Source organism: Triturus cristatus, chromosome 6, assembly GCF_964204655.1.
Source record: "Triturus cristatus chromosome 6, aTriCri1.1, whole genome shotgun sequence".
NCBI lineage: Eukaryota > Metazoa > Chordata > Amphibia > Caudata > Salamandridae > Triturus > Triturus cristatus.
Window position 1 is genome coordinate 190736234 of NC_140589.1, and position 288358 is coordinate 191024591.

The following is a 288358-nucleotide window of genomic DNA, read 5'->3' on the forward strand; positions in this document are numbered from 1 at the left end:
GAAACAACGACATCACCCCATCGCAAGACCTCTGCAACTCCCTCGCCTCCTACTTCCAAAACAAGATCACGGACATACACAACAGCTTCAGCACTCAACCGACGCACGCCACGACCGCAGCAACGCCACCTACCACCACCCTCCGCGCCTGGACCCCGGTCAACACCGAAGACACCGTCCACATGATGAACTCCGTCCACTCCGGATCTCCGACCGACCCCTGCCCTCACCACGTCTTCAACAAAGCCGACGCTGTCATCGCACCCCACCTGCGGGACATCATCAACACCTCATTCGACACCGCCACCTTCCCCGAGAGCTGGAAGCACGCCGAACTCAGCGCTCTACTCAAGAAACCTACAGCAGACCCCACCGAACTCAAGAATTACCGCCCCATCTCTCTACTCCCGTTTCCAGCCAAAGTCATCGAAAAGACCGTCAACAAACAGCTGGCCGCCTTCCTCGAGACGAACGGATCCCTCGACCCATCGCAGTCCGGATTCCGTGCCAACCACAGCACCGAGACCGCCCTCATCGCCGCCACTGACGACATCCGAGCCCTGATGGACAACGGAGAAACAGCGGCCCTCATCCTCCTAGACCTCTCCACGGCTTTCGACACGGTCTGCCACCGCACCCTAGTGCAGCGCCTCAGCAACGTCGGAATCCAGGAGAAGGCACTGGAATGGATCGTCTCCTTCCTCGACGGAAGAACACAGAGAGTCCGCCTACCACCGTACAAGTCAGAGGCCACCGAAGTCATCTGCGGCGTCCCTCAAGGATCCTCGCTGAGCCCTACTCTCTTCAACGTCTACATGAGCCCCCTCGCGGCCATCGCACGCCAACACAACCTCAACATAATCTCCTACGCCGACGACACCCAGCTGATCCTCTCCCTGACCAACGACCCCGCCCCGCCAGAGCCAACCTGCACGAAGGGATGAAAGAGGTAGCCGAGTGGATGACGACGAGCCACCTGAAACTGAACTCAGATAAGACGGAGGTCCTCATCCTGGGCTCCTCGCCCTCCGCCTGGGACGACTCCTGGTGGCCCCCCGCCCTGGGCACCGCACCCAAGCCGACGGACCACGCACGCAACCTGGGTTTCATCGTGGACTCCTCCCTCTCCATGACCAGGCAAGTCAACGCCGTCTCCTCGTCGTGCTTCAACATCCTGCGCATGCTTCGGAAGATCTTCTGGTGGATCCCCACAGAGACCATGAAGACCGTCACCCAGGCCCTCGTCACCAGCCGACTGGACTACGGCAGCGCACTCTACGCCGGAACCACCGCCAAGATCCAGAAGAGACTCCAGCGCATCCAGAACGCCTCAGCCAGACTCATCCTCGACATCCCACGACACAGCCACATCTCCGGACACCTAAGAGACCTGCACTGGCTCCCGGTCAACAAGAGAATCACCTTCCGCCTCCTTACCCACGCACACAAAGCTCTCCACGATCAAGGCCCGAGCTACCTCAACAACCGCATCAACTTCTACGCTCCCAAACGCCACCTCCGATCTGCCAGCCACGCCCTCGCCGCCGTCCCACGCATCCGCAGAGCCACTACAGGAGGAAGGTCCTTCTCCTACCTCGCCGCCAAGACCTGGAACTCCCTCCCGGCCGACCTGCGCCTGACCCAAGACCACCCCTCCTTCAGGAAGAAGCTCAAGACCTGGCTGTTCGAGCAGTAGCGGCACCCCCCCCCCCCCCCCCCCCCCAGCGCCTTGAGACCCTACGGGTAGGTAGTGCGCTCTATAAATGTCTTGATTGATTGATTGAAAAAGGCAACAAAAAACCTTGAGGCTAGCCAGGAACTACAAAAAGCCTGGCATGACCAAAAGGCTGTACTGACTGTTTACCAGCCAGGACATAAAGTGTGGGCGTTGGAGCCTGTGGCCCCAGCAGCCCTCCAGGACAAATGGAGTGGCCCCCATACAATTGTTGAACAGAAAGGGGAGGTTACCTACTTGGTAGACCTTGGAACCCCTAGGAGTCCCCATAGGGTACTTCATGTCAACAGACTTAAACATATGTTGACAGGGCAGGCATGGGCTTGCTCCTGCCTACTGATGAAGGACAGGAGGAAGAGAGTGACCCACTCCCTGACCTACTTTCTCAGAACCATGATGATGGTGTAGCCTTGGCAGGCAGCCTCGCTGTCCAGCAGCAAACTGACTGCAGAAACCTTCTCAGCCAGTTTAGACATATGTTTTCTCTGCCTCCAAGTCAGACCACCTGGTGCACTCATGAAGTGGACACTGGGGACAATCTACCTGTGAAGAATAAGATCTACAGGCAACCTGACCATGTCAGGGACTGTATAAGGACAAAGATCTAAAAGATGTTGGATTTGGGAGTGATTAAACCCTCATTTAGCCCTTGGGCTTGTCAAGTAGTCCTGGTACCTAAACCTCACACCACAGATGGCAAGAGAGAAATTAGGTTTTGTGTAGACTACAGGGGTTTCAATGCAGTCACTAGGACTGATACCCATCCCATCCCCAGGGCTGATGAGCTAATGGATACTTTTGCCTCAGCCAAGTTTCTAAGCACATTTGACCTGACACCTGGCTACTGGCAGATCAGACTAGCTGATGATGCAAAGCCAAAGACAGCATTTTCTACCCCTAGTGGGCGCTATCAGTTTGTGGTAATGCCCTTTGGTTTCAAGAATGCACCTGCCACTTTCCAAAGGTTGGTGAATCAAGTCCTTACAGGCCTGGAAGACTACAGTGCAGCATATCTAGATGATATTGCTGTCTTTAGCTCCACCTGGGAGGATCACCTGGTCCACCTGAGTAATGTTTTGGAGGCCCTGCAAAAAGCAGGCCTAACTATCAAGGCTACTAAGTGCCCGATAGGGCAGAGTCAGGTTGTGTACCTGGGCTACTCCAAGAAGTTCATTGTCCAAACAGATGCATCTGAATTGGGGGTAGGGGCTGTACTGTCACAATTGAATGTTGAAGGTCAGGATCAGCCAGTAGCTTTCATAAGCAGAAGGCTGACACCTAGAGAAAAACGTTGGTCAGCCATTGAGAGGGAGGCCTTTGCTGTGGTTTGGGCTCTGAAGAAGTTGAAGCCATACTTGTTTGGTATTCACTTCCTAGTACAGACAGACCATAAGCCCCTCTTATGGCTAAAACAAATGAAGGGTGAAAACCCCAAACTGCTTAGGTGGTCCATTTTCCTACAGGGGATGGACTTCACAGTGGAACATAGACCTGGGAGTAACCATGCCAATGCAAATGGACTCTCTAGGTATTTCCACTTAGAACATGAAGACTCAACTGGTCAAGTTTAGTTTAATGTCCCTGCGGTTGAGGGGGGAGGTTGTGTAGGAGAGTAGGATCTGCTTCACATCGGTACCCCCACTTTTTGCTGGTGGTTCACTGTTTTTCGACCTTAGTCTGGCTGTGGCCCTGCTAATCAGGACCCCAACCTAGCTGCTTCCTCTCTAAAATGGTGTCCATGTACATTAGGTACATTTCTAATTGGATTCTGGAGTGCCTTATAAATTTGATTTGATTCATCCATTTGTAGAGCGCGCGAATGCCCGAAGGCGTCTTGGCGCTGAGATATACCATTGGCTCTTGGAGATGTTGATTAGAGCTGAGCGGAGAAAAGCCATGTTTTAACTTCCTTTCTAAAGGATTTCAAGGATGGGCTGATTTTTATGGCCAGTGGTAGTTGATTCCAGGTTCTTGCTGTGTGTACCAGGAAACTTCTTCCGCCCCAGTTGGCTCTTTTGAATCTCGGGACCCTGATGAGTTTCTTTTGGCCGGATCTGAGAAGTCTATTTGGCTCATAATGTTTTAGGTGTGACTTCAGAAATTGTGATCCAGTTCCGTTGATTGCCTTATAAGCCAGGCATAATGATTTGAATTCTATCCTTTTTGCAATTGGTAGCCAGTGTAGGTGTTTTAATTTGTGGCTGATTGGTTCAAACTTAGGTATGCCAAGTACCAGCCTGGCTGCTGCATTCTGCAGGCGTTGAAGTTTGGCTAGGATTTTCTTCCTGGCTCCGGCATAGAGGCCATTCCCGTAGTCCAGTCTTGACAAGGCTAATGCTGTCACCACAGTCTTGCGTGAATCATGCGGTAGATAAGGTAGTATTTTCTTAATCATTTTTAGGATGTACCAAAGTGTTGATGCCAACTTGCTGGCTTGGGCGTCGAATAAGAGGTTGGTGTCTAAGGTGACTCCCAGGTTTTTCACCTTTTCTGATGATTCGGGGCATCTTCCCAAATTTCTTGGCCACAATGAGGGGGACCATATATTTGTGTCACCTCCTAGTATCATGACCTCACTCTTGTCCCCGTTAAGTTTTAGGCAGTTCCTTCTCATCCATTGACTGATCTGTACCATGCAATGTTGAAATTTTTCTGCAGTGTCCTCCACATCCCAACTGATTGACACCACGATTTGAGTATCGTCGGCGTAGGATATTGGAGTTAATCCACTGTTCCTTATTATTTCAGCAAGGGGAGCCACATATAGATTAAAAAGAGTGGGGCTCATCGAGGTGGGGGGAGTATTCAGGGTAAAGTGCAACAATTTAAAGTACAATTCTGTTTCTAAAAAGCAGTTTTAAAATCAAGTATTTTAAAAATAGCGAAAGAGCTCCCGGCTAACTCGTTTCAGGAGTGGTGAATCTCTATAAGCCCCTAGTACATGGTATACTATGTACCTAGGGCATAGGTACCTCAGGGGCCTACCAGGGGCTGAAGCATGTATTATGCCACCCCTGGGAAGCACTTCAAAATGACACCACAGGTCTGCTACTGCAGCCTGGGTAAGGTGGTGCTTGCACCCCTTACAGTAGTATAGGCTACCTATATCACTACCATTGCACACACATATAAAACCTATAAGTCACTCCTATGGCAGGCCTTAACAATCCTGAAGGCAGAGTGCTTGGTTTTTATGTGAGAGGGTGTCCCTGCATGAGCAGAGTCCCTCTGCAGCATTCAGAGTACCTCCTCTGATGCTGTTTGTGGTGCAGCCTGACCATATACTCTTAAGTGCATTATAACCTCGCGGTAAATGCTAACTTTGGACTGGCTGCACGGAAACATGTCGTGTTTGGTGTCAAACGCTTTGGAATACTACCCCCCTCCGCCAGTTCTGGTGGCGGGGGTAGCATTCCACCCTTCTAGAGGGAGAGACATGTTCACACTGGCCTCCTGCTGCTGACCAAAACTCTGGCAGGGGAGGCCTGGACAATAGGCTTCCTTTATGGTGGATTTAGACACATCGACAACGGAATTGACAACCCAAAACGAAGCTAACCCTCTCTGCCAATCTATTGTTAGCATTTGCATCAAACAATATACATTCGGCACAAGTGGCCATTTAGTAAGAGCTCTTTACCTACGTTTTAATATCTTTTATTCGTACGATAAGATAAAAGCTGCAACGATCTTCCAAAAACATTGGAACAAAAATTACAATAATGTTGAACATATACTTGGTATAAGAGGCGAATCCGTAGGAATTACTCGTAAACAACTCAAATATTCCTTGGAAACTATTCTTTTAGCCACAAGTAAAATAAGAATTTCAACCTATGGAGTCTTTCTCCTCAATTTTTGTGCAATAGATGGTTCCTGATGAAGGCAGCAGTGCCGAAACGTGCGTAGTTCCCATTCTACCGCTTGCCATCATCAAGTTGTCATCTTTTTCATGTTTCAACCAAAATAATAATCCTGAGGTTCTAAATTGAAAATATAAAAGCTGAAATGTCCTATGAATTTAATTTTGTTGATGTATATATGTACAGTATGAATTTGTTGAATATGGCTTAGACAAAAAATATTCAAATGAATGAATCAATTAAGTCATTTATATATAAAAAAAATTAATTAAAAATAGATTTCTCTAAATAAAAAAATATATATATTTTTGGATTTTTCTACTCTTGTATATAATGTATTATTGTTACTGATTTGTTTGCACCTTGATTATGCTTTAATTAAATAGAAGCTTGCTACTGGGTTTTTTCACACATAGTCTTCCTGTACCAGGGAGGTGTAACCACCTCCCCAGACAGGCAGATGTGTATTGGGGCTGGGCGGGAGCACTCTCTGATGCTTTGAAGTCCTGCACTGGGGGCACACTTGGTGTCCCTGTGCATAGTCCAGTTCAAACCGGTCACAGGGGGCTATCTGCCCCTGCTCTGGCACGAACCTGGACAAAGGAAATGGGTGTAACCACCCCTCTTTCCATACCCTCCCATAGGTGGGTCCCTAGAGTATGTCCAACCCCCAAACTTAGTATAAGTATAGGAACCCAGTCCTTGTGACTTTAGATTACCCTGGACGAAACTCTGCAATATATATCCTGGACCTTCGACTTTCTATTTCGACTAGAAGACTGAAGAAATCTCCCTTGGTGTTAAGGAGTGACTCCCCTGCTTGGCAGACACCAAAGAAGCAACTGACCTGTCTGCATCACTGAAGCTCCTGCCGGACGCCGAAGTCTTTGCATCACCAGAGGTGGATTTCCAGACTTCCCCGAGGCTTCCTTGAGTCCACAGCAAAGCTGAGGCCCTTGGCTATCGTGGGTGATGTGGAACCGTGACCCCTGGAGACCATGATCTTTTGCAGCTCCATCATCTTCGTGGTCTTCCTTGAAGCTGTGCTTTGGGCTCCGTGTAGCCCCAGCCTTGACCATCTTCTGCACCAAGGATTTGTGGCCTCCACTCCACGAGTGACCCGTGGGCCTGTTTCCAGTGCGACCGCTCGAGGCTCCTTCGCGATCACTAGCCCGTTGGCTAGTGGGTCCCCACGAAGGCAACTCCTCTTCTGATTGGGCTTTCCTGGTTGCTCCAGACATGCCCTGACTGACTTTTGCTGGGTGAGTCCCCCAGACCTTGCTGGTCTGCACCGCAGACCTTTCTCTAATTTCCAGTGACTTGACGTTGCCAAGGCTTGTTGGGTCCAATCTGGTCACCGTCACCACAGCATTCAACAGACTTCATGGGACAGCTCGCATCCAACTCCTGGTCATCATCGGCACCTTCTGGACCTCGTGGCTGAAGAGTCAATACACCCATCAACTCACCTGAAGCACCTGACATCTGTGGGCATTGGTCAATCGTGCCCTTGGTCACTGGTAAGTGACCCAGACTCTGTCCCCTCTGCTTTCAGGTTTCTTCCATCCTAGATCCAGGCGTGGATCACTTCAGACACTTCTCCTCTTCACGGCAGCATCACTTCTTTGCTAGTTTCCATTGAAATCGACGACGAGACCTGACACCAAAAGACACCTATGTACCCGGCTTCCCTGGGTGAGGTAACACAAGTGCTCCGGTGCTCCTGTGGGTGCTAGCCTTAGAACTTCCTAAGTCCAAAAGGGTTTGGGCCTGACTCATTTCTAAGTGTCCCTAATCTTCAAATTTCCAACCGGGACATTGCCCATAGAAGCTAATGGGAACCCGCGGTTGTGTTTACACACTACACACGGCCCCCGTGGGTCCCCTGTGTCACTACCTTGTGTGGTTCCTTGGGGTCCCAGCGATTCTACAGGCTCCAAGCCTTGTTTCTAGTTCAGTCGTGGTTCTTATACCACTTTTTTGGTATATGGTTTGGTACGCCCCTAGGGCCCAAACATGTATTTGTGCTAATATTGTTGATATCTAACTTGTAGATTAAGTACTTCGAACTCCAGTGTCATAAAGAGACTAGAGGGGTGTGTTTTATCTTAAATACATATATTTTAAATACATACCTGGTGTGGTTGTCCTTTCATTTGGCCATTCAAGAGATTATAGACTGGTAAAACAAGATGCTTTACATTCCTTCAAGACTTAGCCTGAATGCTGCTCTCCATAGCTACCACTAGGATAGCTTTCAATAAAGGTTGTCTTTAACCAATCAGCATTATGAGTTGCTTGGACTGATACAAGGTGCCTACTAGAACGAGTGGACAGCATATATCAGGCCAACGTCTCACAAACTGATTTTGGCAATTATTAAGGATCTGCTCCCTCATAATCAAATTGTCGAATCCCTTGATATCATTCACTTAGCTGCCAAGCAACCAGCATTCCAGAGCCTTAATGACACTATCCACAAAGTCTACCCAGTCCTGATTCTGTGCCTTCTGGGTTTCTCTGAACTTAATCCTAAACTGTTCAGTGGTTAAACCAAAGCCATCAATGAGAGCACTCTTCAGGACTGAATATTTGTCAGCATCCTCTTCTCTAACAGTGACGAGCTTATCTCTACCTTTGTCAGCGAAGGAGAGCCACATGATGGCTGCCCCCTGCTCTTGAGGGACCCTTTGAACTTTACAGGCCCTCTCTAAAGCAGTTATCCATTGATGAATGACATCCCCAACGTGGTAGGGAGGGACAATCTTGCACAGGTTCCGATTGTGAAAAGAATGTTCTTTGACTCTAGGGACACTGTTGCTGCCACCATGAGACTCTAGTCCCAATCTTCTTCTAGCTCTCTGGACTTCTAAGGACTCTTTGTCCAGGGCCAATTGCTGTTGCCTGAGCCTAAGCTTATCTTTCTCAAGTTCCATAAATTGGTACTCCCTGTCATACGAGTGGTCCCTCTTGCTAGATTCAGAGTTCCATACAGAGTGTCCTTTGTGATGAGATTCTGCAGAAGGGGATCTAGATCTTCTTGGTCAACTCTGCACTCTTCCAGGAGGGGTGAAGAGTGGCTATCTTCTCCCTGAAGATCTGAGTTGTCCAGGTGAGAACCATCTTGTTCCTCTTGGCCAGAGTTTGAGTCTAGGTCATAGAAGGTGTCACCTCCTAACCTGTCCTCATTCCCTGCACCACCCACTTTCTCCTGTTCATATGACCCAGGGGTCTCCCTAAGATCATCACACTATGAGACGTTGAGTGTTGGAATTTCTCCCTGTCTTCAGCTTTCTGGAGGCACACAGGGCTTTCAATTTTTGGAATGCAAGCCCACTGTATCTAGAGGGCAGAGAGCCACTGGCATCTCCTTTAGAAGACATACTAAGTGTGGTGAGGTGTTCCACCTATGGAACCTAGTGGGAACTAAACTCTCTGAGGTTGGAGAAAGGGTGTGCTAGACCCTTGACTTACCCAACCCTAAGTTCAGTAGAACTTACTTATTCTAAGCTAGTATTATATATACCTAGTACTTAGTGGTTTTCAGTTAAACAATACAAGGATTTTTCTGGTAAAACAATGCAGGCTTGAATCCAAACCGCTGCACACCAATGTGAGAAGTTGGCCTGGTATATAATGTCCACTAATTGAAGTGGGCACCTTGCACCAGTCTAAACAACCCTTAAGGTGATTTAAGGGGTCAAAAATAATCTTAGAAAGCTATCCAAGTGGTAGCTATGGAGAGCAGCCTTCAGGCTTAGTCTTGAAGAAATGTTAAGCAGCTTGTTTTGCCAGAATGCAACGTTATAGTATTGGTTAAATGAAAGGAGAACCACACAGTAGTTATAAAAATATGTTTTTATTATTATAACACATCTTAAATACTTCACAGTGTCTGCTACACGCAGATAAACACAAAGCACACAATACTGAAGAACAGAAACACTCGTAAGTAGCACTCATACACAGTGGGCTCCAGGGGGAGACCAAACCATACACTAAAATAGTGGTATAAGAACCACGACTCAAGTCAAGACAGTGTCTAGAGGTTGTAGAATCGCTGGGACCCTAAGGAACTATCCAAGCTGAGTAAGTAGGGACCCTACGGAGGACAGATGCAGTGTGAGAACGCAGCAACATGCTACGTACAATTCAACCACAGAGTCGCATTTGCAGTTTTACTGTTTAACCCCTTGCATGCTTCTGACGGAACCACTCCGTCATGAGCCACGGGCGCCGTGTGCTCATGACGGAGTGGTTCCGTCATGCTGCTGCCGTTGGCTGCCGCTCCGCCCACGCGGCGCTGATTCCCCGCCTGTGCGGGCAATTAGCGCAAGTTGGTGGCGTCATGACGGAACCACGCCGTCATGAGCACAGCTCGCCCGTGACTCATGACGGCGTGGTTCCGTCATGAGCATGGCGGCGCCGCAAACCCCCCAAACCCCCCAGTGCTGCGGCGGAATTCGCGCCGCAGCAAAGGGGTTAAGGACCCTTCCCAGTGGATTATAAAGAAACCCTTTGGAATCTAGAAGGTTGGAGAGCTACTCCACCCATGGATTCCAAAGTACCAGAGTTACCGATCCCAGGAAATAGGGTTCAAGTGACATCGGAAACCGCTGTTGTTCTCAATGGGAGTCTTCAAAGCAATGCCACTGCTGGAAAGAAGAGAAATGTCTGGTGGAACCCACAAGTGGATACTTGAAGGAAGGAACCTGAAAGCAGAGGGGACAGTGTCTGAGTCACTTCGGAGTGACCAGGGGCTTGGTGCCCACTGATATCAGGTGCTTAAGGTGTGATGATGGAGACCTTGACTCTACAGCTGCAGGGACCAGGAGATGTCGAGGGCAACCAGGACCCTGATATGAGCTGTCCCACTAAGGATGTCAAGGGCTGAGGGGTCAGTGTCCGGCTGGAGCACCAACAAGCCTTGGCAGTGGCAACCCATGAAGAAGGACAAAAAAGGTTATGGTCTGGCCCAACAAGGACCAGAGGACTCACCACAGCATGGGGAGTGAGGGCAGGCCTGGAGCAACCAGGGGTGCCCAAGTAAAGCAGTGTTGTCCCTCAGATGGACTCACAGGCTGAAGGCACAGGAGTCGCGAGAGGACCTCTTAGCAGTTTCACAAAGTACCGCTTGCAGGGCACCAATTGTGTGGAGGCCAAAATCCTTTGTAAAAAATGTGCGCAGAGTTTAGAGCTATCGATAGCCCAATGCACTTAGTTGGGGATCACCAACAAGCATATGTACTCGTAAAAGTACACCATGCACAGGGGTTCTGGTTATGTAGTCCCCAGGAGGGATACTGGCCTCAAACTCGGTGAGAGGGCAGCTCAATCTCAAAGAATGTAGAAACCCACCTCCTGTGTTGCTGTATCCTTTGGAGTCTGCAGGAGCTCAGGATCAGCAGACCGGTCAGTTGCGTTATGGTGCCTGCAAATGCAGAGGAGTGACTCCTTCCCCCCAAGGGAGATAACTTCAGTTGTCCTTGATGCTACACAGATCCTGCACGCAGCCTGTATGGTGCACGGGCTCAGATGATGAAGACTGGGGCCCTGATTAGCAGGTACCAGTCAGACTAATCAAAACTAGTGTAACAGCAAGCAAAAAGTGGGGGTAACCATAAGATGCAGATCCTACTTTCCCACAATTGGCTTACCCCAGTTAGCCTGTAAATGTGCTTATAAGTCCATAAGTGATCCTGCAGACCTATTGTGCCACCCACTTAAATAGCCCTTTACACATGTCTCAGGCTTGCCACTGCAGCCTGTGGAAGTAGTTGTAACTTCCACTTCTGCCTGGCAAAATATACCTCTTGCCAGGCCCAAACCTTCCTTTTTAATAATATGTCACCCCTAGGATAGGCCCTGAACAGCTCAGGGGCAAGGTGCAGTGTATTTAAAACATTAGACATGTAATTTTATGTTTCACTTGTCCTGGTGGTGAATTTTGAAAATGCCACTTTTAGAAAGTTGGCATTTTCCTGCCCTCACCATTTAGTGCCTGTACCCTGCCTCTAGGTCAAATGACTTAGTGTAGCTGACAGTTGGGCTTTGTGTATTCCACCTAGACAGCCACACACAATAGAGAGCTGAGATGTGTCTGGATGGGCCATCTCTGGCAGTATGGGAGGCCGGAGCTGGGCACAGCCCTACTTACACTTGAAAAGGTTGTGTGCTACCTCAACACAAAGGCCTGAATACCCCCTTAGTTAGACTGTGAGCTAGGACAGGGAAGGTAAGAAGCCTGTGCACTTGCACTTCAAGTGGAAGTCTCAAGAAGCTTCTCTCACTTCAAATGAATGCTCAGATATAAATATTGGACACCAACTCTTCAGTACACTAATGGACTTGTGGGAGACTCTGCCAGGAAGGACTGCTGTGCTGCTGAAATGACTGCCACTCTGGTGGACTGCTGCCCTGAAGCACTGCTGCCTGCTGTGCTGATCTGCTGCCCTCTTGCCTGAGTGAGAAGGTCTGGACCTGCAACCTGAACCCAGGACCACCCGAGTTTCTTAAAGGCTATTCTCTTGCAGCCAACTCCTGGATTTTGCAACTGTGAGTTGTGCCTCCCAAGTCCTGGACCCTAGGAAGTGGGCCTGAAGATGTTCTGCCAGCCCATCTATAGATCCAGCAGAAACAACGCACCTCTTCTGCTGTACAGCTTAACCTAGAGCAGCACTAATGCTTTGCGGATTCTACCAGCACAATGAGTCCACATCAATCTCACAGCCTGCATTGGAACCACTGCTGCATGATGCATCCTTGATACAGGACCTCGCATTGCAAAACTCTTGCCAATGGCAGACTCAGTGACGACGCAGGTTCCCATATAGCTGTCTTACAGCTCCTTGAAACTGACACATCGCCTTGGCTGCTCTACACATCTTCGACAACAGAATTCATATCTCAAGCCCTCATTGACAGGAGCTTAAAAAATGACACAGGACCTCAATCGCAGCTCCGCAGCCCCTCGAAACCTAAGCATCTCCTCTGCTGCGTGCCACATCCTCAGCATAGGACCTCAAAATGCTCTGCAACTGGATTTAAGTGGCTCTTGTTTAGTGGGACTAACTGGGTCCCTGTAGCCAGCCTGCTCTCCATGGAAATAAGCCTGAAATTGTTGCTTTGTCCCTTCTAGCACGATCAGATATCCACTGTTGGAGCTTTGTGCTTTTTGGTGCTGTTTCCACTGAAATGTTTAAACCTGCATATCTCCTGTTCTACTGATTTGATTTTGTTTTGTTTTGGCATTATTTTATTTCTTAAAAAATACTCTATTCTTCTAATCTAGTGCAGGATCCTTTTGTGGTGTGTTTTCACTTTGTTACTGTTTGAAGTGTTGCACAAATTCTTTACACATTGCCTCTGAGTTAAGCCTAACTGCTCTGTTCCAAGCTACTCAAGTGTTCAGAACAGGTTAATTTAGGGTTTGCTTGTGACTTTACCCTGACAAGAATTGTGGTACCTGCTTAAGCTGGGTTTCACCCCGTTCAATCAGTGACCCAATTTCTTAAATCTACCCTTCCTCAAATTTCTTTTGTAATGCCTGGTTCTCATGTAACATCCTCTGATGCCCTTGGTGCTATATAAACTTGTGCAGGATAGTATAGAACCCCCAAAAGGGTTTAGTATGGCGCCCTGCCACTTGAGTAGTGGCTTAGCTATCACCAGTACAGCAGGTGCTACCGTGGCATTGAGGAACAGGTAAAAAGGGATCACAGTTTTAACCTTTTCGGTTTTACCATAAACGTACCATAAAACTTGTCCTATAAAATGTAAACTAAGGCAGTTGGAATAATAGCAATAAAAAATAACCATGTATTAAAGGCAGCCTTCTAAATGATGACAACGTTTGAGCATCCCACCGCGTAACCACAAGCCTTAAATATCTAGGATGCATTATTACTTAGAGCATTATTATTTTTGTACAACGTGTAGCAGTTTATCATATCAAATTTGCATTGTGATTGATGTTTCTTTGGTGAACATGCAAAGTATGCTGTCTCTAATGCACATACTTATAAATGCTTCATTAAATGTATTAGCAAAAGCCACACAAATGAGGGACTGAATGGAGAATAAACCACACATTCACCCCCAGTCAAGAGATATGAGTTAAATCCATTGTTCTTTTGCTCACCAAGCCACCTCAGTTTAGATCCAGCCATATGCAAATCTGCCTTGACCATGCTCCTCCCTGGACCAAAACAAGTAATCTAGGACCGGTTTCAGGGAATCATCCCTCATCAGTCAGGCTAGCTTGAAACCAGTGGCACAGTGAACCCACGTCTGGGCACACCCGGTGCAATTAGGGTGAGAAAGCAACACACACACACACAAATGATGGATAGATGTGGAACAAATCAAACATTCACCCCAGTCAAGAGATCTGGGTTAAATCCATTGTTCTTTTGCTCACCATGCCACACTAGTTTAGACCAAGACATATGCAATTCAATCTTGACCCTTTTGTATTTTAAAACAAATGTGAATGAGCATAGATATTAGAAGCTGAGCTCAAGTCTAGTTAATATCCAGAAACAAATACAGTCAAGCACTTGGCATATAATGAGTCAAAGTTAAACTTGTCATGGTAATCTCTTGATTTAAAGGCAAGAGAGAATCATGAAAAATTAAAGGACAGACAAACATGGAGTCTGCTCTCTAAAGAAAGGCAATAAGGTCTGGCTCACATCCCTGAAACAGTATGTTATATACCTTTTCAAATAATCTTGCTGTCAATGTGGCGTGAAACAAAAAATACATGAAAACATCCAGTGATAAAACAGGAAACATATTACATGGAAAATAAGAACACCAAACTGCATGAATAATAAGTAATGAGCTTTACCCTAAAAAGCAGCAAAAACGGAGCACTTGAAATTCCATGCGCAACCTCCACTAGCCAAAAAAAGTTGCCTTGTAAAGATACTGTTGAGCCTCGCTCTTTCCTCCAGGAACATCACACACAAGAAAAATAATTCAATTTATCGTACATGAGAACAGAACGTAAAATTGCCTGAATTAAGAATATGCTCAAGGAAACATTTTTAATCGAACTGAGCAGAAGGAAAAATGAGAAAGCACATTTTAAATGTACACAATATGACACATTAAAATAGATGATGTCAAATTTAAAAGCCTTGGTATAAGAGGAAGAGAGGGAGTGGGCCCCTCTGTTGGAGGTAATGTTGAGAGGAGGGATCATTGACACACATACTATGGTTATTTTGAAAGCTACGATTGTTCTGGTCTTTGGTGTTCACTACAATTGCACACATCACCGGGTCTGAACTAGCTTGAGTCTGAGTGGGTCTCCCCTGTTGTGTTAGTGAAGAAAACATCGGGCTTGTTGAGGTTATGTGCCAATACAAGGTCTGTTAACAAATAAATTATTGTGGATTGTCAAACCCTTCTGAAAATTCAGGAACTGTTGGCACCACTTGAATGAGCTAGTTTTTTCACCTTCTTGGATAGCAACTCTGCATATCAGAAGATTGAGCTGGAAGAAGGATGCTAATATTTGACTAAAATGTATCACTCCTGATGGAGCTTTTACATTTGTAAGGATGCTATTCGGTTTGCGGTCAGCTACATCATTCTTCCAAAAAATCATGTTTAGTTATTTTGATAGTATGGATGATCCTATTGCATTTCAGGATTACATTTTTTGCAAATGCTGACACAGTTGAATCACATAATTCGAGATTGTTGGAAGTGTAACAAATTTTACATGAGAGGGGTTTGACTTTGCAAATGGAAAAATGTAACTTTCTTACACATTATTTGGGCCATGTCATTTCTAGCAAGGGTATTTCTCCTGAACAAAGATTCTACATACACATTCAATCAAAGATCAATTAAGATCTTATTTGGGATTGTATAAGCTTTACTCCAGGATTGTTAACAAGTTTCCGCAAATAGTTTTACCCTTGAGGAACTTCCTCAGGAAGGAAGAAAAATTGACTCGGACAAGGGAACATCAAATGGCTTTTGATAAGCTCTAAATGTTCATTGTTAATCCCCTATCATTATAATCACAAGTTAAGATGTGTGCTGTATGTTGGTGATAGTGCTGAAAGTTTGCGAGCAATATTATATCAAGAGTGTCAAGGTGCTTAGACCACTGTTGCCTTTGCTTCAAAACCTTTGTCTTGCTCTGAATCTCAATATTTTACTATTGAAACGGAGGCTTTGGTGTGTGCGTGGTAAGTTGAACATTTTAAAACCTAGCAGTGGGGAAAAGAGTTTACCATTGAAATTGATCACAAATCCATAGCAACTTTACTCAATAGTAATGGTACTGGGAAAGCTTCTGTTCGCCTAGTCAGAATTTTGTCCAAAACATATGACTATAATCTTTGAGCTGATTACATCCCAGGCTCTTGCAATATCATTGCTGATTGTTTACCTAAATGATATAGCTTAGTTTCTGAAAATAGGTCAGAAGTTATTGAAGAATGTGTGGTAGCTTCTGTAGAAACGCGAACCAAGAAACTTGTCAGAGAGGTATTTTGGAGGCCTTACTTGGATTGTCAAATTTCTGGACTTGTTAGGCAGTGTTCCATCTCAACCTACCACAGATACCACCATTCAATTTATAAGTGAATGTTTTCTTAAAGAAGGGTTGCCTTCTAGTATTGTTTCTGATAATGATAAACAATTTACTTCCTGTAAGTTGCAAAAGTTCTTTAAGGACAAAGAATTTTCCACCATGAAGGGTCTTGTTGAAAGGTTAACAGAGTTTTAGTTGAGGCAGTACAGGCGGCCATGGCTGACAAGGTTGATGTTAAGAATTTGTTGCAGAATAAATGTGGGCATATAATTCTTCTCCCAATTTACTTTCTGGGTTTTCTCCTTTTTCCATGCTTAAGGGTGTAATCCATTGCATGTCTTTTAACCCTTCATTGATTAAACTGGAGTTACCTGTCCTGAACCTTTACAAGATGTATCAAAAAAATGTAACTATTGTTGCTCTAAAAAGGAGCTCAGATTATGCAACATTTACTAATTTGAGTTGAGGGTGGGTTATTGCAACAAAAGCAGGTTGCCCTATCATGTAAAAAAAAGTGTTGATGGAGAAAAAATCTAAGGGATTTTCTGATTTTCGTTCACAATTTCCTTCTTTTGCAGATTCCAATGTCAATTCCCTACTTAACATTATGTCTTCGGGTGCATGTGATATCTCTCAAGTTTTGGGTAAAGTAATGCCCAAATTGGAGGTACAAGGTATTTCAAATAAAAACTTGAAGGTTGATTTAAGACCTTTGTCAGGTCTAGGAAATGGACCCTGAACAACTGGTAGAGTCAGCTGTGATGAACTCCCGCCCAAAGAGAGAGATAGGAGCACCTAAGAAATTTGCTGATGTTAGTGGGGGTAAATATTGTAAAGGGACATCTGGGTGAGACTGGAGAACAACAGAGCAAAATAAATAACCCCTATTCTGTATTGTAACCTACCGAATGCACTGTAATGGGATATACACTAACATTCTTGATCAAGGTTTACAGAATGACCCAGTGTATTGGGCACTTTTGCATTAAAGGGCATTCTGTGTGGGGAAGGGAGTGGTGAGGGGAAGACCACCATGAAGCGTAGGACTGTGGCTTGGGTACACAGAGATTGTTGAACTTTTAAAGGGATCCGTTGGCCCTGATCGATACTGCAGTGTGCCGGCCAGCTTGCTTGTTTACAATTGTAGTATCCTACCTGTAGAGGAATGCTTCTCTGACTTTCATCATCAGTGTTGTATGTTGCCTAGTGATGACTTCTCTGTGGGTTGATTCTTAGAATGTATAGGGTTGAAATGTGAATACCCACAGCATGAAAAGATACATGGAAAATGCTGTGCGTATCGGCAAAAAGTGTTTAAATAAAGACGCTCTAAGAATTTTGGTGTTGTTGCTTGGAAACACGAAGGAGACTCCTGCTGATGTCCTCAAGCGGAAAAGAGGTATTAATCCAATAGGATTATTCGCTGGCTGTGCATGTGCAGACATTACACTGGACTGGGGACCAACATAAGCAGGAGAACGGCACCCAAAGTTTGCACACAAGTCAAAATCCGCACGCAGTCCACAAGTCCACCAATGGCTGGAGCCACCCAGCGAGCTACCCTGAGCAAAACCCCAAATAAATTGAAAGTTCTCACCAGGGGTTTGTCGCCAAGTAAGTTTGGAATGGCAAGCTTCTTCATCTTTATCAGTAAGACAACGTAAGATGTCCAACACAATTAAAAGCCAGAGTCGTGACACAGCTCAGATCACAGGAGTTGATCGCAGCAGACGCGAAGAAACGGGGATCCGACAGCACTAAGAGGTAGACTGTTCAGAGGACATTTCAGCAGCAGACCGCTTAGTGAAGGAGATTTCCAAGATGAAATTCCAGCAAATTAATTGTAGAAATCGCAGCTCGCAGAAGGTTTGCCCCATCCTCGTTGCAAACACTTTGTAGTAACGACACTGGAGCCAAGGTAAGCTGTGAAGTTTATTAGTTGGCTACACGCTTGTGGAGCATGAAGCAGAAGCTCCACCAGTTTCAAGCAACTCAACTGTATTCACATTTCAACCCTAAACATTCTAAGAATCAACCCACAGAGAAGTCATTACCAGGCAAAATATAACACTGATGATGAAAGCCAGAGAAGCATTCACCTACAGGTAGGATACTACAACAATGTGTACTGACTGTATATATTGATCATTATATCTGATGTATGCTGAGCAATTTCAACAAACAGATGTTTTCAAAAACAATCTTGTAAAGGGAGGAAATCAGGGGTGGCTCCTTCTCAAGAATAGAGGCGCATCGCCCCGCCTGCTACCAGTGCAGCAGGCAAGCACAAATATATAAAATGGCACATCAATATGCATGCAATGATATTTGCCAGTGTACAGTTCGAGGGTGGGGCTGAATCCTGCATATGCAGGATGACAGCACTGTTCTACAGTGCCCATGTCAGAAAGGCCAGCAGTTTTGCACCGGCCGACCCAACATGCTCAGTGCAGAGCACATCGAAAGGCTTTGAAACAGCATGGAAATTGCTGGCACAGGCCCCTGGCCTCAAAATGAGTGCTGGGTTAGCCTGCATCAACCAATCCTGGAGCTACTCTCATGCTAATGAGAGCAGCTCCAGGATTGGCTGTATCACGTTCCATTTAGTAGGAAGGGAAGTCCTTCCCTCTCCTGCTCGTGGACAACCAGGATCTGATTCCTGGCAGAGAAGTGCTGAATCGGTCGTGCTCCTGCTCATTTCGAAAAGTTGTGCGCCATCTCGCTCACCATAATTTTTTTATTTTAGCCGCCACTGGAGGAGATGTGTTGTATTTTGAAATTTGCATATGCATTGCTATACTGTTTTCTGTCAAAGTATAGCAGCATTGCTTTTAACCCTTTTCTTCTTTTTTTGTGTTTCTTTATGCCTCGTGTCCCTTCCATGAGACCATGTTCTAGAATTGTTTTCCTTACCTCCTCGTCAGTCGGAAGTTAGCTCCTCCACTGGGCGGTTTGCTCTTGTAAACGATGGAAGGGAACAAAACCGCAGAAGTAGGGCATTCAAAGTTAGTTTATCAGGGAACGTCCCATAAAGATCAGGTTCTTATGAAAGCTGTTGAATAAATGGCTTTTAAAGGCTGAATGTTTGGGTCGATCCTTCAATGGCTTGAAGTAAGTGTGATCTCTTCCATAAGTCACACAGGAGTCAGAAAGATTCGCCGTCTAAATCACAAAAAAGAGACAGAACGAAAAAGTCACTTAAGAAAATAAAAAATCTTGTACTCAGTTTTCATAACAGAAGTATTTTGTATTTTAATATTCAAATGAAAGGCAGAATAGAAGCCTGTTAACCAGGATTTTAATTACCAGGCTAGAATGACAGGACACAAGATATACTGGAGCAGTGGAAAAGAAGCCAGATCTTCACACGTGATAATGCTGCCTCAAGCAGCTGGATTGCAGCCTGGTTTTTCAGACCGTCATTGCTAGACTGGATCAGCTGGTTCAGAGTTTGGTCTTCTGCCAGTGGAAACGAGAAAGAGGTAGGAGATTGCTGGAGCGGGTTTATTTTAGAAAATTTGTATACCCTCTCCATTCTGCATGTTTACATTAATCAGAATAGTTAACTAATAGTAATTGTACTAATTGAAATGCTGTGGATATTTACCAACCTTACTAATATATGAAACACAAGTGGGAATTGCATCTGCATGGCTTAATTAATATGTAAACTAAATTGTGTTCGCATATTAATGATAGATAATTAGAATATCGCATGATATATGTTGCTTTCGTGATGTATTTGTGATTTGTGCTTTATAAAGTGAGTATAACCCGCAATGAGTGTTACTTTTAACTACACACACATATGGGTATTAGTGAGGGAATAACATTTTATTAGTCATTTCTATGTATTAACTACGTTTTTGTGTTTCTTTGCTTAAGTTGACCATTCGGGCCTAGTTAAAATGGCCGACTTTTGTATTCGATGAAACATGAGCTACTTCATATGGTCGTGAGTGAAGTGCGCCTGCGCCAACATCAGCAACAATGGCCTCGTCCTGACTGGAGCATGCTGTACTCATCAAGGTCGCACTAGGAAAAGTGCCAACCCTACAGACAAAAGACTTTCTTTAAAAACCGGAACTAGCAAGTGTGATGACACCATGGACTAAACCTTATTAGAACTTTGTAGGACGACCCCTAAGTAGCCAATCAGAACAGTCTAAAACTCATTCTTGTTACAATTTGACATTGAAATCACTATAAAAATCGATAGAATAGTGAGGATGTACGGTCGCTCTTTCCATTTCCTGACGTTATGCTGAAAGAGAGGACGGTGACGCTGCAGGACAGCTGTTTCCCTGAATCTTTGACGGACTGATCGAATGCCTAATTTCCTGATAATCAGAACTTTTGCATTTAAAGGGCATTGAGTGACAGAACGACTGAATTTGACTTAGAGGACAACATTTAGCCAGAATAGGTAAATATGATGGTCAGCTGCTTAATCAATTAATGACTTTATTTGCATCATTTAGATAAAATTTAACTTGTTTCATTACAGAAATGTGTTGGGTTGTTTATTTCTAGAAAATGTATTGATGTAAAGAAATTATAGAATTAGAAACCGCCTAAACCAGCAACTAGTTGATCCATGGCCTATCCATGGGAGGAATACCAAAAGGTGATGTTTAGGCCTTAATGAGGTAGAGAAAGTTAGGTGAATCTATTGCTCATTAGGGACAAAACGGGAATTTCCTTTCATTCCAGCGAATGGAACAATCACCTCTTTAGAAAGCAGACCGATAGAGAATGAATGTTGGTGTTATGGGCCCCACCAGTGAATGAAGTGATTGAGTGTGTTGGTGAAGATCTATAGTCTGTGACGAAGGGAGGGATTTTGCATTCCGCGCTGCATCAGTTTTTCTGGTAGCAGAATGATGGTTAACTATTGTTTTGGTTTGGTGATTTTTGTGTGTACATTGCTTATTGATTATTGATTGGTATTGGTTTATGTACTAACACTCTATGTTGAGTTACGTTGAGTTTTACATTGTTTGCACGGCTTCTGGGATGTGGGAAGTCGTAAGTTTGTAACGGTTCCGTAGTAGAGCAGAGGTAAGCGCTGCTCTCGGGAAAGACGGAATTGTGGTTGCCCGTAGGTACACGGGAAAAAGTGTAGCAATTGAAGTTGCACGGCGCATTGTCTGGGTTCGGTTCGGTAGCATCGTCGTGTGTTGCCATTAGTGATATTTCCTGTATGGGAGAAGAGTGTATGATAGCGAAGGTTACCTGGTCTTAGGTACCAGGAATCCAAATGGCATCCCAATAACGCTTATCATCAGGAAGGTAGCAGGTGTTCTCTGAGCTTGTTAGAAGGACAAAGTAGAGGGAAGCGCTGCTTTCTTAACGAATGTCATAATTCTGTAGTAGGGCAGAGGTAAGCGCTGCTCTTGAGAAAGACAGAAGTCTGTGTGAATGTTCTACATTTTTTCTGTATGACAGTGTGTGTATGTAAAGGTATTCCAATTAAATGCAAAACTCTAGTGTTATTTCTCAGGAGCATTGGGTCTCCAACTAGGTGTCTTAATCCTAGAGAAGCGGTTAGTGGATGCTTGGTAGAAGGGTAAGGTAGAGGGATGAGCTACTTTATCAACGGAAGTAATGATTCCGTAGTAGGGCAGAGGTAAGTGCTGTTCTCGAGAAAGACGGAATTCTCGTGAGAAAGGTCTATTGCTGTTCTTTGGTTAGCGAAGCGGACAATGGAGATGTTTTTATGCTGTTACTAATAGAGTTGTACAAATTGAAACAAAACTTACTGAGCAGATTTTGTGAAGGAGGGGTCAGCAAGGAGCAGGAGCTGCTGCAGCGGCTGCTGACGTCAGAACGACCGCGCTGGGACTGGACAGTCGGTCGGAGGCGTAAAACACGGATTGGTGCGTTAGTGTGAAGCCGCGCTAGTAGTGGAGAAATACAGGGTGACGTAAACGCTCCCTATTGGTGCTTTGGTGTGAGTCGCGCTGGGATTAGAGGATTGTGACAGTGACGTAGACGCCCCTGATTGGTGCGTTAGTGTAAACCACGCTGTGATTGAATAGAATAGCGGTACAGTGATAAAGGAGACTAGCGATACACGGAAAACAAGAAAATGTATTACGAACCACCATACAAGGAGAAAAAGACATGGTTTGGTAGGATTAAGAAGTGGTTTAAGAAAGACAAACCGGTCAAGACTAGGGAAGGACAGTTACTTCCTCCACCAAAAACCCCCGTATCTTTAATGATTGCAAAATATGGATATCATACTTGTATTTGGTTAGATAATTGGGTAAAATATACCAGGGACGATGGAGTCCTGGCATTTCCCGAACACAGTTCCTTTAACTTGGCTGTCTTAAGAAATTTGAGAGAGAAAATGATGTATCTAGAACCAAGACCTAGACCAACACAATTTGAGGCATTGACAGAGTCGGAAGATTAAATGCTTGAAGGAGAAAGACAAAAAATGGTAGAGGATATAGGTACCTGTTTGGCAGATCATATGGACATGAAACACATTATGATCGAATGAAAAGATGGCGGAATGCATGCATGATTGAGGGTGTGTTTCCCGTAAGAACTGTAGGAGAGAATGAAGGAAGAAAGTGTGTAGAGAAAAGGCATAATGTGGAATCGAGTGGGTATGAAGTGAATGAATCAGAAGATGATGTTCTTAATGATGTGTTTTATAAAAACCCACCACCGTATCGACCAGAACCAGAAATGTTGACACCAAATGCCCCAATGAAAGAAACATTACGAATTATTAAAACAGAGACCATGTCACCAGAGTTAGGAAAAAGTAATTCCTTAAGAGAGGTAGAAAACCAGACAGGAAGTAGGGTGAATAGTGAAAATTCTGCGGAATTGGCCAAAACTACTCTAGAATTAACAGAGAAAATAAGAGAATTGACCAAAAATCTGGAAGCAGTAACAGTTCCAGTAACCATAGGTCCAGTAATGCCCATATTTGAGAAACACCAGGATAGCGAACATTGCTTAACAGTACCTTATAGGAGCCATAATTTGGTTGAGAGTCCAGAACGGAGTCAAAATGAGAATCCATGGGGACCGACAATAAGTATGTTTGAACCAAGTGTTTCAAATAATCCATTTATAAATCAGAATTATGCTGAAAAGAGTAGAATGACAGTAGAAACATTATTAGAACTACAGAGAAATCCAGAACAAGGTAGTATAGAAAACCCAGTAGGACCATACGTAGAAGAATTAAGTGAATGGCTGAGAGGGTTACAGAAAAAAGACAAAGAATCCCAGTCAATAGATGTGGCCAAATTACGAATGGTATTAGAAGAACTGATAGTAGGAACTATCCCTACTGAAAAATTGAAGGCATATCAGGATGAAGAATTATTGTTTCTGTGCAAAAGTGTGACATGGAGAGCGAAACACCTACATGAAAGACTAGGAGAAGTAGCGAATTAAATGGGAATAGACATTGAAAAGGTAAAGGCTTTGCAAAAACCCTATCAAATTGATTTTCGTGAAAAGGATATTGAAAATTTGAACACCACAGGACGGATAGGTCAGATTAAGGATATCATCATTTTAATGGGGAGATGTGGATAAATGGAGAAGTAGGTGGTATAGAAAACGTGACGATGCCTCAGAAAAAACAGTATCAGCCCTCCCTGTTAGAGAGAAAGAAAAGGTAGTAACTGAATACCTCATGAGGGGGATTCCAGGAGGAGGATATGTACACGTCCCATGGACAAGACAAGACATTTTGTCTTTTACAAATGATTTCCCTCGACTACGCGAAAAGCCTGTCGAGTGGTACCGGCAGGTAGACAGATTTGTAAAAATGTCAAAAGTATTATGGATAGATTTAAATAGTCTATTTGATATAATAGTACCAGCAGATTTTTGGACAGAGTGCAAGCTTATGATCATCTGGCCAACTCAGGAATATCCTAGGGATCCTAAGACAGGGGCTCCCGACCCAGAAGTAATGAAGAAATATGAACAAGTTATGGCATTTTTGGAAAATAAGGTACCCCCTAAAGAGACAGATTGGGTAAAAATTGACCGAACACATCAAGAAAGTAAGGAGTCAGTACATGCATACTAAGAGATGTTAATTCTAAACAGTTCAGTGGAGATGAGAACCTGAGTGATAAGGATTTGAGTCATTTTGTATACAGATTTATATATGGTTTACGTCCAGAAATTGGTGATATGATAAAACAACATACGGTTGATTGGCAAAATAAGAAAATAGATGAAGTTCTGAGACATGCTAAATATTTCAGCAATGAAATTGAGGCCAAACAGCGAAAATTCAAGAAAAAGGCTTTGTGGGCACAGGTGAAGGTAGCTGAAAGGCAGGAAGCTCAGTTGGTAGAACAAGCAAATAACCCAGGAACTAAACCAAGATTCTGCCCAGGAAAAGGGAAAGGTAATATAGAGGAAGCTAAAAAGAAGTTCCCATGCCATAATTGCGGTAGGTTAGGGCACTGGAAATCCGTGTGTAAATTTCCTCCCAATACTAATAATGAAAATCCGTCATTGAATCCACAGCTGCAGAATGAGGTGAGTGGTCAACTGCAGCAACAGCAGCAGGTTGTTACCCCACAGAATCAGGTGCCAAAACCGCCTTTTCCGCAGAGCAGAAACTCTCAGAAGTATAGTAATGAATCGGGATTCTACAATGAAGAACAGGTAAATATGCCGCCACGCGCTCGCGCTGTTTCGCAGTATTGGCTGCAACGCGATGAGAGTGACTCAGAAGGCAGCTATTGACGATGCCGAAGGGAGGAAGAAGAGTGCGTACTTGGCGCAACTCTAGAAGTAGACCAGACAGGACCATTTGTAGATGGGAAGGTTAATGATGAAAATATTACTTTCCTAGTGGATACTGGCGCTACTCGATCAACTGTTAGGTCAGCTGATGTTAAGAATATTCCTCTCTCGGATAAAACAATCCAAGTAGTTGGTGTGTCCAACAGACAGATAAAAACATATCTTACAAGTGAAAGTTAGTATAGGGAAATTCTCCGAAATGCACTGCTTTGTGTGCGACACCAGTCCTGTGAATTTGTTAGGAAGAGACTTGTTGTGCAAAATGAATTGCACCATATTTTGTACTCTGGATGGAATAGCATTTGAGACACCAGATGAAGATGTATTGTATAAGATGACCCTAGCAAACAGAGAAAGTGAAGTTACCGAAACATATGCAATATTCAACCCTGATGAATTACCTAAAGAATTGAAGCAGTCCGTAAAAGCAGAAGTTTGGGATTTTACTGGAGAAGATGTAGGATTAATTAGAAATGTAGACCCAATAAAAATAACTGTAAAAGAAGGAGTAAGTTATCCGAATGTCCCTCAATATAAATTGACACCTGAAATAATTGAAGAAGTAACACCAATAATTGAGAAAATGATAAAGCAAGGAATTCTGAGAGAAATAATGAGTAGTCCATGTAATTCGCCAATAATGGGACTGAAAAAGCCTAATGGAAAATTCAGAATAGTGAATAAAAATGAATAAAATCGTTGTGTCATGTTGTCCCATTGTGCCAAATCCATCAGTGATTTTATACCAGATTCCCCATTATGCGGAATGATATACAGTGATCGATCTATGCCATGCTTTCTTTTCTATCCCATTACATCATGACAGCCAGCAAATTTTTGCATTTTGGTTTGGAGAACGTATTTTGGCATGGTGCCGAATACCGCAGGGTTATACAGAAAGCCCCTCAATATTTAATCAACTGTTGAAGAAGTCTTTGGAGAGTCTAGAAATGCCCGAAAGTTCTGTACTAGTTCAATACATCGACGACCTCCTTGTGGCATCGAAAACACGTGAAGCTTGTGAGGTAGACACTATAGCATTATTGAATCATTTGGCAGATGGAGGACTGAAGGGGTCACCAGCAAAATTGCAGTTTTGTGAGAAGGAAGTACAGTAATTAGGACATAAAATTGAGAAAGGACTGAGAAAAATAACAATAGACAGTATCAGAATCATAAAAGGAATGAGAGCCCCCATGACCCAAAGAGAGGTGAGAATGTTTCTGGGAATGGTAGGGTACTGTCGTCAGTGGATTAGCAACTTCTCGCTGATTGCAAAACCTTTGGTGCGATTAACGAGAAGTGATGTGAAAGATCCCATTGAATTAAATAAGGAAGAATTGGCAGCATTTAAACGCTTGAAAGACGGTCTGTGTGAAGCCCCCGCATTGGGCATGCCAGATTACGAGAAAGAATTTGAGTTGTACTGCAGTGAGAGGAATGGATGTGCACTTTCTGTGTTAATACAAAAACATGTGAAGTTGAGGAGACCATTTGCGTATTTTTCATCAATGCTTGACCCAGTGGCTGCAGCTTTACCTGGGTGTTTGAAGGCAGTGGCTGCAACATGTCAAAGCTTGGAGCAGAGAGAAGGAATTGTGATGGGATATCCATTGAAAGTGTTTGTACCTCATGATGTGGCGATCCTCTTGACAAGGAGTCGTACTCAGTATATGACACATAGTCGGCTGACTAAGTATGAAAAGGTCATATTAGGTGCAGCTAATGTAAGCCTTGCGAGGTGTGTGAATGTGAATCCTGCAACATTGTTACCTGATGCTGAGAATGTGGAAGTGAGAGACGTGGCAGATCATGATTGTTTGGATGTGCTTGATTTCTGCACAAAACCACGACCAGATATAAAAGACGTACCTTTGCCAGAAAGTGATTTTGTGATGTTTGTCGATGGGTCATGTTTGAGAACGGAAGAAGGTGCGCTGAGTGCAGCATATGCAGTATGCACAGATGCAGCAGTAATGGAAGCATCATATCTGAAAGGAGTGAAATCAGCTCAAGTGGCAGAACTAGTGGCCCTAACTAGAGCATGTAAGATCAGAAAAAGTGTAAGAGTGACTGTGATAACTGACAGCCAGTATGGCTTCGGAGTTGTCCATGACTTTGGCCAATTATGACTACAAAGAGGTTTCCTGTCCTCAAGTGGAACTCCTATTAAGAATGCTGAAGTGGTTGGAAAATTGCTTGAGGCGATACAGCTGCCTAGATGGTTGGCTGTCGTGAAATGCGCTGCCCATAGTCAAGGTGGTGATTAAATCACTACCGGAAACCGATACGCCAATGACATGGCACAATATTGCGCACGCAATCAGATTTCTGTCAATCGGGCAAAGGAAAGGGAAATGTTTTCTTGCTCCTTAATGTTTACTAACATTGTGGGAACTTGGGAAGAGGTGAGGCAATTGCAGGAAGAGTCAGGAGATGAGGAAATGAAACAGTGGGTGAAAGCAGGATGTGCACCAAGAGAAAAGGACCATGTGTTGGTCTATCGAGATGGAAGACCAGTTATGCCTGATAGCATGATGTCTGCCATGGCACAGATGTATCATGGCCAGGGACACATAGGGAGAGATGCCATGATCAGGTCCTTTAAGCAGACCTGGTACAACCCCAAGTTTAGACTTGTAGCAGAAAGTCTATGTCAGAAATGTCTGATATGTCAGCAATACAATCCTGGGAGAAAGACTGTAGTGAGTCTAGGAACCATAGGCCGAGAAGGAGGGCCTTTCACTAGAATGCAGGTGGATTTCATTGAGATGCCTCCTTGTAACAGATTGAGGTATGTCTTGGTTATAGTCTGCCTATTCTCCAGGTGGGTGGAAGCATTTCCAACAAGGAGAAATGATGGGATGACAGTGGCAAAGCTACTTTTGAGAGAATTCATCCCCAGGTTCGGGTTCCCAGTAACTCTTGAGTCAGACAGAGGAGGACATTTCCATACTGAGATCATAAAATTGATTAGTGAAGCATTGAATGTACAACAGAAACTACATTGTGCCTACTGACCAGAGGCTTCTGGTGTGGCTGAACAGATGAATGGTACGATCAAAAATAGGATTGGGAAAATGTGTTTAGCCATGTGTAAGAAATGGCCTGATGTCTTGCCTCTAGTACTCATGACAATCAGATCGATACCAGACAGAACTACAGGGTTAAGTCCTCATGAAATAATCATGGGACGCGCTATGAGGCATGTGTTCATACCAGTCAACAAGCTGATGACTATAACTGATGACATGGTGTTGGAATACTGTAAAGGCCTGGCTGATGCAGTTCATTCTGTGTTTCATCAGGTTGGAGCGGATGCCACCACTCTTGAAAAGAAGCCAGCCCATGATCTGAGCCCAGTGGACTGGGTAAGGATAAAAGTTCACAGAAGAAGAAACTGTTTGGTTCCAAGGTGGGGAAAACCAAGACAAGTTATTCTGACCACGACAACAGCTGAAAGTGTGCTGGATTGAAAAACTGGATCCATGCCAGCCATACTTTGAGGATACCAAATCCAGTGGACAGCACAGAAAATGAATACTACGATGAATCAGAGTCAAGTACTGAATCAGATAACGAAGAGTTGAAAACACAAGAAAACTCTGAAAGGGGGGAAACAGAACCAAATTTAAATTTAGTCCCCAGAAGTAGCTCTCTGAGAAGAAGATTGCAAATTTCTGATACCAGTTCAGATTCTGAAAACGAACAAGGGACACAAGGCCCCAGAAAAGAACACAGAAAGAAGAAAGGAAAAGATAACGAAGAAGCAGTGAAAGAAATTCGGGAAAAGGAAGTTCCAGATGAAAGACTGAGAGAGATTCCACCTGAAATAATAGACCTAAGTGAAGAAGGGACAGGTACAGAGAGAGAGGGACAGATTTCTGCGGAAGACCCCCGAGGAGGTGTAGGGAACTGCAACATCCAGTTAGGTGAAGGGACAAGTAGCCAGCAGGAAGATTGCGTGTCGGAGACCCAAGGAGGGACAGAAGTAGGGAAATCAAAACAAGTGGTGGAAAAAGAGATTGTTGGAAAGAAAAAGTGAGTTGAGGCAGAGTCTGAAGAAAGCGAGAACGAAATACCTGGAGGTCGAGTTCTAAGAAAGAGAGCTTGGAGAAATGAAAAGAATGACAAAGGAAGTAAGTTGAAAAGAGCTGCTCAAGATGAAGTTTGGCCAAATAAAATAAAGAAACTGAGATATCGGCTAACTCGAGTAAATTCACCAAGAGCTGAACAGGTGAATGAAGTAACGAGTCAGGAGAAATCCAAAGGAGAAGAGACAAGTGAAACTAAAGAGACCAGAAGAACAAGAAAACCAAACCAGAAGTATAAGTCGCCAGAATGGACGTACGTGGCCCTGCCTGAAGAAAAACAAGAGGCAGATATTCAAGGAAATCCAGAGGAGGCTATAATGAAAGTGGTTAAAGAAGAAAAAGAATCAGAAATCCTGAGGGTTCTCTTGTCTGACATCGGAGAAGAAGAAGCGGAAGTTCAGGAGATTCTGTATCTGGATTACGAAAAGGAGGCAAAAGATGATGAGATGCCAAACTGAATAAATTCAGGAAGCTGTTGATGAGGATATAACAAATATTGCAAAAGAAATAAAAACTGGTAGAATCAAGTAGAGGCTCAGAGCCTTGGACTAGAGAGCTAGTTGTGAAGTAGAAGAGGCTAAGTCAAAAGACACGGTCCATTTTAGTAAAGATGGCTAACATAGAAAGTAATAAGAGTAGATGTACCTTCATGAAAAGATGGTGTAAAACGTGTTGCTGTTGTACAGGATTATTAATGCTTCTATGGAGCATACTTGCTCTTGTGATCTCCTTTAAAGTTACTGTAGATACACTAGAAGAACATATTGAAAACAAAACTAATATAGTGAAGATTTCAAAGGTAGTACCGACTGCGATAGATAAAAATTATTTACATAAAGATAGGTCTATAACAGATTTTTCTAATAATGTATTTTCAAAATTATTAAATGAATATGTAAAGACAATGGCTATAATGGACTGCTACGTCTGCATGCAGTTACCTGCCTCTGTGGCAGAGGGAATAACATGTAGTGTAATAGCTAGTTTATTTTATCAGACAGGGAGATTAGAGTATTATTTTTCAGATATAGATAACATTTTTGCACAAGTACCTGCTAATAATAAACGAAATAAGGTGAAACCTGCTAAAGTATTAGGTGAATTGTTCTTAGAGACTAGTGAACTAACATTAGAAGCTATATTCAAAAATAATTTGACTTGCAGTTTACAGAAAGAAGAAAAGACATTTCTAGATATGGTTGAAGAAAGACGACATAAAATGCATAGAAAGGCATCAGAAGGAAAGGTGAAGAAAACAGCATGGGATATAGAAATGGAAAAACATCTGATGAAGGGAGAATCTACTCCAACAATAGCTCTAGACTGGCCTCAGAAAGGAAAGTTTTGTATAAGAAGGAACCAAACTGCATATGATAATTATTTCTTAGGTAATAGTGAGTGCCATGATACATACTGAATCATGGGTGGATGGGGATTCAAAGGTGGAAGAGATCCAGTATTCCCTGGACTGTATTTTATCTGTGGGAACAGGGCATATTCTCGTTTGCCAGACCATTGGTATGGCACATGTTACGTAGGCCTGGCATTTCCAAAAATCTTTCACATTGATAGAGGAGAAGATGGTGTACATAGTTTAATTAATCATTTAATACGTAGTAAGAGAGAATCTTGGACAGAAATTGTGGGCGATATTTTTGGAGCATTGATAACACCAGTGAGAATATCTCTGAATGCAAACAAAATTAGAAAATTGTCAACAGTAGTGGATCGCTTGTCAACAAGCACCGCTGGAGGATTCTTATTGGTAAATACTGAAATGGTTGCCATGCGTGCTATGGTGATGCAAAATCGACTTGCCCTTGACATACTTTTAGCAAAAGAGGGTGGAGTTTGTGGAATGCTGAAAGTTCAACATTGTTGCAGTTACATTCCAGACGAAAGTAAAGATCTGAAGGTTTACATTAAAAATATTACTGAATTGCATGATGAAATTGTACCACTGGAGGTTGAAGGTGTTTGGGAAAGAATTGGGAAGAAAATAGCTGCTATTAAGAATTTCTTAGTTAAAATAGGTAGTACATTTATAGCTAAATATTGTTTCCATTAACATGTGTGATCTTCATATTATTAGTACTAAGATTAGGTTGTATGTGTTGTAGAAATAAGAAAACAAAGAATAAAATAAAAAGAGAAAAACTGAAAAGAAAAGAAAAGGATCCAGATAGAGATTTAGAAGAGATAACATTAGAAGAGTGGGAAGAGAGTATGCATAAAAAGGCAAAAAGAGAAGAATTTGGAGAAACTGAATTATGAATAAGAGCAAGAACACATTACAGATTTTCCGTAAAAGGGTAATACAAATTTTTGTGTTGTTGTGGTGATAAATCACCAAAGGGGGGATTGCTGGAGCGGGTTTATTTTAGAAAATTTGTATACCTTCTCCATTCTGCATGTTTACATTAATCAGAATAATTGACTAATAGTAATTGTACTAATTGAATTGCTGTGGATATTTACCAACCTTACTAATATATGAAACACACGTGGGAATTGCATCTGCATGGCTTAATTAATATGTAAACTAAATTGTGTTCGCATATTAATGATAGATAATTAGAATATTGCATGATATATGTTGCTTTCGTGATGTATTTGTGATTTGTGCTTTATAAAGTGAGTATAACCCGCAAAGAGTGTTGCTTTTAACTACACACACATATGGGTATTAGTGAGGGAATAACATTTCATTAGTCATTTCTATGTATTAACTACGTTTTTGTGTTTCTTTGCTTAAGTTGACCATTCGGGCCTAGTTAAAATGGCCGACTTTTGTATTCGATGAAACATGAGCTACTTCGTATGGTCGTGAGTGAATTGCGCCTGCGCCAACATCAGCAACAATGGCCTCGTCCTGACCCCAGGCATGCTGTACCCATCAAGGTCGCATTGGGAAAAGTGCCAACCGTACAGACAAAAGACTTTCTTTAAAAACCGGAACTAGCAAGTGTGATGACACCATGGACTAAACCTTATTAGAACTTTGTAGGACGACTCATAACTAGCCAATCAGAACAGTCTAAAACTCATTCTTGTTACAATTTGACATTGAAATCACTATAAAAATCGATAGAATAGTGAGGATGTATGGTCGCTCTTTCCATTTCCTGACGTTATGCTGAAAGAGAGGACGGTGACGCTGCAGGACAGCTGTTTCCCTGAATTTTTGACGGACTGATCGAATGCCTAATTCCCTGATAATCAGAACTTTTGCATTTAAAGGGCATTGAGTGACAGAACGACTGAATTTGACTTAGAGGACAACATTTAGCCAGAATAGGTAAATATGATGGTCAGCTGCTTAATCAATTAATGACTTTATTTAGATAATTTAGATAATTAGATAAAATTTAACTTGTTTCATTACAGAAATGTGTTGGGTTGTTTATTTCCAGAAAATGTATTGATGTAAAGAAATTATAGAATTAGAAACCGCCTAAACTAGCAACTAGTTGGTCCATGGCCTATCCATGGGAGGAATACCAAAAGGTGATGTTTAGGCCTTAATGAGGTAGAGAAAGTTAGGTGAATCTATTGCTCATTAGGGACAAAACGGGTATTTCCTTTCATTCCAGCGAATGGACCAATCACCTCTTTAGAAAGCAGACCGATAGAGAATGAATGTTGGTGTTATGGGCCCCACCAGTGAATGAAGTGATTGAGTGTGTCGGTGAAGATCTATGGTCTGTGACGAAGGGAGGAATGTTGTATTCCGCGCTGCATCAAGATCACTGAGCATGAAACAGACACAAAAATGATGAGCACGGAGCCCAAAAACCAGCATGATTTTGTCATCACATCTCTGCAGCTTGATATTTGGGCCATGATGAGAACTGTGGTTAGTGGATGCTGATTTATACATATAATATGGAGAATTTATGTATGAAGAATGACCTCTGATGGCCCTTGTCAAGGAAGCGGAGCATCCTCAGGGTGACTGGAAGCCAATAGAGGACTTTTAGCAATGTTTGCAATGAGTGTTTCCATAATATCCACATGAAACCTTCCCTCACATCTTTCACTTTTCATAAGAACATTAAAAACATGATCCTCCACACTTTTAGAAATGATTGACTTTTATACTCCAAGTGGCGCATGCCTCTTCGTCTAAATGTATAAATACACTCTTCTTACCCCTTTCCTCCTCCCTATCTGTATTCACCAATATTTCCAGTAGTATATTCCTTTAAAGTAGAACCTTGTGTAGTGTCAGGGTTTTCTTCATGGAAAAATGTGTTTACTGTTGGAAAAATGGAAAGGATTAAAAAGAAAGATACTGCACACATCTGGTGAGGTTTGCGTCTGCTCATCTGTGCACTCTGTACAGTTGTTCATGCGGAAAGCATGCATGTCTGTGAAATGTAAGATATTCACAAAAGTTCCCAATAGTCAGACATTTTTACTAGTGCACGGTAAGTAACCTTTGTACATAGATGTCTGGGCTCATTTTGTGTATTTGGCCCATGGTGTCCAGATTTGGGGAGGCTTGGGTAAATGGCCTCTTGTTGATCGACTGCCTTAGGTAGAACGGCAAGGAAAACCTGCTACATCGGAGGAGAAACTGCATGTTCTAGAAACCTATATTCATAATAGGAAACGTTTTGATTACATTTCATGGTTAATCAGAGAAAGTGAATGCTTCCTGCTGCCCCATCCATCTCGCTCCCAAGTCGCCCATGGCCTCCAACGCTATTGCAGCCCCCAAAAAAGCACCTTACTGATCCAGACTTTCAACATTGCTGCCCTTTTTCTTAAGCAGTCCAGGACAGAGTCTCATCCCTTTCCTGCCCTTCCACCTCATTCTCGTCATACACACACACAAACACATGGACAGTGGAACAGGACAGTACAGCACCTGAGGCAGAGAGACACTGACAAAGCGACAATGAGACATTAACATGGACGTCGGTCCAGGATGCATGGACACACAGACAGAGAGACACGGAACCTGATACATGGACAATGAGACATGAACATGGACATGGATCAGGGTGCATGAACACACAGACAGGAAGACACGGAACTTGACACGTGGACAATTAGTCATGAACTTGGACACGGATGCAGAGAGACACATACTCTGACACATGGACTCTAGGGTCAGAGAGGAACTGACAATGAAAGGTGAACTTGGATGTCGGTCCAGGGTGCATGGACATACAGACAGAGAGACACGGACTCTGACACATTGACAATGATGCATGTTTTCTGGGTTTAGGAAAGTTCAGGTTTTGAGGCAAAGTTAGAGAAGCTCTGGCATAGTGAACTATGAACATTGACACAAGGAGACAAGCATGGAACTGGGAGAGTGAAAGAATGACAGGAACATTATGCATCTAACCATATATAAGGGAGGGAGCAAAATGGACACCGGGCTACTGGAATAATGGCATGAACATTGGCAATAGGAGACAAAGATACTGATACAGAGTCTCAGTCAATGGAGCAGTGATAGACCCAACCTTTAGGGTGGACCAACCTCTAGGCTAGACCAACCTCTAGTCTAGATCTACTAGAGCCACCATCTTCGGATAATTTCTCAATTTCATGAAGTTCAAAATGTTGAAGTCTGCTTGTGCACTTATAAATTAAAGCACCTCGAGATAAAGCTGTTTTAATCATGAAGTTAAAGAAACCATTAAGTTAAAGAAACCTTCCTTAGACCCTGCTCTCTCAGAAAACCTGAGACCTATATCTCTGTTACCCTATGCTGCTAAAATCGCAGAGAAACATTTAAGCAGTCAACTGTCCATGTTTCTGGAAGAGAGACATGTTCTCCATGAAACCCAGGTATATAGTACCGAGTCGGCCCTTCTTCTTGCCTCAGAGGCCCTGAAAACTGCAGCTGATGAGGGAAGAACTACTGCACTGATCCTTCTGGATCTGAGTACTGCTTTTGACACGGTCTCCCACGACACTTCTGATGGAACGGCTGGGGGAGGCCGGGGTCGGTAGAGGGATATGGGAGTGGATTAAAGCTGCAGCTGAATGCGGGAAAGACGGAGGTGATGGTAGTTGGTAAGCAACCCTCTCTATGGTCACATTTGTGGTGGTCGGAGGAGCTGGGACCTACTCCGACCCCTAAGGCTAAAGTCAAGAATCTGGGAATATGGTTTCATGACACCCTCTCCTATTCAGAGCAGATATCAGTTGTGGCTGGTGCCTGCATTGGCATTCTTAAAATGCTGCAAAAATCCTGAACCTACTCCCATTAGTTGCAAAATGAACCATTGTACAGGCCCTTGTCAATTCCCGTCTAGATTATTGGAACATCCTGTACTTAGGGGTGACCACAAAAAATCTGAACATCCTGCAGAAGGTTCAGAATGCTGCAGCTCGGTTAATTTTAAATATTCCTAGGCGGGCCTCGTGGAGAAGGCCTTGAGGAAATTACACTGGCTCCCCATACAGGCTAGAGTCACCTTTAAGGCCTTGTGTTTTGGTCACAGGATTTTCAAAAAGAAATGTCATAGCTTTTTGCATCCCCTTCTTCCCGCATATAGACCTGCATGTTATCTAAGGTCCTTGGGCACGGCAAAGATGATTGTGCCTAAGGTGCGGAAGGTACCGGCTGGTGGGAGCTCTTTTGGCATCCTTGTGGCTAAGGCCTGGAATGACCTACCTGTTGACTTACGGACGTGCCTGTTTGAGACCTTGTTCCCCAGAAAATTAAAATGTGCTCTTCCAGTATCCCCCTGGTGGCCGGAAGTAGGCCTCTGTAGCTGTTCCTCCGGGGACTTAGGCTGTAGGGAGGGTGGGTGGTCAGGCCAGCTGTCAAGGCATTGTTGGTGTTAGCGCGGGGACACTCCATTGGAGTAACCAGGCGCTCTATAAGTTGAAAAATAATAATAAGTTCACTAATGGAGGAATGCCCCAGATCAGAAAAGTTGCTTTGTGCTTAGGGAGACACAGCCTGTACAATTTTCTATTCGCTCTATACATCACTACATGAGGGAAACATATGGAAATTAAAATCATGGTCTATCTACTAGACTGTCATGTTCTTGTGAGCAAGCAATACAAAAAAGAAATCAACATTCTCTGTAAGCCAGTGGATGAGATGAGAAGCAATCCGCAACTTGTTGCTGACTCTGGGACCATATTATAGCTCTTGAGCACTGTCCCACTCTATTCTGTGGTGCACACTTGAGTGGTTGTGCTGAGAAAAAGAGAGGGACAGTGAGCCACATTAAAGCAAATGCTCTGTTTCCCCTGCAGTCACAAACACATGCCTGCACTGAGAACAGTCGATAAATTAAACCTGGACTGGCTGTTTGAAGCCACTGAAACACTTTTCACTGTACAGGTGGCAGCTCAGTCTCCATTTATAAGGGTGTCAGATATTCCCCCTGAAGGCAGGTGTAGAGAGTGGCTACACTTGTCCATCTAGGAGGTCCCTGGGACCCCATACATGCAGTTTGTAGGGGCATCCTCGGGTGGATCGACTGTGCACCACCTCTATGTTGGGCACACTGAGTATGGTGGTGCACTGTGAGTATACCACCTGACCGCTTCTGCATCTGCCTCTGTAATACTGTTTTGGCTCAAGGTATTTTCTCATTTCCACGGGGCCACATCCCATGCATATGATGGAATGTCCTCTTGAGACTGCTGAAGCGCACATCTAGCTTTGACTCAATTTGTACTAGAAAAAGAGCTGCTCAAGCATTTGCAGACCCTTTTTTAATGCCAAATTCTGCCAGGGGATGCACTTGCCTGTTACACACTCTGGGGACCTTCTAAGATACCACCCTTGTCATGGGTAGAGTCTGTAAATATTTCTCAGATCAAACTTTCTCCATAAGTAAAAGCAGGGCATGTTTACACATTTGGAATGTGTATTTTCCTCCTGTGAGAAATTGGGTTGTTGGTTGACTGGGCTGTGAGACCTGGTCAAGCAGAAGCCACAATCCCTTGCAGAGTGAATTATAAAAAGTCACTAAATGAACCTATTTTTAACCCGAGGGTTCTTGGCATAAAATGGCAGGCAGTCTTAACTTAGAGGAAATGTGTAAAGTACTTATGTAGCACACAAACAGTAATAAAATGAAAACACAATACAAGAAAAATAGCAAACCAATTTAGAAAAATAAATTACAGTTTAGTAAAATATTTGACACAAAAACAACAAACCCAGAGGTATGGATTCTTAAAGTTTGAGGTTCAAAAGGGCGCCTAAAAGATTAAAGCGCCAGCCACAGTGATCTAGATGTGCAAGAGTGGGTCAAAGTCAAAAGTTAAAGCAAACTATGATTGTATACAAGAAGTAGATTGGGCCCAGCCAGCGCTTACCTTCGGACTTAGAACATTTCTGAAGAAAAATGTCTGAAAATGTAAAGTTCAGTGGGGCAAGACTGCAGGAGGTGTCTGATGAGGGACCGGTTTCTTTGGATTGCCTTGAGTCGAAACTGCAGTGAAGATTTCTACATTCAGACTTAGTCTATGAAATGGATGTCAAAAAACTCCAGGAGGGCGAGGCAGAAGGCTGTAGCCGAAGACAATCCCATGAGCTTGGAAACAACTTTGCGAAGGATGGCTGAAATGTATTTGCTGCTGCAAAAAAAGAGCATAATGGGAGAAGCCTCAAAATCATTCCGAAAGGCAATGCACGTCAGATGGATTTGACAAGTAGGTTGGTCTCGCTCTCTTCCTGGTTCTCAGAGCACTTTTTGGCCTAATTTTGTCTAAGCCCCCAGTTTGGGAAAAAGTCCATCTGAGCACCTTTAGGACCACAACTCACTCACTCAGGCTGAGTCCAGGTTCAGGTTCAAGATGGTCGGAGCCTGTTATTTCCCTGTGGCTCTGAAAGGAGGTCAGCAAACTATCTCTTGGAGTCACTCTGGCTCAAGCTGGCTGCAGTGACAATACAGTGTCATTAAGCCATTTGTGTGGAGGCAGAGCACAAGCTATTCAGGTTTAAGTGGGGCTGTGCTTAGCTCTGCCCCCCATCCTGCCAGCAGATGGCACATTGATGCACACCTAATCTCTCTATAGTGTGACAGTCTGAGAGCAATTCACAAAGTCTAACTGCCAATTACTCCCAGCCACGTGAGCCAGGTCAGACTCCAGAAACAAAGGGGATCATGGCAGGAAAATGGCAACTTTATAAAAGTGACATTTTCAAAATTGCAATGAAAAATCTGAATTTACTATTAAAGATGGTTTATTATTTCAATTTCATAGGTGCCAAACATGAAATATTTACATCTTCTCATTTAGGGATCACAGCTTATTAAATCTAATAAGAAATCCCCAATGTTATCCTATGTTTTCACTGCTGATACATGCAAGACGTGAGAGTACGTGTCCAACCTTTCAATTACACGGTGTGTTTCCCTATGGGCTACCTAGGGCCTACCTTAGGGATGATTCATATGTAATAAAAGGGAAGTTTAAGGCTTGGCAAGGGGTTTAAATGGCAAGTCGACATGGCAGTGTGATACTACATTCCGGCTGCAATGGCAAGCCTGGGACATGTGGCAAGCCTGGGACGTGCTTTAGTGTGCTACTTAAGAGAGTGGCACACAAAGTGCTTCAGGCCTACTAATAGTGTTTAATTTGCAAGTCCTGGGTATATGGTATATCAATCTGCCAGGGACTTATAAGTAAATTAAATCTGCACATTGTGTATATGGCAATCAAACCATGTTTAGGGGAGGAGCATAAGCACTTTACCACTGGTTAGCAGTGGTAAAGTACACAGAGTCTTAAGACCAAAAAAACGAATTCAGCAGAAACTGGAGAAACAGAAAAGGCAACATGTTTGGAGGTGACCCTACAGAGAGGGCAAGGTCCAACACCTGTTCACCATACTAAGGTAATAAAGAAGAATCAGACATTATTTATCAATTAAATAGTTTTATATATGTAGGCATACATCAGTGGAGATAGTGAGGTTTTTTTTTTAACTCCAAACAACATATAGGAATGGGGAAAGCCAGTAATGAAGTATACCACTGCAAAAGATAAAACCTTTGTCCTGTAATCTCAGAATACTCAAAAACGTGGGAACTAGATAACGTGCAAGAGGTATTAGCTAGCAGAGATTCTGTACTGGATTTTATGTGACACATTAAACCTTGGCAGATGTGGTACCACTGGATAATGTGGTCCAGTCACATTCCGATGACACAGTATAAGCCAAGGAGCACGTGAATTTCCACAATAAGCCATTTCTAATAAACGTTCTGGAGACGATGTACCTGGAACATGTATTACATCCTATACATCGTGTTGTATAATCCTTGCTGCTGTCACATTCGCAGAACTATAATTATTTGGTGATTACTCATAGCACGATGACACTCAGGATTCACTGTTACAATGCACGTTTCACCAATAGCTGGAGGGGATCTCATTATAGAAAGGTGAACAGCTTGCCAAGTATGTATCATGAGTTTACTGTTATCTTTCTATGGATCATGTTTTATTCAATGCTAATTAAGTGAACAGGAAGTCGTGCATGGACAGCAGGTGTGTGTGTGTATGTGTGTATATATACTTGTATTGGAGCTTGCCTCTGTCACAGAGCACAGGAACCTTTGTCTCCCTCGATCTCACCAGGTATCTTCTTCAAACGTGGTTAACAATGAAAGGTAGGAGACATTTTTGTTGTCAACTTTTACTAATTCAATACATATTTGGTTTGGTTGTAGGCTTTAGAAGTGTTATTGAAATGTATATTGTATTTAACGTTTATTGTCTAAGGTAGAAAAATTGGAATTATTACTAAACAAGCAAATATCATATTCCATAACCCACTTCCTATGGTGTGGGAAGCCTTTGGTATACAAAACCTCTTTTTCTTCTGCTCCCACCTTACTACATATGATGGCAGATTTCATTCTTAGTTCTTCTATACTTATGTATATCGATTTATCATTATGGTTTTGTGAGAATAATATTTTGTAAACATTATACGAATTATTTTGCCATCTACTTGTAATGATTGTATTTCAATATGTCATATTCTGGTATTGTATGTCTTATAACGATATGTTTATGCACTTAAAAAAATACTTTGAACACTAAAAACTCATACTCTTTCAAAAAATGCCATTACTATTGTGGGGCGGCACCAGCAAATCTAAAGCATGCATTGGCAACGCTAGTAGGTCTGGGCGTATGCAGCATTAGCATATTAGGACAAGAAATACAGGAGGGAGTCAGCAGAAGGACATAGACATTACTTATGTTGTAAGGTAGATCGTCATGAAGTTCAATGCGAGCACTTGAGTGGAGGTGGAAGGATGCACAGCAACACCCAATAGCGTTGGGTGAGAGATGAAAACAGTCCTGGACTGAGGTAAGAAGTGAGAGACAAAATCGCAAGATAATTGTTGAAAGTGGCTGTTCAGAGGAAGCCAATGGTTGACAGCGGTGCACCCTAGTCCACTCTATGTATATTTCTAGCATTATGTCTGATTGACAGCTGCACTGTCAAAACCCAGAAGAAATAAGCTAAATTGCAAAAGGGCGTCTACAGATTATTGGACATCATATAAATCATAGGCTACACATTTTACTTTCCATTCAACAAATGTGTTAGAATTTTGTTAAATTCAATCACTTGTGAAGTTGATGCATGGACTCAGAAAGGGGATAATCAAAGATTATGACTAAAGAAACTGAGGGCTGAACATTAATTGGGGTGAACGTTTATCTGCGAAGGTAGGCTATTTATTTAATTAGAGGAAAACTGTATGTAAGAATGACATTTTCAGAGACTGCCAAAGTATGAACTGTGAGAGTAATTCATTCTATGACTCAGCCCAGGGCAAGGGTGTTGTTTAATCTATTTCATTTACTTTTGGCAAAGTTCTACAAACCACATTTGTGCCATGTGGGGGTTATGTTATGTTATTGTAAATTTATAACGCGCACAGATTCTCCTAAGAGTGTCCCGGCGCGAGCTACAAGGACAATAAGACAATGGAGGTTAAAACAGATGAGTTTTGAGATGTTTCCTGAACAGGTTGGAGTCCTGGATAGCACGCAGAGATAGCGGCAGGGCGTTCCACAGCTTGGTGGCCTTAAAAGCAAGAGATCTGCCCCCCATACGTTGAAGGCGAACGCCGGGGGTGGAAGCGAGTAGCTGCGATGAAGATCTCAGAAGTCTGGTGGGCTGGTAGAAGGAAAAACGCTTCTTTATATAGGAAGGGCCTCCGTCATATAGGGCACGATGGGCAATGACCAAGGCCTTGAATTCAACACGCTTTCTGACAGGGAGCCAGTGTAGTTGACGAAGCGAAGAAGAAATACAATTCCTGATAGGAAGATTAACCACCAGCCGAGCCGCAGCATTCTGGATTACCTGGAGTTTATTTAACAAGTAATCAGGTGGGCCAATGTAGAGACCATTTGCATAATCAAGGCGGGAAAGAATCAGGGTCCGGACTACCGTCTCTTTGGCTGATCTGGGCAACAGAGGAAGAAACTTTCTCAAGGATCTGAGTATGCCGAAACAGCAAGCTGTAAGCTTATTGATCTGGGGCAGAAAGGACAGCTGCTCGTCAAACCAGATACCTAAGTTTCTAACTGGAAGACCCGTGCAAGCTGGAGGAGAAAAAGCTGGGGCCAAATGGAATCCCTAAAATTGGGAGGAAATTTGCCGTAGAGCAAGATTTCAGTCTTCTCCTCATTGCATTTCAACTGGGCGGCCGATAACCATTGAAAGACAGCTGACAGACAAATCTGTACTCTGGATGTGGAAAAGTCAGTCTTGTCCCAAGTAAACAGGAGCTGAGTGTCATCGGCGTATGCAACGACCTTAGCCCCCCCTTCCTCCGCCAGTTGAACCAGTGGCGTGACGTAAAGATTGAAAAGCAGAGGGCTCAGCGAGGAGCCCTGAGGAACACCAGTGGAAACAGGTTGAGGAGGAGACGCAAAAGGTGGGAGCCAGACCTGTTGTGAGCGTGCTGTCAGAAAAGATTCCAGCCACTTCCAGGCTTGGCCTGTTATGCCGATAGCAGCTAACCGGGTAAGTAACAAAGCATGAGGGACGGTGTCGAATGCAGCAGACAAATCCAATAGGATAAGGGCTGCACTCCCGCCAGCATCCAAGCACTCACGGATGGCCTCTGATACTACAACTAAGGCAGCCTCAGTACTATAAGACGCCCTAAAACCTGATTGAACTGGATGGAGAAGCCTCGAGTTCTCTACAAACTCCGTCAGTTGTTTGTTAACAACTTTCTCACAGATCTTAGCCAGACAAGGCAATAAGGAGATCGGGCGATAATTAGCAGGAATGCTGGCATCAAGAGATGGCTTTTTAAGCAACGGGATGATTTTGGCTTCTTTCCATTCTTGTGGGACAACCGCCTCAATAAGGGACAGGTTAACAAGTGTGTTAACCTCAGGATTTATAGTCTCAGCAATAGAAGCCAGGAGCCTGGCCGAGCATGGATCAGAGGGGGACCCTGATTTTAAGGATTGCAGCAGTTTCAGAGAGTCAGAAAGCGCAACCGGGGAAAAGTCGGAAAATAACACCACTGGAGTAGGGCTATCAACCGAAGACACGCTATTGGAAGCAAATGTTGCCTGAATAGACCGAATTTTAGCAACAAAAATGTCAGAGAGATTTTCGCACCAGGAAGCAGACACTGGCAATTTGGCAGCCATCGCTGCAGGGGCCATAAAGCTCTGAACAATATTAAAAATTTCTTTCGAGTTGTTACTAGCACACACAATACGTTGAGTATAGTAGAGACGTTTAGCTTCATGAATGGCCTTATAGTAAATCTTCTGAGTATCTCTAAGCGTCTACTTGGCAATTGGACAAAAGCCGATGCGCCAGCTCCGTTCTAACTTTTTACATTACCGTTTAAGCAACTTCAAGTTGGGAGTAAACCAAGGTTGAGAGGGAGAGTCCCTATGGCGCTGACGGCATGGCAGGGGAGATAAGTTGTCAACAGTTCGTCCAATCCAACCCAGAAAGCAAGCAAGCGCTCCTTTCAGGTCACGGGGAAGAGTAACCCTAGATTTATCCAGGCAGAGGCCAAATGCGAGAGGGTCGATTTTGGCTGGGGGTGGGGGTGCTTTAAGGTGTTGCTTCACACAACGAGGATAACCACTGTAATTGATGATTTCTGGTAGTTTGTTCCAGAAGAAGCCAGGTGTGGGTGTGGCCTTGGTTTTTATGGATTGTCTCATCCTCTTTGTGATGATAAATAACACTTGTTGTTGGGGAGAGACAGCATCCTGGTACTTGTATGTAGCTAGCGGATACGTATCTTAGGAAACTGACATGATGACTGCTGGCAGTGAATGGGACCACGGCCTTGGGATTTGGCTCTGCATAGTCACAGTTGATTTGCAACCTTGCATGTCAGCAGGCAAGCTAATTGAAATGTGTTTTGAGTTCTTCAGAAACCGAAGAAAGTTGATGTCTAGTCTCAGAAGATTTTTAGAGCCCAATAAGTAAAGGGATCTTGCCTTAGTCACATGTACCTGACTGGGTAGATGTTGTGTGGGTCCAGATTTGCATCTGGACTACTGATATTAGAGTAGTGAAATAAAAGAGTTATCACAGCATTGGCACATGCAGTTTGTGGCTAAGGCAGCAGGTGCTCATATGGATCATATGTTCCATCCACACACTAAGAAACTCAGAACAAGCATTGAAGTTCATTGTGCAGCATAGCTGATGTTGTGGCCAAGAGTTATGTGTATGGGTACGTGAAATCATAAAATTAATGTTCTAGTATTTCTTATTAAAACGTGAGTGTATACCTTGGGTTAAAAAGTCACGCAAGATATGCACAGAGCAACTTGCTCAGGTGGAAATATTTCCTGCTTAAACCGTACTCCTGTGAACATTTTCTACTCAACCATTGACATTTTTAAATTGCAATTTAACCTTTCAAAATAAACCATCTTCGTAGGTCTAAACATTCCCATAGAATATAATTAAGTTACTTGTAAGTAGGCTGTACTGCCCATAAGGCAAGGTGCATAGTATTTAAAAGTAGGAGATGTAGAAATTTTGTTACACGCAGTGGCGGCTGGCATGACTCGTGAGTGGCGAGGCGGGTGGGTAGGTGCGGGGGAGGTGGGTTCGCGGGGAGGATTGCAGTGGGGCGGGCGTGCAGGGTTGAATTAAAAAAAGAAATTTCCTTTGAGGCCGGGTCCCGCATCTCTGCTCATGTTCTCCTTCATCCGACTCCAGTAACAGAAAGCAGGCAGCTTAGGTCACACCAAGTAGCCAATGTCATACACTGGAAAGTGAGTCGATGAAAATGGAAAGACAGGGACAAACTCAACGAAACTAAAGAAGGCATTGGCAAAGCCAATAGGTCTATCTTTAATGGCTCCCTCCTCTAAGCCAATCACAACGCTGCAATACAACATTATTATTGGTCTGAGTGCCGTGGGATGGTGCTCAGCCAGGGTCTGGAGGGGTGGGCATGTTCTCCATGCAGGCTGTAATGCAGCCTGCATGGAGTACGGGGAAAGTGGGCATGAAAGGTTTGGGCGGCCCAAGAGAGCCGACCAAACATTGATTGCGCACTTAGGAGTGGGCAAAAAACTCCTCCCCTGCTCCAAGAGCAGAGCAGTCCCAACAACCTGCCCTCCCGCAAAGCAGCAGGGCACAAAGCATAACATGATAATAACTCTAAATTATTATCATTTTATGTTTCTACTTGGTACTGCTTATAATCAGTGGGCCAACGCTTCTCTGCCATAGCAGAGGAGCCGCCACTGACTTTGTCCTAACAGCTCTTTTCACCGTAGCAAGGCTGATTATTTCATAGAAAAAACCTGGGCTGCAATATTAAATTTGATAATGCTTGTGTACATCACATGTAATACTGGAGACCATGAGCTATATGCAAGAGAGTAAAAAAATCACGAAAATAATTCAGTGGGATTCTTGTGAAAATGTAATATGGTGCATACCTCCAAGTCAAAAGTCATGCAAGATCTATATAAGGGAACTGGCTTGTGTATAAAATGTCTTCCAAGCACATTTTCTACGTAAATTTGTCTCATGTGAGACATGTTCTTCTCAAACTAAAAGTAACAAGAACCTGTGAAATTGGGGGCATTTTGTGCATTCTACTTTATTTGACATTGTTTCGGGGCTGTAGTATTACGTACACGCCTAGTTTTATGCATAGGTATGTAAAGTGCCCCCAAATACTTTCCTAGCCCGTGATTTACGAATACGTAAAGCACAACAACCTGACCAAAGTGCTATATTTTCACATCTTATTTGTGAAGGAAAACGTCCAATTTTTCGGATTCTAAACCAGTTAGTGACTTTAACATCTCAAATGATTTTTTGAGCGCCAAAAATCAAGGGGCATATTATCGAGCCAGATAAAATTATCGCCGCTTTAGTGGCAGCAAACTGCTGCTAAAACGGCGATAATGGGCTTGATAATATGCTCTATGGAATTCTAATTGAAACCCATGTTAGATGTATAGGACATCTAGCATGGGCTTCAATTGGAATTCCACAGAGCATATTATCAAGCCCATTATTGCTGTTTTAGCGGCAGTTTTCTGCCGCTAAAGCAGCGATAACTTTATCGCCTGGCTTGATAATATGCCCCGAAGTTACAAGAAATTGTAACGGCAGATTGCAGATGACATCACATTTAGGTCCACGTTACAAGTGAGCCTGAGCGTCATCACACGCCCAGACGATTCAGAGTGACGCGGTGCTCCCTCTCTGAACTTCAAAAGGTGTAAGAATGCCGGGGATGATTTTACTGCGTGCATTAGAAATCCGCATGCATTTCTGTCACTATCTCCAGATTTAAACTAGTGCTACTGGGTAACTTAAAATCAGTAATTTTGGCCTAGGTACTCTCCGCCCTCCCAATTACCAGTCCTCTGTCAAAGGAATTGCAGTTCTCATGCAATTAAGTGTAACTCTCCGTATAAAATACACATTACGATTTAATGTACCACATTTGTTATTGTCTTATTTCATAGCACCAACTCTTATTTCTTTACGTTCATGGAAGAGTTACACGGTATTGTAAATAAATCGCACCATTATTAGTATTAAAAGTTGTTGAAATGATAAGACACTAGGGGCATATTATCAACGGCCAGCGATAATTATCGCTGGCCGTGTTTAGCGTTCACAATTCTAATGCCGCCTATCGCCGGATTCTATCGCCCGGTTAGCGCACTATTAGCAATGCGCATCGCCGAGGCGATAGAAATCCCGCCAATAGCGGTGTAATTTGGCATATCGCTGCATATCCAGCGATGAAACACAGCGTTAGGCAAATATAGGGGCATATCAGCAACAACCGGCAATAATTAATGCTAAGCGCACTTAGCGCTAAGATAATTATCGCCGGCTAGCGTGGATTTTTATCGCTGAGATAGCGTGCTATTAGCAACACTTATCTCACAAGCGATAAAAATCCTAGCGCTAACTGCCTAACGTGAGATTATCGCTGGAATCCCAGCGATAATCTCACAAAGGAAACCCAGCGATAATCTCACAAAGTGTGCCGTTAGCTTGCTGATAGGGCCTCACAAACTTAGCCATGATATCCACCTTACATAGGATATCATGGCTAAGTCAGTCCTGAAGCAGGCGTAAGGAAAGTAGCGATAACAGGGGTTATAGCTACTTTTCCTACCGCTATGCTTCATAGCGTGGGGCTTGATGATAGGAGAAATGTCGCTTTTGAGTTTCAGTAACTCACAGATATTCCAGGGCACAAGTCCTATAAAAAGAATTGAGGGGACTGACCAAGTTAGACACTATTGAAGTGACATCATGACGCGTGCCATCACAGCACATGATGTCACGACTTAGCTCTATAAAAGAAATAAAATAGTGGTATTTAAATTATTTGTGTAAATACTGGGACAGACCAACACATCTGACATTCTTACAGTGCATGCATTCATCTCTTATATGCAGGGACTGAACAAAGCCAAAAGCATGCATCTCTTCAGTACCTGTGAAGAGTTAACAAGATGACTTTGTTATCCCTCTGTGGCATTTACATTTAAGTGTGAGGTTCCAGGCTGCCTCCAGTCAAGATATTCAAACACTTAACACTTAACTTCGGCTCTGCTGGAGGTAAAAAAAAAAGCTCCCTAGTTGTCTGCACGTTGCTGCTGGAAATGGAAAGCAGACAATGTGCAGGCGCTTCTGAACGTGTCCCGGTGTCTTACACCAGGACAAGTTAAGCATATTTCTGTGGGGCCCACCTTCTTGGCATGGGGGACGGCGTCCACCCTGTGAAAATAGTGGGTGGACTCCTTGTACCTGCGTGTACCCCAGACTCGTGCCCTGAGATACTCATAGTCCTTTATGAAGGCACCCCTCTCCCCACCCCAGGGATGGGGCTCCCCTGCACCGCGGGGGCCTGCATTACCCCCTCTGCCTTAGAGGCGTCTCTGTGTTTTTTCTAAAGTTTAGACTCCAAGTCAGCCCTTACGCAACGTGCCAGCCATTCCAGAACGAATGTAGGTTCCTGGGTCATTTCTCATGAAACGTGATTGTGACATTGACACACGGTGATTCACCCTCACACTGCCTGATCCGAGCCCTCAGGAAACATTGTTTGCCTATTGCACAAATGCCTGTACTGTAATGTAAAACATTAATTATAAGTTCTTGCATAGTGCTTGGAATGGCAACTACGCTTAGTGGTAGGCTCCGTAAATAACGAGAGGTGATTGTTATTATGCAATTCAGTAGAACTCTGTGCGTTGAGTTACGAAGAATGAAGGGACGAGTTGGCTTATTCAGGATTCAAATGGACAGCTTCTCGGAGACTCAAAAATGTCAGCAGCAGGGGCGGCTGAATTACCAACCAAGGGCCCTGACGCAGCAGGCGTAAAAAGAGGAATACGCCTCCAAGGATAGCTTTTGTGCACTGAGGTATCCCTTCCCTTCCTGCACAAAAACTGTTCTGTCCACAACACGGGCACCTTTGCCTCATTGCACAAGAGTGCCTGTGTTGGCGCTAGGCAACCAGAAGTCGCCAGTGCTACGACAGAACACAACGGTGCCATAACATAGCAGATATGGCGCATTTCTGCTCTTTCCCTTCAATGCAACACGGTGCTGCGACTTCCCATCCTGCTTTGCATTGGGTCAAAGTTGACCAAATCGGGTCCTAAATGACTATGTACAGCTGCTTGAAACTGACTTTCAGCTCTGCTGTGAGCCAGCACTGCTATCATGGCAGGGTTGCAGGTGAGTAACCGGGGGAGTCATCTTGAGAGCCTGACATTTCCTAAAGATAACGCTCTCTAAATATAATATCCTGACATTATCCAAGGAGATATGAAATCTGTCACTTTCATAACAAGGTTCGAATGGTGCAGGTGACGCATTAATATTTCCTGTCTCTAACAGCTGCGGCCGCCATAAACAAAGGGTGGTGGTGTTGCGCGGGGGTCAAAAAATACAATATATATAAATAAAAACTAATCTTTTGCCACCGGCCGCCTCCAGCGTCGTGTCTCCTCGCCAGCGCCTCTCCTCTTCCTGCCAGGTCCCAGCAGCCCCTGGGACAGACTCCCTGCCCAATCCCCGTGCTGTAGAGCAGTGTGGGGATTGTTCTGAGCGGGCAGAAAAGACGCCCTGCTCAGACCAGGGGCCTGTGGGGTTTGTCTAGCCCGGCTACTCAATGCAGCTGGGATGGAGAAAACCTAAGTTCGCGTGTGTTTTGGTCGGCCTAAGATGTTAGCCACACATGCGCACTGAGGGAGTGGAGTGCACGAGCACTCCTCCTCCCCCTGCCTATGCCTCGTCCGCGCCACTCCCAACACCGCTGGCTAAGAGGTGGCAAATGTAAAATGAAATGATGTAAGAACACCGTTTTAATTTAAATTTGCTGGCTCTGGGCCACGCAATGGGGAGACGCTCCTCCGCCATTGCGATGGGCCGCCACTGGCTAAGGTGTTCTAGAATACTGGGTGACGTCATGAACAATGCGCTGGCTCAGTCAGTGCGCAGACAACGCCTCTTTTATGCATTTCCAGTGTTTGAGAGGCAGATATTTCACGGTGAATTTCTCCAAGTTAGTGCATGATATTTTAAACAGCACAGTTCGGAAACAGTAAGAAGCAACCACTGTTGCGCTGCCTGAAAAGCAGGCACTAACTCGGAGAACCTCTGAGGTAAACGTGAGCGCTTTATACTGCGCAAAGCACAGCAGCTCAGCTCTGCGGAGGTGCAACTGTTCATTAGACTCCTCGAGGGCAGATGTCTTAATATGTTATGATAACAAACGCCTTGTAAAGCCACTAACTTTAATTTACAGCTTCTATTTTGGCGTCGCCCATGCACGGCCACACCCAGGAACGTGTTCCTCTTCTCCACGCCAAATTCTCGCCAGTGAACGTGCTTCTCCCTTCTATATAAATGACACTGTTTGATTTCATTCCAGTGCGCGCTTGCCACCACATGCTGCCGGAGCTGATCTCCATTAGTCAGACAAAGAAAAGAGTTCACAGTGTTTCCAAATACCTCTGCCTGGGTGAGGCAGCAGAGATGTTACCTCCAATGGTTAATTATCTATTGGGGAATGACACACTTTTTTAATGTTTATTTTGTTTGGCCAAACCACTGATGATATCTCTGCGCATGCTCATGTCTTTTTGGCTCTAGGCGCTAAAGCGAGTTTGTTGTGTTTCTCAGACGCAGGCCTGCTGCCGGTTGCCCTCTGTTTGGCCTTGTTCCTGCACCTGTCCATGGTAAAGGTACGTGACACATTTTCCTCAAACACAGGAGGTTTGGACACAGGTGATAACAGTACTAGAAATAAAACACAGCAACACTATGAAGGATTGAATGGCCAAAGATGTATAGCCAGGGACATCATAAGGATTTTGGGGGTCTAGGGCCGAACGCATTTTGGGGGCCCCTGTTTAGAACAGCTTTGAGTTTATGATCCAGTTTCAGCTCGTTCGTGCCCTCTTTGGCCGGGACACTGAGTGCGCAGGTGCACACCTCCATATCCTAAATGTTTTTATGCCTACTGTTCAGGGATGGAGAAGTGTGTTTTCAATAATATAACACAGCAGCAGCTCACTAACATTACTGAAAATAATCTCTGTGACACCCTCCCATTTCTCACATGTAAGGTCCTGGTTTGATCTAAAAGAAACTTTTTTTTACGGATGTTTCATGAAACCTAAACACATTTCTCTGCAAAATATTTATCATAGACTCTCACACGTAGCTCACATTAAAGATTAACTAAAAGAAAACGGTATTTAAATCAATCTGTTTCAGAATTATTCAAGATCATCGGGGCAAGACTCTGCAGAACAGAGCTGGCTCTATAAGGGGACCCCCTGAAAGGTGGGGGACCTGGGCCACAGTTCACTTTGCAAAGCCTTAAAACGTCTCTGTGCATAGCTCAACTTTCCAGGCTCAATATTCATTGCAGTTCTCTTGTCCTCATTTATTCATTTATCAGTTGTATCATGCATGGGGGACCACACCGGATAGGTTCCAGAGAGTTCGACATAGCATCGAGGTACATGAACTAGACTACAAATGACTAGACCTGGGTAGAGTTTGCAGAGAACTCTGTGAAGTGACCAAAAAACACAACTTGACATTGGCGAGCGGGGAAAAGACTTTGCTCCGGTACATGGAGCAGAGTTTTTTGGATCTCCGCGTGCTCCGCCAAGGGTGGAAAACTCCGCAAACGGAGCAAAGTTTACCACCCAGGCCTAAAAATGACAGAGTGTACAACTGGAAAGCTCTTATCCTACATCCACCCCTTCACCCCTTTTCATGTATTCATCTTAATAGAGCGTTTGAACTAGCATTTTGTATATAGTTACCAAGATTTATCTACAGTTCGATTGCGTCCTTGCCTAGACTCTACGCATTACAACATGAGCATCATTTATTACAGGCTAGGGATACACAGAGTTATCGCAAATGGTCTTTTCTTTGTTATGGAGTCAAGAAAGTTAAACAAACATTCACTAACACTAGGGACTAATCGTTCTTTAAGATATCTGTTAATGATGGTTCATTTTGGGCCCTACAAAGTGTTTTTGAAAGAGAAAGCAGTTTATATATTTCTTATTGAACACATGGTAACAGTCTTATTGAACAACTATTTTTCATAGTCAAATGCCATCCCGGGATCATCAACGACAGAGAGTGCTGCCACAGAGAGAACAGCAGGTTCCACCACAAAACACAATGATAGCCAAGTGATAAAACCCAGAATCAAAAGTCAAAGACTGGTAAGATGCACTACTTTGATGTTTTAAGACCTAGAATTTTGTACTTCTTCTGCACCATTATGCTTTCCTGTATTCTGGATCAAGACTCAATAACGCAATTTACAAATAATGGAATCAAAATGATGAATAAATGGTGAAAGGTTGAGCCATTTGTAAATGTATTAAAAACAAAGGTTGCTTTGTTGGGCCAAAGCAGAGACAAAAAGAGAGAGGGACTGAGCGCCTGTGTGTTTGTCTTAGAGTGCACATATATTTTTCGTGTGAATTGCGTGTACTTAAAAGACATATAACAGCAAGTATAAAAGTATACTCAGAAGTGGTTGGATTTCCTGCAGAGAACGCAAAGGGGCCTATTCACAAAGTCATTTTGAGTGTGTAAAGTAGGACACCTGTATCACTCTTTAATGTACTCCTACATGGCAGGGAGGAATGAACCAAAACAACTAGAATGGGAATATTTATGGATTATTTATATAAAGTTAGTAAAAGTAGAAAACAGTTTTAGTGCAGATGCACGAAGGCATGCGGAAGTATGTAAAATAATACTGCTGTATTGCTACATCATATTGATTAATGCTTTTGAGTAAGGCACCATTATCTTCACCAGGTTACTTGATGTTTGTTCTGCTCAGTAGCATTTACTTGCAGAAATAACTGATGGTTACAATGTCACCACCAGTTATTCCTCGACTTTAGCAGGCATGCTAAAATAATGGAGACGTTGACTGCTGATGTAGGGTTTGTCATTGCTTCAGTTACATTTGTATTAACATGATGTTCCTAAGCAGAGTAATACATGCACTGAAAACAAAGAAATACTGATTATTTATGTTTAATGAAACAGAATTAATGTGTCAATAGCTATGCAGATATTGACTTTTTCTGTAACAAAAGGCAGAGGGAGAGAAGCAAGAAAAGGGCAGATTAACAAATTTGTCTTGCAAAGTAGCAGAGAAATCAAGTTTTCTGCGCTGTGATGCGTGCGTGGTAGGAATATAATAGGGCCGCGCCATAGCTACAAAGATATAAAGCTGTTTTTCTCTCTCAATACCCTGGAACTCTTTAACCCTGTCTTGCGCCATGTGCATCATAGTGCCAGGGTGTGTCTGTTATGTCTAGTGTATATTTTGTACTTCAAGGGCATTCCAGCACAAAATCCTGTGCTTAGACTAACTTTAAAACTTTTCCACATATGATGCATTCTGCGCAATGCTACACATGCACTGTTGGAAAAGGTATGAGAATGGTGTCAAAACCCATACATGGTTGCATGAAAATGCTCACGCACATCGAAAGAATACCACATTGATGCAAAGTGGGACAAAGCCGCATGAAGCTGTATTGTTTTTACTTTTTGACAACTTCCCAGCACAGAAGGCGTTTTGCGTTGGAAAATAAACAGTTTATCAAGTCTTTGCTCCGATTTGCGTCACTTTTTGTGGCTTTGCACCGCTGCAAAGTTTTAATACACCTGCCACCAAATCTGTCAGCAAAAGTACAACAATAGTAAATGCACTATTTACTAAAGATTAGGGGGCAGATTTACATGGAACTGACGCATCTGCATAGATGCGTCAGTTTCCTTGCGCCAGCGTCAAATGTCCTTGCGCCACAATGGGCGTGCTCTATTTACAACACCGCGCACCATGACAGAGAGATTAACAGATGAATCAGAAATTCTGACGCATCTCTTGGCCCAAAAGTCACGCATTGCTGGAGTTGTGTCGCAAGCACAACGCAACTCCAGCTATGTATTTTGAGGCCTATACTTACTGTACTCCGTCACTTCTTACACCTGCTTCAAGCAGGCGTAATGTTTTGACGCAGTGGCATCCTAAAAGTGGTGCGGTGAAATCTTGTAGATTTCACTGCGTCATTTTTACAAGGCCTTCCTGCGTGGGTATAATGTGAAGCAGGGCTTTACAACGTGACACATCTTCCTAGATGTGTCATGTTGTAAATAGGTCACATTGTCTGCGTCCCCGTTACTTCAAAAAAGTGATGCAATTGCGGCACAGGAAGGCCAAGGGGCTTGCAAATCTGCCCCTCGAAATATGATGTTCGCAAGTTTTTACCTTGGCCCATCATGTGATACTGCCCTGGCGTTTCATTGTTTAATTCTGTTTAAATAGTGCCTGATCTTAACAATATGTTTCATAGGATTAACAAAATAAAACAAAGCAAAGTTTCTGCCATGGTCTTTCAAGGGTTGGTAAAGTGCTAAATGAATGACCATTCAGCAGCCTCGCTCTATGATATTCTGATGGACTCTTGCATTAGCTGTCTATTGTTGAGGTTACAGTTTGGTAAAGTGCCCCTGCTGTGCATTTGAAGATGCGATGGGATTTGATGACCTGGACTTCCAGCACCTGTTGATGTATCCCTAGGCATTTTAAGATGTCCACCATGGCCCCATTCCAGATTGCATGGTACTGAGTGCAAACTCTGCCTTAGTAATTACTAGTACCTGCCATAACAAGCAACCAGTACCATGCAATTATGAGTTAGTCCCCATGGAATCAGGAACTACTGTGCAGGCTAAAATTTCCCAGGTGGTATTCCCTTTAAATGGGATTTGACACATACTTTTGCAAGTGCATATTTTACCATCTGAGTGTGTCTATGTCATTGAAACCTGTCAGGCGTTCAGGCACGAGTGCACATTAACTGGTTAAATAAATGCCGAAATATACACATTTCAGCGTCATTTTTTCACAAAACCTAAAATAAATATGGATAAATACAGGTAAAATTAGCAAAAAAGAAATATCGATAAATACAGATGGAAACGACAAAAACATAAATACCATAAAACCGGGAGCCCTAATTATAACGCACTTGTTTTATCTCAAACACTTATGGCCTTATTTAGAGCTGTTTGTTCAGCGCACCAGGATTCCATGACGGAGCTACAGCCCGTCCAGCGACGCAGACTGACTCATGTTGTCTTGCACCAAGTAATACTACTGAAAGAAGTTGACTAATTCTCCTCTGATTGAATTAATATCTCCTTACCGCCAGACGCCTTCATTGTGTCTACCTTTAATGATTTTTCCGATAACACTGGTCTCGCCCAGTTTTCCTAATTTCTCTTGCTCACATACGCTCTGTCCTGAAGATGATCTAAAGTCATTGAGATCGAAACGCCATTGACCCCTACAACAGAAACTCCTTGCATTGTTTATAAGTAGTTAATTAGTAGTCTCCTTTTGTGGTGTCAATGCAATGTATATATTTTAAAGTAACCTTCACTCACCACATCACGCTTGCTGTCACTTTTTTATGTGCGCACCGGAACTATTTTTGCATATTGTTGGAAATAAATAGCATGTATTATTTGACTGGAATGTGTCCCTGGTAACATAATTCCTTGCTGCTCCTTTTGGCACTAAATCTCCATTCTGATTGAGACATACTGTTCTAATTCTCGTGCAGTTCTTGCCTCTACCTTGGACCACATTGGCCATTTAGTAACCGTTGTTTTCTAAAACCTTATTTAGAGCTTGGTAGACAGAATACTCTGTCACAAATTTGGCAGATGTTGGTCGGCCATATTGCAGGTTCATTATAGCATGTGGTACTTGTATAGGGTGGACAGGTTATCCAGCATGTTTTTGACACAGTATAACATCCACCGAACTATAAAAAAGGCCCTTAATCTCTATGCACATTTTGTTGCAGCCTATCTTAAACAGTGTGTAATACAATTTTAAACTAATGGCTTGCATATTCGCAGGCTGGGACCATATACCTCTATAAATACAGGTCCCTATATGCCTACGCACCAACCAATATACAGTTCTGTGATTTACTGGCTACAACCACAGACATCTGCAGTGATAATTCAAACATATGAACTGTCATAACATAAAAACATGTAGTTCCCTACATCTGTTGGCCCAAAAGTCACGCATTGCTGGAGTTGTGTCGCAAACACAACGCAACTCCACCTATGTATTTTGAGGCCTATACTTACTGTACTCCGTCACTTCTTACACCTGCTTCAAGCAGGCGTAATGTTTTGACGCAGTGGCATCCTAAAAGTGGCGCGGTGAAATCTTGTAGATTTCACTGCGTCATTTTTACAAGGCCTTCCTGCGTGGGTATAATGTGAAGCAGGGCTTTACAACGTGACACATCTTCCTAGATGTGTCATGTTGTAAATAGGTTGCATTGTCTGCGTCCCCGTTACTTCAAAAAAGTGATGCAATTGCGGCACAGGAAGGCCAAGGGGCTTGTAAATCTGCCCCTAGAAATATGATGTTCTCAACTGTTTACCTTGGCCCATCATGTGATACTGCCCTGGCGTTTCATTGTTTAATTCTGTTTAAATAGTGCCTGATCTTAACAATATGTTTCATAGGATTAACAAAATAAAACAAAGCAAAGTTTCTGCCATGGTCTTTCAAGGGTTGGTAAAGTGCTAAATGAATGACCATTCAGTAGCCTCGCTCTATGATATTCTGATGGACTCTTGCATTAGCTGTCTATTGTTGAGGTTACAGTTTGGTAAAGTGCCCCTGCTGTGCATTTGAAGATGCGATGGGATTTGATGACCTGGACTCCCAGCACCTGTTGATGTATCCCTAGGCATTTTAAGATGTCCACCATGGCCCCATTCCAGATTGCATGGTACTGAGTGCAAACTCTGCCTTAGTAATTACTAGTACCTGCCATAACAAGCAACCAGTACCATGCAATTATGAGTTAGTCCCCATGGAATCAGGAACTACTGTGCAGGCTAAAATTTCCCAGGTGGTATTCCCTTTAAATGGGATTTGACACATACTTTTGCAAGTGCATATTTTACCATCTGAGTGTGTCTATGTCATTGAAACCTGTCAGGCGTTCAGGCACGAGTGCACATTAACTGGTTAAATAAATGCCGAAATATACACATTTCAGCGTCATTTTTTCACAAAACCTAAAATAAATATGGATAAATACAGTTAAAATGAGCAAAAAATAAATATCGATAAATACAGATGGAAACGACAAAAACATAAATACCATAAAACTGGGAGCCCTAATTATAACGCACTTGTTTTATCTCAAACACTTATGGCCTTATTTAGAGCTGTTTGTTCAGCGCACCAGGATTCCATGACGGAGCTACAGCCCGTCCAGCGACGCAGACTGACTCATGTTGTCTTGCACCAAGTAATACTACTGAAAGAAGTTGACTAATTCTCCTCTGATGGAATTAATATCTCCTTACCGCCAGACGCCTTCATTGTGTCTACCTTTAATGATTTTTCCGATAACACTGGTCTCGCCCAGTTTTCCTAATTTCTCTTGCTCACATACGCTCTGTCCTGAAGATGATCTAAAGTCATTGAGATCGAAACGCCGTTGACCCCCTACAACAGAAACTCCTTGCATTGTTTATAAGTTGTTAATTAGTAGTCTCCTTTTGTGGTGTCAATGCAATGTATATATTTTAAAGTAACCTTCACTCACCACATCACGCTTGCTGTCACTTTTTTATGTGCGCACCGGAACTATTTTTGCATATTGTTGGAAATAAATAGCATGTATTATTTGACTGGAATGTGTCCCTGGTAACATAATTCCTTGCTGCTCCTTTTGGCACTAAATGTCCATTCTGATTGAGACATACTGTTCTAATTCTCGCGCAGGTCTTGCCTCTACCTTGGACCACATTGGCCATTTAGTAACCGTTGTTTTCTAAAACCTTATCTAGAGCTTGGCAGACAGAATACTCTGTCACAAATTTGGCAGATGTTGGTTGTTGGACAGGCCACACGAAGGGCTTGCTCCCTCCCTGCACGACAGGGCCCGAGCTCCGGCCCACCAGGCATAACCCACGAAAAGCACCTGTGCCCCGTCTCCCGACGGATCTTCTGCCCTCGGACCTCTACTCATCACGGGGCCCAGCCCCACCGGCTCCCCCGGCCGGTTCAAGCCGCCATCAGGGGCCCTGCACCACGAGGCCGCGTGGCCTCGGCCCGACCCTAACCCCGGGCCTGGCCGGCCCCGACATCCCGGCACCACCCTCCACCCAGGAGGTGAGCGGACCACTTGGCAGGGCAATGGGAGAACGAAGTGTCAAGAGCTCTTCCCCCGCCAGGTGCCGATCGCCTCCAGCTCCCCCAGGCGCTGGCTCCACCCCCCTGCTGGGTGTCTGGACACCTTCATCCCGGGCCCTCCGACCTCCAAGTGCGAGGGTCCGGACATCAAAGGGCGCCTGCCCTATAACTGGGGCAGCTCCGGAGCAGGAAGGCAGTTGTATCCTGGAGTCGAGAGACACCGAGAGAACTCAGCCTTGACGGACTACTGGCGCTGCCGTAGCCCGCTCTTGTGAACCATCGTCCTGCCTGCTGGCGCTGCCGCGGCCTTCTGCAACATCCATCCTAGTCGGGACCTGCTGGCGCTGCCGCGGCCCGTTGTAACGACCATCTTCGTCGGGACCTGCTGGCGCTGCCGCGGCCCGTTGTATCGACCATCCTCACCGGGACCTGCTGGCGCTGCCGCGGACCGTACATCGACCATCTTTCCGGGACCTGCTGGCGCTGCCGCGGCCCGTTGTAACGACCATCTTCATCGGGACCTGCTGGCGCTGCCGCGGCCCGTTGTATCGACCATCCTCACCGGGACCTGCTGGCGCTGCCGCGGACCGTACATCGACCATCTTTCCGGGACCTGCTGGCGCTGCCGCGGACCGTGTACCGACCATCTCAACCGGGACCTGCTGGCGCTGCCGCGGCCCGTACCAACTAAACCACCAAGCTCGAGGATTGTGAGCTAGTCATCATCGCATCCGAACTACCTGACTGGTAGACAGACTGTCCCACTACCCCTTACCCTGCTTTGAGAGACTTGAATCGAGGGGACCCCTGAGTCCAGACCTCCTTGTACCATTCAACCGTACCTTAAGAAGTGCTTATAAAGAACACTGAACCTTATCCGTGTGTGGTATCTGTCTGTGGGGGGGAAGTTACTTGTCTGTACGATCGCTGGAGACGGCTCTCCCCGGAGACCTCTCCTCCTGACCCCGGCCGACCCTCCCGGTCCGTCTACCGTTTCTAACATTGATGGCCAGCGGCGCGATCCGAATCAACGCGTAATCGTACAGAGAGTAGCTCACCCCACGACAAAAACACGATGTCAGCCAAAGATAGCAGCTCCACCGAGAAATTCCAAATGGATAAATTAGAAGAATACAACCACCGCGAACTGAGACAATTCTGCATAGAACTTGGCATTGCTACCACCGGCCTGAGTACCAAGGATGATCTAAAGCACGCCCTAGAGTCGTGGACAGAAACGGGGGTCGCCGGACCCTCCGACCAAAGCAGCATCATACCAGAGGGGAACGCCACGGCTCCCGAGGAGCGGGGAACGGGCCTCTCGCAGGAGGAGATCCGAGAAAGAGAAAGAACCAGATTGCACGAGTTGGAAATGGCACGACTCAAGATGGATGGGGAACTCAAGTTAGCTGAACAGAAACTCAACCTCGAGCATATGCGGCTCCGAGATGAACGAGAAGAGAAGCAGAGACAGAGAGAGCTGGAGGAGAAAAAAATAACGCTCGAGCACGAGCGCCAACTAGCGGAGATAGAACTTCGGAAACAGAATAAAGAACTGGGGGTGCCTGAGCGACCACACACCCCGGGGCCAATCGAGAAAAAAGTCCACATCCCCAAGGATGTTGTCCGCGAGTATGTCCGAGAAGACGACATACAACAGTGGTTTAAAGCCTACGAGATCGCCATGACCTCCCACCGGATCGACCGGAGTGATTGGGGAGCCGGACTTTGGGGGAGGTTTATCAACGAGGGTCGCGATGCCCTGCTGCAGCTCCCAGATCACCAAATGTCGTCCTACGACCACATGAAGGCTGCCCTCCTCACCCGCTACGGCCTCACACCCGAGATGTACCGCCAGAGGTTCAGAGATTGCACCCGGATCCCAGGTACAACTTGGGTAGAATACGTGAACTATTTCAGCCGTGCCTTCGAGGGTTGGATAAAGGGGAGCCATGTCACCACCTACGAACAACTCTTTAACCTTATGGTATGGGAGCACCTGTCGAACAACTGTTTCGTCGAGCTCAGGCAGCACCTCCTCGACAGTAAGCTGACTGACCCCCGGCAGCTCGCCGCCGAAGCTGACCGATGGGAAAGCACCCGAGTGGGCCGGAGGGGGCCACACGAACAGAACAGAAGCAGCCAAGGCCAGCACCGTCCTCGGGGAGGAGGAGGGGGCCAGGGGCGAGGGAGAGACGCCCTGCCAGCAACACCCGTGACCAGCACCCCGCCTCCGGCCGGCCGGGGCAACCCCCCGTGGCGTCCTGGGGTCCGAGCCAACGTCACGTGCCACCGATGCCAGCGAGTCGGCCACTACGCCAATGACCCGAGCTGCCCGCAGAACCAAACACCCAAGCCCCGCCAGGTAGCTGCCGCCGCCCTGGGGGAAGAGCGATCATCGGAGGAACCAGAAGAGTATGAGCCGGCCCAGCAAGAGTGGGAACCGGCCGCCATGGTCCTGGCGTGCTTAGGGGGAAGAGACATAGTCCCGCGGGCTCCCCTACCCGCTAACACCAGGAAATACGGTCAGTGGGTGACCATTAATGGACAGCGAGCCGAGGCCTTGCGCGACACAGGTGCCAGTGTGACGGCCGTCCGCTGTCACCTGGTGAAGCCCGAGCAGATCCTGCCGAACATTCTCTGCCCCGTCCGCTCGGCAGACAACTCTGAAAGTATGTGTCAAATGGCCTGCGTCCCATTCGAATGGGGAGGGGTCTCCGGCCTGTTGAAGGTGACGGTCCGGGACGATGCCCCCGTGGACTGCCTCCTGGGGAACGACCTCGAGAGTTCCCCGTGGGCCACCGTTGAGAGAAGAGAGCACCTGGGGATGCTGGGCCTCCCGGACTGGGCCTGCATAACCACCCGGTCCATGGCCGCCCGTGCCGTCCCTCGATCAGAAGAACCGGAATGGCCAGCACCTCCGCCCCCGGTCGCCCCAGTAGAAGACAACGACGAGGCCAGCCTCCCAGACCCGACGACTGAAGGGGACGCGCAACCCCAGGACCTCCCTGACCTGGCTCAGTGGCGTCAAGAAGGGGGGCCCACCCAAGAACAGTTCCGCCAGGAACAAAAGACCTGTCCCTCCCTCGAGGGACTCCGCCAACAAGCCAGCGCCCAGAACGCAGGGGACTCCACCGGAACGCACTGGGTCTACTGGGATAACGACCTGCTATACAGCGAGCAAAGAATCGCCGAGCTGGGGGCCGGTCGAGTACTGGTGGTACCTCTCCGCTTCAGAGACTTTCTGCTCAACCTGGCCCACGATGTCCCCCTGGCTGGACACCTGGGCCAGGACAAAACGTACAGCCGCCTAGTGACCCACTTTTTCTGGCCGAAAATGAGGAACGACGTCCTGAACCACTGCCGATCTTGCCCCACATGCCAAGCCAGCGGGAAGAGTGGCCGGAAGCTGAAAGCCCCTCTGCAACCCTTCCCTGTGGTCACCACCCCGTTCGAGAGGGTGGGGATAGACATTGTGGGGCCTCTGGACCCCCGCACGGCACAAGGACACAGGTTCATCTTAGTACTGGTGGACCATGCCACCCGCTACCCCGAGGCGGTGCCCCTACGGACCGTGACAGCTCCGGTGGTTGGCCGGGCCCTAATGGGGATCTTCTCCCGGGTAGGCTTCCCCCGAGAAGTCGTCAGCGACCGAGGCACGAACTTTATATCCAAATACATGAAGTCCCTCTGGCAACAATGCGGGGTCACCTACAGATTCACGACCCCCTATCACCCCCAAGGGAACGGACTAGTGGAGCGTTTTAACCGCACTCTCAAGGGGATGATTGGGGGATTGGAAGAGCCCCTCCGTTGCCAGTGGGATGTACTACTCCCGTGCCTCCTCTTCGCCTACCGAGAAGTTCCCCAGAAGTCCCTCGGTTTTAGCCCTTTCGAACTCCTGTACGGGCACCCTGTGCGAGGGCCCCTCAGCCTCGTAAAAGAAGGTTGGGAGATGGCCCCCCTAAAGACCCCTCCAGACGTCTTCAAATACCTCCTGGCCCTACGCAACCAGACCCGGCGCTTCAGAGAGGTGGCCAAGGCGAACCTCGAGGCCAGCCAGGAGGACATGAAGAGGTGGTATGATCACAATGCCTCCTCCGTTGAGTTCGAGCCTGGACAACAAGTATGGGTGATGTCCCCCACCGAACCATGTGCCTTGCAAGATAAGTGGACGGGGCCCTTCAAAGTGGTCGAGCGCAAAAGCCCCGTCACTTACCTCATCGACCTGGGGACCTCCCGGAACCCCCTCCGGGTCCTCCACACCAACCGACTCAAACCACACTTTGTGCGCTCAGAACTCAGCCTCCTGATGGCTACGGACAGTGGGGCAGAGGAAGACTCCGAACCCTCCCGGATCTTCTGAAAACTCAGGAGAATGACGGTTCCGTGGACGGGGTCCGGCTCTCTGACGCCCTCACTTCGGAGCAACGCCAGGGCTGCCGGAACCTCCTGCTGCAGTTCGCTACCCTGTTCTCCCTCACCCCCGGGGTCACCCCTTGGTGTTTGCACGACGTGGACACCGGGGACAGTCCCCCGGTCCGACACCGGGCCTACCGCGTACCAGATCGGGTACGGGCCTGCATACAGGAGGAGGTGGCCAAGATGCTCACAATCGGGGTCATCGAGCCCTCGGACAGTCCCTGGGCCAGTCCGGTTGTATTGGTTCCCAAAGCCGCTGCCCCCGGCACCGCACCTGAACTGAGATTCTGCGTCGACTACCGGGGCTTGAACGCTGTCACCCGGACCGACGCTCATCCGATTCCCCGAGCAGACGAGCTGATCGACCGGCTGGGGGCCGCCCGCTACCTTAGTATCTTCGACCTAACAGCGGGCTACTGGCAGATCGGCCTCACACCCCGGGCTCAGGAACGGTCAGCCTTCTCTACCCCCGATGGCCACTACCAATTCAAGGTCATGCCCTTCGGCATGAAGAATGCCCCCGCCACGTTTCAACGCCTCGTGAACCAGGTCTTGGCGGGGCTCGAAGAGTTCAGCGCTGCCTACCTGGACGATATCGCTGTATACAGCCGCCACTGGCCCGACCACCTCCGTCACCTCCAAGAGGTCCTACAGGCCCTCCAGCGGGCCGGCCTCACAATTAAGGCCGGCAAGTGCCAAATTGGCCAAGGGTCTGTGACCTACCTTGGGCACCAAGTGGGAAGCGGCCTGGTGGCCCCGCTACAACTTAAGATTGCTGCCATCCAGTCCTGGCAGCCCCCCGTCACCCAGACCGAGGTCCGAGCCTTCTTGGGGCTCACCGGCTACTACCGGCGGTTCGTGAAAGACTACGGCAGCATCGTGGGGCCCCTCACGGGTCTCACGTCCAAGAACCAGCCGAAGCGGGTTAACTGGACCCCCGATTGTCAAGCGGCCTTCGAGAAGCTGAAGGCCGCCCTGTGCACCGCCCCTGTGCTCCAGGCCCCCGATTACAGTCGGGAATTCGTGGTACAGACCGACGCCTCCGACCACGGCATCGGAGCCGTCCTTTCTCAGCTAAACCCCGAGGGTCATGACCAGCCGGTGGCCTTCATCAGTCGACGTCTCCTGGCCCGAGAACAGCGCTGGAGCACCATCGAGAGGGAGGCCTTCGCAGTGGTGTGGGCCCTCAAAAAGCTCCGGCCCTATCTCTTCGGTACCCACTTCCGGGTACAAACCGACCATCGACCCCTGCAGTGGCTGATGCAGATGCGGGGGGAGAACCCAAAACTCTTGCGCTGGTCCATTTCCCTGCAGGGAATGGACTTCACTGTGGAGCACCGACCAGGCCAAGACCACGCCAACGCGGATGGCCTGTCCCGCTTTTTCCGCCTCGACGAAGAGAGTCCCCAAGGAGATGGGTGACTCTCCCCGCCTTCAGCTGGGGGGAACGCATGTTGGACAGGCCACACGAAGGGCTTGCTCCCTCCCCGCACGACAGGGCCCGAGCTCCGGCCCACCAGGCATAACCCACGAAAAGCACCTGTGCCCCGTCTCCCGACGGATCTTCTGCCCTCGGACCTCTACTCATCACGGGGCCCAGCCCCACCGGCTCCCCCGGCCGGTTCAAGCCGCCATCTTGGGCCCTGCACCTCGAGGCCGCGTGGCCTCGGCCCGACCCTAACCCCGGGCCTGGCCGGCCCCGACATCCCGGCACCACCCTCCACCCAGGAGGTGAGCGGACCACTTGGCAGGGCAATGGGAGAACGAAGTGTCAAGAGCTCTTCCCCCGCCAGGTGCCGATCGCCTCCAGCTCCCCCAGGCGCTGGCTCCACCCCCCTGCTGGGTGTCTGGACACCTTCATCCCGGGCCCTCCGACCTCCAAGTGCGAGGGTCCGGGCATCAAAGGGCGCCTGCCCTATAACTGGGGCAGCTCCGGAGCAGGAAGGCAGTTGTATCCTGGAGTCGAGAGACACAGAGAGAACTCAGCCTTGACGGACTACTGGCGCTGCCGTAGCCCGCTCTTGTGAACCATCGTCCTGCCTGCTGGCGCTGCCGCGGCCTTCTGCAACATCCATCCTAGTCGGGACCTGCTGGCGCTGCCGCGGCCCGTTGTAACGACCATCTTCGTCGGGACCTGCTGGCGCTGCCGCGGCCCGTTGTATCGACCATCCTCACCGGGACCTGCTGGCGCTGCCGCGGACCGTACATCGACCATCTTTCCGGGACCTGCTGCCGCTGCCGCGGCCCGTTGTAACGACCATCTTCGTCGGGACCTGCTGGCGCTGCCGTGGCCCGTTGTATCGACCATCCTCACCGGGACCTGCTGGCGCTGCCGCGGACCGTACATCGACCATCTTTCCGGGACCTGCTGGCGCTGCCGCGGACCGTGTACCGACCATCTCAACCGGGACCTGCTGGCGCTGCCGCGGCCCGTACCAACTAAACCACCAAGCTCGAGGATTGTGAGCTAGTCATCATCGCATCCGAACTACCTGACTGGTAGACAGACTGTCCCACTACCCCTTACCCTGCTTTGAGAGACTTGAATCGAGGGGACCCCTGAGTCCAGACCTCCTTGTACCATTCAACCGTACCTTAAGAAGTGCTTATAAAGAACACTGAACCTTATCCGTGTGTGATATCTGTCTGTGGGGGGGAAGTTACTTGTCTGTACGATCGCTGGAGACGGCTCTCCCCGGAGACCTCTCCTCCTGACCCCGGCCGACCCTCCCGGTCCGTCTACCCTTTCTAACATTGGTCGGCCATATTGCAGGTTCATTATAGCATGTGGTACTTGTATAGGGTGGACAGGTTATCCAGCATGTTTTTGACACAGTATAACATCCACCGAACTATAAAAAAGGCCCTTAATCTCTATGCACATTTTGCTGCAGCCTATCTTAAACAGTGTGTAATACAATTTTAAACTAATGGCTTGCATATTCGCAGGCTGGGACCATATACCTCTATAAATACAGGTCCCTATATGCCTACGCACCAACCAATATACAGTTCTGTGATTTACTGGCTACAACCACAGACATCTGCAGTGATAATTCAAACATATGAACTGTCATAACATAAAAACATGTAGTTCCCTTCGATTACTTTAACATGCATTTATTTTTCATTTAAGGTGTTTATATGTGTTTGCCTGAAGATCAAAGGACAACAACATAGTTGCAGAATATTTTGTTCTGGTTTCACCCCTATAGCCAATGTCTTTGCCCTTATCGCACTCATGATCTCAGTTCCCATATATGTTTGATGCACTTCAACTTTTGGATGAACTACAAAATACTTTCTAAGAGGCTGTCATTGAGGTCCCCTCTCTGGCACAGTGCAGCAGGCATCACCCAAAGAATTATGGGTATTCTTAAAGCTGCAGGAGCCCCAGCTAAGACACAGTACAGGGGAGGCTGTAGCCCATTCAGACAATGGGCATTGCACATCTAAATTTGGTCAAGTAGATTGGTGCAATAACATAGGCTAGGGCTAGGGGATACCCAGGTAACAGCTTTGTATGTTCATTACATGTAGCCGTAGACAGTAACTGTAGCAAGCTACTTAATTTGCATGGAGTGCCCGCAGATTTTTGCCTAGGCTGATTTTTCTGACTGTTGAACTCGGGGCACTTTACCCCCGCTATCCAGTTGTAAAGTGTCTGTGCTTCTCCTTTCAACATGATTAAATTCGTATAACTCCAATATGGCTAGGGGCATATTTACGCAAAGGCTTGCAACACACAACGTGGTACATGCACAGCACAAACCTTAGGCAAGATTTATGAAGCCACGCAAGGCCACCTTGCATGGCCCTGCATGGCTTCATAAATGTGGAGTAACTCGGCGCAGCGCAAATCGTTGCGTTGTCGTACTCTGCCCTGGGCAGGCTTTCAATGGGTATTGCATGGGTGTTCTCACGCAACTCCCATGGTTTTTTATGCATTCACAGATTTACCAGAACTGGTAAACCTGGGAATAAGCCCAAAAGTTAAGCCTTCCCAGGGGAGGCATAACGAGGAGAAATATCTCTATTTCTCCTTGTTTCTTCCTCTTTCTATGTGAGCTGAAAACTGCCTTTTTGTGTAGGGAGGTGTCTCTTCCTGCACAAAAACAATCCTGCATGCGAGGCAGGTACCTTTGCACCATGGAGCAAGGATGCCTGCAATGGTGCTAAGCTGCCAAAAGAGGGCCAGCACAGAGAAAAAGGCAGGAATTCACCATAAATGCCTTAAATACTGTGCATTCCTGCCCTTACCCGTGACGCAGCACAGCAAAGTGACTTGCTACGCTGTGCCACATCCTTGTAAATCTACTCCCTAGGATATGGTACAAAATGTACCCATGACATGTAAGTTAAATATCACTAGTGGACTGCACCACCCATCGTGCCGTCCACTATAGCAACAGTGTAAATCATGGCTTGAGGCCTACCATTGTAGCCTGACTAAAGAAGCTTTTAAACTGAAATTCAACCTTTCAAACAGCACCCGTTTCAAAAGTCTAAACATTCCATTTAAATATTAACAAGTCACCCCTAAGTAGACCTTACTGCCCATCTGGCAAGGTGCATGATTTTTAAAAATAGGATATGTTAAAATTTAATGATGCACATGTCCTTGCATGGAATAGCAACTGCCAGGGTGGGGCGGTGGAGGTGGGTACAGGCCCACTTGCAACTGAATATGCTGTGCCCTGCCTTCAAACAAAGGACTTTTTACCTCAGCATTGTTCATGTAGCGTGCTTGGAGTCAGAACAGGGGATGCAGGAAACTTCAAGAACAGGGAATTCTCTGGAAAATTGGTCACCAGGGGCCCTTTTACACATAGGGTTCATTTTTCCTGTTTGCTCCATGGCGCACCTTTAAACAGGTGATCTGGATTCAAACATTGAAAGTGCACCCTATTGCAGTGAATGTGCTGACCCCAGGGCAGCTGCAACCTCATGCTGCCCTGGGGGCAGTGATTTCAAGTGAAATACAATGCTTCAATGCCCCTCCGTGTTTCACTGTGCAGGCGGTGACCCGCATGCATGGTAAAGTGGGATTAGAGATCTCTTTGCAGGCAGGTGCTGTGAGTGACTGCACCCACCTGAAAGGATACATCTGGGGTCCATTGGTCACCCTTCATCCCCTCCAGAGGGCTGCCATCGGGGGCACACTGACAGTGAGCAACCTATTTGTGTTGCTCTTTTATTGCACCTCCTGACAGCTTCTTTGCCTTTGCGCCCATGTCCATAATTATTTGTTTAACCATGTCCATAATACAGCACGGGTGCAGAGGCAAAGAGACTTCCTCATTTGCATGAGCCCACACCCCTTGAAAATAAGGGAAATCCCTCTTGAGCAAGTGCTGCCACTACATGTGTGCCAGGGCTATCTGTTATACAGCAGGGGCAGCACAAGTGTCTGCTGCCCCTACTGTAATACTAAAGTGCACTGGTGGTGCAAAAAGAGAGCAAGCATGCCATTGCGCACCTGGGCACTTTCTGTAATACTGCTCCAGTTATAAATAATGGACCCTCAGACCCAACTGTTCAGTACACTCCTAGGCCTGTGGATATTACAGTAGGACTGTTGTGCTGCCCTGCTTTCAGAATGACTGCTACCTTGCTGCCCTGTTGCGGATATGTTAAATGTTATGTTAAAATTTTTTATAAAGCGCAAGTACACCGGATTGGCTTCATGGTGCTACTCTAAGAGATAACGGAGCCCTGGGGACTTACTCGTAGGCTTGTCTAAATAGCCAAGTCTTGAGGAGGTTCCTGAAGCTCAAGAGGTCTGGGCAGGATCGGAATTCAAAGGGGAGGGAATTCCAATATCTTGGAGCTAGAACGGCAAGCCTAGCGCCACCCAGACGCTTCAGTTTGAAGGAGGGAGTTGACCGAAGCTGCTTGTGGGCCCAGCGCAGGTTGCACGTGGGTGAATGCCTTTGAATAAGGCTGTCCACAAATTTAGGGCTCCTTCCAGCTTCCTCATGAGGGGGGTGACATGTTGTTGCTTAGGTTGCTGAAAAATCAGTCCCGCTGCCTGGTTCTGTATCAGTTGCAGACGTTTGGTTAAGTATAGTGGAATGCCAAAGTATAGGGAATTAGCGTAATCAATATGGGACATAACCATGGCAAGAACCACCTGGGTCAGGGCTTCCTGGGTGAGAAATCTTCTGATCTTTCTTACTTTCCTCAACTGGTAGAAGCAAGTTGATATCACTGACCCAATTTGGGACTTCATGGTAAGATCACAGTTTATTGTTACCCCAAGACTTTTAGCTGAGGCGGATGGGGTGGGGGATTGGCCCAGTTCCCTTGGCCAAAAGTGTGGGCTCCAAGGGTTATGAGTACCCCCTGTTAGGACTAATTCAGTCTTGTCTGGATTAAGTTACAAATGATCGCTGTTCATCCACCCGCTAATGAATAGCATGGTGGTCTGAAAATCACGCAAATCGGGGGAGTTACTGATGGAGAATATTAGTTGGAAGTCATCAGCGTAGTTGAATGTGCAGACTTTCCTCTCTTTCAAGTCTCGAATCAGTGGGAGGGGATAGAAGTTAAACAGAAAATGGGATAGTGAGGAGCCCTGTGGGACTCCACATGCAGTCCTCATCTTAGGAGCTATAAACTGAGCAATGCGAACCGACTGGGAGCGGTTTTCCAGGAAGGAACTGATCCAGCCGAGGGCTGATCCCTGGATCCCTGCTCTGCTGCCCTGCTTGCTGAAATGGAAGGTTAGACCTGCACTCTTCATCCGAAGCTGAAGTGACTCCAACGGTCAGCTGACTGACCCCCTGTTCTGACCTATAAGGAGAAACATGATCCAGAGGCCTCCCTACATCTCTCTAGCTGACCTAATACCTGCAATTAGACCTGCAACCCGACTTGCCTGAGCCATGCAGCCACTGTTGGAGTGAGTTCCTGACCCCAAAAAGGTGCCCCTCAGGTCATTGAGCCTTGATGTGGCATTAGTTGAGATCTCTCCCAAAGAAAAGAAGAAATTGTGAAGTTTTGGACCCTGAACAGGCCTTTTTGCGCCAAGATCTAATCGCCCGTGCCACCAGCCAATGCTCGGCTCTGGTGAACCGAACTCTTTGCGCCACAGCTAACACCTGAGATGTGTGGCAATGCAAATCCTGCACTTCATGTTACAGCATCGACAGCCCAGGGTGGCCTCCAATGTGAGACTCCAGGAATGACGATCCGCGATGTCCAACCGAACCCTTGTGTTACAGCGACGACCATTCACGATGCTCAGTCTACTCTTCTTGCTACATCCGCGACGCTCTCCCTGCTCCTCGCGGCCTCCTCCACCATGAACTAGACATTTTGCTCCAGGGTCTAGAAGGTAACTTTTTCATTGAGACTAACCTGGTCCCTGGATCGAGCCTGCACTCTATTGCAGTTGTCCTGAACTTGTGACTTTCACCTGGTCTTGCACGACCAGCTAGTGGTACTGTTAGAAATGGGATTTCTGTTTGGCTAGGGCAAGCGCCTAAGCCAGGTAGAAACCACCACTCTAGTCAGGGCAAGGGAGTTACACACTGAAGATAACCCCAGCTCACCTCCTTGGTAGCTTGGCATGAGCAGTCAGGTTTCTCCCAGAGGCAATGTGTAACGCGTTTGCGCAACACACTCACACAGCAGTGACACACTAGGCACACCACAAAAGAAACTCCACACAAGGTTATATAAAGAAAATAGCCTTTGTATTACTCATAAAACACATCCGAGCATAATCACATATGTACACTGTGCCACCTGGCACTAGGTATTACTTTTACAGGGGATTATATACATTACAGGGCCAATCGAGCTACTGTCATCACTATTAGAACACACAAGTAGTGAGGAAGAAACTCAACCAGTCTCTACTGGTAAAGGTGCTCTTGGCACCACACATTAGGCATCAATCATGAGGACTGACCATCATAGCACTTCTCAGCACATCACATTATGCCTAAACATCTGCCACAGGGCACCATAGTAAACACTGGCAGCAGCAGCCTAATCCTGTAAACACAGCAGCCCTCCCCCACTTTGGGGATAAAACTGCACAGTATGATATATATTGTCACCACCTCAGTGCATCACATATACTTCGCTGCTGCCTCCTGGCCCTCTCTTAGGCAGCCTGGTATCGTTGGGCACAACAATGTCCCCAAACCTTGTGGCACGGGCTACCCCCCAAAAGGTGTCGTGCCTCACATGGGGATCACCCCCGTAGTGCCGGTGTTGCCCGCATCCCCCTCCAACGAGGTGTAATCTGAGTAATCAGCCGGTCATATGAACCCGCACTCCAGCACCAATTCTCACGGTGCTTTCAATCTGTTTCAGCTGGACCGGGTCCTCCATCAAGGTTTCTCTTCCATCCGGCTGCTAAACGCAAAAGATGGGTCACCCTGGGCAGTGGCCTACAATCAGGCGGGATTGCTGCCTATCTCAATGGAGTACATGCTATTCCATCCTGCCTCCTCTGGCAGCAACACCAAACACGGCAGGGTCACTCACCCCACCATCCTCCTGGTATGCACTGGTTCCTTTGGCACGATGCGGTGGCGGCGTGACACAGAGAGAAGTCCCCGTCGGCTTCGTCTCCTTTGCCCCGCCGTCTGAGACCACTTGGCTCCCCCCTCTGAGGATGTGGAGCTGCTCAGCAACACAGGAGCCCCTTGGGCCTTCCGGTAGTTGTTGCGGCTTCACTTTCTGCCGCACAGGGAGGGAGCCGGGTGTCCTCCTCCCCTGCTCACTTCCTGGCACGTGGTCCAGGCTACAGTCAGGCATGTCTCGTCCTGACTTCCGCCTGCTTCTCCAACCAACGTAGTACTGACCACAACCAGGTTCAGCCCCGCCTGCGTTCCGGCGCGCTGTGGATCATGGAGCAATATCTCCGTCGACTCCAGCTGCCTCTTCGACGCAATGGCAGAGACCTGAGACCGGTTTAAAAGGCTACCTTGGTGGGTGGCGCAAGCAGCGCTGCAAGCCCACCAGTAGCATTTAATTTACTGGCCCCGGATATGAGATACCACTTTACTGGGGACTGATAGGTAAATTAAATACACCATAACCAACAAGTGTAGACCAATCTTATCAAGTTTACCATAGAGAGCCCATCACTTTACACTGCACAGCAGTGACAAAATGCCCAGAGTCCGAAAACCACCAACACCAGGTAATAAAAGAAACCAAGAGGAAGGCAAAAAGTTCAGGGATGACCCTGCAAAGGCCAAGTCCAACAGGTACTTTACATTCCTGAAATATTTACACTGCATATCTCTGGTTTCGACTGATTGATTTTTTTTCATTTTATATTTTACTCTATTTTCTAAATTTACTTCATACACAGCTTTAGAGCTCCCCCCGTTTCCTCTGGTTTTCCATTATTGCCACTGTTTGCTTGGGAGAAAACAGGGATATGTAAAATTGGCGATCTCTTTGCTGCAGGTCAAATTTATTCCTTCTGGGAGTATGGTCTATAAAAGTATAGTTTTTAAAAATATTTGCAAACCTGGGACTTCTTCCTCAAGCCTTGAAATTTTTATGTGTCGTGTTTTCACTGTATTACTGTTTGAAGTGCAGCATGAATACTTTACCCATTACATCTAAGTTCAGCCTGATTGCTTTTGTGCCATTCTACCAGAGGGTTAAGTACAGGTTAATTTGGGGTTCTTGCTTGAGTATGGTTTCACCCTCCCCCCAACCAGTAACCCAATTTCCAACACCTATCAACTAACATAGCCTCATCCATTGCCAAAAGAACAATAACGTTGTAAACAACATGACCAACCAAAATCTACACCATGAATCTCTGCTAATAAATTAAATTATACCACAACACTGAAATGACACAGGCAAATTGCTTAGGATGGTGGTTCTCTAAACAACTTACCCTCAAAATGAGAACTGTGACAGTAGTAGAAATGAAATGCTAATACCCCACACTAGCAAACCTTACTTGAGGGATGAGAGAAAAAGTACAATAACCATGTGTTCGAAGCCAAACATCATACATTTGATTGGAGATTAACCTCTGCAGAACGCAACCTAGAAAACCTAAAATTTAAAGTTTGAAAGTCTTGATTGTAGGTGCAAATTTGATATAAAAAATGTATACTTTGAATAGATTTTTACAAATACTCAGGAATTTATTATCATTATTGATTTAGAAATCTACGACAATCATATGTATTAAGTTCACCATTTCTGCATGGTCAAGATGGGCTTTTCAGCATTTTCTGAACCCTACTTTTTCTGCCATTATTATTCTGTGCACAGTGAAACTGTTATATAATGTCACAATGTGTGTGTTATGACCCTAAAAAGATATTAGTGACTGGCTCCAATTAACTAGTTTATCTAGTTGTCCTGCAAGACCATATAAGATTACAAAGAAAATGTACTTATGAGATGGGAGTTAAGGGTCATATGTTGGCTGCAGTGTCTATTTACACCACCCCATATATGGAATAAATACGTCCCTTCCAGGGGCACCACTGTGCTCTGCCTGGGCTACAGTTTAAATGCACTGCAGAGGCACATGGCATGGAAAATGTTTTTGTCATGTAAAAAAAGACTATTTTATATCCCATGTTACTTCGAAAGTGCACCTTAGAAGCCCACAGGTAGGGTGATATCAGAAAAATAGGGCAAAGGACATATAGGGTTATTGGGGTAAGTGTCCTCTCACTGTGAAATAATAGGCAAAAGCTACTTCACTCTGTAAGCTTTGCTGCATGTTTCCATAAACTGGCATAGATTGGATTAAAGGCCAGGTGTACTAAAGTAATGGTCGCAAAAGAAAGCACAATGTTTTACAAGTCTATTGGCAACCAGAAGTATATTTTATTAACTGACCTATGTACTAATAGGTCATTTCATAAAATAAGCAATAATGTTAAATCACAATCCAACTTACCTAATCAATATTTATTAAGTGGGTTGCACAGTGTGACAGTCAGCAGAACAAAATACTGTGATTATTTCAAATGAAGTATTTTTTTTTAAGTGGTCCATATTCCTTAAAGGAAATGGGCTACTTTTATCTAAAGTTTTCTGTTTGAAACAGTTTCTGGGAGAGTTGGCAGAGGCTCCCTGACCAATGCCTATTGCCTCATATGGTTTTTACAAACGTTCCAATGGGAAAGTGGTCTATGGAAGCCATGCAGGACTTTTCCTCTTCGTTCTTAATGTCTACTAGACAACCTGGCTCCAGTCACAGCAGGAGAGAGAACCAGTATGGCACCTGCCAGGAAGGAGGCAAGGTCAAATAAATAGGACAGTGGACAATGAGCTGGAGACAGGACTGCTTGGTGGCAGGAGAGGTCAGCCATATTGAAACAGGATGTCCTGACTAACTTTACAGTACGTTAATGATGAAGTTCTGCAAAAGGAGTTGGGAGGAATGCAAAAAAATAGCCTGGAATAGGGTATAGAATATCTCTAATCACTGGATAAAGGGCAGGATAACTATGGCACCTCAACTACCACTGCTCAGAACATTGCTGGGCCTGGGAAGACTCCACTTGAGGAAAAAGGCCCTGCTAGAAGAAAGATGACTTCTGACTCCTGCTGAAAAGAAAGGACTCTTTCAGACTCTCAAGGACTCCTCCTCACACCCCAGGAACTGTAACAGCTCTTCAAGCATCAAATAGATCAAATCGTTGCCTCCTGTTTACTATTTTCGAGGGCACCAAAAAAACATAAGGACTCATGACTCCAAGTGGGCAAAGCTGTTACAGAGAATTGGACTTTGCTAGAGACATTGCTGGAAAAAAGACATGTTGCCCAGGAGTCTTCCTTTGAAGGGGTAGGGGCTGCAGGACTGACCAAATTGATCTTTTGCAGTAGTTGGAGACCAAGGGCTTGATTTTGATCTTGGAAACCTGGGTTAATCCATTACACCAGTGATGGATATCCCATCTGCTGAAATATAAATCCCATAGAATATACTAGGATTTATATTTCGACGGATGGGAAATCCGTCACCGGTGTGATAGAGCAACCCGTCCACCAAGATCTAAATAACGTCCTAATTCTAAAAATAAAATCTTTGACAGGAGGAATAGGACATGTTACAGCACAAATATTTGCAACGCATGCCTTTACAACACGGTTTTTACGTCGCAACATCCGTTACAACGCATGATTTTACAACGCATGCCATCACAATGCATTTTTAGAAACTACATTTACAACACATTCTATTACAACGCATACCATTACAACGCATAATATTTTTAGGGCAACAGTAGGGTAAGTGTTGGATAGCGTAGGGGTAAAAATTACTATTCCCACTCCAATGAGTGCAACAGTAGGGAAAGTGTTGGATAGTGTAAGGATAACAATTACTATTCCCCATTACTTACCTTATAATGCTTTGTAAACACATGCGTTTTAGTGACATGCGTTGTAATGGCATACGTTGTAGTGACATGCGTTGTAATGTCTGCTTTGTAATGACTGCATTGTAATGGTTGTTTCCCTACTCGAGTGACCCTCTTGATACATCCAATGTCACTCCTTTACGGTCGCACTGAAATTGCACCTAGGTCCCATTCAACAAAAACTGCTGTTTTTTTAATGACGCTTTACTTTTTCTAGGTGCTTTTAATGTTAATATTTTAAAAAATGTACTGCCGATTTTTTTAACATATTTTAATGATATTATTCTGTTTTTGCACTGGGTTTCCAAATTGAGAGTACAACTGAATATCAAGGCTATTGATGACATATTACAAGAATATCATGGATAAATTATCAAAGACCATAATTTAGAAAGATAAGTGCATATAGAGGAAGTGTAGATGTACCATTCCTAACCCCACCTTGACGAAATGTATATTGTCAGGGTACATAGATGTGGAGCTAGATACTTAAAATCTATTCTTACTTACCTTTCGATATTTTGATTTGATATTCTGCCCTTGACATTTGTATACCTTAATATTCTAGATTTTATGTTCAGGGGGCATACCTTCTAAATTGGAATGGGACTTTTCTTGTGTTGTTTTCTTGGTTTAAGAATTGTTAGTATAGCTTGAAATTAACATGCACATCACTTGGGATTGGCAGCTGCTTCTGCTATAGCTAATAGGGGTTGAACACAGATTCCATTAGCAATGTGTTTTTTCAACCTAACCAGATTATGTTCAGGAAATTGGGCTCATTACTTCCTGCTCACAGTAGATACCATATAGTACTTACCTAACTGAACCATCTTGCCAGCATTAAATGGATTACTGCAAACAATTTAACACAAATGCCAGTTCGATACATCCACAGTGCTTGATGTAACAAGGATGGCATGAGATTTAACGATGTGGGAACATTTACTTTTTAGTCATAGCCCGCTGGGTGCACATTCAGAATTTTCTGTTTATTTTAGTGCTTTTATTGACCCTACATTGTCACATCAAATAAGACAATAATAATTGGTGAGTTTAACATTCTAAAAGAGCCCTCTTCTGAGCATGTCTTCCAGTAATCAGCTGGCAGACATGGTCAATCTGGCCTTGTCACAAACAACAGTGGCTGAGATCTTATGGTGTTCTAAGGGTGAGGGGAAGTGGTGCAGCGGTCAGAGCTGCCGACTCGGGAGCTGGGGATCCAGGCTCAGGTCTTGCATCTACTCAACTTCCTGTGATTGTGGGCAAATCACTTTATCTACTGTAGCCATGGACATCGCCTGGATACCCTCACGGGTCAAAAGCCTTGCTATATAAATCTACAAACTAATATATATCAGGTTTGAGAAGCAAATGAATTCATAGTATGATTGTGTTATTGTACTTGTATTTTTAATTTATCTCCAATATACATACAGGCCTACAAGCCCCAGAATGCAAATTTAAAAAAGCACTGGACCTACTCACTCCTGACATCTTGAGACCTTTTTAGGTTTCACCTGCCGAGCACTTGCGGTGTCCTTGTGAAATCTATTGTTTTTAGCATAAACTTAAAATGGGCCCCCTCTCTTTCCTGGCTTTTCATTGGTTCCTGTGCTTGCCACTTGATGTATCTCAATTTCTATTGGTTGTAGCATATTTTTCTGCCTTTACCAATGTTTTTTCCTCGTCTGCTTCTCCTATCCATTTCCCATAGCCAAAATACTGTTAACACCCGCTTTGGCGGAAGTATTTTTTCATAAGGCTTCGCCTCTTTTTGCTTTTTCGTTTTGTTTTATCATTTCTTTAGAGCATGCACTGAGATTGGGGAAACATCCTTTACCACAAAGGCTTTTCTACGCGTTACGTTTACAACGGTACACTTACCACATAAACGTCGTTACAACGTGTATTCTTTCCACGAACGTCTTTACCACGCAAGCTGGACTGGAACGTCTTCTTCCTTGTCCCATTCAGTCCTTTTTTAGTTTTCGGCGAAGACGTGAGTTAAAGGCGAAAATTAGAAAAAAGGGTGCAAGGAAGGGTCTCCACCCAAATATAAAAAATAAAAAGTGAGGAAAAAAAAGGGGACTTGTGGGGGGTCTCCCCCCCCCCCCAAAAAAAAGAACCTGAAGTATCGTCGGGAAGTGGAGGAAATCGTCGTCGATTTAGGTGAAAGGGAATGACGCTTCCACTTTAAGAAGTACAATGTCAACAAGGAAGAACGAGGCGACGACGTGAAGAGGTAAGGGGAATATACATTTTAAAAATATATATATGGATTGAGGGTAACAGGCAGGGGTAATTATAATAAGTATTGGGGGAAGAGGGATCACATAAGGGTACAGGGGAGGGGTATAACCTTTACCAAGAGTATGCCATTACCATGCATCAATTTACAACGAAAATCGTTGTAAAACTATGCGTGGTAAAGGAATATTCGTGGTAAAGGTTATCCGTGGAAATATCATTCCGTTGTAACGCATGCGTGGTAAAGGCATGCGTAGCAACGGAATGCGCTGTAACAACATACATTCCTGAGAGTGCATGTGTGTGCATTCTCTCGCTTGCACCAGCCCCCGTCCCTCCCACCACCTTCCTCCCGGCGCTGCTTGGAAACGGGCCCCCACTGTCTTCACCTTTGTAACCTCATGTGAGAAAAGACAGCTTCCCAATGGTCTAATGGGCCCATGCAAGCACTGCCCCTTTAAGAATCTTCTTGCTTTTAAGACACCCTCCTTTAATTTTGTTTGGCGAAGCCGGAAACGACTATCGGCTGAGCTTTGATCGGAGCTGCTGCAATAGGACAGAGCAGAGGTAGGCTTTCCGTCACCTCAGTAGGCATAATGTCAGATGGGCCAGATGCTTTATGAAATTTGGGACCCGTCCCTGGTTTATTACCGATTCAATGCAGACGTTCACATTTCTCTGTATTAGCGTCGGGTGCAGTCTCTATAGGCAATGTACTGGAGTGGTGGAGGTGTGCAGCTCTTCCTTCTACTTAGCAAGTAAATAAACAGTGGCCCTCGCAAGCAACTCTGCACAGCTGAGCTCATGTTCCAAGTCTGAAGGGCTGAACTCGAGGCCTCCTTCTTACCCGTCATCTCAAAGCACCAGGCTGGTCTGTTGAAAATACCCTTGAAGAATCATAGTCCGGCCCTAATACAACGGCAGGGGGAGGAAAGTAACAACAGAAAGGAAAGTGGGGTTCACCCAACTCTCCCACATGCACTAAATAATATCACCAAGTACAAGACTCGGAGTGTCCAAAATGGTGTCAAATTGTAAACGCTAAAACGTGTCTGTAAAATGCAGCATTGTCGCTTTGGGATTGATTCATCAAGCATGGAAAGGGCATCATTGAAATGGTCTACTTCTCCCACAGTGCAACCTGCCTACCCCTTCCCTCTTGTGTGGGACATTTGGCCTCCATTTCCGGCGTCACTCCCCTTGTTTAGGCAGAGTGGGACTGACAGCCATGAGATATTGTTTTCTCCTCAAAGACAGTGGTGAGGGAACTATCAATGTGAATACCCATTATTCTGCGCCGTGACAATCTGAACAATTAGGTCGAATTCTGCTGAAGAGAACTTTCAAAGAACACGGGGGCATATCAGCAACAACCGGCGATAATTATCGCTAAGCGCACTTAGCGCTAGGATAATTATCGCCGGCTAACGTGGCTTTTTATCGCTGAGATAGCGTGCTATTAGCAACGCTTATCTCATTAACGATAAAAATCCTAGCGCTAACTGCCTAACGTGAGATTATCGCTAGAAACCCAGCGATAATCTCACGAAATGTGGCGTTAGCTTGTTGATAGGGCATCACAAATTTAGCCATGATATCCACCTTCCATAGGATATCATGGCTAAGTCAGTCCTGAAGCAGGCGTAAGGAAAGTAGCGATAACAGGGGTTATCGCTACTTTTCTTGCCGCTATGCTTCATAGCGTGGGGCTTGATGATAGGAGAAATGTCGCTTAGCAACATTTCTCCTGTCATGTCAGGTCAGGAACGCCCACTTTGCATCTCATTAGAGATACAAAGCTGGGCGTTAAGAATTAGTGTGCTAATACAAGGTTTCACGCGTTAACGTGACCTTGCTAATTAGGCGATAAAATTATCAAAGCAAAAGCGGCGATAATTTAGACATGCTTTGTAACAATCTGGGTTTGGCTCCAACACCTATAAAATCACTGGAGACCAGACTAACCTGACATCAGAATAATTTCAGTAATTTTAAATGACAGACGTGGATCTTTCCTAAAAAATATTTTTGTAAACTCCTGCTTTGGTGCAATAGTGAAAAACACAACTCCGTGGGGCATATCTACAAGGCGGCGATAGTAAATTATTAACTCATACTGTGTTTATGGTGGGAAACAGCCTTAATAATGGAAGTTTGAAAATCGATTGACCTGAACAATGAATCCGACCAATCTGTTAACCACGACGGGCATATCATCAAGGCGGCGATATGAAATCATCGCGGCTTTTGCATCCGTTTTCGGGCGAAAAGCGGCGATAATTTCATCGCCGTATCAGCAAAGACACGCTATCGCGTGTTTTGCTGACTTAGCACCCGTCACAACAACACCCAGCTTTGCATCTCTAATGAGATGCAAAGTGGGCGTTCCGTCCCAAAATAACTGGAGAAATGTCACTAACCGACATTTCTCCAATTATCAATGGGCACGATAACAAGCATAGCGATCAGAAAAGTAGCGCTAACCGCGGTTATCGCTACTTTCCTCACGCCTGCTTTTAGGTTGACTTAACCATGATATCCAATGGAGCGTTTTTACCTGGGCTGCTTTTGGTACAAAGTTCTACAACACTTTATGATACTTTCACCCAGACCTTTAGCAGCCTTTACTATAGTAACAGATTTGAGAATGGAATAAAAATGTACCTTTTACTTTGTGTCACTTAGAATTAATAAACCAGAAGCTCAACTATGGTCTTGCTTGCCCCTCTGCAAAGAATTACCCCAATACATTAAAATAAAACTTGGGGCGGGGGGGGGGGGTTCGGAGACCCTGTTCTCTGGAAATGTAATTTATAAGTCTTGGAATAGCTTAGGCAAGCAACGAGTGGAATGCCTTTCTCTGACATATGTGGTAATCTATAGAGGTCAAACCCCGGGAAGGTCACCATAGTCTTTACTCGCTTGGAGGTGGATAAATTCCACCAATACATTGGGTGATGATGGCATCTGTTTTGTCAAGGGCCTTAGAAAAAGCTTCGAAAATGTCCCATGAAGCACTATGAAAAAAAAAAAGTTATTATTAATGTTAATATTGGTGTGTTAAAGCAGATAGGCATCAATGTTTTGTAACTATACAAAAAAGCTATAAGCATATCTTTATTTTGACAGAATGATGTGGCCTCACGTTCATCAATTTCACACAATAAAATCATTGAAAGATCAGAAGTTCATGTAGTAAGCTCGAATGGAAGACCAGCGACGATACCTGTGGAGAACATTTTGAAAATGGTAAATATATTGGTTCTGAAATTATGTTTGCAAGTTTGAAAGTGTCACCTAATTTATATTTGTAAGATTTAAGGAATCATTTGAATGCAATGCATTAATAATGTTTGCTCCAGCATATCTAGGAAAGTAAGCTTTATTTTATTGATAGGCAAATTATGTCATGTGAAGGCAATCACTGCACAAAATGGGTTGTCTGATATCTGCATCTAGCATTTGGTAGTATAGACCAATGGTTCTTAACCTTTTGACTGATGTGGACTCTCGGTTAATCACTATTGCAGGATGGGGGGCCTGCATTAGCAATTTTTACAATTTAAACCACAAAATAATACACAAAAATGTAGAAAAAAGCATATATCAAATGCATACACATATTGCGAATTATTTTACTTAATTCACAACCAAAAATAATGTGAACATCGAAGATGTAATTTTAAAGGAGTGGTTGGGACTTTCCAAATTTAGTTTTATTTCTAAAAGTGAAATGGTAGAATCTAGGGGCCCGATTCACAGAACTAACTTAAGACAAAATCCTAAACTTACTACCATTTTGGTATTCACAGAAGGCACTTACTCATTTCGGTATTCACAGAAGGCACTTACTCATTTCGGTATTCACAGAAGTTAGGAGTCCTAACTTTAAGACTCCTAAATGCCTTCTGTGAATACCGAAAGTCTTAAAGTTAGGATTTTTCTCAGTTTAGGAGTCGTAAAGTTAGGACTTCTAAATGCCTTCTGTGAATACCGAAAGTCTTAAAATTAGGATTTTTCTCAGTTTAGGAGTAGTAAAGTTAGGATTCCTAACTTTAGGACTCCTAAACTGAGAAAACTCCTAGCTTTAAGACTTTCGGTATTCACAGAAGGCATTTAGGAGTCCTAAAGTTAGGACTCCTAACTTCTGTGAATACCGAAATAATATTATTCAGTTTTCTAAACAGTCGCAGCATCCCTAAGTAGGTATCGCAGACTGCCAAGTCTATGCAGGCCCCAGGTTAGGATCAGCTTGTGTAGACTTCCCAATAAATTTCTGCTGTCGGCCTGTGCCTCTCCTCATCGCTACTCAACACCTGTTGAGTAGGCGTCATTTGCATGAGGGTAGCTGTCATGAGCAGTTTCCTTTCATGAATTAGCATTACATAGCTGCTGGTGACAGGTCAGACACCCTATCAAATAAACCATCTTTCCGCTGGTTGAATCCCAGTTTGTCTTTACTGGGATTACTAAAGGTAATCCCATGTACTTCCATGTGAGAGGGTATCTGGAGGATATCACATGGCCATTCTCTTCCAGCAGAGTTAAAAGGTTGAAACTGTGGAAAAACAAATGGGTCCACCAACTTTTTTTTCTAGCATCCCTTTCATGCATCCACCCTCTCCTTTCTGCAATTAGCGCTGGGACATCCTTTTGCCAGGACAGCCATGCGGTTACAAATCTTTTAACAAAACATAACATTACTTTTATGCCCATTTGTGCAGAGCAGGATTATATATTTAATGCAAAAATGTCATTTAGCTACGGTATTTAAATAACAAATGGGCATTGTGGTCCTTGAAACAATTCCACTGTCCACTATAGGAAATTGCCAAATACACCACTGCATGTGTTGAGCCAGCTACACAGCACTCCCTAAGACTGAGGCAATTTGAGATTCGTAGACAGGCTACTGGGTCTTTGGGCTAATGAAAGTGATCTAGTGACTGAAGCGTCAAAAGAGGCTGCCCTTACTATTCTAGTATTTTAAATTGGAGTACTAATGGCATAACCAATGGGCACAATGTTATGAGTTTGGTTTATTTTTTAAACTCATTTTTTTATTTTATTTCATTTTTTTCATTTTGTTTTTTTTATTATTTTTATTTCTCTAATAAAAGTATATCGCATTTAAATTGCGATTGCAAAACGTCGGTCCACTCCCCCTTTGTGAATTGTTTTGTTTAACTGGAATTTTTTTTAAAGCATTACCAGCTCCTATAATGAACACAAGCTCCTTAAAAACATCCAATCTGGTAATCCAAACGCAGGGATGATAGTCTGCTTTTTCCTGTAGGCCCCCCTCCCTGTGTTTGCAACCAATCAATAGGGGTCGCGCCCAGCTACCTGCCTAATTAATATTGATTAGGTAAGTGTTTCTGAGACCGACTATATCTGGAGATTTTGCAAAGCAACCAGCACACAGGCCATATCGCATAATTAAAGACTGGTCGGAAAATTTGGTGTGCAATCTATGACCCCTTTTTTGTAACCAGTTTTTTAGTACATCGGGACCTATGTGTTTTTGTGACTGATCTACAGTAATGAAAATACATGCCTTCTGAGATTTGTCTCTCCACCATTGGGTAAAAGCTATGGGGCAGATTCACAAGCCCCTTGCGCCACTTTTGTGTCACTTTTCCCATGTTAAAAGTGACGCAAAAGTGGCGCAAGGGGCTTGTAAATCTGCCCCTATGTATTTTTTTTTCTTTTTGGAAAAGCTCTTCCTATGATCAATTGAGCTATTTTATAACTACCTAATTGCTTATTTAGAATTGAAAATCCTGTTTTCTTAATTTCCTTTGTATTGTATTTTTTTTCCATAGTTAGTTTCTTATTTATTTTCTTCTGTCTCTTTTTGTTAATGCTATGTTTCGATTTAGTATTCTATAAAGCACCCCAGTTCTTGAGTGTGTGCATAAAATGCATACAATTATAAATATATAATAGTACATATTGTGCAGTTATTTTCAGACATCAAAGTAATTGAATTTATGTTTGGAAAATGGTAGCATAGGTGACCCAATGTAAACTACAGCTATAAACGAAATGAACTAGATCATGATGTATCTGGGTGGGATATCAATCATATGAGCGAAAACATTATGCATGACAGATTCAGCCTGGACCCTCCTCCTGGACACTGCCGGAAGTAAGCTGGGAATAGAGCAAGTATAGTCAGGAGATGCCTGTCCATGCTGGAGATAAAACCACCAAGGATGGAACTGCAAGGTTGAGAGCTGGTCTACCATGTCAGAGAGATGGACAGCATATGTGGCTTCCGAGTAAGATTGTTTAGGTCTGGCGTTTGCCAAGACCTTTTAATTTTACAAAAATTATATGTATACTGCAGTTATAGGGGCTTTACAGTATACTCTATGGGGAAGAGGGTCAGCCTCCTTCAACCACTTCTCTAATGGCAAAAATGATTCAATGCGGAAAAAACCAGTTTGCAGGTGTGTTATCAGAGCTCTCATTTGAAAATATATGTACAGATATTTTCGCATGACTAAATGCAATTCACTAAAGTTGTCCAAGTGTGCACCTCCTGTGCATGCACACACATGCGTGTATGAGCAGCCAATTTTAAAAATATTTTTGCAACAATGTTTTCATTAAAAAGTATTGTCAGCATCAATAGGCTGCAGCCAACGCCAGGGCTATTTGATTTTCCAGTGCTTCTTTTGTGTAGTGATCGCTTCTGAAGCGACTTGGAAGGCGGGACTTCATTGCCTAAACGTTTTACTGCCCTGAACAAAAAGTAGCACTGCGCAAACCTTCACTCGTACATTTACAGTTAAGGACAAGGATTGCGTAATTCCCTGCGTCAATTGATAAATAAAGACGTCACTCACATGGACTTCATGGAGCAGGACATGGTGGATGGAGGGGTAGGGAAAACTGCTGCGGTGACAGCAGTTAAAAACTGTGATACCAATATCACACATTACAAACCTAATGGCAGAGTTTGTACAGAGCACACAGTGCTTAATTTGAGCCAGTGACTTCAGTGCTCGGCACATGCACTTAAATTTCAACACTGATGCTTATGACAGTCTGTCACATGGTGGCACTATTTTTCTAATTTATAGATGAGCACAACAACAGTTGTTTATCAATACAATATACATTAGAAATGACAAATACCTACCGCCCACGCCATTCTTATAGCTTTGGGGGCCTAGAATGGTCTGAACTGTCACACTTGTAGAAGTGTGATGGTTAGCAATTGTGTCGCTACTGTCATTGGCAGTGATGACTGGGACAATGTGTGGTGCGAGCTTCAGTGGCTTTCTGACAAGGGCCCTGGCACTTATTTTTAGGTCTCGCGCCTAGCGTTGCAGTGCGGACCACTGCTCGTGCAGCGAGAGACTTCTTGTATGGGGTTTGAAAATCGACCTAGGAATCGCACACGCTCGTGCGTGTGCTTTTCCTTTTGGGCCACGCTATTGGCCTTTGCGTACGTCTTTTTATTAAAGACAGCACACAATTGACCAAAGGCGGCCGCATTGCTCCGCCCATGGCCTATTGGTGGCTGTTACCCGCACCGCTGCCATGTGGTTTCAATTATCGTGCCCAGACACGAGCGCGATTATTGAAACCACATGGCTTGCTGTGGCGCGTGCACCACTCGGGAGTTTCAGTGTTTTGCAATAGCGATCGCTTTCACTGCCGCTTGTCTGAACTGTGTTTATTTATTGAAGTGTTTTGGCACATGACTGCAATTATAAAATTAAAATAAATGACCCATTGCTTTAGCTTGCCAGGGCCACACCTGTTGGTTTTGGCAATGATGTCTGAAGAATCTATCACATAAGACCCTCCTTCGCTGAAGCTGTCGCTGCCAGTCCTATAAAATATCTCCTCGCGGGAGGTGCTGCTGATGAGGTTTCTCTCCTGCTAGGGCAGGACTGCAGTGAATATTGCAGCCCACCCCACCTACCACCTCGGGACCAGAGAATTCCCGGAAATGGCCGTGTTGTAGGAACAGAAACTTTCATTCACTTTCAGTTCTGGGCTTGTGCCTCGTGGGCTCGTGAGGCAGTAGATGGTGCGCCCTGGGTGTGGTTTATAATGCTGGGGCTGTGGGAGAGGAGCAGGCAGACAGATCCTGCTAACGCGGAGAAGCCTCGAGGTGCCTTAAAGCAGGGAACAGGTGAGTCCCTGTCATGCGAGCAGCGTCTGTTTACGGCACTAACGTTCTGTTGTAGCCCTGCATAGCGCCCTGTACAAGCTCTAGGGCACCTAGGCTCTGTAGCAGCTAAGAATAGACAGACACAGAGTTATAGTAAAGGAAGAAAAATGCTGCTGAGGCTGCGAACGAGAAGCCTGGATGGATATAGGTAGGAGGGGGAGATGGGAGAATTACTCCCTGCGTCATCACAGCCTTACGTCTAACATCATAACCCTGAACACACAGTTCCTGTATCTGTAGTGTTGATGATCGGGGAGAGGGAGCGGGGCTCGTTCCGGCTCAAGGATGAATGCCTTTGTTTTTACATTCAGCCTTTTACTTTATGGTATGAACTTTTGTTGCGCACCATGCAAATTTAAGCGGTTCTAGGTGGTGCAGCAGTTAACAGATTCTATCATTTCATCATAAAAAGTACAGTGCCTGCCAGAAGTATTACGCTGCAAAAAATGGAGCATGTTAGGAGTGGATGAAAGAATGGATGGATTAGAGAATGGACAGGAATACATAGCGACTGCTACTACGCCAGAGTAAACACAGATCCACGCCATTTACGTAATTTATTGTAACTTGTGAGCACACTTTTTTGAGGGTTGCAGTTTTATATAGTGCGAACTCGACCCGAAGGTATCGGAGCGCTTTACGTATTCATTTTTAGTTCTCGCCTAGTTCATTGCACAATGGAAATTGGACCTTATTCTAACTTGCCACCCAATTCATAGTTAAGCAAATGGTTTATCTAGTAAGTAAAGTACAACATGAAAGTAGGTAAATACTGCCTATCTTCAAATTCACATAATGTTTTTATTTCTGTTCGCTGCGTTCTTGAAAGCAGTATCTATTTACTAGCCATTCGTTAAGTAAACGCAATCTTCTGGCTACTATCCTCAGGGAGAAAAGTCTGACTTTTACAGAAAATGCTTGACTGCATGCACATGCCTCGCACCACAACATTTTTCCAATACCTTATGCTTCCTCGCCATTGCCTCCTGCTGCCACCACTGCTTGCCCAGGTTGTCTGCCATCTTTTTAAACACTCCGCGCACCACAATTAGGCCAAAACAGCACTCACCTGCAAGATTCACACAGTGCGCCAGCTACTCTCACACTTTTGGCTGCTTAGTTTCTGGAGCTTTTACTTTGCATTCCAAACCTCACACCGGCGTCAGTCCCCACCTCTATTCGTTTTTTTTTACATTACACAAGGCAACATATCAAACCAGACCGACAACTTCCCCATTTCGTATACCGGCCCTGGGCGCCAGGCTGTGGACAAAATATTAATACGCTAATCATTCACTTTTATATACGGAAAGGTAGATTAGCAGGTAACGCTTAAGCTTTAAACGTGTTTGCTTAGAGCACACATTTACAGCAAAATACTGGTTCAAGATCGGGGATCTTTTATCTCCTTGTAAATAGCAGCTCACTAAAAGCTATTTCGACACTCTGCATGTTTAATAGCACATGCTATTATTACTACTCTCAACTGTACTGGTTTTATCACCGTAAAGAGGATAATCATTGAGTGAGCCCAAAGAGATTAAGTGATTTTCCCACAATCACAGTATATTCAGCATATGCTAGAAATCAACCTGATTCTCAGTTCCAAAGTCGGCAGCTCTGGGAGTGTGGCGTATATTACTAACTTATCAGAAGATGAGGGCTTACCTCTATTGTATACAGTATTGGGCTTTCAACCCAGCCATTGCTTGGCACTTTGTTGGAATCTCTGTCATTCTTTTTTTCTGCATCCTAAATAGCCACCAGAGCCCATGCGTCACTTCCATTCCTTTGTCTGGCACAGGGACAAGCCACAGATTCATTACATTTAATTGGTCTCCATTTGCTCGTGCCTTCATTAAAGTGCTCTTCAATTGAAGTGCTATTTTTTTTACACGTGTTGCTGAATTCCTCTCCCACCCACCACTTTCCATGTTGCTGACCACTTCACCCCCACCCCTCTGGTCTTGCTTATTGTGTTTTCATTGGGATAGTTGCACCACACACAATTTCACAACTAACAATTCCAATCCAACCCACAATACCACTTCATACCACATACATCCACTCCACACCAAACTGCATAAAAAAACACATTGCCAGTTACAACGCCAATAGCTGTAACTCTCACAAATGTGAGATCTGCTGCATTGCAAATGCTTGTTTACAAAGTAAGCACTGAGACCACATTCATTTTAGCAGCAGGTGCAGTTGGGGAACCCTACCAATTAACTTGTGCTACCCACTCACCACAGGAGCAGAACCCACAGTACCTGGGGGTTTCTTGCACGGTAGTGGGGTATCGGTCAACTCTTCCCTGCCTTCACCTACATCTCCAGCTCCTCCAGTCGTCATGGCAACGCGTATGGATCTGTATCAGTAAGCAGCCTCACTCCAAAACCAAAGAACACTCAATTTTCGGTCAGTGAAAGTTAAAGAAATATGTTTTAACACATTTCTGACTGAATTTTAAGCTGACCGACAGGGGGTGACAATTGACATTGTGCCGCTGCTCTAAACTAGACGTCACTGCACGACATGTCAATGCCGGGTGTTTAAAGTACGTTCTGCGCATGTGTGTGAATGTCAAGAATCTGCATTGTTACTCTGTAGTCTGTATGAGAGTGAAGGGAAATGTCTCGCTCCTGATGTCAGGAGACAGGGGGCTGGCGATGCAGAACAGATGTTATCCGCGCCAGAGAGCTCCATCGCATCTGATGAATGCAGGTTTTCCAAGTGAACTTCTGACACATCCTGCAAGAGAGATTTACGGTCTGTGAAATATAGCATTCTAGCGTGAGAAGAACTGACCGTGGAGCTTAGCGCACTCTTGCTGAACCTGAGCTTCCTGTTAAACGGGGTGGGGAGGGGGAAGAGGGGGGGTGCAAGAATTCAATGCACCTGTGTGCAGGTTGCAATGGCCTTGTTCTCCGAAGACTACAATAGGAATATTCAAAGTGGGCCTCTCAAATTTGGTGGTGAGAACTGGGATATCATTAGTGAGACCGTGAGTCATTATCACCTGCTTTTTTCTGTTACAAATAACACTGATTTGCTTTGGTTTCTACATAATAATTTCATCATATTTAAAAAGACAGCCGCAACTCGTTCTTTTAATTAGAATGTATTTTGTAAAAAGGGGCAATTGGGGTTTTATATGACAAGTTAAAAGGAATGGAACAAATCACTATATTTGCCAAAGAAAAAGAGAATGTGTTTCTCCTTCACAAAGGTAAATATAAAAATGCCTGTTTACTCACATCTGTATTTGCAATAGCTAGCTGTACCTCTCTAGTCCATTAACAGTTGGAGATTGACACTTACATTTTCTCAGAGCCACAAATGGTGCAAGAGCTAGTATTGGGTTTCATCCTTTTCAAAACCAGTTTAAAGTGATATATTTTTGATGGATTGCCAGTTATAATGCATCTATAGGGAACAATAATTTCCCAGTCTTGGTAGCCCAGCAGAATGGCTTTTTTTGCTCCAGATTATTTTCCGTTTTTTACATTTTGTAGTCAGTATTATATTAGCACCCATTCAATAAAGAGGCCACTCAACTAGGAAATGTGAATTCAGATTTAGTTTTTAATAAAGTTTTTAAATGATAATAATTTTGTTAATTGTTTTAATGGATTTTTTTTCCTAACTTTTATATGTGGTTTGTGGGTTTTGCAGGGTTTTAGGGTAAGAAGAAAATACATTTTAAGTAATTATTAATTATATTTTAAATTATTATTTACTAATTTGATAAATAATTAAGTTATTTGTGTAAATACGTTTTATTACATTTTATGAGTGTGTTGTGTGTTTTGTTGGGGTATATTTTGGGAAGGCTATTCATTATAATTAATTTTAAAGTAATGATAATTGGTTTGTTCATAAATATTTATATAAAGAATGTAAATATTTGTTTGTTTTAAACGTAATTTTTGGTGCATTTTGAGATGTTTGTGGGGATATACAGGGGGAAGTAACCAAGTTAAATGAATGTAATAATACATTTTTGGTTAAAAAATGATTCTTAAATAAAAAGTAATATTTGTATGAAAATTATTTTTGTATTTTATTTCTAATAATATTTGTAGGAATTTGTGTTATGTATTTAACATTGTACTATGTTGTTATTATTTTACATCTTTCTAATAACAAATATATTTGTATTTTTTTACATATTTATATTTTTTTAATTTGATTTGTTCTTGAAGTAATTTTATTTTGTTCAATATATTTTGTTGCATATTATTGTTGCACTGATTGGACTCGGATTAGTAAATTATACTTCTCCGCAATCCAACACTGTCCGTACTGTTGACTGAATGGAGTGGGAATAGTCAATTTTACCCCTCCACTATCCAACACTTTCCCTACTATTGTACTGATTGGATTGGGGATAGTACATTTTACCCCTCTGGTATATCTAATAGTTTCCCTGACTGGAGTGGAAATAGTAAATGGTATCCATCTGCTATCCAACACTTATCCTACTGTTGCAATTATTGGAGTGGGAATAATACATTTTACCCTTCCGCTATCCAACACTTTCCCTACTGTTGCATTTATTGGAGTGGAAATAGTAAATTTTACCTTTCCGCAATCAAACAATTTCCCTATTGTTTTATTGACTGGAGTGGGAATAGTATGTTTTACCCTCCGCAATTCAACACTTTCCCTACTGTTGTACTGGGTGGAGTAGAAATAGTAAATTTTACTCCTCCACTATCCACGAAATTTTGGTGGTCAATATTCTGTCAGTGAAGCCACATTAAGGCTATAAGGTGGTCATTGGGTGCCACCACCAGAGATGGCATCATACCAGATATTTGTGCTATGGTTGTTGGCCCACTATACGTTTTGATAGTAATGCCTCTTTCCAAAACCATCAAGGAAACCTACAAAGTCTTCCACAGAACCACACAAAAAAATGCCTGACAGGCAGAGGAGTTTATCATTAACCCTTTTGCTGCCTTATTGAATATATAAACATCATGGTAGGGTGGCCGGGGGGTGTGTGGTTTGAAGCCAATGGCATAGAAAACAAATGTCAGAGCTCCCGCCAACAGATCCCCATCAGACCGCATCCTCGTGAATCTGGCCAGTGCACGGGGCACAGACTTGCAAGGAGCCAGCTGTTGGTGGTGCAAGCTGGACGGGGAAGGATATTTCCTGATGCCGGGGGCCCTGGATCAGCCGCAGCAAGCATAGACATAGGGCGAGCGGCGGCCGGCCTTCCAAAAATGTCACCCACCTTAGTTATAGTGAAGACCATGGAGACGGAATAGAGGTGCAGCAAAGGACACCCCAAAAGTGATTAGACTGCAGTCAGCCATGCTCAACCCCACTTCCTGTGGCCTGCTATCTGGGTGAGAGGGGGCCCGGGGCTGGTGAGGAAGGAGATCCATGCAACAGCCTTTGAACAGAAGTTGCAGTGGTAGAGGTCATGCAATAAAAGCAGAAGAGACAAGGGTGGCAATACCCACGAGGGAAGAGACCCATTCTCCAGACCCTGAGAGACATGACCCAGGAGCTGCCCCAGGTGGAGGAAGGACACTGCGGCAGACAGTGGCCTTGAGGCCCAGAGGGAGGTTGAAGGGAAGCCCCGAAGCTGAGGGGGGCACAGTAGTTCACCTGCCTGACAGGCTGCCACCGCCTCGTGAAGAGACTCTCATCCTGGTGCCCGACTCCACTCTCCTTGCCCGCCCTCCCACCCGCTGACCATTCACAGAGCTAGAAGCAGGAGGCCCAGCCAGTCCCAAAGAGGAGTGACCCTGGTGCCGTCCATCAGTAATGACTAGCCAATGCCTCTAGGGCTATAGACCCTGGAGTAGCATTAGTGCATATCAAAATGCTGGAGCCAAGAAGAAACTGTTAACGATTTGAGGGATCGCTGTCCTGGGGACTGCAGGGGAGAAGATGACCAGAGGTGGCTCAGCTGCTGCTGCGACTCACACAAGCATGAAGATTGACCAGGGAGGGAGCGGAGTGGTCCTCTGCCACTGAACCCACTGGCCTCCTAGTGGCCACGCAGCAGGCAGGGAGCTCCCTGCGGAGCACCATTACTAATTAATTGCGGCCCAGCATCCCGGGGGATTGTCAAGGAGATAGCAGAAATCCCTCCCCCGCACCTACATGCCTCAGACTGAGCAAGAGTGGGACAGAGGACCACCCCTGAAAAGACCAAGAGACAGCTGGTTCTGGTGAACACACCTTGATCGCCTACCCATGGTGTTGAACCCGGGATCCCCGGTGGCCTATCCAAGCAGACTAAGAGAGGCAGTGTCACTCTGAAGACCTTGACAGCCATGCTGCAGCACTTGAAGTGTACTGACTGCCCCAGCCCTTTCCTCCGAGCACCACACAGAGCATAAAATGAGTATATCGGTTCAGAAGAAAGAAATGCTGCTGACGCCCATGAGGTAGATGGCGCTTCTAACAGTAAGTGAGATGAAGGAGAAAGCAGCTCTCAGCAGGAGCACCCCCTGGTTCCCCATCTTGCAGGACATTATGAAAGCTACAACAGCCTATCACGAAGCATGGGAGTCCAGGATTGATAATCTGGTAGCAGACAAGGGGATCCTGAAAGATGACCATCATCGCTGAGTGGAGCGGGTCACCACGGCTGACATAAGCATAGAGGAGCTGTACTAGCGCCCACTCTTTTTTCACTTTTTGTGAATGGAGTGGTGAAATTCTTGCTAGAAGTCCCAGCGGACGCTCCTGCCCTGGCGGGGGAAAAAGTTCCCACTCTCCTATTTGCGGACGATACCCTGCTGATTTCCAAGACACCAACAGGGTTACAAAAGCTCTTAGACAGATTTCACTTGTTTTGCTCAATGAGAGGCTTGGTTATTAACACAACAAAAACCAAGCTCCTCTCTTTTAAATCACGCAAATCACCCAGCGTACCCATCATGTCTGATGGAGTCCCCCTAGAATATGTCAAATTATTTGACTATCTAGGCATCAGAATTTCTGACACTTTGAGCTGGAGACCCCATATTCAAAAAATGCTGCTTAATTACAAACGAGCCACGGGGGTAATTGCTAAAGAACATCGCTCCTCGAGGAGCAAGCCAATCACTCCTGCACTAGTGATCTATCAGGCCAAAGCAGTAGGTTCGGCCCTATATGGAGCCGAACTCTGGGGTTTTGACAACCTAGAAGAAATTACTCTGTCTGAGAATAAATTTCTGAGAGAACTAGTCTCAATGCCAAGGGGCACCCCTCTGAAACCTCTTTTCAGTGATTTGGGTAGGCGCTCGTTTAAAGACATTGCAAGGCTACGCCCTCTGTTATTTTGGGCCCGCCTATGGCGCACCCCGGAGCAAGCCAAATACACTGAGCGCCTGAGAGAAATCATGAACATTGCAGGCTCCCACAAAATAAGATGGCTTCGTAATATCAAAAAATACCTTATCCAGCTTGGACTAAACGATGCCTGGGAGCATGGAGCCCCCGTGAGTAAGGTTGATCTCAAAAGAGCATACTGGGCCTGGATTGATAATCAGGATCTTGGTAATCCCAATTTAGGTAGGTTATCAGAAGCTTTTTACACCTATAAACAGTCTGTTAGTTTTGAGTTCATACAAAAACCCAGGGATAGATCACTGTATCTTCAATTCAGACTCGAGATTCTCCCTACTCGTGAATTCACCAGCAAATGGAAGCCTCCCTATCAGACCCCCGACACTTGCCCGATATGTACAGAAAAAGTAGAAAGCATAGCCCACATTATGTTTGAATGCCCAGCGTACAGAAACCCGAGAAAAAGATGACTAGGCCCTGCTTGCCGTCTCCTGGGCATTTCGAACTATCGTGTCGCCTTACGTATTCTTCGCTCTGACACAAGTTTGGTGCTAGTCTGTGCCGTGGCTAAATTTCTGGGCTGGTCCTGGACTATTAGAAGCAAATTTAATAGCTCCATTAGTTGATTTAGCAAATTGCTTTTTTTACATGTCTTTTTAACTGTATTTTAAATCAATTTTAAAAATATTTTAGTGTGTTTCTTTTTAACCCAGTCATCAAGCCTTCATTGATTTGCTGTAAAAATTGTTCCCTTGATGAACTTCTATTTTTACTATGCCTGTATGTATATGCTTTTATGATAATTCTTATCGAAATAAAGCTTTTTGACTGACTGATAAATGTCTAGTCGAGTCCTTGGGTGTTAGGAAAAAACTGCTACAAGAAACCCAAACTGCTGCAGAAGCCCTGAGAGAGGTAAAGAAAAGTAGGCCAGCACGACTGGAGCTTCACTAGCAGCTTTGGAATGTAAGGAACGAGCAGCGAGCCAAGTGGAACGCCTCTGATGTTTTGATTATACAAATTATATGGTTAAGGCTCATGCAGAGCAATACCGAACTGGCACAGGTCCAGTGTGGCTGGCCAATCCAGCGAAGAGAGTATTAATGATAGTATAGATTCAGACTGATGAGATGAACACTTCCTTAAATGTTTCATGCAACTATACACAAGCTCCAAAGAACCCAGCGGCAGGCTGATAAGGTAATGCCTGGAACCTCTACCTGGAACTGGTGGCAGATATCTCGATTCAGGATATCAGAGGGGCATTTAAGGGTTTAGCTGTAGGAAAGACACCAGGGTCTGATGGACTCCCAGTGGAATTCTATACCAAGTTCTATATACTATTAGCACTGAAGCTGGAGGAGCTGTACAAGGCAGTGAGGGAGACAGGGAACCTTCACATGTCCACGACAGAGGGAATAATGATCCCAATACGGAAACAGGGCAAACCCGGCAAATGACGGGCAGGGTCTATAGACTGATATCCATGCTTAACATAGACTACAATCTCTTGAGTAAAATATTAGCAACCAGGCTACAGTATATTCCCAAATTGGTGCACCAAGACCAAGCAAGATTTATCCCTGGCCGTAATACTGCTCTCAACATATGATGACTACTGGCAATCCTGGTGTCCGATACATACAACCGCGACCAAGTGGTGATATTTAGTGTTGACATTGAAAAGGCATTTGATTGTTTTGATAAGTCATACCTCAATGGAGCGATGGAACAAATGCAATTGGGACGAGGATTCCTGAAATGGACTAGTCTGCTCTACAAAAACCCTATAGCAAGAGTACACACGGGGCAATCCATCTCTGACAAATACCCTATTGACTGAGGGACAACATAGGGGTATCCCCTGTCCCTGTTTCTATTAATTCTATCAATGGAACCTATGGCCTGTGCAGCCAGAAAAGGACATTGGTACCAGGGGATCCGATTGAGCGACTACCATCATCACATAGCCCCCTATGGGTATTACTCATACTCTTCCTAAGGGATGCTGGGGAGAATATGCTAGATGACTTTGGGGCCCTGTCTGGACTTTGGGTCAACTGGCAGAAATCCAGCCCTTTTCCAAAAGTAGCTATCCGAGGAACTCTGTCGGGGTTAGATCGCTTGAGGTGGGAGCCTTGCTGTAGGGGTCTGAATTTTCCAAGACCAGGCTGCCCTCTTAGAATGCAACATAAGCCTACTGCACTAAGACACAAACTGGACTTCTGGAAAAGACTCCTGATTTCTGAGGCAGGCAGAGTGGCTCTGTTAAAGATGGTGGCACTCCTGTGGCTGGTATACTACTTTACTGTGCTCCCCTGTAGATAACAAGAGCAATGTTTATAGAACTGGACTCCCTGGTAATGTGTGCTATATGGGGGGCTGGGTGTAGATGAATAGCTCTAATCACACACTGTAGTGACCGGTCACGGATGTCGGTCTAGCGGCACCATAATTTGAATCATATTATCTGGCTGCGCAATTGCAGTGGTTTACACAATGGTTAGCAGGGAGATAGAACACAGAGAAAATGTTAGGGCCATTTGTTCCCACCTCGGACCAGCTGTGGGAGGTGCTACTGCAAACAAGGCATTATGAAGACTGTGATACAAGGGAATTTCAAGTCATTGGTAAGTGCTGGACCCTCTGACTCCAAAAGACGAGAGGGAAGATTTGTCATTCGCCTGACCTCTCCATTTCCATGATCAGCTCTCTACCACATGGGGGAAACTTGGGAGGATTGACGGAGTGGGTTGCAGCATGGACGACAAACGTGGGGGATCTCTTCAGAGATGGATAGCTGATCTCTTTGGAAGAATTCAGAACGGAATTCAATCTACCGCAGGGCCACTTCCTCTTACATGGGGCAGTGATAATAGCATTCCGCAGACACTGGAAAATGAGCTTGAAAGAACCTCAACCCCACAAAACATGCCAATATGTGGTGTCAGCCTCAGGATTCTGTAGAGTAGTATCAGCTTTTTATCTAGTGATAAGAGGCAACTTGCTGCTGCCACTAGACACACTCAGAGGTACATGGTAGGGAGAGCTGGGCCGCATTCTGGGAAGAATACCCAAGATATCACGAAATGCTCGATTCAATCTCATCAGTGTTTTCATACTCCGTAGATGATACCTCATGCCAGACCATATTAACGGATACTTTAACAAGACAGACGCCACTTGACCAAGGTGCGGGACCGTAGGGGCAGACTTAATACATACGAATTGGCACTCTCCCCAGCTATGACACTATTGGGAAGAGGTAATGGTGACAGTTGAGAGGGCAGTAGAGGAGGAAATTGCTTGCACACCAGGTCACTGCCTGCTTAGCTGGTTCCCTCATACTTCTAAAACATGGGCAACAAGTAGGTTCCAGGATGTGGCATACATATTGGCTAAACGGGAAATCACTTTGAACTGGAAAGCACCAGGAGGGCCCTCTGTCATATCATAGAAGAAAGAATTTGAGAAATGGACAGGATACAAAAGAGAGGTGCTATTTTGGAGGACAATGAGAGGCATCGGCTCTATAGATAGAGCCCGAGCTTAGGAAGCACTGGTTGACAGCTTAAAACATTGAGAGTCACAGGCAGAGGATCTCACGCCATGAGGTCCCCCTCACACTACCTCAAGATGCTAGTGAGCTGGGAAGGTATGAGTAATGGCCCGCTCACCAACATACACTGCCCCTGCCCCCCATTGTGGTGGAAATGACTAGATGGGAGATCACCCCTTACAGACACGAGAGCTGAGATTCTATGGAACCGACCACCACTCAGAAGCTGGATAACTAAGCTAAACTAGGGCACAACTCAGGAAAATGGAGAATGGGAGGGGTGAGGGAATTGTGAAAGTTGATTTGCAGTTTATAGCCAAATGTCAATTGTCACATAACTAATGACATGTAACCAAGATGCTCCTCTCACAAGTGGGTGCCCACAGGTGTGCGTATGTATATATTAACTTGGCAAAGGGCACCATGACCAGAGGTGATTCCTGCAAATAAAACACAAGTAGCCTAAAACGGCTTTTTGCTGTCAATAGTTTTCCAAACTTTCAAAATGCAATGTGCACACCCTGAACCCACAGTAAACTCATTTGTGTCTGGTATCCTCATGCTTAGGATACCCAGAGGAACAAAGCTGCAGTGAAATCTTTGCAGAGAAATGTCCCTACATGAAGGAGACTGGGGGTAATTACCATGATTTGGAAAAAAGAACTAAAAATATGACAAAGGTCACATTCAGTCCAATCTTCAGGCCACAAATCTGAGTTGGAGTAGCCTGGCACACAATGAAAGAAAACTTAGTATGTGTAGCTGTCAAAAGTATATGATTGTGGTATGTTTCAATGAAGCCCGTTTGTGATACCAGAAAGCAAAAGCAAGGTAGCTTAAATCAGGTTATCTCCTGTAGGTAATCTGAAAGAAAACCTAAAGAAATCTGGTGCCCCACTCTCATCAGAGACAGAGGACTGCCTTGGGGCTCATGCATTGGTTGGGTCATTTTCTATGTGATGGAACTGGAGGAAATTACTGTATTTTGGAAAATATTGCTAATATTCTGACAAATGTCATGTTCAGTGTTTGCTACCAACCAGCCAGTGAGAGCAAAAGGGATCCAGCTTACACCAATAGATTACCATAGGTTTATACGTCTTATATAGTCCCAACTTTCGTGATCTGCACTAATATTACATTATTATGTGTACACACTACATTTGCTAGAAAAACACACTCATGTTTGATTTTGCAGGAATCCAGGCCTTCAGGACAGCCTTTTCTCAGTGTGCTGGGAATTATGTTTGTCCTTTTTATAAATGCAACAAAATAAAGAGCGAATCTGATATTTCCAAATTTTTTCAGTATATGTTCAAAGTGAAATGACATATTGATGTGTGGTTTGTATTAATGCATAGCCCTGAAAAAGTAGAAAAAATAATAAAACGTAGTTTCAATGGGTGCAGAATGAGACCTAGTGCTTAGTTTTTGGAAATGCTAGTTATTAGACCTTGCTGTTCTAATAGGCCTCTGTCACAATGAAAGAACAAAGAGGAAAGTTAGTGAAAATCACTTTTTTGACCTGCTCAGTAGTCAACAGTTAGCACATTAATGCCCGTGTTTGATTTCCCCCATCTTTGCACTTTTCTCCAGCAGTAACATTTCTGTTCATCATCAGTGTCTGCATGAATTATGTGTTCTGAGAAAGATTCCAGAAAAGACCAAAACTAGTATTTATGGGTTGTAACCTAAGGAATTTGATTAATTGTTCTGCTCTAAACAAGTTGATATGATTTTATATTCAGAAACAATATGTTGCCACACACATAAAGATACCTTGTAGTCCGGTTACAGCAGATAATTTTAATGAATGCCTAAATCTTCTGAAACTGAGCCAAGCAGAAGCATTCATGCTGAACTGTTCAAGAATGTCAAACATTTGAATACCATTGTTGTTGTTCCAGGACGGCAAACCGTTTTCTGTGGTTTCAACTGAAAATACAACTGTCCAGGAGTTAATTGTTGAAGTGCATAATGCCTTTAGAAGAGCTGTGGATCCACCGGCCAGGAACATGCTAAAAATGGTACGAAAACCATCTCTCATTGTATATAGTATAAGATACCTAACTGGAAATGGAAGTAGTGTGTGAACAAATTCATTGTTTCATTTGTATTTCACATATTTTCTTATCACCAGTCAATCAGTCAGGATTTATAAAGTGCGGCAAATCACCTGTGAGGGTCTCAAGACGCTGAAGTTGATAGCTGTTTCTTGGAAAAAGCTGTGAAAAATGAGGCAATCGCAGGAGAAAGCACTAAGAAAAATGGGCGGGAGGAAGGCGAAAGAAGCAAAAAACAAGACAAAAGCAGGAGAAAATACTCAGGCAAAAGAGTAGAGAAAGGAGTCAAAAACAAGGCAAAAGCAAGAGAAATCACTTAGATAAAAGGGGTAAAGGAAGGAGAAAGCAGTACAATACAAGGCAAAAGCAGGAAAACCACCCAGAAAAATGGGTGAAAGGAAGGAGAAAGCAGTAAAAAACTAGGCAAAAGCAGGAAAAGCACTCAGAAAAACGGGGAAAGGAAGGAGAAAGCAGTAAAAAACTAGGCAAAAGCAGGAAAAGCACTCAGAAAAACGGGGAAAGGAAGGAGAAAGCAGTAAAAAACTAGGCAAAAGCAGGAAAAGCACTCAGAAAAACAGGGGGAAGGAAGGAGAAAGCAGTAAAAGGCAAGAGCAGGAAAAGCGTTCAGAAAAATGGGTGGAAGGACTGAGAAAGCAATAAAGAATGAGGGAAAGCAGGAAAAGCTCTCAGAAAAATGGGGGGTGGGGAGGAAGGAGAAAGAAAGAAAAATTTGGCAAAATCAGGAGAAATCACTCAGAAAATGGGGAAGTGGCATGGCAGCGAAGCAGCATGGGAGAGCTATGGCCTTTCATGACATCTAGATACTATCCGAATGTCACAAATGTTAATCAAGAGATGTGCAGGGTAGCAAAAATGTGTGTCTCACAACTTTGTATATATATATATATATATATATATATATATATATATATATATATATATATACAAACACACCCCTTCAATCACGAAAGGTAAGGGGCCACTCAGTTTCGAATCCTTTTAATAGGACTGTAGACATTATGCATTTTGGCGTTGACCGCCTTCTTCAGATGCCTCTGCATTCACGGCGCTGCTCCGCCCACACCTTTGATTGTCCTGACGTGCTCCCATTGGTTTGAGAGCTCAGCCCCACGATCGCCTGTATGCACGCCCTCTGTAGTTTTTGAATCTTAACCACAGGTCCCAGAATTCACTTGGTTGGGATAGGCTGTGCGTGGGGAAGACAAAGTTTGTGTCCATGTCACCAGGGTAAAGGTGACAATTGTAAAGGCGGATGGTCCTGTGTTGGAAATAATGTCCTTAGGCTTCCTGGGTCCCCTTAACATTCAAGCCCCCTATGTGGATCTCATTTGAGATGTCATCAGTGATGTCACCGACCATGTCATGAATTATGTAATATGTGAAGTCATCAGCAGTGCATTGCAGGGGTCCGAGTTATAGTTAGTTGAACTAGCTATAACGGCGGAATTTGTATGGTTTTGTAAGAGTGAAATGTCCAACTAACTATAAAGTCCCTGAAACCTATAGTTTTTTCAGTGAATTTCTAAGGTTTTTTAAATGCTAATTTCTAACTGTAACGTGCCTGAAACATATGGTTTTTTCAGTGAATTTCAATGTTTTTTTAAATGCTAATTTCTAACTATAACATCCCAGAAACCTATGGTTTTTTCAGTGAATTTCAATGGTTCAATGCGTGGCCCCCCTCCTCATGCCAATTATGGCCCCGGGGACCCCATCACCTGGGGCTGGGCTGCCGGTTTTAAAATTATTTATTTATTTTTTCCTTAGGGAGGGGGGCCATGTTGCCCCCTCCCAAGGCACGTCTGGCCCCAGGGACCCCATCTCCCGGGGCTGGCCTCTCTGTTGGGGACCGTGGGGGAGCCCCAATTTCCCCATGGTCCCGTTGGCTCCCCGCCTCCTGCGGAAGCCGGCTTTGCTTTTCCACAAGGGGAGCTGCTAACATGCAGCTCCCCTTGTGGAAAAGCAATCTGGTTTGGATTTGGGAAGCGAGAGCAGGAAACCTGCTCTCGCTTCCAAAATTCAAACCAGTGTTTGCTATGACAGGGTGGGAGCTGCACGGCTCCCGCCCTGCCATAGCAGACAGCAGTGTCCTGGGGTTGGGCACCCTGGGACACTGCAGGAGCTGGCCCTGGGGGGGGTGGTGGTCCAAAGGGCCATCGAAGGCTCTGAAGGGGGGCCGCGTGGCCCCCCTCCCAACGTGTTTGAAGCCCCAGGGAGGTGGTGGTCCCCGGGGCTTGGGGGTCCGTAATGGACCCCCAAATTTAAATATACAGTGCCCCAGGGAGGTGGTGGTCCCAGGGGCATGTGGGGGCACTCGTGCCCTCCCCACACATTTGTTTATTGTTTTTAAACTGAGCCCTGGGGAGGTGGCCTCCCCACGCATTTTTTTCAGTGCCCCAGGAGCTGGCCCACCCGGGGGCTTAAATACAACAAAGCGTAAGAGCCCACGCTTCATTTTTTAAAATTTTCTTTGCTGGATTCACGACCCAAGCGTGAATTCAGCCGATTTATTTAAAAAAAATGCTTTTTTTAAGGGACCCCCTGAGCAGGCCTAGGGGGTCAGTCTTTTCTACGCTGCCCCCTTTTCTTGTTTTTCACCTTTTTTTTAATTCTTTCCTTGTGACTCGGTAACCGAGTGTTGGTAGCCAATCAGAGTGAAGCTTGTTTCATGAGGGTTCGCAAACCCTCCCCTGTGCTCAGATATCGATATTTTTCCTTTTTTTAATTTCTCAGGAACTACTGAACGGATTTACATCATTTAAAAAAAGGGCTGTTTCTGAACCAAGGGCTACCTTTTTGCCAAATTTGGTGTAATTCCGTTCAGGCATTCGAGCTGTAGCCTGTTCCAATTTTTCCTATGGAAATTAACATGGGGAAACTGCGGGCCATTCCTTTTGAAAATTTCGCAAAGATTCGTCAACCGGTGCCAAAGATATTAGGTAAAGAAAAAACGCTATTTGAATAGAAAACGAGATCCTAACTATAACTACCTACTGGCGACCGCCAGTAGGTAATATATATTTTTTTAGTGTTACTAGCTTCTTCAATTGGAAAAATGGTCAGGTTTAAAACAGAGTGGCGAAAAAGGCAAGACATTCAAGCTACAGCTCATTGCCACAGACAGCAGTGGGCAACCCGCCTCTGCTCAGTAACAGCGCACACTGAGGGGCTTATTAATGAGACACTTCCGTCGCCAGAGAGTCACTTTTTTTGAAGCTCCTGCGGCGCAAGCCTTTCAATCATATTTATGATGCGACGCAAATATACTCTGCGTGGCTTTGCATGGCCTCAGATAATGAATTAGTCAAAGCTGTGCAAGTCGCTGCATTGCTTTAGTGTGTCAAGGAAGCATTCCATAGGTGTTGAAATGGGTGTTCCCATGCAGCACCCATGGAATTTGAAGCTGCACCAGATTTACTTAATCATGTAAACCTGGGGCAGCAATACAACCTTATGCCTCCCCAGAGCAGGAGAAATATTTACATTTCTCCTCGTTTATTCCTCTTTCCATTTGTGCTGCATTCTGCAGCAAACATGGAAAGAGGCAAATGCCTTGCAGGATTGATTTTGTGGTGGAAGGAACCCCTTACTGCACAAAAACAATCCTGCCTGCAATGAAGGCACCCCTTGCACCGTGGCATATATAATCTTTATTGTGTGTCCTCTTCCTGGTCCCAGCAGCCTTTGGGACAGACTCCTATCCAATGCCTGTGCTACAGTGCAGTAATGTGCTCTTCCTGAAGATCTCGCTTTTTGCCTTGTCAGTGGTAAGCTTTAGACAGTTGGTCTTCACACAGTGAACTTGACCCAGGTACTGGGAATCTTTCCAGTGAGGGAGAAAATGAGTTGTGTGTCATCGGCGTAGAAGAGGATGTTGATATTGTGAGATTGGATGATGCTGGATAGAGGGATCATGTATGCGTTGAAGAGGGTTGGGCTCAGAGAGAATCCTTGCAGAACTCTGCAGGTCACGGTCACCCGAGGGGTTCAGTGTAAGCCTGGGTGAAGCACTACGCTACGCTCGCGTAGTTTGCGAAGTTCGCGCTACTTCGCACTACGCGAACTGCACGTAGCACAGTGCGAACACGCGTAGCGTAGTGTTGCGTAGTGCTGCGGTAATTTTTTGCTTGCTCGCGGTCCTCAACGTCAAGCAAGCAAAATGACATCCCGGCAAGACTTTTTCCTTGTTCGCGATCAGCAACATCAAGTTGGCGATCGCGAGCATGGAAAATAAACCTCCCGGCGAGATTCCCAACGCGAGGAGGTCAGGTTTCTCATTGCGAGGGGTCGCGTATGCTCGCGACCGCTCGCGATGAGAAAGTACCAGTTCGCGTTGAGAAAGCTGCCGCTCGAATAAAAATCTACTCGAGCAGCAGAAAACTACAGCTCGCACTGTGCAAGATGCCATTTTCAATGATTGCACAGTGCCGGTTGCTTGTCCGCACTGTGCAATCATTGAAAACAACATCTTGCACAGTGCGAACATGTTACTACGCAGTTCGCAAAGTGCTACGCGTAGCTCGCGTAGTGCGAACTTCACTTTGCGTAGCTTCGCGAAGTGCTACTTCGCGAACTACGCCCACCCTTAGTTCAGTGCCAGGCAGACTGATTGGGTCTGAAGTAGCAGATCCATCAGAGTGTGTGTCCTTAGATGTGGTGTCGGCGTTGGAAGAAGATGGCTTGGGAGACTGTGTCAAATGCATCGGAGTAGTCAAGGAGGATGAGGGCCACCATGTCTCTTCTGTCCAGAGTAATGCAGATTACATTTTTGGCAGTGATGAGGGCAGTTTCTGTACTATGGTTGGGTCTTAAACCTGACGGAGTGATGTCGAGTAGGTAGTGGTTGTTGAGGTAATTGGTGAGGTGCCTGTTGATGATTGACCAGGAACATGTTTTGGATACACCGGTTTGAGCCAGCACCTTTATTACCTGCTGTGAGAGCCATCACCTTGTACAAATGCTGTGTTTGTAGTATAGCAAGAAAATTATTTTGGAAAGGGGATCATCTTAAACTGGTTTCAGATCATTAGGCAGTGGATCAACATCGTCAGTTTGGAATATACGTATTAAAACAGGAACAAACCACCCTACTTTTTCAAACTCCTTCACTGATCAAAAAATGTAATATCCTACAGAATACTAAAAGCATGGTGGTGAGACCAGGGCTGGTGCCTGCATGGCAATCACATTCCCAGAGATAGAACATCATTTGAAGTCTGCGTAACATGCTGGAGTAGGGGAGGGTCAGTCTAGCACCTAGAAGCTTGCTTGCTCAGAAAAGGAAAGAGTATGCCAGGCCCTGTTGGCGGAGAGTTGGTTTATTAGGAGAATTCCAGCTATGTTTCTCCATTGTGGAGTACACAGAAGAGACTGACTACTTTAGGGAGCTTAAATGTTACCAACCAAGATAAGAGAGATCAGCTGGTCTCCCTCCGTGATTCATGTAGTGCATTTCATGAAGAAACTTGCAACTCAAGACTACCATGCTGTCTAGCATATCTGAAGTTTATCTGATGGGGAAGAGGGCTGCCACTGTTCATCAAGGGACATGCTAAAAGGATTTCCATTATTGCTGTACTGTGGAGTTCAGACCTTCACCTAAAGACTTTGACTGCCCAGGAAGACAGTACCCACGAACCAGGCCAGCCACTGGGTGCACTCAGGTGCCTCCATTGAGGAATGAGGCTGACCCACAGTGCCTCAGGCATGAAACAGACAAGCACACATACCAGAGCTGCTACAGTCATATCCCCGACAAATAATGAAGGTCTGAAAGAAATAGACTCAGACTGTTTCTTGAAATATTACAACCCATTTGTGTCGAAGCCTAGCAATATCAACGTGAATTTGTTTAGCTCAGGATTACACAAATTATCCTAAGGGTTGACATTGCCTAGTGATTACTTAGTGAACTCACAAGCGTGCTAATGATGCCCAACACTGATATCCCCTTAAGATAATCCAGATCCGGGGAACACATAGGACTAAGGAAGGAGGCAATGGTTTGATTTCTAAGTCCCAGGTTTCTCAGGAGGTGAGGAGTACACTTTGACACAGCCAGGACCTCAGGAACAGCACTTGTGGGTCAAGACTCACTCCACCAAAAGTCACCAGCAGGGTCAGGTCCAGTTGGAACTGGTCAGCTGGGCTTCATGAAAAGGGTTTCTTGCACATGTTGTGTCCCTCTAGCTTAACAGGAGCTCGGCCAATGGACACTTGGAGTCCACTTCTTTATCTTGGGTACAAGCAGGTTCACGACCAGCATGTAGAGTGCTCCTCACATGCCTCGACAGTAGGTGTAGTGCTTCTTCTGTCTTCCACAGGTCCAGTAGTGGTCTGAAGAGGATGCCTAGGGGTGCTATGTTTATACCTGGCACTAGCACATGGGTGGGGCTGAAGCATGGCCCTTCCCTAACAAATAGGTAAAAAATATCCTACTTTTGCAGCAGTTCCTTTGTGCCCTACTACAAACAATACCACAGTGCACATCTCTACCTAAAACCCAGGATGGTAGAACATTTCTTTCCCTGTGCACAGCTCCTCTGCCCACCCTTGAGGTGGGGCCAAGGAAATGTGCAGGCTTTCCTCAAAAACAGTTCTGGTAGCAATTCCCCTCACTCTGATCCTGGTGCCTGACTGCCTCGGGGAACAAGGGAAAGGGCCAGCTTTATCTGCTTGTTACAGGGTAGGGCACTTTGAAGATAATTACGTTCCAGGGCAAGCCATCCTTAGCTGATTTCATGACTATTTAACAAATCACAAAATTGTGAATTGCTGGAGGGGTCTGTTTAGGGCGTTGTCACTGTCAAGACATGTTTAGCAATAAACTTTTACATGTCCTACTCTTAAATAATATTCACCCTTCCTTATGGGCACTTAAGGCTATTTAGGGGTGACTTGTTAAAATATATAAGGAGGGTTTGGCCTGTCAGAAGGGGTTATTTTGACAAGTCAAATTTGCAATTTATACCTGCACAGTCAGTTTACTCGTGGCCAGCCTTCAACCATGTTTTGCACTGTGGCTCTACTGGTGCACAATATGTGCTGCAGCCCACTGGTGACATTTATCTTACAAGGCCTGGGAACACTTTTTACCCTATTTTAGAGAGTTACAGGTAAGTTAAATAGCCAGTTTTGTCATGTTTTAGAGTTCAGAGCACATTCACGTGGGCCTGGTTAGTATATTCCAGGTGTACAGAGTAAAAATAAAACACAGCAATAAAATCTGCCAAAATGGGGATGGGGTGATCAGGCATAAAGGGGCATTTTCCTAGACTTCTCTTTACCTAAAATAAGCACTGTTTGGTGGATTGTTGTGTTCTGAGTCTTTTGTGATCCCCCACTGCCACACTACCTACCTGAGAAGTGTTTGGCTGATAGACCTTGCTACCCTTAAGGTCAAGATCAGAAAGGTGATACTTGGCCTAGTTTACTCATTAGGGCAGCCCTCAACCACCACCATAATCCTTTGCTGTGCCCTGAACCAGGCCTCACACTTCCTTTAGAGAAAAGGTGAAAATGAGAGTAAAAAGAAAAGTGTTGGTTACAGCACCTTTATCAGCCTTTTTTTGCTGTCCAAGAATTTCATCTATTTTAATCAATGAATGAAATTGAACAAATTGCCTCTTTAACTATTTGATGCCTTTGTATGCTAATTCACTTATACAATTTCATGCGTTTAAAAGTCACCTCATAGTGTCAGGAAGTCATGTTGGTTAAACATCTGACCTAATTGGGTGACGTTGACAATATAACATTGTTTCATGGATGTGTGATGTACGAAATACAGAGATATGTTTCTGCATATTGTATAAAAACGAGCCTGCAGCTCACTTTTGAGCTTTATAATGAACCTGCTGAGTGTAAAATGCTGCATATTTGATTCACAGGGCCGTAGCACCAAATGTGAGCTCTACTGGTGGTGGCCACAGTTTTGGGCACATTGGTGTCTTAAGTGGTTAAAGAGCTGGGACAGTGTTATTTTACTAATTTAGAGAGTGATGCATCGTTGTTAGTCACAGGAACTTTCAGTGTGCAGCTTTTAGCTGGAGATATAACATACTTCATTGACATACCAAAAGTAAATAACTAAACAGAACACAATAATATAGCACCACAATTAAAATAACATAGCACATCACATAAAACAGTCAAAACAAATAGCAACAAAAACTGCAGTACGACAAAACAAAATCACATTGCAATAATGCAACCCAAAAAGACAAAAGCCAGACCACATTACCAGCACAACCACATGGAATGCAGCAAGAGGCAGATTTACACATTAGTCATGCAGTGCTGCATTGATTGACAGGGAGAAAGAAGGTCTGCTCTCCTCACTAGCTCTGGCACCCAACCAGACTGCCTATTGCCATTTGCACACCTTTGCACCACATTGCAACATCTAGCATAGTTTTTGTACTGGAAGGGTATCATTCTGGTAAAAGCTACTATACTAGCACAAACATTACAACTTTCCCCACAAATAAAAACAACAAACAACAAAAAGCAAATCTTACGCTGGAAAGTAGATCCCAAATAAACATGTTGCATTAGTTGACATGAACCCAGCACAAAATGTTAGGAGATATGCATATCCTAAATGTGCAGAAACATTCTTGTCACAGATTATCAACTTCTATAATATGGTGGAAATAGGTGTTTGGAGAAAACACTACCTTAATAACCTACCATTATCCGGCCATGTTTGACAACTGCAATCCACAGAAATGTTCTACCACTACTGAGGAAATTGGCATCAGTTTTGTATTTAGTTTAAAAGTTATATTTGTTATATATCTTGTTACTTTAGAAATGGAATCCTGAAGCAGCAAAAACTGCTGCACGTTGGGCGAGTGGCTGCAAACAGGATCACAGCGAGAGTGATAAGAGAGTGATTAAAGGTAAATTAAGCAACTTTTCGATTACAGCATCTAATCTTGCTCTTTTTTGACACCGACAATGTGACCCATGCCATAATTTACTTTTCAATACAGTAATCCATATTTGTAAAGTGCAAACATATCACCCCTTAAGGTTTCAAGGTGCTGGGGGCCATTGGGGAGATTAAGTGAGCTATTGCCCAGAGTCACATGATGCTGTGCTGAGCTGCCGCCAGCGAATGAACCCTGAGTCCCAGGATCTAGAGTCAGCTGCTCTGGCCGCTGCGCCACACCTCTCAACATTATGCGACAGAGGTTGCATAATGTTGCTCATGCAGCTTGTGCGTGGAAGGCAACTATTCTTGATGGCCATTAGAGGTGGGGCATAGAAGACATTATTCCAAGGGTCTCAATCTTTTCACGGCCCCCTGCTAGTCTAGCAAAATGTATCTATTGATCTGGAACAAGCCTGTCCTCTAACATGGAGCTGCTGTGTTTCCTTGGAAAGTTATTATTTTGATCCCTTCGAGCAGGCGTCTGGACCGGGCAGGTTTCCAGTGCCGTCACCTGAGCAACCCCCCTAGATGGTGTGGGCCTCCTACGCCGCTTTTTAACTCAAGGAGTAATCCCAACTCTTTCTATAGGTCAAGTGCAAAGGGGGCACAACAGACTCCTTTTTCACACATTACCTGTTTAGGAGACACTTCGCTCCCCCCCCTGTTTGCCTAGTGAGAGGGTGATTTTTTACCCCCCTCACCACACATAGTCTGGGCACCTCTTCCCACACTTTTCACCTCTACTGGTCCTGATGAAACGCCATGGATCATTCTGATCACTAAAAGGCGCGAAACATGTCGACCATTTGACCTTTATTTCCAGTTACCACAGACACATAACGTCTTGACAAGTAACAATTTTTTTTTTTTTCACGATTTTTATTGTACCAAGGGTACCGTCTTATTAAAATAGCCTCCCAGGTAACCCTTAGGTATTTTTATCCTTGCACACACTACCCTCATCACTACTCCCCCTCCACATACCCGCATGCACCCATCGGCAGCTCTCTAAAAAGATCTCCGCTAAAGAGACCCTTCGGGGGACCCGTAGGGCATTGCACCGCCGGCCCGACGAGGAGCACCGCCCGATGATGAAGCATGACATCCCTCGGGATGTGTGAGGGCAACAAGAGACACTTTTGCTGTCTCCCCCCATCCAGAGTACATCACCCTAGACCAAAAACCCATAGATTTATCTCTTTTTCTTTTTTTGCTTCTTGTTGAGGTCTGGTCTTGGTTGACTTTCAACCATACCGACCCTGGAACAGTGCCTTCTAGTGATTACCCTATTGACTTCTCGGAGCATAGGCACTGGACCATTAACCAGCTCCTGGTCCCCCCTCTCTTTTTTTTGATACATTATTTTGATCCCAGCATCAAGTGCTTCTATTACTAGGGGTCCCACAAAGAAATATTTGACAGGTGTCTTACAAAAATTTGGAAAAGAAACAATTGATGGACGGAATGCTGGACAATGCAAATATTCACCCCCAGTCACAAGGATCTGGGTTAAATCCATCATTCTTTTGCTCACCACACCACCCCGGTTTGGACCTAGCCACACGCAAGTCAGTCTTGACCCTGTTCCTTGTGGGAACAGTCCAGTCCGAATTGCCAAGCCAGGTCCTTCCTGGATGGGTTTGCACAGACGTGGGTCCCGTGCTCACTACACCACTGGATTCAAGCTAGCCTCGCTGATGAAGGGTGATGCCCTGAAACTGGTCCCAGGATGCATGTTTCCGATTCAGGGAGGACCTGACTTGGCAGTTCAAGCTGGATTGTTTCCACAAGGAACAGCACCAAGACTGATTTGCATATGGCTGGGTCCAAACTGGGATTGTGTGCTGAGCAAAAGAATGATGGATTAAACCCAGATCTTTGTGACTGGGGGTGAATGTTTGCATTATCCAGCATTCCGTCCATGAATTGTTTCTTTTGCATATGTCGCCCTAAGTGGGAAGGGTATGCCCAGATGTGGGTCACGTGCTCACTACACCACTGGATTCAAGTTAGCCTGGCTGATAAAGGGTGATGCCCTGAAACCGGTCCCAGGATGCTTGTTTCCTGTCCAGGGAGGACCTGGCTTGGCAGTTCGGGCTGGACTGCTCCCACAAGGAACAGGGTCAAGACTGATTTGCATATGGCTGGGTCCAAACCGGGGTGGTGTGGTGAGCAAAAGAATGATGGATTTAACCCAGATCCTTGTGACTGGGGGTGAATGTGTGCATTGTTCAGCATTCCATCCATCAATTGTTTCTTTTACATTAATTTTGGACATAGCTGCTCTTCTTAGGGAGTTAGGTAAACATATACAATATAAATGTGGAGTCATTAAAACTTTTCAGTCTTTTGAAGCAAACTCTAGGCTTTTTATTTAACAATGTAACAAATTGTAGTTTATCTCTTAAGACCATACAATGATGTCAGCAACAGCTCACAAAACACATCTGAAATTTCATCTTTCTGTGCACCAGTGACAGCTTACTGAATTGGTACCACGTATGGTGCATACTTTGGTAAAAACAAACTTACCCTGCCCTGTGCCCTGACCATTGGGTTGTGTCCCAATGACATGTGGCATTATCGACTGAACCCAACTCAAATATCTCCATAAGTCATGGCTCCTCTTGTGCAGCAGGCTTATCAATGCTCATCAGTATACGTTTAGTCCTTATAGAATCCTGAACTGATTTATAATTGATCCCGTAATAAATTGATGGATAACTGTGTGCTACCTGTAAACTGTATTGATTTTGAAACTCGAGGACAGTAATTTCAGTAAATTAGAATTTAGACATAAAAACATGTTAGAGAGGATAGAGAAGGTCATATTAGAGAAATGTATTATTAAATGTGGAAATCTGTACAGAAATCTAATCGTTATTGCTTGCAATTTTCCCATAATTTTGAACAATATTTCGAAAAGAATTATGCAATTTTGCATAGCAAACCTCAATGAAAAATTGTGCACGCCATAAAAACCATATTAGTTTGCTTGTGAAACACAACTGGAAGCCCTCGCAGAACTTAATTTTATGACTCAGCCTTAGGAAGTATTTTCTGAAGACGCAGGATTAGCTATCATTTGTTCAGGAGATTGAGAGTGGCACCATGGTCCACAGATGTGAGAGACTCACTGCATTCGACTTATGGTGTATTTTACTACAGTGCCAAGAGGCAGTGGGGCCCAGTTTCCACCTTTATATTAGGAACCATGGTACCTTTGCAATGCCATTGCTTTTTATCGTCTCCATTCATGAAGACTATTGAGACAATTCTCTTCTAAGGATAAAATGGGTGCTATTTATTACAAGTCAAATATAGTAATATGAAACAGAAATCGAAAAATTCAAGTTGAAGTTTAGCAATGCCATTTCCCTAAAATATTTCAGAAAAATTCAAATTGTCAGACTATGGACCGTTGTACTCGTAATAAGGCCCCAAAGGTGCTCTGTCGCACTAGGAGGAAAGAAGAGTTGTGAGAAGTTGTGTTGTTGGTTGAATGGGAGGAGACCCCTGCTCAAGAAGCAGCCACAATCCCAGTAGAGAACTGCACTGGACCATTAACCAGCTCCTGGTCCCCCCTCTCTTTTTTTTGATACATTATTTTGATCCCAGCATCAAGTGCTTCTATTACTAGGGGTCCCACAAAGAAATATTTGACAGGTGTCTTACAAAAATTTGGAAAAGAAACAATTGATGGACGGAAGCTGTGCTTAACTCTTGACACAAAAAGAAAGCAGGCTTCATTTAGAGACTATATGTAAAGTGTTTGTGACACACAAATAGTAACAAGTGAAAACACACCACAAGAAAAACCCTGCACCAACTCAGAAAAATAGAGTAAATTTTAATAACCAGAGATATATAAATCCAATCGGAAGAACCAGAGTCATAAACTCATAAAGTTTTTTGCAAAACACTAGCGCTTAAAAGCTCAAAGTTCCAACCACATATATCAGGTCGCCCGAGACCCGGTCAAATAAAAAAATACAGAAAAAGTGGATTGAGCCCAGTCGGTGTTTTCCATCAGACTTAGATGAGGTTTTGAAGAAAATGTTCGAGAAGGTAGAGTTCAGGAGGGCAAGGCTGCAGCGGGGTCTGAGGAAGGAGAGTTATTGTCGGAGAGCCACTGGACGAATTCGTAGTGAAGATTTCAACGTTCTGATTTGGTCACTCTTTTGGAAGTCAAAAATCTTCAGTGGGATGAAGCTAGAGGATGTGGCCAACAACAGTTCAGGAGGGTGGATACCCCTTTGCCAAGTGACTGCTTAACAGGATTTTCTGCTACATAGAAGAACGTATTGGGAGCTACACCGATGTCAGGCTGCGCAGAGATGATACTCTAGCAGATCAAGGAGCGGATTGGTCATGATCTTTTCTCTGTTCGCAGAGCAGTTTTTAGCAAAAAATTCACATGTTTTGGATTTTGGCTATCTGGACATATTTAACACCACAACCAAGGGTTCAGGACTCGAGGGGTACCACTTGGGCATTCAGGACTCACCCAGGCTGGGTCCAGGTGCATGTTAGAGATGGTGGGAGCCTCTAATATCCCTGTGGCTCTGAATAGAAGGCCAGCAAACATGCCCCTGAACTGCCCCTGGTAGTCCTGGGTTCAACTGATGATACAGGGCTCGAGCAGCATTGCTGGCCTCTGAGGGTTCAAGACACGCTCCAGGCAGCAAAGCAGTTCTTCAAGCTACAACAAATCAGTTTTGTGGAGTACACAGCAGTACGTCCTCTGAGAGTCTTTCTCCAGTGAAGTGATTAATGGGCCTGAGGGTCCTGTTTTTATATCTGGTGCCTTTTTTGAAGTAGGATAAATGCCTAGATGTTTTCCTTTGGAGTGCTTGGAATTTCCTGATTCCCCTGCCCTACCTCCAAGCTGACTGCACGGAAAATGCAGTGGTGCCAAGCTCTTTGTGTGAACGCAGAGCACAGCCTATTCAATTGCAAGTAGGGCTGTGCCCAGAACTGTCCCCAATGCTGCCAGCAGATGGCCAAATCAGGCATACCTAATGCATCTATCGTGTAACTGCCTGGGAGGAATTAAAACAGCCCATCTGCCAACTACACCCAGCCGTGTGACCTAGGTCTGGCTGCAGGCACCAAATAGCAAAGGGCAGGAAAATGCCAACTTTTTAAAAGTGGCATTTTCAAAATGTTGATCTAATCTCCAACTTTACCACTAAAGAGGATTATTAATTACAATTTTATAGATACCAAACACAAAATTCTGATTTGCCTTCAATCAAAAGTTAGAACTTATTAAATGTAATAAGGCAATCCAACCTTATCCTATGGGAGAGGTAGGCCTCACAGGAGTGAAACATGAATTTAGCGGTTTTTCACTACCAGGACATGTAAAACTAAAAAGTAGATGTCCAAACTTTTATTAACAGTGCACCCTGCCCAAGGGCTGCCTCGGGCCTACTTTAGGGGTGACATATGCAAAAAACAGGAGTTTAAGGCTTGGCAAGGGGTTCTTTTCAGAAGTCTATTTGGCAGTTTACATTTATATTCAGGCTGCAATGGGAGGAGGCCTGGGACATGTTTTAAGAGGCCACTTAAGTTGGGGGCACAATAAGTGCTGCAGGCCCACTAGTAGCATTTAATTTACAGGCCCTGGGTATACGGTACTTGAAACTACAAGGGACTTATAAGTAAATTAAATATTCCAATTCGGTGTAAGATTGTTTAGGGAGTGGGCAAAAGGACATTAGCACTGGTTAGCAATATTAAAGTGCACAGAGTCCTATGGCCAACAGAAACGAATTTCAGCAAAAATGGAGGAAAAAAGGAAAAAGCTTTAGGGGAAGATTATCCTGAGGCAAGAGGTCTAACAGGAGGGCAGTACAAGTTCTTCTAAAATATGTTGCTGCTGCTCTCTTCCCCAGTGTTGGTGTTCTTTCCGGCTGCCTAAAGCCATGCACACATATTTACAAAAGTGTGTGTGCATGATGTCTAGCAACGTTTTTGCCCTGGAAGGGAACCCTTTTTCTACACTGTATGGTGTTGCATAGTGCAGCATGTATGCAAAGTGGGAAAGGTTAGGAGAAATAAAAATGTTTCTCCTTGATAGCACCTGCTATGAGGGGATAATTTTTACGTACAAAGCCATGTCTACCATTGTTAGTAGATGTAGCTTTGATTAAAAAGAAAACAATGTACCACTCATGCAATGCTACCTTGATGCAAAGTAACACAAAGCAGCACAAAGGTCTATTTGCAATATTTTGCATTATTTTCGAGATACTTTCCAGGTAAAAATAATGTTTTGCTCTGGAAATACTTTATCAACACTTTCCACCAGTTTGTATCACATTGCCTGATTTTACACTGATACAAAGTGTTGAAAAATCTGATCCTGAGTCTCAATCCCACACACTACCTCTCTGAGGCACCTTGGACTGCTCACCTTCACTTGCTTGAGAGTCAGCAATGATGCCAGGACAACAGAGGTAACCAGCCCCAACCACCATGGTTGAGCCCACATAAACACAGCTTGTGCTGTGCCCCATATCCCCACCCTCCTAAACGCACTCTGATAGACAACTATGTCAGAGTAGCTTTGTGTGATCCATAGCCTCACACAATTGTGCAGATGGGAGTGCACTGTTTTGTATATGATATGTACTGGTAGCAGAGCATTCCAGTACAACTTACTACACCTTCACCAGGGATCTTCAACCTTTTCTGTAATAAGAGCTACTCATATTAAATGAACATCATACAGAGCTGCTAACATTATTAGTCTTGTAATATTGATCACAACACAGAATTACATAAGTACGCATTCCATGCAAGATTATCGGTAGCGTTTACCTCAGTACACCAAGCTACATAGCCAGTAGTACTGTAAAAAAGGCTTCATCAATTTGGAATTCTGTACAGGGTTCATGCATAATAGCCATAGCTACACGATAACAAAGAAATAATAAGTCTCCCCAAAGCTGCATAATTCATCACTCAAATTGCTGCTTTATATGTAACATAGCATAACATGATGTAACATAACGTGTATTTGTGAAGTTCAGGTTCATTCTGAAAGGTATCTTGACGCTGAAATAACATATGTTCATAGGTACCCAACTCGAAGGTTGACATGGAAATTCCATTGAAAAGTCAACCAATTTTCTCTAAACATCAGCTTATGAAGTCTGAAAACACACACATTTTTCTCTTGAAGAAACATTTTCAATTTAGGTATACATATATCAACTCAATTAAACAGACTCTTCTAATTTAGTAGACTGGGCTGCATGCAGTAGAGCTACTTACAGGTAGCAGGAGAGCAACCTGTAGCTCACAAACAACTCATTAGGGAAGCCTGGCCTAGAAACATTTTAGAAGGATCCCATGCATTGGATGTGTTGGTAAACTGCAGCACACATGCAATGAGTGGATGTTTTTGAGAAATGAAAAGACTACTTCTTGTTAATGCCTGCTTCAAGAAGGCTTTAGTTTTTATGCAAAGCCAGATCTGGCTGTATCAGTAGGTAGGACATTGCATCAAAAATCCGTATATTTGCCCTGTTCCTCTCGAGTAATGCCCCATTAACTTCTACTCCCTTGATACAACATGATGCAAAGCTGGACAAAGCACCAAATACCTATTGCCATGAACATTTAATACTAATGTGTTGTTTTGCGTTGCGTTGCATTGCGATGGCACAAAACCTCAGTGAATCTGGACCAAAGTGTGATTTGATACAAGCCAAAGTAGAGTGCGCTAACTGCTGCCAAAACGACTCCCCGAAATTAGCATTTGTAGCTATTTAGTGTGCCCGACAGGGTCAAATAAACATTTCATTCTCCTGAAGTTAATAATTTAAGCAGTCCTACATTGTGTGATGATAGGTGATACTATTTACAACACTCAGGCCTGCTGTATTTTGTGTTTTTTAATCGGCCTCATTGTCCAAACTATGGCTATTATATTTTTTAGGTGTAGAAAAGAAAGTGTAGATTATGATAGGACAAAATAGACTCTGAAATGCCATACACTAATTTTACTATTATTATATAATTTTTGCTATCCTTGATTGATTTTCTGAAGTGCACTCATTTTAATGTATTTTTTCCTTTTTTTTGAGATTTCACATGTGGGGAAAACCTTTTTATGTCCTCATTTCTTGCGGACTGGAGGGACGTGATTGCATCTTTTGACAGTGAGAAGGTTGATTTTGCATACGGCTCTCAAAAACCTTCGATAAACGGAAACGAGATAAGGCATTATACTCAGGTAGGTCTTCAATTTCAATACTGTATTCAATCATCTTCACTTTTAGGAACTGTATGAGTTATCATTCTTTTGAACTAAATTTTAGCACTTTGTTTTGTCTATGTTGCACTAAGGTGGTTGACTGTTGCGAGATACTTTAAATACCAATACTTCCTTTCTGAATATAGCATAAGATGAAATGAGATGAAACATCACTGTTAAAAATTGGCCTGTTGGTTGACTGGGGTATGAGCCCTGGTCAAGCAGCAACCACAATCCTAGTCAGGGTATGAGGTAGGCAAATCCTAAATGAATCTTTACTCACCCTCTGATAGCTTGGCACAGAGCTGTCAGGCTAAACTTTCAGGCAATATGTAAAGTATTTGTGCAACACCACCCAAAAAGATCCCACACCAGGTTTAGAAAAGCAGAGTAGATGTTCATAATTAAACAATTCCAAAATGACAAAAATACAATCAGTAGAACCAGAGTTATTGAACTTTAAAGTTTACAGTGAAAAATAGTGTCAAAGTGCACATAGCACTATTGAGGGATATCTAGTTCTGCCGGACCAGGATAAAGTCACAAGTTCAGACTGACCATGATTGAGTGCGGGCCGGCTACAGGGAGCCAGTTAGGTCTGCTGAACAAAGTACCCTACATCCTGCTTGCAGAGCATTGCATGATTATCGTTGAAGATGTGTCATGCAGCAGAGGCTATGCATCAGTACCATGATGCAGCAATGCAGCTGTGTGATGTCCTGTTGCATCATCGTCAAGGATACTGTCAACGGGGCTTGCGATGTGAAGTTCTCTGTCGATAATGCGGGTGCAGCAGAGGTGATACCTCAGATCCGATGAGGGGTGAAGGTTTGATGTGGATTTTGGCATTGTCGTTGAGGCTGAAATGATGAGGGATGCGAGGGGCTTGGGCTGGGGAAAGTGTCACGTAGTGGCAGTTTTGAAGGCGATGCATCAGTCCTAAGAGGTGGTGGCGATATAAGTGTTTTGGAACGAGTCCAATCCACACAGCCACAGTGATGCGTCGAGTCTACTCAGAGATGCGCCTCTCAGCCGAGGAGATGCATCGTTCTGCTTAGGGGTTGCGTCATTCAGCAGAGAAGTTGCCTTGGTTCCACTGGCAGGCACCTTAGACTCACTTACAAGGGTCCAGGACTGGGGTGGCACCACTTGACAGGGTAGACTTGCAGATGGCAGGGTCCAGGACTGCTGTGCTGCTGAAGGACTGCTACTCTGCCAGACTGCTGATTTGCTGGACTCCTGCTTTACTGTACTGACTTTTTGCCCCCTTGCCTGGGTGAGAAGGCTTGACTTGCATCACTTGAGCCCAGAACCCAGAGCGAGACCCAGGGCTAGCTGGCTAGTGGCCTGATCTGAATCCTCAGGGACATAACAGGCTTTCAACCAGGAGGTCAGCTAGCTAGTACCTCTGGGTTTTTGGGTCAAGTGATGCTCACTCAGGCAGGGGTCAGCAAGCCAGAAAGTCAGCACAGCAAAGCAGGAGTCCCCCAAACCAGCAGTCCAGCAAAGTGGCAGTCCTTCAGCAGCACATCAGTCCTTCTTTATGGCAGAGTATCCATAGGTCCCAAACTGTACTGTTTTGGTGGTGTCTGAGGACCAATACTTATATCCAGTGTTGCCTTTGAAGTGGGGGGAAGTGGGGGGACTACAAAGACATGCCTTTGAAGTTCCCAGAGGTCCTTGCTTTCTACCCTGGCTCAAGACTCACTACAGAGTGGTATGCAGCCCTATGTGTGTGGACAGGACACAGCCTATGCAGGTGTAAGTGAGGCTGGGCCCAGCTCCTCCCTCCCATACTGTAAGAGATGGTGCATTGAGACACACCTAAGCTGCCATTGTGTGTGGCTGTCTAGAAGGAATACACAAAGCCCAACTGTCAGCTACACCCATCCATGTGATCAGAGACGGGTCACTTTCTAAAAGAGGAATTTTCAGAACTGCGATTTAAAACCTGATTTCACCATAAGTTTGGATTTTAAATTGTGATTCCAGAGACACCAGAACTGAAGGGTTTATCTCATACCAACTGGAAATTACACTTATAAAATGTAATAAGGTAATCTCAATGTTATCCTATGGGGGGTAGGCCTTGCAGTAGTGAAAAATGAATTTGAGAGTTTTTCACCACTAGAACACAGAAAACATAAAAGTGCATCTCCTACCCTTTAAGTGCATTGCCCCCTGCCATCTGGGTTGTCCAGGGCCTACTGTAGGGGTGACTTATATGTACAAAAAGGGAAGGTTTGGGCCTGGCAAAAGGTTTATTTTACAATGCTACCGCAATGCACTCAATATTCAAAAGATTAAACTCAATTCCTCCTGGTTTTCTGTGTGTGCATCCCTGTCATCGCGCTGTGTCTGAAGGCCTCGAATGAATGATGACTGCAGGAATGACAGGTTTGGAAAACAGCTGCCTGGCTGACGGGAGCTTTTATCTTGAAAATTTCTCTGTTTTCTTTGCTGAATTCCAAAGGTTTATGTTATGCTATTTTCAATTAATACCCAGTCACCCAAGGTTCATATTCTTTTTTTTTCTGGAGTGAGAACTCTGCTCACGTCGGCTCGACTGTTATGATGAGACCCCTGAGGAAGGGTCGTCAATGACCCAAAATGCGGTTTTAAAGAAAATGTGTGTTTAATGTGCTACCACTACCAAGAAGTAATTGGTACAGAAGAATTTTTCTAATCAAAAAAATATTTGGGGCATGCAGCTGTAAATGTATTAAAGATACAGGGGGCTGTCCCAGATCCCCATGCCCCAGGGACTGCCACCTTCCCAGGGCTAATAGAAAAGAAATGGAGGCCTCGTGGACCCCCAGGTGCCATCAGGCCACCACCTCCCCAGGGCTAATTAATTTTTTATGGGGGCCTTATGGAACCCCCTGGGTCCCAGGGACCACCACCTCATCTGGGCCAAATGTAGTTTTAAAATAAGATGGGGGCCATACAGCCGACCTCCAGGGCTGTTCTCGGCCCCTTGAACTGCCACCTCCCAAAGGTAGGCCCTATTGAATTAAAGGAGGGGGGTGCTCGGCCCCTCTTCTGGAATCATTAGTGGCCCTGGAGACTGTAACCCCCAGGGCTGGCTCCTGCTATGTTCCAGGGTGACCACACCCGGAACATATCTGTTTGCTGTGGTTTGGTGGGAGCTTTAACCGCTCCGGCTATGCCACAACAAACACTCCACTTCCAGCAAACAAGAGCAGAGAAATGCTCTAGCTTGCTGGTAGCGAACCATTCATCTGTGTACCTGCCAAGCAAGCAGTTAAGCCGACAAATTGCTTTCAGACACAGGGAGCTGCATGTTTAGCAGCTCCCTGTGTCTGAAAGCAATGCTGGGTCCTACAAGAGGCAGGGAGCTGGGAGGGACGGTTGGGGCCTTCAGGTTCCCCTGTAGTCCAGTAAAATAATGGGTGCCCTTGGGGCACCCAGGAGACATGGCCGGGCCCCAGGGGAATGGGTGCCAGGGGCCCAAAAAATAGGTTGGCCCCCGGGGAAGATACCAAAGGCCCCGCCGTTTTTCTCAACCACTGTACAAAGGGGCCTCCTGGTGCACAACTTGTTGGGGGATGAAGTCTCCTTAGCTGGTGAGTGTCCTTGGGGGCTAACAACCCCTCCTGTTACCTCTAGTTAGTCTCACACGGCAGAGTGGCTGAGATTTGATCCAAGGCCTGCCCCCTTTCTCCACCACTATGCAAATGCGCCTTCTGGGGCACTACTGTTTTGCGGATGAAGTTCCCTTAGACTCTGAGGGCCCTTGTGGGGCCTACAACCCTTCCTGTTACCTCCTGTAAGTCTCCCACAGTGGGATTGCTGAGAGCTTGTTGGAGGCTCCGCCCCCTTTCTCCACCACTTTCTCCACCACTCTGAAAATACACCTCCTCGTGCACTACTGGTTGGGAATTAAGTCTCCATGGCTGATGATGGTCCTGGGGGGCCAACAACCCCTCATGTTAACTCCAGTAAGTCCAACACAGCAGGATTGCCGAGAGGTCATCCCATGTCCCGCCCCCTTTCTGCACCCCTCTGCAAATGCACATCCTGGTGCACTGCTTGTTGAGGGCTAAAGTTCACTTTACTCCTGAGGAACCTTGGGGGCCAAGAAGCCCTACTGATACCTCCTGTAAGTACTACACTGTGCAGCGCCAAGAAGTGCCAGTAACAGACAAAAAAACAGTGATGTAACTGGCACCTCTGTAACTAATACTTGGAAAACAAAAGGCAGTCACTCTCGCCAGAGCTAAAAATACACGAAAACAATTCATGTGCAACACTCCAGCCAGGAATCTGACATATCTTCTGCCAGCACTTGGAGAAAGCGCAGCACAAAAGGGAGCATAGAGGCCAGATTATTTGCGCAAAATAAAGGTTTCATATTTTCATCCCACCACTGCCCCTCAAAAAAATGAAAGTTGGTCTGCAGCCAGAGAGAGGAAGCCCCTCAGCTGAGCTCTTGAACCCCATATAGGATACGTACACACTCGCTACTGAACTCCCGATAGCAATTGCCCTCATCGGATGAACATACAGAAAACGCCATTGTTAAAAATGATGTGCGGTGTATGTGTCAGGCAGTTTCGGCATGCACGAAACAGCAAGAAGAAAGAAATAAAATGTACCCATGCCTTAGAAGGGGCCGATAACAACCCATCGGCAACCTATATGACCTTTGTAAAGCGAGGTGTATATGTGCTGACCACCACAGAGAAGGCACAATCCTTAACTTAGAGCTGTGCAGAACAACCAATGCAGCGTTTTGCATTGAAATTGCAGATTTGTTTATATATTCTGTTTATTCTGATATCGAGGATGCCTCAAAGCAATCTAACAGGGATTCAAAACATCCCACACACTTTCTTCTTGAGAGTTAGACTTGCACACCATTGAAAGTTTAGAGAAAGTATGCGGCACAAAATGGTGACCAGAGATGCTTTATGAGCAAAAACAGAAAATGCCGCATGACCTATAATCAGCGTTAGTACCACCTATAATCTACCTCCCTATAAAAGTTCTTCAACCAAAGTAAAGGGGCCAGTAACCATGGGAGGTTACAAATGAAAACAAGGCGGTACTAAGGAGGGACTAAGAAGCCTATTAAGGAATTAGAAACCAGCATTTATGAAGGACAAAAACACAATCTAATGAAATATATGGGCGGTGAGTGGGTAGGGCTTTTCTTCCATAATCCACTACAGCAGCTTACCATAGCAGCGCATGCGCGCAGACTCAGGCTCGACTTAAAAACATGGAAATTCACACAAAAAAAACAAGGTTACAGGGACGTTATATTTAGGAATTAGCATTTAAAAAACCTTCAAAATTCACAGAAGAAAAGCAAAGGTTACAAGGATGTTATAGTTAGGAAATGGAATAAAAAAACATGGGAAATTCACTAAAAAAACATAGGTTACAGGGATGTTATAGTTAGGCCCAGGTTTCACTTGTACCAAACCAGTAAAAATCAGCCTATAAGTTATTCAGCTAACTATAACACACGCCCCCACAATGCACTGCTTATGACCTCACATATTACATCACTCATGAATGGTCAGTGACATCACTGATGACATCACTGATGAAATCACTGACAGCCTCTCAAATGACATCGCTGATGACCAATTTTGGCCCCGGGGACCCCATATCCCACGGCCTGGCCATTTATTTAAAAAAAATGTCATTAATACTAAGGGAGGGGAGGTGAGCTGTGCAAGCCCCCACCCATCGGGTGATTTTAGCCCTTGGGACCCATCCCAGTTCGAATTGAGCCCCAGGGACCCTATCCCCCAGGGCCTGCCCATTTAAAGTGGGTGCCTCCAGGGCACCCACTCACCAATGGGACCCCGATGGGAGCCTCAAGGCACCTGCAGTCCCTGCTGGCTCCCTGCCTCCTGCAGGAGCCAGCATGCTTTTACACATAGAGAGCCGCTAACATGCAGCTCCCTCTGTGTAAAAGCAATTCTGCTGCGCTTCTATTAAGCAAGAACATTTTCTGCTCTTGCTTACTAGAAGCCGAGAGACATTTGCTATGGCTTAGCGGGAGAAGCCATGGCTAACAGAAATGTCCCAGGGGTGGGCACCCTGGATGGGACATTACAGGAGCCGGCCCTGGGGGGTGGTGGTCCCTAGGGTCATCTAGGGCTCTCTTCTCATCTTCTAATTTGCCCTGGGTAGGTGGTGGTCCTGGTACTGTGGGGGCATGCGACCCCCTTACATTATTTTACATTAAAACCTTGGGAGGTGGCAGCCCACAGGGCTGTGAGGGGTTCCATGCAGCCCCCTGTATCAAATTAAAATAAAGCCCGGGGAGGTGGCGGGGAGACCAAACAACCTACCCCACATTAATATGTTAAGAACTCCCAGGGAGGTGGTGGTCCCCGGGGCATAATAAACCCCAGGAGGGGGCCCGTGTGCCCAACTCCCTTATTAAAACAATGCCCCAGGGACTTGGACTACCCGGGTGCTGATAATGAACGAAGCACAGAAGCCCACGCTTCATTTAAAAAAAAAAAGAATAATTCCAACCGGATCTGAGTATCCCACTGAATTCTTTCTTTTTAGCGTGCTTTTTTTGGCTCTGTGGGGGTCCGAGTGGGAACCCTCAAGAGGCCTAGGGAATCAGGGTATTTCTGTCTTGCCCCCTTTTCTTTTTTCTTGTTTCTGTTTTTGTGTGACTCGGTTCAACCGAGTCCCAAGATGGCCGCCAATACTTCCTGGATGAAGTGGTTGGCAGCCAATCAAATTTCAGTAGGGTCTGAGTAGGCTGTTGTGCTCCCAGATATCTATATTATTTAAACGTAAATATCTCTAAAAAAACTACTGAAAGGATTTACGCCAATTAACATAAATCACACTTTCTGGACCAACATCTAGCTTTCGGTGGTGTTATTCTATCCATTATTCCATTCATCGGTTCGTGCTGTATTAGTGTTCAAAAATGTTTAAAGCCCCATAAACATAACATGGGGAAAACTAGTTTAGGGACCCCCCTTTTTTCTTGGCCCCCGCTTGACAGATTATAGTGAAAATTTCAACATCACAGTGGAACCAAAAAGGGGACGTTTTGTGAACATTTTGTGAAGATTCGACAAACGGCACCGAAGTAATTGGCAAAAAACCACGTTTCCTATGGAAATTTTGGTTCTAACTATAACTACATACTGACAACTGCCAGTAGTTAATATATATGTATTTGTGTGTGTGTATATATATATATTATCTACTGGCGGTCGCCAGTAGTTATAGTTAGGACCGTGTTTCCATAGGAAATCTGAAAATTCTATTTTGAATAACTTTGACGCCGGTTGACAAATCCTCGTGAATTTTTTTAAATAGGTGGGGCGCTCCGCTCCGCTCCTACCCTGAAAGTCTCGGGGTGATTAGTCAAGCGGGGGCCGAGAAAAAAGGGGGGTCCCAAAACGCGTTTTCCCCATGCATTTTTCCATAGGGACCTTTAGTCCAAGGTACAGCCCGAACGGCTGAACAGAATTATTTGAAATTTGGCAAAGAGAAAGTCCTCAGGTCAGGGATGTGCCTTTTGAATATCTGGAGTCAATCTGTTCAGTAGTTCCTGAGAAAATTTCAGTTAAAAGTACATATATATCTATAGGCGCGCACCGTGCGCGTACGGTAAGCATACCGTACGCGCACGCTGCCGTGCGCGAGCGTAATTCTGATTGGTGGTTACATGACAGTAAACATTACAGTCGGTCGAAATCAGGAAGTGTCGGCCGCCATTTTGTCTCTCGCAGTCTGAGGCAGTGAAAAACAAAGGTGGAGAATGTGAAAAGGGGGCAGGGTGGACAGTTCCTGACCCCCTAGCCTTTGTCAGGGGGTCACTGAAGGACCCCCAAGGATGAACATTTTTTTTTTTTTTTTTTGAAAAAGCGCGGGGTGCGTGCACGGCACGCACAACGCATCGTGGGCGCACGGTGCGCGCACGGTGAAGAACCTGAAAAAAAAATATTAATAAATACATAACTTAGCATTTTAAAAAACGTACAAATTCAGTTAAAAAACCATAGGTTTCACACACGTTATAGTTAGGAATTAGCATTTAAAAAACCTTGCAAATTCACTTAAAAAACCATAGGTTTCACACATGTTATAGTTAGCTGGACATTTCCCCAGGGGCGTAACACAGGCCCCCGCAGCCCCCGCGGTGCGGGGGGGCCCCCACGCTCTAGGGGCCCCCTCACTCATCAGAGCCAGCCAGCAATCCTCATGTTTCTAAGGATTTAAATGGTGCGTAGTTGCGCACGCCCGTCCTCCCAATAAGTTAAATAGTGCGCGCAGCCGCGCACGCCTCGGCCAGGCGGCCTCTACATTAATTTAAATGGTTGGTGCGCACGCCCGGGCCCGGAAGCTCTTCATAATTAAATGTTGCACAGCGGCGCTCAGTTGTTTCCGGGCGTGTCTGCGCGGTCTTCAGTGTGGGGCATAATAGGGTGAGGCTGGTGATTAATATGCGCCAAGTCCTCTACTGGACCACGGCCGCGCTGCCCCTGGATGTTGCGGCTCAGCTGACCCGACAAAAAGTAAGTGCTAGCCTCGCAACGTATGTACTCTTATTCAACAGTGAGTTCCCGTCACAGTGTGCCTGTGGAGCGCGTTCATTTTAATGCAGGTAAAGTGTGCTTTATGTAACTTATAGTGCGGCTTGCTGCAAGGCACTTTAAATCATACAGCGCCCTGGCTCACTCAGCTGCTGCACTGTGTGTGTGTGTGTGTGTGTGTGTGTGTGTGTGTATATGTGTGTGTGCGTGCGCCTCGCAGCCTCTTCTCCCGAATGAATGCCTGCACCGTCCGGTGCTCTCTGCCGTGGCGGCCGTTAGTCAGCGCCTGTTAAGTATGTTGGCTCATTAAGGCAGCCGGAGTAGTGGTCTGGTGTCGTGGCACTGCAGCCTGCCAATCCCACAGCAAAACAAGTGTGCAGGCTCTCTGCATTTGCCCAATTTTGTTGACAGAAAGGCGGGCACTTTTAAAAACTCAATTCCAGTTACTGGACATATGCACTTGTTGATCCGATGTTATCGCTCGTTTGAAAGCAGAGCATCCACTTTTGGCAGGGAGATTGTTGAAATTCATGCAGGCATTCCAGAAGTTATTTAGCACCGCAGCCTCCCGTGAATAATATGCTAACAAGGCAATTTAGACATATCTTTAGTTGACCTTTTACTCACTGGTGGCGAGATTGAGCCAAAACCTAGAGATGCTTGCTTATAAATTACGTTCGCAGCCATGAACTAGAGCGAATATTTAAATCCTCCCTTGTAAAATGAGAAATTCAATTTTATAACGATGCTGGCACAAAGTCGCAAGTGTGAGATTTGGCTTGTCTGGTTTCCAATAGAAAATCATAGGGCAGTCCCAAACACAGCATTTAGGTTTGCATCTTAAGTACCCGAGGCCCTGTAATGTATTTTATATTCAGAACAATTGCATTGGGATTAATTTGTTCATAATAAGACGGGCCTATGGCTGGGTTGTATGTTCACCTATGACTCGAAAGTATGTAATGTGAAATGCGACTGTGGTCTGAGATGCAATTTTGATAGTACTGAACACATTCTATGCACTTTCAGAGAATCAACATTTTTTATGAGGCCTGTGTCTTGATATGCATGTCCTAAACGGGTTGAGATCAGTTTTAATTTAGACCTATGAATTGAAAGTGTAAGAGATGCAGTAACTTGTAGAAATTTTGATAGCACTTTACACACTCTATGCACTAACGGTGAATCAACCAAGCTTATTTACAAGCCCCTTGCACCACCCGTACATCACTTTTCCCATGTTAAAAATGACGCAAAAGTGGCACAAGAGGCTTGTAAAATTAGCCCCAACATTTTTATTAAGCCTGCGTTTCGATATACATGTTTAAAATGGATTCAGACCAGTTTTATTTTAGATCTATGAATTGTCAATGTTTTTGGACATTTTTAATATGTGTACTCAATTAATCTTGTGGAAGTGGCAAAATACTAAGGGCCTGAGTATGACTTTGGCAGTGCAAGACAGGCTGCCAGGCTGCTGCCACACACTGCCAAAGCTCACCGCCGGCAACCCACCAGATTAAAAGTATTTTTGTAGTCTGGCTCCCGGTCCTTTGGCATTCCCACTGTGATGCCTTTCAAAAAGGCACCGCAATGGGAACGTCAAAGGCCGTACCTGCACAACATGGACTGCTAAGTCCATGCCATGCAGGAACAGGGGGTGCATGCACTAAGGGAGCACACCCAGGGGCGTAACACAGGCCCCTGTGGTGCGTGGGGGCCCCGCGCTCCAGGGGGCCCCTCACTCATCAGAGCCAGCCAGCAAGCCTCATGTTTTTAAGGATTTAAATGGTGCGTAGTTGCGCACGCCCGGCCTCCCAATAATTTAAATAGTGCGCGCAGCCGCGCACGCCTCGGCCAGGCGGCCTCTACATTAATTTAAATGGTTGGTGCGCACGCCCGGGCCCGGAGGCTCTTCTTAATTAAATGTTGCACAGCGGCGCTCAGTTGTTTCCGGCCGCCTCTGCGCGGTCTTCAGTGTGGGGCATAATAGGCTGAGGCTGGTGATTAATATGCGCCAAGTCCTCTCCTGGACCGCGGCCGTGCTGCCCCTGGATGTCGCGGCTGAGCTGACCCGACAAAAAGTAAGTGCTCGCCTCGCAATGTATGTACTCTTATTCAACAGTCAGTTCCCGTCACAGTGTGCCTATGGAGCGCGTTAATTATAATGCAGGTAAAGTGTGCTTTATGTAACTTATAGTGAGGCTTGCTGCAAGGCACTTTAAATCATACAGCGTCCTGGCTCACTCAGCGAGGGTGTGTGTGGTGTATGTGTGTGTGTCTGCCTCGCAGCCTCTTTTCCCGAATGAATGCCTGCACCGGTGCTGTCTGCTGTGGCAGCCGTTAGTCAGTGACTTTCAAGTATGTTGGCTCATTAAGGCAGCCGGAGTAGTGGTCTGGTGTTGTGGCACTGCAGCCTGGCTCTCAAGTATGTTCTTTCCACAGCTTTTTGTAATGTCACTGCTTTTACAGGTAATTCACGTCTCTCCATCTGATATCGAGGTACGAGCTCCTGTGGCTTTAGTAAAGCCACAGTGTTCTTTTGGATATGGCTCCCTGATGTGAGCACAATAAACTGCGGACGCCTCGGGGTGAGCCCAAGTCAGTGGGAGGAGATCTTTGGGAGGGGGCGTAGCGGCCAATCTCCATCCGGTGTAAAGCAGCACCCCCTCATCCCATCGGGGTAGGTGCTCTGGGGGCAGAATGCATGATCTTGTAACCGCTTCCGGTGCCATCTGGTGGCCTGGAGGAATCCTTGCTCGCCTCTGGGAGGCGAAAACCGCCACTGTGGAGGCCTGGATCCGTCGCTGCCTCGCTCCCCCTGACTGAAGCTGTCACAGAGCTCTGGGCTGGTCCGTGAGCATATATAGGCCCCTAACACCAGCATCCCTCTGCAACCCCTTAAGGTGAGAGATGCTAGATGTTGCAAGCAGTAGCACCTACATGTAAGGGCAGTGACCTGTCTGTGTTATATGTGCAGGAAGGAAGAACAGAGTATTCAAATTGATAACACAGAGTGGCTTCAGTACTCTTTACTTTGCAGCTACATGACCCCGGTATTGAAATTGCAGCAGGTGCTGCAGGTAAAAGTTAATGTGCATTGCAAAAGTTGTGTGAAATACTCAGAACTGAGGGGCATTTGTAGAGTTGTGTGTCACTGACTCAATCTTGGAATAAACAGCACGGTGATAGGAAGTACACTTTCCAGACAAAGAGAGTAAGAGAGAGAGGGAACGAAGTTGTTCATGTTGAAATGTACAGCATCAGAGTGCACGGGCGGGAAGCACAATAGTTGACACCAGGTCTGATTCCAGGATTCTGAATGGTCTTAGGCATATGGCCATTAAGGGAAAGGTGACCCTAAATGTCAATGCAGGAGCTACCTGAGACTGAAAAGCAGAAGAGAATAGTTAAGTATTCTGCCAGATCTTCTTTGAATTTGGCTCCTCTGGCCCCCTGGATCAGCAGCCATGCCCCTCAGGCAGAAATCTCTGCCGTTCGGGCAGGCCCACGTTTACCAACTCATCTGCCCTCCAAGTGTGTTTGGAGGGCAGCAGGGGCACAGGCTTGTGTCTGGGGATGAGCCCTGCACTGCCCCTGTCTTTAAAAGATATAGCTGACAAGTTTAACAGACTCAGCTCTCCATTGACTGCAGCACCATCTGAGGCCCCCCTTTAGTCCAGAGAAAGATGCTTGGATCCTGCCTACCTGTGCGATGCCAGCAGGGCCAAAGAGTCAAGCACTGCGCAGCATTGAGGCACATGCAGAGTGGCATACAACATTTACAATCAGTAGGTAAGTAGCCAGGCCAAAAGGGGCATCCACTGCTTAGAGAGTGATGTCTCTTTGGAGAGGTGTAATTTGGTATTTACCTATGAAAAGGAAGAGTTTGGATTTAATTATCAGCCTTATGGTAAAGTGTATAGAGTCAAACTTGGTCAGGCATTGTGATTTATCCATAGTAGTCCAAGCAGGTGCAGTGGAGCAGGTGTAAAATTTAGGATGTGTCGAGATTGTGCAAGTGTATGGAGGCGTTTTCGAGGAGAGTCTGTTAGTGACATTCCATTCCAGGTGTTTTGTAGCAGTTTCAAAACCTCTTTAAAGCTTCTCATTGCTCAAGTGTAATTTCTAATATTTCTTTCCATACACTTTGTTGCTCTATTTTGCTCACGAAAAATGTCACTCATAGTCATTGAATGTCACTCATAATTACACTGAGATTATGAAAATGTCACACATACGCAATCTGAAACCTTGGCAGATATGAAGGCTATTCATCTTGGCCACTGGCTACGCCGGTGCGGGGCATGTACGGGGCATGCCAACTTGGCTGTGGACCACTTGCTTCAGGGTAAGAGTTTGTTGAGGCCTCACACATCCTGTTAGGGTGGCCTAGTCGTGAAGGGCACTACGTTATTGCCCTTCCATTTCTAGTGCTTTGCAGCAGCTAAATTAAGAGTTTCTAATTGCTCAGATGGGTGTTATTTCTGCTATTTGTGTTTTCCTCGCATCATTCCCTGATTTTGCTTGTGAAAAAGTGTTACTCATATTTGTGGAAATGTCACTCATAATTACACTGAAAATATGAAAATGTCACACATAGCAATCTGAAACCTTGGCAGCTATGGTGACCTGTGAACAATGCAATTGTCAGTCATGCCCATTGCGCAGCGCAATAAAAGTGCGCGTGACTTGTGAGGTATCCCATCCCAGGACCCTGCCTGAGACTACTGTACTGAGGGACCATCACCGTGCAGCCTCCGGGCATAATTTAATTATTACTAGTACTAGCCCCTGCCTGGCTAGCCTTGCGCTGTCTTCTGCTACCCGCTCGTGCCTGCCTCAGAAGCTGCAGGCCAGGCCTCAGGTGAGTGAGTGAGTCTGTCTGAGGCAGGAGTGGTCCGAGCCTCAGGCTGAGACATGTATTGCTATCATTTATACTCATTAATGTTTAGAAAAATTAAATTTTTTAAGAGATATCGCAGTACTGCCTACCTATCATGTTCATATACTACTCAAGGCTGTCCTGCTCAAGAACGGGTTAGTATTTGCTATGTTCTAGAAAAGGGCAGCATTTATAGGGCTCAAGTATAGGGCAGTATTCACATTGTTTTAGAATATGCCTCTAAAGCTAACTCGTCCTATGAGTAGTATTTTATTTTATAGCGTCACAAGAAGGTCTTGGCTTCTTCGGTGTGCTACGCGGCAGCGTTCATGTGATGAGCAGGCTGCCTGTGGTCACCGCCTCGTGAGTACATGCTTCGCTGCGGCAGGGGCACGGGGCCGGTGCTGAGAAACTTCACAGAGGAGTCGTGTGGGCGGGCGTGTAATACCGGGGGTCCAGCTGGCACAAGGCAGTTAATGTGATTTCACACGCGGGCTGGCACACAAACCAAGCAAAGGGACACCCAGTGAAGCTCTCGCACTTTCACACTCGAGCCTCTAGTCTAGGGCCTCTTTTTCACGGCAATGCGCCTCTCAGCTGGAATTAATTGGGCAGAGGCCAGGGCAATAGAGTAGGTATCCTCACTGGGTGTTTGCAATGCCAATCCGCGCCTTCCCTGTTTTCCAGTGCAGGCACACGCTTGAACAGAGTGCCATGACAGCATTGACGGGACTCTCAGGCCTGGCACTGTGCTGATGCCCCCGCCGGGTCACAGCAGCTGACCCAGTGGTGGTGAGTGCAAAGATGCTGCACCAGTGATCCTCTGCACCAGCGCGGGGTCGTGTATCGGCGAGCCCTGTCCCACCTTGCAAGCGCGTTGAAGCCTACTCTGGTAGTTAAATGAGGTTTTTGACTTCTAGGCGCTCGCACGCAGCCCCTTGTGGCGAAGTCACTCGTCCTTGAAATTGGTGTGATCATATAACCCTGGGCGGCCAACTACGCTATGCTTGCGTAGCTTGCGTAGTTTGTGCTACTTCGCGCTACGCGAATTGCACATAGCACAGTGCAAAAATGCGTAGCGTAGTTGGCATTTTATGCTCGCTCGCGGTCCTAAACGTCAAGTTGGCGACCGCGAGCGAGCAAAAAGACATCCCGGCGAGACTTTTTCCTTGTTCGCGATCGGCAACATCAAGTTGGCGATCGCGAGCGTGGAAAATAAACCTCCCGGCAAGATTCTCAACGCGGGGAATGCTCGCGATGAGTAACTACCAGTCCGCGTTGAGAAAGCTGCCGCTCGAGTAAAAATCTACTTGAGCGGCAGAAAACAGCTCGCACTGTGCGAGATGCTGTTTTCAATGATTGCACAGTGCGGGCAAGCATCCGGCACTCTGCAATCATCCCGAACAGCGCACTACACAGTTCGCGTAGCGCTACGCGTATCTCATGTAGTGCGAAGTGCACTTCGCGTAGCTACGCGTACCGCTACTACGCAAACTACGCCCAGGGTTAGTGATGATCGACTCTTACAAAACAAGCCGTTCGTTTCAAACCTGCCCTAGGCTAGATCTCGACTGTCACCCGTGTTGGACATGCAAAGCAAAGTCATCATGCCAAACTGTAAGGTAGCCTGCCCAGGTATAGAATCCTTTGTTGTACTTTCCTGGGGAAGAGAAACTCTCCAGAATCGAAGGGGGGTGCGCAGACTGTGTCCTACGCTTCACACTAACAGTTCGAGTTCTTTGCAGTGTGTGGGATTAAAAGTAGAACCTAATAATATATAGTAGGCCCAGGGCATAACACAGGCCCCCGCTTTGCGGGGGAGGAGTGGGCACGCTCCAGGGAACCCCTCAATCAGTGGAGCCAGGCCTCTTCATTAATTAAATGATGCGTGCAGATGTCTCCGCGGTCTTCAGGGTGGGGGCTACAGATTAGCATGAAGGTGGGTTGGGAATCGTACTTGTAATAGCGTAAAATACTTTAAGTAATGCATAAAAATGCCTTTATGTATAACTCACACACTGGTATGTCACCAGATAACTATTACGCCCTTGCTGCAACTTAGCACAACTTTGCTTCTTGCAATATGTTTTCCAGCCTATATTTAACTAGCAAATAAAAGTGATTTGTACATTTTAGTTAATCTTATAAACGAGGGGTCCAGTTAGAATTTCACTATGGCTGTCATTCTGAAAATGTTATACTATTTCAAACCCTAAAAGCCCTTTGTACTAGCATTCCTGCCCCACCCTACATCCCCTCTGACTAACAATCTACTCTTGTGTTTCTGGGCCTCTTCTCTCAGCCCTGCATACTAGGTGCTCATGAATAATACTGTTAGGCAATATCATGAGAGAGGGGTGTAGGTGGTAGGCTGACATGGAGCAAGTAAATAGAGAAAGAGAAGTTAGGGGAAACACCTTGATAAAGGGACAAATAGAAAAAGTGATTATGAGCGAAAGAAAAATTAAGGATGTGAAATAGCGGATGGGTATATAAAGGAAAGACAGAAAGAAAGACTGGAAGGAAATAAACATGAAACGAAATAAGGGAGAAAAGGCAGGATGGAAGGGTGAAAGGAATGATGAAAGAATTAATGAATAGAGTAGTGGAATAATTGATAGAGGGAATGTTGAAAGGATGGATGGAAAAGTGAAAAATCAATAGGTGAAAGGGTGAATGAATTGAAGGGTGAAGAATAGATAGATTGGGAAGAGTGAAGGCTGAAAATTTTAAATAATGTGTGGATTGATACATGGATATAATGATTGATGGATGCATGAAAGAAAGGCTATAAATATGTACATATGAAAGGACTACAGTCTTCCGATTGCATCCATCTGTCATGGTTGGTGCACAGCAGTGGGAGCATATCCCACTATAAAAATGCAAACAGCCCTGCGTCGTGGTCACACACAGAGGAAAGCTCGCACTCCGAGATATAGTTGCTGTAGTAGTTTATTCCAATGTTTATTCAAAAGACTGAAGTCTTTCTACCGGAATGATCTTTGTGGTGTTATTTCTGATATTTGTATATGTTGATCATCTTCATTCCTTAATTTTGCTCGCAAGAAAGTGTCACTCTTAGTCATTGAAATGTCACTCATAATTACACTGAAATTATGAAAATGTCACACATGGCAATCTGAAACCTTGGCAGCTATGCCACGAGCAGCCCCCGTTTTCCAACCTCCAGGGGCCCCATCAGTGTTGTAGCACATACAGGCAGCACTACACTCTCTTGCTGGCGTTGGTTGCACCAGTGAGTTGCCTCATAACAGTCCTACTTCATAAATTAAATGGTGCGTGCCTCATGCTGGTGGTGCAGGTGACCTGAGCTTTGAGGCCCAGAAACTAGGTTTATTGAAGGCAACTACCTCGAGTCCAGAGACCATTTGCGTATTTACATAACTTTTGTAAACTGGTTACACAGGCTTAGTTTTTTTCTGGTTCCAGTACCCCCTGGGCCCCCACTCTGCCTATTCCTTGCATTTGAAATGTACATTTACTGCTGTAGTGTGAGAATGCATTTCATGAAAAGGAATATAAAGTAGGGTTGCCAAACAAAAAATGCCAGCCATGTGTTTAAAGAGCCTGGAAAGACCTCGTCTTGGCACTAAATAGGGTTATAAATAAAAAAGTATGTATTCATTTGTAATGTGACTTTTCTATCTTTGTTCCCTTTAATCATTAGTCATGGATCTCATAATTCAGGCAGCCCTAGAACACAATTAAAGTGCATTCTATTTATATTTGCTGTTCGAAGTATGCACAGATAAGTTCTGATTATACGGCTTTAGGTGACTGCTTATTTTTGTCGGTAGGGCAAAGTGGTAGGTGGTGGGCCGGGCTGCTAGAGGGGGGGCCCCCTCATTGTGCTTTGCAGGGGGGCCCCCTCAAGTTTCGTTACGCCACTGCATTTCCCTCGTAAAAAACCAATGAAATTCCCCCGTTATAGTTAGTGCAGGCAACTATAACTCATGCGACCGCAATCCTCTGCTGATGACGTCAGATATTACATCACTGTATTTTGGCACTTATTTACCCATGTCTTCTTCCATTAATCTTTAGCTATACATACATTTTTCAGAAAGACACATATGTCATCAGTGATGTAATATCTGACGTCATCAGCAGAGGATTGCGGTCGCGTGAGTTATAGTTGCCTGCACTAACTATAACAGGGGAATTTCATTGGTTTTTTACGAGTGAAATGTCCAGCTAACTATAACATGTGTGAAACCTATGGTTTTTTAAGTGAATTTGCAAGGTTTTTTAAATGCTAATTCGTAACTATAACGTGTGTGAAACCTATGGTTTTTTCAGTGAATTTCAAAGGTTTTTTAAATGCTAATTTATGTATGTATTTTTTAATTTTTTATGGGATTTTTAGCGTGCACGCACGGTGCGCGAACCTCGCTTAATTTCCCGTTAAAAATGTTAAAAAAAATTTTTGCGTGTGTTTTTTCAGCGTGCGCGCACAGTGCGCGCACTCCGCGATTTTTCTAAAAAAAAAATAAAATCTTTTTTTTGCCCTTGGGGGTCCTTCTGGGACTCCCTGACAAAGGCTAGGGGGTCAGGAACTGTCCACCCTGCCCCCTTTTCACGTTCTCCACCTTTGTTTTTCACCCCCTCAGACTGCGAGAGACAAAATGGCGTCCGACACTTCCTGGTTTCGACCAATTCGAATGTTTACCGACATCTAACAACCAATCAGAATAAGTTATGTATTTATACATTTTTTTTTTTCAGGTTTTTCACCGAGTTACAAGAAATCTGAATAAAAAACGCAAAAACACAAGAAAAGGAAGCAGGGTAGAAACACCCTGACCCCCTGGGCCTGCTCAGGGGGTCCCACAAGGACCCCCAGGGCAAAAAAAAGCATTTTTTTTTTTAAAACGGCAAAATTCGCAGAGGATCTGTGAATCCTACCGTGAAAATAAAAAAAAAACGTGCTTCATTATTATTTAGCCCCCTGGTGGGCCAAGTCCCTGGGGCATGGTGAAAAGTAATTGCGGGGGCCCAGGGGGCTTTTCTTAAATATTTGTGGGGGGGCCGCAGCCCCGGGGACCGCCACCCCGGGCTTGTTTTTTTAATGTTTGCGGGGCCTTCAAGGCCCCCCCAAGCCCTGGGGTTTTTATCAAATATTTGCAAAGGGCACAAGGCCCCCCCGCAGCCTCGGGGACCCCCAACCCCCAAGCTTGTTTCTTTTTACAAATTAAACCTGTGGGGGGGTCAAGCCCCCCACATGCCCCGGGGACCGCCACCTCCCTGGGGCCCTAAAATGCAAATTTGGGGGTCCGAACCTCCCTGGGGCTGTGCATTGGAACCCTCCTGGAGCCTGTGATGGCCCTGGGAACTACCACCCCCCAGGACTGGCTCCTGCAGTGTCCCGGGGTGCCCACCCCGGGACACTGCTGTTTGCTATGGCAGGGAAGGAGCCTCGTGGCTCTCGCCCTGCCCAAGCAAACTGTGGTTTGGATTTATTTTTTCCAAAATCCAAACCAGATTGCTTTTCCACACGGGGAGCTGCATGTCAGCAGCTCCCCGTGTGGAAAAGCAATGCCGGCTCCCGCAGGAGGCAGGCAGCCGGCTGGGACTGTGGGGCCATTGAGGCTCTCTCTACGGTCCCCAACGAGAGGTCAGGCCTGGGGGATGGGGCCCAAGGAGGCAGGGAGGGGCCACAGGGCTGCGTTGCAGAGAGGTGGTCTGGGCCACGCCCCTTTTTACACCTCCTGCAACACAGCTCTGTGGCGCTTACTGGAGGCACCTGGTGGGCTAGTTGGACCCCAGGGACTGTCAGGATTCAAGGGGACTTTATCCCCCAACTTAAAACGCGCCACGGGGTGCCTTTGCACAGTGGTGAAGGGAGGGGGTGGGGCCTGAGGTGACATGTGTGCAAACACGCCCTGTGGCATGTTTTAAGTTGGGTATTAATTCCCCTTCAATCCTGAGGGCCCCTGGGGGCCAACTAGCCCACCAGGCACCTCCAGTAAGCGCCACAGGCCTGCGTTGCAGAGAGGTGGTCCAGGCCATGCCCCTTTTTACTCCTCTCTGCAACGCAGCTCTGTGGCGCTGGAGGTACCTCGTGGGCTAGTTGGACCCCAGGGACCCTCAGGATTCAAGGGGACTTTATCCCCAACTTAAAACGCGCCACGGGACGCGTTTGCACAGTGGTGAAGGGAGGGGACGGAGCCTGAGGTGACATGTGTGCAAACATGCCCTGTGGCACATTTTAAGTTGGGGAATTAATTCCCCTTCGATCTTGAGGGCCCCTGGGGGCCAACTAGCCCACCATGTTTTGCATTCTGTCCATCAACTGTTGTTTTTGCATTTGTCACCCCGAGTGGGACGGGTATGCCCAGACGTGGGACACGTGCTTTCCATGCCACTGAAATCAAGCTATCCAGCCTGAAGAGGGGTGAAAACCCCGAAACCAGTCCTAGGATGCTTGTTTCCAGTCCAGGGAGGACCAGGCATGGCAGTTGGGGCTGGACTGTTCCCATGAGGCACAGGGTCAAGACTGATTTGCATATGGCTGGGTTCAAACTGGAATGGCATGGTGAGCAAAGAAACAATGGATTTAGGCCCAGATCTCTGTACTGGGGTGAATGTATGACATTGTTCTGCATTCTGTCCATCAACTGTTGTTTTTGCATTTGTCACCCCGAGTGGGACGGGTATGCCCAGATGTGGGTACCGAGATCTCCATTTTACTGGAATCAAGCTATTCTGGCTGAAGAGGGGTGAAACCCTGAAACCGGTCCTAGGATGCTTGTTTCCAGTCCAGGGAGGACCTGGCTTGGCAGTTCGGGCTGGACTGTTCCCATGAGGCACAGGGTCAAGACTGATTTGCATATGGCTGGGTTCAAACTGGAATGGCATGGTGATCAAAAAAACAATTGATTTTCTACTTGAGCGGCAGCTTACTCAACACAAATGACGGTTTCTCAATGCAAGCAGTCAAGAGCATACGCGACCACTTGCATTGAGAAATCTGACCGCCCATGTTGAGAAATCTCGCCGGGAGGTTGATTTTCCTCGTTTGTGCATCCAACTTGCCGTTGACGAGCCCGAATGAGGAAAAATCTCACCAGAAGGTAAATTTTCCTCGCTCGTTATCGCCAGCCTGATGTTGACGAGCAGGAGCGATGGAAAAAAAACTACACAGAGCAGATTTTTTCGAAACTCCGTGAGCTCCACATAACGCGGAGTGCAACAACTCTGCAAACTCTGCGAGTGAAGCAGAGTTCACTGCCTAGGCGGCGTAGTAATCGCCTTTAAGAAAAACTCACTACTTTCTATGGACACTCTGCACACTACAAAGAGTTCCTCTATAAATCTCATCCAAACAATTATATGGTGGTTCCATGCCCATCTATGATTCCTGCTGTGCACCTGTTCCTCCCACCAGCCCACATGTAAAGAGGTATAGCTGGAAATGAAACGAGTGGCCATCTCAGTTCCACAGAGTTGATGGAATACTTCATTAGCAAAAAGAAAAAGAAAATTCTCTCCAAACACCATATTTATATATATTCACTGAAAAAAACAAAGGTTACAGGGACGTTAAAGTTTGGCTTAGATTTTACACACTCAAAACCATAGAAATTCAGCAGTTATAGTAACCTGAGCTAACCTTGCCATGTTGTGAGTGATGTAATATGTGAGGTCATAAGCAGTGCATCATAAGTTATAGTTAGCTCAGGTTACTATAATTCTGAATTTCTATGGTTTTGCGCGTATGAAATCTGAGCCTAACTTTGACATGCCTGTAACCTTTAATTTTTTTCAGTGTATTTCTAAGATTTCTTTAAATTCTATTTGCTAACTATAACATCCCTGTAACCTTAGTTTTTTAGTGAATTTCAAAGGTTGTTCAAATTCCATTTCTAAATTGGTATGTCCTTCTAATATTTAGTTTTTTTAGTTAATAAGAAGGGTTTCTTTTTAATACTAAGGGGCATATTTACAAGCCCCTATGGCTACCGAAATGTCACTTTTTTGATGTTCCAGTGGTGTAGTGCGTGGTGCTAAACCACTTAGTGTTGCTTTAACACCCCGTTGTAAATATGCCTCTTTCCGCCACAGTCCTCTGCCACAAAGAGGCATTCAATGTGTGTTGCTGAGGGCATTCCACTGCAAAACATATTGCTTTTTGACATTGCCTCACATTTACAAGGATGTGTAAACCTGTGGCAGCGTCAAAAACTAACGCCATGCAATAGCAGCCGTTAGAATGGCACACGAGGAGAAATGCTTTTATTTCTCCTCATATTTGCTTTTTCTATGTGTGCTGCGAACTGCAGCACACATAGAAAGTGCAAAAAGCCACTAATGATGGTTTAGGTGCATGAAGGTGTCCCTTCCTGCACATAAACAGTCAGTAAATAATGACAATTTGCTACTTCTATGTGTGTTGCATGCAGCACACCTAAAAGTATCATATAGCCATGAGTGATTGTTTATGTGCATCAAGGGACACCCTCCTGCACATAAACAGTAATGGTGCCTGCGTTGCTACTAGGCAGCACATTTTAGTGCCAGTGCTCGGGAAAACACTGGGGTGCGCCGTATTTTCTACAGTTTTGGAAATGTCAGAGCTCGGCGCTGCCAGATTTGGCGCAGCTCCACACTCCAACATTTTCTAGTAAATATGCCCCTCAGTGTATAACAGTGTATTTTGATTTTTTATTTAGTTTTTTTTTAACTGATGCCAATATTTTTTTATAAATATATTTTATATACATTTAAAACATAAACATCACATATGTCCTTTATGAAAAGTTTATGGAGGTTTTTTAAAGTAATTAAATACATTTAATTTTGTTGACTTTTTTTGAGCAAGCAGTACTTCCGCAGGTCGTAAACATAGACAGACTACTACTCTATAGTTTCTAATCCCGATCATATGATCGGAATGAATCTGTGAGCCTGAATCTGCGGATTCACTGAAAAGTTTTAAAATTATTTCAAATATGTACACCCCTCCATTTTCTATTAATGAAATCAGCATAAACATATTTGCAAGTATATATAAACCAACTTATATACGTTTATCAACAAAGTTACCCATTATGCAAGTTTTTAAAATTTGCTTGAAACCACACCCAGTCCTTGTCTTTTGATTGGATATATGAGGACCCAGCCATGCATATGGAAAACCATGTCCAAAACCAGTTACTTCTAAAGTGAAGTCTCTAGAAGGAGAATTGAGAACCGGTGGTGCTCTGCCTTTACAGAATGGCTGAAACTACATTTTCTGTACAGGATACGCATCCACAACTTGTTGAGGATAGAGTGGAAGAGACACCACCTCGCAGAAAAGAAAGTGAAGTATGCCTGGGCATGTCAGTGTGTATCTAGGTGTGTCAGTGTGTGCATTGTTGTATGTCTGGCTGTGTCTACTTATACATCGGTGTATGCACATGTGTTTCAGTGAATGTATCAGTGTATGCCTGGATGTTTTATTGGATGCATTAGTGTTTGGCTGGATGTGTCATTGTCTCCTTTCGCTGTATGCCTGGATGTGTTAGTCTATGCATTGGGGTATGCCTGGGTGTGTCAGTGTGTGCATCGGTGTGGACATGGGAGTCTTGTTGGATGCATCAATGTTTCACTGGGTGTGTTTGTGTGTGTATTAGTTTGTGGTAGGAAATGCCACTGGCTGTATCAGTGTCTGGCTCAATATCTAAGTGGCTGTATCGATATGTGACTAGGTGTGTCATGTGCTGTATAGGTTTGTGCCTGGGTGTGTCAGTTTCTGTATCAGAGTGTGGCTGGGTGTATCAGTAGTTGTATCAGTGTGTGTCCATATATGTCTGTGGCTGTATCAGTGTATCCCTGGGTTTGTCAGAGGTTGTATCAGTGTGACCCTGAGTCTCTCAGTGGTTGTATTGGTGAGTGCCTGGGTGTCTCAGTGGGTCCTCATGGATGTGTTAGTCTGTGTGTAGTTGTACTAGTGTATGACTGGCTATGTGAGTAGCTGTATTGGTGTGTGGCTTGGTGTGTGAGTGACTGCATGTGTAGTAGTAAGGAAAGACAAGGGTACCTCGATATGTGAAGCTGGGGTGGTATAATGTTTTAGGAAAACAATGGTTCTGGTGAGGCCCAAAGGTCCAATCAAAAAGTAATCCCGTGGGGGACATTGTATTAGGGTTGGGAACGATAATTGATATTTTTAGGGAGCGGTAAGTAATATACAGAGGGACATGTAGGTCAAATTATAACTGTTATTTATTTTCAGAAAAATAATAATAGTATTCAGGTGCTCACACATGTAAGTGACACCAAGCGTGATTTGAAAAGTGAGGGTGACTGTAAAGCAAAAACATCGCATTGACAACAATAATGGGGACTCCTCAAGAGTTTACAGAATGTAAGGAGTTCCTTTTGTAGGGGGTCGAAGGCGTTTTCATCTCAGCTATTCGATATCATCTTCAGGAGATACAAATGATGAGCAAGCTGGATCTAAAAAAGGGGGGAGGGAATAATAATTATATTATAGTCTGGTCCCTGGTTATTATTATATACAATGTAATTCCTTAAGTATGTGAATATGGTGCTCCCAGTGGGCAATTATGCATAGTAAAGTCACTTATTTATAGCATGCAAACACGATTTAAAGTAACACTTCAGATTTACAGAACTTCAGTCTGTGGTTTCTAAAAGTCAATTGGAAAATAAAAGAAGCACCAGAGTGAAAGTTAAAAAGAAGGCGCACCAAGTGTGAAAGAAGGATATGCTAAATAGCAGTTAGAGTGGCAAGAGCCAAGATGCAGAAAATTGCGCGCAGGAGTAAAATGAAGTGGGAAGTACACAACTTACTCCAACCGGACAGGGCCGGCGGGTATTTTGAGGAATGAAATAACACCACTATTGTCAATTGTCGAATTATGGAACGGTGGAGAGATTAATACATCTTAAGTCCTCCTGAGGTTGCTAAATAGAAAGGAGCAATGAGCGGGGTTAAAGCACAGGTGGCAATCGCGCAGACTATAGTAGTGCAGGTGGGGAAGATACTTACTTAATAGTTTAGCAGGATTGCCTGAGAAGCGAGAGGGTGAACAGTTGAGGGTGTTCTCCCAGTGGCGCGCAGAGCCGGGTGTAAGAAGAACTAAAGGAAGGAAAGTATATTTCAATATTTGAGGCTACATGGAGCGTCTTAAAAAACACAGAGAGTCGTCTACAAAACCACTTACTGAAAATACAGGGTGGAGATGCCTGAAACTTGAAGGACTGAACAGCAGAGTCTGTTCCCTCGGCGGCGCGCTGAGCCGATTATCTAATTAAGGCAGAGTTAACAGTCAGGAAATACCTGGAGGGTAGGGAGCCTTAAAATAATGTTTGTAAGGTGAAAAGGCAGTGAATGCCACTTACTTAATAATCCGATCACAGGGTAGCAAATGGAAACATGGACGCGAAGAGCAGAGCGTGTCCTGCTGCTTCGGAGGACGCGCTGAGTGCGGGAAACTGGGATGGTGTGGGGAACTAATTAAGCGGTGGGCAGAGGCGTGACTCAGCTGTAGAATGAGCCCCAGGGTAATTGGCTATTTAGATGCGGCTGTGAGCAAGGGAGCGCGTCACGAGCCGGTCGGGTGAACCCATTCAACACAGGAGTGGTGCATCAAATTGAGTGACTGCATGTGCATGCGAGTGGGTGTGTGAATGGCTGTATGGTTGTATAAGCCTAAGTAGCAATTTGCATGTGTAGATGGGTATGTGACTGACTGTATGGGATTTTGAGTGGCTGTCTGAGTGTATGTATGGGTGTGTCAGTTCCTGTGTAAATTACTCTACAGGTGTGCAAGTTCATGTATGAGTACCTGAAAGGGTGTGTTTGTGACCCATAAGTAAAAATAATTTTTTATACCTTTACAAATACATTTTATTAACACACTGCAAAACAAGATAAACCAAAAAATTAAGAAATAAATATAACATAATTTATTTAACTATATACAAGTACACTTTTGTGCACAAGTGCTTCAGGAAACAAACATCAAAGTGATGTTTTGAAGAATCTTACAATACCTTCAAGGAAAAAAAAGGTTGCAGATAAATATCTGTACTGCAATACGTGTAGCAAGCAGTTATCCAGGAACACTACAAAAAAGTATTTAATAGGGACAACTTCTATGTGGAAGCACTTAAAAACAATTCCAGGACAGGGGTACAACTAAATCTTGCAGGACAAAGTATGTTCAGCAGAACAGTCTACCTGTACAGCACCCTTGGGATAACCACCACCACCAGCTGCAATCATTATAATAGCACCTTCTTTCAAAAATTAAGTGAGACACTTATTCACTGTACGAAATGCCATATGCTTGTCACCGTCCAAATATCCTCTGTGGGTGCATTTTCCCTTTTTTACTGTTCTCAGGTTCTATAATCATACACTAAATTGATGTACCCTTTGTGTAATTCCTAGGAACCCCTCTACACGTTTTTGATTACCTAAGCTGAGGGTTTGATGTCCAAACTGACTCTGGACACCCCCAAAGGTTATGTCAGCCATTAGACCAGCTAGCTCTACAGTACCACTACCACCCCCCTGCATTCTACAGTGGTGTAGGTAGTTTCTGGCGACCACTGAACATGACAACCCTGATTCCTCAGGGATCGTGGAAAACAGTACAGTACATTTCACTCAGACCCTTGTGCTTACCTTCTCTCAGAAAATACACAGGATGGCGATTAGGATGTTTCAATAAGCATTTATTGGTCCAGCGACATCCTTGTGTAAAACATGTGTGCTGCGACAATCAGGAGACAGAAGCATACAAAAGTGATTACTAGTACCAATATTGTAAATTGTGGATAGATCTCTACCACAGTGCTAATAAAGTAAACATAAGCAGTTCAGATAAAAACAATAGCACCTACATATTCCTAAAATACACGCCCTAAGTAATTTGCCTAAATGGACCTAGCCTATAAATGTGTGTGTAGCAAGTTAGGCGTATGTAGGTATGTAGCCAAGAAACCCCTAGGGAAAAACCAGTCGCCTCACCTGATGGTTAAGAACGAAGGACCCCATCTCTGCTTCAAGGATGACAACCCTCAAGAGATGTCAGACCACTGCTTGTCAAAGATTCAGCATGCAGGACCCTGTGTCAGCTTGGAAGGAATTCTCCTCTAATTTGTGGGAAGAGTGAGGGTCTTTTACACTAAAGTGGTCACTCAAGAGTTTTTTCTAGAATCAATATGTTTTTAAAACAATCATGGCTGCTTTTAAAACAATCACAAATGTTTTAAAAACAATCACCATTTCTTTTCTATACAAATGTGATCATGCATAGCCGGGCGTTGGCTACGGATGAAAAAAGTGGTGACCTTCATACAGAATAATTCTGCTGTGACTGGGGACATGTTTATGTACGTCAGGTACATGGATTTGGATACAATACCAAGAGCCTGGTGTCAAAGAGACAGGAGCAAGCTACTAGTTAAAAGGTCACTTGTTTAGAATCATTATTGGCGTGTGAATGGGACAAAGTGTGTAATAAGGGTATACATGACAGGACTAGCCTAAAGGACCTGACAGTACTGTCGAAAGAATCATCAATAAACAGTGGGGGGAAAAACTATCATAAAGATTGTACAAAAAAACATAATCTTGGATTCTAACTCTGAGCTGTGTAGAATATCCATGAGATGACTTACATCACGTTTTCACACAAATAAACTGTAACATTAAATATATCAAATTCAAGACACCAGGAGAATTTCGCTGTTTGCATCCGTCTGATGTTTGCAAGCAATTTAAGCACAGATTTAAAACTATGCTCTCTTTCATCTGCAACTTATAAAATCCACTTTTTGGAGAAATTACTGATTTCTTTTCACAAATAGAGTACCAAGCAGGAGACCCTCCTCATATTCATATGCTGTTATGAGTAAAAGATGCACCTAAATTTGAAACAGACACAGAAGAGTCAGTACTTTCTTTCATATAACAGTTTATTACACGTAGCATTACAAAAGACACTGAGGGAAGAAAAAGCATAAAGCAGCAAGTCCATTCACATAGATGTGTACAGTACTATTAGCAGAAATATTTGAATATTTTCTTAGCTCCCTATCAAATCTTCATGTTTTTCACAGTCTGAAGCCACATCCTTCTTCTCAGTTCCCTTTAAAAAAAAAAGAAAAAGTATAAAACTGTAGGAAAATCCTTCTTAAAAACCAACAGCATTTTAAAAAAAATATATTTCAAAAGTACCCTACAAAATCCTCCCAGGTCTGGTGACACTCTCTGGTTGCCCCTGCATGTTCAACCTGAACTCCTCTGGGGTGAATGCATACATACCGACAAGAGGCTCCTTCATGATGTGATACCTCAACCTCTTCCCCTTCTCTAGGGCCAGTAGGGCATCCCTTCCATCACCAGGAATATGACTCCAAAATGCCAGCTCCTCAGTCCTTCTCAGAGATCCTTTGTACCTCCAGAGCTACATGATATGCCTAAAATAACCTGTCTATATCACCCCGCTCCTTACTGTCAGGCACTAAGTGTCTGAGAATGTTGACTCTTTCTTCTGTACTGGACACAGTAGTTTTGCTCCCACCATTTTTTCTAGATTCTAACAGCTATTTCGTCCACCTCCTTGACAGTCACTTCATGAGCCAACAATACCCTTTTCTCCTCCAGGGCTCTCTCAGCCTCCGCTTTTCTCTCCTATGCAGCCAGCTTTGCCAGCTACATCCTCATGTCCCTCTCAACCTGTCTGTCCTTGAGCTCCTCAGGGGGCTGGGTTTGGAGAAGACACTACTTCCTACATCTAATCCAGTAGGGAGCTATCTCTGTGGCGGATCCCGTCTCTCCTCTGAGACTTTTACACAGTCATTTTTCTACTGCTTTCCCCCCTTCTCAGTGCCAGTACCTTTAGGGGCCCAGATTCTAAGGTCAACAATAATCCGGATTCTCCCTTCTCAAGAGTGCTGAAGTATTCCTGTTAAAACTCTTCGTGTAGTGCAGATTGCATTCTGCAGATGTGATCCCAAAGGACAGACTAGTACTCAAACATGGGTGCGTTAATTGTTTGATGGGTGTGTGAGTGAGTGTGGCAGTCATTGTCTGGCTGTATGGGTGATTGGTACATAAGTGCTTTTGTGGGAGTGTAACTGGGTAAGTGACTGCATGATCATGTGCAAATTACATACTATTAAATTACATACTATTAGAAAGCACCCACTTCTAATATCAAACACATTAATTTATAAAGGCACAGTAAAAATTATATTCATTTAGTATACCAATTCCTCTTTCTCCTTTCCTGCTCACTGTATTTTTAGTTAATGTTTTCATCTAAGCACCCTTCTATTTTCCCTTCTAGTATAATGTCTAGAAGCTACACATTTTCTTTCAGGTTACAAACACTCACTATTCATTTTCTTAATATACATTTATATACTAAAACCTAATTCACATACATGCAAAAGCTCTTTACTGTTCTCTCAGTTTTAATTCTATGTCTGGTAAATCTGTTTTCCTCTGAAATCTCCAGTTACCACTCCTGCAAACCACCTCCTTTCTCATTAGAAAAGCAGCAAAAATGGATACCCCTCACCAACTCTTACTTATGAAGCTTAAGCTTAAGTTAACAAATCACAAGCTTCCTTTCATCTTTCTTTTTTGTAATACCACTTCACCACTTCTAAATGGTTAGTATTTCTTTACCCCTTTCCATGTTTCCTGCGAAGAAGCCCAATGTGGCTCGTTGTTTTCATGAACTCACGAATTCTCCGCGATGCTCAGTGCGGCCCCATGTAACTTCACAAAGGATATGTGGGTCTGCATGAGATTTAGGACTGCGTTTGTGAATGTGAGTGGGTCTTTGAGTGAGTGTGTAAGTGGATCCGTGAGTGGGTGCATTAGTGTGTCTTTGAGTGGGTGTGTGAGTGTCTGTGAGGGGCTGTGAGTGGGTGTGTGAGTGTCAGTGTGGATCTGTCAGTGGGTTTGTGACTGTCTGAGTGAGCGTGGAGGTTGGTGTGACAGTGTCTGAGTGGATCCCTCAGTGGGTGTATGATTGTCTGTCTGGTTCTGTAAGTGGTTGAGTGAGGGTCTGTGAGTGAGTGTCTGAGTGGCTCTGTGAGTGAGAATATATTTTTTAAGTCATGGCGAGCTCCACAGATCCATTGTGGAGTTACATGGGGGACCGTGCTGAATGCCACAAGGGCTCCTCTGATCTCGCACGTGGGAAAAAACATGTTTTTTGGTAACTTCTTACCCAACATACCTACTTTTGCTACTCTTTTACAAAAACTATTGGGTCAAGGAACCTGTACTCTGACCCCTTCATCTGTTTTAGAGACCTTTTCCCAAAACATAAAGGCTCCTAGTCAGGTCGGGTTTCGAGTTGATGACGGCGACTTGAGTCCTCAGTGAAATCCTGAGCTTTTAGTGGGACAAACCTGATATATATATAATTTCCATTAAAAACCTTAGAAAAATCATTTCCATTTTAAAACAAAATTATTTTGGAATTATATATATATCAGGTTTGTCCCACTAAAAGCTCAGGATTTCACTGAGGACTCGAAACCCGACCTGACTAGGAGCCTCGCTTAACGTGGAGAGAAAAAGCTGTAGAAAAGTGCAAATGTAAAATTTGACTAAGGCCTTCTGCTTAGTGTATACAACCAGCGCCCCATCTCGGTCGGCCTCAAACTTTGACTTTGTCCAGGTCAAGTACAACCAGATGTCCCAAGTTGGTTTTTTTTGTTTTTAGACACTGGAAAGTATTTATTCTTAAAAAGATTCATATTTCTGGTTCCCTACATTGGATGTTTGTCATATTGGTGTCATTTTAATCATTTATATAATTTGGTGTTGGATTTCTAGTGTGTGTTGTGCATTACTTAATTAATGGATTGTTGTTTTTAAATGCTTTGCACACAAGTCTCCTAAGTTAAGCTGCCTGCTCATTACCAGCTAGCAAGAGTTGAGCAAGGGAATAATTTATTAATATCTTGACTGCATCTCATATTGTGTTTGTGGCCTTATTACTAGTGTTAGGTTCCTACCTACACCCACTAATAAACCACATTCTAACAGCAGTGCATCACAGCTTTGCACATATATTTAAAAACTGAGGGAGTAACACAGATATGGTCTGTCTTTTAAAATAGTAACTTAAACAGTAGATATTGTAGAGATAGCATATACATCTAAAATATAATAAAATAATTATCAAAAATTATTTTTGTTGTGAAATGTGCAAATGCCATGTTAGATTTATGACTCTTAGTTCCTCCCTGGGGCCTGAAGACCTTCCTGGGCCTCAGAATTCACAAACCTAGTATACTGAGTGTGTTGACGACCTACAGAAGGCAGGGCGCAGGGCTTGGAGACCAGTCCCTATTGCCATGCCTCTGCCATACACATCTAAAGGCCATGCACAGCTTGGGTTGGTTGTCCTCGGAGGTTAGGACAAATGGCCGGGTAAGAGATCAGGCCCTGCACCCAATACACTCACTGAGTATGACTGAAGGCTATGCGCAGTTTGAGATGGACTTCCACAGAGGTATGGGTGAAGGGCTTAACTGGAGACTAAGGTCTGCTCCCAAGCACAAAAGCCTGAAGGCTGCATGGATGGGAGTTGACTGCCTACTGAGGGTTTGGCTCAACTTTAATGTGGTTTGATGAATCTGCTTCAAATGCGGCAGGCAGTTAGCAAGTAACACCCAGTGCAGTTATTTTAGATTTTCTGAATTTCCCATGTGGGGACACTTTTAAACCAGTGAGATTAAAAATGATTTTAAATTTACTAATACCTCTGGAGCCATTTGATGAATCTACATGATATTTGGCAGGGACTTAAATTGTTTAGCCGTTTCTTGGTATGTTTAAGTTTGGTCGGATCCACTAAGGGGCAGTGAGCTTTTAAAAAGTGAGTGGATGTGAGGAAATGGGGTGTAATATATGGTGTGGTGCTGCACCCTTATTGTGTAATACACTGCCCAACCCCTTGAGGTCCAGTGGGTTTTGTCTGTAAAATCCTCAGCTGAACCCTGGGTAGCAGTGGCACTGAGCAGCAATGCTTACTCGGAGGAACAAGTGTTAAATATTTAAACAGCAATAAGTCAATTAAAGAAGAAATCAACATGACACTTAAGAAATCTGACAGCAATTCATAAAAATAGGCTGTATTTTTATAAGAACTTAGACACTTGAACAAAAAAGATCCACTTGAGGGTTATGAAGTTATAGATTTTACAAGCAATAATAAATCAAAGCAATTTTACTCAATCGTGAACAAGCCTTGGCAAAGTCAACAATTTGTACACCTAGAAACTTTTTTAAAGGAAACTTAGGTAGTTATCAATGCACTTGGTAAGAAGTACTTGGGTAGACCAACTTCCGGAGGGAGCTTGTCAGGGGAACCAGCAAGGGCCTCAATAACAGATACCTTTACAGAAGAAGCAGGCCTTGAGCAGTTCCAGGCACGTTATCTGTGTTGCAATGGATTTCTATGGAGTGGTCCTAATGCAAGTGATGAAGGATGCTCAAGATGCTCCAAAGCTGCTGTGGATGTGATGCAGTCAATGGGGTCTTCCTGCAGGGGTTCCTCAGTCCACGAAGATATGAAGGGGGTCCTGGTTGCATGGTCGATGTCCCACGAAGTCCTATGCGGTCTTGCCAAAGTCCAGTTGCCACTGATCTACCAGTCATCCATTGTTGCAGTCACAGGCCAATCCTTCCTGGGGAGATACCTTTCCTTTTGAGAGTTCCAGCAACTCTCCTCTACAACAGCACTCCTGGGCCTAGCAAACTTGGGTGCAAATCTGTGTTTTTGGTCGTGGTTCCTCGGTGCTACACGGTGATGGTGGTAGCGACTTGAAGACTTTGGGTTAACAGCTTGGCTCAGCCCCAGCAGGCTTCTTCAGCTGTTGTGTACCTGTGCTGTAAATAGGAGGCCAGTCAGCTGGCCCTTGGAGTTCTCTTGGCTTGACTGGGCTATGGAGACAGCTTCCCCTTCAGCAGAACATGACACGCACAGTCTGTCTCTTTGCTAGCCATCGTGTGCAGCAGGTGCAATCTTTGTTGGTACAGCCTCTTCTTGCTGATCCCTCAGTGCAGCAGGTCACTCCTTCCTTTGTCCTTCTTACAAGTTGGTTGTGATATGATCTCTGGGAGCCAGGTATGGCCCCTCTATGCCCTGAAAATGCCCTTAGGACATGATGTGGTTGGTAGCCAATGAACTTCCACATTCTGTCAACCAGTTGGCTACTTCCTGTGGAGTGTGGCATCCGGCTATCCCCAGTTGCATCATTCAGCCTACTTTCAAGAAGGTGAGACCCCTTGCTCCGTGTTTAGACCCCCAGGGTGTGGCTGTTAAGGGTGGCGCTGCGGCCAGGGCAACTGACTCCAGAATCTAGGGATCACCTTTCGATCCCCGGCGGCAGATTAGCCCAGCACCATGTGACTCTCGGCAATAGCTTGCTTAATCTTACCGACGGCCCCCAGCACTTAGAGACCCTTACGGGTGATTCTTCGCACTTTACAAATATGGATTATTATTATTATTACACGTCCTTGGAAATACCGGTTTGACAACTGGCTTCTCCTCTCCTGTCCCCAGTGCCAGTCTAAACAGTAGAGCAGCACCTCTCACAAGCACTACCCATTCGCCCTTCAAAGGCGACATCTTGTTGGTATTCTCAGTTTCATGGTGATGTTTGAAAATTCTGCATACCGTTTGCCACCTAACAAATTAAACCCAGTGCAAGGCATGCCCCGACCAACCTCTGCTGAGCACACCTGAAGCTGGTTAGGCTCAGGGCCTGGATAAACGCTTTGTACAGCACAGAATAGGTACATGGCAGATGAATGTGATACAGCATAAAACCCATTATTTGACTTAAAAACACAGTAATGGTCACTTATGGTTCAATAAACACAAATCCGAGAAAGCCATTAAATTCACTAGTAATGGTATGTACAATGCATCATATTTCACATTCCCTGCTATAGTCACTACACCCCGTACCAAATGCATGTTAAAATAAGGTTGTCTACAAAGAGCAAAGCAGCATGGGAGCATGAGTTATTGTGTGCTTTGTCGCTATTCCTTAACTGGTGAATTCCTGGGCTCTTCCATTTTGTGTATTAAAATTGTAATTAAAGATCAATGTGATAGCAGTCTATGTTTTGGAGTCCATGTTTTTGTATAATATATTTGAATACTGTGCGTTTTTCCCAATTCCATTCTAGAATAATAGTTAATAATTTGTCTGTGATGTATGTGGGGGGGTTAAGTTGAAATGTATGTTACTATGTGTGGGTTCTTTCATTCTACTCTATATAATGTGCTGATAGTCTATTTGTACTTGCAGATTGTTTGGTATAATTCTCACCAGGTGGGGTGTGCTGTTGCCAAATGTCCTCAAAGACCATTACCTTATTTTTATGTCTGCCACTACTGCCCACCGTAAGTATGACCTGAGAAGACAATGTATTCGTCAGATTGGTTTTTAACTGTTCTTTCAATACTAATATGTCTTAAGCTGTCCAATACAAAAAGATGCAATGACAGTACAAGTGGACAATTGTGATGTTTAACCTCATGCAACCCTGCATTTAAACCATCTGTAGCCATGAAAATGCATTAAGTTAATCAACATTATACTAGTTTCAATCTCCAATGTATATGGGCACCCTCAAAAAGGTTTTTCTGTCAATGGTGTAAATACTAATGGTTGGGAACATGCATTCTAATAATGGGTGTATTCAAGAACCGGGCTCAACTTAAAGTTAATTGTATGTATTTATGTGGGCTTTGTAGTTTTGAAACCTAGCTGAAAGACAGAATAGCATTGTATTGTAGCTGTACCGAGTCAAATGCAACAGTCACACCCACACATTCATGAATGTGCTTCTTGCGTAGCTCAAACCTATCCAGTAGTCAGAAGGGCACTGCACTGTACTGTAGGTGTACCAATTCAAATGCTACAGCCATACCCGCATATGCTTGATTATAGGGTTTGTATATAGCAGGATCCCAACTACAGATTACCAGTAGTTCTAATTTCATGAGGAGATATGGTGAGGAGTTGTTTCACAGGACAGATATAGGGGGTGTGATTTAAAGAGGTGGAATTGCGAGTAGGAACAGACAGGAGATTTGACAAGGGATTTAGACGAATACAGAAGCTACAAGAGATGTGGAGATTGAGATGGGCTCAACCCCCTTAATGGGTGTCTGATGTACAAGCAAATTACACTATAATGAGGCATTGAATAATGAGGTTGGTTTTCAGTTCATACTGGAAGTGAATGATAGACAAAACTAGCTGGCTATCAATAAGCACTTTGTGGCAGAGAACACTTACCTTATTCAACTTTCACTTTCTAATTTTCAATTTGGTAACATCCTTTGTCATGTTAGGCATAGCCCAAGAGTTTAGGAACTTGACTATGGATGACAAACATTAAGGGTGATCTGGGTGGATATTGGATAACTAGAGCAAATGCAGGTCTGTGAAACTAGGAGTCATCATAAAATTTGGGGAGTCAGATTTGGAGGTTATGATTTTCATGAAATTTAGAGACTCAAATCCCTGGAATGTTTATTTTTGCTAAAACACTCTGTTTTACAACTAAAATTGTACTCACTCTGGTGACATTTGGGACTTCATTATCTTGTAATGTGCAATCTAGAGATGCCAACATGGAATTGAAGCATTTTCTTTCAGTCAGTAAGATCACGTGGCACCAAGAAAGGTTGTAAATAATGGTAAATACTCAGAAAAGTGACCGGATGGCTGCCATTCAATAGCTGCCACTGAACAAAAAGAGTGTATAATTTCCCTCTTTTCATGATAATCCAGAGTGACAAATGGGATACACAGGTTGGAAACCTAGAAACTCTATGCTTCATTTACATGATTGCTGCTCCTCACATAAGGTATACACTGGATATTTTCACTTGTGCCATCAACAACTAAGACAAAGCCATTAAAAACAATTCTAGGACAGATCATTGGTCAATTACATTAATCTCCAATCTGAATCACACAGTTCACAACTGAAACCTCAAGTCAGCATAATGACCACAGTAAGGATGTGTAGACAGCCTTCCATGAAATTTTTAACCATATCTTCCATACCGCAGTCTTTGGCTGATGCCAATCCAGATCGTCTTCTTGAATTCCTGTTAGACCTGGTATCATTAGGGTGGTCTTCCCCTATACTGTTTGCTTTTTACCTCCACGTTTTGCTGTATCTTTTTGTTGGCCTTAGGACTCTGAGCATTTTACCACTGCTAATCAGTGTTAATGTGTGTGTTTTCCTTCAATAAACATGCATGTTAATGGTGTATACCTGATTGACATATGTAATTTACGTGTAAGTCCCTTGTTAAGTGGAATACCGTATACCTGGGGCCTGTAAGTTAAATGCTACCAGTGGGCTGCAACACTGCACCTTCAGAAGTAGCCTTTTAAACGTGTCTCAGGCCTTCCACTGCAGTGCTTCTGTGTGCAGTTTACTGCCACTTCAACTTGGCATTTAAAACTACTTTCCAAGCCTGAAACTCCCTTTTTATTACATATAAGCCACCTCTAAGGTAGGACCTAGGTAACCATTAATAGCCGGGTGCTATGTAAGCAAAAGGTAGGACATGTACTGTTGTGGTTTGCACTGCCTGGTAGTGACCTACAGCCCATTTCATTTTTCACTACAGTGAGGCCTACCCCTCTCATAGGATAGTATTGGGATTTCCCTTATAACTTTTTAAGTGGTAATTCCTGATAAGAGAGAAGCAGCTTTTTGATGTTTCATATGTTTGGAATGGCATTGATACATTCTACTTACTGGTGAGTGTTGATTTCACTTTACTATTTTAGAAATTCCACTTTTAGAAAGTAGATATATGTCTGCACTTACTGCGCTGTGTTCCTGTCAGCCTGTCTCCAATACACGCCTGGTCTGGGTGACAGATACCTTAATGCATTCCCTCTAGACAGTCACAATACAGGAAGCTCAACTGCATCTGCATTCATCTGCATACTGATGGGTCATCCTGGGCAAGATGGAGGACAGAAGGTAAGACTTCACTTGATTAGGTAGTATCCAGTCTCCACACAAGGGGCTGATTTACCACCCATAGCTAGGCTGGCAGACATGACTGGGCTGAAAGAGGACTTGTGCACTTTAGTTTTTTTGAAGTCACCCCCTACATCAAAGGCACTTTTGGGTATAAGTATTGGGCATCTCACCACATCGAATCAGACACTTTTGGACTTCTAACCAGACATCACTGGCTCTACCCCTGAACATTGCCAGAAGGACTGCTGTGCTACCAGGAGGGACTTTCAGTTTGCAACCTGCCTTGCTGTGCTGGCCTGCTGCCTACTACCTTTGCCTTGTGACTAACTTCCAGTGTTTTCCAAAGGCTTGTTGGCTGGCCCCTGTTCATCGAAGTCTCAGGATCATCAAATACTTCAGCTCCGCTGTGGATCTGGTGGCCGAGCTCTAAGAAGAAGTGGCGTGTTCTGTATCACTTGCTTATCTCATTTGTGTATCTAGATTACCCTGACTATAACGTGGTGGGTTCTGCCTGGACTGGGTGTATAACTTAGCCAACCAGAAAACCCATTTCTAACAACGCCCTGTCTCAAAATCTTCAGAACCCTCAATGTTTCTTCACGTAAGTCAGAATTCTAAATCTGTTGGTTGCTCTGGGGCAAGCACTAAAATCAAACTGTCCCCCATTAGGGAACCTGGTGGGTAAAAATGTGGCCAACCTTTGTGTTAAAAATGGGGTTTCTGCTTGGCTAGGGTATGCACCTAAGCCAGGCAGAACCCACCACTCCAGTCGGGGCAAGTAAGTTACACGCCAAAGATAACCTGTGTTCTGCGGTGCAGCTGATGAAGATATCAGCCAGCCACCAGGGGGCAAAATACAATAGGAAGCAGGACTACCAAGGCAGCTGCCTGCGACCATGCACTCACAGCCCCTAAGGATTGCTCCATGCAAAGGGGCAGAGGTGGACCCACATGAAAGTGTGAGGCTGCCTCATAATTTCCTATGATGCCCCCATGCTCCACATGTACCTTCTGATGTTGCGGCTTTCAGGTGCAGGAGATGCTGCTACGGTCTTCCCCTCCTTCAGCCTCGCATTCTACAGATTTCAGCAATGGCACTTTAGAAGAGCTGGCAGGCTTTTGCAAGCTGGGTCTGTGGTATTCAAAGACCGGGCTTTCCCTCATGGCAGAGTTCAGATGCAGTCAGGATAAAAGTGCTTCAGGATTAAAGATCGCTCTCCACGCATGTCACAGTAGTACTCCACTGCCACATGCACCTGCCTCGAGTTCAGGCTGGAGTGACAGAGCGTTCCACGTTGCAATTTTTGCCCAGAGATCAAATGACATGTGAAGCAGTCAACACCCACTTTTGATAACGGGGTGAAGCAGAATCTTACCTGGGATTTCTACAGGACAAGGGAAAGGAGAGCAATCCCCGCCCTTGTAAAGTGGGCACAGGAAATGGTGACAGGCAGCAGGCCAGCACATCCAAATTTAGTGGCAGAGTGGCAGTCCCTTCTTCCGCCCAGTAAACAGCAGGCTGTAGGCAAAAGCAGCAAAGCAGTCCACGTGAATGGTGGTTTCTCCTGGCAGTACAACAGTTACCTGGTGCAGTATGTAGAGGGAGCAGCATCTGATTACAAGTCCTTGAATTGTTTAAAATCATGGGGTCAGAGCCCCTGTAAGTATACTCAAAATTGACTTTGTCCAAACAGGAACTTGAAAGGAAACCTTAGAAGTGCACAACACTGCCTTTTAACCCCAGCCCTGGCTCTAGACATCAGTAGGAGGTAAATAAGCGCTTTGTGTCAGGGCAGGACAAAGCCTATACAAATGTAAGTGTGCCCTGCCTCCCTCTCTCTAGCCCAGGAAGACTATCAGTATGGAGATGTAACCCTGTCACACCCAACCCTTGCTGTGTGAAGGCTGTCTGGTAAGAATGCACAAAGTGTAGCTGTCACTCAGGCCCAGACATGAATTTGAGTCAGGCTGCAAAGCACAAAGAGTCATAAGCCCAGAGAAAAGGCCATTTTCTAAAAGTGGCATTTCTAAAATCGTAATGTAAAATCCACCTACACTAGTGAGCAGTGTAGGAGAGTAGGATCTGCTTCACATGTTTACCCCCACTTTTTGTGGGTGTTTCACTGTTTTTCGACTTTAGTCTGGCTGGGACCCTGATAATCAGGGCCCCAGCCTAGCTGCTTCCTCTCTAAAATGATTCCATGTACTTTAGGTACAGTTCAGATTGGATCTGAGGTGCCCTTATAAGTCCCTAGTATATGGTATACTATGTACCCAGGGCATAGGTTCCCAAGAAGCCTACCAGGGGTTGAAGCATGTATTATGCCACTCCTGGAAAGCCACCCAAAATGATACCACAGGTCTGCTACTGCAGCCTGGGTAAGGTGGTGCATGCACCCCTTACAGAGATATAGGTTCCCTATATCTCACCATCTATACACACATATAAAACTATATGTCACTCCTATGGCAGGCCTTATCAATCCTGAAGGCAGAGTGCTTGGTTCTTATGTGAGAGGGTGCCCCTGCATGAGCAGAACCCCTCTTCAGCATTCGGAGACCGTTCTCTGATGCTGTTTGTAGTGCAGCATGACCATATACTCTTAAGTGCATTATAACCAAACGGTAAATGCTAACTTTGGACTGGCTGCACAGAAACATGTTGAGTTTAGTGTCAAACACCTTGGAATCATACCCCCACACCAGTAACTGGAGTATGATCCCACCCTTCTAGAGGGAGAGCCATGACAGCACTGCTATACCCGGTAGAAACATAATAGAGCCCTGGCATCACAAAATGGATGCTACAGACATGGGTCTAGCCTCCTGCTGCTGACCGAAACTCCGGCAGGGGAGGCCTGGATAATAGGTTTCCTGTCACAGGGAGGTGTAACCGCCTCCCAGACAGGCTTATGTGTATTGGGGCTGGGTGGGAGCACTCTCTGAGTGCTTTGAAGTCCTGCACTGGGGGCACATCTGGTGTCTCTGTGCATAGTCCAGCTCATACCGGTTCAGGGGCTTCCAGCCCCTGCTCTGGCACAAAACTGGACAAAGGAAATGGGTGTAGCCACCCCTCTTTCCAAACCCTCCCATAGGTGGGTCCCCAGAGTATGTCCAACCCCCTACCTTAGTATAAGTATGGGACCCCTGTCCTTAGGACTTTAGATTACCCTGGATGAAAATCTGACGCTGAATCCTGGAACTTCGACGCTCTGCTCAAGACCAGAGGACTGAAGAAATCTCCCTTGGGGTCAAGGAGTGACTCCCCTGCTTGACAGGCACCAACAAAGCAATTTGCCGGTCTGCCTCCTCGAAGCTACTGCCGAAGTATTTGCAGCCCAGGAAGAGGATTTCCAGACATCACAGAGACGGACCCGAGTCCCCAGCAAAGCTGAGACCCGCAGCCCTCGTGAGTAGCGTGGAACCGGAACTCCTGGTCACCGTGCATTTCTGCAAGTGCATTGAATTCTCGACATCTCCTGAGGTCATGCTTGGGCTGACTTGTAGCCCCTACCTCGAACTCTAAATCCACTGAAGATTGTCAGCCTGGTCATTCCGAGTGACCCGTGGCCGCCATTTTGTGTTTTGTCTCGAGGTCCCTTCGCGATCCCTGGTCCGTTGACTGGTGGGTCCCTGAGGGGGTAACTTTGTATTTCCTTGGGCTTTCCTGGTTGCTCCAGACGTGCCCTGACTCCCATCCAAGTGGTGAGTCTCACAGACCTTGCTGGTCTGCACCAAAGCATCTTTCTTGTTTCTGCGTGGGTTGCTCTTGCCAAGGCTTGTTGTGTCCAATCCGGGCACCAACGCTGCAGCACTCGACATCCTTTGTGGGACAGCGCAAATCCTGCTCCTGGTTGTCCTCAACACCTCCTGGTTCTCATGGCTGAAGAGTCAAACTTCACATCCTTCACCTGAAATCACCCGACATTGGTGGGCATCTGTTCATCGCCTTCCTGGTCACTGGCAAGTGACCCAGACTCTGTCCCCTCTGCTTTCATGTTCTTCTCATCTTCTATCCAGGCTTGGATCTCTTTGGACACTTCGCATCTTCACGGCAGCAGCACTTCTTCGCCAGCTCCCATTGAAATCGACGACACGACCCGACATCAAAAGACACCTATGCATCCGGCTTCCCTGGGTGAGGTAACACGAGTACTCCGGTGCTCCCGTGGGTGCTAGCCCTAGAACTTCCTAAGTCCAAAAGGGTTTGGTCCTGACTCATTTCTAAGTGTCCCTAATCTTTAAAAATCTAAGTGCGACTTTCCCCATAGAAGCTAACGGGAGCTCGCGGCTGTGTTCACACTCTGCACATGGCCCCCGTGGGTCCCCTGTGTCACTACCTTGGGTGGTTCCTTGGGGTCCCAGCAATTCTACAGGCTCTAGGCCTTGTGTCTAGTTAAGTTGTGGTTCTTATACCACTATTTTAGTATATGGTTTGGCTCGCCCCTATGGCCTGAGGTGTATTTGTCCTATTTTACTGTGATTATTGAAGTGTAACTTATGTGTTTTGACCTCTAGTCTCATAAAGAGACTAGGAGGGTGTGTTTAGTAATAAATTCATATATTGTATATATATACCTGGTGTGGATATCTTTCATTTAGTGACTCAAGAGATTATAGACTGGTAAAACAAACTGCTTTACATTCCTTGAAGGCTGCTCTCCATAGCTACCACTAGGATAGCTTTCAATAAAGGTTGTCTTTAACCTATAACCAATAAGGGGTTGTTTGGACTGATACAAGGTGCCCACTAGAACTAGTGGACAGCAGATATCAGTCCAACTTCTCACAAGCAGGATGTATCAACACTATTCTAAACATATCAAACATGGAACACCACTCCTTCCAGGTCAGGAATTACTACTTAAATACATGTAAGGGAATTCCAAAAGCTAGCCTATGAGAGGAGTAGGCCTCACAGTAGTGAGACACAAAATAGGATGTTTGTCCCAACCAGGACATGCCACACAATTAAGTCCTACTTTTTACTCACACAGTAGGGCTGCCTGGGACCTACATTAGGGTTGACCTATATGTAGTAAAAAGGGGAGTTGAAGGCTTGGCAAGTTGTTTTAAATGCCAAGTCATAGTGGCAGTAAACTGTGCATGCCGGCTCAATGGTGTCAGGCCTGGGAAAGATTTGAAAGGCTACGTCTCTGTGTGCCACACGCAGTGCTGCAGGCCCACTAGTAGCATTTAAATTACAGGCCCTGGATATATGCGATACTACTTTACAAATATATACATGTAAATTAAATACGCTAAACAGGTGTAAACCTATCATAACATGTTTTAGGGGAAAGAGCACATGCACTTTAGCACTGTTTTAGCAGTGGTAAAGTGCCCAAAGTCCTAAAGATATCAAAAAGTAGGTCAGAAAAATAGGAGTAAGAAGGCAAACAGTTTGGGGATAACCCTGCAAAAAGGGCCAGGTCCAAACTTTGAAACTAGGGGCAGCTTTGAACTTGTAAAGACACACTGTATAAAGATTTTGTAAGGTACTAGAGACTACTTGCATTTGTTCTTGCTGCAAGCAATGTGGTGATATCGGAGAATCTATTGACACTAAGGGGTGTGGAAAAAATCCCTTGGTTAAAGCATGTTAAAGATCTATACCTGGCCCTGGGGAAGGGAGATCTGTGGCTTGCCCCCGCACTCTCCTCTGCTACGACTCCCAAGAGGGCGCTGGTCAAAGCACTCAACTATTTCCGATTGGAACAGATGGCACTAAGACCATCGTTGGGTAGGTTGTCCAGTAGCTTTCTCGAAGTCAAGGACAGGTACCAATTTGAGAAACTCTTGGACGACATTCAGCCCCCACTGGCGAAGAAATTGTATGTCCAATTCAGACATGGATCTCTCCCAGTGTGGGCAGTAACAAACAAGTGGTCAATGGCTCATTATGCATCTAGCCTATGTCCGGGGTGTGAATACACCGAAGAGACAGATCTGCACGTTGTGCTCTTCTGCCCCTCATACTCCACGGCTAGAGCCAAATGGATCTTACAGTTATGCAAGTCCAGGGGCTTCAGGGATTACAGGGTTGTGTTTAGATTGCTGAAATATGACTCTACCCCGTTGACTGTGTTCGCGACCTCCAGATTCTTGTTCTCTATGTGGTGCTCTAGCGGAGCCAAACTTAAGGAGAAAGCTGCTCTAACTGTTTAACTGTCAGTACCCTTCTGCATTTACTAGGGAATTTTAATACCACACTGAGAGGCCTGTTTTTATTTTATTTTATTTTTTTAAATACTATTTATTGTTCTAGGTGTATTGTTTAATCATGTACACTTTGTATTGCTGCTCACTGGTGATCAATTGGTTGTCTTATGTAATTATGTATTCTTCGCTTTTATGGTTTTTAACCGATAATAAAGCTGTTTGACTGACTGATATCGGAGAATCAACAATAAAAACCAGCCCACCAGACAAATTAAAATGTCTCACAAACAGACTAAAACTGGCCCATGCACTGACCCATCAGACCAGCCCTTCTGGCACTGCCAGGTTTCCTTATAGACCAGCCTGACCCGGTCAAAGGGTAAAGAAGGTTCACTTTGCAATGAAAAACAATCAAGTGTGGCATCATCCTAGTGAACTGTGTAAATTTGTCTGGGAAAGTTCCATAGACAAACCCTGCCATCTTGGACACACTCTGTGAAAATAACATAACTTTTTCTGAGAATATGACTAGAGAATATATTATGGCAGAAACAATACCATTGCCAACAGAATAAATTCCCCTTACAACCAGGTGTTAATGTTATCTTCTATAGTATTGAGTCTTGAATCAATATGTAGAGTAGCTAATAAGCTGAAACCTCAACCATCTCCATTGAACCTTGCTAGGAGTACATTCATATACATACCAAGTAATATCAATGGATCACTCCAGCAAGGGATAGGTTGCAATAGTTACTCTCTTGTCAGATAAACCTCTGGATCCAGCAAATCGCAGGCCAATTCTAAATCTGCCCTTTATTAGCAGATTCATGAGAGTTAAGATAATATCTCAGATAAAATACTTTACAATATCATTCACCATTCTTCAAAATAGACAATCAGGGGCACATTTATTAAACTTTCATGTGATGAGAACGCCCATGCTCCACCCATGGAAGGCCTCCTAAGTTGACATGTAACATAACGCAGCACAAGCAGCTACCTTGCATCATGTTTCTTTACAAAGCCATGCAGGGCCACAGAACTCAGGCCTTGCGTGGCTTTGTAAAAATTGCTGAAACCTTTGCATTATCGTTAAGTCACCTTGCACTACGCGAGGATAAGGTAAAAGCTTCATAAATATAAACCTAAGATTTTGATGATAGAGTGAGAAAGAAACAAGCTGAAATTAGGGAAGGAAAGCTTTCCTTCTTCATTTGGGGCAACCAGAAAGCCTAATCTTAACCTGTCAAGAGCACCCGAATCTGTGGGCCATACAATGATTTTGGAACTCATGGAAACTACAAATATCATCACAATATTTGCTTTTCTGTGGTGCCAGTCATTCATATTAAATCACAGCTAGCAAATTAGATCTAACAGTGTCTCTTATGACAACAAAATGTGTGTCATATCTGATCCCACAGGGATCTTAAATGCCTCCCAATTATAATAAACAAGACAGTAGAATGTCCGGCCTGTGGGGCTAAGGAAGAGACTGAGTCCCATGTTCTCTTCTTTTGCACAAAGTATAAATCCATACGGCAACGGTGGCTTGTCCAACTTTGTAGAAATCTGGGGTTTAGTCATTACTAAGAGACCCTCAGAATACTTAAATGTAACACTTCTACTCCTCTTGTATTCCCTGTTTCGTGTTTCATCGATGCCATGTGGCGCACAAGAAGTTCCTTCTTATAAACAAAAGAAACAAAAAAAAAATATTTTTATATATATTCACCTCCAGAAATTAAGAATTGTAAACCTGTGTCCTTTCTAATGTTTTTATATTTCTTAAACTTTTAACAATTTGTATATATCGAATGATAACTGCTCTGTGTTTTTATTTTTAAGCGTTGTAAATACCAGTAATGATATTGTCTGTAAGTATGTATCTTTTGGGTCTATGACCGAAATAAAGATTATTTGACTGACTGACTGATAAACATTCATGTCTGACATCTTGTTAGGTGTTTCTCATAACCACCTATTTGTATTTGTATTTGCGTGTAACATTTATAAAGCACAACTTCCACTGAAGGAGGGTGCCTTGGCACTGATAAAACTTAGGAAAATATCACAGGAAAGGCATAGTCCAGAACGGAAAGAGAGAATAAATAAAACAACCTAAGTAACTTGTAACAAGAGGAACATAGCCAAGAAATTAATAGTTTCTGAACCTTAGATTCAACTTTTTATTCTGATATAATGGCAAAGAGTTCCATTTTTGAGCTGCATCAATGGAAAATGCCCTACTACCAGTTGTTTTGTGAATTAGGGCCTAATTTAGATCTTGGCGGACGGTTTACTCCATCACAACAGTCACGGATATGTTGTGCGCCGAAAGAGAAATCCCATTATATCCTATGAGATTTATATTTAGGCGGATGGGATATCCGTCACTGTTGTGACAGAGTAAACCATCTGCCAAGATCTAAATCATGGAACTAGATCAGGAAACAGCTAAGAGACATTTTGTTTTTATGCCTGACCAGGATAATACCATTGAAACATCTCATGACTGAGTGGATTAGACAGATTTATGAACCACACATACTGATTGGAAAAAGATCCTCTCCTTAACAGGAAGCCAGTGTAGTACAACCAGGGCCAGATGAATATTATCTTTAAGAATGAGGTTCAGAGTCAATCTAACAGCCACACTGCACATTACTTGTAATTTCTGAACCAGTGCCAAGACCTGAAATACTTTATCTGACAGAAAGTCTTTATCCCTAATCCCAATTTTATGGCTCACTGTGTCAGAACCTTCTGTGCGGTCTAACAAGATCAGAACCACTGAAACATTAGTCTGCTTAATGACGGAGGTCATCCAGAGCAGAATGGGCTATCAGCTCTGTCCCTGTCACTATCCAACTCCAGTCCCTGGTCGCTGGGTGTGCCCCAGGGATCTTCGCTCTCCCCCACGCTCTTCAACCTCTTCATGGAACCACTCACTCTAATCCTCAAAGACTCAAACATCCAGTATCACATGTACGCGGACGACACCCAACTGTACATGAAAATCGCCTCCCCTGAAGATATCAAGTCACTCAACGGAACCCTGCTCAAAACTCTTAATTGGCTAATATCCAACCACCTCAAACTAAACTCCCTTAAAACAGAATTCCTCCTCATTTCTCCCGCTAAGCAAGCCACGATTGTTGAGAAATATCTTAAAATTGTCTCAACTCTGAACTGCACACCTCACATCATTGATTCCACAAAATCACTAGAAATTGTGCTTGATAAGAACCTAAACATGCAGGATCACATCAGAGCATCTACCAAAGGAGCTCAGCTAACTACCAACTGAGCATCCTAAGAAAACTCAAACCCTACCTTCCCCAAGATGACTTCAAATCTGCGGTGCAAGCACTAGTCATCTCCAGACTAGAATACGGCAGTGCTAGTCTATGCGGGCTTCCGAAACTCAGCTCAGCCCCCATTAGAGCATCGCTAAATGCTGCGACTAGACTCATCACTGGCTCTAGGAAAACCAACAACATCTCTCCGGACCTGAATTTGCTCAACTGGCTTCCGTTTGACTCAAGGATCCAGTTAAAAATTGCATGTATAACTCATAAAGCGATACACTACAACACTCCCCTTTACCTGGCAAATAAGCTCGAATTATCGGGAGCCTCCTGTAACTCTAGGAGCACCAGCACACTTCTGCTCAAGCCGAAGAAATTTAAAGAATGAAAACCAACAATCGTACATTCTCTGGAATTGCTCCGAGAATATGGAACTTCCTACCTGTGGAAACAAGACTGATTCCCTCAACATTTGCCTTCAAAAGAGAAGTGAAAGTCTTACTGTTGAATACTGTGCTGAACTAGAAGTTTTGCTCATCTTGTCTCCCATCTTGTTTGGCTGCTTAACACACTACATGGCATATGCTTGATCTCAGTGTGCCTGCCAATATACTATTGTGTTCCTGATATATATTTTTATGCTTTTTCTCCCACAGCCATTTACCTATGTCAACCTCATCTCGTATGTAAAGCGCTCTGATACCCACTTGGGTCATGTTTGCGCTATACAAAACTTTAAAAATAAATAAATAAATAAGCTCTTTGCTCCTCCCATGAAGAAAACCATCAAGATCACACTCCTTTAGAATGTTGGATACCTCATTGTCTAAAGAATGGAATGGGGAGGATAGGTTATCAGATGGATGTGGAAACCGGCAGCATGATTGCCACCTGGACATGGTCAGAGCTCTGACGGATTGACATGGGTTTGTCTTCGGCAGACCATACGCACGTAGCATGGGTGGGATGCAGCCCTCAATAAATACTCCTTGACAAGATCTGCCTAACCACTCTGAACACTAGCTCACCACAATGGTGGCATAACTGGTGAGAGAATAATGCCTCTACTAGCCTGCCACTTCAAACTTCCTTAAAAAAATACAAACATTTTAAAGTACTGTTAGACCTGAGATCCTTGGTGTGGTATGTTCTGGAACGTTTTTGCATTGACCCCTCCTTTTTCTTTCTTCATTTAAAAAAAATATATTTTTGTTGCAAAGTTTCCCCCCCCCAACAAAACACAGGAGGAGAAAAAGCACACAGTAAACAAAGTAAATATATGTCATTTCATGAAAGTTAAATCCCAAACTTGCCAATACCAACAGCATGCCTGCCAAAATTCATAATGAAAGGTAAAATGATCCAAGCACATAATAAAGTGTGCTTGTAGTTCTGCATAAGTATTCCCAGTTGATCACTCCAAGCATCTCTATGCCAACACAAATCATTGCCGTCTGGTCGGTTAACCTGGAGGCCAGTGGAAGCTCAACGACCTCTGGAAAATCTCCTGGGAGGCCTTTCAAGGCAAAGTTCAAACAGATGATCCAGCATTTCACCAGGTAATCAAATGTCTTAGTATGAACCCAGTCCAAAAGTTTGCCAATATCTTTTTACCCTTCTGCTTAGCTTTCCTGCCTTTCTTGCATTTTCAGTATTGAACATTGACAACAAACGCCCAAGTCATTGATGAAATGTGTGCGGTTGGGGATCTAGCCACACCAAAGCAATACAAATGTGAATCATGGCCATGGTCATGACAATGAAGAAGAAATGCTAGTCAAGTCTAGCAACACCCTCATCATACATAAGGGTGGGCGGAATTAGTGAAAGTGCCTTTCGTAAATTATCGCGAAATGGCAAAAAATATCCGCGAACATGCGAAATTTTGCGTGACCACGGAGATTTTGGTGTGCTGATTAATGCGTTACTGAATTTGACCTTCAACTCGGGCACCTGCTTTATTTATAATTATATCTGTAAGACTTACAGATATAAATAAAGCAGGTGCCCGAATTGAAGGTCAAATAAAAGTGCTTCCTGTTGGGGTTTAATTTTTGTGACAGGAGCATCGTGCCAGAATGAATCCTGCCCTGCATATTTACCCAAGAAGATGCCACCGTTTTGTGCAATACCTCTACTCAACTGGAGTACTTTCTACTGGCTAATCAGTAAGTGCTACCTCGTTGGGTAAATGTATGTGCTTTTCCTACACTACAGCTGCGTAAAGGGTCAGAAGAGTTGTCTACAGCGACTATGTGTGTCTGTAACGTTGCCACCGCGCCAACGGGCGCTGGGGTCCCTCGAGTGAGCTGTCCATCATAGTGAGGGAAAGGGCGGGAAGACGTTACACACCACTAGTGTGTGGGGCGGGGCCAAACGGGCAGAGCTTCCATGCAGTTCACATGCCTCTTGTTTATAAAGGGCCAGAGAGGGATCAGAGCAGCAGATGATGAGACAGAACCTCCTGGTGTCAGGAACTACCCGGGGATTGCACTCGAGAAACTCATGGATGCACAGAGCTCCATCAAGGATGACAGCAAATTGTTGATGGTAGATATGGGGAGGCAGCAGCACACCTGCCTAGGCGACAATTTCCATTCCCTCGCGGATCGCGGAAGTTTCAACATTTTTGTCGAATTTTCGCAATTTCCACCAGCGGAATGGAAATTGTCACCCACCCTTAATCCTACACCGCAAGAAGCATTGAATGAGGAATCCAAGTAAAATCAGAATTTAGACTAGTCCCAATGAATTTAGAAACTTTGGGGCATATGTATCAAAAAAACGTTTTGCGAGTCCTTAATAGCCAGTTTTAGAGAATCGCTATTAAGGACTCTCAAAATGCAATGTATGTAGGTTTCACAATAATAATTGTGATTCCTACATATTCCTTAATTGTGAATCGCAAATTGCGATTGGCAATTAAGGAATACCTTCACATTCATTCCGTGGGCCTAAAGGCTTGATGCATATGCCCCTTTATGTCTAAGTGGGTCTACGGACGGGCTCGTTCATAACATGTAAGCCAAGTCTGCATCTTGACATAACATTGAGGGCAGCAGGTACCCCGTCCATTTAGTGATTTTACATGGAGTGTGATATAGGTCAAAGACTGTATTGTCATGCTGCGCCTGTCACCTGCCAAACAAAGTAGGGTTCAGCCAAGCTCCAGAAACTTATAAAAACTGAGACCTAAGGAATCAAGTCTCTTCTACCATTTGTTGTTATGCTTCTCGAGATCATCCAACAGGGAAGAACACAACCTACCATAAATTTGACCGATTGAACATTCCCCTTTCCCCACTAACAATTCCATCGAAGGAACTTTGGAAAATGCACTTGGGCTTCCACATTTTTTGTTAACAAAAAAAAAAACGAACCTGTAGGTATTTAACAAATTCCTTCTGATTGATAGCAAAATCAGTCCATAATTCCTCAAATGAGAATTTGTTCTTTCCCTGAAAAAATCTCCTAATCTCAATAGCCCCTGCCCTTCTCAACTTAATATACTGGATTCTTGAAACATTAGAGAATTCCTCTTTAGAGGTTTCCTCTGTAGAGGAGTATACAAATTAAATCTGCATAGGCCCATTTTTTTCCAGGAGATTGCCCAGATCTTATATGCTGCTCCAAGGGTCATGAAAAAAACCTTGTTATGGTAGCTAGGTTCAGTAAAACTTAAAAAGCAAATTCCAGCATCGTCCCCTATTAACAGTTCTTAAATGGGTGGGATGTTCTCTCTGAGATCATAGCTTTCTGGGTTTTCCTGAAAGAGAGAACATATATTGTAGTGCAGTGGCCCACTGGTATAATTTAAAGCTAGGGATGGCCCACCCCGCTCTATTCCTAGGAAGTGTCAAATATTTATGTGCCCTTCTGGTTTCAGCATATGACGAGATAAATCTAGACACCATATCATCCATCATCTTGTACCAATAGTGCTCGAACCCAAGAGGGATAACCCTAAAGAGATACAGGACGTTTATCAGGAATAGCATTTTGATTATTCAGCCTCTACAAATCACATTTAGCCTTCCTAATAAACTAAGCAAGATTAGACTTCACTATCTGATCTATTTCTGAAGCATGTTAACCTTTAAATATATTGCTTGATCAACAACATGTGCATCAGATGTTTGTGTCTGCCTGTTCATGACCAATTGAGATTTGTTTCAATTTAAGGAATAGCCAAAGATTTTGCCAAAGATGTTCCTTTTTTTAAAAAACCCACTATATTAGCAGAAGACTATGAGTCTGGGGATAATTGTCCACTCTGTACTTGCAAAAACAAATCCCCCAGCTCTAAACGTTATCTTAAAAAAATACTTAAAACATTTGAGCAGGATGTTGTCAGCCCCCTTGGCCATCCCAGATGGAAGATCCTAGAGCATTGCCTGGATTTCGTCCATGGTAATAAATGTATTGTAGAGGACCCCAATCTTAAAGGATGATTCTGTCGAGAAGTATAGAGTCCAGATATTGCCATGTACTTTCCTCCTCTAGTAGCCCGAGCCCGATAAAGCCTGACATAATACCCCTGGAACACGTCATGGATCCCTTCGGAATCTGTTACCCTGTTGTCCTGATAATTCCTGCGCAGCAGACACTTTTTGGCTAGTAGGCACTGCGAGGAGATGTCCTACTCGATCGCTGTATTAATAGTATTCCTGTCTTCGTTTCAGATATTTCTTTACTGCTATTCTTTTTGCAGTCATTTCATTAATCTTGGCCTTAACTAAGGGTAACTGATACTGGGCCATTTCAGGATCATCCCCGGTTGAAACCATAGTCAGAAGGTGAGCCTCAGTCACCCTGAGCTTCCAATATAACTCCCTAATAAGCAAATGCTGACGTTTCTGACGATTTAAGCTGAACCTGAGGGTTTCACTGCTTACACCAGCTTTCAAAGCATCTCATGCTACTCCAATTGGGGCTCTCCCTCCCTTCAGATTTAAAAAATGAAGGGGTCCAGGGATTCATGTGCGCAATATAATCTGCATCAACAACAAGCAAACCTCTCTTGAAAGACCAGTTCTTCATAAATCCAGATCGGTCAACAAATATGGTTTCATGAGCTGCCTTAGCCTCCATCTACACTCAACTGTAATATGGAAGGAATCTGGGTGTACAAAAATGGACTGACTATTGAAACTGCGCCAGGCATCAGGGGAGGAATTTCTCAAAAAGTGCTTGCCCTATTAAATAGTCCCCAAAGTACAAAAGCGCATCTCTAGGTCCATCAGCACTCTCTCCTGTTGAGTGTCCCTATTTTTTTAAGCATCAAAGAAAATGAGTGTACCCTTTGCACCTCCAACTCGTTTGTATGACAGTATGACACATGCTTTTACCCCTCATGCCTTTACAATGCAAATTTTTACCCCCACTTGCTGTCGGGGGTACGCTGGATGTTAGAATAGTATAATCCACTATTCCAACTCCAGTGTGTGCAACAGTAGGGAAGGTGTTGGAATTAAATCCAACCCCTTATACCCCCTGCAACAAGCCATTTGCATTGTAACGGCATGCAAGGTAAAAGCATGCATTGTAATGCATGAGTTGTAATGGCTGTTTTCCCTCCAACTCCCAATTCCATGAAGACAGCTCAGGGAATGCACCTTTGACAAGATCCAACATGACCGACCGAGGGTCATTGCCTTCTATCCCTCCTGCCAGACTGACAAAGCTGACATTATTCCACCTTTTCTTGGTTCTTGAAGTCCTCATTTTTCTATATTATATCAGAGATTTGAGGCTCCTTAGATTCCACCTGGCCCTTAAGTACCCCAAGAGCAGTCTCTTCAACTACGTAATCCTTTCTCTAATCTCAATACAGGTGACTTTCTTTAGTGCATCTTCCAATGTCTTAGTTGCAAGCCGAGCCCTACAACTGTCAGGGCGAGTCTCTGGATGATGCTATTTTAATAGAACTGTAAATAATCCTCAATGAGGGCTCTTCTGTTTTCTCTGTGGGTGTCAGATAGCTCTTTTCCACTGTGGGTAAAGCCACCTCAGAACCATGAGATTCAGCATATAACTACTGTGTGGCCGAGTAGTCCCATTTCAAAGCTGTTGCCCACTAAGACCCATTTCCCATTAGAGAGGTGTGAATCCTTTCTTTTGATTTCTCATGCCGTTGTAGTCGCTTGACTTTGGAACTTGATTCTTCAGAAGGACTGCTCTCGCTGGCCCCTGAGGCAGATAAAAAAAAAGTAATCATCAGAGTCATTGGGGCTAGGGCTAAGACATGGGGATTCTAAACCTTCAGTGAGTGGGAAAACATTATCTCCTCCATTATAGTAGTAGTCCAAACTTTTATCTCGTCCTGTGCCATACACCAAGTGCTTGACCAAATTATTGCTGCTGGGATCAAATGCATTACCATTTCGAATGCTGCCTAAGATTTCTTCAGCATTTGTAACCTTGAGGGGGCACTGAAGACAATTGTTATCTCCTGTAGTTGAGCTCCCGAAGGCCTCTCATTTAGGACCACAGGCCGATGGAGGTCCCACAAACCCAGCTCACTCATGGCCTCCTGATCAACCACACACAACCCAATTGCTCCTTGCTTGCCATTGACCTTCAGCGTTGCCATCACCTCCTGGCTACTGTGTCCTGCGGTCCCCCACATATTCTGGGGACCAGTCATTAAATGCTGAGTTGGATCTCCAGATGTACCTTCGGCGGGTGCAAGACCATGGTGTTCAGCTGCAACAACATTCTTTTGAGTGACCTCAAGCTCCACCCCCCTCGTGGTGCCGCTTGCTTTCTTGACTGCGGCGGGGCATCAAGTTACCTGATGCGGGGACCGTGGAAAAGAGCTCAGTGATTGATATTTGCAGCTGCGACCCTGCCTCTTGTAGCCCCCGTGATAGAGTGTGCTGACCAATATGCTTCTTCCACACCATGCCAGACAGTCCGTCTGCTCCTTTACTGGGTTGAGGCTCAACTTTGTTGGCTGCAGTTCCACTGCTGGTGCGGTCCTTCCTTAGGCGGGACTGCACAGTAATTTGAGGTCCTGAAGCAGCTGTTTCAGCCAGATCACAGACACCTGTTGCATTTTAAGGTGCCATCACTGCACCTGGAGTACGCTCAACACTCAGTCTGGCGCAGAGGAGCCACTACCAGCAAAGCCCTCGTCTAGTCAGTCCAGCCATTCCTGCCACCTGAGATGCTTCCGAGGCCACAAGCAGCAGGATCCAGACCCGAACAGAAAATGAGTCTATTGTTTCACCCCGGAAGCAGAACTGGAGCAGTCCTGTATGCTACTCCTTCAAAGATAGCCCCTCCTTTCCTCCTTGGGAAACAAAAAGTAGAAAGTGCTCAGAGAGAACCAATAGTGATAGCACCATTTTGCTTTGCCACCCCTCCTTTTTATGAATTTGTTTTTGATTGCTTTTGGGCTCTATGCACTTTACCACTGCTAACCAGTGCTAGCGTTCTTGTGCTCTCTCCCTAAAACATAACAAAAGTGGCCTACTGCTGATTGATACATATAATGTACTGATATGTCCCTATTGTACGGTACTACATGTACCCAGGATATGTAAATTGACCACTAATTCTGTCACCCGCTAAAGTAGCTCTTCAAAACAGGTTTCAGGCCTGCCATTTCAGCTTGTAGTATTGCTTCAAACTGCCAATGCGAGCTGGCAAAATAAAACGTTCACCAGGCATAAACCATCCTTTTTAATACATATGAGTCACCCCTAAGTCTGGCCATAAAAGACCACAGGGAAAGGTGCATTGTGTGTAACAATTAGGACTTGTTCTTAGGTTTAACATGTGCTGGTAGTGAAAAAACCCTAAACTTTATTTTTACTACTCCAATGCCTAGCTCTCCCATTGGATAACATTGATTTACCTTATTACATTTAATAAGTGTTAACTTTTGAGCAGATAGGGATCTCATGTTTAAACTCAAATGAACTGTAATTTAATATCCTCTTTTTTTGTAAAGTCGTAGTTCAATTCACAATTCTGACAATGGTAATTTTAAAAAGTTGACATTTCATTGTCCTAACAATTTGTCCCTTCTGCCTGTTTTCTGGGTCACATGCCTATGAATGAATCTGCTGTTGGACTTTGTGTATTCCTTAAAAACAGTGAGAGGAAAGGGGACTAAATGTTTGTAGGATGGGACAACCTGCCTGCTGTCCCCTGTTCCACATACACTTCAAACAGCTGCCTCCAGCACATATGTAAAGAAACCTCACACTAGTCTTTTGTTACCTCAGACTTATTTGAGTCTTGGCATGGGTGGGAAAGATCTTTCTAGGACCAATTGTTTGGGTAAAATAGGAAGTTATTCCACTACAATGGCTGGCACCAGGTACACATATTGGTCCTTCTGAGCCACTCTTCTGTACGTTCCTGGATATGTGGAAGACTACAGAGGGACTTCCTTGTCCCCCAGAGATCAACCCTGCTGCTTGAGGCCTACCTTTTACCCCAGAGGACTGCCCTGCTGCTACCGAAGAACTGCTGTGCTACTTGAGGCCTGCCTTGCTCCCCAGAAGGCTTACATGCTCTTTCAAGGCCTGCCTTGCTGATTGAAGGAGAGCTGAATCATCTCCTTTAACTCAGGACCAGCAGAAGTGACTCTAATGACTATTTGGACGGTCTCCTCTGTGAGCCATATTGACATAAGTTCCAGAGTCCCTCTACTCTGCACTTGTCCTCTGTTTGTGTGAGTCATAACCGCCAAATGTTGCCCCCCCTCCCAGTTTCTTGGACCCCTGGAAGTGCTGTTATATGTGTTGCTCCTGCCTAACCTTAAAACTTGGGACTTAAAAAAAATCACCAAAAGTGCCAGAAGAACCAGCAAAAGACTGAGACCTATCTGCCAGTTGACCCCTTAAGATGCATCACTTGTCTGCCTGACTTCACAGTAGCTCCTGCTACGCTCTTCTCTGTAGTAGCAAATTCTGTTCAGTATTATCCTGTGTGTGCAGTTTACACTGTCATGTCGACTTGGTATTTCAAACCCTTGCCGAGCCTTAAACTCCCCTTTTATTACATATGTGTCACCCCTTAAGTAGGCCCTAGGTATCCCATAGGGCAGGGTGTTATGTAATCAAAATGTAGAACATGTACCCTTAAGTTTTACATGTGCTGGTAGTGAAAAACTTCCAACATTATTTGTCACCACTGTGAGGCCCACCCATTTTATAGGCTGAAATTGGGAATTCCTTATTACAATTTAGAAGGTGTCATTTCTGATTGAGAAGGAGTAGACATGCCATATTACTGAAATGGTAATGATAAATCCTGTTTACTGGTAATGTCTAATTTATCATTACCCTTCTAAAAATGTCACTTTTAGAAAGATGGCATTTTTATGCTCTTAGCCCTGTGGGCCTGCAGCCTGTCTCCAATACACATCTGGAGTGGGTGACAGCTGGACTTTGTAATTTCCTCTAGACAGCCACACACAAAGCTTAGGTGTGACTAAGTGGCAATCCACAGTGAGATGGGTTATCATGGGCAGAATGAGAAGAAGGAGCAGACATACCTAAATAAGTTGTGTCCTGTCCCCACACAAAGGGCTGCATAACCCCCTGGAGTCTGGAGCCAAAGCTGGGGACGGAGGACCTCTGTGCACATCAATGCCCGGCTTTGAAGTCAACCCCACTTCAAAAGCACAACTGGGTATATATACAAATCAGTACAATACTGGAGCTGTGAAGAACTCTGTCAGGAGGAAGGACCTCTTTGCTGCTTCCAATGACTGCCACTCTGCTAGACTGCTGCTCTGGAAGAACTGCTTTTTTGCTGTGCTGCCCTGCTACTCCCTGCCCTGCCGAGGAAGGACTGGATCCATCTCACTTGAACCCAGCGTGACTCCAAGGGCTTGCTGGCTTGCACCCTGTTTTAAGTCCCAGGGACATGGAAGTCTTTTCATCAACCTGCAAAAGTACCTTGCTGGCTGTATGTCTTACCCTGCCAAGTGGCACCAATCCAGTCCTGTGCCTTTGGAAGTGGGTATAAAATTCTACAACAGCAAAAACCAATGCATCAACGTCATTGCACAGACCAAACGAAATGCATCTCCATCAATGCCGAAGCATCTCGGTGGCTAAAAAGATTGAGCACATCGCTTTGACTACAGTTCGATGCCATTGCGCCTTTTGGAACTGGCGCGCCTCCATTGACGCCGATGCATTACTGCAACTACGAGGAACGAAGTCATCACTTCACTGACTGCTCAACACATCACCGCAATTCCAGACACATCCTCAATTTTGTGCAGCTCGGAACCAACTCGTTTCTTCCATAGTTAGGATTGACGACAACACATCACCTCCTTGGCTCCCCACGGTGTCAGTGATACATTCAAGATACTTTTTCAGTGGGCCAAGGCTGGTCCCTATATCCAACCTGCACTCCATTGCGGTCAGCCTGAACGTTTGGATTTACCCCAGTAAAATGCAAACTGATAGCCCTCGTTGAACTTTCTAAGTACTACATTTCATCTTCAAAAATTCATAATATCGGTTTTAATTATTGGATTTTTGTCATTGTGCCCATGATTTGTTCATAGAAATATACTCTGTTTTTCCAAACTAGTGTGGAGTCTTTTGTGGTGTTTTCACTTTGTTACTGCTTGAAGTGAAGCACAAAAACTTTACACATTGCCTCTTACATTAAGCCTGACAGCAATGAGCCAAGCTACCAGAGGGTAGAGCACAGGATCATTTAGGGTATGTTGTGACTTACCCTGCCTAAGATTGTGGTTCCTGCTTGGACTGGATGCATACCTCTGCCAACTAGAAACCCAATTTCTTAACAGTTACAACTTAAACTTCTCCTAATCAGTAGGATGGGTTCTGCTCCATAAAACAACTTCAGTTCTTTAATAAATTGGTTCGACCAATGTTACCATGGAAGCTGAAAATGTCTTCTAGCTGTACAATAGATAGTATAGGGCCATTGGATTTCGATGTGTGAACAGGAATAGCAGCCTCTGTGTAAGTGGACTATAGCAAGGCAAACTTTGTGAACAATACAACTAATGTAAATGTAGATTATGTGGTACATACTGCTTCACATTTGAAACCAGTTTAAAATAATATTGCATCATCTTATTCTTCTATATTTCTATTATCAGGGGAAATACCAAAAATATGCTTGGCACACCATATAAGAAAGGAAAATCATGTGGTGACTGTCCTCAAGCATGTGACAACAAACTTTGTAGTAAGTATCAAAATAAGCTGTATTTTAGTGATTTAAGATTGTACTTATTTTTGCTAAAGCGCCATGTTCCTTTCATAATATATCCAGCACTTTTCTCTACATAGAATATGTGGTTCTTGTAAAATAGTACTCAAGGATTCGATCTGCAGTCAGTTCCTCTACATAGAATATTTAGGGCCATATTCATCTTTTGTTTTTACGCAACACAGTGCAGTAAGACACCTTGCTGTGCCATGATTCATTAAAGGGAGAGGGCAGGAAAGTGCCATATCTATCAAGAGGTGGTGCACTCCTGCTCTTTCCCTCTGTGAGTGGTGCACGAGTGTCTGCCAACGCAGGCACCCATGCACCCGGGTGCAAGGGCGCCTGTGCCGCAGGCAGGATTGTGTTTGTACAGGAAGGAACACCTTTCTGCACAAAAAAAACCTCTGAGGCATTTTCCTCTATTTGTGTGGGCTGCAGAATGCAGCACACCATGAAAGAGGAAAAAGCAAGGGAAATAAAGATATTTCTCCTCATTATGCCTCTCTACCACCTATGGTTAATCTGGGAATGTACCAAAAATCATGGGTGGATGCTTTGGAGCACCCATGCGCCACTCACAGAACACCTCCCTGAGTCAAAGGAATGCACAACAGCTTCCTTGCATTACACCAGATTTGCAAAGCCTTGCATGGCTTGGTAAATCTCATTCTAGGTTTTGCATTGCTCTGCGTCCTCTTGCTTGTTGCCTTTGATAAGTATGCCCCTTGGTTCTTATGCAATAAAGTTCAGGAATGTGGTCTTTAATCAGTTCCCCTACAGAGAATTATACAGTAATTCTTAGGGATTTTATCTGCAGTCAGTTTCTCGTACCTGCCCCACTTAACAGGAAAAATGTGTTTGTAAGTTACAGTTAGGAGTGCAAAGGAATTCAGAGAATCAAGCTATGAGGATGTTTTGTGCCTGAAGCCCTATATTCCACACATGGCCATGGGAAACGTATCATCATGTTCTCTTAGAAGAAGGGTTAAGGTTTGCAACATGACTTTACCAGCGAAGGGCTATGGTGTGTCCAGTGGGAAGGTGACATATTGGAGGGCTAAGGTGTGCCCTTTGGGAAGGTGCGCTGGCAGAGAGCTAGGGTGCGTCCACTGCGAAGGTGACCTAGGGAGATGTAGGGTATGTCCATTGGGAAGGTAACCTAGCGTAAAGCAAGGGTGTGTCCACTAGTAAGGTGACCACGGGGACAAGGGTGACCATTGTGTAGAGGACCGTGGGGAGAGGTATAGTGTGTCCATTGGGAAGGTGATTATGACCCACAAATTGTTACATTTGTCAGTATTCATAAACATTCCAAAGGACTGTTCACATCTAATTTGCATTCTTAATTTGAGCAACAATAGTGGAAAAGAGATTAAAAAAAAAAACCACATTCATATTTTTCTATACGGAAGACAAGAAGAAAGTTAAGGTACAGTTCTACTTTTACCCAAACCCTACAGTTCGGACTGCTGATATTAAAAGTTAGGCGTGCACATGGAAACGTATTACTTTCATTTCCATGATGAATATCCTCTACCATGCAGTGTGAGTCCCAAAAAGAGTCATGTTACGAAAATCGTAGGTGTAAATGATGTTATTCCAATATGAAGACCCACTGCATTTTCACAGCAGCAGCAGCATGGCAAAGTATAAGACTGGTGACTCAAACCCACGTTTAGCATCACTCAAAAAAAAAAGAAAAGAGAAATATATTCAGCAGCATAGCAAAGTATAAGACTGGTGATTCAAACCCACATTTAGCATCATTCAAAAAAAAAGAAAAGAAAAGAAATATATGTATTGTTCCATTAATTCATCTAAGTTTGATACTGTGACACACTTGGGCCCGCTGAACCAAAGTGCCTTTTTGAAAAAAAGAATTATTTAGAGTTTTATATAGCGCAAACTTGACCCGAAGATATCGGGTATCAGAGCACTTTACATAGCACCAGTTTTGTTACACAAGGACACATTCATTTTTTTAGGCACGGGGAGATTAAGTGATTTACCCAAAATAACAGTATGTTGAGCGTCGTTGATGAGACTCGAACCCGGTTTCCCCGCTTCAAGGTCGACCGCTCTAGCCGTAAGGCTACTTCCCCCAGGATGCATCGCCGTCACCAAAGATGTGAGGTGCAGCCGGAGATATGTGCCGGTGTCGAGCCATGCAGTGGATGCATCAATTTTCTCCACACAACTGCGGTTATGCATTAGTCCTGAGTACGAGGTGCTAAATCTGAATGCGACGAGAGGCTGTTGCTTCCACACGAGGTGAAGCGTTGGTTCCGAAGACGAGGCGCTAGATCCAAAGGTGATGCGCCGAGGCCGCTCTATGCAGCAATGATAACATGCTGATTTCGACTCATGCTAAGGCAAAGATGCGGAAGTTACGGATGCATGAGTTCTGGATGTAGAAGCACCTTAGGACTCACTTCCAAGGGTCCAGGACTAGGGTGGTACCATTTGGCAGGGCAGGGAATACACAAAGCCCGCTGTCACCCAACCCAGACTAAACAGAGGCAGGCAGCAGGCACCAATGGCTAAAGTGAGTAAATGCCAACTTTCTAAAGGTGGCATTTGCTAAATTGTAATTTAAAATCCAACTTAACTATATATTGTGATTTAAAATTGTGAGTCCAGTGACACCAAACTTGAAAAGTATATCTCTGCATAGTTGGAAAATACACTTAAAAGAGGAAATAAGGTAATCCCAATATTCCCATATGCGAGAGATAGGCCTCACACTAGTGAAAACTGAAACTGGGAGTTTCACTACCAAGACATGTAAAACCTAAACGTACATGTTATGCCTTGTAAATACATTGCACCATGCCCTGCAGGTCTTACAGGGCCTAACTTAGGGGCGACTTTTATATGTATGGAAAGGGAAGGTTTAGGCGTGATACATGGTTAGGGGGATAATTAAGTGGGTGGCACAAGCAGTGCTTCAGGCCCACTAGTAGCATTTGATTTACAAGCCTTGGGTACACATAGTCCACTCTGCACTTATAATACATTTCAATACCAATTGGGTATGAGCCCAGGCTACCAAGTTTAAAGAGAGCACAAGCACTTTTGCACTGGTTAGCAGTGGTAAAGTGCTCAGAGTTCTAAGCCAACAAGAAGGAGGTCAGAAAAAGAGGAGGAAGGCAAAACATTTGGGGTGGCCCTTAAGAAAGGGCCTTTTTCCTATAAAGTAAATAGGGAACCCTGCTTTCAAAGAATGGTTGCGTTACCAGTTCCTTATAGTTCTGTATTAGCATCTAAGTGTGACATCACCTTGAGAAGGTGGTTTCATCTTCAAGTAAGGATTGCAATGCCATCACCTTCTTCAGAAGCTTCTTCAAAAATGTGCCGGTGCACTGAAGTTCCCAGAGTGCTGCAAGGTTTAAATTTGCCAGTGACTGTTTCGGGTATCTTCTAGTGCATGAAAGGAAAGAAAGACAGGAAATGCAAAGAAAAATATCATAAAATAAGAAACAAATTCGTTTTTTAAAGTAACGGTCAAAATAGTTTAAAAAAACGAATTGGAATTTGTAATATATAATTACAAAACACAAACATTTAGGTACACAGTCATAGATGTTTCTTTATAGTGAAAACATTTGTGCCTGTTCCCTGAGACAGTTTTAGGATATGCCTGTTTGGGAAGGGAAGGTTGGTAGATACCACCTACAGGTATAAATTAAGAACAGACAGCGGTTTGTCATCAGAGAGTCTTATAATATGGCAGTCTTTGCAAATTATGTCAGGGTTTATTAGCCTTTATTTAAAAGATACGGAGGATATGAGCAAGGAGGATGCCTAAGTTATTTTATTGACAGGTGAGCTGATGACAAATTCCAAGGCCATATCACAGTTTGCTATGAGTTTTAAACATGAATTGATTATTGCTATGTAAATTGTGCTATAGCAAAATTGTGATTTTTATAAACTGCGAGTATGTGGTTTTTTGGTTATTAATGTGCATGGGACATGCATGATTAAAATGGGTTTATATATAATAGTACTTTTAAAATGAAAAAAATGGGGCCTGGTGTAAAAAGCGACTGGCCACAATTGGCAACTTACTCACCAACATTTTAGTACTTCTCTCTAAATCTGTGATGCGGTCTATGTACTGATGTAAAAATCAATAGTTGCACAAGAATGCAGAATGACCTGCCTAAGGAATATCAGTAGGTTGTGTTGCCCTTTGATAGCTAGAAACAAAGTGATGGTGGCCTGCAAAGAACAGCAGACCACCATGCCAGTGTCTGCATACCCAAATGGGCAGTGCTTAATTTGTAAGATAAGTGCCAGGGCACGGACCAGGAGGCCATTGCAAGTTGCACCCATCCCCCACACCCCCCTCATCGCTGTCAATGAAGGTACCAAAAAAACTACTCACCATCGCTCTCCTGCAAGTGCGACAGTTCCGATTATTCCAGATCCCCAAGGCTGAAGGAATGTCTGGGGAGGCAGGTATTAGTAATGTTTAATGTATATTGTATTCATAAACAACTGTTGTTCTGCTCATCTCTAAATTAGTAGAGCAGTGCCACCATGTGGAAGACTGTCGTAAATACAGTGTTGAAAAATAAGTGCCAGCGCCGAGCACCGAAACCAATTAAGTGCCGTGCCGAGCACCCGGAATCCACCGGCTCAAATTAAGCACTGCAAATGGGAAAGATTTTCTTCAAAGCAGCTCATGTTCCTCAAAGGAACCAGTGCTGCTTAAAAAAGTATCTCTTTCTTGGAAATATACAGGGACCTGAAGGCATAGGCGCCATCGACCAGAGTATCCTCGAGTCCGTCTGACACACTTTCCAAAGAGAAAGCTGTCCAGCACTGCTAATGGGCTACCACTTCCTTTAAGGATTTCTGTAGTAGGTATGTCAGCAGCATTAATACATACTTGTTTTTATTATGTTACAGCAAATTCATGCTCTTATCAAGATAAGTACAACAACTGCAACACATTCATAAATGGGGATGGAAGTTGTACAGGAGACGACTTGATGCATGACTGCCCTGCCACCTGCACATGCCGCGCCAGTGATATCAAATAAGTTATGACTTCGCAATGATGCTCTTCTGTCTGTGGGTAGAGGCGAATATGTCTACATGTCGTGAACTGCCATCCTGGGTGCGTCGAAAGTGTGCCTACGACCTGCTTGCTGTGCTGTTGTGCCCTGCGGTGGTGTTTCAACTCAAATTACTCCTGACATGCTGGACCGGCTGAAAAGAGCAGCAGCTTGGTACCCCTGCATTGAAATGGCATGTTTAATTTCTGAAGAGACAGACCCGTTGTATGTATCCTTTAGATGTATTTATTTATTTATTCGTCCTGCTGATTATGAATCCATCACACTGGGGCCATTTTGCAGCCATGACCATTGGTGCTGGTGCAGGGATTTAGGCCATTCATGAATATATTGTTGGAATCATGTGGGCAGTGCTTTAAAGGCCCTGTGTTGATTGACAGGATTATTATTTATTTATTATGTTGTAATTTTCGTGTAGTATGTCAACTTGTTCATTCATGTCTTTACAATGTATTGTCTGTCCTGTTTTCCAGTACTTAGAACTTGTATGTTAGACCTTATTTTACTCTATAGATGCACTTAAATAAAAACACTTGCTGTATTTGGGCAGAGTTTGATGTAATGCTTACCTTGGCATATGTCTGGCATTATTCTAAATGTTTTCTTTCTTGTGGTAATGAACGTTTATCCATTTTCACCTCCAGCACTGTTGTTTCATGTACTAGAAAGGTTTGGTGGAAAGACAGGCGTGTGTATTTCAAAATGCATGCGAAGTGCTGAACTTCAGAGCCAAGGTTTCGGTTCTAAGCAGTTAGTAATGTCCTATTACTTACCGATAATCTTCATTGCTCCTGGTCCCGTTGTCCTCGTCCCATTCCTTAACAAAGTGGAGATGACCATCTCCACGACAGAAAAAAAGAAAAGGAGCATGCTGGGATACCAACCCACTCCCTCCCACTGAGAGTACATAAGCGGTACCATCCCAGCATGCAGCCTGAAAACACCAAGCCACCAAGGGAGGGAGGGAGGGATGTAAGGAATGGGACAAGGACAACGGGACCAGGAGTAATGAAGATTACCGGTAAGTAATAGGATATTACCCCCAGGTCCCTCCTGTCCTCGTCCCATTCCTTAACAAAGTGGAGAATACCAAAGCAGAGAAACCGGTCTTCCGGAACCCCACCAACGCCAAGGGCACCAGACCGAAAAACCTCACCATACAGGAGCAAAAGGAGCCCACAAGAAGGAGAAAAAAAAACGCAGGCCGGAGCACACAACCAAGTATGCCCCCAACCAAGCGGACAGAGTCGAGACCCCAAAACCAGTAGGGGAAGACCAGAGAAAAAAACACACGAACACCCCTAGGCAAGCAAGAAGGGGCCACACACGCAGAGCCAAGCCCCAAGGGAGCAACCAGAGGAGCCAAAACCAAGCCCCCCCCCCCAAGAACGACGAAAGGAAGGCCAGGGGAAGGAGACGCGCCCCAATGGAGAAACTGAGCCAGAAAAGGGCAACCGACCAGGGAGAGACCCCCCAAGGGCGAAGCCCACAGAACCAGGCACCACCAGGCAGCCACCCAACCAGGAACCAAACAGGCCAACCCAGTCCAACGGCCAAGAGCAGAGGAGAACACACTGCACAGGGCGGCAGGGCCGAAGGCCCAGGAAGGAACAAAACAAGGCAAGACAAGACAAACCACCAAACCACCCCAACACGCCAGGGGAAGCCAACAGCAGAATCGCAAAGACGAAAGAGGGCAGAACTGGACAAGCAAACAGGCAACCACCCAGAGGAATAGCCAGGAAAGAGAAGGGGGCAGAGAACCCAAGCAAGGCGCCCCCCCCCCCAACGACAACAGCAGCAACAGGGAACCCTGAGGCCAGAAACCCACAAAAGGACCAGGCCACAGGGCAGGACCGACCAAAGGCCAACCCCAGCCGAGACAATGAAGAGCTGCATGAAACAAAAGGTCACCCCACCGGGAAAAGAACCCGGGGTACAAGAAAAGGCCAGGCCCGAGGCACACCCCCAAAACAGGAGACACCGGGACAAGAAGCCCAGCAATCCGCCCAACGGAGGCCAGGGAGAGCAAAGAAGTCCAACCCGAAGCAGACCCGGCAAAAAAACAGGGCACCAATAAAGACAACAACAGAGGCCCAACACGGAACCGGGGAAACCAACACCCCAGAACCCGAAAGGAGGAAACAACACCAACCAAGAGCCGACCAACCGGCAGGAGTAGAAAGGAGGACACCATGGAACCACCGAAGGCGAATCCCAAGAGGCAGAAGGGCAAAACAGGAAAGACCAACAAGGAGGCCAACAGCCCAACCCCCAAGAAGCCAGCCGGAAAACCAGCAGCCGAACCAGCCAGGAGGCACACAACACAGCACCACCAGGACCCGGAAGGAGAGGCAAAAAGAACCCCCAACCAAGAAGGGGCATAGGGAAAGTCACAGCAACCAATCACAGCCAGGCCATCCCGAGAGCAAAGAAGCAGAGGGAGGGAGCCCAGTAGCCCACACCACGGACCCAGGGCCACAGCCAACCAAAACAAGCGGCACAGGAAAGGACCAAAGACCAGCCCAGGACCGCAACAAAGCCCAAGAGAAGCAGCGCCCAGGAAGGGACCCAAGCAGGGACCAAAGGAGGACCCCAAGCAAACAAGGGCCCAACAGTACAAAGCCCCCACAACCAAGCCCAGAGGCTCACCAGAAAACCAAATGCACAAGCGAATGGGAGGCCAGACACAGGGACTGCAAGGGCAAACCCAACAGAAGCAGAGCCCAGGTCCCAAGAGCACACCGGAACAACCCAGGCACCAAAAGAAGAAGAGGAGCCCGGAGAAGCCAAAGGCGCACCACCCAACCGGGGAGCAGGAACGGACCCAAACAAGGGGAGAGGGAACACCCGAGAGCCAACAAGAGCGCAAGGGTCACAGATTCCACAGGCCGTAAACAGCCTGTGCGGGAGTACAGGCACAACAACAGGCCCCCAGGGGGAAAAATCAGAGCCCCAGACCCGAGGCAAGCCAACCGCAACCCGAAAGCGGAAAGAGAGGAGCGGGAAGCAACAAAGCAGCCCACGCACTAGGGGAGGCCGACACCCAACAAACACAAGCAGGGGAAGGGCACAGCAGACAGGGCAGGGCACAGGAGCCGGGCACCCCAAGAACAAGGGGCCACCCATGGCAGAGGCCAAGGAAGACCAAGGACACCCAGCCACCACAGGAGGCAAAAGGAGCGGCAGGCGAGAAGACAAGCCCAACAAGCCAACACTCAACATCAGCCAGAAGCCACCAGGGCCCGACCAGCACTGCCCCGGAGCCAACAGGCCAACAAGGTCAAGGGTCCACCAGAATTGAGGAAGGACACAACAGCCCCCCCCCCCGGAAAACAAGGGGGAGGACCCAGCGAACCCATGGAAGGCAGACACCGCAAGCGAGGGGCAAGGGCAAGGGGCAAGCAAAAGCACCCGGAAGGACACAAGAAGCACCCAACAGCGGAAAAACCGCAGGCAGGCAGGCACCCAGACAGGCATGCACCAGGCCCAAACCCACAGAAGGGCAGGAACCAATGGGCGGAAGGGCCGCAAGCAGCCAAAGGAAGCCCAAGAACAGCAAGGTACCAGCCCAGGCGCACCCCAAACCAGGCACCCACCAGGACCGATCAGGGACAACAGAAGCCCGCAAGGCAGGACAGCCAGAGGCCCAGAGGACAGAGCAAAGAGGCCACAAGAAGAAGTCAAAAAACCCCGGGAGAGACCGCCCAAAGCGAGCCACAGCCCAGCAAGCAGACACCATCCCAGGGAGGAACCAGAGCCAACCCGGCCAAACCACAGGGCGGGCAGCAAGCGCAGCAGAAGCCAAGGCCGCAGCCCAGCACAAGCAAGCAAGAAGCCGCCAGGCAGCAAGCACCAAGGGGACAGGCCAATGGGAGACCCACAGGGACCGATCCCCAGCCCAGACGCCAACTAGCAACAAGCGCCGAGCAAGCAAAAATCCAAAAGGCTAGGGAACACACAACCCACGAAGGAAGCCCCGAAGGACCCCCCCCACCCCAGGCAGAACCCCCAAAAAAAGGAAGCGACCCAGGGGAAACCATGGCCCAAGACAGGACAGCGAAGGCACGGGAGCCAACTCCGCAGGCAGCAGAAGGAGCCGAAGGACCGCCAGGACCCCGGGAGCAGGGGGCACAGGAGTCAGAGAACCATGCCGGAGACACCAAGGGCCCCGGACCGAGACAGCAAGCAGACCCACACCACACGCAACCAGCAAAGTACAGAGGGCCAGCACGCAGGAACAGGCACCAGCAGAGACAGGAATCCACCAGCACCGGAAGAGACCCTAGGACGACTGGATCCAACAGCACCCGAAAGAAAGCAAGAAACCCAGACGGGAAGGCCCAGGGAGACCAGTGGAGCCCAGCGCAAATAAAAGGGGGCAATAAATGCAAGCAGGAGGCCCCGGGTACAAACCCCTGGCACCACCCAGAGGCCCAAGCCTACAGCGCAGCAGCGACCAGAAGACCAAGCAGGCAGCAACCCAAACACCCAAAGAGGGCATGAGGAAGAGACACCACCCAGGGCTGCAAGAGAATCCCACGGAAAGCAGAAGCCAACCGAACCCGGGAAACCCAGGCGAAAATGAACAGAGATGCTGCAGCAAGGAGCGAAACCACAAGTGCGTGCACCAAAGCCACAGGAACAAAGGCTGCAGCGCAGACCCTGCCAAACAGCCCAAGCCCCGAACCAGCAGAACCACAAACAGTAGCACACGTCACCGCAAGTGAAGCCACCTCAAAGGGACACGCATCCCAGCTGAAAAAGACAGATGCAAATGACACAAACATGAGGCACAACACATATGGGACCATGTTCGGAAACACAGGATGCGGAGAGGATGCCAAGCGCAAACCAGTAGGCACAGGCACGGAAGTCGGTAGCCCCAGCCTCATGCCACAACCTCGCCCACAGACAAGAAGAGGCGCCTACAGAAAGGACGGCTAGAGGAGACGCAGGTGCAGAAGAAGGGAAGCAGCCCAGCATAAGAGCGCCTGCACCGCATGTATGGGACCCTGGGCACAAACCCCCACATCTCCAGGAGGCCCAACCCCCAATCCTAGCAGCACCCAGAAGGAGAGCCAGCCAACACATCCCCACAAGGAGAAAAAAAGAGAAAAAAGAGGCCGCTACGCGGTACTCACCAAGGGGGCAAAAAGGCCGCACCACAAGCCCACTGCCCCCTAATAGCCAGCCCAGGCGCGCACCAGGAAATCAGCACCGGGCGGAGAAGTCCGCCGAAAACGGCCTCCGAGGCCACAGCAAGGCCCGCCCCTTTACCAACCCAAACGAGCAGCAGGGGCAGCGGGAAGAAGAGGAGGCCGGCAGAACCACAAACGCCAGGCAGGGGACCCAGGAGCATCGTCCAGCAGAGCCCCAGGACCCACCTAACAGCCTCAGCAGCGCGTCCCCCAGACTGGCCAAGCCACAGGGAGGCGCGCACTGCAACCCGGAAGAGACTGGGAGGAACGGCGCCCCTGCCGCAAAGGGCTGGTCGGCAGTCAACACGGCTCCTGGCAAGCCCGGCTGGCCAGGAGAACGTTGAAGAGGACGGCGAAGACAGCCCAGCAGCCCCGACGAGACGTTCAGTGAAGAATCCATCAGGTAAGTCCAAACACGTCCCAATCTGTCGGGAGACAGAAAAAAAGAACAGGCTGCATGCTGGGATGGTACCGCTTATGTACTCCCAGTGGGAGGGAGTGGGTTGGGTATCCCAGCATGCTCCTTTTCTTTTTTTCTGTCGTGGAGATGGCCATCTCCACTTTGTTAAGGAATGGGACGAGGACAGGAGGGACCTGGGGTTAATGACATAGCCGATAGGTGAATGCTGAATGCCTAGCAAGACTGCCTATTAAAGCACGATTAATAAGCATGGGGATGAGTGGGATGTAAATTGACTGAAAGTTTGTATGACCAACATTACTACATTACTGCCTGGGACGTTTAACAGAATCTTTGCACTGATGCAAAAAATGCAAAAAATAGCACAAATTGTATTTTCGCAAGAGTAAAATACAGAATGCTAAAATGTAACTTATTTTTGTGTAGATTTATTTATGGGTCGAGTCTATTTTAAGAATTGCCTATGTTCGCAATCGTCCACTGCAGGATTTTAGGAAACAGGGTTAAACAAGCATTGGCACAGGCCATACGTCGCGCCTTTTAGGCCTATTCACTTTATCAATTATTCTTTGCCATGCTGTACAGGCCGTGTCATTATTTTGTAAGGTTGTACACTACGCATGTATGCGTCTACAAAATGAAGGATGGTGTGCAGTGGGGGTCAGAGGCAACAGAAAATGAGAAGAAGGGCATTGGTGGGGGGGAAGCAACTTGGAGGGCGGTTAAGGGGAAGCAACCTGCGGAGGTGGGGGTTGGAGGTAAGCAACCTGGGGGGTAGCAGCACAGATGGCAGGGGTGTGGAGGAGATGCAATGGGAAAAAGAGAGCAACACGAAGCGTTGAAGGGAGCAAGCGGACAGAGCGAGAAATACAAAGCAAATGGGAGAGAAACACATGGATGGGAAAGCACAGTGAGGAAGAAACATATGATGACGAGTGCATGTTGAAGGGGCAGGGAGAAAGACAGGATGAGAGAGCGCAGCACGGTGTGTGGGGGGGTCAATAGAAGTACATGAGAAGAAACCTTGACACACGAATATGTTTTTAGGCCGTATTCATCTGTTAAAAATAATATTTTATGATTGCTGTGACCATTACAGGTACAAAGGACTTGTCAGAATGGTATATTAAAAATGGTCACCACACATCATTCTACATGCAGCCATGTGCATGGCACACATCAGTACGCATGCATGCCTCAGCAAGCACAGGCAGGCTAACATAAAAAGGAACATGTAAATGTCAGTGTCGAGCTAGGATTTTTTTTTAATGAAAATCCATTGCAAAATTGCCGTGATTGGATTTTACCCAAACAGATTCAGATGCAAGGCGAGCTATAGTAGGGAACGACAGCAGACATCCTCCCTCGGCTGCGGTTCAGGGGCCAGGAGCAGATAATGAGCGCCGCCCCTAAGAGATTCTGGGGCATATTATCAAGAAACGGCGTTAAAATTATCGCGGATTTGGCGTCAGAAAACTGCCGCTGAAGCGGCGATAATGGGCTTGATAATATGCCCTTGAGAATTCCCATAGAAGCCCATGTTCACACTAGACCATGGGCTTCTATTGAAATTCTCTGCAGCATATTATCAAGCCCATTATCGCCGCTTCAGCAGCAGTTTTCTGCCGCTAAATCGGCGATAATTTTAACGCCGTGCCTGATAATATGCCCCTATATTTCTTCAGTTTCTATTCTTAGGTACCCAGGTCAAATTCCTCGGGAATAAAGACTGCCGGTTGCAAAAGAATTATGTCTACAGAGGGAACGGAACTTAAGAGCAGAGGGGTAGAAGATCTATGCCACAACCTGCCTAAAGAAACATGGCTCTCACCTTTCATCCGCACAGGAACTGACAACCTTTCAAACACCATACCCAACAGCAGATCAGACGTTCTTGTGGGGGGAGGGGGTAACTGGGGATGGGGTACTAACGAATGCTGAAATAGAGTTCATTGATATATGCAGTGCTATTGTTGGAGCAGCAGGCGGCGTGAGTGTGGGGGGGAACAACCTTTACAACGCAACTTTTACAACGCGAGTGCATTGACAACGCAGGACATTACAACGCAAGTCTTTACATCGACTTGCACTAGATGGCGTGCTAACATTAAAAATAGTGTAGTTTACTATCCCAACACCTTCCCTACTGTTACGTGGACTGGAGTTGGAATAGTAAATTGCACTTTTTTAATGTTAGCACGCCATCTAGTGCAAGTCGATGTAAAGACTTGCGTTGTAATGTCCTGCGTTGTCAATGCACTTGCGTTGTAAAACTTGCGTTGTAACAGCATGCGTTGTAACAGCATGCGTTGTAACGTCATACATCCGAGTGTGGGGAGTGTGAGGGGAAAAAAGTATCACAACGGGAGCAGCGGAAGTTTAATCAATCTGTGCTTGGCCTCTTCTCCACATCAAGCATCGAAAGTGACTTTTCTGCTACACTAGACAATGAACGATGCTGCAAAGAAAAGTGACACTGAAGTACAAAAAGGTAAGCAATGGGCGGGCTTCAAACCATTTTTGTGGACGATAATGTCTCGCAAGCGAGACAAGTGCTGGAAAATCTACCAACATTTTGTATTCATCATTCACTACCCTTTTGTTCTTAGGTCTCCAACAGAAAGGCAGCTTAAAGTGTTTGTTTTTAGAAGATTCCTTCTAGAGGAGTTGAGGAGGCTGGTTTCTGCTACCAAGGCAGGGTTTACAACATCCTGAGTCTCCTGTACTGAATGCCCAGAGATGTGTGCCTTTTGATCTCATTACAGGCCTGATTTACAAAAGTAAACATACATTTTTGTGTACGTTTACGTCTTTTAGGTATTCACAAACTATGTGTGGGTGTTTAAGGATCCACACTCCCTCTTTTCTTAGGTGTGTGAACTTCCCCACCCCGACTGAGGAGTCCCTGGGTGCGTAGAACTCCATACTCATAAGTATAGGGAATACAGAGTTGTAAAACTCCGCACATAGTTTGTGAATACCTAAAAGTAGGACACTTTCACAGAACTGTAAGTTTACCTTTGTAAATCAGCCCCTATGAGTCTATGTTGATTGTGATGGGGCCAACAACCGTAGTTCCAAACATCATGGGTGTGAGATATCAGGTTGTTGGTTAAGATGCCTGTAAGCTCTTCTTAAGCAAATGCCACAAAACTTGTCTGGGGGAACCACAAAAGTCACTGAATTAACCTGTGCTAAACTCTCTGGTAGCATGACACAAAATCAATTAGTCTTAGCATAGCGTCATTGTGTAAAGTATTTATGGAACCAAGGAGGGCTTTAGCCTTGGTGGCGCCCAGTGCAACAATCTTTGCTGACTCCCACATTCCAGGACCTCCTTCTTCATGGATACCCTTACTACCACCCTTCAATGGTGCCACTCATCTTCCCTTAGCCCCATTCTCACATTTATTTACTGTATAGCGCTACTCATCCCTAAACACTATATTGAGATAATAAGTCATACAAGTGTGCAAATCAATGTATAGCAAATGTAAGACAATGAGGACTCTAAGCTGTAGGAGTCACGTGTCAATCTTAATGGTAGACGAAAACAAAGGGGGCAGATTTACTAAAACTTTGCAAAGCTGTTTCTACTGTTTCCACTGTTGGTTTACTTTTGTTGCCTGCTCTGTACTGTTTATTTCTTTTGTGCCTATTTCATTCCCTCTGACTGTTGTGCCCGTTTTTTGCCTTCTGCTCTGTACTGTTTCTTTCTTTTGTGCCTCTTTCATTCCTCTGACTGTTGTGCCTGTTTTTTGCCTTGTGCTCTATACTGTTTATTTCTTTTGTGCCTCTTTTCATTCACCCTGCCTTCTGTTCCTCGCTAGTCCCGCTTTCCCGCCGCTGCATCCCCTGTGGCCCTGCCCCCCGCTCCCATTCGTCTGCTACTCCCCTCCCAGCTGCTCCTCCCTCCCACCTCCCCTTCATATGGAGGACGCTGCGCAGTGAAGGGAGCGACCCTTCACCCTGCTTCCGGGCAGGTCGCTCCCCACGCCACGCAGCTCCACCTGGCTGCACCTGTGTCTTTGCCCAGCTGCTGCTGCAAGTTTGAGGCCCACCTCCACCCGCAGGCTACCACCTGTGCCTCATCCCTGGTGGCCAGTGGTAGGCCCTAGGTTTGCTTTTTTGACTGTTTCTACTGTTTCCACTGTTCGTTTACTTTTGTTTCCTGCTCTGTACTGTTTATTTCTTCTGTGCCTCTTTCATTTCCCCTGACTGTTGTGCCCGTTTTTTGCCTTCTGCTCTGTACTGTTTATTTCTTTTGTGCCTCTTTCATTCCCCCTGATTGTTGTACCCATTTTGTGCCTTCTGCTCTGTACTGTTTATTTCTTTTGTGCCTCTTTTTATTCCCCCTGACTGTTGTGCCCGTTTTTTGCCTTCTGTTTCTCACCGGTCCCGCTTTACCGACGCTGTGTCCCCTGCGTCCTCGCCCCAGCTCCCATTTGTCCTCTACCCCCCTCCCAGCTGCTCCTCCCTCCCACTTCCCCTTCTTATGGCAGCCGCTGCGCAGTGAAAGGAGCGACCCTTGACCCTGCTTCCGGGCAGGTCGCTCCCCACGTCGCGCAGCTCCACCTGACTGCGCCCGTGTCTTTGCCCAGCTGCTGCTGCAAGTTAGAGGCCCACCTCCACCCGCAGGCTACCACCTGCACCTCATCCCTGCTGGCCAGTGGTAGGCCCTAGGTTTGCTTTTTTGACTGTTTCTACTGTTTCCACTGTTGGTTTACTCTTGTTGCCTGCTCTGTACTGTTTATTTCTTTTGTGCCTCTTTCATTCCCCCTGACTGTTGTGCCCGTTTTTTGCCTTCTGCTCTGTACTGTTTATTTCTTTTGTGCCTCTTTCATTCCCCCTGACTGTTGTGCCCGTTTTTTGCCTTCTGCTCTGTACTATTTATTTCTTTTGTGCCTCTTTCATTCCACCTTACTGTTGTGCCAGTTTTTTGCCTTCTGCTCTGTACTGTTTATTTCTTTTGTGCCTCTTTTCATTTCTCCTGACTATTATGCCCGTTTTTTGCCTTCTGTTCCTCACCGGTCCCGCTTTCCCGCCGCTTGGTTCCCCTGCGGCCCCGCCCCCCTACTCCCATTCGTCCACTACCCAGCTGCTCCTCCCTCCCACCTTCCCTTCTTATGGCGGCCACACCGCTGGCTCGCCTAAGGCAAGCCCGTCTGTGCCCGTCCTCACCTGGACTGCGCCCAATGCCAGAACACCACGACAGCCGTCTCGACTACGATGCCAGCACCCTCCACGCACTCAACACCGGATGACCACAGTCCTGCTTCCAGATCGCCCCGAAGCACACCCACGGACCCTTCTCCTGCCGGAACTGCAGCTACACCAGCATCCAACCCTCCAACCCACCGACCCGGAAAGCACCCAACTACCTCAGCTGCATCCTTCTAAACACCCGCTCCGCCCGCAAACACTCCGTTGAACTTTGTTACCTACTCGGCTCTACCTCCCCCGATGTCGCCTTCCTGACGGAAACCTGGATGAACCCCTCCTCTGCACCCGACATCGCAATAGCCATCCTGAAAGGTTACAAGATCACCCGCAGGGACCGCACCAACGGAGTAGGAGGAGGAATCGCCATCGTCCACAGGAACACCCTCAGAGTCACGACCAGCACCAACGACACCCTCAGCACCGCCGAACACCTGCACTTCCAGATCCACACCGATCCCAACACTACCCTCAGAGGAACCCTCAGCCACAGACCCCTGGACCAAGGCCACAGTTCAGCGACTCCATCACTGACTTCGACAGCTCACACGCCCTCGCCTCCACGGACTACATCCTCCTCGGGGACCTGAACTTCCATCTCGAGAACAACAACAACACCAACTCTACCACCCTGATCGACAACCTAGCCAACCTCGGACTCAGACAACTCGTCTCAACACCCACCCACTCCGCCGCCACATGCTCGACCCCATCTTCTCCGCTAGCCCCCACGTCTCCTTCAACCACACCACCAGACTCCACCAACCACCGCTGCATCCACTTCACCTTCCGGAAACCTACCACGCACCACCGCTCCCAACAGATGCCCCGCCGCTGCTGGAGCAAAGTCACCGAAGACCAGCTAACCACCACCCTTGCCCAGAGCCTACCCCCCGAGCCCACCGGCGCCGACACCGCCACCCGTAACTTCAGACAGTGGATCAACGACTGCGCCAACACCCTCGCCCTGTTCAAGAAGCCCTCCAACAGTCACACCAGCAAGAAAGCCAGCTGGTTCACTGAAGACCTCCAAGCCTCTAAGCAAACCTGCCGCAATCTGGAGAAGAACTGGCTCCCTGAACGAACACCAGACAGCTATGCAGCCCACAAGAACGCCACCCGTAGACACCATCACCTCATCAGATCAGCAAAAAGGGCCTCCTTCAAAGACCGCCTAGACAACAATGCTCACAACAGCAAAGAGCTCTTCAACATCGTGAAGCAACTCTCAAACCCCAGCTCCAACACCAACGACATCCCACCTTCGCAAGACCTGTGCGACTCGCTGGCCAACTTCTTCCATTGCAAGATCGCAGACATCCACAACAGCTTCAACAACACAACCACCCCGACAACCACCAAGACCCCTGCCCCCATGACCACCATCCGTACCAACCGCCTGCTCTCCTGGATCAACATCAACGATGATGACACCATCAAGATCATGAACACCAGTCACTCCGGATCTCCATCAGACCCTTGCCCACACCGCATTTTCAACAAAGCCAGCACCGCCATCGCACTCCATCTCCGGAAAGCCATCAACATCTCCTTCGAGACAGCAACCTTCCCGGAGAGCTGAAAGCACGCCAAGATCAACGCCTTACTTAAGAAACCCAAGGTGGACCCCAAAGACCTCAAGAACTTCCAGCCCATGTCCCTGCTCCCGTTCCCGGCAAAGGTCATCGAGAAGACCGTCAACAAACAACTGACACACTACCTAGAGGAGAACTGCATCCTGGACCCGTCCAAGTCTGGGTTCCGCAGCAACCACAGCACCGAAACTGCCCTCATCGCCGCCACCGATGACATCAGGACCCTGCTAGACAACGGAGAAACCGTGGCCCTCATCCTCCTGGACCTGTCAGCCGCCTTCAACACGATCTGCCACCGCACACTACGAACATGCCCACATGACGCCGGGATCCAAGAGAAGGCCCTGGACTGGACCACCTCCTTCCTCTCTGGCAGAACACAGAGCGTCTGCCTCCACCCCCTTCTGCTCCGCAGTCAACGAGATCATCTGCGGCGTACCCCAGGGTTCATCCCTCAACCCAACGCTGTTCAACATCTACATGGCACCACTCTCCCACGTCGCCCGACTGCACAACCTCAACATCATCTCCTATGCTGACGACACCCAGCTGATCCTCTCCCTCACCAAGGACCCCCACACCGCCAAAACCAACCTCCACGAAGGAATGAAGGCCGTAGCCGAATGGGTGAGGAACAGCCGACTGAAGTTGAACTCGGAAAAGACGAAGGTCCTCATCCTCTGATCCACCCCTTCGGCCTGGAACGACTCCTGGTGGCCGACCGCACTGGGAAGAGCTCCAACACCCACCAACCACGCACGCAACCTAGGGGTCATCCTCGACTCCACCCTCTCCATGACCAAGCAGGTCAACGCTGTCTCGTCCTCCTGCTTCAACACCCTCCGCATGCTCTGCAAGATCTACAAGTGGATCCCCACCGAGACAACAAGAACGGTCACCCAGGCCGTCGTCAGCAGCAGGTTGGACTACGGAAACACCCTCTACGCAGGAGCCTTGGACAAACTCCTAACACGGCTCCCACACATCCAGAATGCTTCTGCACGCCTGATCCTCAATATCCCTCGCCGCAGCCACATCACACCCCACTTGAGAGACCTGCACTGGCTCCCCGTCAACAAGAGGATAACCTTCAAGCTCCTCACCCACTCACACAAGGCACTCCACAACACCGGACCAGCATACCGGACCAGCATACCTCAACAGCCGACTCAGCTTCTACACCCCCACCTGCCAGCTCCGCTCCGCCGACCTCGCCCTCGCCACAGTCCCCTGCATCCAAAGAGCGACCTCCGGCAGCAGATCGTTCTCCCAACTCGCCGCCAAGACATGGAACACCCTCCCCATCCAGACCCAAGACCTGCTGTCCTTCAGAAGACTCCTCAAGACCTGGCTCTTTGAGCAGTAGCAGCACCCCCACCCCCCCAGCACATTGAGACCCTCATGGGTATGTAGTGCGCTTTACAAATGCTATGATTGATTGATTGAAAGCGCAGTAACCAAAGTTGCTAAGCTGCATTTCGTGAAAAACAGAGAGCACAACAGTACAAAATCCACAAAAATATGGTGCTGTTGCTCTCTCCTCCAGTGCTGATGTACCTTAGGTTGCCTTGTGCCAATTAGGCCTGGGCGGTAAATTCCGTTCCGCTCGCGGAATTTGCGGAATTTGCGGAATTTCGCGTTCCGCGGAGAACGCGAAAGTGCCCAAAAATCTGCATTCCGGAATTTTTTGCTTGTTCGCGTTCTCAATATGCGTGTTCGCGAGATATTTCACCCCGAGCACGCAATCAGCGATCGCGAACAGGAAAAAAGTATCGCGAACAAGCAATTCTGCGTGTTCGAGGAATTTCTGCGTGCTCGCGGAGATTTTTTACCGTTTCGCGGAGATTTACGTAACGCGATTACGCAAATTCTGCCCACCCCTAGTGCCAATGCACACATTCTTGCACCACAGTGCAAGGGTGTGTGCATGATGTCAAGCATAGGTTTTATACTGGAAGTTTATCCTTCCAGCACAAATTCCATGTTTTGACAAAGTTTACCACTTTACCACTTTGCAAGTGTGCTGCACTGTACAACACACATACAAAGTTGGAATGGTTTAGAGAAAGGAAACCTTTTTTCCATCTTTAATTCTGCCTTGAGGAGGCAAATGCCTTTGTACCAAAGTAAGTAAAATTTAATTTGCATCAAAATCCATTGGTGGGTGCATGAGAATGTCCATGTACCACTCATGGTATGCCTCTCTGATGCAAAGGAGTTATATAGTGTTACTTTGTGTTACTTTAGGGCCTCTTTCCAACATAATTCAGGATTTGCGGTGTATACGTAACCCAAAATAACACTTTCTACCACGTCACTTTTGTGATGCTGCTGGAGCGGGTAATGCAAAATTTTGTATACCCTCCCCACTTGCATGTTTATACTAATTAGAATAATCAATTAATTATAATCGTAATAATTATTTGGAGAGAGAAGCATTAACCAACATTATTATTAAATGAATTACATGTGGGATTTGCATTTGCATGGCCTAATTAATACGTAAACTAAATTATGTACGCATACTAATAGTAGAGAAATTAGAATATTGCATGATATACGTTGCTTTGGTGATGTATTTGTGATTTGTGCTTTATTAAGTGAGTATAAACCGCTTTGAGTGTTGCTTTCGCTAGATAAATACACACACATATGGGTATTAGCGAGGGAATAACATTTTATTAGCCATTTCTATGTTTTAATTACGTTTTCGTGTCTCTTTTGCTTAAGTTGCCCATTCCGGCCTAGACAAAATGGCTGAACGAGACGTTGAACGTGACTGCCCTGACAACGTGAGGTTCTGGGTGAAGTGCACATGCACCACCGCCAGCAGCAGTGGCCTGGACCTGACCCCGGGAGAACATGTACCCTTCAAGGTCTCTCCGGGAACTTGGCCAGAAAGCAAAGACAACGGACAATTTAAAAACCGGAATCAGCAAGTGCGATGAGTTCATTAGTTTGACACCCTGAGAACCATTACCCGCGACCCCAAGTCGACCAATCAGGACTTTCTAAACCCCGATCTTGATACTTTTTTGACATAATTTTCATTATAAAAGTAGGTAGGGAATTGAGCTATAAAAACTTGCTCTTCTCTGACGAACTCGATTTCCTGAAGTTATGCTGACGGAGAGGACGGTGACACTGCTGGACAGCTGTTATCCTGAATCATTGAAAGACTGAATTGCGGCCTAACTTTGCTGATTAAAGATTATCTCCTTGACCTGACTGACTTAAAGGACGACTTTTAGCCAGATTAGGTAAATATGATGTGCCGCTATGCTGCTGGTGATTTCTAATGATTTGCAATATTTCTTAGATAAAGAATATTTGATTAATTGTCAAATGTGTTGTGTTGAATATTTAAAGAGGAGTATTTAGTTTAGTGTGTAAAGTGTAGATAAATGATTTTGTCACTAAACCTATAAACAACTAAATGATTCATCCCCTTAATGAGAGGAATATCTTAGGGTTGAAGTTAATGTGTTTAGGGTAAAATATATAGATATTCCTTTCATGTAAGCGTTTGGAAGCTTATTCCTCTAGGGAAACAGATCAACGGAGTGATAGTATTAGTGTCATGGGCCCCACCAATGAATGCCTTTGAGTGAATTTATGGGCAAAGGTATCTGGTCTGTGACGTAGAGAGGAATTTGATGTTCCACACTGCAGCAGTTTTTCTGGTAGCAGTATGATGGTTTTTATTGTTTAGGTTGGTGATTATTGCTTGGAAATAGCTTATTGATTATTGATATTGTTTATGTACTAACACTCTATGTTGAGTAGCGTCGAGTTTTATGTTGTTTGCACGGCTTCTGGGATGTAGGAAGTCGGAAGTTTGCAACGATTCCGTAGTAGAGCAGAGGTAAGCGCTGCTTTCGGGAAAGACGGAATTGTTGTGGCCCTGTAGGTACAAAGGGGAAACGTGTAACGATTGAAGTTGCACGACGCATTGTCTGGGTTCGATTTGGTAGCATCGCCGTGTGTTGCCAGTAGAGACATTTTCTGTATGAGAGAAGTGTGTATGATTGCAAAGGTTACCTGTGAAATTTTGGTCTTAGGTACCAGGAGTCCAAATGGCATTCCGATAACGCTTATCACTGGAAAGTTAATAGGTATTCTCTGAGCTTGCTAGAAGGACAAACTGGAGGGAAGCGTTATTTTGTTAACGAGTGTTATAATTCTGTAGTAAGGCAGAGGTAAGCGCTGCTCTTGGGAAAGACAGAATTCTGGGTAATTATACTACCTTTTTCTTGTGTGAAAGTGTGTGGATGAAAAGGCATTCCGGTTTATTGCGAAACTCTGGGTTTATTTCTCAGGAGCATTGGGTCTCCAACTAGTTGTCTTAAATTCTGGAGAAGAGATTAGCTAATGCTTGTGAGAAGGGTAAGGTAGAGGGATGTGTCACTTTATCAACGGAAGTAACGATTCCGTAGTAGGGCAGAGGTAAGCGCTGCTCTCGGGAAAGACAGAATTCCTGTGAGAAAGGTCTTTTACTATTCTTTGGTTAGCGAAGCAGACAATGGTGGTGTTTTTGTGTAGTTACTAATAGATTTGTAAATTTGAAAAGTTTGGAAACCTTTCCGAGGAATTTTGTAAAGGAGGGGTCAGTAGAAGCAGGAGCAGGAGCAGCGGCTGTTGACGTCAGAAAGACCGCGCTGGGATTGGCCAGTTGGCTAGAGACGTAGATGCTCCTGATTGGTGCGTTAGTGTACGCCGAGCTAGGACTGGAGAATTACAGAGGTGACGTAGACGCTCCTGATTGGTGCGTTAGTGTGAAGTCGCGCTGGGATTGGACAGAATAACAGTACAGTTGTAAGGAGAGACTAGCGATACACGGAAGACAGGAAAATGTATTACGATCCACCAGAAAAGGAGAAAAAGTCTTGGTTTGGTAGAATTAAGAAGTGGTTTAAGAAGGACAAACCGATTGTAACTAGGGAAGGACAGTTACTTCCTCCACCGAAGACACCCGCATCCTTTATGGTTGCGAAATATGGATATCATACTCGTATGTGGTTACACAATTGGATAAAATATACAAAGGACGATGGAGTCCTGGCTTTCCCGGAACATGGTTCATTTAATTTGGCAGTTTTGAGAAACTTGAGAGATAAAATGATGAATTTAGAACCAAGACCTAGACCGACATAATTTGAGGCATTGACAGAGTGGGAAGATGAGATGCATGAACGAGAGAGACAGAGAAGTGGCGGAAGGTATAGGTACATGTTTGGTCGACAGTACAGACATGAGACTCATGGTGATCGAATGAGAAGGTGGCGGAATGCGAGTATGACTGAAGGTTTGTTTCCCGTAAGAACTACAGGCGAGCATGAAGGAAGGAAGTGTGTAGAAAAGAGGCATAATGTGGAATCAAGAGGGTATGGAGTGAACGAATCAGTAGATGATGTTCTTGATGATATGTTTTATAAAAAATCCACCACCGTATCGACCAGAACCAGAAATATTAACACCAAGTGCCCCAATGAAAGAAACATTACAAATTATTAAGACAGAACCTATGTCACCCGACTTAGGGAAGAGTAATTCCATTAGAGAGGTAGAGAAGAAGTCAAATAAATTGACACCTGAAATAATTGAAGGAGTAACTCCTAAAATAGAGAAAATGATCAAACAAGGAATTTTGAGAGAAATAATGAGTAGCCCATGTAATTCACCAATAATGGGACTGAAAAAGCCTAATGATAAATTCAGAATAGTACAAGATCTGAGAAAGGTGAATAAAATTGTTGTGTCATGTTGTACCATTGTACCAAATCCATCAGTAATTTTATATCAGATTCCCCATGATGCAGAATGGTATACAGTGATTGATCTATGCCATGCTTTCTTTTCTATTCTATTACACCATGATAGTCATTTCGTTTCGGCAAGCGTATTTTGGCTTGGTGCCGTATACCACAGGGGTATACAGAAAGCCCCTCAATATTTAATCAGTTATTGAAGAAGTCTTTGGAAAGTCTAGAAATGCCTGAAAGTTCAGTGTTAGTTCAATACATCGACGACCTTCTTGTAGCGTCGAAAACCCATGAAGCCTGTGAGGTAGACACTATAGCGTTGTTAAATCATTTGGCAAATGGAGGACTGAAGGTGTCACCATCAAAATTGCAATTCTGTAAGAAGGAAGTACAGTACTTAGGGCATAATATTGAGAGAGGACTGAGAAAAATATCAATAGACAGAATCAGAATCATAAAAGGAATGAGAGCTCCCATGACCCAAAGAGAGGTGAGAATGTTTCTGGGAATGGTGGGATACTGTCGTCAGTGGATCAGCAATTTTTCCTTGATTGCAAAACCTTTGGTACGACTGACGAGAAGTGATGTGAAAGATCCCATTGAGTTGAACAAGGAAGAATTGGCGGCATTTAAACGATTGAGAGATGGTTTGTGTGAGGCACCTGCATTAGGTATGCCAGACTATGAGAAAGAGTTTGAGCTGTATTGCAGTGAGAGAAATGGATTTGCACTCTCTGTGTTGATACAGAAGCATGGAAAAATGAGGAGACCAATTGCATATTTTTCATCAATGCTCGACCCAGTAGCTGTAGCCTTACCTGGGTGTTTGAAAGCAGAAGCTGCAACATGCCGAAGTTTGGAGCAGAGTGAAGGAATTGTGATGGGATATCCATTGAAAGTGTTTGTACCTCATGATGTGGTGATCCTTTTAACAAGGAGTCGTACTCAGTATATGACACATAGTCGGCTGACTAAGTATGAAAAGGTCATATTGGCTGCAACAAATGTAAGCCTTGTGAGGTGTTTGAATGTGAATCCTGCAACATTGTTGCCTGATGCTGAGAATGTGGAAGTAAGAGATGAAGCGGATCACGATTGTTTGGATGTACTTGATTTTTGCACAAAACAACAACCAGATATAAAAGATGTACCCTTGCCAGAAAGTGATTTTGTGATGTTTGTTGATGGGTCTTGTTTGAGAACGGATGAAGGAGTGCTGAGTGCTGCATATGCAGTATGCACAGTCGCAGCAGTAATGGAAGCATCCTATCTGAAAGGAGTAAAATCAGCCCAAGTAGCAGAACTAGTGGCCCTAACTAGAGCATGGTGACTGTGATAACTGACAGCCAGTATGGCTCCGGGGTTGTCCATGATTTTGGCCAACTGTGGCTACAGAGAGGTTTCCTAACCTCGAGTTGGACTCCTATTAAAAATGCTGAAGTGGTTGGAAAGTTGCTTGAGGCGATACAGCTGCCTAGACAATTGGCTGTTGTGAAATGTGCTGCTCATAGTCAAGGTGGTGATTATATCTCCACCGGAAACAGATATGCGAATGAATTGGCACAATATTGCGCACGCAATCAGAATTCTATCAATCGGGCTAAGGAAAGGGAAACGTTTTCTTGCTCCTTAATGTTTACTAACATTGTGGGAACTTGGGAAGAAGGAAGACAATTGCAGGAAGAGGCAGGAGATGAGGAAATGAAACAGTGGGTAAAAGCAGGATGTGCACCAAGAGAGAAGGATCATGTGTGGGTCTATCGAGATGGAAGACCAGTTATGCCTGATAGCATGATGTCTACCATGGCACGGATGTATCATGGCCAGGGATATATAGGGAGAGACGCCATGATCAGGTCATTTAAGCAGACCTGGTACAATGCAAAGTTCAGACTTGTAGCAGAAAGTCTTTGTCAGAGATGCCTAATATGTCAGCAATACAATCCTGGGAGAAAGACAGTAGTGAGTCTAGGAACAATAGGCCGAGAAGGAGGGCCTTTTACCAGAATGCAAGTGGATTTCATTGAGATGCCTCCCTTTAACAGATTGAGGTATGTTTTGGTCATGGTTTGTCTATTCTCTAGATGGGTAGAAGCATTTCGAACAAGAAGAAATGATGGAATGACAGTGGCAAAGCTACTTTTGAGAGAGTTCATCCCTAGGTTTGGGTTCCCAGTGACTATTGAATCAGACCGAGGAGGACATTTCCAGATTGAGATCGTAAAATTGATTTGTGAAGCATTAAATGTACAACAAAAACTACATTGTGCCTACTGACCAGAGGCTTCTGGTGTGGTTGAACAGATGAATGGTACTATCAAAAATAGAATAGGGAAAATGTGTTTAGCCACAGGTATGAAATGGCCTGATGTCTTGCCTCTAGTACTCATGACTATTAGATCAATTCCATTCAGAACTGCAGGGTTAAGCCCTCATGAAATAATCATGGGACGCGCCATGAGACACGTGTTTATACCAGTCAACAAGCTGATGACTATAACTGATGACATGGTGTTGGAATACTGTAAAAGCCTGGCTGACGCAGTTCATTCTGTGTTTCATCAGGTTGGAGCGGATGCCACCACCCTTGAAAAGAAGCCAGCCCGTGATCTGAGCCCAGGAGACTGGGTAAGGATAAAAGTCCACAGAAGAAGAAACTGTTTGGTTCCAAGGTGGGGAAAACCAAGACAAGTCATTCTGACCACGACAACAGCTGTGAAGTGTGCTGGACTGAAAAACTGGATCCATGCAGGTCATACATTGAGAATTCCAAACCCAGTGGACAGCACAGAGAAGGAATATTTCGATGAATCAGAATCAAGTACTGAGTCAGATGACAAAGAGTCAAAAACACGAGAAAATTCTGAAAGGGGAAAACAGAACCAAGTTTAACATTAGTCCCCAGAAGTAGCTCTCTGAGAAGAAGATTGCAGATTTCTGATACCAGTTCAGATTCTGAAAACGAACAAGGGACACAAGGCCCTAGAAAAGAACATAGAAAGAAGAAAGAAAAAGATAATGAAGAAACAATAAAAGAAATTCATGAAAAGGAAGTACCAGATGGAAGACTGAGAGAAATTCCACCTGAAATAACCAATTTAAGTGAACAAGGGACAGGTACAGAGAGAGAGGGACAGATTTCTGTGGAAGATCCCCGAGGAGGTGTAGGGAACTGCAACATCCAGTTAGGTGAAGGGACAAGTAGTCAGCAGGAAGATTGCGTGTCGGAGACCCGAGGAGGGACATAAGTAGGGAAAACAAAACAAGTGGTTGAAAAGGAAATGTTTGAAAAGAAAAAGCAAGTTGAGACAGAGTCTGAAGGAAGCGAAAATGAAATACCTGAAGGTCGAGTTCTAAGAAAGAGAGCTTGGAGAAATGAAAAGAACAACAAAGGAATTAAACTGAAAAGAGCTGCAAAAGACGACATGTGGCCAAATAAAATAAAGAAATTGAGATATCGGCTGACACGAGTGAATTCACCAAGGGCTGAACAGGTGAATGAAGTGACCAGTCAGGAAAAATCGAAAGGAGAAGAAACGATTGTGAATAAAGAAGGTAGAAGAACAAGGAAGCCTAACCAGAAGTATAAGTCACCGGAATCATCCGACATTGGAGAAGAAGAAGCGGAAGTTCAGGAAACTCTGTATTTGGATGACGAGAGGAAAGTAAACAAGCATTGGCATAGCCAATAGGTCTCGCCTTTGGGACCTTATAAGTGTTTGGTTATCCAGCACAATATCCTTGGTGCAACAACATCAACTGTTGCAAGGTTAAACACTTATAAGGTCCCAAAGGCGAGACCTATTGGCTATGCCAATGCTTGTTGTGCTCTTGCAGGAGGACCCTTCAGGGGTCAGCTCCTTTACCCGAAAAAGGGACTGTTTAGGAGTGTCCTTACCGATCAGAGTCAAGAATACTTGGCCCCTAGCTCCTTGATGGCCCCAGCACCTATCACCTAAACTGAACTAAATAAATAAAAGAATCATAAAATAAAATACAATTCCGATGAACTTGTATTACCATAAATCAGGCTTTCACCCTAGGACGTTATGTATTTCTGATTAAACAAAATTAAGTATCATGTACCACTTCGGCTCGAGTAAATTCAAACAACTATCAAGCACGATGTTAAATATAAGAGGAGATAGTAGTTCTACTGTCTTATCATTAATGATCCCGATTTGGTAAATATAAAGAAACAAAGCCATAACAATGTTTTGGGAATTTTGTGGTAAAATTAAACCTGTTTATGTAGGGTAGTGACTCCTTTTAGTTATACAGATGATGATAAGAAAGAAGTGCATTAATAAATCACCCATGTCAGGACAGTATACTGCACACAGTCACAGGGCCACTAGTATTATGCGAGTCTGTGGCAGCTACTTTTTGCGCATAAATAAGGATTTGTCACATCTTTCAGTTACTTATTTATGTATTTGGCTGTTAAACGGGTACTAATTAGGTAAAATCTTTGCCCGGGCAGTTTTAAAAATGATAAAATAATGAAGTAATACTATCAAAAAATGTGCCACGTTATGCCACATAATTTGCCTTTTCTTGCAGCATAATTTAGTCAGATCTGCTGCCTAATTTGGTTCTACCCTGCTGCATAATTCCAGTGGCTCTGACAAGACAGCAGGCATATTAGAGTCAATACGCCTCAACGCTATTTAAAACAGACATTTCTGAAAAGGTGAGCGAATGTCTATCGTTTAAAAAGCTTCTATCATGCTATTCCTAAAAATAATATATACACATTTGTACATTATTTCTATATGTTTTTTCAGTTTGGTGCACAGTGTGAGTAAAACCGTAATCCACATTGCTAATATAACTCAGAAAAATTGCTTTGTTTTAAAGATAACCTGTCTATTAGGGTACCTGACTTCTATCACGGATTACTTGGCTCTTATCCCTGCCGCCAAATGCTCAGACAACCCTCTGGTCTGGCATGTACTATATGAAACTGCAAGCAGATGTATACATTTAACCTTCACATGTCAAGTGTATATTTTGTAGCTTTACGGCTTTCACACCTTTGGACTTTAATAGCTACCAAGATTATTATAACCACAGCAATCATGATTTACATTTTTAAAGTTCTGTGCTGTTACCACCACCTAAACCAAAACCATGATCATACCAGTATGGGAACGTTTGTGAAGCTCCAAATTGTTCGGATGTTTGAAATTCTTCCCACATAAATCACAGGGATAGGTTCTTTGCAACTGTGTTGTGCGTGAATATTTTTCTAATGCAGAAATTCTCTGACATGTTTCCTTTTCAATAGGCTGCTTATCATTGTCGAAAGAGCACGGTTGATCAGCTATTTCTTGCTCCTTGCCCGACGTAGACGAATGGTCAGGTAGGGGCGCAGTGTGACCGGTCCCACCTTCCACAATCATGCTGCAATCATCTACTTCAGACTCAAAAGACACTTGATCTGTTGCTTTTAGGGATCTTAGGAATTTCAACTTTTTGAGGTGCACTGCCTTCTTCAAAGACATCGTTCTATTAGACTGTAAAGATATACTCCCAGAGTTGTTGTCGGAAGCATATAAATTCGAGCACTCACCAAAACAGGGGGATGGCAAGGCTTCAGTGGATTCTGAAACACTCTGAGAATAAAAAAAAAAACTAACTGTGAATGACTGTGACCGAGTTGAAAAGATGAAATAAATTACCTGGCTTGTACCAGCTAGCATAGTACCGGTCTACAAGTGACGACGCGTCGGTCGGCGGTAGCTCACGTTCTGAAAGCACGTCCATGGTGACTGCTGAGTGCTAATCGCCAGAGTGCGAGGGACCCTCCTGATTACCCAGATTTTCCGATTTTAAATAGTGTGCACATGAGTCTTTCTTCCAGGGTACTGACCAGACAAGATATTTTCAATAAAGTTTTTGTTTAAATAAAAAAGTCTGATGTTGTTAAGTCTTTCTTTTGTCTTTATGTGGAACTAAACGTCCGTACCCAATTAGAATTAATCAAACTAATCGTTCTGAAAGCACGTCAATTATTGTGTTGTTTGTACGTTCTGCCAGTAGGTTACAGTAAATGTCCTAATAGATACCAGCCCAAGGTTTACTATACATTTCCTTAAAGGGTATCAGCCCCAAGATTTGACGAGAGAGCGTATTTCGGCGCTGCGTGCTAGATTTTTCCCTTTTTGATAGGTTTTTATTGTTAAACCTATAAATAAGTTCCTCGTGCTGCAGTTGCTGTATTTATTCGACAGGTTCTTAACGAGGAGAACCTGGCAACCCACATTTTTTTTTCCAGCCGGATGGCCCCGTCATTGTGGTCAATTCGTTCCGAAGCGGGCGATTCATTTGAGGTAGTTGCCTATCCACCCTGTTTATTTGTTGGTGGGAGAGAAGGTTTCCCGAGCACAGGGCTAAAACCGAACAAGAACGGTAAGGGAAAGTGGTAATGGGGAAGCAGCATTGACAACTGAAGGAGGGCGAGAAAGGAACACACAGTGGGAAGAAGTGCATGAAAGAAAATGAAACAAGCATTCGGCCGCGCGGCCGAAAACGAAAGTAATAGCGATCGCGATCAAAGCGAAAGTGATCGCGATCGCTTGGGTGGTGCGCGCGCAGCACTGATTGGCGGCTGCGCGCGTGCACGTTCACATGCACTGTAGCTTTAGGCCACAGCAGCACTTTGAAAAGCCCAGTTATAAAATGTCTCTTCGAGCCTTTGGCTCGCGAGACCTAAAAACGATGAGATGCCAAACTGAATAGATCCAGAAAGCTGTGGATGAAGAAATAATAAAAGAAGTAAAAGATAGAAACTGGTAGAACCAAGTAGGTGCTTATAGCCTTGGGCTAGAAAACTAGTTGTGAAGTAGAAGAGGCTAAGTCAAAAGACACGGTCCATTTTGGCAAAGATGGTTAACATAGATAGTAGCAAAGGTAGATGTACATTCATGATGAGATGGTGTAAAATGTGTTGTTGTTGTACAGGATTATTAATGCTTCTATGGAGCATACTCGCTCTTCTGATTTCTTTTAAGGTTACTATAGACACACTAGAAGGACATAGGGAAAACATAACTAATATAGGGAAGATTTAAAAGGTAGTTTCGACTAGAATAGATGATAGTCATTTACATAAAGATAGATTGATAGATGTGTTTTCAAAATTATTGTATGAATATGTAAAGACAATGGACGTAAGGGACTGCTACGTTTGCATGCAGTTACCTGCATCTGTATCAGAAGGAGTGACGTATCATCACCTTCCAGCAACATATGGAATAACATGTAGTGTAATAGCTAGTTTATTTTATCAGATGGGAAAATTAGAATATTATTTTTCTGATGTAGATAACATTTTTGCCTCAAGTGCCTGCTAATAATAAACTAAACAAGGTCAAACCTGCTAAGGTATTAGGTGAATTTTTCTCAGAAACTAAAGAACTAACATTAGAATATATATTTAGAAACAATTTGACTTGCAGTTTGAAGAAAGAGGAAAAGACATTCTTAGACATGGTCGAAGAAAGGAGACTGAAAATGCAAGGAAAGGCATCTGAAGGAAAGGTGGAGAAAACTGTCTGGGATGTAGAGATGGAAAAACATTTGAAGGGTGAAGCTAGTCCAACTCTGGCTTTAGATTGGCCTCAGAAAGGGAAATTGTGTATTAGAAGGAATCAAACTGTATATGATAATTATTTCGTAGGTAACAGTGAGTGCCATGATACATACCGAATCATGGGTGGATGGGGATTTAAAGGTGGAAGAGATCCAGTTTTCCCTGGACTATATTTTATCTGCGGGAACAGGGCATATTATCGTTTGCCAGACCATTGGTATGGCACATGTTATGTAGGCCTGGTCTTTCCAAAAATCTTTCACATGGATAGAGGAGAAGATGGTGTACATAACTTAGGTAATCATTTAGTACGTAGTAAGAGAGAGTCTAGGACAGAAATTGTAGGTGAATATCTCTGAATGCAAACAAAATTAGAAAATTATCAACAGTAGTGGATCGCTTGTCAACAAGCACCGCTGGAGGATTCTTATTGGTAAATACTGAAATGGTTGCCATGCGTGCTATGGTAATGCAAAATCGACTTGCTCTTGAGATACTATTGGCAAAAGAGGGTGGAGTCTGTGGAATGCTGAAAGTTCAACATTGTTGTACTTACATTCCTGATGAAAGTAAAGATCTGAAAATTTATATTAAAAACATTACAGAATTGCATGATGAAATTGCACCACTGGAGGTTGAAGGTGTTTGGGAAAAGATCCGAATGAAGATATCAGCTATTAAAAATTTCTTAGTTAAGTTAGGTAGCACATTTATAGGTAAAATATTGTTTCCACTAACATGTGTAATTTTCATAATTTTAGTGATAAGATTAGGTTGTATTTGTTGTAGAAATAATAAAAATCAGAAAAGATTAAAAAGAGAGAACTTAAGGAGAAAAGATAAGAAACAAGAAAGAGAATTTAAAGAGATAGAATTGGAAGAATGGAAGGAGAGTATGTATAAAACAGCAAAAAGAGAAGAAATAGGGGAAACTGAATTATGAACAAGAGCAAGAACACATTTCAGAAATTTCCGTAGAGAATAATACATTTTTTTTATAGTGTGGTGATAAAATCACCAAAGGGGGGATTGCTAGAGCGGGTAATGCAAAATTTGATATACCCTCCCCATTTGTATGTTTATACTAATTAGAATAATCGATTAATTATAATCGTATTGATTGTTTGGAGGGAGAAGCATTAACCAACATTATTAGTAAATGAATTACACGTGAGATTTGCATTTGCATGGCCTAATTAATACGTAAACTAAATTATGTATGCATACTAATAGTAGAGAAATTAGAATATTGCATGATATACGTTGCTTTGGTGATGTATTTGTGATTTGTGCTTTATTAAGTGAGTATAAACCGCTTTGAGCGTTACTTTTGCTAGATAAATACACACACATATGGGTATTAGCAAGGGAATAACATTTTATTAGCCATTTCTATGTTTTAATTACGTTTTAGTGTTTCTTTTGCTTAAGTGGCCTATTCCGACCTAGACAAAATGGCTGAACGAGACGTTGAACGTGACTGCCCTGACAACATGTGGTTCTGGGTGAAGTGCGCATGCACCACCACCAGCAGCAGTGGCCTGGACCTGACCCTGTGAGAACATGTACCCTTCAAGGTCTCTCCGGGGACTTGGCCAGAAAGCAAAGACAATGGACAATTTAAAAACCGGAATCAGCAAGTGCGATGAGTTCATTAGTTTGACACCCTGAGAACCCTTCCCCGCGACCCCAAGTCGACCTTTAATGAGAGGAATATATTAGGGTTGAAATTAATGTATTTAGGGTAAAAGATATAGATATTCCTTTCATGTCAGCGTTTGGAAGCTTATTCCTCTAGGGAAACAGATCAACGGAGTGTGAGTATTGGTGTCATGGGCCCCACCAAGAATGCCTTTGAGTGAATTTACGGGCAAAGGTATCTGGTCTGTGACGTAGAGAGGAATTTGATGTTCCATGCTGCAGCAATGCAAACCATGCACAAATTGTTAATAAATCCACCAATTCACTCAGGATTTGAAACATAAAACAATTATTGCGCGTGTCATACAAAAGTACCCTTTTTTACTAATCTTAGTATAATGGAAGATTGAGGAGAAAACTCTAAGGTTCTAAACCCATGCCTTGCAATTTACATGCAGCACTTTGATACAAGTTAATAGGTCAATGTGCTATAGTAAAAGGCTGCTCACTAAGGACCTCCTTATCAAAATAGAAGGCCATATTCACAAGGAGCTATCGCCGGATTAATGGCACTTTATCATAAATTTACCTCCCCATTCACAAGCTGGTGTTAACAGCCCACAGCACCAATTTACCCGTGATTGCAGCCACAAAGAACATCGCCACCGAGACCCTCCGCAACTATCGCTAATGAGATGCAGAGTGGGCATTCCCGTGGCAAAAGCCGTGACCACACCACTCCTCAACATTCTCAACGACCAGACAGATCTGCAATAAAAACACAAAACAGGCGATAAGGTGCATTAGCACTAGGAAATCTACATCTTCTCTGACCTGGTGTTAAGTCGGACGGCAGCCAGCACCACAAAAGGGAGACCAGCCCAGGGCCACATCGGAAGGGCAACAGATGCCATGGAGCCACACATCATGTGGCCCGGACACACTAGAGGGTCACAACATCCACAGACACCACCCCCCGGACCACCCCTCCATGGCACCCCCCCCCACAAAGACATGACACATCAGCTACACAGAAACATGTACAAAATATTTTGCATGACATCGCACAATCACAACAGCTGAAATGCATGTGTCCTCACAGAAATGAGCATCACACATTCACTTTCGAAGTAACAAATAAACCTTTATTAAAATGAACACCGAAATTAAATGAAGACACATGGTGGCTCCCCACGGGACAGTCCGTAGGTCACAGCCTGCAAGACAAAAAACATGATGAGAAAGTGTGTCCTGCACTCATCAAAGGACATAGCGAGAGCGAAGGAGTGAGAGAGAGGAAGAGAGGGAGAGAGAGAGAGAGAAGAGGCGGGAGAGAGAGAGAGAGAAGAAGAGAGGGGGAGAGAGAGAGAGAGAGAAGAAGAGAGGGCGAGAGAGAGAAAGAGAGAGAGAAGAAGAGAAGGGAAGAGCGAGAGAGAGAAGAAGAGAGGGAGCCACCCCTGCACACCCAGGCCACTCTGCTCACCTGCTGCTACCAGTGTGTTTCAAAGAACTTGCCGGCATGCAGTGCAGTCTATTAAGTCACACATCTGAGTCAGAGCCGTCATCTGAAACAGAGTCCAGATACACAGTACACACACTCGCAAAAGACAACAGCGCCTGCCCACCCATGCACACCCAGGCAGAGGCATCACAAAGGCACCCGCCACCCACGGAGCATGCCTGCTCATGCACACCCAGGCCTCACTGCTCACCTTCTGCCACCGGCGTGTAGACTGGATGTCTCTCCACGTGCCGCTGCAAGCCACAAGCCCAGGGCCTGCAGACATGGCACCCTCCACACCATGCAGCCATGCTCCGCAGGCCACCAGGTCTCACGTGTGTTGCTGGGTCTGGAATACTCCATGGCTGAGGACATACCAGTGCACCCGGCAACATCGCAGGCTGCACACCCGCTCAGTTTTGATTTGTTTAGCATTACGTTCATCAATTGTGCGTCTTTTGCACACCCTATCAGCCTAATGGGTGCCACTAAGTCTGTGACCCCGAAGCGAGGCCACGTGACGGTAGGCCTGCGCTGCCCGCTGTCTATGGCCTACACTGCATTCCAGCAGAGCACACAAAACCTGTGTTGCCCGGACCGCCGGGACGGGGCATCATTGCAGGGAGCCCAACTGCTCAGCAGCTTAAGGTGCCACTGACTCAGTGCACCCAAAGTCACCGTCCCATGGCAAGGTGCCTGTGCCTGCCGCAATGCGCCGGGTGCGACTAACCCAGTGCAACCCCAGTCAGTGCCATGTGGTGGTCGGCCCATGCCATACGCATACCTGGGTTGCCACTAACCCTGTGCAAACCCAGTCAGCACCACGTGGTGGTCGGCCCGTGCTGTACGCAGGCCTGGGTTGCCACTAACCCTGTGCGCAACAAAACTCATGTGCCCTTCATGATTGGGAACCATGGCGTCCGTCATCCAGTCACCATGGGCAGAGGAGAATGTGACGTCGTCAGCCCCCTATGTTGGCAGAGTCACATGGTCTGTGATGCCTGTGCCAGATGGGTGTGTTGTGCGTGCAAATCTGCCCTCAGGGAGTGGCTGTGACATGCTGACAACTAGACCAGTGACCTGCACACCACAAGTGAGTTCGCCTGCGATGGGGAGCAATGAGGGCCCCCCCTCGGAGCGTAAGCGGAGTGGTCTGGCCTGCCGTATGCCGGACCTGCGCAGGGCTTGCCACAATGACACATTGGCTCTGGGCTTGGTTCAGTCCATTTCCGGACAAGGAAGTGAGTGATGCGTGTGTCTCAGTTGTAGTGTCCACGGGACCCGGTACACAAAATGCAATGTAGCACCCTCTGACTGGCATCCCACAGGATGATCATCATTGACGCAAGGGAAATCACTGTCCCTACATTCATCCACACATGCATACATGACTGATGATGGACATGACACAGCAGTGCATCGATGGATGTTTTTTGCACATCCAGTGCAGTTATGCAGCTTGAGCTGTTCAGGGCAATGCCCAGCACACTACACACTATGGGCCCGTGGAGGGCCAGACAGAGTGCATCCGGGGATTACAAGTCTTTCTGAAGGGAAGGGTACAGTCCGCAGCCTGGTCGCCGTGTCATTGGTCACCAATCTGAAAGTGACAGTCCATGTCGCTGTCCAAGGTGAGTACAGCGGAGTGTATCATGGGTCAGTGGAAGGTCATGAGGCTATGTGCGGGCCTAAGCAGACACAGGCCAGGTGGTGGTAATGAATGCTAGTACCTGGTCCTTCTGACCACAGTCCCATCCACGTCCTCATTCCCTGGTGTGTGCCCTGCCCCACCTGTGGGTGTTGCAGAACCGGCTGCCGCACTGTGTGCCACTGACACATCAGGGGCCTGAGTGGATATGCCAGCCGCACTGGGAGGTACTAACACACCAGGGCGTGGGGATGTGGATGGTGTGGGGGCAGCAGCATTCATCAGCGCCACGCCTTGTGGCGGCAATGCCATGGTGGAGGTCTGTAGGGCATGATAGATCCCAGCTACATTTCGATGATGTGCAGCGGTGGCTGCCATCCTTTCTGCCTCCATCTGCACCATGTCCTCCATGAGCCTCCGTATGTGTGCCAGCTCACGGCTGGTATCGCTGGAGCCACTCTGAGCACACAGCTGTTCTACTCTCCACGTCATGACTCCAGTGATGTCAGTCAGGGCTTGTTGAAGACCATGGAGTGGACATAGACACCCAAGGATGACGTCCAGTTTGGCAGCCATGATGCCGAAGCCCACCCGCACCTGCTCAGCCGTCTTCATCTGGCCCTCCAGCACACAGCGTTTGAAGGCCATGTGTTGGTCCTGGAGGTCTTGGGAGGGTGCTGGGGCTGTGGGTGCCTCCTGCTGGGTGGTTTGGGTGGTGGGTGTGAGGAACTTCGACCCGCCATTTTGTGGCCCGCCGCCATCTTGTGTTGCCATCACTCAGGCAGCACGGCGAACAAAGTCTATTCTGCTTTTTCTGTAGCCTGGTGTCGAAATACGCCCTCGGCCTCTATTTTCAAAGCTGGTGTTAGAACTAGCCGAGTACACTAATCCCTGTCTGGCTTTTCTAATCCGCCTCTCAACTATCTGTTGGCTCACACTATTCTTTCCTGACCTTATCTTATCGACTGGCCTTCACTGTCTCCTGCTAGCATTCTCTTGTTTCACAACTGTCCTCCAACACACACAAACGTACCTCGCCACCTGCAAGTTAGTTATGAATCTGTTAATAAATTAGTTTGAGGGTGGGGTGACAAACATAGTTGGAGGAGAGGTCTCTTCGAGTCATCTGACACTTTTGTTTTCCAACCTTTCCCATTGGTCCCATCCTGTTTTCTAACTTTTCTTATTGGCTCTTTCTGTGTGTTTTGGGAGTGCTTTTGAACTAAATGTACGAACTCTATACAGTATAAAACCCTGTGCGCCACAGAGTGAAGTGGCAGTCTCCTGAGAACCTACTTTGTGTACTTCTAGGATAACTGTACTAGCTGCAGCTAAATAAATCTGATCTTCTAACGCCGACAGAGTGTCCCGTGTCTCTGTGTAGCGAAGCAGGTGAACTCCGGAGACTTTGGGCGTACCCTGCGCCGCCAGGCCCAAAAGGTTCTGGTTCTTCAGGTGGCATCTCATCGATGTAACTGGGCTTCCCTGAGCCTGGAGGTGAGTGGCGGATGAGGTCAATGATGTCTTGGATGGTTTGGGTGTTGATGCTGGCGTTGTCCTCCTCGTCATCCGTGAAGAGTGGCTGGGACTGCTCTGCAGGAGGTGTTGACGGTGCCCCTGCGATGTGAAGGGGAGATGGTGTATTACTATGTGTCCACATGTGTGTAGACATTCAGACAGTATGGCATTGTACATTGTGACAGTCTGTAGATCTTGGCGATGACCCTGAGTCATTGTGGGTGTGCACTGTGCTCTGCTTGATTGTGCATGTGTGCCATTGTGGCCAACTCCACCCATCCCCCCAGTACCTGGTGGCCACTCACCCTGTTGCGGTTGTGTTGTGTCCTGTCGAGCAGTGTCTGGTCCCCCGACTCCGGCCACAGTCTCGACGCTAATGGCTGTCGACATCAGCTCCTCCATGTCATTCAGCTCCAGCTGTGGTTCTGAGACCCCACCTCCAGTCTGCATTGCTGCCTTTTGGTTGGTGGAGAGTTTCTCCTTGGTCTTCCGCTTGATGTCATTCTATCGTCTCTTGACCACGTCCATTGTCTGCTTGTGCTCTCCGATGGCATTCACCTTGTCAACGATGTCATGCCATATTGCAGACTGAACTTCGTCTTCCTCATCTTGCCCTTCCCCTTCCCTGTGGTCCCAGGCTGGTCGTCCAGGGTGCTTGGGGGGTTGCACTCGTCCTCTGCGCCAGCTCCGGCTGCCTCCATGGTGTTTGGGTGTAGGTCAGTTTGTGTGTGGGTGTTTTTTCTGCTTTTCTGTAGATTTTTCCCACCTGCCAGGTGTGTGTTGAAGGCATGGCACTGCTTATCACTGATTTCCTCATCTCGCTTTGGCCCATCACAGGTTTTTTGGTGTTGTGGTTTGTGTTTTTATCTCCATCGAGGTGGTTTTATCGCAGACATTGTCCGCGGTTTCGGCACACTATCACATGCTGCCGCCTTGTTGTGATTCCCACGTTGTCACAGGGTTATTTTCCCACGATGGGCTGCGATATTGAAAGTTGCGTTACACTACTCTTGCGGTAGTTATCACACGTTCCTGTGAATATACCCCAGAATCTCTATGACAAACTCAGTAACTCACAGAGCTAGCTACACAAAATTCAAACGTGTTCTGTTCATTTTACACGTTGTGCTAGCTAGTGGGATCATTAACCCTTCACACTTTCATGAGTCAAATCTGTCCCTAAACACATCACAAATCACTCCATTAAATGTGTTATCAACTAGAGTTAGCATGCAGTTACTATACCCTGAAAAAAGCTGGGCACAAAAAGATCTCTGTAGGCTGCTCTTATGTTGCTTAAAACTGGCACTGGCCATTTGATTTATATAATACAGAATTAATCAGGACCCAGTGGGCTCTGGTGCCGCTGCACCCACTGCACCAATAGTAGCACAAACCTCTTATGTTGAATTTTCTCAGCCAAGTAATAAAACAGGGTTAAAAGTGCATATAAATGTATGGCCCCTAGAGTCACCACATTTCCCTGAGAAAAATATTAGCAATTTGTTCATGTTTTGCCATTCTGCAAAGGTCCCAATGGAATTTTATATGTACTAGTGTGTAAAAATGTTCAATATACTTTTCTCTCTTTGCTTACTTTATATGTCAGTTAAAGCTTTTGAAAGCCGTAAAAGACATTTCAAAACGCTTTTCTCCTTATATTTACTCTTTTAAGTAAACACTAGTAAGGGGAAAAATGCTGGCATTAGGTGATTTCCCTACTTTTATGTCGGTTGGAATCATTAAAATATTCGACCTCCAGGTGCCAACCCTAAGTAAACTAATGCTTCTTGAAATCTAATCATTAATTACTGCTAATGCATGTCAGTCTAACCTTTTATGCTCTTTCAGGAGTGGGAGCTCGGCTCTGCTGCCAATACTCGAATGAATCGTGGGAACAAGCTGTTCTGTGCCTCCCGAGCAGCTTCCTATAAGCATATGTCTTTATAAATGCACTGCAGTGTGCGGGCCTGCAATGAGATTATCATCTGCGATCTCATGATCCAGTGAATACTCTTGCCCCTCTTTTATTTTCACAATGACCAACATCATGGAAATAAAAGAGGGAAAAAGGTGCTTATCACCCAGGCTTTTGGGCGATGCAACTGGCGCCCCCCTAGCTTGGTGCCTGGTGCGGTGGGACTGGTTGCACCGCCCAAAGCCACAGCTGTATGTAGCACTTATACAGTCATAAAGTGAAAATACAACCCAAGAAAATTCCCCACACCAATTTAGAAACTTAGGGTCTGATAATGATGCAGACGGGCTTCAGTCCATCCACCATTGTTTCCAATATGGAACCGCCTGCCTACAAGGCGGCAGTCCCACAGTAGGAATTCTGATGCAAATGCCATTGATGCGGACGCATTGCCTATTTTTTGTACTGCGACATGTGCTGCTGACTGCAGCACATGCCGCAAGACAAAAAAGGGTCACCACACATATTCCTGCACTACGTGGCAGACACCATGCAGTGCCTGCCACATGGTGCAGCAACATGCCCACAGCTTAGAGACAGGGGGAAGGGGGCCCGCTATGGGCCCCCAATGTCTCTTCTGGCCAGCTTTTCCATGGTGGGTGAACCGCCATGGAAAGGCTGGTGGGGATATCAAATCCCTACAGTGGTGCCTGGTAGGCACCACCACCATTGCAGGGATTGCGAGGCCCTCTGCTGGACTTGCGGGGTCAAGGAGCCCGTCGGATGCATGGTGTTCAGTGTTTCCAATCACCATCACACCGTCTGCCATCCTAATGTGGCGGGCGGTGAAGGTGCTCTAGATGGCGATGAGACCGACTGCCTATGGGTGGCTGTCTAACCACCTTTGTGGGTGGCTGTCTCACCACCATCATAATGACCCCCATAGAGTCGAATTTAGTAATTCATTTGACACCAAAACAACGAAACTCCAATCAGTACAACCAGAGATATGCAGCTTCAAACATTTAAAGTAAGCGTAGCACCTACAAGGACAAAGAGCCTCAAGCAGTTATCTAGTCGTGCGAGACCTTGTGAAGTCACAAGTTCAGGCAGACTGTGATGGAGATCATGCTGAATATAGGAACCAGGTTAGTCCCACTGATAAAGTTACCTTCTAAAGTCCAGTGCGAAGATTTACGTTTGAGGGGGAGGAGGCCTTGAGGATCAGGGAAAGTGTTGTGGATGTACATTTATGTAGCATGAAGAGCAGGCCGGGAGTCATGAACGTCCATGGCTGTAGCATGAAGATCCTGTCAGGTATAATGGATGGTTGTTGCTACAGCTTTTTGTTGCGGTCACCACGGGCAATCAATGCTGTAGTGTATAGTGAACATCTCACATCACCGGAGGTGGAAGTACCATGAAGAGTCGTGTTCACTGGAACGTTGTATTGGCAGACCGCAGAAGTGGCCGGCATCTCGGTATAGTGGCAGGAGGTAGGGTGGGAGACAGACGGACGATGCAAAAAAACAAAAAGAACAACTTACCTGCCACATTACCCTATCGCAGCATTGCGCTCAATTAAGCTCCTCTCCTCCTCAGCCACAGGCTCCTCTGGCCAATCCTGATGCTTCTCTCATGCTGATGGTGGTGGCATCAAAGTAGCATTAGGATTGGCCTGAACGCCATGAATTTGCGCTCCCAGTTAGATTGTGAGCCTGTGCCTGCTGTCTGCAACTCAGTAAAGCGGCTCAGGTTGGAGACAGCTTCAGTGCGCATTACATCTTGGCCACCTTGAGACAGCCAGCCAAACCGTCATGCGCACTGATACCAATGCAAAACATTCCCTCTTGTCTACCCCCCACTACTCCCTGCCACCAAAACTCAGCCACTAGAAAAAAAATAATATGGTTTATTATCGTTTTATTTTTCATGTATAATGCTGCTAGCAAGGGATGTGATGCTCCTTCGCCATAGCAGAAACACGGGAAGCAAGATTTTGACACAAACAGGCCCATTTGTGGTTGCAAATATCCCAGAACTTCAGGACTTCTCTTTTTCTTCTAGGAGGAGTTCAACGGATGTCACAGCAAGGATCATGGACCTGGGAGGCACATCTTGGGGATCAGGAACTCACTCCAGCAGAGGCCAGCAGGGCTCAGGCAGGTCAACTTGCATATCCAAGCAGGTCTAGTGCAGCACATCAGCTGGGCAGTTGCAGAGAGGCTTCATGAGCTTAGTGTGCCCGTGTAGCTCAGAAAAGGAGGCCAGACAACTATCCATTGGAGTCACTCAGGAAACTTGGGATGAAGGGTGCAGGTACAGTCTTCCTTCTCAGGCCGTTGGAGAGGCCTCAAGCAGTCCTTCAAATCCTTTTTCTGTAGTATACAAGAATCCAGGAGTGTACGGCACAGTGGTCCTGTGCATCCTATTTTTGTACCTGAGGGCTCAAAGAAATTACCAGTCGCTGAGATGAACTCAAGTATTCCATCTGTCACTTTTTGTATACCCTAGTGTGTCACTCTAAGTGGGACAAGTATGCTGAGACATGAGTCCCATTTCCACTGTGTCACTGTAACCAAGCTATACCTAGCAGATGAGCCCATCACGCTTATGAGACCGGTCCTGGGTTGCTTGTGTTCCAGTTCAGGGAGGACCTGGCATGGCAGTTTGGACTGGACTGTTCCCATTGAAGCAGGGTCAAGACCGATTTGCAATAAGCTGGGTCCAAAATGAGGTGGCATGGTGTGCAAAATAACAATGGCTTGGGATGCGGCCAAAAGTAATTACCAGTGAGTGAGACTTATTCAAGCATTCAATCAATCTATTTTTGCATACTTTAGCAAGCCCATTAGTAGCATTTAATTTACAGGCCCTGAATACACGTATTAACACTTGACTAGGGACGTAAAAGTGAATTAAATGTGGCAATTGGGTGTAAGCAAATCTCACTATGTTTAAAGGATATAGCACACACAGTTTAGCACTGGTTAGCAGTGGTAAGGTTCAAAGAGCCATAAAAGCCTGCAAAAACGGGTTCAGAAAACAGGTGGATTAAGGCTAAACGTTTGGGGATGGCACTGCAGACAGAGGCAAGTCCAACAATTGTACTAATAAAATCAGTGCATTTACTGTAGATCAAGGCTCTTTCACCAGGGTATTTCACCTACTCCAATCCAGAAAATGGTTGGGTGAAACTCTGTGCAGAAATAAGGGGAACTGCAAGCTCAATTTCTTAGAGGACCTTCAGGGTCTTGCTTGCCATTCTGTTGACTCCCCTCGCAGAGTTACTGATGTTCCAGGTAATTCCAGAGGAAAAATATCAGACCTGATATTGAGCTACTTATAATGAGGCTCTGACTTTTTTAGACATGTTGATGAATCACTTACCGGCTGGATGATTATAATTGTCTGGCTGGTGTGTAATAAAGATCTACTGTTACAGGTCTCCATGCAAAGAGATTTTAGGATTAAATCATTTTATTAATATAGAATAGAGCAAGTAGATCACAAAGCAAGATGCCTATAACCCCTTCTGGGCCAGCTGCAGAAATCGGGTGCATAGTATTGAACTGTCCCTGGAGCGTTAACTAGGAGATCTCTGGGTGAAGGGAAAGTACACAGCATGTCGCCTACAACCCAGATTGGGGCGGCCTCCTTAGAGGACTCTCCTAGGGGTGAAACACGTTATGGATATTCAATGTACCCAGTGGGGAATACCAATTCTCATGCCATTGATTTGCTGTATGCAGTAGAGACATAGCATTTGCTAAAGAGGATGAAAACAAATTAAAATAAAATAACTTACAGAATTAAACAAGAAACCCCCCATTACCCACCCACTCCCTCTCTCCTTCCAGAAGTGCCTGTCTGGATGTGTGCGTATGTTAACTTAATGCCCACAGCCTTTGAGTTATCCCGCATCTCTGAGCGTAGAGTTCCATGTAAATGGGGAAAAGAAGTGGAGCAAGTGGGCAGCCTTGCCTGGTGCTCCACTCCACTCGGAACACTTCAGAACTTACCCCATTCACCCGGACCGTTGCACTAGGTGCGCAGTATATGCTACGAATCCAGTTCAAGAACCGCCCTCCCAACCCAAAGCGCTGAGGGTCGCAAACAAATAGGGCCTGTGCATCCTGTCGAAAGCCTTCTCCGCATCTACTGCCAGCTAGAATGCCTCTTCCTGGGATCGATGTACTTTGTCAATGAGGTGACACCCATGCTTGGTATTGTCCCCGCATTGACACAAAGGGATAAACCATGCTTCATCTGGATCGATCAAACCTGGCATCAAGGGTTTGAGGCGGTGTGTCAGAATGCCAGCAAACAGTTTTCCATCGACATTGAGCAGGGATATCGGGCAGTAGGAACTGTAATATTCCAGGTCTTTTCCAGAATTCGTGCTCACTGAGAAGGACGCTTGCAGCATGGATTCGGTCAGAGATCCGGTCTCGGCAAAAGAGTTGAAAAGTTGGGTCAGGAAGGGCGCTAGTTCAGTGCAAAAAGTCTTACAAACGATCGCACTGAAGCTATCTGGACCCAGCGCTTTCATGGGCTTTAGTCTAGCAATTGCTGCAATGACCTCCTCGATCCTGATGGATTGATCGAGTCTGATTCCTGCAATGGCAGTGGGGTGATCGCAGCAGACTGAAGGTAGGGCAGTGGGTCAGGAGCCGCTAGTTGAGCTCTCGTGTATAGGTTGGTGTTGAATGCCCGGAACTCTGCCGCTATGTCTGAGGCGTAATGTGTGATCAGGCATGAGCATGTTTGAATACCCTTGCCTGTATTGTCATGCTGAGTGCTGCTCAGTCAGTGAGCTAGCATCCGACCCCCCTTGTTAAAACCTACATGGAATTTGTGCATGAGACGGAGCATGGCATAACCTGCCCTATCGAGGTCAAGGCGTTTGAGTTGAAGCCGGGCCTGTTCTAATTTGCACCAAACTCGGGGAGCACCTGTACGTTTGTGAATGAACTAAAGTTCTAACACTGTTTCCCCTATTTCCTCTCTTTTATCCTTTCTAATTTATCATGCGCTGATTTCGCAATGAGGGTACCTCTGGCAACTAATTTAAGGGCCTCCCAGACTTATGAAAGCGGGACCCCAGCGGTGTCATTCACTGCTAGGTAGTCAGAAATCACTTGTCTGGTTGAGGACATTGTATCAGGAGAGTGCAGCAAGTTTTCAGTAAGCGCCAAGAAGGTCGCTGGGAGATGCGTGTAGGAACAGAGAAAGTGAGTGTAACAGCTGCATGGTCGGAGAGGAAGTGGGGTTCAATGGAAGAGTCTGTGGTAAGCTCCCATGCCACAGGGGAGGCTAATAAGTGGTCCAGTCATGTGTAGGTCCTATGGGCTGAGGTAAAGAGTGTATAGTCCTGTTCCTCTGGGTGCTGCAAGCTCCAGACATCATGTAACCCACATTCGGCCAGCCAGGCCAGCCCCTCTAGGGTAAATGCCCCTATCTGTCCTGTTCACAGTGCAGAGCGCTCCATTCCCCCATCCATAACTAAGTTGAGGTCGCCCCCAACTAAAAGAGCCCGATCTGGGGACTGGAGCACCCTCACCTGCCCCTCAGTTAAAAAGGCCTTTTGATGCTCATTGGGGGCATAAAGCGAGGTGACAGTGAAGTAGAGCGTACCTAGCGGCACCCATATAGCCAGTATGCGACCCTTTATATCAAAACAGGTACCTAGTACTGCCCCTCGGAAACGACTAGAGAAAAGGACCACTACCCCACCCTTCTTACCCCTCCCTGACGACCAAAACTGCTGTGGGAAATTCCTGGAGTGCATTCTGTGGGTGTCCTGTGCTAAAAGGTACATTTGCTGTAGCAGGCATATATCCCCCTGTGAGTGCTCCAAGAGAGAGAGAATCGCTACTCTTTTAGTGGGGTTTTTAAGGCCTTTTACATTTAAACTAAGTAGTTTGACCTGCATAGAATGGGTGAAAAGGAGAGCTATGCTGATGTAGGAAAGCGAATGAAAGGGCTAGCTGGACGGTTTCTGAGGGCTCAGGTGGAGGGGTGAAGTCACCAGTAAGCGCACCCGCATCCCTATTCCCAAACATAGTCAGTCAGAAGGAGAGTCCCAAAACATTACCCGAACCTCTAAACCAAATACAAAGAATTATAACAAACCAACAGATCATACAGTTTTCCGAGACTTGGAAGTCTGAGTCCAGTGGGGCAGCCACAATGATGGCAGCCATCCCCATTCAAGGTGGGATCAAGCCTCCGCCCCTACCCATTAATCAGCCCTCCTTATAGGAATGTGCATCACCAAAAGAGGGGGGGTCCCTGTCTTGTTTCTCTCCCCCGGTGAGGGAACACAGCACCTCCAAGCGCTCCTTTGCCATCGCTGCTGGGTATGGTCTGTAGGGCGTAGATCTTTGGCCGCGCCTGGGTCTGCGGCTGTTCCCGCTTACTGCTCTCTCTGCCAAAGAGGGCCCTGGGTGGGCGAATCAGGAGGTGTAATCTCCAGGATCCTTTAAGCCTCAGAAAGGGAGCATAGCTACTGGGTCTTACCATTTAATTGGAAAATAAGGTGAAATCGATGGCCCCAGGAGTAGGATATTCGGCGAGAGAGGAGGTGGCTCGTGATTGGTCGGAAGTCTTTTCTTTTAAAAAGTGTGGATCCTGCTAAGTCTTGGAAAAATTGGAAGGAGTGGCCACTAAATTGGGGCTTCTGGTTTGCTCAGGCTGCTCTAAGGATCGCCTCCTTTTCTGTGAAGTTGTGGACACAGACCAAGATATCTGCTGGCGAGCGGGGAAACACCCTGGAGGGGCCGACTCTGTGACATCTGTCCAGCTTGATAGTCTTAGGAGTGTTTACCTCCATGAGATTCCCAAACAGCTTCTGCACATAACCTTCCAGAGCTGTTCCCTTGTCACCTGTAGGAGCCCGCCTGATGTGTATATTATTTCTCCAGGACCTGTTTTCAAGGTCCTTGACATGGGCCTGTAGGTCTAGCTGCTGGCCCTGCAAGCGGATGATTTCTTGTTGGAGGGAATCGATTTCTGCATCTCTAGATAGTGAGCCTCCTTCCAACACAGCCACTCTCTCCCCCACCGTGCAATGCCCCGGAGCGCCTCCCTGAGCTACAAAGAGAGGTCGTTTTTAACTGTTTGAAGACCTTCACAGAGAGAGGCAGAAAGTGCTTTAAGGAGCTCATGGTTCACCACACCATCCACACCCTCATGTCCACTCGACTACCTGGGGTCCTTCATGGGGGCCTTCTAATGTTGGGCATCTGTCAGGCCCTTCAGCAGCATGTCCTTTCCTTGACCGATCGGTCTTTCTTGGCCTTGGCTACCGCCATGGTTTCATGTTGCCACAGTGAGGTATAAAACGGCTGTGGGGAGGCACCGAGGGAGAGTGCAGCAACCATCAGAACACCGAGGTCTTCTGAAACCCTGTGCGATGAGTCAGTCCGGCCATGGCAGGTTGCAAGCAGTGAGGCGAGGTCTCCAAAGGATTGGGAGAAGGACGGCCAGCAGAAGATTGGGCAGGCCTCCTGGTTGGTGACCTTTGGAGGGGGGTTCCAAATACCAGATCCGCTGAACTCAAGCCATGGTTTGCTTACATTGGTTTATAAACTATACCAGTCTTGCATGCTGTATCACAATATACATTCCCCAGATTTGCCCTTGTACAGGTATACCTGAAACATAGCCATTAGTGTATCTGATTGCATGTGGTTTTATGTCAGAAGGTTTGTATCCAAACTGCTGAGAGCTCCACAGGTACAACTACATTTTAGTAGTAAATGTGAGAGAGGAAGTAACTGGGAAATAGGTCATACTGGCCATTCAATGGGAGGGGCTGTGGGCCGAAAAGGAAACTGAGGGAATTAGAGAGAGACAAACACCCACTCACAAAAGTGTAAGTCCATTGCTAATCAAAAACTGCATTCTTATATTAGCTATAGCCAAAAAAGACCAAAACTATGGTAAATATACTGCAGCTCAGACCCAGAGTAAGTCCAGCACCCCACATGGCCAAACACTCATTCTGCAACACACTCCCACTGAAAATGAATTCTACAGTGACCTAATAGCAACCGCATTGGAAATAAGGTTAATGTAAAATTAAATAATTTATTGCAGCTCTTTAAAAATATTTGAAGTTAATTAAATTTTAAACAATGTAGATATATAAATAACAAATACATATTTTTTATAAAACATTTTGTAAATGTAAACATGAATGTAACTTTAATATTTTCAAACAAAAATGTAATTCATTTAAATACGTTCAATGTTTTTTTATACATAATGAATAAATATAAACATTTTTCTTGAGAGTTTATTCCAATAGGATTTAAAGAATAAGATCTTGAAATGATTTATTTAATTCATGTTTTATCTTGTTCCATATTTACATAACTATGCAAAACCAAAGTGGATGACGGACGGAGTGTTGAACATTGAAAGCACTCACCCCCAGTCAACTGATCTGGGTTTGATCCACCATCATTCTTTAGCTCACTCCGCCACCCCAGTTCAGACATGGCCATATGCAACTCAGTCTCACACTGTGCCTCATGGGAAGAGTCCAGCCCGAACTGCCAAGCCATATCTTCCCTGGACCAGAAACAAGCATCCTGGGACCGGTTTCTGGCTAATCAGCTGTCATCAGCCAGGCTAGCTTGAATCCAGTGGCAAAGTGAGCAAGGGACCCACGTCTGGGCATACCCTGCCAACTTGTGAGCAAAAAAACGATGGATTTATGGCCAGATCTCTGTACTGGGGTGAATGTATGACATTGTTCTGCATTCTATCCATCAACTGTTGTTTTTGCATTTGACACCCCGAGTTGGAAGGGTATGCCCAGACGTGGGTCCCGTGCTCTCCATGCCACTGGAATCAAGCTATCCTGGCTGAAGAGGGGTGAAACCCCGAAACCGGTCCTAGGATGCTTGTTTCCAGTCCAGGGAGGACCTGGCTTGGCAGTTCGGGCTGGACTCTTCCCATGAGGCACAGGGTCAAGACTGATTTGCATATGGCTGGGTTCAAACTGGAACGGCATGGTGAGCAAAAAAACAATGGATTTATGCCCAGATCTCTGTACTGGGGTGAATGTATGACATTGTTCTGCATTCTGTCCATCAACTGTTGTTTTTGCATTTGTCACCCCGAGTGGGAAGGGTATGCCCAGACGTGGGTCCCGTGCTCTCCATGCCACTGGAATCAAGCTATCCTGGCTGAAGAGGGGTGGCTGGACTGTTCCCATGAGGCACAGGGTCAAGACTGATTTGCATATGGCTGGGTCCAAACTGGAACGGCATGGTGAGCATAAAAACGATGGATTTATGCCCAGATCTCTGTACTGGGGTGAATGTATGACATTTTTCTGCATTCTGTCCATCAAATGTTGTTTTTGCATTTGTCACCGAGTGGAAAGGGTATGCCCAGACGTGGGTCCCATGCTCTCCATGTCACTGGAATCAAGCTATCCTGGCTGAAGAGGGGTGAAACGCCAAAACCGGTCCTAGGATGCTTGTTTCCAGTCCAGGGAGGGCCTGGCTTGGCAGTTCGGGTTGGACTGTTCCCATGAGGTACAGGGTCAAGACTGATTTGCATGTGGCTGGGTTCAAACTGGAACGGTATGGTGAGCAAAAAAACGATGGATTTATGCCCAGATCTCTGTACTGGGGTGAATGTATGACATTGTTCTGCATTCTGTCCATCAACTGTTGTTTTTGCATTTACATAACTATATCAAATTATTTTGCAATAATGATTGTCATAAAAATATATGTACTATTTTCATTAAAGTTTAGTAAAAAAAGCTACAATTCTTGCCGTATACCTTACTATAGAAGATCTCTGCCCAGTGGCAAACACTTGTGCCTAAATGTGAAAAGTTAATAGAAGTAACTTTACATTCATAAGTTAGAGTCCAGGGCCTCCTGACGTCCGTTGAATGCATGGAACTCTATGGCTAATGGAAGAATACTCTGTGGATATAGGACATTAACATTGTGATGACCCCATAATTGTAAGGAGGTCTATGACCTGATCAGGAGAAACTCCCCTCCAATTCGGAGCCTCTCTCCGCTAAGCTATGAAGTTGTGGACAAATCCATGAAAGACGAATCTTCTCAGAAGAAAACAAGTATTAATCAATTTTTTGTGGGTCTGAAAAAGTAGTGAACAGCTTTTTTCTCCTTAATCAGTGCCATGGAATCCATGAGGAGTCTTTGGGGAGTTTTGGTGTGGCAATAACAAACTATAGAGCAGTCCTATTTATCTGAAAATGCATTTAACAGCTGCTTTTCAACAAGCACACTGTTGGCTACATGGAGTGGAAATTTGACTTCAAAGAATTATTATCATTCCAAAGGGAGAGTAGGGCACTGCTTTGTTTCAGTGCCAATGCGGAGTGAAATGCTTTAGTCACAGCTAGCTTATTAGAATGCACAGTTGTATTAATTGTAATAATTCCGAAATCTGCTATTGATTCAAAAAGCATCTAAATTAGGCCTGGGCAAAAATTTCGTTCTGTTCGCTGAAATTGCGATAATTTGACATTTTTGCGTTCCGCGGAGAGCGCGAAAATGTCAAAATTTCCGCTTTCCGCAGCTTGGCGATAATTTTGTTTCTTGCTCGCGCTGTAAAATAATACATTCTCGCGTGCGCGCGATCGCCTTACCTGAATCCCTGCGTTCGCCGACAAGTTTTCTTGATCCGGTCGCGTTCTCCATGAGATGTTGGATTGTTTTTAGCCATTTGCGCTGTCTCGCGACAGTTCGCGCCCGCAGTGACGTCATGCGTCGCGCGATCACGTCTTTCTTCTCGCGATCATGCACTGCGAGACAACTCAAAACAAGATGGCCGCGCCCGCAAGCAACCACATGGGTAAGTTGGCGACCCGCAACCATGCAGAAAATCTCGCGAACATGCGGGAAAAAAAATTCCGCATCTTCGCGATATTTCCGCTTGTTTGCGATAATTTTAAACATTTTCGCGATAATTTGCGAAAGTGGATTTCGCAAATTCCGCCCACCGCTAATCTAAATTCACATTTTAATACCACCTGAATCTTAAATCACATTTACTTTATTTTTGTATCCGTTTAATCATAACAGTTAGTTATTTCTACCTCAATTGGTTTGAGAACTTTATTGTATTAAGCTTTTAATGATTTTTGGTTTATGCTGTTTATGTAACACTTACCATTTCTTTTGATAAAGACTTTGCTGACTATGCTAAGCTACTGAGATAAACTAGGGCTTTCTCCCATAAACCTAATGATTAGGATCCAAAGTGCCTCAACTTTGTGGAATGTCAACCTCAATTTGCTTTTTCAGCAAGGTACCGATTTTTCTCCATTCCTGGACCTTATTTTTGCTGGCATTCAGACTGCTGTTCAGTGTCACAGTGCATGTGCTCTGCCCTTAAAAAGATATTGGTAAAATTGGTTTCACTGAATTGGTCTATTTACATTTTCTGTAAGACCATAGTAGATGATGGGGAAATTGCATCAACTACACGGTCGTGAAATGCCATATGTGGACTGCAGATTGCATGTACAATACCCACATATATGACAAAAATATGTCTGTCAAAAGTACAACTGTGGCCTTATCGGGCAGCAATTTAAAAGCACTGCAGTAACGCATGGAAAGCAAAAATGCCTTGTACAGACAACATTTTATATATATATATTATTAAGACACTCCTAAGTATAAATTGTACCTTGTAAGTCCACAAGGCAGCATGCCTAATATCTAAAAACATGGCACGCTATATATTTAAATAAATGTGCCTTCACTGTTACAGAAGGTTTAAAAGCTATACCTGGGTGTCGGTCTAGCTATATTCCCAATAGGACAGGGCAACAAGTTGTTAAAATAGATTTAATTTTCTCTCACTGTCTGTGACAATGCTAGCACAGACATTCAAAGTTATTTCTTATTGTAACGCCCTGAACGTCTCAGGATCGTTTAACAGACACGACAATGAGGACGCAACCACTTGTGAAGGGTTAGTTCTTTTAATGAAGGCAAATAAAATACAAAGAACAAACAAAAGTTATAGTCACTGGAATCCTCCAGGCTAAGTACGTTACCAGCCCACAGCACGGATGGTCCTAACCGTCCTCTGCATATACGCCGATCCCGGCGTATGCCAACAGAGGGCAGAAATGAAATGGCCGACAATGCCAATCGGTAGGCTGTGAGGGGCACGAAGAGTGTTGGGGAGAATCGAGGAGTCAGGGCAACACCCAGCCGGGGTCTCTACCTGAAGGGAGCAGCCACTCAACCTCTTCCTCAGACTGCACCGGGACGCGGAGTCACCTCCTGGTGATGCGTCACCGATACCCCAATCACAAGCAAGAAGACTGAACCGAGAGCAGCCGCTCGATCGATCCTGTGGACTTCCGAGACTGTAACGCGGCAAACACCTCCTGGTGTGCGTTACAGCTGGCAGTCCCTGTGTCTCTGGTCGGGCTGGGAGTTACGACTCCAACCAGCAAAAGCGCCACTGCGCTTGGACTCAGCCGAGTCAAAAAGCGAAGCTCAATGGTTGACCGGTAGAGCTTCCGGGTCCTTCACAGGTGACGATGGGGCAAGACACGGCCCAGGGAGTAACGACTCGACCTACCTCCGTTCTTGCCTTACTGGAGCACCACTCCGGAACACTGCTCTTCACGAAGCAGGTACGTCGGTGTAAACACAATATCCGACAGCCTTGTACCTCCCGGTTCCTCCCTTTATAGGGCGTGTTTTCCTTGAGTTATGTAACAGCTCTCCTGTTTACATAAGGGCGTGTTTTCCTTGAGTTATGTAACAGCTCTCCTGTTTACATAAGGGCGTGTTTCCCTTGTATGACAGGAATTCTTGACAGTACATCCTCCCTCTCAGCGGCTCCCCACGGGTCCAGCGCTGGCAGGAAAACGCCGATGGAACAAGGAGACCAAGCGCGGAGCATGAACCCCTTCAGCCGGTTCCCATGAATGCTCCTCCGGGCCATAACCTTTCCACGCAACCAGGTACCACAGCTTCCCCCTGCGCCATTTGGACGCCCGTATGCCGACACTTCATACTCCACCTCCGACTCCACGCATACCGGCCTAGGTGTCCCAGACGGCTTGGAGGGTGCTGGTTTGAGCAATGATACATGAAAGACAGGGTGTATCCGCAATGACTGGGGCAAGCACACCTTCACGTTCACGGGACCCATACACTTGGTAATTCGATAGGGGCCCATGTACTTGGGATGGAACACACTGTTCTTTCGAAACCTCATGTTTCTTGTGGATATCCAGACGTAGTCTCCAGTGCGGTACAGTGGCCCGGGCCTTCTCTTCCTATCTGCCGCAGCCTTGTATCTTCTCTTGGCCTCTATTAGGACAGCCCTTGAGCGCATCAACGTGTCTTTTATGTGTGCCACCCTGTCCGCTGTGGCGGGAATCCTGTCCTCTCTGAACGGATGTAGAAATGGCAAGAACCTGGGATGTTGGCCATAGTTGCTATAGAACGGAGATGACTGTGTGGAGCTGTGAGTGGCGTTGTTATAGGCTATCTCTGCAACCCATAGCAAGTCGACCCATTCTTCCCTGCCCTGGTCCACAAAACATCGCAGATACTGTTTGAGCGTTTGGTTCAGGCGCTCGGTTTGGCCGTCCGTTTGAGGGTGGTAGCTGGTGGACAGGGCGGTCTTAACATGCAGCGCAGTGCACCAAGTCTTCCAGAATTGCGCAGTAAACTGCGACCCCCGGTCCGACACGATCACCCCAGGTAATCCATGCAGTCGTACCACATTCTTTAGGAGTAGTGACGCCAATTCCCCGGCCGTAGGGACTCTCTTGCAGGGGATGAAGTGCCCCATTTTCGTCAAGTAATCCACCACCACCAGTATTGCCGTCATCCCCTGGTCTACCGGTAGGCCCACCACGAAGTCCAGTGATATGCTATCCCATGGTCTATCCGGGGTCGGAAGTGGATGTAAGAGCCCTTGGGTTCGGCCATGGTCGGCCTTCATGGTAGCACACGTAGGACACTCCTGTCCCCACCTCCTGACATCCACTCTCATGGTTGGCCACCAGAAATGCCGTCCCATGCTAGCCACCGTTTTTTCAAAGCCCAAATGACCTGCGCATGGAGAGTCATGGCACCAGATGAATGCTTGTTTCCTTAGCCTAGGCGTGGGTATCAATAGGCACCTGCCCTTCAGGGGTATCCCGTCCTTCAGCTGCCATTCTCTGTGACTGAGGAGCCACCTCCGCCATACGAATGACCTGATCCCTCTCTTTATTCCCCTCAGGAAAGTATCCGGTTGGATAACCCCCAATACCATCCTCGGGGAAATGATGGAACGCTCGGTTGCAGGCAATGGTTCCTTAACTGCAGATTGACGGGACAGGGCGTCCGCCTTCCGGTTTTCCGTCCCCGGCCGATATGTGATGCGGAAGTTGAACCCCGCAAAGAAGATCATCCACCGCAGCTGCCTGGGAGAAAGGTGTCTAGTGGCCGTCATGAACTGTAGGTTCCGATGGTCCGTGTACACCGATACCACATGTCTTGCCCCCATCAACCAATGCCTCCATTCGGTGAAGGCGTCCTTGATTGCGAGAAGCTCCTTCTCCGCAATATGGTAGTTGCGTTCGGCGTCGTTGAGTTTGCGGGACATGTACGCAACGGGATGAAGCACCCCTGTGTCGTGGTTGCGTTGGGACAAGATAGCCCCCAGCGCCACATCCGACGCGTCCGCTTCCACCACGTAGGGGAGATCCGGATCGGGGTGAGCCAACACCGGCGCCTTACCAAAGGCGCTTTTCAGGGCCTCAAAGGCTTTGTTCGCTTCAGGGGACCAGACAAACTCCTTGGACTTCCTCAGTAGCTGTGTGATTGGGGCCACCACTCCTGAAAATCCATCTATAAACCGCCTGTAAAAGTTGGCGAAGCCAATGAAACTTTGGACGTCCTTCACGCTTTGGGGCACCGGCCATTCTTTCACCGCCTTGATCTTTCGTTCTGCCATCTCCTGTCCCTCTGGACTCAGCATCACTCCGAGGAATTCCACGGATGTGACGTGGATGTCACACTTGCTGAGTTTACAAAACAGCATGTTTTCCCTCAGCTTTTGGAGCACAGCTTTGACGTGGTGTACGTGCTTCTCCACACTGGACGAATATATGAGGATGTCGTCGATATATACGACCACGTAGATATCCAACTCCTCTCTGAATACCTCATTCAAAAAGTACTGAAAGGCTGCCGGGGCGTTGCACAGACCGAACGGCATGACGAGGTACTCAAAAAGGCCGAACCTGGTCTTAAAGGCGGTCTTCCACTCGTCTCCGTCCCTCATGCGCACCAGATGGTATGCCCCTTTCAAATCCAACTTGGTGTAGATACGAGCTTTCTTGACCTGTTCCAGAAGTACACTGATGAGAGGCAAGGGGTACCGATTTTTTATGGTTATCGCATTCAATGCCCTAAAGTCCACACAGGCTCTCAGCTCCCCATTAGCCTTCGGGATGAAGAAGAGTGGCGAGGCGGCCGGAGACTTGGACGGGCGGATGAATCCTAGCCTGAGGAGTTTATCCAGGTACCCCCGGAGATGCACGTTTTCAGGCTCCGTCAGGGCATACAGCCTGCCGCTGGGAACGCTGGCCCCTGGCACCAGGTCGATCTGGCAGTCAAACTGTCTATGTGGTGGTAGCACTTCCGCCTTCACCTCATCAAATACATCCTCAAAACTGTGATAAGCCTGGGGGAGAGCCACATCTTTTTCTGCCGCTGTAGCCACCGTCTGACTCCCGCTCTCATCTGCGTCAAGGGATTCCGTTCTTATTCCACAATGCAGGATGCAATACGGTGACGTCATTTCGATGCGATGTGTTGGCCAATCCACAAAGGGGTTGTGTTTCTGTAGCCACGGCAATCCCAATATGACGCCATATTGGGGCGCTCGGATGATGTTAAAATCGATTTGTTCCAAATGGTTCCTCCCATATCTCATCGGAAGGACCCCCGTGTGCTGTCCGATGGGCCCCGTCACCAATCGCCTTCCGTCTACCGCATAGACGTCTTCGGGTACTGCTTTGGGAAGAAGCACTAGCCCTAGCCTGCATGCCTCGTTGTGGTCCATAAACATGCCAGTGGCCCCTGAATCCACCATGGCCACAACGGGTATCCACTGGTCATGCACTCCCACGTGCACCGTGATAAACAGGTGTCGTTGTCCCTTAGTGACCGAGTTGGAAAGTGAAGGGATGGATGAGTGACTCCGAGATGCCCCTTCTCTGGTCTTGGAGTCCTCTAGTTTTCCGCCGGTATGTCCACCACGGCTGTTACCGACCGGTTGGCCCGATAACGTGACGTCTTCGGTTTGGCAGGGCATTCACGTACGTAGTGGCCTTTTTTGCCACAATATAGGCACAATCCTTGTTTACGGCGTGACTCTTTCTCCGTGGCTGTGAGGCTCGCTCGTATTGCGCTGATGTCCATGGGTTCTCCCTTGGATGCGGTGGAAGTTTCAGGACTTCCCACCGTCACATAGGATGGAAGGGATTTTCCTTTTCTCCCATGATCCCCCTTTCTTTCACTTAGCCTATGTTCCAGCCGTAATACCAGGTTGATAAGGCCCTCACATGTCTTGGGTTGAGGGTCAATATGAGCCACGGCGTCCTTGAGCTCATCGCACAGCCCTTGATGGAAGAGCGCCGTCTGTTTAGCAACAGGCCACTTGGTTTCCGCAACCAGCCTTCGGAACGCGTTGAGATACTGCACCAGGTCGTTGGATCCCTGTCTCAACTCAAGCATTTCACGGTCCGCCGTGTACGAGTCAGCCCTTCTGTCGAATACCTTCAGGAATTCCTCGCGAAAAGCACCCCAATCACATAAGAGGGGGTCGTCCCTGCTCACCAGAGGTACGGCCCATTGTGCCGCGTTTCCAGCCAAATAGGATATAAGGAAAGCCACACGAGCCTGACTCGTGGGGAACGCCTTTGGTTTGCACGATAAATGTAGCGCCACTTGTGTGAGGAATACCTGCACTGTGTTAGGATCCCCACTGTACCTCTCTGGTGTTGCCAAGGGGATGGCTACCGGCATTTCCACTACTACCGCAGGGGTCTGGTTCGTGAGGGAGGTGCTGGGCGTGAGCGGGTCCAATTGGATAGCATCCAGTCTGGCTTTTACATCGGCTGTTTCTTGCCTAGAGGCAGCCACTTCAACTTGCATGGCCGCTAAAGCAGCCAGCACATCATCAAGTATTGCCATGTCTGTTATCGACCGGGAGACAGTTAGTGTTATTAAGGTCGGATATTTTGTAACGCCCTGAACGTCTCAGGATCGTTTAACAGACACGACAATGAGGACGCAACCACTTGTGAAGGGTTAGTTCTTTTAATGAAGGCAAATAAAATACAAAGAACAAACAAAAGTTATAGTCACTGGAATCCTCCAGGCTAAGTACGTTACCAGCCCACAGCACGGATGGTCCTAACCGTCCTCTGCATATACGCCGATCCCGGCGTATGCCAACAGAGGGCAGAAATGAAATGGCCGACAATGCCAATCGGTAGGCTGTGAGGGGCACGAAGAGTGTTGGGGAGAATCGAGGAGTCAGGGCAACACCCAGCCGGGGTCTCTACCTGAAGGGAGCAGCCGCTCAACCTCTTCCTCAGACTGCACCGGGACGCGGAGTCACCTCCTGGTGATGCGTCACCGATACCCCAATCACAAGCAAGAAGACTGAACCGAGAGCAGCCGCTCGATCGATCCTGTGGACTTCCGAGACTGTAACGCGGCAAACACCTCCTGGTGTGCGTTACAGCTGGCAGTCCCTGTGTCTCTGGTCGGGCTGGGAGTTACGACTCCAACCAGCAAAAGCGCCACTGCGCTTGGACTCAGCCGAGTCAAAAAGCGAAGCTCAATGGTTGACCGGTAGAGCTTCCGGGTCCTTCACAGGTGACGATGGGGCAAGACACGGCCCAGGGAGTAACGACTCGACCTACCTCCGTTCTTGCCTTACTGGAGCACCACTCCGGAACACTGCTCTTCACGAAGCAGGTACGTCGGTGTAAACACAATATCCGACAGCCTTGTACCTCCCGGTTCCTCCCTTTATAGGGCGTGTTTTCCTTGAGTTATGTAACAGCTCTCCTGTTTACATAAGGGCGTGTTTTCCTTGAGTTATGTAACAGCTCTCCTGTTTACATAAGGGCGTGTTTCCCTTGTATGACAGGAATTCTTGACACTTATTGACTTTTAAAAATATTTGAATAGCTTGAGTAGAAAATCAATTTTATAAAAATGTACTTTATCCTGCCTGAGCCAGAACTGGCATAAAACAAGTTATTGCACTCATCAAAGCTCTAAAGCTAGAATACTCTTCTTTGGCTGGGAGAGGTTATAACTGCACAGAGGAGTGGAAGTTTTTAAATAATCTACTTGTCCAAGTGACAAAATACTACGAAATCTAAGTGTCCTGTAAAGAAAACCACTTGTCTCACCTCTTCTCTAAATAAAACATTTTTACTGACACATCATTATTAACAGATTTACTGGCACATGCATCAAGAAAAGCTTTTGCGAGTCCTTAATTGCGAATATTAAGGAATCGCAATTAAGGACTCGCAAAAGCCTATGCATGTAGGAATCGCTATTAAAATAGCGATTCCTTAACATTCATTAATTGCGACTCACAAATTGCGAGTCGCAATTAATGAATGGCTTCCCATTCATTCCTATGGGCCGTAGGTACTCGCAAATTGCTCCCGCAATTTCTAGGGTGCAAGGGTGTCAAAATGACACCCTATTGCACCCATGTATTTGAACTCTGCACAAATGTTGCATACACACATGCTCTAAGGGCATGTGTGTGCGCAACATGAAACTTAGAAAAATGCAAATAAGTGCATTTGTCTAAGTTTTAGCAAATTACCATGAAGTCCAGCTTCATGGTAATTTGCTCCCGCTAATAGCGAAATCGCTATTTTTTAAACTTTAATGCATTGCATTTAAGGAATCTCAATTAGGGATTCCTTAAATGCAATCGCTATTTAAGGAATCGCTATTTTGAGATTCCTTAAATTGCGATTTTTACATTTGGGATGATGCATCCCAAATGCAAAAATACCAGTCGCAAAGGGGCAGATTCTGAGAATCTGCCCATTTGCGACCGGTTTTGTGGTTGATGCATGTGCCTATTTATTGGTAAACTGCTTTTCACACAAGTACCAAGAAACAATAACATTTCTTGAGTTATGAATTTCAGATGCATTTGTTCATCCCATATAACAAGCTGAATCCCATTTGCAGGTGCTACTGCTAGAACCATTAAAGAGATGAGACAATGACTGTTAGTCAATCATGACTATGGGTCCTCTTAAAGCTGCTGACATGCTTTCATAGTATTAATATGTAAAAAATACCTAAGTAAGCTTTGTCAGCTGACCATCAGGCAAGTCATCTATGTGTGAGTGTGTGCACGTTTAATATCACATTTTCATTCTGGTAAACTGGTGCACAGAATAAAGAGCTTTTTCAGAAGTAGATCAGACAGCCTATTCTAGACATCCACCTTTTTCAAAATATGCTACCTTGCCACCACTAACGTTCTTGGATTCTGTTTCAGTGGATTGTCAGCAGGTCAAGACTGTCCTGTTAGTCTCATATTGGCTCATTTGCTCTCTAATTTGGCAAGTCATATTTCTCTTGTAATCCGTTCTGTCCTCATTGGGTTTCTCAGAAGCTCTCTGCAGACAATTTATGGCTATAGTTAGATGGGCAGCCATTTGCTCAAATTGAGTCTCTATAAAACTGAAGAAATAAGGTTTGCCACTAAGATTGCAAAAGCAGTCAATAATTTGAGCTTTAAAGCTGACATTGATCTGAAATAGACATCTCGGGCCTCTACCATCTACTGAACCTGGTTATATCATGTAAAGCTGTTAGATGGCTTATGTCCAGTTTCACTTTCGAGGAAAGGCATTCTGCAGTCACCAACACCAATACCACTAATGGGATAAACCATGGCCTTGCTAAGGTCCTCTGTTGGTCCTTCTTGTACCACAGGACTCCACTGCTCAAATTGTCATGGGTACTCACAAATGTGTTCTACCAGCTCCTGTTCTGAGCAAGCTCCACTTGGCCCATGGCTTCTGTTTGTGTTAATGGGCTGAAGATTGTGCATAAGGTTCTTGAAAATCAGACTTAGAAGCCATACCACCAGGCATACAATGCACTCAACTATTCAGGGTTCAATCTTGGTATTGCATTTTAAGAGACAAATGATGACGTGGAAAGCCTTTACTGACTTAGTATATTTTTTGGGAACAATCTTCTCAGCTTACCATTTCTCATTATGGGAGCAACTGAAAAGGTGTCTCTTTCCTTCTTGCTTCATGGTTTAGGGCATTGTTTCTCTGCATACCTTGTTCTAAGAAAACCCTGGTATGAGCACCCAATAATGGCTGACCAAAAAGTGACATGTGTAGGATATAACATTTTATTTGAAAGAAAACAGATAAACTCACAATCTGCATCTAAAGTAGAGAACTACTAACATGTGTATCTACATTTGCAAGCATAATTCCTGTGTTAGGTTGATTAGGTGAAAGAGGACAGTGTGCTATTTCTTTTATATCAACATTGATAATGTTACAATTCTAGCTAATCTTTGTATCACAGTCCATTCTAAACAGGGCATCAGTAAGTACCCAGAGCTGGAAAACCTGCTTCTCAGCTTAAAGTACAATCTAACATCCCTTACCCCTTACTCTTGACTCCATTGATTAGCCATGCCTGCCTTCAAACCAGCACTTTTTTTTTACCTCTGATAGAAAGTGGTTTGGTTTATATTGTTCTTGAACTGTGGTTGTCTTGTGCTAGGTGGCTCTTTTTTCCTTCCTAAATGTATATCAGAGTGATGCATGAAATGTAATTACATTTTTCGTAGATGCCTAAATATATTATACCTTGCAGCTCAGTATCAATCAGTAATCTTTCAGAGCGCAACTTCTCACCCTTTAGGGTCTTAACCCTCTGAGGAGAGGGAGGTGGATCTGTGGTTCAGTCGAAGAGCCAGGTCCTGCCTAAATTGCGCAAGCGATTGGGATTGCCTGAGGAGAAGAGGCAGGGTCTTCAAATGAGGTAGGAGAAGGATCTTACTCTAGCCTTGGTCTTTCAGATCCGTGGGATGATGGCCAGTTGGGTAGAGCGGAAAAGGCTGGTGGGAGCATAGAAGGAAGGCGGTGGTTGAGGTATGCGGGTCCGGCGCTGTGGAGGGCTTTGTAGGCATGCGTGAGGAGCATGAAGGTGATTAGTTTATTGACAGGTAGCCAGTGAAGGTCTCTTAGGTGGCAGGAGATGTGGCTGTGATGTGGGAGGTTCAGAGTCTGGCAGCAGTGTTCTGGACGTTCTGCAGTTTTATTTGGAGTTTCTGTACATTGTGACGCTGTAAACTGTGTTGGAATAAAATCTGCAAGTTGTAGAGGTCCTTTACAAAACCAGAAACATGCAGACACACTCAAACATTCCCACATTACATTTCAGACACTGCAGGTATACAGACTATGCAGAGAGAGACAGGCTCTACAGATTCACACAAACACTAAGTACACATACACTGAGAAGGCGCACACATACTAGAGTCAGCACACCTCCGGGGGGGATCATGAATGCTTACTCGTCCATCTACAAAATAGGGGTTATAAATTCTTGTCCCACAAAAAAGCTTACATGTCTCAGGCATTGAACAATATGAATTCCCCATCCTGCTGTTGCACGGAAGACAATGGCGTTCCTCTGAGCCCAGGAAATACAATGAGATGTTAGGCTGGTACCACTTAGCAGAGATTAGTTCTCAGCAAAACAAATGACAGTGTTAGCACTACCTCTGTGGACTTAGAGATACCAGGGTGACGTAAAGCCCTTAAGGTCTGACCTTTCTAACTCCATTTAAGTAATTCCTCTCGCCATCTTAGACCATGGAGGTTGCATTTTAGACAGTTGAGGTAACCATCCTTTCAATCTATGCAGAATCATTGTCATGCTTATCATTTAAAGCAGATGTTGTCTGATCTTATCTTTCTTAGAACTGTGTAGGTGTCAGGTCATTCAGAAAGTGACATAGTCTTATCACCATGCCAAAGGCAAATAAGAACAGTAACAGGCATATAGCCAAAATAGTGTAGTCTGAATAGACATCCTCTCACCTTATATGTTCATAAGGACACATCCGGGACGCAAACCTTAATGCACATCATCTATGTCAGACATTCCAAAAATGTGCCTTATTTATCCCAATAAGGTGGGTTCCTGTTCTTCCCAAACACTGGAGCACAATGGGCTGCCTAGCATACATGCAGGCACCCTTGCATCAAGGTGCAAGGGTGCCTCAGTTGCTTGTAGGATTGTTTTTGCACAAGAAGTGGCACCTTCCTGCACAAAAACAATCCAGAGTGGTATATTACTCTTTCTATGTGTGCTGCAGAATAAAGCACACATACAAAGAGGAAGTAATGAGGAGAAATATAGACATTTCTCCTCAATATGCCTTACCTGAGAAGGGACATCTTTTTGCTGCATTCCCAGGTCTACCAGCAGTGGTAAATCTGGGAATGCATCAAAATGTATTGGAATTTCATGGAAACACCTACGCAATGCCCATGGAATGCCTTACCGGGGCAGAGTAACGCAAAGCAGCGATTTGCCCTGCATTGCGTTACTCCTGATTTATAAAGCCATTCAGGGCCACACAAAGTGACCTTACGTGACATGATAAAGTGCATTTTGTGTTTGCGTCACACATGCACCACATTGCATGGTCCGAACACAACACAACCCCTTTCATAAATAGGCCCTTATATGTTGTATTTTCACAAATAGGCAGTCCTATAGTTTGTGGCTTGGCTGTTCTTTCATGTCTTTATGGTGAATTTGGCCACCAACCCTTCATTATGTATAAAAACATAAATGTGTTCTGGGAGTTTGGATATTTGATGAAAGATGAAGCTGGAAAAATCCTCCAATCACTGAATTCTCTATGGGTCTTATTATGACTTTGGCAGTCTTCCAGCAGCACCGCCACTCTGGTCTCTGTTGGAAGACCACCAAGGCCTTGGTGTGCCTGCCTGCCAGATTACGAGTGTAATCCATGGTGGCTGGTTGTTGCAGCGGCAGTCTGACAGTGGTGGTCTGTTAGGCTCATGGGGGAGCCTAACATGCAGACCGCCGCCATAGGAGTGCAGACTGAACATGCCACACCACAGAGGAACTGGGGGTGCAAATCCAGGGGGGCATATGCTGTGCCACCGCCGGCATTCACCCCTAGGCACCGAACCGGCAGGGGGTCCTTTAAGGGCCCTTTTTGTAGCCTCTCCACCACCTTTTTCAGGAGGGGCTCACAGCCATGAAAGGGGGGGCAGACAGGTAACTCATAATGTGCACGGTGGTGCTGCAGCCAACATATTGCAGCTCCCTAACTGCTGCATAACTGCTGCTGGATCCTCGATCCCCAGCAGATTCAGCTGTCCTGTGGCGGTCCGACCGCCGCACTCGTAATAGAGATGGTGAGCCCACAGTGTGGCGGTCGGCAGACAGCCACCAAGAGTATACTCGTAGGAAGGCCCTTATTATCTGAGTTTTTAATAATGAAAACTGTCATGCATATCGGGACAATAGTGGTAAATGTGTTTATACACTAAGACAGCCGTCTACAATAAAAGAAGCAAAATGTGATGGAAAGCAATTTATTAATTAGTCTGAATCACTATACCATTGTTTCAAAGATTGTTTATGCTATGTACCACATAAAAAATCAGCTTTGGCCTTCCTCCAGTGGAACAGTCCATTTCATGCTCCTAGCCATGGGTACTCTACCTTCGAACACAAGCAATCTCAGGCCAGTTTTGGCCTTGTTGGAACTCAATCGTGAGGTACAACTTTAGTCCCTGAATGCTTGAATAATTCTAAACAAAGGAATGCCATCCTGTGGTCGATACAGAGCATGGATATAGAATACAAGAGATGCAATGTTCTATATGCAATATTTCATGAGCCTATTTGTATATTGATTTATCCTCAATACCTATGGTGTGCTTTCATCATTAGTAGCAGTTAGCTGTGGTCAAACAATCACCATTCTGCTGGATGCATTTCCATAAAAGTTTTAATGTTTGGAGACACATCCCAGCAGATAGGTGATCATTCGCCCATGGAGAAGTGCAATTTAGACCCCACCCCTTACATGTTATCAATGCACAACTTGCATTCATATTGGACATTATATCTACAGTGTTCCTTAATGAATATTAATGTTTTGACATATAAACACTTTAATACAAATTAACTACTGAGAAACTTAAGCTTTATAATCGTGTGCACTAATTTCAGTTAACATGAATATATATTCTGTATTCACTTTGCATTTATACTTGAGTCACATTTGCATACATTTTGAAAGTCGTATTCGAAAGTGTAAACATGTATGCTTTTACTCCCAATTGCATTTGTTCTTGAGTTATATGTGCACAAGTATAGCCATGTATTTAAAGTGCACGTTTAAATGCTTAGCTAATAATAGCCTGACTGGAGAAAGGCCTTGTGATTTTGAAACATACTTTGCTTGGTTAGAATGTTCTTTCCTTTGTAGGTGTGCCCTCAAGATTTCATTAGCTAGGGAAAAGGAGTATTCTCCTCTGTATTAGATTCTTGATAGTAAATTCAGAGAAGAGAAATCTTGGCAAGAACTATGAAGATCTAATGAGCAGACAAAGCCTCCTATTCATTGTGTATCAGGAACGGAGAGATGTTCAAGGTTACAGCATCTGTCTAAGTTATGTGGGATGGGAAAGTCCAGTAATGTTGCAAAATGCATAACATGTGGATGGAGACAATAAGTTTCAAGAGGGGTGGAAAGAGATATGATTGTTGCTAAAGTTTCTGTTTGTTTTAATTATGGTCCACACTTTTAAAGGGGTGCAGATTCCCTTGGACGTTGAGAGGTAAAGACCACTCTGCTTCCTTTTTATTCTTGCAAGTGTGAAGCTTCAGGCTGAACACTTATTCCAATTCTGACGAATTCTACTGAAGTGTTCACTATGCTGACACTTTCTTGCATTTCCGAATTCCTTTGGGACCCCACTCTAGAAATCACCCTTACTTTTGACTTAGAACTTAAATTAGCTGACTAGAAATTATTCATGTTTAGGAGGGAACATCAGTGTTTCTTTATGGAACATCTTTTTCTGTTCCTCAGTCTCTGAATTGTTTTGTCTGTGATTATTTCTTACCGTATTCTTCTGAGACTGAACCTGTTGCAAGATTTCAGTTTATCAACTGTTATCCTGAATCTTTTAAATATTCCTTTGATATTCATATACATTGGTTTGATTGTTAATTTGAAATAAACTTCTTAACTTCAATCACCAATTCTAAGTCCTTATTATGGGGCCAATTGGGCTTCACAAATGTTGAATTGTCTCATATTTGTTAACTCCCTTTTCATCTCAGTCAACTTAAAAAGGTCCGTCAGATGAGAGATTGTAAATCATGCTCCTGCAAGCTCAGACCACTGACAATAATATTTGAGTCTTGTCATTTTTTTATTGGACTCATCATATCAAAATTAGCCTGGTACTTCTCACAGTCACCTATTACTTGCAGATTTTTCCTTCATCTCATCCCAACGCTGATAGCCTTTGCTAGGACCATGATGAACGGTGATGATCTACTGAATATACGATGTTACATCGCATGCGATACATCGCATGTGATTGCAACGCGGTCGTTACAATGCTTATGCTGTTACAATGCAAACCATTATGTCGCAAGTCATTTCTACGACTTGCTGTAGGGGGTGTGCTGGATTTAGGAATAGTTTAATCTACTATTCCAACTCCAACGTGTGCAACAGTAGGGAAGGTCTACTCTATATATTACTTCCTCTCTTGAAGAAAACTCTGCGTCATTCTTGATAAGGGCATACCTTTGATGGATCTCCATATTCAGATTGCTTAAAACTATGTGTTGATTTGTCAAACAGTTTTTGTTCAAATATTGAAGTTCTCTACATAATCTTATTAAAAAAAAAAATCACAACTAATCTCAACACTAACCACAGCACTGCTGGCATCTTTGTTTAGTTTGCCACTAGACAGTTTTTTTTACTTTATCTAATGGATAGGATATGATGATAGAAGGTGAAGGTAATTTGGCTGAGTTCAACACATGCCACTCCTTAACAGTAAAAGTGATTAGTGCTCAGTATGTAACACTAAGTGGGAAGGGGATGCCAAGGCATTAGTTATGTTAATTTGTGTGTCAAAGGACTCAAGCTGTACCTCACTAATGTGAATTAACAAGTCTGGCACATATTTGGGGTTGATTGTGGTACTAAACAAATGAGACTTGCTCCAGCACTGCGTTTCTAAAACTGTGGGTGAGCTGTGAGCTGATTTCGGGTTGGTTGCCAAAGTCCAAGTTATTAATAAAGATGCTTTAAAATTCTGTATTCATCTTGTCACATTTTTAGCCCTTCAAATACAGAGGTCAGATTTGAGGATATTTCTCCTGACAAATTGCTCAAATTTCTGCCTATGTTTTTTTACATGGGGATTGGTTGTTATAAACTCCTCTCACAATTCGGTCAGAGGAAGTAAAGTAAAGTGAAATATGTGGCAATCCCACTCTGGTACAGAAAGTCTGAATGGAAAGGCTATAGAATGTAATTTTTTGTAACACAACAAAATGTAAATACCTGTAACTAAACAGTACATATTAGATAGTTAGGAAAGCAAAAATGAAGCACATATTTTTTTGCAATTCTAAAGTGTGATAGAAACAAAAATGTTACTGGGATGCACACAAATCAAGGCACAATACATGGTGTTGCACCAATAAAAAATATTTAGGTTACAGGGATGCTATAGTTAGGCTTTGATTTCACTCATACAAGACAATAGAAATTCTGCAGTTGCAGTTACGTGAGCTTACTATAACTTATGCCCCCACAATGCACTACTCATACCTTCAGATACTACATCACTCATGATATAGTCAGTAACATCACTGAAGACATCTCAAATTACATCAATGATGACATATTTGACAGAACATAGATACAGAAAGTATGCTGTTCCTAATTATGAGACAAGGGAAAACTAGGGGAACTGGTTTAGCGTGGTCATGAGATGTAGGAGGATGGGGATTCCTCTTCTTGGAATTTGGGGCTCTCACACACCAGGCTGGGTGTCATGCTTCATCATAGGGCTGCTCCTCATCCGGTCAGTGCTGCAATACCTGACAGGCTCCCTATGAGGGCCTCTTTGGCGGAGAGCTTTTGTTCCAAATTACCCTTTGGTGCCATGTGGGTGAGGGGCGTAACCAGTGTAGATGAGTGAGTGGAGGTGTGTAACCTGAAGGAAGTTTAAAACAGGTTTGGAAGCACAAACGAAAACAATTGTAACCAATAGGTCTCCTAACCTGATTAAGAGAAACAACGGTGAATGTCTGAGGTTATGTCTGGGGTAGGGCGCTCTGTTGTGTGGTCAACACGTTTTTTGCCTAGTAGTCAATCAATCTGGTGGCGATTCGTCAGGACCTTATAACATCAAATCTATCTACACATGGTTGGTTATATGGTATAATCTACCGCTTTAAACCAGCTTAACACATACTATGTGTAGTACCTGATAGAACATGACTAACCTGGTGAAGGAATAACAACAAAAATTAAGATCTGAGACTTCAGCATAAACACAACTCTTGTGTTCCCTTTGTGACAAGCTCACAGCACACAGTGGTGAAGGCTAAAAACATACACAACGTGAGTGCTATGTGGGTGACTCTCACAGACCTTTTATCGTGAAAATTACACAGGTACGTATGGTGGAACACCACCATAGTTGCAGAAAGAAATGATGAACTCACCCCAGTCGGGTTTCTCATTTTACTTCATCAATACCCGGCAGATATCCCACAATGAGTTTCCCTATGTACTGTGTGGGTTGTAGGTTAAAAGAAAATAATGTTGTAGGTACGTGATTAGGTATATGGAGCAGTGAGGGAGTTGTTTAACACTATCAACAGTAAATGAGAGGCAGCCGTTAATATATGTAATGTAAACGGACTCACCCAGATCATATGGTGGTCAAATAGACATGAGAGAGTGTAAAGGTTGTTTGCTAAAGGTTGCATGTGTCCTGTCTGGACAGATATTTGTGTAAATGCCACATGTCAGGTTACAATAGTATAGAAACATTTGGTCTGTGGCGGGGGTACCAAAGATTGTTTGGAGTGGTACAACAACTGCATAGATAATGGGTCCCCACTAGGTGTACAAAAGCTCGTGTTGTTTCAGTAAACTGTGCATAATGAAAACCAAACTAATGTTAGATGAGCTTGCGTGTTGCAGAGTAGCAAAAAAAATTCCATCATTAGGACAATTGCGAACGCTCTGGGCTAAGTGTACTCCAAGAAGCACAGCGTTATCGGACACAAGGTACTCACGTTTGCTGAATCAGCAACAGGCTCTCTGACCTACCCACTTCTGCCGGGATTGGGAGGTAGTGGGAAGGATTGAGGACCTGTTTAAATGCTGGAAGTGACTCAGCCTGAATTGACGAGAAGCTCCCGGTTAACTCACAGTCCAAACTATACTGCTAAAGTCAGAGGAGGGAAACCGGTATTCAGTGGGGGCCATCTTGGATGATGTGAATTTCTGATCATGGGAACCGCCATATTAGAGTGGTATGAAGTTGCTATTATGCGCCAACTAAGTCTAGTGGCGATGACTCACGTGTTGCCCTATCCATTAGCCAAGCCATATTTAAAGAGGTTAGGTAAAATAATGATAACTGAGTGCACTCGGTATGTGATTAACCTCCAAGGTGTCATAGGTAGTCATGGTGAGGTTAGGTAAAATGTACCAGGACTCCAAGATGACTCCTGTGGGTTACTGTATGATGCTAACAAAGCACACATGTGATAAACCTCCAAGGTGTCAAAAGGAGTCATGGTGATCTCCATGGTTGAGGGGTTATCTAACCCTTACTCATACATGTTAAGCTGTTAGTGTGCATGTTGTAAAGTGAATGGGGATTCTGCATTATTGGCGTATTGGATACTTACACATGAGAGAGTGTCTGTTTTTTCTTTCTCTCTAGGTTCGAGTAGAGCCTCGCGGTTATTATTCCTAGCTCTTTTTTTGGAGAGTGCAATGTTGCGTTGTGGGTATTCACGTCTGCTCAAATTGTATCCAACAGATTTGCCTCAGTTTTATAGTCCTCTAAGCTGCTACAATTTCTTCCCAGCCTCAAAAATTGACCAAAAGGCATGTTCTCTTTTAATGCTCATGTATGATGGCTGCTAAACAACAACAGGCTATTGCGGTCTGTAGGTTTTCTATAGATAGTTGTGCTTAGGTTTCCATCTTCGAGTTTGATGGTGAGGTCAAGGAAAGGGACCTCCGAGTGAGATATATTACTAGTGAACTTCAGGCAGGGGTTCAAGGTATTAATCCAGTAGCAGAATTCCTCGCAGGCCCTCAAGTCTCCTGACCAAAAAATGACAATTATCATCAATAAGCCTCTTCCACAGGAGAAGATTAGTGCAGTAGGGGTTCGAGTCATTGAAAATCAAACTCTCTTCAAAAGCTGCCATGTATAAACAGGCTACACTCGGAGCAAAGGTACTGCCCGTGGAGGTACCCTGGGTTTGGTGGTAAAGTTGGCCCTTGAATTAAAAAAAGTTTTCAGTGAGCGCGAGTGTTACACATTCAAGGACAAAACTGCTTGGGGTGGAAGAGTCCCAGTTGGTTCTGTTGAAGACCTCCTCTATCACACCCATGGTGGTTCACTGGGGGATGTTGGTATAGAGGGCCTCCACATCAAGGGTAAACAACAGGTTGATGTCATTGGTGTGTTGAATCCCTGCAATAAGACATAAAGCGTCAGCCGTATCCTTCAAGAAGGAGGGGGTTCAATCAATCAATAAATCAATCAGGGAATTGTAAGCATGCTACTCACCCATGAGGGTCTCAGGGTGCTGATGGGGGTCTGTAGATCTGTTTAGCCAAAGAGCCAGGTCTTGAGGGTCTTCCTGAAGGTGATCAGGGAGTGGACAGGTCTGATGTCTGCCGGTAGCTCGTTCCAGGTCTTGGCTGCAATGTGAGAGAAGGATATTCTGCCTGCTCTAGCCCTGTGGATGCGTGGTGTTTTGGCCAGTGCGAGGTTTGAAGAAATCTGAGGTTTCTTTTGGGTACGTGGAAGTTGATTCTGTCGTTGAGGTATTTGGTAGGCCTGGGCGGTAAATTCCGTTCCTCTCGCGGAATTTGGCTAATTTTGCGTTCCATGGAGAACACGGAATTGTCCAAAATTCTGCGGTCTGAGGTTTCGCGGAATTTTTTGCTTGCTCGTGTTCTCAAAATGCGTGTTCGCGAGATATTTCCCCTGAGCACGAAAACAGCGTTCGCGAACAGGAAAAAAGCATCGCGAACAAGCAATTCCGTGTGTTCGCTGAATTTCTGCATGCTCGCAGAGATTTTTTGCCGTTTCGCGGAGCTTAGCATAGCGTGACTACGCAAATTCCGTCCACCCCTAGTATTTGGGTCCGTTGTTGTGTAGGTATTTGTAGGCGTGAGTGAGGAGTTTGAAAGTGACTCTTTTCTCCACAGGGAGCCAGTGGAGACTTCGTAGGTGTTGACTGATGTGTTTGTGTCGGGGGATGCCGAGGACGAGTCTGGGGGCGGTGTTCTGTATTGTCTGGAGTTTGCAGAGTAGGGACTTGTTGATGCCGGCGTAGAGTGCGTTTCCATAGTCCAGTCTGCTGGTGATGAGTGCGTGGGTGACTATCTTCCTTGACTCAGGGGGGATCCACTTGAAGGTCTTGCAGAGGATGCGGAGTGTGTTGAAGCAGCTGGAGGTGACGGAATTGACCTGTTGGTTCATGGTGAGTGATGAGTTGAGTATGATGCCGAGGTTCTTGGTGTGGTCTGAGGGGGTAGGTGGGCTTCCGAGGGCGGTCCGCCACCAGGTGCTGTCCCATGCAGAAGGGGTGGTACCGAGGACTAGGACATCTGTCTTAACTGCGTTGAGCTTCAGGCAACTGTGGGTCATCCAGGCTGTGACGTCTTGCATTCCTTTCTAGAAGTTGAGTTTGGCAGTGGTGGGGTCTTTGGTGAGGGAGAGGATGAGCTGGGTGTTGTCGGCGTATGATACAATGTTGAGGCCGTGTTGTCGGAGGATGGCTGCGCAGGGAGCCATGTAGATGTTGAAGAGGGTGGAGCTCAGGGATGAACCCTGTGGGACTCCGCAGGTGATTTTCGTGGGGTCGGAGAGGAAGGGTGGGTGTCTGATCCTTTGGCTTCTTCTAGTGAGGAATGTTCGGATCCAGTCCAGGGCTGTTCCTTGTGTGCCTGCGTCGTGTAGTCTGACGACTAATGTGCGGTGGGAGACAGTGTCGAAGGCTGCTGATAGGTCGAGTAGGATGAGGGCTGTGGAGTGGCCTTGGTTCAGGAGGGTGCGGATGTCATCTGTGGTGGTGAGTAGGGCAGTGTCTGTGCTGTGGTTGCTTCGGAATCCGGATTGAGATGGGTTGAGGACGGCGTTCTTTTCAATGAATCGTGTCAATTTCCTGTTGACTGTTTTCTCTGCAACTTTGGCTGTGAAGGAAAGGTGCTAGATGGGCGGATAGTTCTTGAGGTCGGTGGGGTCAGCTGTGGGTTTCTTGAGCAGAGGTCTGACTTCTGCGCGCTTCCAGTCGGGAAGGTGCCTCTTTTGAAGGTGGTGATGATGATGTATTGTAGTTTGGGTGCAATGGCAGCCGTGGCTCTATGGTAGATGTGAGGGGGCAGGGGTCGGTGGGGGCCCCCGAGTGGATGCTTTTCATGGTCAAGGCAGTGTCTTCGGCCGTGATCGGTGTCCAGTTGGAGATGGTGAGCTGGCTAGTGTTTCTGGGAGGTCGTCTGTGGTGCTTGGTGGATGGTCGATGATGTTGTCGTAGAGGTTTTTGATCTTGAGGTGGAAGTAGGTTCCAAGCTTGTCGCAGAGGTCTTGGGATGGGGTGATGTCTGTGGCTTTGCTGCGTGGGTTGGTGAATGCTTGAATTACACTGAAAAGTTCCTTGGAGTTGGTGGAGTTGGCCAGGATTATGTTGTGGATGAAGTTTCTCTTGGTGGCTCTGATCTGGCTGTGGTAGTCCGTCATGGCGTCCTTGTCGGTGGTGTATTTTTCGGTTGTCTTGGTGTTTGTCCAGTTCTTCTTGGAGAGCGGTGGTGAACCAGGGGACTTTCCTGGGGCGTTGTATGTCGGGGTTGCGTAGCGGGGCGAGCTCGTCTGCGCAGTTGGAGATCCTGGTGTGGATTTCTCTGGCTGCGTCATTTGCATTGGGTGCCCAGGTGTGGTTGTCTTTGGTGAGGGTGGAGTTAAGTTGCTCATCGGTAACCTTGCTCCAGTTCCTTCGTGGTGGGCATTGGGCTGGTTTGAGTGCCTTGAGTTTGTTGATGGCAAAGTGTACGCAGTGGTGGTCGGTCCATGGCGGCTGCATTGTGTGGCTGAATTCGATGCTGTTTCCTGCCGCGAAGATGGGGTCGAGGGTGTGTCCTGCTCTGTGGGTTGGTGTGTTGACGAGTTGTTTAAGTCTGATGCTGGTGAGTTTGTCATGAAGGATAGTGGAGTTGGGGTCGCTGGGTTTGTCGAGGTGAAAGTTCAGGTCACCAATGAGTATGTAGTTTGTTGAGGTGATGGCCTGGGGTGCGATGAAGTCAGTGATGGTGGTGGCGAAGGGTGTTCGGGCTGGTGGTCTGTCGATGAGGGTTTCTCAGAGTGTGGCTTTAGGGATGGTCTGGATTGCAGGTGTTCGGCGGAGGGGAAGGTTTCGCTGGAGGTGGTGAGGCGGAGGGTGCTCCTGCTGGGTGGTTGGGGTGGTCTTTCCTCTGGATCTCGTATCCATCTGGGATGGCGGTGCTGATGTCGAGGGCAGAGGATGCGTTGGTCCAGGTCTCTGTGAAGAAGGCGATGTCGGGCAATAGATAGTCGAGTAGGTTCCAGATTTCCATGGCGTGTTTGTGTACGGAGAGTATGTTGAGGAGGATGCATTTTAGGGTGTCGCCAGTGCTGGCATCCGCGGTGTTGGAGGCTGGGGTGCCGGTGAGGGTCTGGTGGCAGTGGAGGCAGGAGAACTGGCCGTGGGTCCTGTTCGGTGAGGCCTGTTGGCATTCTCTAAGTCTTCCAGGGTTGAGTGCGAGGAGGGTGGTGGTGTCGTAGCGATGGGTTGTGGGAGGTCCAGGGTTCCTGGCGCTGGTCGCGGTTGGGTCTCAGACGGACTTGCCTTTGAGATTTCGGCGTGCCGGCGGCACGCCTGCTGTGCTCATCCGCTGCGCACCCGCGCAGCGGCCTCCATTAAGTAGGGGAGGTGGGAGGGAGGAGAGGCTGGGAGGCAGGTGTGGGGGAATTCCGAGGGAGAATTCCGGGGGGGAAATTCTGGGAGGGAGGGGCCACAGGGGCAGCGGCGGTGATAGGCGAAATGAACAGCCAGGCATGAGAAAATAAAAACAGTGGTGGAATTAGAGCAAGACACAGATGGGCACAAAAACAGTGGCACAACAGGGAAAAAATTAAGAAAAAAAACGGCTGAGAAAGGTTACGGTGGTTGCAGGCAGTCTGGTCCCAGTTGGAGCGATTAGCAAGCGCAGGAGTGGACAGCAGCCTCGAACCTCCCAAGGAGGAGGTCGGGGTCTGGAGGCAAGAAACGGCACTGCAGAGCTGCAGGGAGAGAGTGGACCTAGACAGAGGGTCAGAGGTCTAGGTCTTTGTTTGAATAGTGGCTGTAGAAAATGGTCACAATATTTGCACAATGGTTTGAGTATTGAGTCAATTCCCGATTCTATGGGTCTGCCCGGGACAGGTGAGGTGTCTTTGTGTATTGTTGGCAAGATGTAAAAAAAGGGCACTTTGGGATCTTTTTAAATAAGGAAGTCTGCCTCCTATTTGCTCAACCGGCCCTGGCTTTCTACTGTAAAGACCATAGCTGTAATGGTATTGGTCAGTCGTGTCATTGGGCTACTGGCAATCGGTGTATAGTATTGGTGGTTACTGAGTTGCCTCTGGCATTCCGTTTCATATTCTAAGGTAGGCCTGGGCAAAATTTCCGTTCCGTTCGCGGAATTTGCGATAATTTGGCATTTCCGCGTTCCGCGGAGAGCGCGGAAATGTCAAAATTTCCGCATTCCGCAGCTTTGCGATAATTTGGTTCTTGCTCGCGCTGTAAAATAATACATTCTCGCGCCCGCGCGATTGCCTTACCTGAATCCCCGCGTTCGCCGACAAGTTTTCCCGATCCGGTCGCGTTCTCCATGAGATATTGTATTGTTTTAGCCATTTGCGCTGTCTTGCGACAGTTCGCGCCCGCAGTGACGTCATGCGTCGCGCGATCACGTCTTTCTTCTCGCGATCATGCACCGCGAGAAGAGTGAAAACAAGATGGCCGCGCCCGCAAGCAACCGCATGGGTAAGTTGGCGAGCTGCGAACACGCAGAAAATACCGCGAACGGGCGGAAAAAAAACTTCCGCATCTTCGCGATATTTCCGCGTGTTTGCGGAGATTTTAAACATTTTCGCGATAATTTGCGAAAGTCGCTTTTGCAAATTCCGCCCACCCCTATTCTAAGGTAGACATGATCACGGTTGCTCCGCCTTTGTCGGCTTGTTTTATAGTGATGGTCGTGTCATTAGCAAGGGAACTGACATCCGTCAATTCTGCTGTAGAGATATTGCAAAAGTCTCATGTGGTGGTGCTCTTTGCTAAGGCCTTACATACAGCCTGTTCAAAGGTGAGCAGCTCATTAGGAATCATACTACTGTTGGGCTTCAAAGTCGAAGGGTTGCGTAAACCTGAATGACTTGTCTTGGGCGTTGGTGTCTCATGAAAGAAGGCCTTAAGGCGTACTTTGTGGAAGCAATTCTGAATTTCACATTGTTTGTGAAACTTATCTATTCTGGGGGTTGGTACATAACCAAGGCCTTTCTGTAGAATTATTTTTTAATGTCTGTCCAAACCCTTTGAGAAATATTGACTGTCAAATTCTCCTCTTGGTGTGGCTCCAAGTCTCCACTACATTCTGTTGTGGTTCTTCCCATTGTCCTCTTTTTTGTTGCTGGTTGCCTCTTCTTCGCCTGTGCCCTCTGCCCCAGCCTCTGTCTAAAAAACGGTGGCTATTGCCATATGGGTAGAACTGGGGGGGGGGGGGCTTTGGGGGAACAGTTGGTACTGCCAAAAGGCCGGTCCCTGGTCCTGTGGCACCTAGAACCCTGAGAACCCTTGGTGACCCCCCCTTCTTGGGTTGTTCCCACCCGATCTCTCAGAACTTGAGTCACTGTTGGTGGATGAGCCCCTCGTTGTGGTATATGAGCTTTCATCGGAAGAGTTGTTTGTTTCAGGGGGAACAAAGTCTGCTTTAAGGTGTGGGTCACCTCTTCTTTGTCAAACTTGCGAATATCTTTCTGTAATTTTGCAATATTTTGCTTCATCAAGTACTCCTTGTGCTCAGGAATCTCATTATTTATCTCGGTCAACTTTGATTTGAAATTGGTGATTTGAATTGTGGTCTTAAGCGTGCCTTCCGCTATTTGGATCCTTATTAACAGGGCATCGGCTATACTTTTAGCTGTGTTATTTATAAGAATTAACAAATCCCTAGTGCATTTCCATGCCACTAGGGACCATTCTTTTTTTAAAACATCATCCTCGAGGAATAGACTAAGGGTGGGCGTAGTTCGCGAAGTAGCACTTCGCGAAGCTACGCAAAGTGAAGTTCGCACTACGCGAGCTACGCGTAGCACTTCGCGAACTGCGAAGTAACATGTTCGCACTGTGCAAGATGTTGTTTTCAATGATTGCACAGTGTGGACAAGCAACCGGCACTGTGCAATCATTGAAAATGGCATCTTGCACAGTGCGAGCTGTAGTTTTCTGCTGCTCGAGTAGATTTTTACTCGAGCTGCAGCTTTCTCAACGCGAACTGGTAGTTTCTCATCGCGAGCGGTCGCGAGCATACGCGACCCCTCGCAATGAGAAACCTGACCTTCTCGCGTTGGGAATCTCGCCGGGAGGTTTATTTTCCATGCTCGCGATCGCGAACAAGGAAAAAGTCTCGCCAGGATGTCATTTTGCTTGCTCGCGGTCGCCAACTTGACGTTGAGGACCGCGAGCAAGCAAAAAATGACCGCAGCACTACGCAACACTACGCTACGCGTGTTCGCACTGTGCTACGTGCAGTTCGCGTAGTGCAAAGTAGCGTGAACTTCGCAAACTACGCGAGCGTAGCGTAGTGCTTCGCCCAGGCCTAGAATAGACGTGGGAAGTTTTTTACCAGTAGGCCGTTGGGGGTTATATTAGCCTTTAGATATTCTGTCATTGAGGCGCAGTGCAATGTGATTTTTACCTATTCACGTTTCATGGATTCTTTGCCTGAACCACTATGCAACCTCTTATAACCCATTCACTCACCCACACAATCACTCACATACTCATTCACAGACCAATACAAATACTCACACACTTACTCGTCCATAGAGACGCTCACACGGCCACTCACTAACTCATACAGCCAATAACACAGCCACTCACTCACTCATACAGCTACTCATCTAACTATTCATTCACCCATACAGCCACTAACACGGCCACACACTCAAACAAAGAACTACTACACACCCAATTATTCAACTATACAGACTCTAACACACCCGCTCACTCACTCATACAGCCTTTCAACACATCCACTTGCTCACCTATACAACCATTCACATACTCACCCACACAACCACTTACAAACTCATTTACACATCCATACAAGCAAGCTCACTAACCCCTACAGCCATTCACACAGACACTTACACTTCAATACAGTCACTCACACACTAACTCACTTAACCAAACACCCACTCAAAAAGCCCCTAATTCATTCATACAGCCACTTTCACACCCAGTCACTCACTCATTCAACCATACAGACACCCATTTACTCACCAATACAGTCACTAACACACCCACTCACCCACCCACACAACCACTCATACAGCCACTCATTCACCCATACAGCCACTGACACACCCACTCACTCATGATTACAGCCTCTTACACAGCCTCTCACTCACCCACACAGCTGCACACACACCCACTTCTACTACACCCATACAGCCATTCCCACACACTCAAACACCCATACAGAAATTCAGTCATCTACTCACACACAGATGCACACAGCCACTCACATGATATAGGTTAGAATTATTATCACTCATTAGTAGTACATCTAGTATACTAAATACATATTTATAGTAGCTTAGTATATATGCTTAACACTCATCAACTCTCAAAAAACACTCACACTCACTGGATGATGTCATGAGTTATGTCATCGTAGATGTCATAATTAATGTCATCTGTGATGCCATTGGCCATGTCATGAGTGATGTAACATGTGAGGGCATAAGCAGTGCATTTCAGGGGCATAAGTTATATTTAGCTTGTGTAACTATAACTGCAGAATTGCCATGATTTGGTAAAAGGGAAATCTGGGCCTAACTATATAAATAAATATATAAAGAAAGAACAAAAAGAGGGCTGAGGCAATTCACAAGAGCTGCACTTTTCAAATGAATATTAGGGCAAGTAATAGTGGTGCAGGAAAACCTGGGAGTGCTCCCCTCTCCAATCCTTATTTGGGAAACCCCAAATTACAACAACTTGAGAAATAGGAATTCCGCCCACAAAGAACAGTTAATACATTCCAAAAGCATTTAAGTCAAAGTCATTATTGATAATCTGAAGAAATCTTTAAGTCCATGCACTCTCGTTTTCTTTTGAAAAATGTTTCTTTATTGAAAGTGACAAATAAATCAAGCAGATAAAATCCAGTATTCACATTCCATTAGCCGACGCATTTTGTCCCTAAAAGGGACTTCTTCAAGGCTCTAAAGTTAAATCAGGATGTATATTCACAATCAAAATATGTGTGTCAGCAATTGGATCTTGTGACAAAAAGGGACCATTTATGTATAGTCACCCTAAGTCAAGGCACGGTGGCCGATATCAAGCGTCTCAGTGTCAGATTCGAATGCGTATTCGAAACACATGATATATAATATACAACATTGAAATCAATCTTATGTATTTTATAAAAAAGAGTTATAAAACTGACTGTAATGTAAATAATTTGAATATTTGACTTCTTCTCATGAAGTTACGGAAGTCGCAATGCTCCCGCCTCCCTTCCCGCACGTATTTCCTGGTCCGCGATCGGTTAACGACTCCAGCACAAATTATTACTTCTAAAAAACATATATATAATTTTATATCATATCTTATACCAATAGATTTGCTGACATATTTGTAAATCTACTATATTTGTTACTGAAATAGATATACAATATTGTTTACATATGTTTTTTGGATTTGCGTCCGGTGTGAGGTAGCTACACATCCGGTACTTGAATCCCATGTGACTTTAAAAGAAACAATTTCATTGGTTAAGAATCTTTCTATCCTACTAATTGGAGGGCCCCACCTAATTTGTTCTTTCTTTCCAGAGCTTTTTGAGAATAGACACCTCTTGTGTTCTCTCTTTGTCTTCCATTTATTTTTTGGGTGTTTCAACTGACGACTACAGATGGCATCTGGAAATCCACCCACAGATGAAGTCCAAGATGTGCAGGATGAGAAGGAGCCTATCAAGAAAAGAAAGCATTGTCTGGAAAACAAAGTTAATACCACCTGGAGAGGAAAAAGTGAACACATACAAAGTGACTTGCGCTTTGTGTGACTTAGTTTTATCTTGGGTCTCTGAGAAAAAATACTCCTATGAAACTTCATCTATGATGAAACATCTACAGACAATACAACCTAACCACCTCGCCAAAGAGCAGCACACGCGACAACTGGAACTACAATCTGAGAATACTGAAGTTGCAGGACCTAGCACATCTGCAACTTCTACTTTAACTGATGACACAACCTTGCTTGTACCTGAATTTGTGGGTTTAGAGCAACACTGTTGGCAGTGCAAGAAGCTTCTTTGTGCTGGAGAGTAGTCGATCCGTGGAATTATTCTTGCTGCCAAAAATCATAAATGCCAGTTTTTTAGTTTGTTTTGCAATAACATTCTAGTTGCAAAATGTTTTTACTGCTTTACAGCACGTTGCCTTGTTTTATGGACTACTTTTTTTAAAAACCCCCAAAAAATGAATACAAGATTTAGAAAAACACAAAAAATGAAAATAAATGAAGAAAAAAATGGTTCTTTTTAGAACTGTCTTTTTGGTTAAAGATATACAACCTTGTATGTGTTGTATGAATGAGTGCAAGGATAGTGTCTGGATTCTTGAATGAGTGTATGGATAGTTACTGGGTGATTGGGTGAGAGCATAGATGGTGCCTGGGTGATTGCATGAGTTCATAAGTAGTGCCTGAGTGAATGATTGACTGTAAGACTAGTGCCTGCGTGATTGCATGAGTGCACGGAGAGTGCCTGGGTGATTGTGTGAGTGCAGGGGTAGTACTTGGGTGATTGGCTGAGTGCTGGGGAGTGTCTGGATGATTGCATAACTGCATGGGTAATGCCTGAGTTATTGCATATGTGTATAGGTAGTGCCTCTTTGATTGCATGAGTACATGGGTACTGCCTGAGTAAATGGATGAGTGCATGGTTAATGCCTGAGGGAATGGTTGAGTGCAAGACTAGTTGATAACTTCCTTCCTCTGACTGTTGTTGAGGTAGTCCTGCCCTGAATCCTTCCATCATCCTCCTGACTCCGAGTAATGAATCTGTGACTGGGTGTGAGTGTCTGAAAAGTTTCAGCTCTCCGTCCATCATCTCGTTGTGTTTGCTGAGTACAAGACTAGTGACTGTGTGATAACATAACTGCATGGGGAATGCCTGAGTGATTCAATGTGTGTATAGGTAGTGCCTCCTGGATTGTATGAGTGCATAAGTAGTGTCTGAGTGAATGGATGAATGCATGGGTACTGTCTGAGCGGAAGAATGGATGCAAGGGTAATGCCTGGCTTATTGGATGAGTACATGGGTAGTGCCTGAGGAAATGGATGGGTGCATGGATAGTGCCTGAGTGAAGGGTTGAGGGCATAGGTAGTACCTTGGTGATTGCATAAGTGCAGGGGTATTGCCTGGGTGATTGGAGGAGTGCAAAGGTAGTACCTGAGTGAATAGATGAGTGCATGGGTAGGGTTGGAGGGAATGGATGAGTGCAACAGTAGTGCCTGAGTGATTGCAAGAGTGCATGGATAGTGACTGAGTGAATGGTTGAGTGCAAGAGTAGTGCCTGAGTGATTGCATGAGTGCATGGGCAGTGCCTGGGTGACTGCAAAAGTGCAGGGGTACTGCCTGGGTGATTGGATGAGTGCATGGATAGTGCCTGAATGACTTCAGAAGTGCAAGAGTAAAGTCTGGGTGCTTAGATCAATGCATGAGTAAAAGAATGACTTCAAGAGTAATGCCTGGGTCATTCGAAGAGTATATGGTAAGAGCCTGAGAGAATGGATGAGTGCATGGGTTGTGCCTGAGTGAATGATTGAGTGCAATAATAGTATCTGAGTGATTGCATGAGTACATGGGTAGTGTCTGGGACATTGCATGAGTATAGGGGTAGTGCCTGGATGATTGGATGAGTACATGGCAGTTACCTGACTGAAAGTATGAGTGGAAGATTAATGCTTGGGTCATTGGATGAGGGCATGGGTAGTGCCTTAGGGAATGGATGGGTGCATGAGTGGTGCCTGAGTGAATGGTTGAGCGCATAGGTAGTGCCAGGGGGATTGCATAGTGCAGAGGTACTTCCTGGGTGATTGGAGGAGTACATGGGTAGTGCCTGAGTGAATGGATGAGTGCATGGGTAGGGTTTGGGAGAATGGATGAGTGCAACAGTAGTGCCTGAGTGATTGCATGAGTGCATGGATAATGCCAGGGTGATTGCATGAGAGCAGGGGTAGTGCCTGGGTGATTGTATGAGTGTATGGGTACTGCCTGAGTGGAAGGATGGATGCAAGGGTAATGCTTGGGTCGTTGGGTGAGTGCATAGGTAGTGCCTGAGTGAATGGATGAGTGCATGGGTAGTGCCTGAGTGAATGGTTGAGTGTAAGAGTAGTGCCTGAGTGATTGCATGAGTGCATGGACAGTGCCTGCATGACTTCAAAAGTACAGGGGTACTGTCTGGGTGATTGGATGAATGCACGGGTAGTGCCTGAGTGACTTCATGAGTGCAAGAGTAATATCTGGGTGCCTAGATCAGTGCATGGGTACAACATGACTGAAATGATGACTGCAAGAGTAATGCCTGGGTCATTTGAAGAGTGTATTGGTAGTGCCTGAGAGAATGGATGACTGCATGCGTAGTGCCTGAGTGAATGATTGAGTGCAATAATAGTGTCTGAGAGATTGCATGGGTACATGGTTAGTGTCTGGGTGATTGCCTAAGTGTAGGGATAGTTCCTGGGTGATTGGATAAATGCATGGGAAGTACCTGAGTGAAAGTATGAGTGGAAGACTAATGCTTAGGTCATTGGATGAGTGCATGGTAGTGCCTGAGAGAATGGATGGGTGCATGGGTAGTGTCTGAGTGAATGTTTGAGTGCATTGGTAGTACCTGGGTGATTGTATAAGTGCAGGGGTACTGCCTGGATGATTGTAGGAGTGCCTGAGTGAATGGATAAGTACATGGGCAGTGTTTGAGGAAATGGATGAGTGCAACAGTAGTGTCTGAGTGATTGCATGAGTGCATGGATAGTGCCTGGGTGATTGCATGAGTGCAGGAGTAGTGCCTGGGTGATTGGATTAGTGTATTGGTACTGTCTGGGTGGAAGGATGGATGCAAGGGTAATGCCTGCGTCATTAGATTAGGGCATAGGTAGTGCCTAAGTGAATGGATTAGTGCATGGGTATTGCCTGAGTGAATGGTTGAGTGCAAGAGTAGTGCCTGAGCGATTGTATGAGTGCATGGGCAGTGCCTGGGTGATTGCAAAAGTGCAGGTGTACTGCCTGGGTGATTTGGTGTTTGCATGGGTAGTGCCTGGGTGACTTCATGAGTGCAAGAGGAATGTCTGGGTGCTTAGATCAGTGCATGGGTACTGCATGTGTAAAATGATGACTGCAAGAGTAATGCCTAGGTCCTTTGAAGAGTGTATGGGTAGTGCCTGAGAGAATGGATGAGTGCATGGGTATTGCCTGAGTAAATGGTTGAGTGCAAGAGTAGTGTCTGAGTGACTGAATGAGTACATTGGTAGGCTCAGGGTGATTGCATGAGTATAGGGGTAGTGCCTGGGTGATTGGATGAGTGCATTGGAAGTACCTGAGTGAAAGTATAAGTGGAAGACTAATGCTTGGGTCATTGGATGAGTGCATGGGTAGTGCCTGAGAGAATGGATGGGTGCATGGGTTGTGCCTGAGTGAATGGTTGAGTGCATAGGTAGTACCTCTGGGGGTTGCAAAAGTGCTGGGGTACTGCCTGTGAGATTGGAGGAGTGCATGGGTAGTGCCTGAGTGAATTCATGAGTGGAAATGTACTGTCTGGGTGCCTGGATCAGTGCATGGTTAGTGCCTGTGTAAAAGAATGAGTACAAGGCTAATGCCTAGGTGGTCAGATGAGTGCAAGGGTAGTGCCTTAGTGAATGGATGAGTGCATGGGTAGTATTTGAGGGAATGGATGAGTGCAATAGTAGTGTCTGAGTAGTTGCACGATTGCATAGATAGTGCTTGGGTGATTGTATGAGTGCATGGATAGTGCCTGGGTGATTGGGTGAGTGTATGGGAATTGTCTGAGTGAAAGTATGAGTGCAAGGCTAATGTCTGGGTCATAGAATGAGTGCATGGGTAGTGCCTGAGTGAATAGATGAGTGCATGGGTAGTACCTGAGTGAATGGTTGAGTGAAAGAGTATTGCCTGAATGGTTGCATGAGTGCATTGGTAGTGCCTGGGTGATTGCATGAGTGCAGGGGTAGTGGGTGAGTGAATGAGGAGTGCATGGGTAGTGCCTGAGTGAATGGTTGAGTGCAAGAGTAGGGCATGAGTGATTGCATGAGTGCATAGGTAGTGCCTGGGTGATTGCATAAGTAATGTTTGAGGGAATGGATGAGTGCAACAGTAGTGCCTGAGCGATTGCATGAATGCATTGGTAGTGCCTGGGTGATTGGATGAGTGCATGGGTACTGCCTGAGTGGAGGATAGATGCAAGGGTAATGCCTGGGTCATTGGATGAGCACATAGGTGGTGCCTGAGTGAATGGGTGAGTGCATGGTTAGTGCCTGAGTGAATGGTTGAGTGCAAGAGTAGTGCCTGAGTGATTGCATGAGTGTGTGGGCAGTTTAGGGGTGATTGCATAAGTGCAGGGGTATTGCCTTGGTGATTGGATGAGTGCATGAGTAGTGCCTGAGTGACTTTATGAGTGCAAGGATAATGACTGTCTGTTTAGGTCAGTACTGGGGCTGTGCCTTGGTGATTGAATTAGTGTGTGGGAAGTACCAGAGTGAAAGTATGAGTGCAAGGATCATGCCTAGCTGAGTGGATTACTGCATGGGTAGTGCCTGACTAAATTATTGAGTGTACGGGTAGTCCCTGAGTGAATAGTTGAGTGCAAGAGTAGTGCCTGAGTGATTGCATGAGTGCAAGGGTAGTGTCCAGGTGATTGTATGAGTGCAGGAAAGCCTGAGTGAATGGATGAGTGCATAGGTACTGCCTGGGTGAATGGCTGAATGCACGAGTAGTGCCTGAGTGATTGTATGAGTGCATGGGCAGTGCCTGGCTAATTACATAAGTGCAGGGGTACTGCCTGGGTGATTGGATGAGTGCATGCGTAGTGCCTGTCTGAAAGAAAGAATGCAAGTGTAATACCTGTGTTATCCTATTAGTGCAAGACTTGTGCTTCACAGAATGGATGAGTGCATGGGTAGTGTCAATGTGAAAGGATCACTGCCTGCCTGATTACATGAGCAACATAATGATATTTTCAAATAGTCTAAAGGATCAAAATTATTTATATTAGAAACAAATAACATATAATTAAACTTTAAACATTTTTTCACTTTATTATGCATATTATATTATGTATTCTTATGTTTTAATTAATTTAGATACATTACTCAGTAGAAGTATTTTGGAGTAGTATTCTCTTAAACAGCATTAAAACTCTTTTCAAACTTCAACAGTACCTACTATAAAGAAGAAGAAGAAAAACGTATTTAATGATATATTACAGTAATTATAATATTATGTTTTTGAGAACACAACATAAATTTAGAATTACATAACATTTTCAGTTTCCCTTTTTTGATGTTCTCAGATTCCACTTAACTTCACCATACACAGTCATTTTAATGTAGTATCATCATTGAACAGTGGGGAAAAAAACAATCAAATTGATTGTAGAAAAAACCAATCAGTGTAGAGCACGGGTACTCATAGTACGGCCCGCGGGCCGCCAGCAGCCCGGCAAGCCTTCCTTGGTGGCCCACGGACCTTGCAGACATTGTACCTGTTGGACTCCAAGAGACTCTGCTCTATGGGCAGCGATATTCAGAGTGGAAATGCAGGGGCGTGAAGAAGATATGAAATACAACAAAGCCTCGTTAGCGTATAAACGGTCTTTTAAAGACCCGTGAATTACTAGGGTGCGGCTGTGTGTGCGCCCGGGAAGCTGTCTCTGCCGCGCTGACACATACGAGAGGGGAGGGGGGTTGGGGGGCTGAAAGTCTGAGTCGTCCCAGCCTTACTTGGAATCTCTGCCCTCCGGATTACACCTGATCAATGCCGCGGCGGTCCAGTCAGCTCTCGTGCACCCTCTACATTAGGGTGTCATTAAGAATGTGCTGCTGATTTTGGGAATGCTGGGGAAGGTGGTTCGATGCGTGCAGCAAAGAGCTCTTGCTTTTCAAGACATTTCTAATAGAATTATTACACCTCACCTAGAGAGGGAGACGGAGCAAGAGGGAGAGAGAGGGAGGGAGATAGAGGGAGTCAGGGGGAAGCAGAGGGAAGGAGAGGGAGACAGACAGAGAGAGGGAGACATGGGGAGTCAGGGAGTGACCGAGGGAGTCAGGGGGTGACCGAGGGAGGGAGAAGGAGACAGACAGAGGGAGACAGAGGGAGATAGAGGGACGGAGACAGAGGGAGGGAGACAGAGACAGCCCGAGGGAGGGAGACAGAGACAGACCGAGGGAGGGAGACAGAGGGAGACAGAGACAGACCGAGGGAGGGAGACAGAGACAGACTGAGGGAGGGAGACAGAGAGAGGGAAACAAAAAGAGACACAGAGAGAGGGAGACAGAGAGAGGGAGACAGCGAAGGAGAGAGAGAGACAGAAGGAGGGAGACAGAAGAAGGGAGACAGAGGAAGGGCGATGGAGGGACGGCGACGGAGGGTGGGCGGGCGACGGAGGGAGGGAGGGAGAGTGACAGAGGGAGGGAGGGAGACGGAGGGAGGGAGGAAGGGAGACAGATGGAGGGAGACGGAGGGAGGGAGGCAGAGGGAGGGAGACAGGGAGGAAGGGAGACAGGGAGGGAGGGAGACAGAGAGATAGAGAGAGGGAGTGAGAGATACAGAGAGAGAGAGAGAGAGAGAGAGAGAGAAAGATGTGTGTATGTCAGGTCTGGTGGCTCAGTGGACGAAGGCGTCCGATGCAGGGGCTTGTGTTCAACGTCATGTTCAGGTTTTTTTTGCTCTAGGCCCGCCCCCTCTCTCACTGACCCCGCCCCCACCGGTGCAGCCCTCGGCCACAAACCACACTGTAAATTTGGCCCCTGAGAGAAAGTTTGTGAGTACCCATGGCGTAGAGCATCATTTTCAATATGAGTGGCTATGTGTTTTTCTATCTACACTTTGTTAATTACTTCCTTCATCTACATGAACTCAATTATTTATTTCAAATACATTTGCCAAAATGGAGACTCTTATTTACATCTGGTACAATATAGACAACAAATATATAACGTATTTCATTTTAAACACAATTTTCAATTAGCGCAAATAATATTCCAAACACTAATTATAAATACTAATAGTTTGCACTCCTCTCTACTTTCTGTTCACATCTTCCTAATAGGTGGAATGATGTACTCAAAACTTTGGCTTCAAAAATAACAAATATGAATTTGGTAATTCATAAGGCAATCTGGCTTTGAATTCCAAGTGGGCATCATTGCAATGTTTCCATACTTTATTACAGTTTAAATACACAACATAGGTGCCGATTCGGATCCTATAAAACCCGGGTACGAACCGTCGGATAGAGCGTTTTCTCCGTCTGACTCATACTGTGGTAAATAAAATTCCTTTACCGGGACTTAATTTGATACAGAAACATAATAAAATAGCTCAGTAAAATGAGAGGCAGAATCCGTGGTATTAGAGGTTCGGAATGGGCTTTATTCCAATGCACGATTATAATCGGTTGCTCCAAGTTCCATCACCACGGAGGTTCAGGAAGTGAAGTACATACATTATTGACATGAAATGACTTTTATAGATCATACATTACAATGAAGCGAATGCAATAGGCGTAACAATTGATAAGGAAAATGACGATTTATCTGCGTAACCAAAAAATGGGTGTAATAAGGAGTAAAAAGGAACATAATTGGTTATGATGTCACATATAGGTGGATCTATAAGATAATACTTGGCATAGATGCGCGCGCAGCAACATGACGTGTAATTGACGTGTAACTAGGGGGTGAAGGGGACTTGACATTTAGCTCTACATGTGGAGACAAGAAGTCTGGGGGGTCAAGTCAACCTAATCCCAAATCATATCTAACATCCTATGTTTAAAGAACTATGTTATCCACGAAAGAAGGACTCTCGGACAGAATCTATTCTATACTGACTGTGCGTGCGTGTACAAGCGTCTAAGTGTCTACACTAAATGCGAGGGGGTAGAAATATTCCATGGTAACAGGGCTATGAGTTACTTGCATGAAGACAGAGAAGCCGGGCCTTTTGCTTGGTAACTGGAAGAATGTTTACTTAAACTACTAGGCAGGAATGCATCGGCTGAGGGGGAAGCAGATAATTCGAAGGTGAAATACAGTTCTTGGCAGAGAATAGGCTGATGTCAGGCTTCGTGAGCCGCGCAGAGAATGAGACAAAGTTCATGGTCACAGATGCAGGCTCAGACTGGAGCTTTCAGAGGCAGAAGGCAAGAAGAGTTTGATGACAGAATCAGGGCCTACTTGCCTGGACTGTAAAATGGCATAAGTGAACCATATAAAGCCGGTGGCCTTTCATACTTAGGAATGGAATATCTGGCCTATTCATGGCGGATCTGACAGAGGACATGTTGACGGTGGACGCACATGTATTTGCGTCTTCATAACTGGAACTGGAGGGAACATACATGTACTTGTGACATGCACATAGAACCGTTGGGGTCCAAGATAGGGGACATAACTGACCAGAAAAATCCATATTTCCACATTCCCTCCTTGTCCCCTACTTGCCCGTTAAGAGATATCAATCTTCATCAATCCATTGATCTGTTCATATAACATCATTTGTTCTTCTTTCTTCTTCAGTGACGAATGAAATCTTGGTGGTGGAATACACGATGTGGCACACAGACCACAGATCGCTGGTCCACATTGTAGACATAGACAGCAACTGAATAGTATGAGAAGGCCAATACCTAGGAAGGATAGAACTCTCCATCCCCAGGCTGATATCACACTCCAAAACCAACTGGACCAAGTCCAAGTGCCTGGGTTCTGGTGTATCTGGTTTACAATCTTATGAAGGCGAGTTATGGCTTTATATACTGATGGCGAATTTTCTGGTATGAATACGCAGCAGCTTGATCCGATGACCCTACAAGCTCCGCCCCTATCAGCCAGGATGACGTCAAGGACAAGACGATTTTGAAGCACAACAATCCGCATAGCAGACTGCTCTTCTGTTAAATTGCCTAGGGCGGAAATAGTTTCATTCACTACTGCTTCAAGGGTTCTAGTTAATCTACGTATCAGTTTACTATTAGTAACAGTACCTATATAAGGAAAGATGCCTTTATTGAAATCTACATACTTGTCCCATGCCGTCTCAGTATAATCGACAATTGGGAGATCTCTCCGCTCTCTGTTGTGTACTAAATGAATATTTCTGTAATAATCAGGAGGAGCTAGGAAAACAGGTGGCAAAAGGAATGCAATGTAGCAGGTACCATCCCAATCTAGAGGTAGACGCATATATGCGGTCTGACCACATATAAAGTAGGAGTGGCGAGAAGCTCTAAATGAAGATTTGCCTTGATCACTGAATTCTACTATAGTAGTGCATTTACTATGGCCCATATGTATGGAACCAACCTTTCTTACACACAATTCACCCTTCGCTGGGAATACTGACATGGTGGGTAAGACTAGTTCAACTTCGGATACGACATTTAGAATCATGAGATTAGGTGTAAAATTACCTAATCCATATACTTCATTTTCTAGATCAGTTCCTGTTCTTTTGGGGCGACCCTCCTTGTCAGGGTAGCAGACCTTGAGTAAAACTAGGTTCAGGTTTCCCCATACCCACTGATCTTGGTAAACTGCTGTGTCTGAGTCTATGGAATTGATTAAACTAAACCATGCTCCACAGGAGCCATTATGTGTAAATGGGTGTGGAAAGAATGGCAGGACTCCTTCATAATTCTGATAGGGAGGGAGCCGACCACACACCCAACAATTGGTGGCATTACTAGTCTGATGGGAATGATGTAACATACTAATGAAAGTGTTATTGCGCAGCGCAAGTCTATAAGACAATTCATGCGGCGGTAGGTCACTAAAAGAATGTTCTGCGGTAACATTGTAAACGTTTCTGGCAATAGGGTAATATATGTGCAACAATATACTTGCAGTAATTATTAAAAGACTTAAGGAAAACAAGATTATTAATGTCACTATGCAATGGCTACGCAGTGATTTACAATACGCCTGTCGTTTCAACATTTTCCGCGACTGTCCATGATTCAGGTCTAGAGGATACATGTCAGAGACAAATTCAACCGTTTCACCTTGGAGAGGACTTAAACAATCAAATTGTCTGACGTTCTAGGCCTCAATTTTACTTTATAGAGTTCGGTTTTAGTCTTTTCAACCAAAGGAAGTTTTGAATCAGTCTGTGAGGGAGTGCAGGGCACAATGTCTATATCCGAGGATAGTCCATGAAATTTCTTGATATGACTTGAATGAATCCAGCCCTTGCGGCCCTCGATCTTCACGGCTGTCCTTGTAGTGAGCAGAACCAACTTGGGTGTCTTCCACCTGGGCTCCAGCTGAGTCTTTCGGTCGAAATTTCTCACAAATACGAGATCACCCGGAACTACGTCATGGGGTTTCACCTCAGTGTTGTCGGGAAAGGCTGCAGCTACCTGTGAACGACAAGATTGTAGTGCAGACATCAAGGAAGCCAAGTAATCTGTCAGCATATTACAGTCAACATCAGTTATTTTGCGTGGTATAGGCGTCCCCCACATATTTGGTGGTCTGCCAAAGATCACCTCATACGGGGATAGCCCTGTTCGAGAGTGTGCTACCATTCTCATGTAAAAGAGTGCAACTGGTAACGCTACTATCCAGTCGACACCTTTCTCTCTGCATATTTTGGACAATCTGATTTTCAGTATCTGATTATGTCTTTCTACGAGACCTGCTGCCTCGGGGTGTCGGACACAGTGGAATTTCCACTGATATCCTAACAGAAGTGAAACATGTTTCATTAATTCGGATGAGAACGGCTGGCCATTATCTGAGTAGACAACACGTGGTAAACCGTATCGTGGGAAGAATTCTCGAACCAACTGTTTGGCAGTAGTCGGGGCAGTGTAATCTGAAACCGGGTATGCCTCCGTCCAACGGGACAGAGCGCAGACAACTACGAGAACATATTTGAATCCTCGACATCGTTCCATCTGGATATAATCCATCTGGAGCACTTCAAAAGGGTGATCAGGAGGATGAAATCCACCCTGTTCTACGGGAACGCTTTTTCCTGGGTTAAACTGACAACAGATCATACAGGTACGGACCTTTTGTTTGGCTGCTGCTCGCAAATGTTTATTGAACCAAATGTGTTGAATGCTGTCTAGCATAGCTTTTTCTCCGAGATGTGCTGGACTATGTGTAGTGTTAATTATAACTTGGACCATTGAATCAGGAAGGAACCACACAGACTTTTCCTTCATCATCCATCCTTGGTCCGTTTGGATCCCTCCTAATTCAGTCCATTTCTTTATTTCGTCTGGTGTAGCATGTGTCTGTATGTCAATTACGTCAAGAGTAGGATCTTTAACTGTCATACAATGTGTCGGCATCGGGACTATTGTCTTTGTCATGTCGGGGGTTTGAGTTTGAGCAGTCTGTTTAGCTGTTCTGTCGGCTAGATCATTGCCTTGGGAAATGATATCAGTAACCTTCGTATGAGCCTTACATTTCATAATTGATATTGCAGTGGGTCGATGTATTGCATCTAATAAGGCATGAATGAGGGGTCCGTGCTGAATGTGGGCACCGTGGGAAGTTAAATAACCTCTCTCTCGCCACAGCACGCCGAAGTCATGTACAACTCCGAATGCATAACGTGAATCAGTGTATATGTTGACTTTTTTATTCGTGGCTTGAATACAGGCTTGTGTCAGAGCGATGAGCTCTGCGGCTTGAGCTGACAAAGTATTTATACGATTAGTTTCAATGACTTCAGTATCTGTTGTGACTGCGTAAGCGGCCACTAACTCTCCTGTACTTGTTCTCATACATGAACCATCTACATACAATGTCAGGTCTGGATCTGACAGTGGGACATCGGTTAAGTCTTGTCTGGGTTTTGTCGTTATAGTAATAACTTCAATACAGTCATGAGCTAGTGGGTCTGTTCCGGTTACTGGCAAAAGTGTGGCAGGATTCAATGTGTTACAGCGTCTGATTTCTATATGTGGCTGAAACAATGTAAGTTCGTACCCTGTAAGTCGCGCTATAGTCAAGTGTTGTGTTTGCGTTCTATTTACAAGAACCTCTACTGCGTGTGGTACTTGAACTGTCAATGGATGTCCTAACACTATGGCATCGCTTTGTCTGATTGCTAAAGCTGTCGCTGCCACTGATTTTAGGCATGCAGGCAAAGCCTGAGCTACAGGATCTAATGTACTAGAAAAATAAGCACATGGTTTGTGTGCTCCTGCTTGTTCCTGTGTGAGTACTGACAAGGCAGTACCTTCGCGTTCTGTAACAAAAAGTGTAAACTGTTTTCTGTAACATGGCGTTGCTAAAACAGGTGCTTGACATAAAGCTTTCTTTAGGCTTTCAAAAGCTTGTGTATGTTCCTGAGTCCAAGGGAGAACAGTCGATGTGGCTGCCTCCTGTGTTGTCAACTGAATGAGTGGTTTTGCTAGAAATGCATACTGAGGGATCCACTGCCTACAATATGAAGTGAGGCCTATGAAAGCCCGCACCTCCTTTTGCGTCTTGGGTATTGGCATGTTAGCTATTAACTGAATGCGGTCGGGTGTAAGCTGCCTTCCCTCCTTGGACAGCGAGTGTCCTAGATAAATAACTCGCTGGACACAGAATTGCAGCTTAGAAGGGGACACCTTGTGCCCCTTTTCGGCTAGAAATTGTAAAACTGTCAGTGATGCTTTTTCACATTCCGGTTCGCTTCTCGCGGTGATCAGCAGATCATCGACATATTGAAGCAGAGCAGTGTTAACTGGCATGTGGATACTGTCTAGTTCTCGTTTCAGTGCTTGGCTATAGATGCTGGGGCTTTCTGTAAATCCTTGAGGTGCGCGTGTGAATTTAAAGCTACGTCCATTTAAACTAAATCCGAACAAATATTGGCTTTCCGGATCTATTGGGACGCTGAAAAAGGCATTCTTGAGATCAATTACAGTAAAGAATGTCGCTTCGGAATCAATAGCTGTCAGTAATGACGAGATATCTGGGACCACAGGGAATTGTGGCACAATGCATTTGTTTAACTCGCGCAGATCAATAATCAATCGATAGACTGGCGGGGCCTTTGGATCTGTTCGTTTAAGAATCGGAATTATCGGTGAATTACATACATTGGAGTCGGTTTCCACAACCACTCCTTGGGTAATAAGTTCGTCAATGATTTGTAGTAAAGCCACTACAGCATCTGGTGGTAACTTGTATTGTCGCATTCGTGGTAGCACCACTCCTGCCTTTAATGTGACTCGATATGGTGTAATATTCATACATCCAACATCAGTAGGGCCTTGTGCCCATAGGTGTGTAGGTGAAGTCTGCAGTCGGGGATCCATGTCTCTAGACACATAGTGACCTTTAAAATCACGTAAAAACAACCTTACTCCTTCCGGAGAACAACATATTATGGCTCCTAGAGCTTTCAGTGTTTTTATTCCTAACAACAAGTTTTCTGGACATGATTTAGTAAGCAATAAATCTGTAGTTCGGGTCAGAGGTCCTATCGTAAGTGGAAGAGGCTGTGATACTTCATTAACAATAGGTTTTCCTGAAAAACCAAGGGAAATATTCTGTGAGCCTGAGAGGGGTGCCCCTGGAACTTCACTACGTTTTATAGTTGTTCGACTTGCCCCTGTATCAAGTAAAAATTTTCTATCTTGGCCTAATAATTCACTATGTACATAAGGTCCTTCTTGATCTACAGGGATCTCGATAAGGGGTAAGTCAACTTCCCTCTCTAGGCTTTTTCATGCGTAACGCTGGTACTCAGGATATTCATACTGTGCGGTCTGATACATTTGTCGTGTTGTTGTCTGTGTGGCAGCAACAGGCAGCGCTGGTGCAGCTGGCACAAACTGTATAGACTGTTGTGCGGCTGGCATGGCCTGTGCATGCTGCGGAGCTCCTTGTTCATTCTGATCTTGTCTAAGTGGCCGTGGTCTTTCTTGTGTTTTACCTATGGCGATATTATGTTTTAAAACTGGACAATCGTGTACGTAATGACCTGGCTTTTTACAATAATTACATGTCCCTTTTACAGGTCCTGCTGAATCGGAATGTGTCATACCCTTTTTATGTCCTTCAGCTGGAACTGTCTGGGAAACTAGCATTTTCATTTTCGTGTCTTTCATGCGTCTGTGTTCATGTTCTTGTTCCTCTCTAATTCTATTGTGATGGTACTGTAACATTTGTAACATTTGTGATGGAGTGTTACCTTGCCAGGTACTCTCGAATTTTAATACTCTATTCTTTACTTGGGGCAGGGCATTTTCTACTAATTTTGTTACGAACAGATGTGGGTATGATTCGCTACTTGCTTTTATGCCACTATTTATACCGAAACATTTTTCAAATCGGGCATAGTAATCACTAGTGTCTTCATCTTGCTTCTGCTTACAGGCTGAAATTGTACCCCAATCTTCCTTTTTCGTAGTTAATAAACGTGGCAGTACCTGTACTAGTAAACTTGGTAGTGCTTTAGTTTTATCCCCAAGTCCTGCTCCTGCAGTTCGGGCCTTTTCTTCCGCTTCTAACACTGACCATTCTATCTTTTGGTCTCCTACCTCCCACTCTTTTTCCTTGAGTTTCTCATAAATACCAGCAGGCATCAATACCTTTAATATTGTCATAATGTCGGGATAGGTATACTCTCCCATGAGTAACATGTCTTTAATTTCTCGGTGAAAACCCGCTGGATCTTTGTCATGACTGGGTACCACTTTCTTCATTTCTAACAATTCTATTTTTGATATGGGCGTATATACAAATACGCGCTTAAACTCGTTGTCCTCGCCCTTTATTGGGTGCACTTCTCGTAAGGGATTCTGTCTATCCATGTAATACGTGGTTCTTTCCTTGACGGGTAATGAGACACGGTCTGAACATACAAAAAGAATATACTGCTTTCTTGATTCTAGAATTTCTTTAATTAATTTAGTACCTGAACCTCTCCATTTATTCATAAGCAATTCAGTCAATATGTCAGGTAAGGGACCAGGGTCCGAATGCTGACTCCGATATAGTATAATGAGTTGTTGAATCATATAAATCCCAGCTAACCTCTGTTCATCTGGGGTGAGATTCAAAAATGTGCGTGCTACTGTATCATCACTATATTTTCCGGGACTGTCCACCCAATGGACAGCTGCCCTGGCTAAATCTTGTTCATCCATAGAATCGAGAAAATGATAACCCCTTCGTTCTCGGAGTAGTTTGTCGGCGGTTTGGAACGAATGCTCGTTAGACCTTATATTAATTATAGGTATTTGGAAATTCCTGTTATTATCTGGACATATCGGACGTATCGAGTCAGTAAGACATCTATTACTATTACAAGATCTTCCTCTACCTACATAGGCTATGGTGTCCGACTGTCTCGCGGGCAGTCCTGACCCTTCTTCCTCGCTTTGTTCGAACTCGTCTACCTCTAATCTTTCTTCGTGTAGGCGTTCTATTTTTTTACGGATCTTTCGGCACATGGCTATTATACAATTTTTCTTATCATGTCTACCTTCTGATATATTCTGGCTCCATCTGGTAAGAATTTGCATTGCTTCCGGGTCTACCCCCGGTCGGTCTTGATTTCTGATCACACAATTTATGAGGAAACGTAACAGTTCCCCCTGTATCTCCACTTTCTGGTATTCCATAGCTCTGTTAATACATTCTGGATCTCGCCCTGTTTGGACAAAATGGTATATTTTATCTAGATGCGCAGTCATTCCTGGTAACTTCCCTAAATACACTGCGGCTCGTCTGATACGCAAGGATGCCAGGGTCATTTCGTCCTCTTTGCCGGGCACAGGGTCATATCTACAATCTACAAGAAGTTCCTTAAGCGCTTAAGCGTACGGGCATTTATGAGTTTGGGTGTACGTGAATGAGCTGACTCTTGAAAAGTAAGTTTATTTATTCTGGGTGGCGTAGAAAAAATGTTACTAGCACCTCCCGTAGCCCCATCTGGGGTGTCGGGTGTGAAAGGATTCGTTGAACGTGACACAGCAACTATAGGTGTGGACACAGCTATAGAAGTAGCTGTAGGAACAGATGCAGAAACAGATGTGCTTGCCGGAACTTGTGACACGATCTGTTGCTGTAGGGATACGGGCACTGGATCTTGGCGTTGAACCTCCCTGATAGGCGGTCTATGTGGGGCAGAATTAGCATACTCGGGAGCTGCGTCATCTAAATATGAAGAAAGAAAAACATCTTCTGCGGTTCTAGGATGCCCCTTAGGATGTACCTTTATTGGGAATAATGGGGGCGACAAGTCTTTCGGTTTTTCTGGAGTAGCTTTAGGTAATCCTTCGGCCAGAAGGGGATACATACCATTCATAAGGGCATTTCTTTGTCTGTCTACTTGTTCTGATTTCACTCGGATACCTTCCTCAATTGATAGATTTTCTTGAACTTTATTGGAAATCTCTTTACTCCTCTCTTCCTGTCTACGTGCTTTTTCTGTACGTCTATGAGATTCTTTACGCCATAATTCAACGGCATCTTTCTGTGACTGTCTGACTTTCCTTTTCCATAACTCTTCTTCGACTTTCATGATGCACTCTGCATCCCAGGTTCCCGCCGTGGGCCACCTCTGACTTTCTGGTAATTCCTTGGTGTAGTCTACCCATAAATCAAGAAATAATATAGCATCTAAGCCATGTTTATGATACATGAAGTACCCTGGAGTGTCCCTAGGAGGAATAGGAACGGCTTCTTCGAGTACCCCTTTTCTTGTAGTGATCTGTCTTAGTTTCGAAAAGAGCGGCATATTGAGAACTGATCTGATACTTAATCTTGAACGCACTTAGTACAAAAGCACAATAATGAACAACCAGTCATACCACAATATGCAGGACGTTTAACACATTAAACATTAAACATTAAACATTTTTTAACCTTTAAAATAACCAACAATGATGATCGTCTGCATAACTAATCACCAAGCATAATTTTTGACAATAACTAGATACTTCGGAATACTTGATATACTGCTAAACAGTACATATACACTGCTAAAACAGTGCAGACCGGATTTGTGTACCCAAACCCGTCTTGACCGGCACAACCTATGTGCACGTCAGAAATGCCTCCCCAGTAATGGTACTCACCGGGTAGCTTCGGAAACGGAAGGCCTCGGAAACTGGACTTGGACCGGACTGGACTCGACTTGGGACTTCGGAAACTGGTGGGCCTCTGTATACCTCGGATCTTGCTCTCTCAGCTAGGCTCTGGTCGGGATACTTCGCACTTCTCACCGCCTCGTCTGGGTGTTGATCGCAGCCTCAGTCGCCCCCGCTTGACCGGAGGGAGATACAGGAAATCCTGCTGGTACGCGTTATTGTCCGTCCAGCTGTGGCAGGAGACCGGGCCTGCAACTCACCGCCGGCGCGTGAGATGAGAAAGTGTCCCTGTTCGGGCGCCATTCATGTGGTAAATAAAATTCCTTTACCGGGACTTAATTTGATACAGAAACATAATAAAATAGCTCAGTAAAATGAGAGGCAGAATCCGTGGTATTAGAGGTTCGGAATGGGCTTTATTCCAATGCACGATTATAATCGGTTGCTCCAAGTTCCATCACCACGGAGGTTCAGGAAGTGAAGTACATACATTATTGACATGAAATGACTTTTATAGATCATACATTACAATGAAGCGAATGCAATAGGCGTAACAATTGATAAGGAAAATGACGATTTATCTGCGTAACCAAAAAATGGGTGTAATAAGGAGTAAAAAGGAACATAATTGGTTATGATGTCACATATAGGTGGATCTATAAGATAATACTTGGCATAGATGCGCGCGCAGCAACATGACGTGTAATTGACGTGTAACTAGGGGGTGAAGGGGACTTGACATTTAGCTCTACATGTGGAGACAAGAAGTCTGGGGGGTCAAGTCAACCTAATCCCAAATCATATCTAACATCCTATGTTTAAAGAACTATGTTATCCACGAAAGAAGGACTCTCGGACAGAATCTATTCTATACTGACTGTGCGTGCGTGTACAAGCGTCTAAGTGTCTACACTAAATGCGAGGGGGTAGAAATATTCCATGGTAACAGGGCTATGAGTTACTTGCATGAAGACAGAGAAGCCGGGCCTTTTGCTTGGTAACTGGAAGAATGTTTACTTAAACTACTAGGAAGGAATGCATCGGCTGAGGGGGAAGCAGATAATTTGAAGGTGAAATACAGTTCTTGGCAGAGAATAGGCTGATGTCAGGCTTCGTGAGCCGCGCAGAGAATGAGACAAAGTTCATGGTCACAGATGCAGGCTCAGACTGGAGCTTTCAGAGGCAGAAGGCAAGAAGAGTTTGATGACAGAATCAGGGCCTACTTGCCTGGACTGTAAAATGGCATAAGTGAACCATATAAAGCCGGTGGCCTTTCATACTTAGGAATGGAATATCTGGCCTATTCATGGCGGATCTGACAGAGGACATGTTGACGGTGGACGCACATGTATTTGCGTCTTCATAACTGGAACTGGAGGGAACATACATGTACTTGTGACATGCACATAGAACCGTTGGGGTCCAAGATAGGGGACATAACTGACCAGAAAAATCCATATTTCCACAATACACGGGAAAAACACCTTACAAACCCGCAAGTACGATTCGTACAGAAACACCATTTCCTTACGAATTGTAAAAAACTGCGACTGGCTAAAATATACCCACAATTCGGATCCGGGACACCGCGTATGCGACATTCGCACGGAGTCAGGCAGCGTTTTACGGATCAGCAAGTACAATTCGTACCCACAGCACTTCGGACGGCAACATTTTTACGGGACCCAAAAAGTGCCAGAAAAGCTAAGTAGGCCGCGAAGCACGACAAAAAGGGGGCCCGGTATGTACCGTACCCCCATCCCTACACCTCCGCACCGTACCCACAGCCCCCCCATGTACGCACTGTACCCCAGCATCCACATGTGTACGCGCCGTACCCCCACCCCGTAGGTACAGAGTGTACCCCCAGCACGCAGGTACGGAGCGTACCCCCACCCCCGTATGTACAGAGCGTACCCCCACCCCGTAGGTACGGAGTGTACCCCCACCCCGTAGGTACAGAGCCTACCCCCACCCCTGTATGTACGGAGTGTACCCCCACCCCATAGGTACGGAGTGTACCCCCACCCCATATGTACGGAGCATACCCCCACCCCGTAGGTACGGAGCATACCCCCACCCCCGTATGTACAGAGCATACCCCCACCCCATAGGTACGGAGCGTACCCCCACCCCCGTATGTACGGAGCGTACCCCCACCCCGTAGGTACGGAGCATACCCCCACCCCCGTATGTACAGAGCGTAACCCCACCCCGTAGGTACAGAGCGTACCCCCACCCCGTAGGTACGGAGCATACCCCCAGCACGTAGGTAAGGAGCGTACCCCCACCCCGTATGTACGGAGCGTACCCCCACCCCCGTATGTACGGAGCATACCCCCACCCCCGTATGTACGCAGCGTACCCCCACCCCGTAGGTATGGAGCGTACCCCCACCCCCGTATGTATGGAGCATACCCCCACCCCATAGGTACGGAGTGTACCTCCACCCCCGTATGTACAGTGCGGACCCCCAGCGCGTAATTCCGTTTTACTATGCCAAAGCTTGAACAGTTGCAGAAGTGCTCAATAGAAATATTCCCTCTTATCTGGACTTTTCCAACTGAATTTTCTGTGGTTAGTAAGATTTCCTTTTGCATGTTTTACTAAACATCCGTCAAATCCAATTACTGCATATTTTTCTTTTTTTGATATTTTCTGTAACTTTCTTTTTAACCTGTAATGTTGAAGTAGTTCATACAGAAATAGGTTTTCGAGATGTGAGCTCTTTTGGGATAGTATGTATCCAACATATTAGTTTTAACAATATCTGTACTTTCTGGTTCATTCTGTGCTAAGTATTCGATTTCTTGCAAAGATTTCAATACTCTATTTTGTGTGGTGGCAAGACCTAGACGTACCCAAGTGGGTCCTCTTGACTTTGAATATAAACTGGCAGAGATCAAGCGATTTGAACATTCATAGGATCCAATCTCTTGATGGGAAAGCATTTTCAAGCTGAAGCTGTACAATTTCTTGCTAAGACTATTCTCTTGTGAAATTTCTTCCCACATTTCTTTCATCTCTGTCTTTTCACATTTGGTTATATATGATGTAACATAGTGAGCAACAGCAATTGAATTATCTGCAACATATTGAATCTCAATGTTTGCATTCCACATTTTCAAAATAAATGGATTGTCGTCATTAATATACTTTGGATCTTCAGTACTTTTTAGGTTTTATGTATTCCTTGTAGATTTCAAAGTTATTTTATGCCTTACCGCTGACAAAAAACTATTTACTCTTCCTTTAGAAATTATTGGACTTGTGATTTCAAAATGAAATGTTGTATAAAATTTCTCTTTAGACTTGTATGTTAGTCGACAGTATTTTCCACATCGATCACTTTGAACTCGTAAAACGTTTCGTCTCAAGCTCTCTTCTCTTCCTTCTCTTGGAATGGCACAGGTAACATACTGTTTGATGATAGACAAAACAGTTTCATCAGTATCAGTTCCAAATTTTGGAGCATTCTTTATCCATAATAGCATGTGTATATGAGGAGCACCTCCGGCTTGTACTCCTTTCTCCCCAAAAAATCTCTTACCTCACCAAGAGGTGGATTATTTTTATTGCAGATAAATGACATCATTGCTTGAAACCTATGATTAAAATAGCTGCACATATTTACAGGATCCAAGGAACACAGTTCTCCAGCTGTCTTCAATTCAATGTTTTTAATATTTGAATTTGCTTCTCGTAGAAATTCATGTAAATCGTCCCACGCATATTCAGCACAGCTAAGTGTTACAAACCATGTAGGAGTACCTAAGTTTCCTAACATGCATTAAAGTTCTCCATGACGATGATACCAATACTCATTGTTACCATGTTGACATGCTGTGAAATTAATTAACAGAGATTCTAAATTTTCATCTCTTTGTTGAACTTGTCCATGAATTTCTTTGCAGAAACATGTGGAAGATGAACTCCTGTTTTTATTATGTGGTTCACTGCATATGAAAGTGTATACAAATCACTTTCAAACAGAAGATTAAATATGTATGGAATGCACAGCCGAAATCTTGGATCTTAAAAGTACAATCTTGTCAAGCGGTATTCTGAAGCTGGAATCTGTACAGCTCGCTCATCAAATCGTCCACATTCTCCAGTGAGGAAAGACCGTGGAAAACAACGAGCTTCTAAACTTTTTCCCATACACTCATGGTAGTTTCCTTGGCTTCCTTCATTTGAAATAATTGAATACTGTTTCCTATAACTTCTTTTGAATGTAGAGGATGTATAGTATAATGTTCATAATTCTCTTCACTCCTAGACTTATCCACTATTTCTATTTGGCCACTTGAAATTTCGGTTTCAGATTCTAAGCATATCACCTGTTAATCAACATTTACATTCTTATAATAAATATTATTCTGTACCAGATATAATGTAGCCTTTTGAAGTTTATTAACATCTACAAACTCTTGCCATACTTTTCGACTCTTTATTGGTACACCATTAACTAGAATAACTACTGCCTCATTTTCCTCCATGTCTACACCAACAGTTTCAATATTTTTCTTAAAATCTAAAGGTAAGTACACAACTCTTCCCTTCAGACCTATTTGTAAATCTTACCTGTTTTAGGCTCCATATGAACTATAGACTGAAATGGGTGCACAGATTGAATAGGAATGGACTCATATGCATTCAAGTCTGCCAATTCCTGAGGAATAACTACCAACTATAAGTTGTTATGAACTACTATAGCTGGCATTTGTTTCTCTTCTAATGTGTTGTGACAATATTTACAAATAAGTTGATCAGTAGCCAATTAAAACCGACCTTCTACCAACAAATAAGCACCATATTGCTGCCAGTTATCATTGTTTTCATTATCGCTTGGTAAATATAAATCAACATTCCAAGTTTGACTTCTATAGTGAGTATTATTATAAAGGAACAGTGGTCCCATTCAATTCGAGTAAATTAAAGTGCCACAATTAGTTCAATGAAAAATTGGGTTTTATGTTTAAAGACAATGCAAAAAATAACTAAAAAATTACTGTAAATAGTGAGAAAAGTAAAACAGTGAGTGAGTTGGTGGCAGGGTAATAGGAAATCAGCCGATTTCCGGTACCCAGGCAAGTGATTTTAAAAGGTGACTTTTTGTGCTCAAGGGTAATTGTTATCAAAAAGTCAATAAAACATTTCATACTCCGACATTTCAATCTGGTAATACATTGGAGTTTAGAAATGATTGTCGACGACGTTTCGATCCCGTAACAAGTAGTGGGATCTCTTCAGGACAAGGAATTGATAATTAATTGCCTGGGAGAGAGCCTAGTGGGGAGGGGGAGAAAAAATAACAATATGCAAAGTTAGGAAGAGAGCATAGGAAGAGTAAAGGAGAGGCGAGAATAGTTAGAGGGTAATATGCAAGAAGGGAGGGAGTGGTACAAAAATAGCAGGGTCAGAACTTACAGTGAGAGGATGACTCAATAAAATAGTAACTGTTGCGCAGCCACGCCAGCTTAAACTAGACGATCCTAGTGTTGTAGTTCGGAATGCGGTGTAGGCGAGAATTAGAGCCTGTGGGGAAAAGGGAGAGTGAGGGCGGGGGAGGAGTGCAGAAGCGTAGGGTGCAGGTGGAGGGAGGTTTGTGCAAGGGCTTACCAGAGATAGAAGATGAAGCGCCCCGTCAGAAACTGTCACAACCGAGGCTCGATGGATATAACAATTCCGTGTGGGCAGATAGGTGAGCCTGGAGAAGAAGGGGAGGGTTAGGAGGGGGTGAAGGAGTGACTGAATGTGTGAGTAGGGGGAGACAAGCGGGCTACGGCTTACCAGGGGAGCGGCAAGGAATAAAGTGGGATCGGTCCAAAATTGGCGAATCAGGTCTGAGTAGAACCGATAGGAATTCCGAGGCAGCCCGGTCGGGCTTGTCGATGGGTTCGGAAACCTACATTCTGTGGGGAGAAGGAAGGAATAATGAACCCGGAGGAGGTTGTGGATGAATTGATAGTTGCGGTACCAGAGGATTGAAACTCACCGTGGGGCGGTAGTCTATAGTGAGTATGTCAATACCAAATACAAACATCGTTTGGTTTTCAGGTGAAACTGTCTTAAACTTTGTAATTTCTTCTGCAACCTCATCAATACTGATCTCTTTCACCTGTTCTTCAACACCTACACTTATCAAGCTCTCACTTTCTCTACACTCCTCTTGTGAACCAAAAAAACGAAACTATATATCATCACAAACTTTTTGCATATCTAATAGTGAACCATGCAGAAGAGCTGTGTTCATTTCACTTAATCATAATGCCAGACTTTTTACATAGTAGAGTCTGCTAACATTCGTAAATGATTAAAAGTACTTTTACACAACTTTCTTGAAAGACAAGCCAGAGAATAACCCAGAAAGTTAGTATATTTTCTTATTTTACATGGATCTAGTCCTTGTAACATCTTGATCTTCTGTTTAACACATTTTTGGCATATTCTCATAACAAAATTCACAATATGTCTATAGATTCCTATTGAATACTGCAAATACTGATACTATTCCACTTATACACAGGAGCTTGTGTACGATTACCTCAAACTTCTTCAGCTATTACTTTTTCTACACTCCTGGCAACCATTTTGTCTTTTGGACTGGGACAACCATCTTTCATCTCATACCATCGTCCACTAGAATCAACTGCATGAACTAATGTGTTGAAAATAGCTTTCTTCATTAAAGAAAGGCTCAGCACTAGAAGTTATGCTTCCATTCACCAGTAAATGTTTTACAAAACTTACCTGTATTAACCAGTCATTTTCTTTTGCTTTTCTCCTTCATAAACAGCCTTGTTTTATTCAAAGTTTTTATTCTCTTTAAAACTAATGTAAATAATTTTCGTTTCAATTCAAAAGCAGTATCTACTACACTTTCAATGTGTTGCTTTTTCTTATATGCTGCTGATCTTCTTTTATACTTTTTACAATCTTTTAATACATTTTGAATTACTCTACTTCGAAACATTCGTACATGTATCTGTTTAAATAGTTTTTGTCTTTTTGAGACGTGTCGTTTTTCAAAAAATTGATGTTTTTTCCATTACAATAGTTTGTTTCCTTGTGTTTTGTTCTAAAAAAAATGTTTTTCTTTAATTACTATTGTCTTTCTTTAATCTATCTGCAACTGTTTTAAGAAATTGTTTAGTACTTTTACCAGATCGGACTTTATCCTCAGTAACATTTTGGTCTTTTTGTAGTCCACTCTTTTTACTTTGGTTTAAGTACTTCTGTTTTCTTTGTTATCTTCTCTTTTAATGTCTTTTTGCCATCTTCAATTTCTAATCAAAACATTCAATTCATTATAACTATATTGCTATTCTCTTTATAACAAATAAAAAAAGGTACTGAAAAAAACGAGAGAAGCTCTGAAAAAATGCAACAGAGATAAGAAGGTTCCAGAAAGATGCAACATAAATGTAGAAAGAAGCAACAGAGGTGCAGAAACAGTAAAGAGAAGTGCAGAAAGCAGCAAGATAACTCCAGAAATGCAAAACAGCAATCTTTACAATATTACTATTGTAAGTCTCACCATGTTCCTAAATATATGCATACATGCATTTCGACCTTTTGCTGCTGGCATCACACATAATAGAAACATACAAATGCTTCTATACCTGTGTTACACACATCTTGCATCTTCAGATGCACAACACATGAGAATACAACTGCAAGTACAGACATACCTCAGTCATAAGACCATGCAGACCTTAAAACTTCACAGACTGCATTTCCCATTTCAAGCAGACACCAAGAACTTTGCGGTGCATTTCAAGCGTACTTTTCCACAGACTCATACAAAGAAGCCTAACCACTAATCCCTCTGCCAACATGCCTTAAACCTCACTCCCCGTACGACTCGTATCCGGTCTTTTTACCGTACGAATCGTACAAGTGCCGTACAAACTGCCAATCACGATTCGCATGGTAAAAAGTCCATACGAACCGCATTGGGAATTATTCCCCACACGTCCTCGGGTCGGAAAATGTGTCCGACACGTCCTCAGACGATTTACCGTACAAATGTGAAAAGTGAAGTCCGACCGAGGAATCACGATCCATCCCGTGCGTCCGATGTTACAACCGTATGGAAAAAACACCTTCCGCACCGAACTCCCATAGCAACCATGGAGACATGTGCCCGCATACGCGCCCAACACTCCCCCTAGCCCCCTAACATCCGAGACGTACCCCCCGTATATGTACACCCCCACCCGTGTATGTACACCCGTGTACGTGTCATACCCCCCGTGTATGCACACCCGTGTACGTGTCCTACCCCCGTGTATGTACACCCCTGTACGTGTCGTACCCCCGTGTATGTACACCCATGTACGTGTCGTACCCCCGTGTATGTACACCCCTGTACGTGTCGTACCCCCGTGTATGTACACCCGTGTACGTGTCCTACCCCCCGTGTATGTACACCCGTGTACGTGTCGTACCCCCCCGTGTATGTACACCCGTGTACATGTCGTACCCCCCGTGTATGTATACCCCTGTACGTGTCGTACCCCCGTGTATGTACACCCCTGTATGTGTCCTACCCCCCATGTATGTACACCTGTGTACGTGTCGTACCCCCCCGTGTATGCACACCCGTGTACGTGTCCTACCCCCCGTGTATGTACACCCCTGTACGTGTCGTACCCCCTTGTATGTACACCCCTGTACGTGTCGTACCCCCGTGTATGTACACCCCTGTACGTGTCATACCCCCCGTGTATGTACACCCGTGTACGTGTCCTACCCCCCGTGTATGTACACCCCTGTACGTGTCGTACCCCTGTGTATGTACACCCCTGTACGTGTCGTACCCCCGTGTATGTACACCCGTGTACGTGTCCTACCCCCCGTGTATGTACACCCATGTACGTGTCGTACCCCCGTGTATGTACACCCCTACCCCTGTACGTGTCGTACCCCCCGTGTATGTACACCCGTGTACGTGTCGCACCCCCGTGTATGTACACCCGTGTACATGTCATACCCCCCGTGTATGTACACCCGTGTATGTGTCCTACCCCCCGTGTATGTACACCCGTGTACGTGTCGTACCCCCCGTGTATGTACACCCATGTACGTGTCGTACCCCCCGTGTATGTACACCCCTGTACGTGTCGTACCCCCGTGTATGTACACCCCTGTATGTGTCCTACCCCCCTGTGTATGTACACCCGTGTACGTGTCGTACCCCCGTGTATGTACACCCCTGTACGTGTCGTACCCCCGTGTATGTACACCCCTGTACGTGTCCTACCCCACGTGTATGTACACCCGTGTACGTGTCGTACCCCCGTGTATGTACACCCCTGTACGTGTCGTACCCCCGTGTATGTACACCCATGTACGTGTCCTACCCCCGTGTATGTACACCCGTGTACGTGTCGTAACCCCCCTCTGTATGTACACCCCTGTACGTGTCATACCCCCGTGTATGTACACCCCTGTACGTGTCGTACCCCCGTGTATGTACACCCCTATACGTGTCGTACCCCCCGTGTATGTACACCCCTGTACGTGTCGTACCCCCGTGTATGTACACCCGTGTACGTGTCCTACCCCCCGTGTATGTACACCCGTGTACGTGTCCTAACCCCGTGTATGTACACCCTTGTACGTGTCCTACCCCCATGTATGTACACCCCTGTACGTGTCGTACCCCCGTGTATGTACACCTGTGTACGTGTCGCACCCCCGTGTATGTACACCCGTGTACGTGTCCTACCCCCCGTGTATGTACACCCGTGTACGTGTCCTACCCCCGTGTATGTACACCCCTGTACGTGTCGTACCCCCGTGTATGTACACCCCTGTACGTGTCCTACCCCCCGTGTATGTACACCCCTGTATGTGTCCTACCCCCCGTGTATGTACACCCATGTACGTGTCGTACCCCCGTGTATGTACACCCGTGTACGTGTCCTACCCCCGTGTATGTACACCCGTGTACGTGTCGTACCCCCCGTGTATGTACACCCCTGTACATGTCGTACCCTCCGTGTATGTACACCCCTGTACGTGTCGTACCCCCGTGTATGTACACCCGTGTACGTGTCGTACCCCCCGTGTATGTACACCCCTGTACATGTCGTACCCCCCGTGTATGTACACCCCTGTACGTGTCGTACCCCCGTGTATGTACACCCCTGTACGTGTCGTACCCCCGTGTATGTACACCCCTGTACGTGTCGTACCCCCCCTGTATGTACACCCGTGTACGTGTCCTACCCCCCGTGTATGTACACCTGTGTACGTGTCCTAACCCCCGTGTATGTACACCCGTGTATGTGTCCTACCCCCGTGTATGTACACCCCTGTACGTGTCGTACCCCCCGTGTATGTACACTCCTGTACGTGTCGTACCCCCGTGTATGTACACCCCTGTACGTGTCGTACCCCCGTGTATGTACACCCCTGTACGTGTCCTACCCCCGTGTATGTACACCCGTGTACGTGTCGTACCCCCCCGTGTATGTACACCCCTGTACGTGTCGTACCCCCACCCGTGTATGTGCACCCGTGTACGTCAGAGTCGCACCCCCACCACAACCTCCTAAGTACGGAGCGCACCCCAGGCCCCAACATCACAACCGCATGTACGAGTCGTACCAAGCCACACACAAGGACAGCACTGTACAACCAAATGGCCCATGTACACACCGTACACACGCTAAAAACGCATGTACACAACCAGGACAAAACAAAACAACACAAGAATACACCATTCGAATGGCACAAAGCCACTAAACATGTCCAACAACCACGAAAACAACACATTCACTGACCTGCAACTGCCAAAAACAAACAGAGGCCCAAAACACCACCACTCCTTATAACACACCCACCCAAACTTCAAACACAGCCACACCCACCAATGGACCAATAAAAAGGGCCCACACACACAAACCATGAGCCTTTGCACCAGACTCACTGCTGCCAGACCCCACAGACAACCTACAGCACCATACTACAAGCTTCACCACACCTTACACTTGCACACCTTCACACAACCACCTTCACAAACACCCCCTCATCACATTCACACACACACACACCTGCACAACCACACCCACACACCCACAACCATCCACACACCTCCCCCCATCCACCCCCACACTCCTCACCATGCCCACTAACAAGAATCCAAAGTTCAGTAACCGAGAGTTGGAGGTCCTTGTCGATGAAATCCTCAGAGTCGAGCCACACCTCTTTGGAACATTGGTCAGACAGACCAGCATGTCAGAAAAAACAGCCATGTGGCAGACCATCGTTGATGCTGTGAATGCTGTTGCGGACACCAGAAGGAACAAGCAGGAATGCCAAGCCAGGTGGTACGATCTGCGGAGGAGGGTCCGAGCCAAGATGACGGACGAACACAACCAGGCCGACGTCACTGGAGGAGGGCCGTCCCGCAGACCCGTACACTACCATCCCTGGGAGGAGAGGGTGATGGCCATAATGCCGGTGGAGGCAGTCGAAGGATTAGGAGGACTCCGAGACCCGGGTGAGTACACAAACAACGCACCTCACATGGGGGGAACGTCATCCACAACCAAACCCACAAACAGGCACACAACCACCCCAAGCTATCGCATGACTCAACCACACTCCATGAACACGCACATGCCACTGGCGCCACCATGCACCATGCACCCAGCTGGACAATGTCAAGTCACAAGCCACAGAAGACACCAACACATGACACGATAAGCCAGATGGCGGGAGGGTGGGCCCCAAAAATCACATAGTGCAACTCAGAAGCAGACAACAATGCCCTCTGCCCATATGGCCTAGGTCACAGCCAGACTAACACTGTGTCCCCACACAGGAAAGACTCGCCAGCAAATGGCGGACGCCTTGCATTAACACATGGGGGTGAAGGCACATTTTTGCACATGACAGCAGATAATGAACAGCCAACACTGTGAAAGAGTGGCAGCACACACCACCACAGCAGCAGCGCAGACACACACACTACACCCAATGGGTGCCTGGAGATCAGAAACAAACTCACAGCAACAAGCCAAGGGCCATTCAAAGATCTGCTAACAGTGTGTGCCCAGGAAGCTGGGCTTAGGTGACAGAGGGTGACACACAGAGGGAGGGAGAGGGGGACAGAGAGGGAGGGAGACACGGGAAGACGGACAGAGGGAGGAGGCTGACACACAGAGGGAGGGACAGGGGGACACAGAGGGAGGGAGAGGGGGACAGAGAGGGAGGGAGACACAGGGAGACGGACAGACGGAGGAGGCTGACACACAGAGGGAGGGACAGGGGGACAAAGAGGGAGGGAGACACAGGGAGACTGTTGGACAGGCCACACGAAGGGCTTGCTCCCTCCCCGCACGACAGGGCCCGAGCTCCGGCCCACCAGGCATAACCCACGAAAAGCACCTGTACCCCGTCTCCCGACGGATCTTCTGCCCTCGGACCTCTACTCATCACGGGGCCCAGCCCCACCGGCTCCCCCGGCCGGTTCAAGCCGCCATCTTGGGCCCTGCACCACGAGGCCGCGTGGCCTCACCCCGACCCTAACCCCGGGCCTGGCCGGCCCCGACATCCCGGCACCACCATCCACCCGGGAGGTGAGCGGACCACTTGGCAGGTCAATGGGAGGACGAAGTGTCAAGAGCTCTTCCCCCGCCAGGTGCCGATCGCCTCCAGCTCCCCCAGGCGCTGGCTCCACCCCCTGCTGGGTGTCTGGACACCTTCATCCCGGGCCCTCCGACCTCCAAGTGCGAGGGTCCGGACATCAAAGGGCGCCTGCCCTATAACTGGGGCAACTCCGGAGCAGGAAGGCAGTTGTATCCTGGAGTCGAGAGACACCGAGAGAACCATCATCCTGCCTGCTGGCGCTGCCGCGGCCTTCTGCAACATCCATCCTCGTCGGGACCTGCTGGCGCTGCCGCGGCCCGTTGTAACGACCATCCTCACCGGGACCTGCTGGCGCTGCCGCGGACCGTACATCGACCATCCTTCCGGGACCTGCTGGCGCTGCCGCGGACCGTGTCCCGACCATCTCGACCGGGACCTGCTGGCGCTGCCGCGGACCGTACATCGACCATCCTTCCGGGACCTGCTGGCGCTGCCGCGGTCCGTGTCCCGACCATCTCGACCGGGACCTGCTGGCGCTGCCGCGGCCCGTACCAACTAAACCACCAAGCTCGAGGATTGTGAGCTAGTCATCATCTCATCCGAACTACCTGACTGGTAAACAGACTGTCCCGCTCCCCCTTACCCTGCATTGAGAGACTTGAATCGAGGGGACCCCTGAGTCCAGACCTCCTTGTACCATTCAACCGTACCTTAAGAAGTGCTTATAAAGAACACTGAACCTTATCCGTGTGTGGTATCTGTCTGTGGGGGGAGAAGTTACTTGTCTGTACGATCGCTGGAGACGGCTCTCCCCGGAGACCTCTCCTCCTGACCCCGGCCGACCCTCCCGGTCCGTCTACCCTTTCTAACAGAGACGGACAGAGGGAGGAGGCTGACACACAGAGGGAGGGACAGGGGGACACAGAAGGAGGGAGACACAGGGAGACGGACAGAGGGAGTAGGCCGACACACAGAGGGAGGGAGAGGGGGACAGAGAGGGAGGGAGACACAGGGAGACGGACAGAGGGAGGAGGCCGACGACACAGAGGGAGGGAGAGGGGGACAGAGAGGGAGGGAGAGGGGGACAGAGAGGGAGGGAGACACAGGGAGACAGACAGAGGGAGGAGGCTGACACACAGAGGGAGGGAAAGGGGGACAGAGAGGGAGGGAGAGGGGTACAGAGAGGGAGGGAGACACAGGGAGAGCAAATCAGCCTTGTGGTGTGTGGGAATGTCTGCTCGTCAGCAGGTGGACTGCGTGCATGTAGACAAGGGTGGCCAGTGCCAGAACCCCCCCTCTTCTCCATGGCAAAACACAGGGCCATGTCACAACCTGTGCACGAGCACAACGACAGCTACCTGCATTATATAAGTGTGTGGATCCACTCCATGTGCACATGTACAGTGCTACACGGAAGGCGCCAATGCATGGCTCGCCACACCTGCCCACTCCACTGCTGACTGCAGTCACACTTGACGCAGCAAGTAAGACTGTGCCACACATAGTTAAAGGCGCCAAAGTGGTGCCCAAGGGACACACCCATGCACAAGTGCACTGTGAGTGGAATGCAAGACAGATCCTAATTCCAAGAGGAAATGTGCCAACTTTGAAACTGATGAAACATGGATGTTGCATGGACCAAAATTAACATTGTCTCTCTCACACACAGGTCAACCTCGTGGTTCACCCCCCACCACTGGGGGGAAGACTCACAGGACCCGGCTCTGCGGGAGGCCGATCCCACAGGCAGCGACGACTCTCACCACTCTGTGGACGACCCCGACCAACCTGGCCCCTCTGGTGTCCAACGACCTGCAGCACCTGCGTCAGGTACAACGGGGCCAACCACCACCCCCACTCCTGCCACATCCCAGGAGACACCCAGGATCCCTGCCCCACCACCACAAAGCAGCCAGGCTGGCCAGGAGGGACACGGTGTCCCGGGCACCCAGGAGGAGGCAGGCGACAACGCTAATGCCACCCCTCAGGGGTCCCGGAGACCCGATGTGCCCACAAGGGCAGGCCAGGTGCAAGTGGGCAGGGGTGGTGGGAGTGGAGGACGGCGGGGGCGCCAGCCTGACTAGTTGGCTGGGGAACCGGTATATTCCCATGTCCGTAACATCCTGGACACATACCGGCAGGACACCACGGGCATGGCCCAGGTTGTGTCCACCCTCAATGAGATGAAGGGGACCCTCGATGAGATAAAGACCCAGCAGGCCCAGCAACATGCCTGTCTACTGCAACACCAACGGAGGACGGAGGACAGACAGGCTGAGCTTGTGACGGTGTTCCAGGGGATTCACAATACACTCCGTCGGATGGCCGACAACATGGGCAACCCTCCCTGTGCCAGAAGGCGTAGAACATCACCACCCACAGGGAGGGATCAGGAGGAGGAGGAAACATCCGATGGAGCATCCCAAACATCGTCACGGCCTGCTTCTGAGGGTCCCCGCAGGAGGCCGGGTCGTCCACGGAAAGGACCGTGAGGGTCGGCGCTACATCACCATCTCCCAGGACACCTGACCTGGCACCTGGCCCACTGGAGCAACAGCATCACAGCATCAAGAGACATTCTCTGCCACATGGCCTTGCTGGTCACTGTCTGACCAATGTTGACAAAGACTGTGGCATGGACTCTGAGGATTTCCAATGGCAAGGACACCAACTCCCCTACTGAACTTTGGATTTCAAACTCCCGGAAAGCCCCTCATGTCATACCCACCCCCCCCCCCCCACCCCCCCACAAAAATAAAAATTCACACCATGAAGAGAAGATGCCTGCTGGTTGCATTATTACCTTACATGTGTCTTGTAAAGTCTAAACATGCCTGAGTTCTCTTTTGACTTCAACCATCCACACCCTGGGGCCTGAGTCTGGCACAGGACACACGGGTCACAGTGCATTAGGCAAGACAGACATGGAGCACCATACACACCCGTGATGGGCCCCACCAGCTGAGGGGGTGGCCGCACAACCGTGCTGACAGACACATTGAGTACAGCAACAGTCATGCGCAGAGGTCAGGGATCATGTCCAGTGTCCTGGGGAGCACCCAGGTATGTGTAGACAGGTGGCAGAACCATGTCCTGCAAGCTTGAGTCCGGTGGATGCAGAGAATGGGGGCCTGGCCAACGTTGGATGCATGGGGATGGCACATGTCACAATACCCACACAGTCATGGACATCATGCACAATACACACTCTCATCCCACACACACACAGCTTGCATCTTGCTACTCGACACATAGACACATAGCCACTATCAGGGAAAACCATGCCAGACATGCTGGATGCACCGTGGCAACACACCAGCATTGACTGAGAAGAGGCACCTTGGAGGCATAGGGACACCTTTATTAGTCATGTTTTCGGGATTGCAGAGGCAACTTGAAGTACACATGAACACTTCATGTGGAGTAACATGTGGGTCCAACACTGGCACCCCCCTTCTGCAGCACAAATGCGTGATAGCCATGGAACTGGCACACAATTGTCGGCTAACAGCTAAACACCCACAGCTGCTCACGGAGAGACTGCCATACACCATTGATCCGCTGATGTAGAAGTCCCACACCATGTCGAGCCAATGCAAACCGTATGTGTCCGAGGGCAGTGTTACACACATTGATACCATCATCACAATCCACTTTCCCATCACTGATGACTGTCAACAAGTCAGACCATCTATTCAGGTGTACACAGCTGCATGTCATGTGTACCATGGTGATGCAACATGTCTGCAGAGGAACCAAACATCCACAGGGGCAGTGTGCATACATCGTGAACAACTGCCACACCCAATACACCCCTGATGCATCCCTTACCCTAAGGAGACTTCCAAACGTGTCCGTGCCTGTAACGCTGAGTCAGCACACGATGACGTGTCCATGAGGAATAGCAGTGCCACAACAATGCAAGCAGCAGACGGCATGCGCAAGTACCTGGGGAAGAGAGACACACAAGAAGTCAGCCACAAAAAGCACAGCCACTTGCATGTGCATTTACTCGACACATGTATGGATGACAACATGCTAGGTCACAATTATGACTGGGGAAATACAACCATCACTGGCACCATCACTCCAGTGACACACCCACACACACCTCTGACTAACGTGCCATACATGCATGTGGAGACACACATCACAACACATGCCACACGGGGACCAATGCGTGCACACTCAGACACTGGTACTCACCACTAAGCAAAGAAGTCGCGTATGAGCCGAGTCCGGATGTCCTCTTGCGGCTCCACATCCTCCACATCACTAGCCCCATTACCAAGACCTTCGTCCTCCACGGGTGGATGGTCCTCGTCATCTTGATCCAGGATGAGTGGCACAGCTTTCTCAACTGCCATGTTGTGCAGCATGCAGCAGACCATGAAGATTTTGCAGACCTTCGCAGGGGCATATGGGAGGGCGCCGCCGGTCTTGTGTAGGCACCTGAATCGGCTCTTCAGCAGGCCAAATGTCCTCTCTATCACTCCCCTTGTCCGGCCATGGGTGGTGTTGTAGCGGAGCTGGGCCGGCGTGATGGGGTTGCGGAGAGGTGTGATCAGCCATGGCATGTTGGGATAGCCAGCGTCCCCTACATGGAAAGCACATGGACATTGTTAGAACTGGAGAAGCGGTCGTGCCGGTAGTCTACGCAAAATACAGGACAGACAGACTGTACCCACCAACAACACATGCTCGTTCGTTGCGCAGCTGCGTCATCATTTCAGGCACCCTGCTACGCCTCATGATGTAGGCATCGTGTGCTGATCCTGGAAAACGAGCACAGACATGTGAAATCACCATGTTGGACAGACACACCACAAGGGCATTGATGGAGTGGTAGTGCTTGCGATTCCGGTACGCTACCTCCTGTGCCTGTGGTGGTACCAAAGCAACATGTGTCCCATCTATGGACCCAATGACATGGGGCATCCCTCCCAGGGCATAGAATCCACGCTTGACCCCAGTCAACAGTTCAGGGGTTGGGAAATGGATGAACTCATCCAGGTGAATCAACATGGCCTCTAAGAAATCATGCAGCACACGGCAGAACATGCTCTGGGACATGCCACCAACATGAGCTATGGTATTTTGAAAGGTACCCGTGGCTAGAAAATGTAGGGCTGCCATTACCTTCAGCTTGGGTGTCAGTGCTGTAGGATACCTGTGCAGCGGTTGCAGGTGTGGTGCCAGTCTCGCCGTCAACTCCAGAATCAACCGTTGGGGGAAGCGGTAGCACCGGATACGATCATTCTCCCGCATGGCAGCCAAGTCCGGAATAGCTCGGGGAAGAGGCAGCGCTCTGCAGTAATTTGGAAGTGACAAGGAAGAGTGAGTGCACCACAACAACAAATAATTTGTACTGAGCACATGTTAATCTGTCTATACACATATGCTACATACAGAGTCAGGTATGTGCCACATGCCCTGGACACGTATGGCTGCCAGGTGACACTCCTACCAAGAGCCAGCTACACACGGAGATTCTGAACCTCGACATGCTATGGCATGGGATTAGCTGTGTCCCAGTGCAAGTAAACAGCCAGACGCAAGACAGGAGTGACATACACCCACACAGCAGCAGAAGTAGGATGCCGATTGCAGAGACTGGTAGCGGAACACTAGAGCCACAGGTCACATGACATTACACTAGGACAGCCCACACACCTTGCCATGAAGGTGCACATGTCATGACTCACCACACATTCATAGAGAGGATGCAGACATGTCCTAGTTACGCTACTCCGTGTCCCATGCATACATACGCACCTCACATCCGATACCACATGTGGCATGGTGTGCGGAACAGTGTGCAATGTCAATCTACACACAGACACATGTTGGTTGCTGCAACAGCTGCAGCTTTTGAGGGTGCACCAACATCAACCTAATGGGAAACCCCCACACATACATGACATAGTCACATCGTGCACCGTGGGTAGTGACAAGTCAGGTGTGGTAACCCCTGTACCGGGCATCAGGGGACACTTCCGTGTGTTGGTGTCCGTGCCATGCCAGTGTCGGTCATCCCAAGTGTGCAGTACGACATGCACACATGTCCAAGGAGTCAAGGGCATGCCTGGCACACATTGCACCGTCACACATTACATCTGTACACATCTCATCATACATCTGGTGCCTTCTCGACTCAGGAGTAATGTGCCACATCACAGCCTGTCACACCTGTGCCCCACACATGTAGTACTGCCCAGACAATGCCTTGATGTCCATCCATGGACAAGTATGTCCGCCCTATTCCTTCCTGTGTGCTGCCTGTCACCACTGTGATGTGTGAAAACCGCCGTACTGCTGCTAAGAGGGCCTGTGTACGTTCCCATATCACTATGGGAGTGCTGCCGTATGTGTACCCATAGTGATGGTGAGCGTACAGGCATGTGTACGGTCAGTAAGTACACATACGCGAGAACACTCATAGTGGTACGGCCCGTACACACGCCTGTACGTTCACTATCACTATGGGTGTCCTCGCGTATGTGTACTCGTAGTGATAGTGAGCGTACAGGCGTGTGTACGGGCCGTACCACTATGGGTGTCCTCGCGTATGCGTACTCGTACTGGTACGGCCCGTACACACGCCTGTACGTTCACTATCACTATGGGTGCCCTCGCGTATGCGTACTCGTAGTGATAGTGAGCGTACAGACGTGTGTACGGGCCGTACCACTATGGGTGTCCTCGCGTATGCGTACTCGTACTGGTACGGCCCGTACACACGCCTGTACGTTCACTATCACTATGGGTGTCCTCGCGTACGCGTACTCGTATTGATAGTGAGCGTACAGGCATGTGTACGGGCCGTACCAGTACGAGTACGCATACGCAAGGACACCCATAGTGGTACGGCCCGTACACACGCCTGTACGCTCACTATCACTACGAGTACACATACGCGAGGACACCCATAGTGATAGTGAACGTACAGGCGTGTGTACGGGCCGTACCAGTACGAGTACGCATACGCGAGGACACCCATAGTGATAGTGAATGTACAGGCGTGTGTACGGGCCGTACCAGTACGAGTACGCATACGCGAGAACACCCATAGTGAAAGTGAGCGTACAGGCGTGTGTACGGGCCGTACCACTATGGGTGTCCTCGCGTATGCGTACTCGTACTGGTACAGCCCGTACACATGCCTGTACGCTCACTATCACTATGAGTACGCGTGGACACCCATAGTGATAGTGAACGTACGCACGCGTGTACGGGCCGTTGCTATGCATTTGGGGTGCCCTAGGGGCCCGGAATGCACCGTACCTGTGGGTGAAGCTCAATTTTACATAGGGGACACATGAGGGACAAGTATTAGGGCCTACATGCATGCTGGTTGTCATGGAGCCCAAGTTTCAAGTTTGAATTTGTTCTGGAAGGTGCACAGCAGAAGTCAGTTGGAATGAATCTACTTTGTTGCAATGTGTTTGTGGGGTTGACATCATGCTGAAGAAAAAAACACAATGAGAACCCACTGACTGTGCTAGGTTTGAAGGGATTGGAGGAAACATAGGATGCAAATGTGAGTGACCAATCACTTTGTACTCCTGTGCATGAAACCGGCCAGCAAGGCAGATATAAGGCAGCCAGGTCCCATGAGGGAGCACTTGCCTGCACATATTTCCTATCTAACACACTGCTGCTGCTCGTGATTCCCTGGAACCATGTCAAGGTCTGTGGAGAGGTCACAGCCATTCACCCTGGAGGAGAACCTGGCATTGCTGAATGTGATCCTCCCACAGTACCCCCTGCTGTATGGGCGACCAGGGTATCGGGTGTGTGCAGAGCTACTAACACAGACTGTGTCCCTTCTTTTGTGACAGTGACTTCTGCCATTGTGTCCAGGTGTGACACACATGCTATATACTGTAGTGGGGGTCCCAGGGGGGGAATGCCTGATGTCTCCCAGCAGTGCCCAGAGACAGGAGGGGTGGGTGCCTATCACTCCCAGCAGTGCCCAGAGACAGGAGGGGTGTGTGCAGAGTCCTCCCAGCAGTACCCAGAGACAGGAGGGGTGGGTGCCTATCACTCCCAGCAGTGCCCAGAGACAGGAGGGGTGGGTGCCTATCACTCCCAGCAGTGCCCAGAGATAGGAGGGGTGTGTGTAGAGTCCTCCCAGCAGTGCCCAGAGACAGGAGGGGTGGGTGCCTATCACTCACAGCAGTGCCCAGAGTCAGGAGGGGTGTGTGCAGAGTCCTCCCAGCAGTGCCCAGACATAGGAGGGGTGTGTGCAGGGTCCTCCCAGCAGTGCCCAGAGACAGGAGGGGTGGGTGCCTATCACTCCCAGCAGTGCCCAGAGACAGGAGGGGTGGGTGCCTATCACTCCCAGCAGTGCCCAGAGACAGGAGGGGTGTGTGCAGAGTCCTCCCAGCAGTGCCCAGAGACAGGAGGGGTGGGTGCCTATCACTCCCAGCAGTGCCCAGAGACAGGAGGGATGGGTGCCTATCACTCCCAGCAGTGCCCAGAGACAGGAGGGGTGTGTGCAGAGTCCTCCCAGCAGTGCCCAGAGACAGGAGGGGTGGGTGCCTATCACTCCCAGCAGTGCCCAGAGTCAGGAGGGGTGTGTGCAGAGTCCTCCCAGCAGTGCCCAGACATAGGAGGGGTGTGTGCAGGGTCCTCCCAGCAGTGCCCAGAGACAGGAGGGGTGGGTGCCTATCAC

At 45.6% G+C, this 288358-nt stretch overlaps 1 protein-coding gene across 1 annotated transcript; it reads left to right on the plus strand.

The window, feature by feature from the left end:
* Positions 1–39608: 39608 nt before the first annotated feature.
* Positions 39609–177756, plus strand: LOC146816616 (serotriflin-like). The gene is made up of 10 exons (XM_085609146.1): positions 39609–39665; positions 49703–49764; positions 51154–51273; positions 79499–79618; positions 97335–97454; positions 106324–106414; positions 114549–114697; positions 148496–148590; positions 171792–171880; positions 176822–177756. The coding sequence occupies exons 1-10, from the start codon at positions 39659–39661 to the stop codon at positions 176953–176955; spliced, it is 987 nt and encodes a 328-aa protein (XP_085465272.1). The 5' UTR covers positions 39609–39658; the 3' UTR covers positions 176956–177756.
* The last annotated feature ends 110602 nt before the right edge of the window (positions 177757–288358 follow it).

Coding starts and splice junctions, on each gene's coding strand:
- LOC146816616 (XM_085609146.1), top strand. Junction 114,698..148,495: donor AGATAAGGCATTATACTCAG/GTAGGTCTTCAA, acceptor TTGTACTTGCAG/ATTGTTTGGTATAATTCTCA. Junction 148,591..171,791: donor GTCTGCCACTACTGCCCACC/GTAAGTATGACC, acceptor TTCTATTATCAG/GGGAAATACCAAAAATATGC.